The 288,358-nt window shown below is 42.7% G+C and overlaps 1 pseudogene; it reads left to right on the top strand.

The window, feature by feature from the left end:
* Positions 1-55,493: 55,493 nt before the first annotated feature.
* Positions 55,494-55,974, top strand: LOC125164357 (60S ribosomal protein L21-like; annotated as a pseudogene).
* The last annotated feature ends 232,384 nt before the right edge of the window (positions 55,975-288,358 follow it).

The raw sequence follows: 288,358 nt of genomic DNA, 5'->3' as shown, positions 1-288,358 counted from the left end.
GTTTAATTAATACAGATATGTCTTTAGAGCGAGTAGCGTTATGTATAATACTTTTATTCTACATAGGTTTACTTAAAGGAAAATAAGCTTGTGCTATCTCTGTTACAAAATCTGTCAGCAAGAAAAAGACCTTAAGATGATGGCTAACCACTTTAACATTTCATGAAATTTTCATGAGTAACCTATGGTTGTTAAGAACAAATTAAGGAGATGCAGGTGAGATAATAGTTTTTAAGTGATTTTTTTTTCTACAGGGATTGTTTTATGGTATATGTACTTAAAAATAGTTACCCAAATCATTTTGGTAACCTCCACTGTTAGGACTTTTGCTAAATTAATTGATAGAGTTTTATTATCTAGATCCTTCCCAAATAAGATAAAATACTACACATTAATTAATAAACCCAGGCTTCCTTTTACAGAGAAACGAAAGACAATGAGGTCCAATTGTAAGACAATGAGGTCCTGAGCTATACTGAAACATTTAATCTGAGAAAACATATTTCTAGTATTTGTAAATGTGTTAAGACACAGAATACTTATATAAAGGACAGTTGTTAATTGTTTACTTCTTTATTTTTACTAAAAAATTAAGTTTTTTAAGGGTTAAGAATTCTAATATATATAATTAAAGGCACCAGAAATAATAAGGGAAACGTCTTTAAGTGCCAAGAAAGCAGGTTGTGTGTTTTCAGTTATAAAAAAAAAAAAAGTATGAGGAATGGAAATGTATTTTGTTAAGGGGAAATCAAATAATCCTGTCCTAAAGAGAGGCTAATTATTTCAAAATGGAAAAGAGGAAGAACATAGGACAAAATCTGAATGCATAAATAAAGTTGTAGAAAGTTGGTGGAAAATGAATCTTCGGAAAGAAATTTTCATGTGTAGTCAAACTGGCTAAGATTAGAACAAATTTAATTAAGTTAACGAAAATTTAGTATCAAAAATAAGCTGGTACGAAATTAGAATTTGATTTTTCTGTCTGTTAAAAGCACAAAGTTTTCTTGGACTACTGATCTGCTGTTTATAAGATATTATAAAAGATTTTCCTTCCCTTCCCTTTCCCTCCCTTCCCCTTCCGTTTCCCCTCCCCCTTCCCCCTTCCCCTTCCCCCTCCCCCTTCCCCCTTCCCTTTCCTTCCTTCCTTCCTCTCTCTCTCACTCTCTCTGTCTCTAACTCTTAAAAACATATTTTGTTCATGTGACCTACAGAGACTATTCTATGTACCTGAGTGTGGTAAACATATTTTTCAATGAAATAGGACTGCACATATGCTCATATTCAACCAAAAGTCTTACAAACAAAGTTTTTGCATGTGTTTTTAGAGTATTTTCAATGAAGCACTTTTTGGTAAACATATTCATTCAGCAAAGTACACTGTGCTTACTTATTCACATGCATACGTGCCATTCCTGGAAACATCTTTCTTTACTTTGAAAAGTAATTTGCCTAAAGAACAAAACTTCGGTATCTTCGCAAAATAATTTCCTGTGTCTTTATCAGGGTCTTGAATTATTTAAGAAATCTGAGTTTTCTCTATGAAAAGAGCTAAAGGTTTTTTTTTTTTTTTTTATAACTATTTAACTTTCTGTATTTGCCTGTGAAGTCTTTCATTGTCACTGTGGTTAAATGGATAACTCAATATTGCTTCACCGTGACCTACGATTCCTATTGGACCAAATGTTTCAAAACCTCTTTGATATTTTTGACGAACTTCCCCCAAATCAACTTCTCCAATTAAGTCTTTTTGACCTTGAACTAACTTTGTGATATTTCTGAGGATCCCTGGAACATCTCAAAAAATGTGTGTTCTCTTCTTATGAAAAGGGAGAGGCTACAGTAGTTAGGCTTATCTGGTACCTCAAACATGGAAAATGTCAAATAAAAAGTAATGCTAAGTCTTCCTCGTGTTGTATGGTACAGGTGTATGTTACAGATGTTCTACAAATTGCATGAAATTCCTAGAAATCTAGTATGTCCTGGTATTATGTAATCAGTCATCATTCCAGATTTATCTCAAAATGTTATGTTCCTTGTCAATTGCTTGTAATGAACCCTCACCAGATCTTTAATTATGGACATTTTTAGGTCTTTCATCATTTACATACAGTTCTTTTTCTCACTCTGATGCTTTTGCAAAAGTGTTTGCGAAATGCTTCATCCTCAAGTAGACTCGTGGAGAGTACTTTAGAATACAGGTTTCTGATAACTTTAATATATATTTAAAAAACCTGAACCTGCTGAGACTTTCCAGAACTAATGGAAAAACTGGATTCGAGCAAAACAAATATTAGTTACAAGGGACTGAAAACTGAGAAGGATGATTATAATTTTTATGACTTTTTTTTTAAATTTTTTTTTTTCAACATTTATTTATTTTTGGGACAGAGAGAGACAGAGCATGAACGGGGGAGGGGCAGAGAGAGAGGGAGACACAGAATCGGAAACAGGCTCCAGGCTCCGAGCCATCAGCCCAGAGCCCGACGCGGGGCTCGAACTCACGGACCGCGAGATGGTGACCTGGCTGAAGTCGGACGCTTAACCGACTGCGCCACCCAGGCGCCCCTTTATGACTTTAAAAAAAAAAAAACTTAGCTGATTTTTAAATGTTTTGCTTTTCAGATTACAAAAATTTTCCTCTTTTCTCTTAAGTTACCACTTAGAGCAATTTGATAAAATATACCTTAGTGAACAAAGAGGAAACATTTATCTTTTTCTCCCCACCTGATCCCCTCCACCCCCTAGAATTCAGAAACTCTCAATGAGTAATCTTATTTTCATGGCGCTATAGTTATTTACATAAGTTTACAAAACCTGTTGTTCTTGTAACAGGACACAATGGGGAAACATTGGTTTTATATTACCAAGGCTTTGACTGGAATGTCATAATTGAGGGAGATCTACAAAGACTCAGATATGACCAGATGGCTTTAAGGATCTAAGATTGACTTTATGAAGCCAATAAAGCCCCTTGGGGGAAAAAAAAAATCAGTCTGCTACCTTGCTTACAGGGTTACCAGCAGCCTTACTAGTGAGCAAGGAAGGTTACTTCCTTCTTGGCAGGTAGAAGCAGCTCAGGATATTTTGGGGACTTAAAAAGAGAGAAATGGGGGCGCCTGGGTGGCGCAGTCGGTTATCTCGCGGTCTGTGAGTTCGAGCCCCGCGTCAGGCTCTGAGCTGATGGCTCGGAGCCTGGAGCCTGTTTCCGATTCTGTGTCTCCCTCTCTCTCTGCCCCTCCCCTGTTCATGCTCTGTCTCTCTCTGTCCCAAAAATAAAATAAAAAACGTTGAAAAAAAATTTTTTAAAAAAAAAGAGAGAAATGAACCCCAGTCTATAGGTGTGGTGGCAAGTCCTTGGCTTGGCCTCTTAGCCTCAAAAAGCTTTCAAAAGTCCAATCTGAGATCCTGTGTAGAAAGAGCCAGCAAAGCAGATTAACAGATTCTATATGGTCAAGCACTTTTCTTGCTGCCCTTATGTAAATAATCAAGCTAAGTTTGTTGAGACTTACTTTGCAGACATGTGTCTTACTTTAATTAGCAATGATAGAAATGGGGTGAACTGTAGACAGAAACATGTTTCAGCAAAAATCTAGAAGAAATCTTATGGATATCAAATTTTAGTCCTGTTCATTATCTTTGAGGTTTTGTTTTTTACCTGTAACATGGACTAGGTCCTGAATTCTTCTAGTTTTCTCCAATATCTGGCTACATCTCTCCAAACTAATATTTCCAGTTTTTCTCCCACCCTTCTGACTTCGAATCATTGAAAACGAAAATTGCTTTTCTCCCCACAAAGCCATCACACAAGCTAAAATTATACAACATGTTATAAACATCAGAAAATTACCACAACAGCTCATATATAGATAATCTTCATGCCTGTTGCTGTGTGAGCCACTCAGAAAGATCACGAGAGACGTTCAAACTGCAAACCAGGAAAATCTGTCAGATTGCCACGATCTGCCCTCACTCTATCTAAGGATGCTTCCAGCCTGGCATTTAGAAATCTTCTTGACTAGCTACCCTCAGAATTCAGAAACTGGTTTATAATTTGCTTCAATAATTAACCACTGTTTTTCTTTTGTTTGCACAGAGATGTTTCTTTTAATTTCTTTTAGGGTTTATTTTTGAGAGAGAGCGAGCCAGAGTGCAAGCGGTGGGGGGGGAGGGGGGGTGTTGGGGGCGGGGCAGAGAGAGAGGGAGACACAGAATCCAAAGCAGGCTCCAGGCTCCCAGCTGTCAGCACAGAGTCGGTGCGGGGCTTGAACTCACAAACAGTGGATCATGACCTGAGCCAAAGTCGGAAGCTTAACCCACTGATCCACCCAGGCGCCCCTGGAAGTGTCTCTTTTAAATACCTGATTGCCTGTGCAATACAGGCCTAACCTTGGGAAGCCAGCTGCATCACTGCCTCCTGCAATGAGTCACAACTGTTCGAAGGGACTGAGACTGATTCAATGAGATCTAGAACAATCTATGACTCAGCTACTAGCCTGATTCTGCTCTCCACAGACATCAGCTTTTAATATGTAAACCTTCCAGGGAAATTTCAGAGGAGGGAACTTCTGGTCTTCAGGGGAGGCCCAAAATATGCCACTTTGGCAGTGTGATTATTTTAAATTAAAGTTACTTAAGAAACAACCAGTGCAGGAAGGACACTCTGACCCGCCTTTGTTCCCCTGAAAGCGGGAAATAAATCTCCCACGTGAGAGGTACCCTCCCTGTACCAGGAAGTAGAGACATCCTTATCACCACGGATAGGGGATTCAGGGCTGAGAAAGCTGTATAAACCCACGCTCTGACTTCACTAATTCACTACCCCAAACTTCTCTGTCTCGTTCACAAATGTACTGTTTCTTTGTCTAAAAGGTATAAAAGGTGCCTGCTTTGGTCGCTCCTTTGAATCTCATATTTGTCCGAGCTCTGTAAAGACAAAATTAGCATTAGGCTTTTCCCCCTCCTGTTAATCTGTTTTATGTCAACTGAATTATTAGACCATTCAAAGAACCTAAAAGGGAAGAAGAGAAAATTTCCCCCCCTACACCAGGTCTCCTGATCATGATTTACTCCTTTCTCTATACTCAGCCTCTCTAGGTGCCTAACACTGGCCACACAGCCCAAGAGGTGGCATGGGGTGGCGGGGGGTGGGGGGGAGAGAGGGAACATGCCAGCTCCCTGCCTCCAGACACTTCTTAAAATATATATATATTTTAAGTTTATTTATTCGTTTTGAGAGAGAGAGAGAGGAGGGGCAGAGAGAGAGGGAGACAGAGAATCCCAAGCGGGCTCTACACTGTCAGCACAGAGCCCAAAGTGGGGCTCCAGCCCACAAACCGTGAGATCATGACCTGAGCCAAAGTGGGACGCTTAACCGACTGAGCTACCCAGGCACCCCCAGAGACTTCTTTATAATGACTCGTGCTCTGAGTTTGCTGGAGATACTATCTGAAAAAACTTTCTCAACACAAAAATCAAGTATGACAGGAAAAGCCTGGGGCGTTAGGGGTTACCACCACCCACTGCAGAGACAGGACGAGAAGGAGGGAGGGGTGCCCTGGACAGTTGTGGGATGGGGGTGGGTAGAAACGAAGGGAGGCCACCTCCAGGGTTTTGCTGGCTTCCTAGGCTGCTGCATCCCTCCGAGCTGTTAATCTTGGCTCCTTTCTGACCACTAAGTTCTCTTTAAAGGGTTGTTTCCCCCACTGCTCTTGGAGAGCCCTTAAAAGCAGGCCTTAAGTTAAATAAACACACAAGTGAGACAAGCCAGGGCAGTCAGATGTGAAGGATGCAGGCAGGAAGGTCAGGGAGGCCAGGGTCTTAGGGTGTGTGTGTGTATATGTGTGTATCACACGTGTGTACATGCATGTGCGCACGTGTATGAATGTGTGTGAGTGTATGTGTGGATGGATGTGTAAATGTGTGTGTATGTGTGTGTGTGTGTATGTGTGTGTTGAATGTATGTGTAAATGTGTGTGTGAGTGTGTGTGTGTGAGTGTTGGGGGGTGGGGGGATGCGGTGCTGGGGCCCCATAGCCCTTTGCCTCCTCCTCCTTTGCTCTGTTCCCGGGCCCCTCGTGAGCCTCTTAGGCGATCACCACCTGCCTTGATAGACTCATCTTAATCTCACTTTGTTTTAATCCGTATCTGCCCTCAGCCCGCCAGCCTTCCTGCTCTTTCTTGCTCCCTCCCTCCCTTTTCCAGTCTTTCTCTATCTTTGTTTATTTTGCCCGTAGAGTAGATCTTCCTGTGATCTTAAAAAATGAACATTTAGCTGATGGACAGTAGGAAGGGAACGGGCCGGGGCGGCGGGGGGGGGGGGGGGGGCGGGCACGGGTTAAGCCTCTCTGAGCTCAGCTCTCCAAGTATGAAATGGGGTTAACTGTGGTGACCCTGTTGGTGGTTGGGAAGATTAAATGGGATAACACACACACGACATTTCAAACACTGCCTGGCACACACTGAACATTCAGTGTTGCTGAGCATTAGCGTTATTGCAGGATTTCCCATTAACAAGGCACTGGGGCCGGCAACAGCAGGTCCTACTTTGGATCCATGGACCACTCTTTCTCACAGTATATAAATGCTGGTTTAATTTTAGTCCATTTTTTTGCTTTCCTGACTAGAAAACGGCTACATAAATGATTTTCATGAGATCCTCAAACCTGATGGCGAACAGAGAGACCCCTAGAAAGATCTGGAGCATAACAGTTGGCCCCACCTAGAGTTGAGACATGGCAACTCACTAGGAGAGGAGAGGAGGGGCCCTGCCTTTTGTGAGAACTTCATGACTGGGTAAATTAGTCTTTCTGGGTTTTAGTTCTTACGCAATAAAATAGGGATGACTTCCCAGGATTTTGCGAGGGCCAAAGAGCTGAGGTCTGTAAGAGCACTTAAAATTCTAGTGCTACGCTGGTAGGTGTTGACCTACTAAGGCTACTCTTTCTCACTGAAGGAAAGAGCCTGGGGGGGAGGGAAATCGTAGAAATTTAGAGCTGGACTGAGCTGGGGATTTACGGTCCCACGGAGGCATTTTACAGAGAAGAAATCAGACGGGCAGAGCCAGTGACTCGGCCAAGGCCACACAGCCGTTTGATGACAGAGCTGACACTGGGGTCCCAGCATGTGCTCCTTTCCCTGCACCACGTGGAAGGGCGCCCAGGGAACACAGGTGTGAGGACGGTCCCACCAACAGACTTTCCGAGGGCAGTTCTCAAGGTTTACAGCCCTGTTAGTTCTGACAGCCGCACATGGTCACGCCCCACAGCACAGACCCAGAACGTCTCCTTCACGCCACAAGAGCTCCTTCGTGCCCCTCTCCCCACCTTACTCCAGCAACCATGGCTCTGGGTTTTGCTCCTGGATCAGTTTGCTTTTTTTCAGATCATCATATGTCTCAGTCCTTTCAGGGCTGTTATAGCAAATATACCATAAACCGGGGAGCGTAAAAATAACAGAAATTTGCCTTGCATAGTCCAAGAAACTCGGAAGCCCACGGCTGAGGCACCAGCAGATTCGGCGTCTGGTGAAAGCCCGCTTCCTGTTCTTTTCACTGTGTCCTCACACGGCAGAAGGGGCAAGGGAGCTCTCCCCTCTGGGGCCTCGTTTATAAGGGCACTAATCCCATTTATGAAAGTGCCCTCATGCCCTAATCGCTTCCCCAAGGCTCCACCTACAAATACCATCACATCGCAGGTTCTGATTTAACGCATGAATTTTGTAGACACAAACTTTCAATCTATGGCATCACGTAAATAGAAAATATAGGGTGCAGCCTTTGAATCTGGCGTTAGTCACTCGGCATAACGCAGTGGAGATTTATCAGTAACTGCTTCACATATCAGTAACTTTTGTATGTGTCAGTAGTGGGCTCTTTATATTAGCATTGCATGGATACATCGCAAATAGTTTACATACCGACTGACGTATCTGTGGGCTCTTTCAAGTCTTTGACTATTCAAATAAAGCTGCTATGAATATTCACATACATACGCTTTTTTTGCTCTGGGAAAATACCTAAAAGTGATATCTTCAGACATCAGGCAACTATATGGTAAGTAACTTTTATTATTATTTTTTTTAAGTTTTATTTATTGGGGCATCTGGGTGGCTAAGTTGCTTAAGCAACCGACTCTGGGTTTTGGCTCAGGTCATGATCTTACGGTTTCATGAGTTGGAGCCCTGCATGGGGCTCTGTGCCGACAGTGTGGAGCCCGCTGGGGATTCTCTCTCTCCCTCTCTGTCTGCCCCTCCCCTGCGTGCAGTGTCTCTGTCACTCTCAAAATAAATAAATAAACTTTAAAAAATGCTTTAAGATCTTTTTAAAAATAAAAGCAATTAAAAACATAAAGCTTATTTTTGAGTGAAAGAGAGAGTGTGTGTGCACGGGAGTGGGAGAGGAGCAGAGAGAGAGAGAGAGAGAGAGAGAGAATCCCAAGCAGGCTCAAAGCTGTCAGCACAGAGCCTGCCTTAGGACTCAATCCCCTGAAATCCCACAAACCATGAGATCATGACCTGAGCCAAAAGCAAGGGTTGGACGTTTCACTGACCGAGCCACCCAGGCGCCCCTGGTAAGTGACCTTAGAAGGAACTACCATACTCTTTTCCAAAGTGCTGCACACTGTGTATGCCTGCCAGCGGCCAGTGAGAGTTCTACCAGCACCTGAGAGCGACAGTTATTTTATTCTTTACATTCTAAGAGATGTGAAGTGGCACCTTCTTATGGTTTTCATTTTTGTTTCCCTGACTACTAATGATGTTGAGCGTCTTTTCATGTGCTTCCTTGCCATTTTTATGCCCCTCTTGGTAAAGCGTCAGTTTAAATCCTTTGTCCACTTTCTAAAATTGGACTTTCATTTTCTTCATACTGAATTTTGAGAATTATTTAGATTTACTGGACATAAGTCCTCTAACCTATATAGACCTGGCAAATATTTTTGTCCCAGTTTGTGATTTGTCTTTTTATTCTCTGAGCAGTGTCTCTTGAACAGCAGAAACTTTTTATTCTGATGAAATCCAATTTATCAGTGTTTTTTTTAATGGATTCTGCTTTTGGTGTTGTAACTAAAAAATTTTTGCCTAAGATTTCTAAAGTCACAAAGATATTTCTCCCATATTTTCATGGCTTCGGGTTTTACAATTATGTCGAAGATCAATTTTGAGTTAATTTTTGTATATTGTACAAGGCGTTTATTGAAGTTGCTGTTTTTGCATTAAGAAAATTTGCATTTGTTGAAAACACTACCCTTTCTCAACTGAATTACTATTGTACATTTGTCAAACTCAGTTATCCTTATATACATGCATCTATTTCTGGACATTCTGTTACTGTTATACTGATGTATTTCCCTACTATGATTTTAATACCACTGGTCTTGACTATTGTAGTTCTATAATGTCATGAAATCAAGTAATGTTAGCCCTCCAACTTTGTTCTTTTTAAAATCTGCTTTGGCTATTCCCCATTCTTTGCACCTCACTGTACATTTTAGACTCAGTTTGTCAGTTTCAACCAAAAAAAAAAAAAAAAGTCTGCGGCCATTTAGAATGGAATTGTGTTGAATCTGTAGATCAACTTGAGCAGAACTGACTTCTTAACAAAATTGAGTCTTTTGACCCTTGGACACAGTATCATGTACTTGTTATTTAGGTCTTCTTAAATTACTTTCAGCAGTATTTGTAACTTACCAGATTTATCCTTAAGTATTTCATATTTTGGTGCCATTGTAAATGATATTTTTTGAAATTCAATTTTGCATTATTTATTGCTAGTATATGGATATACCATTGATTTCTGTATACTGATCTCATATACTGTGACCTTGTTAAACTCGCATGTTAGTTCAAATGGTTTTTGTTTTAAGTCTATTTATTTTGAGAGAGAGACAGAGAGAACGAGCAGGGGAGGGGCAGAGAGAGGGAGAGAGTGGGAGAGAGAGAATTCCTAGCAGTATATGCTGTCATTTTGGAGTCGTCTACAAATGTTGATTAGGTCAAGTTAATTGATAATGTTATTAGGTCTCTGAGCCTTACTGATTTTCTGTCTGCTTGTTCAATTGATTACTGGGAGAGGAGTGTTGAAATCTCCGACTCTAATTGAAGATCTGCCTATTTCTCCTTTCTGTTCTATTGATATTCACTCTATATATTTTGGAGCTCTGTTGCTAGATGCGTACATATTTAGGATAGTTATGTCTCTCTGATAAATTGATCCCCTTTGATTCCATAATGCCTCTCTTCATCCCTACTAATATTCTTTGCTCCGAAGTCTGTGCTTCACGCAGATTTTACAGTCAGAAGGCATTGGGACCCATGTATATGAGGAACAAACAACAACCCTCCAAAATTTTTCTCTCTGTTCTCATGTCCATGATGTGGCCTTCTCAAAGGTTTCTTAGGCACTCTAAGCCCACTGAGGGAAATGAGCTAAAAACATCAACAACAGCACAACCACAACAAAACCACAGGCTGAATGTTGAGAGATCCTTTGGCTCTTAAGAGCTAAATTTGTGAGACATTTCAGTAATCGTGGGGCTATGGGCTGGAGAGAGATATGGCAGTGTGGATGTTGAGATGTGCCCAGCAGGCAGGACAGCAAGCAGTACTTGGGGCGTGCCATGCCCAAGTGTCCTGTGGTTCCCCAAACTAGGCTTATGTGACAGGCAAATGCATTCACATGGGAAGAGACAGGAGACTGTGGAGCCTCTGTCCTCAGCTGGAGATCTCCCAGCCCAAGGAGAATGGCAGGCAGCCCTTAGGGAGATGAAAAGGCTGCGTGTGCGGTGGTTATGAGGGTTCAGGTGTTTGGAGAATGGCATGGAAGAGAATGACCTGGACACCCAGTCATGATGTGAAGAAAAACAGCTAAAACAACCTTCTGCTCTTATATGGGTCCCTTTTCTCCTCATAGTATTCACTTTAAATCTCTGTTGTCATGTCTGGAACACAGTAAGTGCTTATTAAGAATTTGTTGAATGAATGAATGCCTAAACTTGAGAAGAAAGGATGTTCCCTCTATGTCATATATATATATCTCAATACTGTGACCATGTCCTTTTCTTTGAAAGACAGGTATTAGTCAGTTTCCATTGTGTTAATGGTATGTGACAAACAACTCGAAAACTCTTAGTGGCTTATAGCATCAAGTACTTATTTTTCTCAGTGATCTTTGGGTCACGAGTCTGTGGGTTGACTGGGTGACTTTATCTTAGTTGGGGCTTAAGTCTATTTCCCAAATCTGTCATTGTTAGATCAGCAGCTACCAGAGACAAAAACTTCTCAGTGTTGGGTTTGGAAAGTTAAGAGCCCAAGCCAAACCAAAAAACTATATTTAAAGCCTCTGCTTGTGATACATGTTCTAACATGTCACTGGTTAAAGTAAGTCATAAAGCCCGAAGTTATCTGGGGAGATTTTGCACACACACACACACACACACACACACACTTTTACATTGTCCTCTTGGCTACTCTGGGAGATACAGCAAAGCCAGATGGAAGATTACAGACATGTAATTTTATTACAGGGACAGAGAGAAGAGCCTGTAATCCAATCTGCCACAGGTACCTTCCATAATAATTGTGAACACACACATACGTATACACAAAGCACTCTTCTAATCATTTTGTGTATATGGACACATCAGGTTTAGTAATGCCTTTTCTGTGCATTTAAGGATGGTTGGAGATATAAACATTCAAACTGGTTTTTGCTTAGACTTACAGGATTGTAAAGGATACTGGAAGTTACACATGTGATGAGATGATATTGCAAAAGGCACTCAAATTTTTAAATTCTGTGTAAAAAACAAATCTGCCACGGAAAGAGTCCAGATATTTTGTATTGTTCTTCAAAGAGTTGTCTGAAAATATTTCAGTCACTTAAAAAATCTGTATATGCTCTTCGCATTTATATCAATGGATATCAATCTGTAAATACTTACTGTATTCCTGTTGTGTACAAGACTTCACATGCTGTACTGTGGGGGCTCCTGCCCTCTGGGAACTTAAGATTTAGCCAGGAGGAGAAAGGCATTTCCATGAGGACAACGAACTGTAATTCAAGGCAGAAAATGCCAAGCGCCAAAAGACAGCTGAGAAGACAATGGACTTTCAAGGAAAGCCTGGACTATGCCTTTGTCCTGCTAAAATACTTAGAGATCTACCATTAAAACATCTATACGGACTAGTCATCATACAGCCCCGATGCTTCCACATGCCTCTTTATCTGGCTCATGTCCTGTCTGAAGATCTGTTTCAGACACTGAGAAGAAATGTGGATTGTCATACATTGCATCACTTCCTAGGACTCCAAAAGTTCCTTAGAGAAGCAGGGAGCAAACTGTGTTGCACTTTATTGATTTGGTGAACCTATTTAATGCCACTGACTCTCCCTTTCCTCTTTCCTTCACTCTCTATTTCTAAGGACCAGGGCGTGCAGCCCAATAGAAGTAGATGTTTGTTCAGAGCCTTGGCACCAACGCTCACAAAACCATTTGCCTCCTTATACTTAGGTGTCTTGATTTTTTTGTTTGTCCAAGGGGACTAAGGCAATTTCTGTTTACACATGGAGACTTCGATTTACAATGGAAAGGGAGTTGGAAGTTAATTTCCTTTCAAGACCCTGTTGTTTTTGCCAATCCCAAGTCTGAGACCAGGGTGGGGAGAGAGGGGGATGCTGTGTGGTTCCTGAAATAGGAGTGCTGTGAAAAGTTACATTTGACTTTGAGTTTTTCTCTTTGAATGATATCCTAGAGATAAAAGATCTTCCCCCCACCCCCATTTGGTTTTTCAGCCATTTCATTATTGATTTCAAGTATTTTTGTTCAGACACATTATACTTTTCATATTTTTAAAATATATATCCCCTTAACTCATACGAAACACTGTGTAAAATGGAGGTCAGTTTAGGAACTTGAATTCTTACAGGTTATAAAACACTTGTGGAGTAGCTCTGGCCTTATTTGATTCTTGAAATAAGATAACCTGTCCAAACACTCCATTACCCTGGAAAATGGGTTATACTGACTGGGGTTTCAATTAACTTCCACAAATTTTTGGATTGAAAGTGATGAAATACGCCCTTCAAAACCAAGTAATAGTAAGTTTATTTGTGTCCACTTATTTCTACAGAGCAATCCCCATTTTGTTTGAATTTTGAGACACAAGAGGAAAAATGCGTGCCCACCTCATTTTTGAAGATTGGCTATGAAGTGTGTGAGTTTAATAATCCCCTTAATCCCAAGGCTGCAATTTGCATCTTTCTGTGATTTTTTCCCACCCTGTTTGCTCATGTACCTTTCATATGCTTTTGACTTATGTCTTGAAAACCAGTGTGCACAACCCCTCAAGAAGAGCTGGGCTTTCATTGACCATTACCTTACGCTCTGTACATCTCCCAGGCTTTTCTTGGCTAGAGAAGGAAGGGGGGAGGGAGAAAAGGAAAGAAGAAAAAAGGAGAGGAGGGGGACGGAGAGGGAAGGGAAGAGAGAAACAGAAAAAATGTTTTGTTTTTTTAAAATATAAAAGTAACAACATTCGCGCAAATCAAAAAGTTTGTTAATTTCACTTCATCAAAATTAAATAGTTCTTTTCATCAAAAGATATGATGAACAAGGAAAAACAGGACACAAATTGAGAGAAAATATTTGCAATCCATACGTGATCAGAGACCTGAATGTAAAACCTGAGGCTATAAAGCTCTAGAAGAAAACACAGGAGAAAATCTTGGTGACCTTGGCACAGAAAAGATTTCTTAGATTCCATAGAAAGGCACAATTCATAAAGAATGAATAAGTTGGGCTTCATCAAGATGAAGAACCTCTGCTATTCAAAAAATACTGTTAAGAAATGAGCCACAAACTGGGAGAAAATATTTACCAATCACATATTGCTAAGGGATTTATGTCTCGAGCAAATAAAAGACTTGTAACTCAGGAGTAAGAAGACAGTCCCTCCAAAAATGAGTGGAAGATTTGAATGAACTGCACCAGAGAAGAGATACAGATTCAAATAAACATATGAAAGAACACCCAATAGCATTAGTCATGAAAGAAATGCAAATTAAAAGCATAAAATACCCCTATATTCTTATCAGAATGGTTTTTGAAAAATAAACAAATCTGGCAATACCAAGCGCTGGTGAGGCTGGGGACAGTGAAGCCACTTTGCAAAAGGGTTTGGCAACTTCTTCTGAAACTAAACATATACTTACATATGACGCAGCAATCCCACATCTAAGTATTTATATAATACATGTGAAAACATATGTCCATACTAAGCCCTGAATGAAAATACAGCCGCTTTATTCATAATAGCCCCAAACTAAAAACAACCCGGACGTGCCTCAACTCTTGAGTGGATGTACAAATTGTGGTGTATCCATAGCACGAACTGTTGATTTATGCAAAAGTATGAATTAATTTTAAAAGTTTGATGTTGAGCTCAAGAGGCCAGGCCCAAAAGGTTACACATGACACGATTCCACATACGTGAGAGAAACAGATCAGTGATTGAGGGGGAAGAAGGGATTTATGAGAGAGACTCAAGGGAACTTATTTGGGCTGATGGGAAACTTATACTTTGATTGGGTTGTACGTGTTTGTCAAAAGTTACAGGATCATAGGGGCGCCTGGGTGGCTCGGTGGGTTAAGTCTGACTCACGATTTCGGCTCAGGTCATGACCTCATGGCCGTGAGATCCAGCCGTGCATCGGGCTGGGTGCTGAGTGTGGAGCCTGCTTGGGATTCTCCTTCTTTCTCTGCCCCACCCCCACTCATTCACTCGTGCTCTCTTTCTCTCAAAAAAAAAATAAACAAAACATTTTTTTTTTAAGTTTATAGGATTATGTACCAAAATTAATTTAGGAATGTTTCCATATATCTAAAATATACCTCATGAAACCCGACTAAAAGGAATTATCCACCTTTACCATAACATTAATAGATGCACTTAAAATTAAAAGAAAAGAAGAGCCGAACCACACTGAGTGTAGAAAGTTTAGAACATAAATAAGCAAGAAAAAAAAATTAATCACCTATAATTATAGCTCCTATAGACGGTCAGTGTTAACAGCTTGAGGTATAGACATTTTTTATATGAAGTTTTATAGCTCAGTTTGGTTTCTCAACATGTTGGCATGACCCTTTTCTCCTACATCGTCCTTCCCCATGGCCACGTGGGATTCCATTGTACAAACGTACCACAGATGATTGAACAGATTCTCTGCTATTGGACATTTAGGTTATTTGTAATTTGTCGCTTTCGTAAGTGGTCCTGCAACAAGCATTCTTAGATGCATATTTGTGGACAACCATGATTTATTTCTTTAGGATAAATTCCTAGGAATGACCTTGCTCGTTCAAAGGAAAGGCCCATTTTTAGGGATATTTATATAAGTGTTACCCATTTGCCCTGCAGAGAGTTTGCACCAGTTTCCATAAGTTTATTTTTAGGCTCTATGTTACTTCTATTTCACAGCCTCCCTTCTAAATTCATCCTGCCCCCTCTTAATAGAAAAAGTCTAGCCCAGAAACTAAGCAGAAAAGGACTTTTCGAAGGGCTGCGTATAGAGGAAGGGGGTCCCATAAAAGTATCCTATCATAGTTCCCAGGCCTCGCCCTCTCTCTTCTCCTGCCCTCTTCACCTCCCATGGGTTGGAGCTTACTTTTTTTTTCACTAAATAAACTTAATTTATTTATTAATAATTCATTTTTCTCACAGAATAATTTTAGTTACCAAGCTAAGGGGACTGAAGTTCAATAAAAAAAAATCAGCTTCACACTGAATTCAGTATACAAACTTATGTCCATGTGTGACTGCTTAAAAAAATTTTTTTTTTAATTTATTTTTGAGAGAGAGAGGGAGAGAGACATAGAGAGAGTGGGGGAGGGGCAGAGAGAGAGGGAGACACAGAATCCGAAGCAGGATCCAGGCTCCGAGCTGTCAGCACAGAGCCCGATGCGGGGCTTGAACGCATGAGCCATGAGACCATGACCTGAGCTAAAATCAAATGCTTAACTGACTGAGCCACCCAGGCACCCCTCCTGTGTGATTTCTGATTTTGTGTACTGAAAAACCCTCAGAGAGCCCTGTGCTGATTTCAAGGACTCTCAGAGGTTGGAGACCCCAGGCCAGCCCACGGGGCTGGTGGGAACAAGCAGGAATAAGGGGCCCCATGTTCTAAGGACCTCCTTGCCACTGGGCAGTTCTGAGCTCACACCAACATCGCACCTTCCAGTAGCCTCAGGTGCTTGCTAATTACCTGAGTGAAGTATAATAAGTCCCCTCCTACCTCTTGTGAAGCTAAAAGAAGACAAGTCTTCTGAAAGGCATCAAGTGTGATTCGAATATTCATTTGAATGTTTCCTATTTTTGTTGTGATAACGGTGGAGAGTATTCCAGAGGGGACCAGCTTCAGGTGCTCAAGCACACTCAGCTCCACTCCCCCCGGGGTGGGGGGGCGGTGCAGGAGAGCGATCACCCCTTCCCTTGCTGGGCCTCAGGTCTTACCTGGGATGCGGAGGGCCGTGTTCTCAGAGATCCTCTCTGAGCAGCCTCTCAGATACACTCCCTTCAGAGTCTGGTCTTTATCCTGTAGATGGTGAGGGGCTGTTCTGATTACATTTAGGGGAGCAAATTGGGGAGAAGCCAGGATACCTTCACTCCTCTCTCTGGCGGGGCTCCTTTAGAGGCCGCATTTCCCCAACCATTCCAGCTTCCAGCTGTTTCCAGTGCTGGTCACAGAGCCTCAGACACTAGCCAACCCGTCTCCCCACCCTAGGAACCTGCAACTTCCTGCAGAGGCTAATCTTTGAATCGCCTAAAACCTCCTGTTGGGCCTCCCAGCTCTTCTGTCGATTGCAAACCAATTCCCTGCGTTCAGTTCCCACTTTCAGAAATACCTAGAAAGGTTTCTGTTATCTTGATTGGATTCTGACGGACAAAGAAGGGGACAAGAGCAGACAGCAATTCAGTTCAACAGGCATTCATTAGAAAGAAACTGAGGGCGCAGGCCCAGTCTTCAAGGGGAAGACGAGCACACCCATGGGCAAGTTCCGTAGACCGTTGTACTAAGTGCACCTCGGGGCGTGTGCGTGACGACGAGGCCGGAGAGGAGGCAATTGCCATTGCCGTGGTCCAGACTTGAAGACTCACTAAGAGCTTGAACGGAAGCCGTGGTGGGTGATTGGGGAAAGGACTTGATGGTCAGTTGGTTGTGAAAGATGAGGGAAGAGAGGAGCTGAAAAAAGTCCACGGGTGGCCAGTTCTGCTTTCACCACCTCTAGAGAGTGAAGTTCTCTCCATCCTGCAAAAGGCAGTTCAAAAGCTATCTCGACCATGTTTTTCTCTACTATGAAAATAAATTTTAAAAATCTTATTTAAGGGGCTCCTGGGGGGCTCAGTCGGTCGAGCGTCAGACTCTTGATTTCTGCTCAGATCATGATCCCAGGGTTGTGGGATGGAGCCCGTGGGACTCTGTGCTGAGCGTGGAGCCTGCGTGAGATTCTCTCTCTCTCCCTCTGCCCTCCTCCCCTGCTAGCTCTCTCTCTCTCTCTCTCTAAAGAAGAAAACAACTTAAAAACTTCATTTAAAATGGAGCCAGGAAAGCCTGAAGCGGGAGCCCTGGCAAACTACAGCTTGCCTGAAGAAGCACATCCCCAACTCCCCAGCAGGAAGAAGCCTGTTTGCATACTACAGCAGGAGGAGGAAGGATTTCTCTTTGCTCAGCAACAGCCCAGCCAGCGAGAGCTCAGCAAAATAGCCCCTCCCCGCTTCCTCCTTTCCCCTAGAAAAGCAAGCTCCTCTCCTCTTCCTCTGGATTGCCTCGGGATTTGTCATCTTTGCTTGCCCCAAATAGCAATTCCTCTGCTATTCCTGAAAAAATTTGTTTTGTTGGTAAATGATAACTGGCTTTTTTTGTTCTTTTCAAGGTCCACACCATTATATCCCCAGTGGAAATTCTTTTTCTTGCCCCTGTGTTTTCATAGCACCCACCCCACGTCTCCTACGTCCTAATAAGAAGAACTAACACTTACAAAGCACTGACCACGTGCCAGAAAAGTATGAACTCGTTCACCATTTTGTTCTCACAACAACCCTACGAGGTGGGGGCTATTAATAGTCTCTGTATCACAGATGAGGAAACTGAGGTGTGGGGACATTGAATGATTTTGTGCAAGGCTACGTGGCGAGTGAATGGTGGAGTTAGGAGTTAGGATGCCTTCAGGGTTTATGCTGTGAATCACCACATCACATAACTCCCTCTGTAGAGTAACTCCACATATTACTTTTTGACTGTTTTCCTGCAGAGAACATTAGCCTCTCAGGAAGCTGGTCTTGGATATTAAGAAGCCATTTCTTGAACACTCCAGGCCTTTACACACACTGTTCCCTTGTCGAGAACACATCCCCTGACTTTTGCACAGCGGCTTCTATTCATTCTTCAGTTCAGGTTTTGATGCTACAACCTGAGCAAGACCCTTTCTGCCCGTCCTTACAAATCAGATCTCTCCCCCTGCTCGGTTGTTCTCGAGCGCTGAACCCTGTTTACTTCCTTCAGAGCACATTGTTCAAGTCATGTATTTGTTTGTTTGTTTACTTGCATGGTCTCTGCCTTCCTCGACTAGATGAAAGTCCAAGAAGGCAGAACACACATCTGTTTTACTCACCACTGGTTGCTCAGGGTCCGGAAGGGTATCTAGTGCATAGTAGAGGATGGATAAATAAGAAGCTGATGGGGGCGCCTGGGTGGCGCAGTCGGTTAAGCGTCCGACTTCAGCCAGGTCACGATCTCGCGGTCCGTGAGTTCAAGCCCCGCGTTGGGCTCTGGGCTGATGGCTCAGAGCCTGGAGTCTGTTTCCGATTCTGTGTCTCCCTCTCTCTCTGCCCCTCCCCCGTTCATGCTCTGTCTCTCTCTGTCCCCAAAATAAATAAACGTTGAAAAAAAAAAAATAAGGAGCTGATGATGTCTTCTCATTGAACTACATAAAACATGTTCTCATCCTCATACGACACAATCATTAAGAAATAATCCTAAGGAGGCATGTGATGGAAGGAGCAATTAGGCAGAAATTAGCAACTGGGAGTTTTTTGTTTTGAATATTTATTTTTGCGAAAGACAAAGAGCGTGAGTGGGGGAGGGGGAGACAGAGGGGGACAGAGGATCCGAAGCGGGTTCCACACTGATAGCAGCAAGCCCAATGTGAGGCTCGAACTCACAAACCATGAGATCATGACCTGAGCCAAAGGCTGACACTCAACCGAAGGAGCCACCCAGATGCCTGAGGAACTGGGAGTTTTTAAAAAGATAATAAAGGTAAGAAAAGAATGATACTAACAAGGTATTCTCACAGGAAACAGTTTTAGTAAGCCCATCAATGGAATATATAATTTCCCTTCAAAAAGTGACTAAGTCTGTTTGGCCTGAATTTGCTTATGTTTTGTTATCACTCTCATATCTGAGATGAACCCAGCCTACCTTTTGGTTTTCCTGAGTCACGGATGCTTTCGCAAAAATTCCCTTCGCACCCTGACTCAGGCTCTCGGTGAGATGCTGTAGGAAACCGAGGTGTCAAGGTACAACTGGTGAAATTTCATAGTTAGTCCTGAAGCCCCTGAATTTAACATCTGTTTGATCGCAAGTACAAATTTTGCAATTTTGAGATGAATGATACGCTGTTTAACCTGAAAGCTAATTATAGCAAGAAGGCTGTATGAGAGCAAATGCTTGTCACTTGGTCGTGCAATCACCATACATAGTCCCTGCCTTTGCTCATGGATTATGACAGGTATCAGTATATCAGTTAACCTCTGAAACTATAAGATACCAACAACTTTCAAAGTTTTATTTGAAGAAGTTTAACATTTTAAATAATTCAGTTCCGGGGCGCCTGGGTGGCGCAGTCGGTTAAGCGTCCGACTTCGGCCAGGTCACGATCTCGCGGTCTGTGAGTTCGAGCCCCGCGTCAGGCTCTGGGCTGATGGCTCAGAGCCTGGAGCCTGGTTCCGATTCTGTGTCTCCCTCTCTCTCTGCCCCTCCCCCGTTCATGCTCTGTCTCTCTCTGTCCCAAAAATAAATAAACGTTGAAAAAAAAAAAGTTAAAAAAAAAATAAATAATTCAGTTCCTTTGTATAATGTATTCTACTTTAGGATCTGATGTCTGGCTAATAATAGTACAAAACCTGAAATAGGAAACGATTTAAAAAAAAAATTTTTAAACCAGGTGAAGAAAATACTGACAAAATATAAGAAAAAGCAGTTTGGCAAGTCTCTTCGGCAACTTGAAACACACGAGCAAGGGCTGCGCAAGCATGCACAACGCACACACACACACACACACACACACACAGAATTATTCAATCAGCAAGTATATGGGCAGTAGTGTAATCAGGTCAAAATATGCTACAGATGGACCTTTATTCATGTTTCTCCAACCCCTAGAGGCCCATTTTACAGACCAGAAAACTAAGGCACAAAGAAGCTGAGTACTTCAGAAGTACATCTAGCACGTTGCTACTCAGAGAGTAATTCTTGGAGCCGTAGCATCACTGGGAGCTTTTTTGAAGTGCAGAATCTCAGGGTCCCCAAGATCGATTGAATCTGAACCTACATTTAGGTAAGATCTTCTTGTGATATGGATACTCATCAAAGTTTGAGAAGCACCCGTGTGATGAATCATGCCGAGGTGGGTGGGACTGCCATCCTTACCTTTTGGTTTGGATACACTGCCCCACCTCGGGTCTGGGTTGGGATGTCACCTGTTCAGGGAAGCTTTTCATAACCTTCCTAATTCCAGTAGTTGTCCTTGCCATGTGATTCCAGGGTGTCCTACACTTTCCCGGTCATGGAAACTGCCACATTTTACACCAGGCAGGGCAGATGGGCAATTCAATGGGCAATTACAGTAAACTCCGTGAGGGCCAGGATTCTATATGCCTATATCCTGGTGCTCAAGGCTCACTGGATATACAAATGAGGGACATGCATTCAGGGGTATCTTCTTCCAAAAATGGTTTCATTGCAAAAAACACCAAATACATCTCTGCATTTAAGATCCATTTGGACCTGGTCTTCGAATGACATCCTACTTCAATGCTTCAGGGCAGTGTATATTACTGCCATTTCCCTTTAGAGCCCTAGCTTGCCATTTATGAGGTCTAGTTAATGAACTTCACCAGTTGGTAATAGCCACACCTCAAGTATCATCCCAATAAAATCCAGTAATTAGGGCAGCACCTTTCCTATCATTTTCAGGCCAGAGGGCCCCACCCTGTCCCCTAATTACCATGGGCTACAGGGCACAGCCCCAGGAAACAAACAAGGAAGACCTTTACTGCCAGCTCTTCCTCAGTCTCTTGCCAGTTTACAGAATGGCCCTGTCTCTTTCTGCTAAATAAACTATGTTGTGGTTTGGGGATGAATTGTTGCCTCTTTTTATGCTCGAAGCTCTGGGTATGACAGTATTTGCAGTCATCAGAGGTCACTTGCCAGTTGGCTGATTCTTAGGCTGTTTCAGGGGGTACGGTCCTTGAGGAAGCAAGCAGTTCACAAAAGTCCTGTACACACACACACACACACACACACACACATTCATGGAAGATGTGTGAATTGGCTTTGGAGGCTTTCCAGCTCTTCTAAACAAAGTGGGCAGTTCTTCTCCAGCTGAGTTTTAGTTTCCCTGGGTTTAAGGTACCTTCAGGCTCAAATTGAATTTTTTTCCAAAGTCTCCTTCCTGTGTTAGTCTGGCACTTACATAACACTTTCTCAAAGACTGGAAAAAAGAGGTTCAGATGATGGTGTAAAAGGAAATGGAGAACACCGTGGTACGTGGTAAGACGTGTAAGTGACTTATGCTGTCTCGGGGGACAGAGGATTGGGGGAAGGGCAGTGGAGCTAAACTGCAGGTCAGAAAGCTGTGTTGAACATAGAAGTGCTTGAATGTAAGAGTTTATAGACAAAATTTGAGGGGCTCTTGAACATATTAGCTAGGTAGGTTATGGGACTACTTTTTTAGAAATACCTTTCGAAAAGAGAGCATTCTCTGGACTTGTTTAATTCTCTGTAGAGGCAACAGAATGAACAGCACAACTTTTATGTGGCCAATTTTTTTTTTTTTTCCCAATGCTGATATCTCCTTCTGGCAGTACCTGAAGGGGTCATGATTTCTGTTGGCCTCTCCCTTGTACACTCAAAATCCTTTAAAAGTCTCACCCCCACAAAGTCTTTATAGACAAGTCAGAAATAGATTTTAAGGCCTATTTTTTTTTCCTGAAGGAAGAGAAGGGAATTGATATTTCATAAGGGTCTCCAAAGGACCAGCTCGGCCTAGGCTCTTTTGTTTTTTCTTACTCCATCAAATCTTCCTGACAGCTGTGCCTGGTCAATTTCATCTATTTTATTTATTTCTCAGATGAGGCAGTTTTAGAAGGATGAAATTATTTATCTATAGTCATGAAAATGAACCCAAATAATGAACTCTAAAAGTCATATTCCTTTCCTTATTCCATACGACTTCTAAACTTGCTCATTTTTTTTTTGCATGCACGTAGACAGACATACACTCAAAATCTAGCCTCCACAATGAACAAAATATAAATATTTTTATTTATACCTACATTAGGTATAATGTTATACTGTTTGTAATAATCATTTTTTAAGCTTTATATGACGGGGCTCAAATGTTGAGAGTATAAATTTTCTTTTATTGATACTGTAAATTCCTCAAGGGAAGAGACCATCATTTTCATTTGTTTCTATTCCTCCTCCCACCCGGCCCCCTGGTTCTAGCACATCCCATGCTTGCACTCACTAGTTATTAGTACATATTTGATTACCAACAGAAGACAAGAGATCTATCTATTGAATTTGCTTTTTTATCAGTCTCCAAAAAAATCCTGGCAAGGAAGCATGAGAGGGTGTCCCATTTATAAAAGAGAATCCACTACAAATGCCTCTCATCAGTCTGGCATCAAAACTGCTTTTTGAAAAATTAAGCTTCCTACTGGTGTTTCACCTTAGAAATCTGAATATCCTAAAAGGAACCAGAAGTCTTTGTCAATAGCTGAGGATATGCCTAGGTACTGATGGACTTGGCCTCGCCTGTCAAAGCCCTTTCAAGTCTATGAGATTGTAATTCATGATGAGTCAGGGTAGGAACTGATGGCCCAGTGACATCAGGCAGAGCCATTTCAGAGACCTAAACATCACACTGGCAGTCTATGCTCTGTTTTGCATATCTTATAGGACAGTAATTGCAATTGGCTATTAACTAGCTTTTAAAATATTTCTCTTGTGTTACTGTGTTAGGCTTTTTGTTAGCCCCCCATGGATTGAAAGCCATACATTAGTCAGGGGCCTGGCAGGAAAAGGGTGATATATGCAAATGGAGTAGTTGAGAAAGTGGCTTTTTTTTTAAAATATGAAATTTATTGTCAAATTGGTTTCCATACAACACCCAGTGCTCATCCCAACAGGTGCCCTCCTCAATGCCCATCACCCAACCTCCCCTCCCTCCCATCCCCCATCAAAGGGACAGTTTACCAAGGTATGGACAGAGTCAAGGGAAACAGAGTTAAGAGATGGAGCAGGAACCTGGGATTAGCAACATTGTGGGGTAGGCACCGCCCTTGGCCTGAAGGAGCAAGAAGAACTGGTTACTAGAACCTGGAGGCAATAATTATGTACAAGGGCCACTGTGACTTTCTTTCAAGTGGCAATAGGCAGCATCCTTGAGAGGAATGGATGAGGGAAACCAATACCTTGACCTCACTCTCTGCCTACTCTCATGTTGGAGTTGGTTGGACCCAGCTAAGAGTCAGAAGGCAAAAGACTCCTGATACAGTTCAGACAAGTTAGCCTCTTCAAGCACAGGGCAGTCAGAAGGGTGAGACCCAGCTCCCATTGGTTGGACCCAGCTAAGAGTCAGAAGGCAAAAGACTCCTGATACAGTTCAGACAAGTTAGCCTCTTCAAGCACAGGGCAGTCAGAAGGGTGAGAATAGACCTGCAGGCACACAGAAGTGTCTACCAAAAGCAGCATTCCTCAATTCATCCTGTTTGGAAATGATCTCTACTGGATGCGAAGAAGTATTCTTTAGAAATAATAGAGTTGAATGAGAGGATAAATTTGCAAAACACTGACCTCTTTACTCCAGGACTTCTTCGGAGCTCGAAAATGCAAATGCACAATATGGTTCTTGAATAGAAATGATCTATTTCCCAGACTTAGTTGGCCAAGATCGCGATCCTTTATTTTAAGAAGTGTCTCATAGAAGCTCTTGCATCATCAACAACTTGCTTTAGTTAAACACCAATCGATTAAAAGCAAAAACAAACAAAAAGACTGAAACAATAATAAAAGAGTCAGGAAATCTTGGAGGTTGGTGTTGCTAAGTTACAGGCAACACTATAATTTTCAGCTGTTAATGAACAGTGACCCAAAACCAAAAGGGAACATCACCTTGTATTTTACCAGCCTGTGTTTGGCTTTGACATGAAAGAGTGTAAAGAAAGCCTGGCCAAGTCCCATGACCTCAGCCCCCACATGGGTCCAGCTGGTGACACTGTCACCCTCTTCTTTTTCTCTGAAATTACAGAAAATGCCAGTAGCCTCTCAGGACCACCCACAGCCGCCCCATTACCCTGTACGTGTGGGTGGCCTATCTGTACCTGGCAGCAGGACAGCCTGACTCTCAAATTAGCAGGGGCTGAACTGGCCATTTCGTCAACTCATTTTGGATTTTCTTGTCACTCAGATCTTTGAGGCACAGTGTGGGAAAACCAACCAATCAACCAACCACTTACCCTATTGGCTGATCACCAACTGCATAAACAGTAGTTTCCTTGCTAAAGATACTAACAATCCTCCATTCATCTGTAGTCTTTTACCACTCTTTTTTTATTTTGTTTTACAGAGAGAAAGAGAGAGAGAGAGAGAGAGAGAGAGAGAGAAAGAGAGAGATGATCCCAAGCAGGCTCCATGCTGTCAGCGTAAAGCCTGATGTGGGGCTTGAACTCATAAACTACGAGATCATGAGCTGAGTCAAAACCAAAAGTTGGACCCTCAGTGGAAGGAGTCACCCAGGAGCCCCCTTTCACTCTTAAAGGATCCCACATATTTTCTTATTTAAGCATCACAACAATTCTGTGAAACCTAACTGCGGCCCTTTACCAGTGAGGAAACTGAGTCTCAGGGAAGTGAAGTGACTTACTCAAGGTCGCTTGGCAGTGTTGGGACTGGAAATTGGGTATTGTGGTCCCTAAAATGAGGCTTTCCTTACCTTGCTGTCTAAATAATGTGAGGAGGAAAATTGAAATTTTAAAACCCAAAGCACCTATGGGATACCACATACATTCAGACAGACAATCTACCTGTACACTGCTCCCTTTCTGTCACAGAGACAGAAGGAGATAGAAAGAAAAATCACATTTCAAAGCTGATTTCTAGTTCTTTGATGCTGCTGATAGGGTAGTACCTGGAGTGGACTGCCCAGGCATAGCAGTGAACCTTCAGTGATGCAGTGGCTGGGAGACGTAGACGTGAATTCATCCGCGTCAAAAAGTGCGGAGAATTGAGTTCAAAGGTGAGGGGAAATCAAAGGGTGGTGGTGGGAGAACAGAGGATAAGGGAGTCTGAAGCAAGATTGAGGGCACAAAGACACGTGGCAGGGATTCACTGGTGTTGAGATAGATTGATAGCAACAATAGGAAGATCCATTGTTCAACTTGAAGACGTTTAGAGTTTTGGTGCCATAATTCCTTTCTTAGCCTCAAATTTGAGCCTTGGGTGAGCAGTGTTTTTGGAGAAATTGAGGGAGAGAAGATGTGTGCCCTGGCACGGGCAGCCTACGGACAATAGCAAGGCACTCGCTCACTGGACTCACTCAGGGGGAATGAGCTCAGAAATGGGAAAAAGAGAAGACCCAGAGAAATCTTTTCTTTTTTATTTGAAGTTTTATTTATTTTTGAGAGAGAGAGACCGAGCACTAGTGGAGGAGGGGCAGAGAGAGAGAGGAAGACACAGAATCCGAAGACGCGGGGCTCGAACTCACGAACAGCGGGATCAGGACCTGAGGCGAAGTCAGATGCTTAACCCACCGAGACACCCAGGGGCCCCCCAGAGAACCCTTTTCTAACACCAAGAATCCCCAGAGGATTTGGAGGCATGCGTGCTACCATGTATGGAGAATGGGGTTGCACAATTTTACTGCCCCCCAGATACCCCATTATGTTGACATTGGGGTTATTGCCACATCTCTCCCTTTGCACTGGTATGAGTGTGGGAACCTGGCATTCCCAGGCCCCCACTTGCTAAGCTTCAAGCATTCAGGGACTCTCTTCAGGTTCCTACCAGTCACTCCCAACTGCAAGAGCCCCCAGTTCCTGCTTCATACTCCTGATTCCAAGAACCCTTTATGTTGTGACACCTGCAGTTACAGAAAACTGTGGGTTTTTTTTTTTTTTTTTGGTTTGTTTGTTTTTAACTGCCCAGCATCAGCTGCCCTGAGCAGGGCTCCCAAATCCCTGATGGGAATTGGCCTACTCTTGGGTGAATACCAAACCTGTCCCCAGCCCCATTCCTGCTGCTTTCCAGGAAGCACGGACTCTGCGCACTGGTTGTGACCCCAGGATTCCACACTGCTCTGGGATGCTCACTGGCCACTCATCTGCCCTCCAGCCAGTTGCCTACTTTTTCCTCTGTTCAGTTCTCCTGTTTGGTTAAGACCTGGTTGACATCGTGCAAGAACGCAGTACCCTGCACAATGTGAGCACAGAGCAGATGGTGACATGATCTACCGGTGGTAGGTGAATACGGTATCCCAAAGATGCCCATGCCCTAATCCCTGGAACTTTGGACTATGTTATCCTATGCAGCAAAAGGGACTTTGCAGATGTGATTAAGGGCTTCGAGACGGGGAGATTATTTTGGATTCTTCAGGTAGGCTCAACATAGTCACAAAGAGAGGCAGGAGGTTAGAGTCAGAGAAGGAAATGTGCCATTATGTCATAATACAGAGAAAGGAGCCATGAGCCAAGGAATGTGAGCAACCACTAGAAGCCGGAAAAGGCAAGGAAACAAAGTCTCCCCTGGAGCTTTCGAGAGGAACACAGGCCTGGTGATGCCTTGATGTTAGCCCAGCGGAATGTACTTCGGACTTGGACCTCCAGAACTGTAAGAACACAAATATGTATTGTCTTAAGCCACTACATTTGTGGCAATTTGTCACAGTGACAGCAGGAAGCTAATATACTATCTCAACAGGAAATGGAATCCTGAAGAAATAAAACATGGGTCAGAAAACATTCTCTGAAGGTCGACGTATCGTAAACAAACGAACAGCACTGAAGAACAAACTCCAAAGTCAAAATAAAATTTACTCATCTTATCACCTCAAGGCAATATGTCTGTCATTTGAACCTGCTCTCTTTCAGTACTTGGTCCTATGCATTTTTTCAAAATGTTGTGGAAACTGGGACATATGTGAAATTTTGTGATTGCTTCATCATAAACATACTCCCAAGTTGCTACCAAGTCTTTATCATTATCATCCTAAATTCCTCCACAGTAATTCCCCGAGAGAATCTGCCATAATGTACCAAACGTTTCCACACCGTTAAGCATTTTGGCTGCAGCCAATGCTTTGCTATCACAGCAAGTGAGCTAAATGAGCGTGTACTATAGGTGAGCCCAAGTTTTGGTGCCTGAGCGGTTGAATGGCCTTCAGAAAAAAACTTCAGGTCTCGGGGGCCTCACTGAAAAGGAGACAGCTGCTATCTCTGGCGTTGCTGTGAGAAGTAAATGAGCTGGGGCGCCTGGGTGGCTCAGTCTGTTAAGCGTCCAACATCTGGTTTCAGCTCAGGTCATGATCTTGCAGTTCATGAGTGAGAGCCCCATGTTGGACTCTGAGCTGACAGTGCAGAGTCTGCTTGAGATTCTCTCTCTCTCTCCCTCTTTGCCCCTCCCCTGCTCATGCCCTCTCTCCCTCGCTGTCTCTCAAAATAAACTTAAAAAAAAGAAAAGGAGTAAATGACCTACTGAAAGTCTGGTGCTTTGATCGATGCTAAAGCACGTAGCAGATTCCCAGTAAAGGACAACTTGTGCGATTTCTGTCTTCAAACAGTAATAGTAATTTGATCGTAGTTCTTTTCATCCAGAGCCCAAATTTCCCCAGCTGTTTCATAATTATTATTATTGTTATTGAAATTGGTTGATAAATCCTTAAAGCCTCTTTTGATCTACAAACTCCCTCTCCATCTTCTTTCTCTATTTTTCTTTTCTTTGCAACTTATTTGTTGAAGAAACAGGTTCATCTCTCCTGGAGAATGTCTCTCGGTCTGTTTTTGCTGATTGCATTTCTACAGTGTCACTTGACAGGTTCCTGTTTCCCCCATATTTTCAGGACATTGGCAAGCAGATCTAGAGGGCCTATCAGATTCAGATTCAATTCTTTTGGTAAGACTACTTCCTCAATGGTGATGTGAACTTCCATAAGGAGGCACATGGGGTCTGCTTGTCTCCTTTTGTGGCGTCAGCCTCACAAATGCCTAGATCCATTCATTTGTTAGGAGTTCCAAAATAATGGTATTTTAATTTTTTTCATGTATCAGCTGGAATAATTCTATAAACTTCCCATCAACTCTTTGGTACCCTGAAGGACATTTCATAAGGAAAGGACAAGATAAATGTTTTATTCTTTATTTAGTAGTTATTTAAAAATAAGCCGGTTTCCTAGTATCTGCTAACAGGAACAGTGGATTTTCAAAAAGCGTTATCATTATGAACTCATGAATTTAGTTCATTGCAGGAAAAGTTCCTATTGACGCTCACATTTTCCCATCTTTGATTTGTGTCCGTTGTTTGTGTCCGTTGTTTTGCTGTTACAATTAACACTGAGACGAGCTTTTCCATATGTACATTTTTTGTTAGAGTTTCTGTTACTAGGAGGGATTTCTATCAAAAAGTTATTGAGTATGTTATATAACTGTCGCAAAAACGAACCAGCCCAAAACTTAGGGACTTAAAACAGCCATCATTTGTTTAGCTCAGTTCGGTCTCAGCTTCATCTAGGTGGTTCTTACTATCTAGACTGACCTGAATCACACATCTGCAGTTATCTGCTAGATGGGGTGGAGGCCAGCTTATTTTAGATGGAATCAGCTAGGACAGGTCGTCTGTGCTTCACGTGGTCTCATCCTCTAGAAGGATGGCCCCAGCTTGTCACCTGATGACAGGACAGAGCAAGCAGAGTGTGCCACACTTGAAATCAGCACACCATAAATTCTGGTACATTCTATTGGCTAAAGAAAGTCACAAACCCAGCCCAGATTCAAAGACTAGGAAAATAGACTCCACCCTCAGATGGAAGCAGTTGTAAAGTCACATTGCAAAGGACTTGGATACGGGGAAGGCAGAGAACTGGGGCCATTTTTGTAAGCCATCTACAAATTTGGGTCAAAGCATATGGACCTTTAAAAGCTTCTAGTGTACTGGAGGGCCTCATTCTTTTATTCTATTTTCTCCCATATGACTGACTATAATTCCTTCAGTGTAAATAGGCTGTATTTTATTTTTATCTGGGCATAAATCTCTGGGAGTAATCATGAATAAAATTATAGGAAATATGTATTTAAAACCTCATTGACTGCAGTATCTGTGAGATGAATCTATGCAGTCCGTACTCAACAAATTCAACCTGGTAACCACACATGAGTCTGAGAATTCCATTTTGCTTAGGGCCCAACTCAGCAGATTAGATTTGTGGGAGGGTGGTGTCAGTACTTGGATTTGATATGGAGCCCCAGAATTACTGTGGAGCTACTCTGAGATATAACCCAACATTCATGCCCCCTCCAACTTCCCTAGAAACTTCTGGATTCTCATGAGCTGCTCCAGATCAGAGTGGTGGCACTTACCAGCTGGGGCAGTGCCCCAGAAGACAGGGACAGCCCTGTCTCTGCTGCTTACTAGCTGTGGGTCATCGGACAATCATCATCTGTCTGGGCCTTACTTTTATCATCTGTAAAACCAGGACAATAATAACCACCTCATATAGTCAAGGTGAGGATTCAACGTAATATGGTTTACTATAACGTAGTAAACGTAACCTCTTTTCTTTACTCTCAGCTTTACTGCTTGGAGACTGTTCCTCGCTGACAGAAGAGGTAGGGAAAGCAGAACAAATCCTTCATTAGCCCACGAACACCTCATACCTCTCAAGGCACAGAGGCCAGGACTTTCCTTTGTCTTAGCATCTGGCTTACTGCCGTAAGCATTTTACCGGTGTAAGTAGTTACTTTAAGGAGGGTCCGCGATTGCGCAGTTCAGGTCAAAGCTTTGAACAACATGGCGCCGAAGCTGTGGCTGTGCCACCTCCTTGATTTGGATGAACTCTGTTTGCCTGTGTGTGCACAGAACCTCGTACATCAGGGCTGCTGCCTGTTCACAAGCCACACCCTCACCACTGAGCCCTGATGCAGGTGTGGAGTAGCAGGAGGAGAGCAAACTTGTTTGGTTAAATGTCTGACTCATCACTCACTCATAGCTTGACAGCTTTCTGAGCTTGTTTCAGACTTAAAAAAAAAAAAAGGTGGAGGGTGGAGTGGAAATAAGATCCTTTTATTAGAGAACACTTTCCTGAGGGGTTATTTTCTCGAATGTTAATCCAGACCCAGGTTGTTATTCTCAAGGTGCACTGGAGCTAAAACTTCAGTTTCGGGTTTGGCAGTTAACCCATTACTGACTCACTCAGTGCTGGTGGCCCAGGGATTTGTGGAGGGGCTGAAACGCTCAGACAGCTGCCTACTGGGAGCCTACGACCCTGATTTTTCTGCACAGTCTGAAGGCCCACTTTTATCATTTGTCCTTAAGACCAGGAATTCTTGCTTCTAGGTGGGAGGGAGCTGCTGGATCCCATCCAACGTCCCCGTGCTGCCCGCTGTGGTCATAGATTTCTAACTTATGTTGGTAACCATTTGCCTGGGGTGCATGTTGGCCGCGTGGACTCCCAAAGGAAGTCTGAAGCAAAATTGCAGGTCTCAGTGGTGGGAATCAGTAGATACGTTCAAGCACGTGTTGGAAAATTATGGCCCACAGGCCAAATACAGCCTGTTGCCTGTTTTCATTTCAGTTTTTTCATTAATAAAATTTATTTTTTAGAGATGTTTTATGTTCATAGCAAAATAGAGCAGAAAGTACAGAGATATCCCATATGCCCGCTGGCCCCGTACATGCACAACCTCCCCCACCATCTGTCTACATCCTGCACCAGAGGGGTACATCCATTAGAATCAATGAACCTATTCTGACACATCATTATCACCCCAAATCCGGAGTCCGTATTAGAGTTCACTCTTGGTGGTATACATTCTATGGCTTTGACAAATATATAACGGCATGTAGCGTCCATTATAGTGCCAAATAGAATAGTTTCACTGCCCTAAAACTCCCCTGTGCTCCTCCCCTCCCTCCTTGGCAACCACTAAAGCCGTGCTTTCTCACGGCTTGATAATTCATCTGTTTTTAGTGCTGAATACTATTCCGTCGTCTGGACGTATCACAGCTTATATATCCATCTGCCTCCTGAAGGACATTTTAGTTTCCAAGTTTTGTCAATTGTGAATGAAGTTGACATAAATGTCTGCTTGCAGGTCCTTGTGTGGATGTGTTTCCGGTTCCTGAGGGCCCATTCTCGCAGCTGATGGGTCCCACAGGCCTGGGTGCCACAGGCCTGCAGCAGCACAGTGAGGGAAACCAGCATTTCCACGGCAGCCTCAGGAAGACAGAGAGGGAGCCTTGCTGTGACGGTAGACACTGGGCTTTTTCAGATTTCACGGGGCAGTCCCTCTCTGCTCTTGACCCTTCTGGAATTCAACTCTAGGGTGTTCTTTTTTTTTTTTTTTTAAGTTTATTTATTTTGAGAGAGACAAAGACAGCACGAGCAAGGGAGGGGCAGAGGGAAAGGCCCTGCGCTGTCAGCACAGAACCCAGTGCGGGGCTCGAACCCACAAACCGTGAGGTGAGGTCATGACCTGAGCCAAAACCCCTCTAGGGTATTCTAGTAAGTAGTGAAGACACCAATACATGACTTTGATGGGGGCAGTGTCAGTGTCTTGGGGCTTCTGTGACAAAATACCACAAACTGTGGCTTCAATAACAGTGTCTCACAGTTCCGGAGGCTACAGGTCCAAAATCAAGGTGTTGGCAGGGCCCCGCTCCCTCTGAGGGAGGTGTTCTGTGAGCTTCTGGTAGTTCCTTGGCTTGTAGATGGCCTTCTTCTCCCTGTGTCTTCACATCGTCTTCTCTCTGTATATGACTGTGTCCAAATTTCTCCTTTTTATATGGACACCATCATACTGGATCAGGATGCACACTAATGAGCTTACCTTAATTAATGACATACGCGATGACTCTATTTCCGAAGAAAGTTACATTCTGAGGAACTGGAGGTCAGGACTTCAGCACATGAGTTTTGGGGGACACAATTCAACTAATTATAGGGGCTCTTTCTGTCCACTGCATGCCTACGCCACGTGATAACATGGAAATCTCATGCCTACAAGAAGTAGAAAATAATCCACAGCATATAGCTCAATGACTTATTACTCTGCTCCATACAAACCACCACAGTAAATCCTGAAACATTTAAACCTTGCAAGAGCCCTTTGCAAATGAGACAACAGAGTCCCAGGGTGCTTAAGTAATTTCTCAAGTGGTAGAACCGGTTTCGAATCAGGGTTGGCCTGATTCTGGAGCCCACCTCCTTCCCACTAGGCTGGCAGTATGCAAGCTATTCTGCCACAACCAGCAGCATCAATATTACCTGGTGACTTAGAAATACAAACTTGCAGGCCCCACCCCAGACCGACTGAAGCAGAAACTTTGCCACAGTAGTAGAGGGAATGGTGATACTGCCCAAGTTCTAGAACCTCTGCATTGGGCTGAGCAAGAAAGCAGGCGGGTTGACGCTTATTAAGCACGTATGTGCCAGGCATGTGGCTGACTGCCTCCATTTAAGTTGTTTCATATGATTGTTGTAGGCACATTAACGCCCACCCCCCTCAAAGATGTCTTCGGGCATATGGGTGGCTCAGTTCGTCAAGCATCCAACTTCTGCTCAGGTCACCATCTCACGGTTCATGAGTCTGAGCCCTGCATTGGGTTCTCTGGTGTCAACACAGAGCCTGCCTCAGATGCCCTGTCCCCTCTCTCTCTGCCCCTCCCCAACTCACATGCATACACTCTCTCTTTCAAAAATAATAAACATCATTAAAAAAAAAAAAAAAGAAAAGATGCTCATGTCCAAATCGCTAGAACCCGTGACTATGTCACCCTCTGTAGCAAAAGGAACTTTGCAGATGTGATTTAGTTAAGGATCTTGAGGTGGGGAGAATATCTTGGATTTATCCAGGTGGGCTCAATGTACTCATCAAGATTCCTTATAAGAGGGAGGCAGGAGGGTTGAAGTCAGAGAAGGAGATATGACAATGTTACACTGTTGGCTTTGAAGATGGAGGAAGGAGCCACAAGCCAAGGAGTGCAGGTTGCCTACAGAAGTTGTGAAAGGCAAGGAAATTCTCCCCTAGACTCTCCAGAAGGAGCACAGTCTGGCTTGATTTTATCTCAGGGAGACCATTCTGGACTTTTGACCTCCAGAGCTATAAGATAATAAATATGTGTTGTGTTAGACCACTGTGTTTGTGGCAATTTGTTACAGCAGCAATAGGACACTAATACAGTGATGCCTAACAGCCCTGGTAGCTAACTAAGTAAGGCACCTCTTCTGACATCAGGAAAGGGAAGTTCTGAGAGGACTCAAACCCAGGTCTGCGCCTCCAAGCCTCCTAGGGCCTTGACGCTCCCAGCGTGGTCTGTGGATGGCAGCGGTGTTACCAGACAACTTCTTACGGGAGCGGTATCTGAAGCCCCATCCCAGAACTACTAGATCAGAATCCGCACTTAACTCACGGGCACGACAACGCTTGAGAAGGTGGAACCACAGCACGCTTCATCCTGCGATGTTCTCTGTTTCAGAACTCCATCCCCCCCCCCCCCCCGCCCTTTTGAGAAATACACACCTGTTCAAAGTTTCTGAAGCACTGGGTAGGGGGGGGGGGGCAGGACCCTTGTTGGAAAAAATCCTCCAACAGGTTTTGGTCTATGCAAACATTCACCTTCAAGCCGCAAAGCTGACGCCCAGAGCTGCCGGGCCTCAAAGCTGCTGAAATCAACAAGCTCGTTCAGAGACCCACCACCACTGAGGCCAGCCTGGCCTTCTCCAGCAAGTAAGCAACAGAGAGGGTGGAGGCCGCTGGAATGAGGTTGGAGCACAGACCAGCACTTCTCAAGCTGTGCTGTGCATACACGTCACCTGGGTAGCTCATCAGAACGCAGATTCTCCTTCAGAAGACCTGGCCTTCTGCATTTCGAATGAGCTCCCCCCAGGTGATGCTGTTGGCTGTTGGGGGGGGGGCACTCGAACAGCAAGCTGTGGACACCCCTCAGAGACCACCACTTTGGTCAAGGTCTCCTCTGCATTTAGACCTCCGGGCAAAGGCTTTCAACACCGGGTGGGTCATTAGCCTCACTCGGGCGCCTTTCGACAAAGGCGGACTCCACCCCAGGCCCGTGGAGTCAGGAACCCACACGTTTATCAGGTGCCTCAGTTCTGAGGCGGCTGGTCCCTGCACAGGTGCTTGGATGCCACCGCTTGAAACCACAAAAGCAAACAACTCCTCCACCAATCACCGCCACCGCCTGATTTTGCGCGGACTCAGGGCTGCTGTTGGGAACAAAAAATGCTTTCTTCCTCTTGGTGAAGACCACAGGCACTTCGAAGGCTTGACTGGACTGCCCTGAGAGGGTGTCTTAGCTGCAGCGGGACACAAGCCAAGGCAGCAGAGAGCCCCGAGAAACATAGCAGGGGACCCCAGAGCTCCCCGCTGCAGGGCAGGGACGGGCCAACTTCATCTCCTTGCTCTCTGATCCTGTGCTCCTATCTCCCGACAGACATCGTTAGGGTGGATTCCACCGCCCCTCCCCAGGGAGGGCAAAGTGCAGCAGCCTGCAGGTACAATTTGCTCTTCACATGTGGTCGTAAAACACTGCCAATGAAACTTCAAAGGCCCCGGGCAGGCACTGCCCATGGACCCACCTGCCTCCTGAGCCTTCGTTAGCAGCCGATGGTGACCTCAGCTCCGCTCCCTACCACACCCTCCATCAGGGCTCCCATTAAGAGAGCTGCTTTTATGACATCAGCGGTGATTAAACTGACCTAATTTCTCCCAGGCTGGTGGAGTCAAGAGTCCTAGTCAATATAGAAACCTTTTCTCAGCCACCTGAGAAAAGAGACCCGGGTCTTTTTCTGAGAGAGAGAAAAAAATGGTGCGCAGCTGCCCTTAACCCCAGGCTATACTGCTCAGACTCCCAAAGAAATGCTCAGCCTCTGTCTCTGCTCGGGGCTGGAGTTCTGGAAATGCTCCGTCCTCCCCACGGGGTGGGGGTTGGGGGACGCCTGTTAAGCAGGGTTGGTCGAGTCAGCGAAATTTCCCTTGGGGATGTCAGCAGCGTCCTCCCCGTCACGCTGTTTGCTGTGCTCACTCAGGGACTCGCCAGCCTTCCCTCTTTCACCGGTGGTTTCTCAGACCCAATCAAGCTATTTCTGGCCTCTTCGTGAATTTTCCCCATACCTAGGGTAGCCTTTCCTTTGCCTTCTCTAATGACATCCCTCAAAACTCCGCTCAGGCTCTGATCCTTCCAGAAAAGCCCTCCTCCCCACCAGTCAGAATGAATTCCATGCCTAGGATTTGGCTCATTCCGGGGCTCCGGTGTGTGGGCCACAGGCCGGGAAGCACCAGCGTCAACCTGGAAGCTTGTTATGAATGCAGATTCTCAAGCCTCACCCCCAAAGTGTGAAATCAGAACTCTGGGGACAGGGCCCAGCAGTTTATGTTTTAACAAGCCCTCCATGGGGTTTTGATGTACGCCAAAGTGTGGGAAGGATTGAATTAGTCCATGTCCCATCCTAGATTGTGTTTTCATCTGTATTCCACAGTGGTGTGTGGGCCCCTGGGGGCAATATGGTGTCATATTCCTCTTTGCATCTCTAATTTGTAGTCCCAAGCTAGGCATAGGGACAGGATGACAATTGGAAGAAAAAATCTGGTAGGTGAGCTCCCCCTATCCCCTCTCCTTGAACCCTGCCATGGTTTCCCATTGTTTCTTACGGTGCCCTGAATGTCGTTGCGCATCTGGCTTCTGCCTCTTGCTCCCCCTGGCTCACGATACTCTGACCACCCTGCTTTTTGCTGATCTGCAAACATGCCCAAAGCTTTCTTGGTTCAAGCCAAGGCCAAGTTATTCCCGTCACTTTGCCTGCCTACTAACCCTACTAATTTCTACTAACCTTCAGCTTTCAGCTTAAATGTCACTTCCACAGGCAAGCCTGCCCTAATCTTCCCCCACAAACACACGGGGGGGGACCCCTGTGAGACCCCTACCCCCGGCGCCTCCAGTGCTCTTTCCCTGTGGCACCAGTCACAGTTGTCATCATCTGACCCTGTCCACATTATCTGCAGTATCCGTCTCCCTCGTAGGCTGTAAGCTCCACAAGGGTTGGGATTGTATGTGCATTCCTGCCTCCCTGGTGTCAGTGCCTGCAACATCGTAGGGCCGCTTCCTCCCTGGACCCCTCACCCTTTGTTCAGGTGTCTTCATCCCCGAGCTTGGAAGTTTCCAGGTCCTACTCATGGCTCCTTTCCACAGGCACGGGGAGCCCTTGGCTATAGGGCTTCTGGCAGACTGACTCGACTTGCCAGACAGAGCTTACAACCTGGCCTGCGTGGTAAATGATAAAACGGCTGCTGGCTAGTTTCCGAGTGGCTATTTGATAATAGCCCGATTTCCATTGGACTCTCCCTGGTTTCTTTTGGTTTCCTGACACATAACGAGTGGTTTCATTCCTAGCTTTAGGTTTTCTGACATCCGATCAGAGCAGGGGAATTCTTCCTGATAGCTTGCTGATCCGTTCTGCAAAGTAGTGCCTGAGCACCTCCTGTGTTCCAGATGTCTCCCACGTGCCAAGGTCAGAGTGGTGAACGAGACTGAAGACCCTCGCCCCATGAGGCCTACATTCCAAGGAACATCTCTGCATTGGTATTAAAAGGACAGAGTAACTTGTGTGCTAGATATTAGAAACTGTTTTTCCTTGAAAGTGAGCTGTGGGGTTTAGGGTTATCCGGTCAGTTTTCTCTAAGAGCTCAAGGCTATAATACCCTGAGGATCGGTCTCTTGTTTCTAGGATGTGGTATTGTAAGAGAATGTTCTATACTTGAGATCTGGGGATGGGAAAGGAAGCCAAGAGCAAACTTCCTCATCCTCCAGTGTAATCCATCTGGTACATACTCATCTAGCGGCCAGGGCTTTCTCTTCAAAACGCTCCATTTTTATATGATTATTAGTTTAATCTCTCTCTCTTTTCTTCCCTCCATCCTTCCCTTCCTCCCTCCCTCTTGTCCCTCTGGGATCTGTGAGCTCATCAAGGACAGGGCTTCCTCTATCTTGCTCACTACTTCTCTCTCGAAGCCTATTAGGTGGCACTCTTAAAATCAGGGTTGGGCGGTGGAGGTGGGAGATGAATCCGAGCTTTTCCTTAGACCCGCCGTGCCACTGCATGTGATGTTTTTATTTTAGAGCCGGTGAGTTTTATTTCGGAGACTTATGGCCTAATGTAGCCTCTGCAAATATCTTTAACATTCTTCTTTCCAAGTTTTTGAGCAAGGCTATTTCATTAAAAGTAATCACTGCCCTTTTTAATTTTTTTTTTAATGTTTCTTTATTTTTGAGAGAGAGACAGAGCACGAGTGGGGGAGGGGCAGAGGGAGAGGGAGACACAGAATTCAAAGCAGGCTCCAGGCTCTGAGCTGTCAGCACAGAGCCCAACGCGGGGCTCGAACCCACAAACTGCAAGATCAAAGTCAGACGCTTAACAGACTGAGCCATCCAGGCGCCCCAGTCACTGCCCTTTTTAGTTGTCCCCAGAGCAGGAAATTTGTATTCTGCTTCTGGCTCTGCCTCTACTTAATTAAGTAATTTAGAGGAAGCGCCTTTGCTTTGCCAGCCTCCGACCATCCTTCCTCGTAAACGGAGTTGGTCTGTGTGATTCCTTCAGTTCTAAATGCCGTCGCTATTCAGCCGGACCTAGCACTTCTGCAGCGCCTCTGTCTCTGCCAGGATGGTAATGGACAGCGGGAGTTTTCCAGGAGTTTCTTTCCTGGAGCTGAGGATAATCATCCTCATAAAGTGTCACTGCTACCTACCCGAATCGCTCCCCCCTGCCCTCTGCAGTGACGTCAGGGGAAGCACCGCCCACTCCAGAAGCCCACCGCAGCCAGTTCTGCTGACCAACAGGGTGTCAAGATAATTTTCCAGGCCTGCCACCACGTCAGGTCTCCTCACCTACAAGTTGGCCGTCTAGACGTCCTCACACTCATGATTCCTCTTTGATGCTCCACAAAAAAGACTCTCTAAAACCTCCGCTCGAGTGCTGTGCGTCCAGCTCTCTTCTAGACCTTGACTCCTCTGGAGAGGTCACAGTGATTCATGGAGGGCCCGCACTCACTGTCTGGTTTTAAAGCTGGGCTCACGACATCCTGCTGGTAGTCCCTGCCTGGACTCACCTGCTTCCTGCAGATCCGTCAGTGAGCAGATGATTAGGATTTAGTCCCTCAGGAACTGCTGTTCAACTCAGCTATTCATGTACTTTGAATGAGATGTTACTCACCCACCCTCCACGCCAGGGTTTTCTTGCCTGGAAAGCCGGAATTAAAAACAGATCTTGGGGCACCTGGGTGGCTCAGTCGGTTGAGCGTCCGACTCTTGATTTCGGCTCAGGTTATGATCTCATGGTTCGTGGGATCAAGCCCCACATCGGGCTCTGCGCGGACAGCTCGGAGCCTGGAGCCTGCTTTGAATTCTGTGTCTCCCTCTCCCTCTGCCCCTCCCCTGCTCACGCTCTGCCTGTCTCTCAAAAATGAATAAAACCTTAGAAAAAAAAAGTTCTCAGCAAAACAGAAGAACATAAGGGAAGGGAAACAAAAATAATATAAAAACAGGGAGGGGACAAAGCATAAGAGACTCTTAAATATGGAGAACAAACAGAGGTCCCTGGAGGGGTTGTGAGAGGGGGGATGGGCTAAATGGGTAAGGGGCATTAAGGAATCTGTTCCTGAAATCATTGTTGCACTATATGCTAACTAATTTGGCTGTAAATTAAAAAAAATAAAATTAAAAAAAAAGTTCTCATCACAAGAAAAAAAAAAAAAAAAAAAAACCAAAACAGATCTTGCCTTAGATTTTCTGTGAAATGGCCATTGGCTGCAAAAGTGCTTCGTGTTGGGGAAGTCACACTCCACGGAGCTTCCCCTTGCCTTTCTTCCCCCTCCCCTCCCCCCCTTCCTCCCTCTTCCTCCTCCTTCCTTTTCCTTCCTGTAGTTGAGCTTTTTCTAATGGGACATTTAGAAAAAAAAAAAACATGCAGAAAAGTGCACGAACCTCAAGAAAAGTTTCACAAATTTTTGTGAGATGAATACTTGTGTAATTGCTACCCAGGTCAAGAAAACAAAATGTTATCTGCTCCAGAGACTTCCCAGCTGCCCTTTCTGACAGCAAGCTCTTCCATCCACCTAGTAGTAACCATTATCCTGACTTTTTGAAAAAACATTTTTTTACTTTATTCAAAAGCCAGACACAGATTTCTTTACTGTGTCCATAGACTTCTTCCCGCAATGCTAATATTAGCTGCCACCTACCAGTGTTTCCCACGCACCAGGTGCTGTTTGAGGTGCTAGACAAATACCAACCATTTTCATTCCTACAAGGACCTTAGCAGATCGGCATTAGGTTTGTTATCCCAGTGGTACAGATAAGGAAACTGAGGCAAGAAGTCTGGGTAACTTGTCCGAGGTCACACAGCCAGTAAGGAGTCTGGATCTGAACGCTGGTGGTCTGGCTCCCAAGACCGTTCTGTCTACAGTCGACTATACTGCTTCTCATCAAACGGGATCTAGAGCTGCACTGAATAGTTGTGATATGTGTGAGGTCTCTCTCACAGGTGTGTAAAGAGAAGTCTGAGTAGTTACAGCAGCAACAGAATAGCCTCATGACTGAGGCAACACAACCCTGTTTCATCTTTAGTGAAACCAATTTAGGGGTGTGTGTGTGTGTGTGTGTGCCCTTTCTGGACATCATACTCATCTCAACGTTAAGTTGTCTAGCATCACCTTTGGCGATCTCCTCCAAAACCAATGAAGCCAAATTTTCAGGTGCCCAAGACAAACTTCGGATTCTATGTGCCCCCCAGAATGACTCTCGTTTCCAGAATGGTATAACTCAGCTCTTCCCAAACTTTTTCCCACGAAGAACTGTCCTTACTCCTTGACCTTGACTAAGTAAAAACAAATGCTTCCTTTCCCTCCCATGTCTTCTTACCAAAGACATGGACATCTGCCAAACATTGGTTGTGATCACCAGGCCATAACTAATCATAACCAGTGAACATCAGCTTTTACACTTATTAGCTGTGTCACCCTAGGCAAGGCACCTAACCTCTCTGTGCCTGTTTCCTCATCTGTGAGAGGGGAATAATGCTATCTCTTTTACTGAGTTGTTTTGAGTATCAGATGAGACAGTGAGTTCAAAGTGCCCAGCACAGAGAAAGTGCTCAGTAAATATTTGTTTTTGCTGTTGTTCTGATTAGGTTGGAGGTAATGGTAGTTATTTCATATGGGTTTGTCTTGAGCTCTAGCCCAAAGTAAAGATACTTAGACGTTTGTGTTGGCTTATTCATATTAAGATATGTGAATTACAATAGATTTGTTAAAATCTTTTTTAAAATGTTTATTTTTGAGAGAGAGACAGAGAGAGAGAGAGCACGAGTGGGGGAGGGGCAGAGAGAGGGAGACACAGAATCCAAAGCAGGCTACAGGCTCTGAGCTGCTAACACAAAGCCCTACGTGGGGCTCCAACCCACGAACCATGAGATTGTGACCTGAGCCAACATTGGATGCTTAACCAATTGAGCCACCCAGGTGCCCCTAAATTTGTTAAAATCTTGAAAAGAATTTATGACTGCTCCTTGTCTTATTCCTTTGTGGAAACCCAGTTATCTTGGGACCCCAGGAATAAAACGACTAGCCTAATGTCAGCCATGGAGGGTTCTGGGTATTTACAAATTGTGTACCGATTGTCTTTTTACCCCAATTATACAATCAATCCTTGGTTACTTGGGGACTGCAGTTCAAATGGAGGACAGTCCCCAGCTTCCTCCTGCTTTCACAAGTCGGTTACATGACTTGTTGGCTCCTCTCACCAAAATTCGAGAAGGATTTTAAACAGCAGAGGACAGAAAGAGAAAATCGATAGTTAAGTTTATTACTTGTTATTAGTTAAGGTTGAAAGAAGAGGGTGAAAGCACTAACCTATTCGCACTTGAGATTTCAGCCATCGTGTGTCGTCTCTGTCTTCTGTTGCAGTTGAAAATGAAGATTTGCCAGGATGTCAGTTGCTGGGCAATGGGGCAGACAGTGTTGCAGTGGCAGAAAAGCACAGGTGTTACCGTCAGCCCCAGGTTTGAGAGGTGGCGCCTCTACTCACTACTATCTCTGTGATCTTGACCAAGTCTCTCTAAGCCTCAGTTTCCTCATCTGTAAGATGGAAATAATGCCCATCTTGCTGTGAATATTAAATGAAGTGATGTATATAAAAAGCCTGGCACCCAGCAAGCACTCAATAAAAGTTACCTCTCTTCTTCTGACTCTTCCTAGTTGGTCTGTGAAAACAAGGTGATGAGTCCATGTGGTGAAAAGTAAGAGTAGAAGCTGGTGACCTGACTCCACTTAGCCAAGTAATTTATTCGCTGACTATATTGTCACTGTCATACCAGTGTTCCAAAATTATCTAGAGACAGCGTTAAATGTTACAGAATAGTCACAGAATTTTGAAGGAGAAAAGTGGGGAAATTGCTATAAAGGCATAAAATGCAGGCTCCACCCTCCACCTCCAACACACATCTTGCACTATCATAAGTGAATGTCTCAGATGATTATGGCGGTCATCACCATCATCAGCCCATCATTTCAGAGTTCCTACATGTGCATTGTTTCACTTCATTCTCAGTCATAATGACCCTATGGGATGACGGATTGCATGGTGTTTTCTCCATTTTCTGGTGATGACATTGAAACTCAGGAAGATCAAATGACTAGCCCAATTGCACACTTCTAATTGATGGACGGAAAAAGATTGGAACCCATCTCGTGACTCTAGATCCAGAGTCTTTTTATCACTTAATGGCTCCAGGCATAAAATAACGATTCTGCTCTAATTTATTTCTGAATATTTGATGCATATTCTGCTCTTAACTTTTTACTTCCTTGCAGAAGATATGCTTCTCTCAAAGAAATATCTTAAGACTTGACACTATCATATTCATTTATATTATTACAGATCAAATTCTGCAGTAATAAGGTTACCAGAAATCTGTGCGTGTGTATATGCATGTGTGTGTACATTTTTTTCCCTTCAGAAACTATCTAATAGCCCATTGAAAAGAAAAGGAAATATATTCAACTTAAAATCCAAAATGAACTTGGACATTTTTTTTCCCCATTTTTTTTTTGTGATGGAATTTAATTTCTATGCTATTTTGGACTCATACTATTTCTTGGGTCAGAAATAGTTTTCCAGGAGAGATAAATGACCCTGTTCAAGAACATTAGAAATGGAAAGGGGGGCAGGGGAGGAATCCCAGACAATTGAAAAAAAAAAAGTTATAAACAAGTTGGCTTACTTTAAAATGCTGGGATAGAGATTGATAAACTTAAAAAAAAAAGAAAAGAAAAACTTTAAAGAATGAAAGAATACAAAAATGCTGATTTGAAGGGGCACTTGCACCCCAATATTTATAGCATCACTATCAACAATAGCCAAAGTATGGAGACAGCCTGATGAATGGATAAAGAAGATGTGGTATATATATACAATGGAATATTACTCAGAGATCAAAAAGAATGAAATCTTACCGTTTACAACAACATGGATGGAACTAGAGTGTATTATGCTAAGTGAAATAAGTCAGTCAGAGAAAGATAAATATCATATGATTTCACTCATGTGTGGAATTTAAGAAACAAAACTGATGAACATAGGGAAAGGGAAGGAAAAATAAGATGGAAGCAGAGAGGGAGGCAAACCATAGAGACTCTTAACTATAGAGAACAAACTGAGGGTTGCTGGAGGGGTGTTGGGTGTGGGGAAGGGCTAGATAGGTGATGGGCATTAAGGAAGGCACTTGTTGGGATGAGCAACACAAGGGTGTTACATGTAAGTGATGAGCCACTAAATTCTACTCATGAAACCATTACTACACTGTATGTTACCTAACTTGGATTTAAATAAAATAAAATAAATCAAACCTCAAATAGAAAAAAAAGAATGAAAGGAAAGAAGGAAAGATAGGAAGGAAGGAAGGAAGGAAGGAAGGGAGACTACCAATTAGAATAACCTTCAGAGTGGCTGTAAATTTAAGTCAAAAATATATATAAATGTAGCAGTCACAAAATTTTCTAGTCACAACTGAAATGTGCAAAGAAAATGTGCTTCTTTTTCTTTAGCACTGCTCATAGCTCTTCATAAGTCTCACCCCTCAGAATATCCAGGAAAATTCAGACTTGCCATAAACAATATTCCAATCTCTTCTGGTTTAAACAGTGTCCTTCCCACTTAAACAGTCTATTCCAAATTCAGTTGGGTATCATCTGGAGTGGTGTAAAAAGTCTCTTCAGGATAAAACCACCCCCTGGGATAAGTCCCTTTCAGAGTGTGCCCTTTCCTTTCCCTTCCCCAGAATGGGGGATGGTGGAGAACTGTTTCTGTCCTCTGGACAGACCATCTCCCCAGACTGGTGACTGTGAGTAGGGTTCCGTGTGGCATCCTGATCCTACTATGCCTCTGCTGTAGCCTATAGCTTGGTCATTTGTCACTCTACACTGCAACATCTCCTCCAACCCTATGGCTTTGCTGGCCCCTCATCTACTCAGATGCTTTGGGTCCGCTCTCAAGGACACAAGGGCTCTTTTGTTGTGGGGGACCAGAAACAGAGTCTTGGACTCACAGTGTACAACCTCCTTGCATTAGGCCTGGAGAAGTTGTCATCCACCCTCTCCTGCAATATCTCCAAGATGGTCCAAGTGCTTCTAAAGCATTCCATGCTCATCTTGAATTTTCTTTCCTGAACTGTTGGCTCTCACCTATTTTCTCTTTCACTGTTTCTTTTTTTTTCTCCCTATCCTGGTTCATAAGTAGGAATATTGTCTCTGCATTAGGAAAAAACTATAGATTAGAATCTTCCAAGCTCAAACCTGATATGTATTGGGAGTTAAAGGATTTCAAACTGACTTTAAAGAGTATTGTCTTGGCCATTACATTTCTTTTCAATGTCAAAACCTGCACGGGCTTTCTTGAATACACACTACAATAATCCTAAATCTTCCTGAGACAAATAGCTGCCTATGGCAGAACTGGGAGAGAGATCAGTACATTAATAAAATTTATTTAAAAACTATTATAGGGACGCCTGGATGGCTCAGTCAGTTAAGTGCCCAGCTCTTGGTTTCAGCTCAGATCAAGATCTTGGGGTTCGTGGGATTGAGTCCACGTCAGGCTCTGTGCTGTCAGCATGAAGCTGTGCCTCTCTCTCCCTCTCTCTGCCTCTCCCCTGCTCATGCTTATTCTCTCTCTCTCAAAATACATAAATAAACATTGAAAAACTATTATGAAAAAACTGTTGTATTAAGAAATATAAAAATACATACTTGCTGTAAATATTTAACAATACAAAATATATAGTAAAAAAAATTCTGTCTTGCCTTACACCCCATACTACTATCCTTCTTTCTTCTCCAGATTTGCTCATAGTTAAGTTTAGGGTATATCCTTCCAGACCATTTTCTACATGTTCATATATGTATTCTTGTGAAAGTACAAATGTGTACGTTTTACTTTTATTGAAATTGACTTTATGATATCGTCTTCTTTTACTTAACAATATAGTTTGTAAGTCACTACCTCTTAGTACCTGTAGATCAACCCGACTTTGAAAAATAGATGTGTAGAAATCAATAATATGGATGGACTACTGTTTATTCAACCATTTTCATGATAATACAGCTAAATTGTTTTATAACTCTTTGCTTTGATAAACAGTGCCACAGATGACATCCTTCCTTACATCTCCAGGCACAGCATTTCAAGCATTACAAACATATAGGCTTTATAAGAAGCCACTATGGGAAGTGGGGCCATCCATATCTGCCCGCGACCAACTGTAGACATGACCATCAGCACTATCAGGACTCCCCATTTCTAGATGCCAAGCCTCTGCTTTCCTTTGAGTCGTTCTTCTTCATTTTTACCAGTCGTGCTTTTTTCTCTGCTTCCATTGCTTCTACCACCAGCAACGACATCGTTTTCTCTCTCTTGTCCAAACCACCCTCCAGCACAGCACACCCTCCGTCCACCCTCCAAGTACTCAGCACCTGTGCCAGGCGAAGCTCCGGTACGAGGCTTATCTCGTCCATCACTGGATAGGTAGGCTCCTTTCAGTCAGGTGCTCCTTCCTGGTCCTGTCAGCTGCGGCCAGGGAAGCATGAGCACATGACACGAGCCTTGCAAATTGAGGAATTTCAAGAAGGCGGACATCGTGGACATTCAGAGGCACGTTAGAAGGGGACGCAGTCACTGGCAGGCACTTTGCATGCCTATGTATCCGGAAAGGACATCCTGCGAAAACTTTTGACGGAAAACCGCCAGTCAGTGTTTTCAGCCTGCCAGGGCAACCAAGGGAGCCACTTAGACTCCATATGATTACACAGGTTTCTCCCAGAAATAAATAGCCCAAACTGAACCACACTTCCGGTTGTCAATTTTTTACAAGCAGCCTGGAACTCAATGACAGTTCTTGAGGATCGATATGGTCCTCTGACAGGGAATTGATTGTGCCAGCAGAGACCTTTAATGAGATTGTTCACACTATTCAGGAACCACAATCTCCAGCATATTACAATGACAATGGCAGGACCTTGTGAACACAGAAAGCAAAGCAACTTTCCTGCTCATTTCTCTTTGAAAGCGTCAACCCCTAGCAGGAAGGCCTTCTTGTTAATTAGTTGTTAATTATTGAGACAGCTCGTGAAATGTTTATTAAAGAGCTGGCCCACTGGTAAAGAAAAGAACTCAGAGCAAGAGGCTGAATTGAAGGATAAGAAAAGGAACCAGAAAGCTTTTTACACAGTTGACTGGCACCAAGGAAATTCTAGCAACTTACCCTCTTGGTACCAGATGAGAAGTACTGTAGAAATGCATAGTAAACAGACTAGAAGAGATGAAGCTATAATAGACGCATAGAGCTGGAAAGAAATCATCTTCCCTCATTGTACAGATTGGGAAACGCATGTAACAGAGCATAAATGAACTGCCCAAGGTCACATGTCTAGATGGTGTCCCAAGAATCCGTTAGGCCCAGAGAACTCATCACTACCAGGCCATACTGAAAGGCAAGTGTTGGGGCATTGGCCCGGACCGCGATTCACCGGAGGCATTTATTCTAGTGTTTGTACTTTACCCTCAAGTGAGGTCATCACGTATACAGTCAAAGCAACACATTGATGGATTTAGACTGGTTCATGTAACTTTAAATCTGTGTTCTGCTACTGCGTAACCAGACCATGGTATTTTCGATGCATCATGAATGAATACGTACTTTTTTTTTTTAATGTTTACTTATTTTTGAAAGAGACAGAGAGAGAGAGAGACCATGGGCACAGAAGGGGCAGAGAGAGGGAGGACATGGGATCCAAAGTGAGCTCTATGCTGACAGCAGAGAAATCAGACGTTTAATCCACTGAGCCACCCAGGCGCCCATATAAATGAATAGTTTTAAAATAAATTCTGATATTGTATGAACAATTATATTGGGTCATTTACCTATTAATTTTTTTTTTGCTGTTGAAAGTTAATTTGTCACATGTGTATATTTAGGACATCAAAGTTTCTGTAACCCTGTTTGGCCTTAAGTTTTTGTTATTTATTTTTTTAATATTCTGAAATTTCCAGACATGAAAGGGGTCCAGGTCTCTGAAAACCTCTTAGAGGTCTTGTTTTCTGCCCCACACTCTTTCTTTGTAGAATATCACTTTCATCAATAATTTAAGTTCACACAGAAGGGTTATAGTTTTCTGAAAAGCAGCATATCTTCGTCCGCTTGGGCTGCTGTAAGAGCATATCGTAGACTGGGTGGCTTATAAACAACACACATTTATTTCTCACAGTTCTGGAGCCTGGGAAGATCAAGGTGCTGTCACATTTGGTGTTTGGTGAGAGCCCACTTCCTGGTTCATAGATGGCTATCTTTTTGCTGTAACCTCACATGGTACAAGGGGGCAAGGTAGCCCTCTGAAGTCGCTTTTATAAAGGCACCAATTCCATTCACGAGAGCTCTCCCTCAAGAACCAATCACTTCGAGGGGCGCCTGGGTGGCTCAGTCGGTTGCGCGTCCGACTTCAGCTCAGGTCACGATCTCCCGGTCCCTGAGTTCGAGCCCCGCGTCGGGCTCTGGGCTGATGGCTCAGAGCCTGGAGCCTGTTTCCGATTCTGTGTCTCCCTCTCTCTCTCTGCCCCTCCCCCGTTCATGCTCTGTCTCTCTCTGTCTCAAAAATAAATAAACGTTAAAAAAAAAATTAAAAAAAAAAGAACCAATCACTTCGAAAGGCCACACCCCCAAATACCATCACACTGGGCATTAGTATTTAACATATAATTTGGGGGGAGTCCTAAGCATTAGGTCTACAGCAGAGGGCATTCTGTGTCACACGTCTATAGGGCTACAAAAGGGAACCCAGAACATTGTTATCCGTCTCTTGGTAGACGCAGACTATCTGGATGCTACGTTGGTGACCTCTTAGGAAAGTCTCTACTTTCATCCTCCGTAATACCCATGGTGATCTACTGAGACAGCTCGTAATATGCCTTCCAGCTCATTCCCATGCACAATCGTCTTTTCGTTTCACGTTTCAGGTAAAATAAGTAAATAAATAAAGTAGGAGTAAAGAAAGGGTGGTGTTAGATACACTTTTATCCTTCCTTGAAAAGCTGCTGTAAAATGTTCTTTTCGTTCCTGCCTTCTGCTTTCAGAAGCTACTTGGAAAGCAATGCTGGATCCCCACACTGCCCCTGCTATGGGGGCCGGGAGTTCAGCTCCACCTGACTCAGCCAGTAGGTCTCTCCTTGTGTCATTTCTCTTCCCAGTTTTACTGCATGAACTCAGTGGTTCTCAAACTTCAGCCTCCATAAGGTTCACATGGAGAGCAGGTGTAAAATTCAGATCCCAGTCTTGCTCCTAGAGATTCTAATTCATTAGGTCAGGAGCGGAGCCCAAGAATCTGCATTTTAAAGACACACTGCAGTAATTTCTGTTGCAATCATCCTAGGCATGCTCTTGAGAAACTGATCTGCCCTCATTTTCTTCACTAGGTCCCTTGGAGGGATGCATGTCCTATCTCTCTGAATTATGGGCTTTATCTCTCTATTTTGGTGATTCACTCATGGAAAATCTTGACTGATGACCCTCCCCACTCAACCTAACTTCCAAGCTTCGTCTCTGGCAGGGAGAAAGAAGGGAGCATGGGGAAGAGCAAACCCCCAACAGAATCTGTACGCCAGTGGAACCTCTCTTCCAGGCTCGCTTGCATTGCCTGTGAACATTCTTTGGAATGAATTTAGAAAGATCCCAGACCACTTGGGGCCAGTTCTAGTGAACTGAGTTTATGATCGAGTGGGGAATTACTGTTGAGAATCAAAAGCTATGGCTAACTATAATACATATCACGACTGACATTCTGGCTTGAGTCATAAATGCATCTAAGGCACGAGATGGAGAGTTTCTACAAATTTCTTGGCAATGGTGGCAGATATCACAGCCAAACTGCCCCACAATGGATGCACAGGGGGCTTACAACCTCCTGATGTTCTGATTGGTTGGGCAGCCATTTTTATTGGTTGAGTGTCTCTTTTGATTGGTTGGTTGGTACCTTTGCTATGCCAGTTGTTAGATATTTGCACTGGTGGAATCAGTATATAATTTTTCTTTTGAAGGACAAAACTGAGACTATCTAAATTCTGCGTTTTTTTAAAAAATCCAATCTTGTGAATTAATAGCCACACGTTGTAGGCCATATATGTCATTTGGCACACATTCTAAGTGAAGGGCTACACTAAGCCAGCTTAATATTTGCTTCATCACATTTATTCCAGCCTTTAACTCATGACGGGATGGATGCATTAAAATGTCCATGCTGGTTTGCCTATTGTTACAGACATTACCTTCCGAACCATGCATAAGGTTGGTGATTTAATACCCGAAATACTCCAGTAAAAAGTCACCTTTAACTTTCTCGGCCACATCCTTAGCTTAGTTTCCTACAGAGAGTATTCTGCTGATTCATTTCCTGGTGCCCTCAAATTTGATTGTTTTATTCTTTCGAAGAAGCACAGTTTGCTTAGGGGTGGGTGATGATTACGTGGGCCGGGGTTAACAGTTGACAAAGACCACTTTAGCCTATAGTAAGAAGTATATGATTTAGGTTCACTGAATACGCTGAGGAAATATTTATAAATAATCATATGCCTGGGTATGTTTGTGTGTGTATAGTTATATGTATTTTTTACCACTGTACAATTTAAGTATATATAAAAACACTCATATACATGGGAATGCAAAACATCACGCCATTTTAAAAGTTGTCTATTTACACTCCCATTTTGGGGGTAAAAAAAAAAGTGGTCAATTCTCAGTCTGCATCTTATGTGGCTTATCAGTGTAACACTTGACAAAACAGGTTCCTGTTTTCATTTTGCCTCCAGAGCATCGTATTAGGTTGGTTTCTCCCCTACCTCCCTGGCTGCATCTGTGAGTTGCTTTTGTTTATTTCTCTTCTTCTGCCCAACCTGTTAACATAATTAATGATTATGATTTAATCTTGGGATCTTATCTCTAACTACACTTGTTCCCTCCATTTCCAGACTTGTATATCCAATTGCCTAGTCAACTTTTCTACTTGGGTGTCTAACAGACATCTCAAATGAAATATGTCCAAGACAGAACTCATAATTCATAATGCTCACCTTCCAATCTACTCCTCCTATTGCTTTTCCCATCTTAGTAAAAGGCAGCCCCATTATTCATCTTGCTCAGGCCAAGCCTCAAGCTCACAACTGACTGCTCTTCCTTTCTCATAATCCATATGGCATCATCAGCACATCCCATTGGCCCTTCCTTGGAAATATAATCTGCCAACCTCACAGCCTCCATCACCCTTCTGGTCCAAGCCTCCATAACCTCTCTACTTTATTCTTGTCATCACTCAACTCTCTGTCTCTTGTCCCTCCTTAGTCTCTTCTCAGCACAGCAACCAGAGTGATCCTGTTGATGCTTGATTCCAACCACGTCACTTTTTTGCTCTAAACTCTTCAAGGCTTCCCAAATCACTTGGCATTAAAGCCAAAGTCCCTCCAATTGCCTATGAAGCCTATCCTTTCCCACCATCTCTAACTTCATCACCACTACTCTCACACTTGTTCACTCTGCTCTGGGCCCACAGGCTCCTTTGCTGTTCCTCCAACAACCCAAAGATGCTGTCCCTCCCACCCCCACCCTCACCCCCACTCCCGGCAATGTCTTTGTGTGTTCTGTCTCCTTGTCCTGGAAGGCTCTTCCCCCAGATACCACTCCCTCTCTGCCTTCACATTCTTTTATCAAAGGTCACCTTCTCAAGGGAACTTCTCTGACCATCCTATTTAAAGTGCCGTCCTCCACCCCACCCCTTGCAATCTCAGTCCTCTTGCCCTGTTTCGATTTCCCTTCAGAGCACTCATTATCAACTGACATACACTTTATTTGATGGTTGTTTTTGTCCTCACATTACAATTTAAGATTCACGAGAGTAGGGATTTTTGCAGGCTTTGGAAATGAGTACTTTTTAGCACCAAGAACAGCATAATAGACAATAACTCTGTGTTGAAAAATGTAGTGGAATGTCACAATTAAGGTACATAAACACGTGAATTAAAGGTGTATACGGTGGAAGCTAGTCTCCAATGTATGCCCCAATGATCCTTATCTCTTACTAGTCATGCCCTTGTATAGTCTCCCTCTCACATGTATCAAGGTTAGTCTGTGTGATCAATAGACTATGTGATGATGTGTGGCTTCTGGGAATAGATTATACAAGCTAGTACAGTTTCCACCATGCTATCTTGGATCATTGTCTCTGGGGGAAATCAGAGGCAATGTCAAATGCCCTATGAAATAGGTCACATGGCAAATAACTGAGTTCTCCATCCAACTACCAACACCATTTTGTCAGCCATATGAGTGAGTCATCTTGGAAACGGATTTCCCAGCCCCAGTCAGGCCTTCATAGGCCTGCAGCTTTGGCCAGCCTCTTGACTACAACCTCACAGAGATCCCAAGCCAGAAATACTCCGCTAAGCTCTTTCCAAATTCCTGACCCACAGACTATGTGAATTCTTTTTTAAATGAATATTTCTTGTTGCTTTAAGCCATTCATCTCAGGGTAATTTGTTATGAAGAAATAGTAACCAATACAGGTTTTTTTGTACTTGGAAGTAAGGTGTTGCTATAACAAAAATCTAAAACATGGGAAAGCTTTGGAACTGATCCGAGGGTAGAAGTCAAAAGGATTTTGAGAAGAGTGTTAAGTGAAGATCTAAGGGATTTTGAAGAGACTGTTAGCAGAAGTCCAATCACCTTTGAGGAGGCTGCTGGTGTAAGCTTAAGGGAACATGTTATTGGGCATCAGAGAAAAGTGAGTCCTCCTTACTTAGTGGTATATTCGCGATAAACGTATGACTTTTTTCAGGATTTGGCTTAAAGCAACTCACATATTTGGGTTCTGTTGGATTCTTTCTTGCCTCTAGAGTCCAAAGAAACCATAGTGATATTCCATGTTTTTATGACTTTAGATTGCCTTTAACTAGATTTCTGTATTGCAGAAATTCACACACGCACACACACGCACACACACTATGATTATATGTGTAGAGTCTTGTGATAATAACAATAATTTAATTTCAAGAGTATCTGATTGCATAATCAGAGACTATTTTTCCTTAACTTCAGAAATGGCACCCCCATGGTAATCTCTCTTTTCTGAGCCTAGCTCTCATGCATCTTGCTTAAATTGTTGGTGATCTTTAAATAATTGTGAAGCGACTACATGAATCCAATGTTAGGTAAATATTTGTGGTTTGGAGTTATTTTGGATAATGCCAGCAGGTTTTCAGTTTATGAAAGAGTAGGGGTCCCTGGGCAGCTCAGTTGGTTAAGTTTATGAAAGAGTGACCTGCTAGCAATCCAAAGAATAACAGAATGAGGTGCAGTAATAATAGGGTCCGGGAAATGTTGGGTTGGGGACGATTCTTCAGGGGAGCCGCTGTGTATTTCATCTTGTTTGACCTTGCCGTCGTGTGTTACAAGGAAACACATTCCCTGATTAAATGGGAATGGGATTGCCTTTGAATGTATTATCTGTGAGTGACATCATTACATTTAAGGAATCTGGGGACAAGAGTCTTTCAGTTTGGTCTGCACAATTGGTAAGTGGTGGGACTCTTCTGAAAGGACTCAAGGCCCAGATTTCTAGAAGCAGGAGGTGAGTGTCAAGGGACAGGAACAGAAGATTCTGTGCCTGTGCTCGAAATTGCCACTGCAATGGGATGAGCTTCCTCCAAATAGTTTTCCTGCAAATACATGCCACGAAGTGCCCCTACCATAAATCTCCAAGTCAAAGGAGAGATGTGGAATGCCCCAGTGTGATAAAAACAGATCTGACTTGTAACTTTGGCCTCCCCATCTGTCCAGTGATGTAAATGAATGTAGCAGGACCTACACACCTCTCTCACTTCCTCTCTCCTGTTCAACGAGGACTGTGAGAATTAACAGTTGATCAGAGAGCAAAGTAACCAATGGGATGTCCCGGCAGAGCTAACTCGCAGCGAGGTCTGTGAAATCGGGCAAAGCACAGCCAGTGTCCATTCAGCTGGCAAAGCACAGCCAGTGTCCATTCAGCTAGCCTACATCTGTGTCAGGGCAGAGCTTGAGGCTGTCCGGAACCCTTTTTGTTACGGAATGCCAGCGACCAGGGGAATCCCTGCTTCACTATTTGCATATAGATTGAGAAGGAAATGCAGATTTGATCATTTGGTTTCTGTGTAACTTTCGAGTCAAAATGAAACTAGCATGTGAATATTAGTGTGTGAACCTTCTTAGGATGAAGCCTGACTGCCGTGGCATTTAGGAAGCGCGCTGTGTTGTAGCAGCACTCACTATATACATTGTCCCTGCATCGAGTGACGACCATGATTGCTCATGCTCAGACCCTAGGGTTCTATAGGATCCAGCAATCCATTGTTTGCACACAAGGGTGTATGAATTAGCGATATTCACGACACATTTTCTTTGCACCCTAGTCCCCTGCGAATGGATTTACTTTAAAAAGTAGCTTCAAAGATGGGGTGGCTGGGTGGTTCGGTCGATCCCCCCAATCTGGGAGTTCAAGCCCCCCCCCCCCCCCCAGCTTCTGGCTCTGCACTGGCAGCTCAGAGCCTGGATGGAGGCTGCTTCGGATTCTGTGTCTCACTCTCTCTCTGCCCCTCCCCCACGCGTGCTCTGTCTCTCTGTGCCTCTCAAAAAAATAAATAAATAAATGTTAAAAAAAACCTTTTTTTACTGTCGTTTCCAACATACGAAAGGTTGGATTTTTTCTTTGGTGGACAAGAGTGATAATACATGTTCATCGTTAAAACAAATCACCCCCCATAGGCAACCACTGTTGACTTGAGTACACAGGTTCCCCTGGCTAACCTCCACTTAACCAGCCCCCTAGGTTAACTGATGCAGCCTCCACTCTCTCTGTAAAGCATCATCTATCTGCTGCTTTCAGCAAGCTTAACACAGGCCATTGGCATTCTCAGCATGTACCTGGGCACTTCTTCCACCAGTTGTGATGTCTGCTTGCCAATAGTCAGTTTGTTTGCCCCCAGACACAATTTAAAAGGTTGCAGTCGAAAAGTTACAATGTAATTAGGAATTATGGAAATGATGAAAAATGTCGCAGAAGGAACATTCTTATGAAAATCAGATTGCTTCGGAAAGACTTGATAAAGGTGAGGCACACCAAAAGAACAAAACAAAACAAAACAAAACAACCAAAAACCAAAAACCAAAAAACCCTGTCAGATTCGGAGTGAGCAAACAACTATAAAAGACTGAAAGTTCATTGCTAAAATCTAGCAGGATTGCCCTCAGATTGCTTCACGAGCGTCTTTAAGTTTTGCTCCACTTTTAAAACCTGGAAAATTGCAGCTGATGCATTAAGAGTGAGAGACTGAGTAGGTGGGTATTGTGATATTGTGATTTATAATAAGACATGTATATTTAGTCTTTGTCTATTTCTGGAACAGCGCTCCTAAAACCCCTGGAATTTTCTAAGAGATGAGAGTGCTAAAGGAATCTTTTGTTATGTTAATGAGGTAACTTTTAGAAAGCACCTAAGGATGGGGGCTGGCTGAGAGAACCAACTGGGCCATCAGTCCCCGGCTTCCTGGGAGGGGAGAGGAGGTGGAAGTTGAGCTGGGCCACCAGTGGCCAATGATCAATGATCCAATCAATCATACCTAAGTAATGAAACCTCCCTTAAAACCCCAAAGGAGAAGTTTCCGAGAGCTTATGGGCTGGTTGAAAACATGGATATTCAGGGAAATTGGTGCTTCCATGGATCACGGAAAGTCTGTGCCCTTTCCCCATACCGTGCCCTATGTACCGCTTCCATTGGGCTTTTCCTAGAGCACAACCTTTTATAATAAACCAATAATCTAGTAAGTAAGCTGGTTTCTTGAGTTCGGTGAGAGGCTCTAGCAAATTAACTGAACCCAGGGAAGGGGTCATGAGAACCTCTGATCTATAGCCAGCGGGTCAGAAGCACAGGTGACAATGTGGACTTGTGATCAGCATCTGAAGGTGTGTCTTTGGGGGGGGGCAGTCTTGTAGGAATCTGACACCATCTCCAGGTAGATGGTGTCTGAATTGAGTTGAATTGCAGGACACCCAGCTGGTGTCAGAGAATTGCTTGGATATGGGGGTGGGGGGGAGCCCACATGTCAGAATCAGTACTAGAATTGTTAGTTCATGTTAGAAATGGAGCTGGTGATCCAAAGTGGGATGAAAGTTAGAACTATGGGTAGACAACACAAAATGACTAGAGACACTCTTATCAGGAAACTTATGTCTGAAGACAAAAAAAAAAAAAAAAAAAAAAAAAAAAAAAAGAAAGAAAGAAAGAAACCCAGGAACCACCATCTTCCGGTAATTCACCAAAATGACCAACACAAAGGGAAAGAGGAGAGGTACTTGCTGTATGTTCTCCAGGCTTTTCAGAAAACATGGAGTTGTTCCTTTGGCCATATCCATGTGAATCTACAAGAAAGGTGATATTGTGGACATCAAGGGAATGGGCACTGTTCAAAAAGGACAGCCCCAAATGTTACCATGGCAAAACTGGAAGAGTCTACAATGTTACCCAGCATGCTGTTGGCATTATTGTAAACAAATAAGTTAAGGGCAAGATTCTTGCCAGGAGAATTAATGTACATGTTGACCATATTAAGCGCTCAAAGAGTCGAGATAGCTTCCTGAAGCCTGTGAACGAAAATGATCAGAAAAAGAAGGAAGCCAAGGAGGAAGGTACTAAGTTTCAACTGAAACTCCAGCCTGCCCCACCCGGAGAAGCACACTTCCTGAGAACTGATGGAAAGGAGCCTGAGCTGCTGGAACCCACATTCTATGAATTCACAGCATGATAAACGTAAAAAAATAACGACCTCAAGACTGTAAAAATGTTTCTCTTAATTGAGTAGTAGTGTGGTGTCCTCTTCCCCAAAGAAATATTTAAAGCCAACTTTGTGTCAAAAAACAAAAACAAAAACAAAAACAAAACCCCAATACAAATAGTAAATCCATATAGTGCTTAATACGTGTCATGGATTGTTTAGACCCTGGAAACATTTTACTCATTTCATTGTCATAATAACTCGATGAAGGAGTAAGGAGGTAGTACTGTTATCTCCATTTTACTGAGATAGAGCAACGCAAAGTTCCCTACTTTAGATGACCCAACCGGAAAGAGAGTTGCTCCATTCAAATGCAGGTGGTGTGGCCCTTAGCACACGCCAGTAGCCACTGCCTTCCTCTGGCCCTCAATTTTACAGTGAAAGATTTAAAGGTTTTAAATAAGAACAAAATTAAGCTATGTTTGAACCATGAAAATTGTTTATTATGGAATTATTAACACCTGTATAAAAGTAGAGAGACGACTAGGATGAGTTCCATGTACCCCTCACTCAGGTTCAACATTGATCAACTCATGGCCAATCTCTAGTGCATCTACCCCCCATTCACTCCCTCCTGCTCTCGGAATATATTAAAGCAAATCCTAGAAATTATATTTTCATCCACAAATATTGCAAAGTGCATGTCTAAAAGAAAAGGACTTCTTTTTTAAATTTTTTTTTATGTTTAAAGATTTTTTTAAGTTTATTTTGAGAGAGAGAGAGGGAGAGAGAGTGCATGCATGTGTCACCCACACTATCAGCCCAGAGCCTGACACATGGCTCGAACTCACAAATTGCAAGATCATGATGTGAGCCGAAATCAAGAGTTGGTCTCTTAACTAACTGAGCCACCCAGGTGCCCCAAGGACTTCTTTTTAAAAGTGTAACTAGAATACCATCATCACACCTGAAAAACGGACAATGATCTCTTAACTCAATCAAATATCCAGGCACTATTTGAATTTCCTTGATTGTCGCAGGGATTTTTCCTCCAACTAGGATCCAGATAAGATCATTGCAATTACTATCTTTAATTGTAAACTACCCTTTTCTCCTTGCAATTTATGTGTTGAAGAAAGCAGATCCTGTGTCCTATAGTTTCCCACAGTATGGATTTTGCTGATTCCAGCCTCCCCTCCCCCCACTCCCAGAATCGTTGAAGACATTTTCCTGTCTTCCATATTTCTTATAAATTGGGAGTCATATCTAGAAGCACAATCTTCTTCTAAAGGTAACCAGGCAGGTTCTTTTTTACAAGTGATTTTAAACCTCTAGGTTTAAAATATTGGGGTGCCTGGCTGGCTTAGTAGACCATATGACTCTTGTTCTTGGGGTTGTGTCAGCCCCACGGTTGGTGTAGGCTCAAAATAAAATCTTTAAAATAAATACAATACAATAAAAATTGATGTGTTTCCATCCAGTGCAGCCAAGGGAAACTCTTCCATTTGGCTCTTGAGTCCTTTTGACACCACTTTCAGTTTCGGTAGCTTCCTTGCTTTCCACATTGACTAGAATGTTCCAGGTTCACTCTATTGTATATATTGCCTTTAATGATATGTCTCCATATTATTCTTTTTCAATTAGCTGATCTACAGCTAGAAGGCATGGTTATTAAGGTTTCCTGGATTCATCTTCTGCTTTTACCTGGTTTGCTACATGACCTGGGCACATTACTTGGCTTTGCCTCAGTCCCCGCATCTATAAAATGAGGGCCATAATAATTGCATTTACCTCAGGTGTTGCTACAAGGATAAACTGAATTAACGTATGTAAATCACTTAGAACAGTACCTGGCACGCAACAAAAACTCAACAAATGTTAGTAATTATCATTAAGTCTATTAAGACTGCTTTCAGTATATCATCCTGAATTTTTTTAAGATTGTCTGACATACTTGTGATCATACTTTATATTGATTTGTTTCCTTTTATTTTCCCACAAACCTAACAACATAGGCATTTCGTATCACTTAACAAATACAAGTTCTCGCTCTCTTTTATTTTATTTTTTTATTTTAAACAGGGAGAGCTGGAGCAGGGGAGAGGGGCGGAGGGGGAGAGGGGGCGAGAGAGAGAATCTCAAACAGGCTCTACCCTGGTATGTACCATAATTTACCAACTTACATGCTCTCTGATAAAGATCGGGTGATTTCCAGTCTTCCCCTATTATAAATAATACAGCCGTGAATATCTTTGCGAACAGAAGTTTCTGTTTTCCTTTTGCGCTTACACTTCTTTACTATAAATTTCCAAAAGTGGGATGACCGTATCCGAGTTATGACCAAACCTATTTCTCAGTGGTTTATACTGATTCATATTTACCTTGAGACTTTAGCACGGTTTACAAAAAATTTTCATAGACGGCCAAATATTTGTTCATGTTCTTTTACAAAATCCAGTGACGAAAATAAGCCATTTGTTGGGGCGCCTGGGTGGCGCAGTCGGTTAAGCGTCGACTTCAGCCAGGTCACGATCTCGCGGTCCGTGAGTTCGAGCCCCGCGTCAGGCTCTGGGCTGACGGCTCAGAGCCTGGAGCCTGTTTCCGATTCTGTGTCTCCCTCTCTCTCTGCCCCTCCCCCATTCATGCTCTGTCTCTCTCTGTCCCAAAAATAAAATAAACGTTGAAAAAAAAAATTAAAAAAAAAGAAAATAAGCCATTTGTTGAATGGCTGAAAAAGAATCGGCTGGCTCTATTAATAAGAGACGGAATAATATGGTCACAATCTCTGGGTGGCCATGTGCGAAAGCATCAGCCTGGCCTTGGAAGTCAAACTGGTGGGGGGGGGGGCAGGGAGGTGGGGAATGTGACTGCCACAGCCTTCATTGTGGTGGGAAAAAAAAGAAAAGAAAAAAAAAAAAACCCACCCAGCACTTTGAGTAATCTAGTAATTGGGTTCTGCCCTCTTCTGAGCTGACTTGAGACCACAGTCACGTGAAACAACCACCAAAAGATGGTTAACAGCTTCAGCAAGTGTGACCTGGGCTTGAGGAGTGTCAAGGTGCTGGGAGGGGGAACAACTGACCTCTCAGGGCCCCCTGCCTGCTCTCCAGCGTGGATGTCAGGTGACCGTGGCTGAAACCGGACCCGGACCCACGGCTGCCCTGCCCAGCGCTAAGCCCTTCTGCAGATGTCACCCCTGGAGGAGGGGCCTCCCGGAGGGGGGCAGGCTATGCAATTCATCCACCCACAGGAGGTGTCACTTTCGAATTCACACCAAGGCTTTGTGTGTGCCAGATGTGACCCTGATAATCCTTCCCAGTTAGGAGCCTTAAACTTGACAAGAGAGGGAGTGGGAGAGTGCTTAACTATTGCTTCCCCACCCTCAGCTCCTTGTGGAACTTTCCATCCTTCTGTGAAATTTGCTTTGTGGATTCCGGACACCAGTGTTAAAACGTAAGATGACTGGTCCCCAAAGGCTGGGGACCCCAGTGTGCACTGCCTGAGCCACTCACTCCTAAAGCCCGCTAAAGCCCCCTTCCACATGGTTACCCCCTGGCAAATAGCTATCTTAATGTAGCTGATCTTGCAGCCTGATGGTTAAGCCACAGAAACTAAGTCAGAAAAATGTGCGGTTGAATTCTGCCTTCACTAGTCATATCTGCATGATCTTCTGTTCCTCCTCCTCGGATGCAGGTAATTAAAACTCCTACCTTCTGCCTTGCACCGTTGTGAAGATTAAATGAGGTCCTGCACACAAAGTGCCTGGCATGTTCGAAGTGCTCGGTAAACGTGAACTCACACTGTCACTGTGCATTTAAGCCACTTCCCCCCCACCCCCCTGCTTCCCCACTGCCCCAATTTCTGGTACGCAGCGGGTTTCTTCCTTTGTGATGGGGATAGTTTTGTTTCTCTTTGTTCCACAGTCTTGGTTCTGGCATTTGCATGTCAGTGTAGCAGGAATGGGGGGACCCCCCCCCAACTCCCCCCCCCTTCTGAAATGCACCTTCGTGAGCAACTTCTCTCCTGGTCTCCCAAGTTGAAGTCCACCCCTCTCTTAGGCATCCAGCACTGCGAGCATGCACAGTGAGTCAAATGGATGAAATGTTCCTGTCAGCACTCACTCAGGTCAATTGGTTCTCGATATTGGAAGGGAGAGAGAGGGAAGAAGCAGGGCGTTCTGCGCCAGAGTCCTGGCTCGTGAGCTTCTAGTCCTCTGGCAAAAGCAGAAGGTGCATAGCCCCACCCAGGCTGGGGGAGACCCCTCCCTGCCACCATCTGTTTAAAATTAAAATGTTGCCATCTGCCAAAAAAAGGTTTGGACTTCCCCACTGCACCTCTTGGCTTCTGTCACAGAGGGAGTCAGAAGAGGAGGAGGGCTACATGACAGCCAAACCATCCTTCCATTCCAGGAGAAAAGGCCAGATCCAAGCCCCGCAGTAGAGTAGCGGGGCAGAGGCCTAGAGTCAGAAGACCCAGGTCCTGTCCCCGTCCCATCATTAGCTTTGTGAGCTGGGCTTGACTCTTCATCAAGTGGATGTAAGCACGGGGGACTTGACTCTGTGTGCCACCTATGAAGTATCTTTTCCAAACTATTAAATGTGAATTGAATCAAACAACTAGATCGAACTACCAGTTTACAGGAAATACAGGGGATAGAGGAACATATTAAATGACACAACAGCAAAATCCAAAATGTGTGAAATTTTACAGGGTGAACGGCTTCATTTCTTCAACAAAAGGATGACAGGGGAGAGAAAGGACCTTAAATATTAGAGATTTAAGAGACTTATTAACCAAATGCAATGTGTGGACTATTTTTGGTTCCCATGCACGTGAACCAACAGTCAGAATACATTTATGGGACAATCTGAGATATTTGAAAAGTGTTTGGATATTTGATATCAAGTAGTTATTGGTATTTTCTTTAAATATAACACTATCATTACAATTATGTCAAGAAAGTTCTTTTTTAGTCCTTTTAGTCACTTCTTTTAGTCAGACACTCTTGATTTCAGCCCAAGTCATGATTCCAGGGTCGTAGGATTGAGCCTTGCATTGGGCTCCTCACTGAATGTAGAGCTTGCTTAAGATTCTCTCTCTCTCTCTCTCTCTCTCTCTCTCTCTCTCTCTCCCCACCTTCTCTCTGCCCCCTCCCCCACTTTCACACACTCTGTCTCTAAAAATAAGAAATAAAGAGTCCTTTTTTTTCTTAGAGATTTTAAATATCAAAGTATTCATAGATAATGGAAGGATGGTATGATACAGAAACAATATGTATGAGATTTTCTTCAAAATAATCTAGTAGAGGAAGAGTGGACGGGGGATAGATAATGAGACAAGATCTATCTTGTGTTGATAATTACTGCAACTGTTCAAAGGATTCATGGGAGTTCGTTATAAGAGTCTCTCTGATTTTGTGTGTGTTTGGAATGGTTCATCATGAAAAGTTAAAGAGTGCAACAGAATGTGGGCTCTGGAGAGAAGGAGAGTTGCCTGGTTCTACATATTATTGGGCCAATTAACCTTTGACTCAGTTTCTCCATGAGGACAACAATATCACCTGCCTCATAGGATTGTTGTAGACACAAGGAAAGCACTAGTGCCCTTTCAATGTTAGCTATCATTATTAATAAAATAAGAGTTTTGGACTAATTCATCTCTATGGTTCCTTCCAATTGAGAGAGCATCTGATTCCAGCCTATTTCTATCACATCTTGGCCCTCTTTATTTTCTCTACTCCTCCTTGTTCACCTTTCTGGAAACTCTAACTTCCTCTTGTGTTCACTTCCCTTTGCCCGGGGCATCTGGACACTTTACCTGGGTGGCCAGGTGTCAGTTCCATGAGGCATGTTGGACGGATTCCTGAATTGGCAGGTGGAGGTTTCTGATTTCCTCACCTGCCCACTCACTCTCTGGCTCTGTTTCTGGTAGCTTCCTGTCACCTGGAACAAGAGCTCAAAGCTTCAAGACGCAGGCAGAAACTTGGGATGGAGAAGGATGAGTAAGGATGCAGTTACATCCTCACTCCACCTCCTCAACCTCCACACTCCTACTCGGGGAGGGCGTAGTGACGGGCAGAAAGGGAGGTGCCCATCCTGTCTTGGCTCTGTGTCCTTCTGGCAGTGTGGGCAAGCCATGGTAATTAAGAGTGCTAACTCCACGGGCTCCTGGGTGGCTCAGTCGGTTAAGCATCAGACTCTTGATCTTGGCTCAGGTCATGATCTCAGGGTCGTAAGATCAAGCCCCACATCAGGATCTGTGCTGACAGTGTGGAGCCTGCTTGGGATTCTTTCTCTCCCTCCTCCCTCTCTCTCTCTCTCAAAATAAATAAATAATCTTAAAAAAAAGAGTGCAAGTCCAGAGCTGGACTGCTGGGGGTTGAAGTCCTGGTTGGCTCTGCTTTTGTATTAACTGTCCAATCTAGGACCTCTCTGTGGCAGTTTCCTCACTGGTAAAATGGAAACAGTGATAGTACCTGCCTCATGGGATCATTGTGAGGACTAAGTTGAACAACGCTTGGCACACAGACGGCGCTCGGCACTTGTTGGCTGTCGTTACCGTCTTTATCATTGCCATCATTTTGCACAATGCGCTTTGAGAGCTCAGTCGTGTGCCTGGCACCTCCCTTAAGGCCTGTTTTCGGACCTGCTGAATTCCCACACCGGCTCTGGGGTCCACCACCAGGAGCTCAGGCCAGCACTGTGTCCGGTGGGTGTGGCACAGACCAGAGTCACACAAGAGGAAACACCGTGTTACGCCCTTCCTGATTTCGGGTCTCTCCTTCATGCTAAGGCAATCTGGGGCTAAGACTCTTCCAGAGATGAACCTGGGATGGGATGGACCAGGGAGAAGAGAGGAGGAAGAGCAATGGCCTACGGAGGGTCACATTTTGCGTGTGCAGTAGGAGAACTTCCCCAGAAAGACCAGTGATGGAGGTTCAGTTAGGAATATCCTGGCTTCTCCCTAGTCTTGTCGAAGAAAACATTGCTCTGCGCTGGCTACGCCCAACTCCTCATTAGAGGTGCCTTGAGCCATGAGGCCGCGGGTCAGGTGGGGGGCCCATTGTTTGGTGCCTGGAGCTCCTAGTTACCCTCCTCTGTGGAGTGGCAGCTAACACCTCAAAGCTTCTGGCTCTGAATCATTACTCAGCATTGGATGGAGCCCAAGAAACATGCAAAACAAGGATGGAACCCAAGAAATGTGGAAAATAAGAATAATGAGAAGCAACAAGAGGCCAGAATCACGAAGGTAATAGCCCTGTGGAAAATAGGCCCTTGGTCTGAGCTTGCCGGGGGGTTGATGTAGGCACCCGGGGCCTGGGGTTCATCTAGTTCCTGTTATCATCCCTCAGAACACAGAGCATGACATTTAGTCACTGGGCTCCCCTAAGGCATCAGATCTACTTCCTGCCTTGAGACCCCAAGCTAATAAATACGCATTCCTACCCATCCCTTTCCTCTCCCCCCACTCCCCCACACCATTCCCCACCCCAACCTCCCAAACTATAAAACTGCAGGCTGGGAAACTTGTAAAGACAAATAGCCCTTGTGCTCCCTCCTCTGGGTATTGAGAAAGATCTGGAATAGAATTAGCTTTGTGGGGATTTCCAGGTGCTGAATCCCTCGAGCATGTTTGAACTGAGCTTGGCTGTTTTCACCTGCCTGACAAGGGGTGGGCCAAGCCACACCCGGTCGTGCCAAGTCCTGGGTCCAAAGTGTTTGTCACAGTGTTTCAGCAAAGATGTCAGGCCAGACTTAACTGAAACAAAGGTGAAATGATTAACAACCACAACACCCAAAGCCCAGCTCTAGTGATAAAACTTTTACTTTAGTGTATCTTCCGAAGTGTAGGTAGAGGAAAAATCTGCCTCTGAGTAAAAGGAGCATGTGATTTTGTGTCATTTGAGTGTCGGGGTCTCAGCATCAGTAGTCAGGTGTGTCTCTGAGCGGGGAGAGGATGGTGAGGGAGTTTGGTCTGTAGCACAATAGTTGGAGAAATTTTTTTCTGCCTTGGACTTTAAAAAGACAAAGACTTGTTGAAAATAACAGAATCCATTCTCCATAATGAGAGCCATGTTAGACTTAGTATACATAAAGTATATGTGCAACGTATTATGAAGCGGGGGCTTTCAAACTGCCTCCCACTTTCCATAGTATGCCCAAGCAATGCAACACTTCCTCTGTATGGCTTTGTTCTCAATTGGGGAATGGGAATGTGAGGCCCCAGCACTTCTGGAAATGGAGAGGACACTTGTACATCTGAAAAATAATGCTACACACTGAATTGTGTCCCACAAAAACGGTAAGTTGGAATCTGATAAGGGCTTTATATCAAGAACATATAGCAAACTCCTAAAACTTAACAACAACAACAAAAACAAACGACCAATTCAAAAATGGGCAAAAGACTTGAATAGACATTTCTCCAAAGAAGATATACAATTGGATAATAAGCATGTGAAAAGATGCTCATCACTCATCATCAGGGAAATTCAAATGAAAACTCGGTGAGACTACCTCACACTCATCAAGACAGCTGCTATCAGAAAGAAAGAAAGAAAGAAAGAAAGAAAGAAAGAAAGAAACAAAGAAACAAAGAAAAAAAGAAAGAAAATAATGTGTTGGTGAAGATGTGGGGAAATTGGAACTCTTATGCACTGTTGGTGGGAATGTGAAATGGTACAGCTGTTGCTAAAATAGTTTCAAAAATTTAAAAATAGAATTACCATATGGGCCAGCAATTTTACTTCTAGGTATATACCCAAAAGAATTGAAAGCAGGGTCTTAAAGAGATATTTGAGCACCTAGGTTCATTGCAGCATTATTTACAATGTTTAAAACATGGAAACAACCCAAGAGTCCATCAGCAGGAAAAAGGATAAGCAAAATGTAGTGCACACACACACGCGCACACACACACACACACACAGTAGAATATTATTCAGCCTTAAAAAATATTATTCAACATGTTCAGCAATATGCTCCAATATGGATGAAATTTTAGGATATTATGCTAAGTGAAATAAGCCAGTCACAAAAGATAAATAGTGTATGATTCCATTTATGTGAGGTACTTAGAGCAGTAGTAGAATGCTGGTCACCAGGGCTGGGGGAAGGAAGGTATAGAGGTCTAGGGGGTATAGAGTTTCAGTTTTACAAAATGGAAAGTTCTGGAAATGCAAGGAGGTTATGGTTGTACAATAAGATGAATGTATTTAATACCACCGAATCGACACTTAAAAACGGTTAAGACGGTAACTTTTATAGTATGTGTATTTTACTACCAAAAAAATAAGAGGGGAAAAAAAAAAGAGAACAATCTTCTCTAAAACTTTATGGTCCCAGGTAAACACCATGAGAATAAAAAAATGTAGACTATGCTTTTTCAAGTTGTTCATGTTCAACATCAGAAATCTTTATTAATAAGCAGTAAGTGGTGCGATGCTCAATATATAAATAAAATCTTGCTTTTGATATTTTCATTTAAAAGGCTAAAAAAACCCCAAACACCCAAATTGTGTGTTACTATTAACGCTGACCATAAGGGGCAAGCTTTAATTTAAATAAATTCTTTAAACTTAAAAAGATATATTGGGGTGCTAATCCCCAATTCCTCAGAATGTGACCGTATTTGCACATAGGGTTTTACAAAGGTAATCAAGTTTATTTCTCTAATTTTATTTTACATGTTTATTTATTTACTTTTGAGAGAGACAGAGAGACAGAGACAGAGACAGAGCATAAGTATGATAGGGGCAGAGAGAGAGAATCCCAAGCAGGTTCCACATTGTCAGCATGGATCCTGATGCGGGACTTGAACTCACAAGCCATGAGATTATGATCTGAGCTGAAATCAAGAATCCTTCACTTAACCGACTGAGTCACCCTGGCACCCCTGAAAAGGTAATCGAGTGTAAATGAGGTTGTTCGGGTCGGCCCTAATCCAGTATGACTGGCGTCCTTACAGAAAGTGAAATTTGGACACAGACAGACATACGAAGGAAGAAAGACAACATGAAGAGACAGAGAAGATGGCCACCCACAAGCCAAGAAGAGAGGGGCCTGGAACAGATCCCTCCCTCACAGTCTGCAGAAGAAAGCAATGCTACAGACACCTTGATCCCAGACTTCTGACCTCGAGGACTGTGAGACAATTCCTTTCTGTTGTTTAAGCCACCCAGTCTGTGGTACTTCATTATGGCGACCGTAGCAAATCAATACAAGCAACAATAAATAATTCTGTGATGTACCCCTCAGCTGTCTCCTCAGGGCCTGTCTGACCAATGGTGTGGAGAATCTTGGGGGTCTCAGCTCTGTCTCCAGTCCCTCCTCATGAAGAACCATTGTAAGCCCATGACTAGTGGGGCTGGGGAGACAGTCTACATTTGTTGGTCTGACTGGAGTCCTTCCCTCAGTCCAGAGAAGCTGTGGCCCAGGTGGTCTGACCTACGCCGGACCGTCTATTACTCATGTTTCAGCCTGGTGTTTCTACTCACAGATAGTCCCTGGTCTTCCTCTCCTGGGAGTGACCTGGGTTTGACCTCCTTCGGTCTTCAGTGCCTGGTGACAATGGAAAAGATGTGAAAGTTCCTTTGGTGGAAGAACCTTACTTGGAGATTGTGTTGAAAATAACATGAATACACACTTGCATTTATTTGTATTTTCATAAGGAAACATAGGTGAGAAGATAAAATAGGAATGATCACCAACAAAGGAGAGAAGGAAGTGGAGAAGAGGGATGAAGGGGCAGGAGGTAGTGACATCTCAGGTATACTGTGCTTTGGAATTCTGACTTTTGTTCTTGTTATTTTGTTCATTTATTTTTTTTAAATTTTAAGTGTTTATTTTTGAGAGAGAAAGAGAGAGCATGAGTGGGAGAGGGGCAGAGAGAGGAGACACAGAACCTGAAGCAGGCTCCAGGCTCTGAGCCATCAGCACAGAGCCTGATGATCTGAACCGCAAGATCACGACCTGAGCCAAAGTCGGACACTTAACCAGCTGAGCCAGCCAGGCGCCCCTGACTTTTGCTCTTTGTAGAAAACGTTTTTTCATTGAGATATAATTACCATACGGCGTTGTATCAGTTTCAGGTGTACAATATAATGATTCAATAAGAATTCTGACTTTTGGATCTTATGCATGAATTACCCATTAAAAATAAATTTTTAATTTAAAAAAGGCACTACTGAAAAGGCCCCCAGAGCCCCACTTTTGTTTCTGAAATATACCCTATGTAGTTTGTTAAACATGATCTTCCTTTAAGTGCTTGCCTTACCCCATATTTTAAAATGGTGACAGTCTGTTTTTGTTTGGCATAAGTGAGAACCTGTAGAACATGTTGGTGATAGTGCCAGAATGGGCATTAAATGCGAGAGTAGGATTTGGAAGACTTTGACCTCATAGCTTGGGCTTCATAGGAAACCTGAGTGGCCTTGGGCGAATCACTTAACCTTTCTGTTCCTCAACTCTTTATATGCAACTCCAGCTTAATTCCACCCCTTCTCGGAGCTCTTAGGTTTTCGCGTGGCTCCCAGGTGAAAATACTCTGAAAGCACCATCACCCTCATCTTGACAGTATAGTATCCACTCGACCACGTACAAGTAAAGCCACTGCAAAACCTACAAAGCCCAAAAAGAGACCTGGTACAAATTTTCCAATATTCGTGCGTGTCTCTATGGCACTGTCCAAAGACTGGAGTCACTCAAAGGATGGATGAGGGTTTTTTTTTTTTTCTGGCTCTCACTCCCACCAAGGAATCTGTTAAGAGTTGGAGGGGCTGTTTCATAAATAGGAGGGAGGGCTGCTTGGGTGGCTCAGTTGGTTAAGCGTCCTACTCTTGATTTCAGCTCAGGTCATGATCTCGCGGTTCATGAGATCGAGCCCTGCGTCCGGCTCTGTGCTGACAGCGTGGGATTCTCTCTCCACCCCTCCCTCTATCTTTCTCAAAATACATAAACTTAAAAGAAATTATATTAAAAAAAAAAAAAAGGTGGAGGCAAAGGGAGACATAAAGTAGTCGCTTCATCTGGGCCAGAAAAGGAACTCTGGTCCTGTGAACAAATGACCAGAAAAGGAACTCTGGTCCTGTGAACAAATGACGAGTAGGAAGTAGTAAGAATGCTCAGCGATAGCTTAAAATGTTTAGGCTTCTAATCCTCTCACTTCCCTATCCTAAGAACACAACATTAAGGAAGAGGTGAGGAAGGTGGTAAGATTCCTGGAAGAGGTTTCTTTCTTTTTTTTGTTTTAAACATTTATTTATTTTTGAGACAGAGAGAGACAGAGCATGAACAGGGGAGGGGCAGAGAAAGAGGGAGACACAGAATCGGAAACAGGCTCCAGGCTCTGAGCTGTCAGCCCAGAGCCCGACCTGACGCTCGAACTCACGGAGTGAGAGATCATGACCTGAACCAAAGTCGGACGCTTAACCGACTGAGCCACCCAGGCGCCCCACCTGGAAGAGGTTTCAAGAGTGAGACAGGAAAAACAAGAAAATAAAGAATACAATGTGTCCTGACACGTTGATAGGTTTCCCTGTAGGGGTTTTTTTTTTTTTTTTTGCCCCCCTAGAAAGATATCCAGGATTTTGTCTCCTTTTAACAAAAATTTGGAAGGAAAGGGTGACATAATCCCCAGAACCGTGAAACCTCTTTATGCCAGGTCATCACTGGAGTGCTTTTCTCACATTCCCTCAAGAAGCCAACCTACAATGTGGCAAGTTCTGGAAGCCAGGAAGGGAGGCGGTAATCTGAGCGGAGCTGCAGGGCGGCTCCCGGAGGAGGAGGAGGAGGAGGAGGAGGAGGAGGAGGCGTGGGGAAGGCGGAGACCCAGCTCCTCGGGGCCCCAAGCTGGGCCCCTCCTATTGCCACAGGGGAAAGGGAGGAGAGACCTACATTTAAAAAGGCAGGAACCTACCAACTGCAGATATCCTAAAATGCCCAGTGCGAATTCCCACTTGTGAGGTCAAATGGAGGTCGAGAGAATTACCTAATCATCTCTAAACCCCCTCTTTTGAGGGGTTGAGCCAGGCTGGCAACACCTGAAATCATTAACTAAATCTAACTTGGTCTTTAAAACTTAACCCAGGACTGTTTAGTTTTGTTTTGTTTTTAATTTGGCCTGTGCCAATTTTTCTGGTGGCATTTCTGTTACTTCCTGTTTGTGACTGAGTATCCCTTGCCCGACTTCCTTTTTTTCAGAGTTGGGGGCTGTTAGGTCGCCAGGACTACCATTTCCACTTAGATGTTTGGAAAAGGGGTATGTGTCTATGGGTGCGTTGGATTGGAAGGGAAAGAAATAATAACTCGCATTAAATTTCTGTGTTATAAAACACTTTTCTCACATGTTCAGCTCCTTTCATTTACTTTCTACAACAGCACGAGGGGATAAGCAATATCATTATGCCTGAATTAGAGCTGAAGAAAACTGAGGCTTAAAAGGGTTAAAATGTTCAAGGTCACTCATCAAATATAGGAGCAAGAACCTGAATCTGACTCCCTGCTTCTGAATCCAAATTTAAAGTTCCTGTCGCTTGCTTAACTCTTAGGGGAAAGCAGAACTTTGATTTCTCTGGCAAAATTCTATTCTGGAGGATTTATTTGTCCAATTTTAATTACAGAGTTGATTTCTGAAATGTAAAACAAAACAAAACAAAACAAAAACAACGACTTCACTTAGGCCCTTCAGCAGAGCAATGGAACAGTTCTTAAGGCTCTGCTATTTCATTTTTTGGCAGCTCCTGGGCGGTCTTACAACATGGCTATTTCCAGGGCCAGGCCAGGGTGTTCCTGCTTCTCTTGTACCCAGGGGGTGCATTGTCAGTGACAGACATTAGGGGGAGCATGTGTGTAAGAGGAGGGAAGCCACTGGGGCTCAGGCAGGAAATGTCTGAGATCATGTGTCCTTAACAGGCCCGGGTTGGAAAAGCCCCCCTTCCCCACTACCCCCCCCCCGCCCCCCCCAAAGCCCGAATGCTTAGAACTCCAGCCTTCTCTGCAAGGTTTGTACTTACTGATTCGTGGGGTGGGAAAAATCAGCCTCAGGATGTTGTAGAAATTAGTCACCTCTATGCCTACAGGGTCAAAGGGAGTAAACTTGGTCTCCACATTGTCACTGAGGAAGGCCCCCCAGCTCTAGGCCTCTGCAAGTCAGAGAAGGCCCTTGAAGCTTTGTCTCTGTGTCAGGGGAGAAAACAGAGGCCCAGACGATGGGTTGTCCTGGGTCCTGAGAGGACAGGAATTTGTAGGGTTCGTGGCAAGAGAATTAGAACGTACATTGCAGAGGGGGGAGATGTGTGCCTTTTTTTTTTTTTTTTTTTTTTTTTTTTTTCACGATATTTCTGCCTTCCAAAACAGTGCAGGTGGCTGGCTTGGTTTTCAGGTGCCTTTACGAGGCACTCGCTTCGACAGAGCCTGTTAACTTATTGTACATTTTGACAAGGGCCTTGAAGTCAGATGGAAAAAAAAAACAAATACCTTTGGCATTGCATGACCCTAAGCCCAGAGTGAGGTTGGGAGTGAGTTCTGAGGCCTGCACACCTTCTGGAATAGCTCTGCATGCTGACAGGCTGCTTTTCTTCTGGGGTGTAGCATCCTCTCTTTTTGCCTTTCTGGACCCAAACTATAATTTCTTAACCTGGGAGAGAAAAGTTGCAGCAGGGGAGATACCCCGAGGGTTGGCTGGCAACAATTTCCTTTCCAGTGAAAGATAGAAGAAGCAAAAGTCGACGCTTGCCTCCGCTTTGGATTTGTATATATAGAAGATAATTGATTTTCTGTTGTGAATGGGGGTTATTTACAGAAAACATTGTTTTGGTCTTGGTTACAAATGCACGTGAAATTTGTACTCTAATGCACTTGCTTCTGTATTTTTTTCTTTCTCTTGGTTTCAAATGTGGACTTCCTAAGGTATCTTTCTAGAGCAGTAGAAAAAATAAACAAAATTTCCTGTAAAACTACCATGTGGGCATCTCTGCCTGCATGTTGTTCTGAACATAAAAACTCCCTTCGTTGTGAATAAGTTTAAAAAGGTGTAATTAGGGCAACCAAAATGAAAATGGACAAAATGGCGGCCCACTGAGGGTATAGGCTACTAAAGTTCTTTGGGTCTCCATTCTTGTCCAGGTTTCCCCTAATATGAAGTGATACCCATGCCTCATTTATAGTTCTCATCATAATGATACCTATGTATCCTCAATATAAAATGATGCCTGTATGTTAACTTGGTATAGTATAAGGAATGTACATAATCTTCTAGAATGTTTCTTACTTCTCATGGTCAATCAGGGAATCTACATTTGCAAGCACCCTCATTCAAGTAATTTATATATTTATTTGTTTCTTTGTTTGTGTACTAAAGTTTATTTATTTATTTTGAGAGAGAGTGAGCAGGGGAGGGGCAGACAGAGAGGGAGGGAAAGAGAATCCCAAGCAGGCTCCACGCTTTCAGCGGAGATTCCGACCTGGGGCTCAAACCCAGGAACCGTGAGATCATGACCTGAGCCAAAGTCAAGAGTTGGATGCTCAACCGACTGAACCACCCAGGTGCCCCAGTAATTCATTTATTTAATCACTCTTGATTGAGAACCCACTATGCCAGGCATAGGAAACAAAGGTGAAGATCCTTCCTTGGATAACTCGCAGTCTAGCACGAATCCTCACATTTCCTTGTATGTGTGTTTACGCATGTCTGTGACCGAAAGAGTGCTCTGAGAAAATGGAACAGAGACAGCTTCAATCCACCTGCAGGAGTCAGTACTCGCAGGGGTTGGGACTCAAGCTGCTGGGACTGAATCCCGGCTCCAGCATTGATGAGCTGTGTGGCTGGGTCAAGTTTCTGAATCTATCGGAGCTTCAGTTTCAATATCTTTATACTATGGGAAGAATAATGATAACCATGGCATGTTTTGTGTGTGTGTGGTTTTTTTTTTTTTCCCCTGAGAGGATTCACTGAGCTGAACCATAGTAAGCACTCAGTACGTGTTGCGGATGATAATGATGCGGTGGTCGTGGAGGGGAGGTCAGGATGAGGGAGAGGAGATGGAGAAGGCTTCACAGAGACCTGCAGGGTCAGGACTTTTGGTGGGGTGGGAGGGGGGGAAGAGGGACCTGCGGAAGGGTGAGGAACATTCCAGAGGAGGCCCCTTACTGTGTTCTAACAAGCCCTCCAGGTGGTTCTGATGTGCGCTGGGGTCTAAGAACCACTGAGCTGTGGGAAGCTGTGGATTTTAAGTAAGGGGATGATGTGCTTGGATTTCTGGGTTTGGAGACAAGGGGGTGGTGGCTGTCTGTGGGATGGATCAGAGATGGGGGACCGGAGGGCAGGACAAAGGGTCCAAGGGAGAAGTGATGGGGAGCTCGAGCTCGGGTCATGGCAGTGGGAATATGTAGAAGGGGTATGGGGACAAAGGCAGTGGCAAAGGGGCTAGGTAGATGACATTAAAGCATGAAGCAGACCAGATTTAGTAATTGGATTTAGGGGTGAGGAAAAGGAGGAGGCAAGGGTGAACCCAGGGACAGTGAACACAGGGCTTTTAATACCAGTGACTAAATAGTGCCTCTGTGGTCTTGCTGAGACCGTTCCTGCGCCCCTCCCTCTCCCTCCTTCATCGCTGCCAAGGTGACTGACAGCACAGATTGGCATCTGTGCAGGAGGTCTGGTTCCCCTCTGGAATGCACTGTGCTCTCCAACCACAGACATCACCTCCCCCAGGGCCCCACAGCCCAGGGAGTCATTCCACTAGCCGTGGTTTCTGCCACATAGGCGGATGACTCACTCTCCCAGAACAGCTGGTGGCCACTGTACTTCTCTCTTCCACAGTTTGGGAGCACTACCAGGACCTGCCCCTACCCCCCGCAAAAAGCACTTTGACCTACCCTTTAGTGTGAGTTCTCTTAGAAGGGCCGGCCACCCATCTCTCCAAAATTATCCTCACATGATTGCTCTGTCTACATATTAACTCACACTATTAATCCTTATTACTTTATTATTGCCACATCTAAAGTAGAGAGACTGCAAGAGGGAAGGTATTCCTGGATCCCATAAAAATGACGCATCTTTCCTTTAAAGCCGTGTCTCTCAAGTGTAGTCTGTGTGCCCGCCTTCTGCATCAAAATCACTTGAGGTTTTGGTAAGAATGCAGATTCCTGGGTCCTACCATAGACCTACTGAATCACTGGGAGTAGGGAGTGGGGTTAGAAACCAGGGAATTTATATTTTTATAAGCATCCCCAAGTGATGCTTTCAAATTACCTACTGAAAAGCAGCAGCGATGGCACTAGAATTTTCTGGTATTTTTGACCTGTTTTGACCTGCTACTCAGCTAGAATGACCTCACCCCTGTGGACTTTTCTAGCTTGCTTGGAGGAAGGCAGTGCATCCTCCCCTGGGGAGAACATCCACTCTAGAGGCTACCAAATCAGTGCTATTGCTGTTGTGTTCATTTCCTGGAGGCATGGTCGGCAGTGGGGGGGGGGGGGGGGGGGCAGCAGGCAAATTAAGCACAAGTACATAAAACAAGTCCAACATATCTGTTGAAAAAGACAAATGCTGGGAATGCAAACTGGTACAGCCACTCTCCAGAAAACCTCCAAAAAATTTTTGGAGGTTCCTCAAAAAAATTAAAAACAGAACTACTCTATGACCCAGAAATTGCACTACTAGGCATTTATCCAAGGGATACAGGTGTGCTGTTCCGGGGACACATGCACCCCCATGTTTATAGCAACACTATCGACAATAGCCAAAGTATGGAAAGAGCCCAGATGTCCGTCGATGGATGAATGGATAAAGAAGATGTGGGATATATACACAATGGAGTATTACTCGGCAATCAAAGAAATCTTGCCATTTGCAACTACGTGGATGGAACTGGAGGGTATTATGCTAAGCGAAATTAGTCAGAGAAAGACAAATATCATATGACTTCACTCATATGAGGACTTTAAGATACAAAGTGGTTGAACATAAGGGAAGGGAAGCAAAAATAATATAAAAACAGGGAGGGGGACAAAACATAAGAGACTCTTAAATATAGAGAACAAACAGAGGGTTACTGAATGGGTTGTGGGAGGCGGGGAGGAGCTAAATGGGTAGGGGCATTAAGGAATCTACTCTTGAAATCATTGTTGCACTATATGCTAACTAATTTGGGTGTAAATTAAAAAAATAAATTAAATTTAAAAAAGAATTATAAACTTGAGACACACACACAAAAATAAAGTTAAAGCTGATATATTAGACCAACTTATTAAGAAAACATCCACAAAAGTGAGAGATATATGACTAAACTGTAAAAATCTAGTGATTCAGCTGAGAGGTGAAAACTATAAAGTAATGAAAAAAAGTTATTAATATAAAAGTTAGAATAGTGATTAATTTGGGAGGATAGGAGGGAGTTGGGTTTGCGAAAAGTTACACAGGGGGCCGGGGGGTGGGTTTTTTTGTTTTTGTTTTTGTTTTTTTACCTGGGTGGTGGTGACAAGTATATTCTCCTTAAATTCTTTATTGTTTTGCATGATTTTTAAAATCTTATTTTATAATAAACAAGTCTAAATAATGAGAATTTAAAAAAAAACAAAACAAAAAACAAAAAAAAGACAAATGCATTCTCATATTCAAAATAATAGTGTTGGATTATCTTACAATATCCCTCTTTCAAAAGACAAATTAAATTCCAAATAGTGGTATTGACTCACCACCCATGAAACATTTTTGATTGGTTATTTTGGTTGGAGTAACGGATTTCTCCTAAACGAAGTCCTCTCCCTTTATGCCCGATGACTGATCAAGGTCGGCAAAGCAATCTGTGTGGTCAGACCTAAGTTTGATTGCTGTGCAGAGTTAACTGAGCTCCTGATAACATTACAGGAAGACACCATCATCAAAGTGCTTTGAGGAACATAGAAAAGCAGTAGGCACATAGGTTCAAAAAATATTCTGAAAAACAAATTAGAGGGTTCTCGATAATTGGATTTGGTTTCCTCGTTCAGCAAGTATTCACTGAAGTCTGCACTTGGTACTGACTTAAGGGCTGAAGGGACACGAAGTTTGGAAAAGGCATGATCCACATCCTTGAAGGGCATATGGCGAGGCTGGCAGAATGAGAGGAGCACTTCAAAATTAAATACCAAAACAAGGCAGTAAATGTTGAGTGGTTGGCCATCAAATGCTGGTACCGTTCAGAGGAAAGGCAGAGAGATTACCCAGAGCTGGAAGTCAAGGAAGGCCTAGAACTGCCCTGAAAAGTTGCAAAAGAGAGGGAGAGCCAGAGGGGGGCTGTGGGCCTCCACAGAGTAAGCACAGGCACAGCATGGGGAAAAGACAATCTCTGCCGGGGGCAGTTAGTAAATGGGTCTGGAGGAAGCCTGGGGCCAAGATGAAGTTCACGTTTCGTTTCTAAGCATTTACCAAATTCTTACCTTATGACAGGCACTATATTCAGACCTTGACTAATATTTTCTTTGAGTCTTACAACAGCACTGCGGGGCCAGTGTTAGCCCATCTTCCATTGTAACAGGAGAAGACTGGGGCTCAGAGAGGTCATAAGTAGCCCAAAGTCACACAGCTAATGGAGGAGAAGCCAGGAGACCAACCCAGGTCTATTAACTTTCAAAGTTTGCGTGCTTCTCAGGGGCTATTTTTCTCCTTTTTCTTCTTCGGATCCCATTGCTGCTTGCAGGAGAGGCTTAGCAGGGAGAGCAAGTTGAGGCCAGGAGGCTAGGTGATCCCTCTTGCCCTAGTGGCCCATAGCCTCTGCCTAGAAAAGGCTGTATTTCTTGTCCCACTCACACAGCTCCAGAGTGGCACCAAGGCCAGGAAGGGGTGAGCCAATATTCCCTTTTTGGCCCTCTTGGTCCTTCTGTTTTATGCCTGTGTTTTTGAGATCTTTGATATGTATTTCCTTAAAGCAGAAAAATGGTAAGATTTTACCTACACTGTGCTAAGCGCTCTGCATGTCGCACAGACTCAGTTCGAGTTTTTTTTAAATGTTTATTTATTTTTTTGAGACAGAGATCAACAGAGTGTGAGCAGGGGAAGGGCAGAGAGAGAGAGGAAGACCCAGAATCTGAAGCAGGCTCCAGGCTCTGAGCTGTCAGCACAGAGCCCGACGAGGGGCTCGAACTCACGAACTGCGAGATCATGACCTGAGCCGGAGTCGTACGCTCAACCGACTGAGCCACCCAGGCGCCCCTAGACTTAGGTAGATTTAAGTTCACTAATGAGTAACTGAAAACTCCCTCAAAGTTTAGTTCATTCCTTTCTCTTGTAACGAACCCAGAGATAGGCAGTTTAAGGGCCGTATAGTGGTTTTCTCAAACTTCACAAGAGTCCAGGTTTCTTTCCTGTTGCTTTTCCACCGTCTTTAGTGTGCTGCCTCCTGGTGCCAAGAGAACTGCTTGAGCTCTCACCATCACTTCCACATTCTAACCAGCAAGAGAAAGAAGTGGGTGAGAAGGCATTTCTTTTCCAATTTAAGGACCTTCCCTAGAAGTTGACCACCACTTTTCCATGTGGAACTCCTTGGCCAGAAGTCAGTTGAATGGAGCACCTAGCCCCAGGGATCCGTAGAAACGTACTCTTTATTCCAGGCTGCCATGTGCCCAGGGAAAACTCCATGCCTAGAGAAGAAAGAGGAAATAGGTATTTAGGTAGACATGGAGTGGTGTCTACCACAATCCTAACTTACTTGATCCTTATTATCATTTAATCCTGTGAGTTGGATGGGATTGATATCCTCATCTAATAGAGGAGGAAATAGGGGCTCGGAGAGGTTAACTTGCCTAAGGTCACACAGCTATTAACAAAGAAGAAATTGGGACCCAACGGCTGGCTCCTAAGCCTGTATGACCCGCCCACCAAGGACAGAGAATAAAGAAGTTGGATGATACATTCGTCATGCTTAGGCCATAAATGCTTTCTTTCTTTTTCTTTTTCCTAGCTAAGATGCAGGCATACCCTTCATACCTTATGTCAGATAAGAAAGAGTTAACATTTTTGTCAAAATAAGTGTGGCTGAAAACCAAGGAGAGAAAGAAACCACAAGGTAACGAAATGGCTGGGCGAAGAAGCACAGATTGAGTGTCCTGAGATAACTCACGCCCAGCAGAGGACTGCCTGGGCTTGGACAACACAGAGATCGAGGACATGAAGTCTCAATTGAAAGGGCACCCGGGACACCGTGCCTTGCCCAGCCTTCAACCAGCTGTCCTTGAACTTGCCTGAGGCATAGTCATTAGCTAGATGTTCTCTCTCGTTCCCCCTGGAGACACTTGCCTTGAATCTAGGCTGGTATGTGGCCTCCCCAGGCTGCCACCTCACACCCTGGCCCTGGCTCATTTAAAGAGGCCACCTCTGCCTGGCGTCCTAGTGAATCACCACTGGCCCAGAGTCTGCCAGAGCGCAAACCTCAGGCTTGCACCTAATCAGCATAGCAAAGGTGACCAACACTCCCAACCTAATGAATCTTAGAGACCTGAGGTGGGTTCAAAGCTTTTTCTCCTCTCAGGGAACCAAGATTTATTCCCCCACGTGCTTTCTGCAGATAATTCAAGTACTTCACCTTGAATCTGGGGGATGATTAATTAAGAAATCATTTAAGAAAATTTAATTAATTTCAGAAAAAAATAATCTTAGCCTATGTGGTAGCAATGTCTCTACAAAGGGCTGGCTCTCACAGCCTGATAGCACTTTTGTTTCTGAATGATTCCCCCCACCCTCCTATCTCTCTCTCCCTCTCTCTCTCTCTCTCTGCCTCTCTCTTTTCCCTTCTACCCTCCTTAGACATAGGGCCTGCACACAGTCCAAAATGGGCCTCGGGGTTCGTTATGATGCCTGCCAGAAGTCCTTGCCTGGTTGAAAAGGGAGCATGTTCAGAAAAGGCTCCTGGGAGGCCCCTCAAACAAGCAGGTATGGAGACAAGAAAAGTCTTCTGAAAACAGAATGATTGGTTCTCTGGCTCCACCTGCAAACTGCTGGTCTCTTTTCCTGTGTGTAGAAGTCACCGCCCTTCCACAGAGAAACAAACAGCTACTTTGAGGCTAGGAAAGCCATCTCAAGATGAAGGTGAGCTCTGACTCTCTCAAACCTTCCTCCCTGCTTAGCTGTAAGGTCCGTGGTCTGTTGAAGAAATGAATGGCTTTGGATCTCATGGAGCTGTCTTTCTCCTCGTAGAAGGTTTTAGGCTTTTGTGGGTAGGAAAGGTTCTGGAATGAACCGAGTTCTTGCACATCCCCATTCAGGTCTTTTGGACGGGGAAAGTCTCGGGCTGGACAGTATTCCCTCCAGACTCAGACACAAATACCTTTATCGGGCCCAGCCCTGCATAATCCTAAATAGGAAACAAGAAAGCACTGCTGACTTCCTCCTCCTCCTCCTGTGTACACAGCCGTCACCCAGATTGGCTGTCTGTCTCTCTGTTGTGCTAAAAAGAACAGATGCTTTGTTCTCCCCTCTGGGTGGAATGACTTTTAGCCACGTTGACTAGCAAAGGCCCAGGACCCTTGGACCTTGCTCATTAGAGTCCTGAATTCACCACTCAGGAGAGATGTCACCGGGTGTATAAAAGCAGTGGCAATCTTTTCCCTTCGTGGAGTGTACTGTGAAGCAAAACATAAAACGGCGTCTGCCGTATAGCTGGAAAGAGCCACAACCGGGTCACTCACCCACCCAGTTTGGCTTCTTTCTGAAGACATGGTGGGTTCCCACATCCCTTCATCCAGGCTCCGAGAAGGTTTGCCAGGCTGGTAGAAGAATGCCATGGATTTTCTTATTTCATCCTCCAGGTAAACTCATGGCTCCTCACTTTAAAATAATAACATAAAGGGGCGCTTGGGTGGCTCCGTCGGCTAAGCGTCCGACTTCGGCTCAGGTCGTGATCTCATGGTTTGTGAGTTTGAGCCCTGCGTCGGGCTCTGTGCTGATACAGGGCCTCGAACCTGCTTCAGATTCTGTGTTTCCTTCTCTCTCTGTTCCTCCCCAGCTTGCACTCCGTCTCCGTCTCTCTCTATCTCAAAAAATACACAAACATTAAAAAAAAAAAATTAAAAAAAATAACATAAAAAAGGTTTTAACCATAACTTCAAGACAAAATCTGACTGCCACAATGGGTTTCGTGTTAGAAAAGTTAAAAGTTAATTACTCCACTGAACCATAATTATCTTAAGCACTGACCCCCCCCCCCATGCAACAGATTCTTATTAAGCATATATTAAAGAAATACATTTACGGTACCCCCCCCCCCCCCGGGAAGGATAAACTGTACAAGACCTAGGCCTTGGCCTTAGAAGCAAACAATCTGGTGATCATATTGGCTGTTAACCACCGAGCAGGACGTTTGTGCCAAGCAAGGCAGCTACCCTCCCAACAGCTGGAAATCCCATCTCTTTATTACCAGCAAATAAGGCTGGAAGAAATTAGGTAGCTGTTCCAGGTCAAAAAGCCACAGATTACAAGAGCCAGAATTCAAATCCAGGTCTGGCTAACTCCAAAGCTCATGCCATTTTCCATGACTCTACACTGTCTCCAGGTTTAGCCAGGGAGCCTTCTCGGTCAGGGTCTTATCAGGAGACAGACGCCAGACCCCTTATTAGAAGCTGTTCACTAGGAAACTAGCAGGTTAAACAGGGAACTGTTAAGGTGGCAAGGAGGTAGCAACCATAGGAAGCACTGTTATACCCCAGGGCTGAGGAAACAAAGGGCGGAGATTGTAACTATTTGCAAATCTTAGAAATTGAGAGAACTGGCCAAGGCCATGCGGTGTACCTGGGCCTCTGCAGAGTGGATGCTCCTTGCCCGTTGCTGGCGGCTCTGAGCTTAAGAGTCTGGGGCCCAGACTCTGAGAAGCCAGCCCTGTGGTGGTGTCTTTGAGGATGATACCATAAGGTGGGTTCTAAGTGTTTGCAAAGTGTGGATTAGATTCAGCCTCTGTAATGGGAAGGAATTGCCTCGGCTGAGGCGACCCGCCCAGGAGCAGGGAGCAGACAGGAAGGAGCAACTCTCCTCCTCCCTCCACCTTGTGGCGCCCTCAGCCCTCCTGTTGGCGGGACCTCACATGGGGCCGCCCGGCTGAGCAGAAAGGTGGTTTGCAGGCACCCAGATGCGGCATCGCAAAACAGAGTGGAGAAGAGTGGCCTTCAGACTGAAAGGCAATTATCAGGAGGCATTTGTACGGACCTAAGAAAACAACACTGTAGGTGCTATATGGTCATATCTGTGATGACTCTGCATGTTGTAAGTTTTATAGAATTGAGAAGCCAGTTGATGGTTATGTGTGTATATCTTTGGGGGCAGGGACTATGTCTTCTTCATGCTTCCGTCCCCAACACCTTCCTGGCAATAGAAAGATGCCCGACAAGGGCTGATTAAACAAAGGAATAACTCTATTGTCGTAGGCGTTGTAAGGCTACCTGTATTTTGTCACTGAGGTTTCAAGGGTCCCTTGAAGGCTGTTCTCATCCTGACCCCGCTTCAGAGTTGTGGAGGATAAACTGCACCCTGGAGGCTGTTCTCATCCTGACCCCGCTTCAGAGTTGTGGAGGATAAAAGGGATCGGTTGCTTTAAGTGAGAGCACATTTCAGTGGTCCTTGATAAGAGATGACAGAGGCGGGGCTCCCCGGGTAGGGGCTTCTGGCTCTGGCTACAGAGAGGGAGTGGTCACACTCAGGATTGCTTCCTCAGTACTGTGTTTCTATCCCACGAGGTTTGACCCTGCCTACGATGCCAGAACCATCTTTTTCTCTCTGGTTCCTGTCCCTCCCTTGTGTCTTACTATTCTTATCCCTTGGGACATGTGCATCTGCCTGAAGTCATGGACACACACACTTCCGTAATCACAGCACATGCTCAGAGGCCTGGAACGGAGGCAGAGTGGAGTCTAGGTCCTGAAGTTCCTTTCTTTGGTAAACAGTATGGATATGCCTGGATTCCTGGGAGCTCAGCACATCAATCCTGTGCCAGATTGCTGAGAGGGGACTTTGAGGTCTCCTCATTCAATGCCCTCATCTTACAGATACAGAAACTGAGACGCAGAGGTGGAGAGTAACCGTCTTCCTCAAACTCCGCAGTGGGTTAGCCGGTCCAGAGTGTTTGCCAAGTTTTTGCACAGTGTCCCATGGCTCCCTGCCCCACTTTCCAGAGCATTCTCAATGGAATACAAACATTTCAGTAGAACTTACCCGATGCGAGGCACAGAGCTTTTGTACATTGTCAGGGTCCTGAGTTGAATTGAAGATTTTCTTTTGGAAAATACTTGGGCATTCTGAATTAGTTTCACCTTAAAGGTGTTATTTAGTACCACATAATGTAACGCAACATGACGTAGCATGGCGTAGTATTTTGTTCTAAACGTAGTTGTTAAGTAATGCAGGCACACATATACACATGTATTAATAATAAAAGAAATAAACATATATAATCTAAATCTTTCAGAGCTAGGCTTTCCTAGCAATTTTTCCAACTAAATGGCAATATTAAACATACAGTGGCTTACAGAGGATTTTTCTTTAAGGATTTAGCATGGATCAGCACCAAATTGATGCTTGGTGAGAGTTCTATCCGTCGCTAAGATTTGTTCCACCGTTTCATTCCACTTAAATCACTGATCCTAACAGCCACATGGCATCTGGCATCAGGACAAGCAGAAGCGACTGGAGGAGAGGAGGGTCAGGTCATCGGAAATCTCTCAAGGCCCTGGGAACAGCTGGTCAGCATCACAATCCCCTCACTGCTTATTCCCCACCCCCTCCCGTGCCCCCAGCTCCTTAGATCCCTCCCCGGCACTCTCCTGGCCCAGGCGGACTTAACTCTTGAGCTGACATTGCCTTGGCAAGCTCTGAGCATTCTGTCCGGAATAAACCCACGAGCAGCTCATGGAAAAGCTGTGGAAAGATGAGGCCGAATGAGGAAATCTCCTCCTGAGCCTTCCAGCAGGTTTTCTTGAGCCCTTTTGCCAGAATTTGAATTTCCACCCTTACTGAATAAGAGAATGATTCTAGTTGCCCCAAGATCCTTGACTTTGAGTCCCCAAATATGTACCAAATGTGGGCTCTAATCTAGTCTCTAAGGCAAGAGGATGAAATTTTAATCTAACGTTAATTTTTAAATTGTCTTTTGGAAACCCTGTGATATGTAAGCAGCACAAAGAAGATAAGTGGAGCTATTCGGAGTTAAATATAAAACAAGATAACAATTGAGAAAAATAAAACACATTACTCATCCATCCTCTGATACTCGCCTCCCATGGGCATTTTCAGTGTTGTGTATCCACGAAGACAAATATATCTGTGGCCAACACGTTATTTGGGGGGCAGATGTGCTGCAGTTTTCTTCTGATTATAAAAGTAGCAAAATCTTGCTGTCGAAATCTGGAAAGTACCAGAACAGGTCATGGGAGAAAAGTAAGGCATCCATAATTTTGTTATCATTTTGGCATTTCTCTTTCTAGATTATACTAAATAGGTCATTTTATATAGTCTTTTTGTTCTACCCAAACTGTTTATAATTACTATATATGAAAGCCTATGTTTTACACTATTGTCCATATTGTTCTCATTGTTTTCATTGTTATACTTCCCTTAAAAAAAAAAAAACTATTATAAATAACTCCAAAATGAACATCTTTGTGCGTGGACTTCTGTTAGGAAAGATTTCCAGAAGTGAGACTTTTGAATCAAAAAGTATAATTACAAAGGCTCTATATATTGCAAAATGTCTTTCCCAGAAAGGGATTCTATTATCACAGTTCCTCTTATAGGAGCTTGTATGACAGTGTTAGTTTCACACGAACCTGCAGATCTTGAGCATTTTCTCTTTTAGTTTTAAAGACCTGATTTGATACAACAATAATAAAAACTACACAATTACTGTTTACAATTACGCATACATTTGAACATCAATAAAGTTGGACATTTTAATTCAGTATCTATTGGCCACAAGAGAAGGGACTCTATTTTGCCTATTACTGAATCTCTAGCACTGAGAAGGGTACCTGACATATAAAAGTCATTCAATAAATACGTTTTGAAATGAATTTTTAAATTATAGTCTTTGCTCACTTATCTATTAGGACATAATGTATTTAATGATCTGGTATTTGAAAATGATTGGATCCTGTACTGGGAAGACTAAGGGTTTATAATACAGTTATAAAAAGTAGCATCAAGTTACATTCCCATATATGTGAATTGGCTTATCTTTTTAATTTTGGAAGATTTGCATAGTCTTAAGGACAGAATCATGGGAGAGAAGTCAGTAAAATATATCCTAGCTTGACCAAGAATTAACTCTGTGACTTTGGATCAGTTCGATAAGCTTTTCACATTTGATCTGTAAAACATAACAAAATGAAACAAAAGACAGTGAATGTATCCCCTTTTACTTTATGGAGCCCTAAGACAATACAATGGCATAATTACAGGTAAAACTTTTGAAATACAGCAAGTCAAGTTCAAATACAAGACCAAAGTACTAGCATTTCAATCTCAGCGTTTCTGGTCTCATTTTCCTCATTTATAAAAGGTGCAAGGGCTTAGATTAACATAATTCCCAGTGTATAATAAGTGCATAATAAATCTTTTTTGGTTAAGCTTTTCCAAAGTTCTTATTTTGACTTTATGATTCTAAGATATCTCATAAGTAGAAAAAAATATGGAATGTGATCATAAAAAGTACAGTTACTCGAATATCTGAAGTAAAATTTGATAACTAAGAATTATCTCAGAATAAAGCTTTCCTTCTGATCACCCCCCCCCCCAAAAGCTTTAATATGATACACAAGACTGTTTATAATACACTTGGAGGGGCGCCTGGGTGGCGCAGTCAGTTAAGCGTCCGACTTCAGCCAGGTCACGATCTCACGGTCTGTGAGTTCGAGCCCCGCGTCGGGCTCTGGGCTGATGGCTCAGAGCCTGGAGCCTGTTTCTGATTCTGTGTCTCCCTCTCTCTCTGCCCCTCCCCCGTTCATGCTCTGTCTCTCTCTGTCCCAAAAATAAATAAAACGTTGAAAAAAAAAATACACTTGGAAATAATCTCCAAAAAGAGGGAGGACGGTCAATTCCTTACTGCCCAATATGTTTTAGAGTAGCTAGTGAACTAGAAACCATCCAAATTATCAATGACAGAATAGTTAAGCACACCAAATTATCTTACCACGATAGAATGCTCCTTAGTCAATGACGGCAAATGTACAATCAGCATCACTACATGGAAATGCAGATAGAAAGTAGTAGCAAGTGAAAAACAGAACACAATAAACACACCCAGGTTATAGTCATATGAAAATGTATAAATGTATATATTTAAAGGACTTGCAAATGAGGAAAATGAGTAGATGTGTATGCCCATCAAGTTCTCTTTTTCCTCCAAATAAAATTGCCCATCTGTGTCACTTTTGTATAGGAAAAAAATTACCATGTCTTCAAAGGATAGCTCAACAGTCTTATCCTAAAATGCGATGGCTATAAAATATAGGTAGTTATATAATAAGCCAAAAGCGACTCTCTACAAAAGACTCATCTTCTGTCCAGGCTTGCCCATTGCTTGACATTTCCCTTGACTAAGTAATGATTAATAGGCTATATAAACAACATGCCAGGTACTTGTATTTGGTTGTGGACAGGGAAATTATTTATAGTTGCCTGAAGCCAGTGTGGCTGTCTGGTATTTCTATGGGATTGTCTTCAACTCCGAAGGAAAAGTAAAAAACAAAAAGCTTTGTTTTGTAAGAAGAAGGAAAAAACACTAGAAAAAAAAAAGTCTGCACAGATTTCTCTGTAGTTAGCTTCTGTAACATAAAAGAAGGAGTGGTATCTTTGCAGGTAGCCTAGAAAAAGAGGAAAATAAGAGACTGAAAATGTAAGATGAATTTCTGAACTTTGTTAGAGGAACCTTCACATAAACCACAAAAAGTTGGCTTTTGACTAAGTTCCCAAAAGAAAAAGCCAGTTTCCTGTTTGCTTGGGGTTATATTTTAATGTCTTTTTTGGACTTAGATAATTTTCAAGAACACATGGAAAAATTCTTGGCTAATACCCTTTTATCCCCAAAGAACTATGCAAAGGAAAATGGTACAGAAATCAATCAATCTGGGACAACACTCCATTTGATGTCAAAACTTTCTCTGGAGATAATTTACAGCCACAATACTGGTAAAATAATTCTGAACAGCATTTTACAAAGTTTAGGACAGGAAGTAAAAATCTTGAGACAATGCAACAGGAGAAAAACACACACACAAATAAACCACCCTGTTATCTAAGATTAAATCTGACCAGGTTATAACCGAAATAATAGCTAAAAATTTTTTGAACACACTGACTCCATAATTGCATGTAATGCTTTACGTGTAATATCTTATTTAATCCTGCAACATCAGATGCTTGGAAAAATAAGGTAAATTGCATTTCTTTTCAAATGTTTATTTATTTATTTTGAGAGAGAAATTGAGAGAGAGAGAGAGAGCATGAGGGAGGGGCAGAGAAACAAAGAAAATTGCAAGCAGGCTCCACGCTGTCAGCACAGAGGCTGACATGGGGCTTGAACCCACAAACAGTGAGATCATGACCTGAGCCCAAATCAAGAATCATACGCTCAATGACTGAGCCACCTATGGACCCCAAAATAAGGTAAATTGTCTAAATCCCCCAGCTAGCAGGCACTGAAAGCAGGATGTGAGCACAAGTTTGTCTGGTTTCCAAAGTCTTAGCTCTTAACCACTAGGATACACTGCCTAACCTTGATGCTATAATGATATATTTTGGTTAAATTCTCCCCCTGCCACCCCACATATGTTGTGTGCTCAGGCATTATTATCCATGGATTGATAAATGAAAAAGTGCTGTGAAATAGTGAAATAGTTGTATGATTTTATATACCATACATGTTTCTCTGTATGAGACTCTAGCAAAAATGTTCTGGGAAGCAATACATGTCAGCTCTTAGCCCACCCGTAAGCCTCAGCTTTCTAAACTATGCAGCATCTCCATTTTCTCCGCCCCTTATAACTGACTGCTATTTCTATAATTTCTATAATGTATTATAATGATTATAATAAAAATCATTAACAAATTGATCAGGAACTAAAGAGGGAATAAACAGTAAAGAGCCTACAAACAAAAGAATAAAAGGAATATTTCAGAGAAAAATTTGCAATAAATTTGACAACTTAAAAAAGAAAAAAAACTTAAGAGAAGTAGCTTTCGCAAACTGACATAAGATAAAATAGAAAATCTGAATAGTCCTATGTCTATTGGAGAAGCTGAAATTTTATCTAAAATCTTTACCCAAAGAAGCCTCTAGAACCATGTAATTTTGCCGATGAGTTCTATCAAATAGTTAAAGAATCTTAAGATAGGATTGAGGAACATCAGTCTCAGATAAGCTTTCTCCAAAAGCTTGTTTAATGAGACTAGCATCCTATGATACCAAAATCTGATAAAAACATTAGAAATAAAAATACTGACAAATATCCTACGTGAACTTTCTTAACAGAATGCTGACAAAGTCAATTCAGAAATATATTTTATATTAAATATAATATTACATTATGACCATGTTTAAGAGTCAAGGTTCTCCAGAGAAACAGAACTAATAGGATATATGTAGCTATATACAAGAAGGTATTTATTACAGGAATTGACTCATGGTTATGGAAGCTGAGAAGTCCCACAATCTGCACTCTGCAAGCCAGAGAACCAGGAAAACTGACATCATTCAATCTGAGTCTGAAGGCCTGAGAATTAGGGAGGTTGATGGTGTAAGTCTTGATCTGAGTCCAAAAGCTTAAGAACCAGGAGCACTGATGTCCCCTTTTTTGTTGCATTCAGGGCTCAGTGGATTGGATGATGTACACTCACTCACAGTGGGAAGGGCCATCTGCTTGACTCAGTTCATCAGTTCAAATGCTAATCTGTCCCAGAAAATCCTTCACAGACACACACAAAAATAATGTTTTACCAGATCTTTTGTCATCCCTAAGTCCAGTCAAATTGATACAAAAAATCTACTGTCACAAATCAAGTTGGGTTTACTCCAGGAATGCCAGATTGATTTAGATCAATGTAATTCACTATATTAACAGAACAAAGAAGAAAAAAACCAATAGGTGCAGAAAAAACATTTGGCAAAAGTCACACTGATGCATGATAAAAAGTCTCAGAAAATTAGGAATAGAAGAGAACTTCTTCAGTCAGATAACAGACACCTACAAAAGAACCTATAAGTAGTTTTATACCTGTTGTTTAAGTACTAAAAACTTTTCCCTAAGATCAGCAACAAGGCAAGAATTTTTGGTTTTACAATTTTGAATCAACATAGTACTGGATGTTAAATCCAATGCAGTAATGCAATGAAAAAAGAAAGAAAGAAAGAAAGGAAGGAAGGAAGAAGTAAAGAAAAAGACACATAAGGATCAGAAAGGAAGCAGTCGAGCTGGTTATGTTTGTAGATGACCTGAATGTTCACAATTGAATATTCAAGAATCTACAAAATAACTACTAGAACTAACAGGTGAATTTAGCAGAGTTACAGGTATTTGTACCAATATAAAAAAACTAATGTAATTTTATGCATTCAAAAGCACACAATTGAGGTGGCTGGATGGCTCAGTTCATCAACTGACTCAATTTTGGCTGGGATCATGATCCTTTCACAGGATTGAGTACCATCTTGGGCTCTGCTCTGGGTGTGGAGCCTGCTTAAGATCCTCTCTCTCTCCCTTTCTCTGTTCCTTCCCCACTGTCTCACACATGCACTCTCTCTTCTATCTAATAAATAAATAAAAATTTTAAAAGCACACAAATGATGGGTGGCTGGGTGGCTCAGTTGGTTAAGTGTCTGACTTCAGCTCAGGTCATGATCTCGCAGTTCGTCATGGGTTTGAGTCCCACATTGGGCTCTGTGCTGACAGCTTCGGATTCTGTGTCTTCCTCTCTCTCTGCCCCTCTCCCCCCAAAATAATAAACATTAAAAAAAAAAAAGCACACAAGTGAAAATAAAACCATTTAAAATTCCATTTCCAATAGTTTCAGAAAATATTCTTAAGAATAAATTTGGTAAGATATATAAGATCTGCCATGAAAAACTAAAAAAATACTGCTGGGAATAATTCAAGAAGATCTAAATAAACAGAAAGATATACCATGTTCATGGACCAGAAAATTGAATATTGTTAAGATACTAATTTTCCAGGGTGCCTGTGTGCCTCAGTCAGTTAAGCTTCCAACTTTGGCTCAGGTCATGATCTCTCAGTTTGTGGGTTTGAGTCCACCTTGGGCTCTGTGTAGCTCAGAGCCTGGAGCCTGCTTTGGATTTTGTGTCTCCCTCTCTCTCTGTCAAGCTAGTATAGGTACATCAGGTCCTTCTCACAACTGTCTCATTCCATATTTTCTCTGCCCCTTCCAGTCCAGAATGACATAGTGTCTGCTCATGTAACTTTCTCAAAAATGCTGTGGGTCTCTTGTGTCTGTCACAGAGATTAAGTCCATTACACAAGCCCTTCTTCCACAGATCTTTTCTAGATAACCCATATCTACTTTTGTTTCTGATGGTTGAGGAGATTTATGAGTCACACACTTACTGTCTTCAAAAAGCATTTGTATGATTAAATACTCAGACCTTTCACTTCTTCTGAGGTATTAGCAAAAGTTGTCTTGCCACATCCTCCATTTATCTCTACAGCATGCTTTCCTGATAGTGAATCTCTTATATTTAGTATCTTTTACAATCTCGGTAAGCTGAGAATTTCCCAAATCACCACATCCTGGTTCCTTTTGATTTTTTTTTATTACCAGTTTTGCCCTCACTTTATCTCTTTCCTCTCACATTTCACTAATAATATCAAGAAGAAACCTTCAACACTCTGCTTGGAAAGCTCTTCAAGTGAAATACAATTTCATCAATTCTAAGTTCTACTTTTCACATAACCGTGGGACATAATCTCTACCACATATCTAATAAAGAGTCCCTGTCCTCTAGTTTTCAATAATATATTCCTCCAAAACCCTCCTCAGCAGTGCCTTGGAAGTCATATTTCTGCCAACAATTTGTTCCCCACAGTGTAGGTATTCTCAAGGTAATTTATGTTTTCTCTACCATAGTCCTTACTTCCTCTGAGCCCTCACCGGCAGTCTTTAAAATCCATATTTCCACTAACAATCTTGTCAAAGCAACCAAAGTTTTCCTATCAAAAATGCTTCCAGCCTCTGGCTATTGCTCAATTCTGAATCCATTTCCATATTTTCAGGTATTTATTATAGCAACACCTCCACTCACAGTACCAAGATCTGTATTAGTGTTTTACAACTGCGATAACAGAGCACCTCAAACTTAGTGGCTTAAAACAATACAGATTTACTACCTGAAAGTTCTGTAGGTCTCATTGGCTAAAATTAAAGATACTAAAAATCAAAGAGATATTCCTTTCCGGAAGTTCTAGTGGCCCAAGAAAAATGAAAGCACCTGTCTACAGCAACACAAAAACCATGCACGAGCAGCTTTATCCATAATAGCTCCACACTGGAAAACAACCTAAACGTCCAGCAACCAAACAGATAAATAAAACTGTTATATTCATACAGAGAAATACCACAACATAATAAAAAGAAAACAGACCACTTGATAGGCAGCAATATGGATAAATCTCAGAAACATTATGTGAGTGAAAGAAGTCTTACACAGAAAAACATGTACTAGATGATTCTGTTTGTATAAAGTTCTAGAAAAGAGAACATGAGTCTATAGTGAAAATCATCCAAATGGAGATTGCTTGGGAGTGGGGGAGTAGGTGCAGGGAGTGGCTGGAAAGGGATAAGAGGGAACTTTCTGGAGTGATGGTAAAGCTCTATATTATGATAACTATTTGGATATCCAGGTACAGGTACTTGTCAAAACTTACCAAATGAAACACTTAAGACTTATGTATGTAAACATACATAAATTTTACCCAGAAAACCTCTCAAAGAACTGTAAATAAATATAGAACTCTAGCTAATTATATGCATGCTGAAGTACTGAGAAAGAAGTGTACTGATATTTGCAACTTACTTTGATTTTTATTAAAAAATAAACTGGAATGATGGGTAAATAGAGAAATTAATAGGTGGATAACTATGTGGTAAACCAAATATAGCAAAATACTAATTGTAGCCTCTAGAGGTATACTATATATACATGTATATATAGTGAATACATGTATATAGTGTGTGTGTATATATATATATATACCTTTTCAATGTGCTCTGTATATTTGAAATTTTTCACTGTAAAATGTTGGAGGGAATAAGGCCACTATTCTCTTTCCTTCCAATTGGACCACAGTAGTAGTGAAAATCTAATCAAAGCTTACAAAGACGTCTCATATATTATTGCTTCAGCACATAGAGTGTTATGTCTTCTCAACTCCCACATAGCACACATCTCTTAAAAACAGATTTCAAAGATCTCTACAAGCCAGTAGGATGTAGGGAAAAAAAATCACTAAGCTTTCCAGAAAATGATGTTTGTCCCTAGTAAGACAGGTACTAAACATTTAGTGCAATTAATGTGATATTATTAGTTTTTGCAGTATCTTTAGAAATTTTTTATGGTTGGAACTCAATGATTCTATACTGGTTCTAACTAGAACAGCATGTTACTTAAAACAATAAGTCATGAAAAATCAAGTCACAACTAAAGACCTGACTTTCAAAAATAGTGCTAACATTTGAGACCTTTAAACACTGCAACAGTTTTAATACTGTGTATGTATATATATGCTTTTGTCCTCCAACTTTAACCATCTACTGATTAAAAATAAGTAAAAAGTTAGCTTCTATGGTGATATTAGATTTTAAACTACTCTAGCAAATTAACTTTTCACAATACTGCTATAATTTATAGAACTCCTGTTAAATAGCTCTTAGTACTAAGTAGCTCCAGGTAGATTAAAAGTCATATCTAATTCTCATTCTCACAAATGAAATCATATTCTACTCACAAAATGAATAGAGTACTTTAAACTAAAAGGTGATTACATTTGCAAAGCACTTTACCAAATGGGAGACATAAATGGTTATTAATTAGAGTAAGTTATTGTTTGACACTTTCTTTATTCTGTTCCTTTTGGAACTTTAAATTTATTGCTTTCCAATTATACAATCTGCAGGAGAAAGTGAGGTTCAGCTCTTTTCCTGCTAAAACACTCATTGTGGTTTAAAAGGTGGAGGAGACACAATGAACTAACAGGCTATCTTGTCCTTTAGCAAATGCAAGAACAGATAAATATCGTGTGAAACTAACTGCATTTGAAAGAACCACCCATTGCAGAATGTTAAGTAGGCTGTTTGCTCCCTTCTCCATGATGGGCAAGACCATCAAAGAGACGTCACAGCAACATAATATCTTCTCACGGGTCTGATTCTTGTAAGAAAAATGCTAGCCATATCAACACTGGTGACAAAGAGCCCCTTCTAGAATTCCATCCACGTAATTTTGCACTGATTCTAACTAGGAAAAATGCTGGGCTGCTTGTGGAATACGGGTGGAGTGAAAGGAAAAGGATCTGGGAAAATTGGTGAAGAGTTTAAAAATCAGTGTTCCAAGGGGTGTGACAGGAGCTGGGGGAGGTGGTAAGAAACGGCTCTACTTATCACCTGTGGAGTGTTGAAAACGCTTCTAGGGGCGCCTGGGTGGCTCAGTCGGTTGAGCGTCCGACTTCCGCTCAGGTCATGATCTCGCCGTCTGTGAGTTCGAACCCTGCATCAGGCTCTGTGCTGACAGCTCAGAGCCTGGAGCCTGCTTCAGATTGTGTGTCTCCCTCTCTCTCTGCCCCTCCCCTGCTCATGCTCTGTCTCTCTCTGTCTCAGAAATAAATAAAACATTAAAAAAAAATTTTTTTAATAAAAAAAAAAAGAAAATGCTTCTATATGTCAATGGTGTCCAGTGGCCCCTTCTTCTTCTTCCATAGCTGGGAGGAAACTGCTTCCTAGTCAATCTTCTTTGTCTATTAACAATTTATGAGGACATAAACTGCTCAGAACATTAAATTGTGTTTGTATATCATCAAATAATCAGCCACCGCTTCCTAGGCACCTTGTGCGTGCAGGGCATTGTGAGAGATGGACGGACATGAAGAGGAATAAGGTAGAGCCTCTTCCCCAAGCAGTTTATAGTTTTGAGTGCCTGAGCAGAGTCTAAGTGTGATCTACAGCCTGACAGTTTGGGAACCTGAACATCTGACTGCCTCAAAATCCAAGATACGGACGAATGATTCACCAGAGTGTTCAACCTGCAGAAGGATCCCTGCTAGCTGTCTGTGGCTAGAAGGATTACTATCTCATAGCACGGGATGCCATATCAGACTCCGTCCTTCTCTTACTGTGCTCTTGGCTTGGGTCTTCTTGTGTTTGCAGCCAAATGCATCTTAGCTGATACCTTACACCAATTGTGTTCAGATTACAATACCTTAATTATATTTCACTTGTAAAAGGAAGGTATAATATACCATTCCTAATTCATAGCGCAGTTAACTTTCAGTTTGTGATCACAGTGAAGGTCATATCCATGATGAAAAGAAGGAATTCTCACATGGCAGATGTTTCTGGTGCCCGTGTCACTTTCCCTTGGCTCACCTCTGATTGAAGCCACAGCTGTGGTGGACAGTTACATATGAGTTACATCCCATTAGGTACTGTCGGCACCTGTTTTTTTTTTTTTTTTAAACATTTATTCATTTTTGAGAGAGAGAGGGAGGGAGAGAGACAGAGAGGGAGGGAGCGTGAGCAGGTGAGGGGCAGAGAGAGAGGGACAGGGGATCCAAAACAGGCTCTGCAGGGACAGCAGTGAGCCCAGCGTGGGGCTTGAACTCACAAACCATGCGATCATGACCTGAGCCAAAGTCAGACACTCAACCAACTGAGCCACCCTGCCAGCACCTGTTTTAAGCAAGTTCTGCCCCAACACCTTCTCCCAAATAGGTACTAAAGAATGTAAAAGATTGAATGCCTAGAGGCAGTCTTCATTTGATGGTGAGAAAGAGCTAGAGGATGTTTCAGCCTGGTCTTTCAAGAAGAGGATTTGGGAAGTGTTCTCTACAATCCTCCAAAGTCCTTGAGGGCCAAAGCTCCATTGCACGCCGCAGAGACGTCCACTGTGCATTTAATCTTGGCTTTTCTTTCTGTCTCTCTTACTCTATTCGCTCCCTCACTCTCACATCCCAGGATCATCTCCCAAATAAACTACCTGGACCCAAGACCTTGTCCCAGGCTCTGATTTTAGAAGAACTCATACTGAGAAATCTAATACTTAACTTCTTTGCATGTTAGTCAAAATCTTGTCTAATAATGGACTACTCTTTATATGATCCTGCCCCAAATAAAGTGTTTATATTCGACAATGACATTCGTTTCTTAAAAATCCAACAGACATCATGCTTTACGGGGATTACACTAAAGCTGGACGCCTACTGTGGCTCTGATGATAGTCCAAAGCCTTGCGTGGTGTCTTGTTAACAATGCAGGCTTTCCCCAACTTTAAGCTGGCCCCAATCCTAAACATAGCTTGTAAATTGATTGTTTGCAAACTTGAAATGTGTTTTCTAAGCGAAAATATCGCCTTTTCCAATAGGAAGTGTTCCAAATGACAACGCAAAGGCCCAAGGCAGAGAATTATCTACTTGTGTTCTTCTTTGCCAACAGATACGTAAAACAGTGAAGGAGCTGACTTCTGAAGGTTTCTTTTTGCAGAGGTGACTATGCTTCAAGGGGTAGTAAAGAGTGAGAGGGACAGAGTGCCAATGTCAGAGGACTGGTACATAAAAGGTAGCGCTGACCGGAAGCTGCAGTTGGGAAAATATGACTATAAATAGCTGTACGGGGTTCAATTGTATCTCCTAAAATTCCTGTCCACCTGGAACCTCAGAATGTGAGTCTATCTGGAATCAGGGTCTTTGCACATATAATTTGTTAAGTTAAAATGAGGTCACAGTGGATTAGGAGGGGCTCTAAATCCCATGGCAGGTGTTCTCGTGCGAAGGCCTTGGGAAGACACAGAGATGCACACACAGGGAAGAAGCCCACGCGACCACTAAGGCAGAGACTGGAGTGAGGCAGCTACAAGCCAAGGAATGTCACAGATTGCCAGGAGCCACCCGACACTGGAAGAAGCAGGAAGGATCCTCCCTTAGAGCCTTCAGAGGGCCCCAGCCAACATCTTGATTTCAGACTTCCAGCCTCTTGAACTGCAAGATGATACATTTACATTTTCTTAAAATTTTGGTAATTTTTCTGGAAGCTGTAAGAAACTAATATAATAACTAAGAAACACTGGGAGCTGGGTCTTGGATCAAAAAACATGATTAATTTATTTTCAAATATCAGTTTTCTCTTCCATTCGGAGTGTGGGGGATGGGGTTGTATCTACTTCCTGTTCCTATAGCTGCCAAGTAGCTGGAACTGAAAAGAATCTCTCATTTTACTTGCAAATGTGCGTGAAAGGTGGTGTGGTATGATGTAAAATACTGTAATATATAATGCATATCATATACATCATATATGTATATATATACATATATATATATATATATATATATCATGTCATGTTTAAAGTCAGGATTAAATCCATCTAAGAATGCTTCTAGTAATGGGAATGATGCACATTTATTGATTGCTTACTGTGTGACAGGAATTGTATAATTCATTAATCTTCACAATAACCTTATTATAGGGTTGGTGCTTTTATAGTCCCATTTGCCAGACAAGGAAACCGAGCCTTGCCTCAAAGCCACATGGCTGCTAAGTGGCCATAGCCAGGCTTCGACCCAGCAGCTAATTCTAGAGCCCAGACCTCTCACGTCTCTGCTATATGCTTCGTGAACACAGAGATGCCACATGGAATGACTCGTTTAAGCAAATAAAATGTCTCAGCTACTCGCTTTACTTCTGACCCTTCTGTTCACTGTTGCCTGGAGTCTGTCTCAACTGACTCTGCTGGACAACTTGCTCTTGATTAGAATCTTAGAACATCCAAAATCTGTCCTGCTTGGGAAGTCAGCGATTCAAGATTTCATTACCTAAAACAGATCTGTATACACAGGTGACTCTTGAGACCCCGGATGTACTCTGCCATGAAATGGGCTTCCCTGAGGTGTATGGGCTCAGTGACACATCAAATCATTTTTACCTTTAAGGCGCCGAGGTTAGTATTTGTAAAGTAAACTTGCCAAGGGCACCTTGTTAGTTCTCCCAACTTTTAAAAACCTTTCACTGTTTCCCTTGAAACTATAAGATAAAATTCAAGCTCCTTAGTATGTTCTCCATCAGAGGTTGGCAGACTTTTTCTCTAAAGGGCCAGATGGTAAATATTTTAAGTTGACTCTGTGGTCTGTCTCCACTACTCAACCTTGTGGTAGTAATGAATGAGAAAGCAGCCCGAAACGATATGTAAAAGAATGGCCGTGGCTGTGTTCCAATAAAACTTTATCTACAAAAACAGTATAGGAGCCAGATCTGACCATAGCCAGACAGGCTAAGGTTTGCCTGTGTTACCGTCATTCCAAAGCTGAGTGTTGCACGGCCTGAATTATGTGCTTCATTCTGGTCACGCTGAAGTGCTTGTGCTTTTCAAACTCACATGCCCTTTTATTCCTCTGCATCTCTGCATAAGCTATTCTGTTCATTTGCATGCCCTTCTCTGTTTCTTCTCACTTGGGCAGTCAAGTTAGCAACCTTCCCGGGATAGCAGACCATTCTGTATGAGTGGCAACATTTATGCCATTGTATTGTAATTATTCATTAATTAACATATAATTATCCTTAGTTGTGATCACAAATGATGACTCCTGGGACCTCAGGGAATGTACTTGCTTACTGAATACTTCTGGCTAGTGCACCTTCTGTTTCTGTTTTTTTTTTTTTTAATTTTTTTTTCAACGTTTTTTATTTATTTTTGGGACAGAGAGAGACAGAGCATGAACGGGGGAGGGGCAGAGAGAGAGGGAGACACAGAATCAGAAACAGGCTCCAGGCTCTGAGCCATCAGCCCAGAGCCCGACGCGGGGCTCGAACTCACGGACCGCGAGATCGTGACCTGGCTGAAGTCGGACGCTTAACCGACTGCGCCACCCAGGCGCCCCTGTTTCTGTTATTTTATATTACGTCGGTCAAAGGCTGGTGGAATATGTTTGTTTCCTCTTGCCTATTATCTTTGACCGCTAGGTAGCTCAGAACTAAAGGAAAAGCTTAATATTAGCAATCAAGAAGACTTTACAGCATGCATATATGTTCCCCTGTACTTCACCCTAGTCTGTCTCTTTAACTTATATTTCCTATAATTTTGCATTTTGCTATTTTAATGTAGGCCTTTTTTAAAAAGCTACATCAAATCTTTGTATTATGAGGGGCACCTGGATGGCTCAGTCAGTTAAGCACTTGACTCGATGTCAGCTCAGATCTTGATCTCGGGGTCGTGAGTTCAAGTTCCACATTGGGCTCTGTGCTGGACATGAAGACTACTTAAAAAAAAAAAAAGACTCTGTATAATGGAAGTTGGATTTATTTCTTCACATATATTCACATATATTTATTCATCCACAAATAAATCACTAGTTTTACTCCCTTTGATCACTTTTTGTACTTTCTCAAAGAGTAGAAACAACTGTGTATTTTTGCCTAGAACACAGTGGTGTACCTCATGTATTTGACACCCAGAGTGGGTCATTTTGTAACGCTCCTTCCCCCAAAATTATTTTTAGGGAAAATCATGAAATGAAATAAGTAACAACACTGTTTGTGTGAAATTTTTCTTTTCATAAACTTTGTATCACAAGCACGGAAGAAAGAATGCCATCGGAAGTGAGGTACAATTACTGGGAGCCACTAGGAACTTACTTTCAAAACACACAGTGTATGAACTGCATCTGGTATGTCAGGGGCAACTGCATCACTGTGAGTTCTACAAATTAACTTCTACGCACAATGTTATTTAAAGGATAAATAACAAAACGTGTTAACTGAGGCTTCCTGTCTATGATTAAACTCAACAGTAATAGTGGCACTCTTCTAGAATTTAGACCAATAAAATACTTCTTTGGCGAAATGGATTTATCTCTCAAATTGTGGAGAGTTATCTGACACATGGTGATGATAAGAAGTAACCCACCCCTTAGAATTCTTACTTTTAACTTCTCCACAAAATATGTGTACTTCCTGCAACCCATCCATACTCGGGAACACCGTTATTAGAAGCCCAGCTGGAGGACTGACACTTCAGATTTGGAAGTTTCATGTTGAAAGTACAGCGAAACGGTATCCACACTGCTTTGCTGGGGTGCATTTTTCTTTGAGTTTTGCTAAATAAATTCCTACTCATGCAATGGCTGATCATCTCCACGTGTCCTATCTCCAAATCTGGGGTCTTCCAATAAGCTTAGATATTACTTTACTTAAGAATACAGGATAGAATACAAATAACATACAAAATATATGTTAATCAATTGTTTATGTTATCGGTAAGGTTTCCGGTCAACAGGCTATTACTAATTAAGTCTTTGGGGAGGCAAAGTTACACGTGGATTTTTTGCCATGCAGGGGGTTGACACCCCTAACCCCCTGTTGCTCAAGGGCACGCTGTACAAAGGTCCTATGCCATAATTAACATTTAAGAACTGCATAGCCCTCTAGCTCACTAATGTGAACACCTGTAGAATACTACAAATGTGGAGTGGGTGCAGATTCCGTTCAAAGGAATTCAATCTGTTTCCCAAGGATCTATTATGATTAGGCTACATGTGTCAGTGTATCTACCCGAGGACAGATTTTAGTTGTTGCTGAATTATTTTGCTTTTGCTCTATTTAAAAAAAAAAACAAAAAACGGAATCTTGCTCTCCTGGTTATCATTTGCCTCTTTCCTTCTCCTATGATTGAGAAATGAACAACACTCCAGATAACCAAGTGCCCAGTAGCGTCGTTCCATTTAATTGAACCAGAGAGTGGAAATGACTGCAGTCATTTTATACAGCTTTTGCATGTTAGGAAGCCATTTTTGAAACATGCCTGCACAAATCCTGTCGATTATCCCCATTCTGTGAAAATTGCAACTTCACGAGATTCTCATACTCTCAAGCTCTAATGGATATTGTAGAAGATCCCAAACTCTTTACATTTCCAGAGGGATATTTGAAATTGAGCTGTAACAAACATCTCTCATTAGTGTTAGGAGTACCCGTACCCTGACCCCCTGAGCGTTACCTATTGTCCTCTCTCCAGCAGATAACGAGATGTGGCATGTACAATATGGGCTTCCTTTCCTCCTGGCAGATCCTGAATGAAGCCAAGGGAAACAGTTACAAAACAGAAAATTGACTATGATGGAACACTCTTTGGTGCTACATCTGATATGATTAACAATTTATTTTGGCAACACCCGGGATGGGTTTCATATGGTTTTCCTGAATTCAACAGGACTCCTGCCAGCAGAATCAGGAACACTGAGAAGTAATCCAGGCTGAGGGAGGGAAAAAAAATATGCCATCTTGCAAAGCGTTTCATAGTGTTGACTCTGTGATCTGGAAACCAGCCATTGCTCAATCCCTCTATTTCCAACTGCTCTTCAACTCTTTCTTGCCTTCCTAGACTTGAGTTGATGGATGATTTTATAATTAGCAGGGTAGATAGCCTAGAGGAGAATGCACTGTAAGAAGGCAGATGAAACATGTGGCAGCCAAATATTTTGCAACATATAAGTATTCTTAAAATATGGATGTTTCAGCCGAGTCATCATCTTCAAGAAGCACAATTATGTGATACTGTGGATTTCAGAGTTAACTCTTCTTAGAGAAATTTGCTTTCAGGCTGAAAGAATGGTTGCTCTGTTGTAGAGGAATGCTTCTTTTCCAGAGTTGTTATTTCTGTCCATAAGGAGGGACTTCAACTGGCATAACATTCTTGGGTTTTCTCTGCTCCCTATTCCTTATTCTTCCTCAGGATGAGTTTGAAAGGAGGGACCGGAAATTCATTCCTGAACTCCTTCCTTGGGGAGAAAGCCCAACTGCAGAGAGCATAAGTCACCATTGCTCTCAGACAAGCCGTAAGCCTGCAGGGGAAGAAGCTCATATACTTGTACGTGTAAGGCATGCTCTTAAATATTAGAAAGTATTAGAAAGTCCACTTATTTTTAGTTTTTAGCTACATTCTTAATATTAGTATCGTCAGTAATAAAGGTGATGTTTTGGTTCTCTACCTGCCCTAACCTTCTGTTTTATCTCTCAGTTGGTTCCAAATAAGGGCAAGACAAAGTGGTGTTGATTAGTGGTTCCCTACAAACACCAACAGATACTTAGCTGGTAGTAGGTTTTATTTGATAGAAAATATGTTTTCCCATATTTTTCTCCTTACTTTTCCAGATTTATCAGTAGATTAATATTGCCTTCACTCTCCACTAAATTAAAATAGCTTGGTATTCAGTTTTAGACTTGCATAGGCAAACAGACCCTCAGAATCAGTAAGGCAGTAGTGAAAAATCATTTGGCTTTTACATTTTTCTATAGCCTTGGCACGTCCTCTTATTCATTCAGAGCTCCAGGATTAATCCACATTTCCCTTTACTCTTCCTGTGACTTAGATCTCCGGGTCATTTTGGAGGATATAAAATCCTGTATCTCTAGACAGTAGTTGGATGGACTTGAAATTGGCAGTGAGACTCTGTGCTTTGATTGTGAATGGAGAGGTCAGCCAAGAAGGGCATGGCCACAGTTAAATAAAATATTAAAACTAGAGAGGAGGAGAAGGAAGCCAAGAAGGAAAGGATAGCTCCCAACCTTGATGTGCAGTTAAGAAATGTGCAAGTCAGAGGCGCCTGCGTGGCTCAGTTGGTTAAGCCTCTGACTTCGGCTCAGGTCATGATCTCATGGTTCATGAGTCTGAGCCCTGCATCAGGCTCTGTGCTGACAGCTGGGAGCCTGGATCCTGCTTCAGATTCTGTGTCTTCCTGTCTCTCTCTACCCCTCCCTCGCTCACGCTCTGTCTCTTTTTGTCTAAAGAAATAATTAAAAACTAAAAAAAAAAAAAAAAAAAAAAGTGTGCAAATCAGTGTTCGAGGTGATAATATATTCGAGATTTTCCAGTGTCAATGGATACCAATAAATGAGAATATCTGTCCATTATCGTAGCATCTAACCAACCAGTCAACATATAATTTTTTTTCAAAGCTCTTTCGTCCACATTATCTCATTTGCTCCTTGCCCTGTGATGTTGATTTTTAAGAACGTGGCAAACTGAGGCTCAGAGGGATAGAGTAACTTGCTCAAACTTGTCTAGCTATGAAATGTTAGAATCATATTCAAATTTATGTTTTCTGAATCCATGCCCAGTGATCTTTTTACTCTGCTACCACTGCCTGGTCTGCTTGAGGATACCTCGAAACTTTGATATGCTTAAAAGAAGTTGGAAAAACAACTGGGCTTGAAATAATTATATTTTCTTATTGCATGTGTCATGGATGACACAATGGATTGCACTCCATGATTTGAAAGGTGGCTAATATTCCTTTGGTTCTATGATGCATAATGGTAAAGAAAAATGATACGGACTGATATTGGAGTCCTGGTGATGTAGCATCATTCCAAAGACAGCAGGGCCTACTTCATGACTCTTTGTCTTTCAGATTTGAAAATTACATGGTGCAGGATATATCTTTTTGGGTATAGGTAGCTAAAATCTAATGTCAGTCAAGTTCCATTTTTATGTACATTTAATGGGAGATGAGGACATCTGGTCCCGGTGAATGGAAACTTAGTGCTCTAGGGTACCAAGAGGATTTTCCAGAGCACTCATTTGCTTAAATGAAGAGTTGTTCGTTTGACCTCTCATGTGATTAAGAATATCTGGGGTGAGGCTGGAAACATCTGTGTGGAGGCCTGGAAAACAACGTATAACAGACAGGTATCAGACTGTCAGTGGGTATTCATAGCTAACAGCCAACTTTACATCTGTCCTTTGTCCCTCACTCCCTAGACGCCTGAGGCTCTCAGCTCTGCTTATCCTCTGTCATCTTTTCCAAACAATCCAAGCTCTTCCTGCTCTCCATGGCCCTGACCATCTAAATGTACCCTAATGCCTCTAAATCTCAAGCACCAGCGCCATTTCCACATGGAGTGTGAGGTCAAGAGCTTCCATTGGGAGGATAATAATGCTTGAAATGCATGTAACTCTTGATGCATTATAAAGTCCTTTGATGTATAAGGTTTTATTTGTTCACAATTACTCCATGAAATAGGCAAGAAAGATATTGTTCCCATTTTATAGATAAAAACTTTGACATTCACAGACGTTAACAAGTGGCCAAACCACCACCAATGGCTCTTAAATACCCATGGGAATAACTCCATACTGCTGATAAAATAAATTCCCTTCATTGTAAAGCAATTTTTTAAAAAAAACTCATAAAATTATATTGTCTATTGAAGCTAACACTGTATCCAAATGCAATAAAGTCACTATATAAATGTTTTGCTTAAAAGGACAGCACCCTAATTAAGAAGATTGTTAAAAGGATGGAGCATATGAATACATCTATTACACAGGATTTACTAGAACTCACTGTACCCACAGGAATAAAGTGGGACCAGCTGTTTCCCAGAACATGGAAATAGCCATATGAAGTACAAACTGGATTTTTTAGTGATTCTTGTTAAAAATTGAAGGTGCCTGCACATTACCTTAATCCCTTCTTACACTGTGTATCATTCAACCAATGGTTTCATAGCACCTCACCTTCCTTGTCCCAGGCTCTGTACGTGTGGGCAGGCTGTCATTGAATATCTATTTCACACCTGCATTTGTGGGGGCAAAGACTCTCCACCATCGGTTCTGTCCTCTTCTACAATTGGCATTTTGTTTGAAAAGCGTCTCTGCTTTTCATGTCTATGAGTCCACATGACTCAATACCCAAAGTCCACTGCTACTTCCCATTCCTTGGGGGCAGGGGATCTTAGAGTCCACAAAGTGCTCTTTTTTCGTCGTTGTATGTTCTGCCTTTGGTGCCTTCAGTTGTGGCTGACATGCAGCTAATCGCCAACAGTCGTGGGCTCTTGCACATCTGCTTTACTAGAAAAGTATTTGTCAACACGATGCACCAGCAAGGCTTCTACCTACCTGGAAAGATTTCATGACTTACTTCTCCTTGGTGTTGGATAGTTCTGTCCTGGCACCAAGCGTCATAGTTGCAAAGGTTATGACGTAGTACAATCCAGACAGCAAGGCAAGGCTCTAAGCCCATCTGCTCCAACAAGAAACTTCCAATTGGCCCATTGTCACTGGTTTCCCTGGAGGAGTCATCGAGCACTTAGGGATTTGGTTCAGTGTTACTCTCTGTGCTGCTCTCCAGGTAAAGAACATTTTTCTCCAGTTGTGTCATGTGTATGGGTGTGGAAAGCCGAGTCAGTGACTCTGGCTTCACTCTTGGGGTGCTGTATCAGGTTTTGCACAGGAAGAAGAAAGTCATTGTAAGCATTTCAAACAGAAAGAGTTTGGTTTAATACTTAATTGGAAATTAAGTGCTTACAAAATCTTTGGAAGGGGTGGAGGAGTAGAAATTAGGGGACCTTTTGGTTTTAAGACCAACCACTGTGGCTACAAGGCAGAAGTCTGGAAACTGCCGCTGCTACCGCCATCTTTGTTTCTGCCACTGGTGACCTGGCAGCGGGCGTGGAGTATGGCCTCCTCTATTTATTTCTCTTGGTGCTTGCTTGTCTGCCGTCTTGGTTGTAGGAAAACAGTCTCCATCTGTCTTCTGCCTTCCAGATGTCGTCAAAGTGCATTTCACAAGTAGAACTTAATCTCACCCAGAACCCCAGATGCCTTTCAGACCCCAGGAGGTCACCTCACATAAGTGAAGGTAGGAATAGATGCCTCATGTCAACAAGTAATAACCAGCATGGTGCTCTGGTTGCTGTTTAGTGGCTTTTTGCAGGGGAGTCTAAGGTAAGACTCCTTCACAAATAGTGGTTTCAACTAGACTCCACTGTCTCAAATCCTAGCTAAATCTCAGAGTTCCTGAGGAAAGCTCCAAAAGTGATATGCCTCAACATTTTGAAGCTACCCAGGCTCTCCTCTGGCTCGTGGATAGTTTGCCAATTCCTGAGGGTTTGTCTGTTCTCTGCAACCTTCCATATGGTGCAGGCAAAAATAAAACAGGATTTGGAATCATAAGACTAGGGGTTGAGTTTGACCTCCACCACTTTTTAACAGTTCTTTTGATATTTCAGAGCTTCATTTTTCTCACTCAAACTATGAAGAAAATGAACAGGTTATTATTTGCTGTGAGGGCAGGAAGAGATTTGCAAACTGTAAAGTTTGTTGTGGAGACTGGGAGTAATGGAGGTTGACAGGTTTCTGCTCCATCGCTAGCCCAGGAGTGGCTGTCAATCTGAGGATCACCTTACCCAGGGACATATCCCTCCTTGGTGCAGGCTGTGTCTGAAGATGGGGCAATGAAAGAGGTGGGGAAAAACAAAAACAAAACAAAACAAAACAAAACAAAAAAACCAACTCAGTCCCTTTGGCTCAATTCAGGGCAACCCTAAAGGACTCTCTAGCTCTATAGCTCCCTTGGGATCAGATGAGGATTCTACTGTAACAACACAGTTCAGGCTCTTCCACTACCCTAGACTACATCCCTCGCCCTTCACAGATGTTGATTCTGAGGCCACTCCACCCAAAAATCTCCTGCACACAAATCTCTGTCGGTTTCCTGGGAAACCCAAACATCAACACTGGCTTAGCAAAAAAAGTGTTTATTAAAGAATATGAAGTAGCTCATAGAATCTCCAGGATGGCCAGCAAGCCAGGCATGGAGAATGTGCTCTAAGAAAGAATGTTCCATGACTCCATAGACAGCTCCAGTGGAAATGCTTCTACTCCTCCCTGTGCAAAGACTCTATAGTTTACATCACTGACACTGCTAGGACACCGGACACACCGTTGGAACTTCTGCTTCTCCTGATTCTGGAGTGAATGTGGCTGCAACTACCTTCTCCAGAATGGATTGGGTTCAGGATCTGTCACTTGCCTCTCCAGCTTCCTAGTCAAAGTCGGGGATGAGCATATCTGATTGGCAAAAACCACATCACCTGCCTACACTTTGGGAAATCTCTAGAAGAAGAGTGGACTCATGAAGTGGGAATTCTTCTGATGTAGGAAGGAGAGTCAAAGATGATGGACTCCAAAAAGGAATGGCAAACGCCCATGGAAGCATCATTGTGATGTTAGTTGTAGAAATATGTGGTGAGGGGTCCTGGCAAACAGGGAAGTTGTACTTAATCAGAAGCTTTGGTGAGGTCATTTTAACCCATAATCAATTTACAGGATCAGCAGAGAAGCTATTTGGGTTGGAGGGACTTTATTGCCTTTGGAAAAATAAAGTAACCTGAAAGTAGAGGCCAAAAAAGGGTACACAATAAATAATAATAATAATAATAATAATAAAAGAATCCTAAATACTTGATTTCCCTGGGGTTCAGACCCAGCCCTTTCTTTTCTGTACACTGTTGTTGGTTCATCTGAATCCCATGGCTTAAGTACCATCTTTGTGATGATGAATCCAACATTTATAGCACAAATCTTGAGTTCTCCACTGAGCTTCAAATTCATATACCCAATCTTTTCTACTTTGGTACCTAAAAGGCATTGATAAAACTAAAATATAAGTCTTGATCCTGCCCCAAATCTACCTCCCTCCCACTCTTCCATCTCAGTAAAACTCCTTGCTTCCATTTCCCCATCTTTTTTTTTTTTAATATTTATTTATTTTTGAAAGAGAGAGAGAGAGAGACAGTGCAAGCAGCAGAGGAGCAGAGAGAGAAGGAGACACAGAATCTGAAGCAGGCTCCAGGTTCTGAGCTGTCAGCACAGAGCCTGACGCAGGGCTCGAACTCACAAACCAGGAGATCATGACATGACCTGAAGTCGGGCGCTTAACCCACTGAGCCACCCAGGTGCCTCTAACTCATTCTTTACCAAGACGGTCATGTAACTCACCTTTTATACTAAGTGGACTGGGAATAAAATCTAAATACCCTGCCCAGGTATGACAACTCACCAATTCCAGCACTGACATGGACCCTCCCTCTGATCTCATTTTGATGGTGCTCTCTTTGTTGCTGATTTCACTCTTCCTATCACACCAACTCCTTTTGGCTTTGGGGCCTTTATGTTTATCATTCCCAAGCTCAGAAGTTTCTCTGTCTCCAGGTTTTGCATAGCTGCATCCTTTCCTTCAAGCCACAACTCAAATGTCACTTTCTCAAGACTGTGCTTATCTAAAATAGCCATGTCCCTCCGAGTCACTTTCTGTCAGATCACTTTGCCGTATTTTCTTCATAGCATTTACTATCATCTGAAATTATGATTATCGATTCATTGTCTTTCTCCTTCGTGAAAATACAAACTTATTGAAAACTCCAACCCAAGAGTCTAGAACAGTACCTGGCATATAGTAGGCATCCCAGAAATATTTCTTGACTGCACTAACCTTACTTATCAATCTGTCTTGTTTACAAAAGTCTACGGCAGGGATTTTTAGCCTGGGTCCGTGTCTCCCCAACAGGTCTCTGAAGAAAATTCGGGGGGTTTGTGAACTTTGGTGGGAAAAGTTTACATGTTTGTTTTCACTAACTCCTAACTGAACCCAGGGCATAGTAGCATTGGCGGCACCTGTGACCTTATCACAAATATAAATCAGAGATATTTTCATATCACATTACATTGTATTAGATATCTCAAATTATTGCTTATGCTCATGACTGCTTCAAAATTATGATTATACTCACTGCTAGATTGATATGTAATGCATTAATAAAATAAGTTCATAGAGCACTGTATTGCCAATTTTTAAATTACACAATTAAAAATTTTTAAATCAAATTAAATAGCAGTATAAATATTCAATTGATTAGTTTTTCTTATAATCCTATACATTTTATACATCCATCCAAGAAGGAGTCCATGGGCTTCCCCGGGGTCCTAAAGGGGTTCGGGACACATAAAAGTCAAGGGATAGTGCTGTACTGTCCAATATGGTAGTTACCTGCCGCATGTGGCTGTTTAAGTTTAATTTTAAGTGAATTAAAATTAAATTAAATATTCAGATCCTCAGTAGCCCTGACCACATTTCAAGTGCTCGATAGCCTTGAGCCACATGCTTGCTGCCGGTGGCCACCATAGTGGACCGTACAGAACGCGACCATCATTGCAGAAAGTTCTGTCGGGTAGCACTGGTCTAGAGCTTACTGCTTACTTCCTGATCGTCTGTGCACTGCCACATGCACCTTCAGCCCACCCCCAATATTACGGGCACCATTTTCAAACAGTGACACTGGGATTGGGTTGATGCTTGCTGTTTTCCTGTTTAGATTTAAGCCTTTCCTCCATCACCAGTCTCTGCCCTCCCTCACAGTTCAGAGCAATGAGCTAGCCAGGGCTGTGTGCAGTGGTCCCCCCCTTATTCATGGGGGACACCTTCCAAGACCCCCAGCGGATGCCTGAAACTCCTGAAAGCACCAAACCCTAAATATACTGTATGTTTTCCTATGCATACATACCCGTGGTAAAGTTTAATGCATAAATTAGGCGCAGTAAGAGATTAACTATGATAACCAATAATAAAAGAGAACAATGATAACAATATGCTGCAATTAAAGTTGTGTGAACGTGGTTTCTTTCCCTAAGTACCTCACTGTGCTGCGCTCACCCTCCTTGTGAGGATGTGAGATAAAATGCCTACCTGATGAGATGAAGCGAGGTGAACGGTGTAGCATTAGCTACTCTTGACCTCCCGATAGCACCTCCTTGGAAAATTATGGTCTGCTTCCGGACTGAAACCTTGGAAAGCAAACCTGTGGATCAGAGGGGATGACAGTCTCTCCTTTGTGTCATTCTCAGGCTCCTGCCTTGATCCTGAGCAGACGATATAGCTAAGAATAATTAAAGACAGCAGGAACTGCTCAGAATGGGGTGACTGGAGACATAAGACACTGTCTACATGTTCCCTGACCGCAGAGGGGATAGTGGCCATGCTGGGACAGGGTTGCTCCCCACCCCACCCCTGCCGCCCAACTGGGGCCTGAGAGGAAGTCCTAGCTAGAGTGCCAGGGAGCAGGGAGGACCTTGAGTCCCTCCAAGCCAGGAGACCACAGGCTACAAGGGCCCCAGCTGCACACTTGAGCAGTGAACTTCCTCTGAGCAGTCTGGGCTAATAGACCAAGCACCCCTCCAGATGCCAACTAGCTTGTAGCTCTGGACTAGCACAACTCTAGTAGCCTCCCTCTCCCCCAGTGGCCCAAAGTCTTTGAGCTTCCCGCCCAGATACCATCTTGAAGAGAAACAGTGAGAGTGCTGTAAATTGGAAAAACTGACTCACTCAAAAGAGATTGCTTACTGGAATAGCCTGAGTCTAACAGATTGGACTAAAATTCGGTTCTACCCACACCCCTCATTAGTCAGTGGTGTGGGGATCAGGGGACACTTAAGGACAATTCGGTCAGTTACTGAAAGTTAAGAAGCTATGTTTTCTTTGCACATCTGAGGCTGGCGTGAGCGTCTGAGATTGCACTCGACCCGTCCTGAATCACAGAGGTCCCTGCTTGGGTAAACTTGGGCCTAAGACATCTTCTGGCCGTGAGTGACTAAGGACCCTGGGAGACCTCTTCAGCTAAGGTGATGAGGAGTCATTTACTGGAGCAGTGACTGATTCCAACGTCACTGCACCTTTTCCATCTCCCTGTGCCCCCACAGCAAGATTGCCCAGTGGCCCCTGGTCCTCCAGGCCTCCCAGCTTCTCACCAACCCTACAATACACACATTTCAGGGACCCTACCTCTGTGTGCTGCTGAACACCCATAGGGAGAGCATCCTACTTCTCCAAAACAGGAAGCAAAGTGCTTTGTCTGCAGGTGCTGGAGGAGGCAAGTATAGACAGACAACCATCTGGGTCCCCCTTCTCCTTCTAGCAGTGGTATGTGTGTGTGTGTGTGTGTGTGTGTGTGCAGGATATATAGGAAAGAGGTGATATGGAGAACAGAGCCAGCAGGAAGGTATACACTTTGCTTGAGGCGAGGTCTGCTGGCTAAGAAAGGACTAGAGAAGTTGAAGTTTTCAGAAAATTCCTTCCCCAAGCAGAATTTCACTGGCTTTGTTTCTAAGTCTAACTAAATAGAGCATAAAAACCAAATTTAATTGGCTAATAGTTTCAATTGTATGGGTGTGCATTTCTCTAAGTTCTGCTTTGTCCTGCGTCAAAGAGTGTTCCTCCAAAATTCACATTCACCCAGAACCTCAGAATGTGTTGTTTATTTGAAAATAGTGCTTTGCAGATGTAATTAGTTAAGATGATGTCATACTGGGTTAGTACTCCCTAAACTAATATGACCGGTGTTCTTATAATAAGAGGAGCTGACACACAGAACACCACACACACACACACACACACCCCACATGTGATGACAGAGGCGGAGAATGGAATGATGTGTCTGCACGCCAAGGAATGCCAAGGATTTCCGGCAACCACCAGAAGCTAGGAAAAGTCAAGGAAGTATTCTCTTACAGGTTTTAGAGGGAACACGGCCCTGCTGACATTTTGCTTTTGGACTTCTGGCTTCCAGAACTGTGAGAGAATACATTTCTGTTGTTTCAAGCTACCCAGCTTGTGGTCCTTTGTTACGGCAGCCCTAGGAAATACAGGGTAGGATCATGGGTGGATCATGCTAATACATGCTTACTTATAAATACCACATGCTTGTGAGCAGGGGTGGGGCAGGGATCAGAATCATGTAACACAGAAGCCCAGCCTAAAAAGGAACACTAGTCTTCATTAACAGTTCCCTCTAACATTTAAGGGGGGGTCCAATATAAGGTCTGGAGCAACTGTCACTAAAACCTCCTGCCCTGCCCTATGCTCTGTCTTCCTCCCCCGCCCGATTTCTAGTCCCCCAAACCCTGTTATCCAAGGGCATTCTGTTTCCCTCCTTTGTTCTTTTCTCATCTTACCAACCCACGAAGAGCTCAATTCCCAAACCACAGTCCCCACCAGATCCATGCTCCTGCCCCCAGCCCCCTGGGAACATACTTCTCCTTTCTTATCAGCTAGACTTTGGCCAATCTGACTGCAAAGTTTTTCCTTTCCCTAGAGAATAGGGCTGGGGCAAGAAGCTAAGCAGTGAAGGAGAGGACCGGCTCTGAGCACTACACACTGAACTGGGCTCTTCCAGCAACACCATCTTCACTGGGCACCCAATGTTGAACTTTTGATCCCTTTGAAGAAATGATTTGATTAATGAAGCCTTAGAGAAATCCCTCCAGTATTCATTAACTGACTGAAGCTCACACTCTTTCCCAGTCATTTATTATTCTCACCCATGGACTGTCAGGCTCTGTGTTTCTATAAAGGTAGGTCTAGTAAGGGAGCCAGTCTTAGGAAGACAAGGGGACTAAGAATCAGGGGCTTTAACAGGAATTTTCTTCCCTTCCCTTCCCTTCCCTTCCCTTCCCTTCCCTTCCCCTCCTTCCTGCCCCAGGTTTTGATGCAATCTCAAATGTTAATTCTGAGTAGGGATAAGAAGATACGTTAAATGTACAATGTTTTCCTAAGAAAATGTTGCATTACAGCTGCTTTACAATTAAGGCAATAATTTTTAAAATTTTTTTTTAACATTTATTTATTTTTGAGAGACAGAGCAAGACAGAGCATGAGCGGGGGAAAGGGCAAAGAGAGGGGCGAGGACACAGTATCTGATGCAGGCTCCAGGCTCTGAGCTGTCAGCACAGAGCCTGATGCAGGGCTCAAACCCGTGGACCATGAGATCATGACCTGAGCCAAAGTCGGATGCTTTACTGACTGAGCCACTCAAGCACCCCACAATTAAGGCAATAATTAATGGGAGTAAAAAGAAGGTATGAAACATAGAATATAAACTCCCTTTGGAGTTTAAAAAGGAAGATAAAAATAGGGACATAGAGAACTCCTTTCATGCTCATTTTTTAATTTTTTAAAAATGTTTATTTAGTTTTGAGAGAGAGAGAGAGCGCGTGCGCGAGAGAGAGACAGAGCATGAGCAGGGGAGGGTCAGAGAGAGAGGGAGACACAGAATCTGAAGCAGGCTCCAGGCTCTGAGCTGTCAGCACAGAGCCTGATGTGGGGCTCGAACTCACGAACTGTGAGATCATGACCTGAGCTGAAGTCAGATGCTTAACTGACTGAGCCACCCAGGCACCCCTTGTGCTCATTTTTAATAACGTAATTCATATTACTCTTTCAAAGAATCTACTTAACAGCCTACCTCCTTTTGTATTTGGAACATTTTTTTTTTAAGTGTTGTGGAGACTCATGGCTAGGTCTTGGGGGAGACATAGTAATTAGAGACATAAGAATAGCTAGCATAATTTCACATGGAAAATGTCTCAACTGTGGTCACCATGACATGGGTTTGGGAATAAGCCACCTCATTCCACAAGACAAAATTGAAAGAAAATAACTTAGTCATAGGGATGTAGAACTGAATTCCCAGGAAAACATAAAACATATGTTCCAGGGTGCACCTTTGAAGACGCCACATTTATCTCAGGCCAACTAATGTTTACAGAATGCTGTGTTATTCACCTCCAGTTGAAACAAGAGGAATATTTTTAGGTCAATGAGTTTCATATTTTACATTTTCCTGAGTCTTTGGCTCCCTTGATTACTCATGTGAAAAGCAGTGTAAGGGGAGAGATTTCAGAGTTGTTTACTATGGCAAACATACTCTAAGGTGGCCCCCATGATCCCTGGCTCCTGGTGTTCATGCCCTTGTATAATCTCCTCCCCTTGAAGGAGGAACTTCAAGGTTTTCAAGGAGGAGGTGGTTAAGACCTGTGAGTTGCTTCTAACTGATAAAATATGGCAAAAAACGGTGGGATGCCACTCTAAAAATGATGTTATATAGTATGGTTGATGGAATGTCACTCCCATGACTACATGACATTATGAAAGACCATCTTGCTAGCAGATACAATCTAGGGTCTTGCTCTCCTTGCTGGCTTTGAAGAATCAAGCTCCTGTGAGTCTGACAGCTGCAAGAAAAGAAATAATACCAACTAGAATGAGCATGGAAGTACATCTTTTCTTAGCTGAGCCTCCAGATAAGAAGCCAGCCCTGGCTGACATCTTGATTGCAGATTTTTGGAAGACCCCGCTAAGCTGTGCCCAGACTCACGGCCTACATAGACCGTGAGATCGCAAATATGTGTTGTTTGAATTCACCAAGTTCATAGTAATTTGTTATGCAACAATGAAAAATGAATACACTCCCACGAGAAGAAAAAAGTGAATACGCTTCCCTTTGATAGCTTATTTTTTCTGGCTAAGTATTCTTGCACTGTGTTTACCTCTTTAAGAGTTTGAAAACTGTTGGGTTTTGGCTGCTTTCATCAATATATATTATGTCCATGTAGACAAGGAGATTCTTTTTCTTTATGGTAGAACTGACCTAGGTCACAGCATCAAAGATTCTTGTGTAAACAAGGTATTTTCAACTTTGCACGTATATCAAGCCATTTGTAATTTTTAGCAGCAAGTGATTCTCAAAGACCTTCTTAGACTTGAGCTTGTCATGAAAAATTTGCTCAAAAGTCCAACCTAGGGGCACGTGGTTGGCTCAGTTGGTAGAACATGTGACTCTTGGTCGCAGGGTTGCAAGTTCAAGCCCCATGTTGAACACAGAGATTACTTTAAAAAAGGAAACAAACAAATTAATTAATTTAATTTAATTTGATTTAAAAAATCCAGTCTGACTGCTGGCTGACTATAAATTTATTGAAACTTTCTGGAAGCTATGGTTGAATATGTATTTAAGCTGTAAATATATGCATACTACTTGAGCTAGAAATTTCCTTTTTATTTTATATATTATTATATATATACATATATATATGTATTCGTTTTTGAGAGAGACACCACATGAATGAGAAAGAGGGGCAAAGGGGGAAAAAGAGAGAGAGAGAGAGAGAGAGAGAGAGAATCTTAAGCAGGCTCCATGCTCAGCACAGAGACCAATGGGAGGCTCCATCCCATGACCCTGGGATCATGACCTGAGCTGAAATCAAGAGTCACATGCTCAACTGAGCCACCCAGGTGCCCCTAGAAATTTCCTGTTTAGAAAGTTATCTCAAATCAGACAAATGTTCAAAGATGTATCTACAAGGATGTTCATTACAGCATTATTTATAATAGTGACAAATTGAAAACAACCTAACTGATCAATAGGTAGTAGGTTAGTTAATGGAATACTATGTAGCCATTTAAAATTTCATTGTTGATACATAATTTTTGTTCATGGGACACTAAGCAAAAATTCAAAAGAATGTACAGGAGAATTTGTAATGTGCTCCCATTTGTGTGTGGATGTATGTGTGTGTGTAAAGTAGGCATACATATTGAGAATAAAACTAGATATACATCAATGTTAACAGTGATTAGATCTTGGCAGTGAAATCATAGATATTCTTTTCTTTATTAATCTCCTAACTGTATTTTCTAATGTTCCTACAATGTTCACACATAATATGAGTAATTTTTAAAAATTTGTTTGTGGCTTTTTGGTTTATTTTTTGTTTTGTAAATGATAATTTCTGACCTCTAGTGGGCTGGGTCTTGCTTATTGTCCAGAGACCCAGACCTTGCCACTGGACATTGAGAACATGGTCCCTACAGACTAGGTCTGCATCAGTCCCCCAGAGAGTGTGTCACATGCATTTGTATCTATTTGATACTAGTTGTCACCTAGTATCTGCCCAAACTCACTCAGCTGACTCATACTTCAACAATACTACTTGAAAAAGAAATGTTTTTCCATAGCAGTGTGTCAATATCAGTTGCCCAAATTCTGTACAACAGATCCAAACTTCATCACCCATAACTAATTCTGTGCAGAATGTTGGTGGTAGAGATTGCTTTGCAAGACTTTGCATGTTCACTGAGTAGAAGGCTGTGAAATACAATTATTTGTCCCACAAACACTTATTAGATTATCACTGTCATCTGCAAAACCATTTGCAAGAAAGCACATTATGTAGCTTCATTGTTTGCATAGAAAGAAAATAAAATTATGCTGCATTCAATGGATTTTCGTTTTTGCTTTTATTGTCTTCTTCTAGATTCTTCCTAGATGCGCTTTAAGAGTAAAAAGGGATGCAGGGAGTATAGGAGAGAAGGGTTAGGATTATATCAAGAAAGAAGGGTGGAGTAAAAGAGCCTGGGAGTGTGTAATTATCGAGTGCTGGTTGCTGAACCAGGTGCCAAGATGCACTTCCCATTAATGCGGGGGGCACAGGAGGCTTAGAGAGGACCAGACAATACTGAGAAGGATTAGGGCACAAAGAAAAAAGAACAAAGACAGCAAATGGGGACATTATAAGCCCACATCCACCAGAGAGTGACTGAACAGGAATGCTTTGTTAGGTCAGAAAAGGAGAAGGAAGCCATCAAGGCAAGAAACCCTCATGCTTTCCTTTTTACAAGCCTACCATCACAAATGGGCACATTTGGCAGGAGGTCAAATGTACAATCTGCCTTTCTTATTGAAATGGGACGTGAGCTTAGGTTATGGAGGAACTGGGGTAAGGAGAGGGTGGGGACATTGGGAAGAGGAAAAAGAATAGAGTTACCATTTCTAGGTAGTATCTTGGCCTGGGTAAGGAAGAGAATGAAGGGTGTGGGGAGGCAGTAATAATTCTATTATATGATAGTGAGATCTCCCTTGCTTTCTTATAAGGAAAGACAAAGACATGAGGAAAAGAGACCACTCTCTTACCCTCTTTGCCAGGCATTAAAGAAAATCATTGAGCAATCACGCCTCACTAAGAGGAAGGCAAGAGGCAGAGTGAGGTCTGAATGCTGTCTCCCTTGAAAATTCCTGTGTTGAAATCCTGACCCTTAAAACTGTGGTATTAGAAGGGAAGACCTTTGGGAGGTGATTAGCTCATGAAGGCAGAACCTCCTAATTGGAGTTAGTGCCCTTAGAAAAGAGAGCTAGCTTACTTCTTCTGACAGGTGAGGTTCCAGTGAGAACATGGCTGTCAATGTGGAAACTGGTTCTCATCTGACACTGAATCACCTGGGGCTTTGATCTCAGATTTCCTGGCTTCTAGAACTGTGAGAAATTTCTCTTGTTTACAAGCCACACAGTTTACAGCATTTTGTTATAGCAGCCCAAACAGACTAAGACACAGAGCAATCTTGAGGTCAGGGCTCCTGAAGACTCCTACAGGGTGGAGATTACAGAGAAGCCTTACAAATGTTTTTTCCCCATGTCCCCTGGCTGACAGAATTTCATCACTATTCTAGTGATCCAGCATTAGCCGACCTCTGCTACTCTTTGTTTCTGCCTCTGTAGGTCAGTCCATGGTAACGTCCACTACGATAACTGGCAGATTCTCTGTATCCTGAGTTCAAATTCCTGAGACAGAGGATCTAGTTGGTTCAGTTAGTCATTATTGCCACCCATGGACAAAACTTGCATGGTAGACTGCCTCATGGACCACTAGCTAGCCAACAAGTTGCCTGCCTTTTGTCCACCTGCATTTCCTGTCCAAACATCAGGATCTTGATGGTATAGAACTTGGCCACCACTCTCAAGGAACAGCAGGGCTGCTTGCCCCATCAGGCGACTATGAGAATAGAAGGACTGTTACAGTTGTGTGAAGAAGGGTCTGAGGTTTTACCTTACTCACAAACTAACAAATTAGCCTGCCGCAGTTTCATGAAAGCTGGTAGAAGACATAAGACTCCCAGGTCAGAGACAAAGGACAGTTTATTACTCACAGCCATAGCAGCAGCCAGCATATCAGCATTTGTGTGAGCTTCCTGACCTCCAATTTCTACTAAGTGATGAGAAAAGGGCCAGGTGACCCTATACACAGAGGAAATTTCATTACCTAAGAGGAATCTGAGTTTAGAAAACCTGAACATTTTATTATGGTAGTATGCATTCTGCCCTTTGCTCTGGAAAGAGAGACTATTTCTATCTTCCAAGGATGTTCACTATGAAGGCATCCTTGGGGAAAAAAAAAATCCTTGAAGGGATATTCCCAAACAAAGGTGGTTAGTGTCCCTGCTCACAAGATATGTAAAACTCGAGACACCCATGGAGAATTGTCTCTCCCAACAAGTTTCTCTTCCAATACACAGCAAATGACATATTTGCTCTAGTGTTTGTTGGTTAGAGTCCGTAACTCAAAATAAAGGAAGTACATGAGGTCACTTTATATATTTCAATTTGTAAAGTAGTCAAAGTTAATTTTTGACCTTTCCTCTGACCTCTCTATAACTTCTTCAAGTGCTTCCTGCCTTTATTTGCTGCTTGAGTCAGGCCTCATCCTTCCTACCTTTCCTTCCTTACCTTCTTCAAATCTTACCTGCTCTGAGTCTTAATGTCTTTTGACTCCATAATGATCTCACAGCAGTTTTTGTTTATCAAACATATGAATTCATACTGCATTATATGTATTTTACTAATATTAACTCATATAATGTTTACCCCATCCTGTAAGGTAGGTATTATTATTGTTATTTTTGAGAGAAAAAGAGCTTGAGTGAGGGAGGGGCAGAGAGAGAGCAGGCACAGGATCCAAAGTGGATTTTGTGCTGACAGCTCATGAACCCTAAGATCATGACCTGAGACAAAGTCAGATGCTCAACTGACTGAGCCACCCAGGTGCCCCAAGGTAGGTATTATTATCCCCATTCTTCAGATGACCAATTTGTGCTATGACAGTTATTCAAATAAAATACATGCACTTTTGTGGAAATAGGTAGTGACAGCCACAGCTTTAAATTATTCTAGAAATGTTTAAAGGACTTTTAGAAAAACAGGAAGCAGCTAGAGCTACTGTAGTGGTGCTCTCATGGTAGGAATTCCAGGATCCATAGGAGAAAGGGATCCATTAACATTCTTACAGTCATTCTCCTAGAATTCTCATATGTGGCCAGGGTACCGGGAGGTTCCAGAGCTACCTGGTTCAACCTGTCTTAAATGTAGTTCAAATTCATTTTGAGTAATTGGCTCATTTTTCACACCAGGACCATATCTAGTTCACTGCTAGTGGCAGGATAGGAGTTCACTAGTATCCCCAGTGGCTAGCCAGTGTCCAGTATATTGAATGACTGGCTGAATGATGGATGGATGAATGAATGAATGGGAACCAAGAAGCTTTGTTGTTTACTTAAGCAAAGACGTGTCCCTGGACTAGAAACAACAGACGGGATTGCATCTTAAATCAAAAGATAATCTATGCCTTAGAGTAAAGAGGAAGGAAGTTATTCCAGACACACAAGATAATAGGAGAAAAAGAAAGAATCAAATGGATATTCTTAAAATAATTTGACTGGAGAAAATAAACCCAATGGGGAATTAGAGACAGAAGAAAGAGGATGAGGTTGAAGGCAAACTAGAAGTTCCCCAGGTCAACAGAATAAATTGAACATAGTGTAAAAGGCAAGGGCAAAGCTACCAGGCAGCCAGAAATGCTGGAGGCTGCAGTTCCAGGAAGTGACTGGAGAAGGATGTTGATAGAAGGTGGGAGAAGAATACCAAGAAGGATAACTACCATTTATGGATAATATTCCATTCCAGGCTGGATTCTTACTCTTTTGTGCTTATCGATTCCTTTCAGCACAATTCTGTGAATTGGATTCTATTACTGTTAGAATAGTCACCATCATTCTATAAGTAAAAACACTGAATGACAGAGGGGTGAAGTGACTTATTCAAAGTCATCCAGCTTGTAAGCAGCAAAGCTGAGGTGTGAATCTAGGCAGTTTTCTTAGAGTCTGTAACACTCACTGTTACCATTTATCACCTTTCCTGCAGTACGGACAACCTCTTTGTCAGGGCAGCAGCCATGTCAAATAAATCAACAATTTAAGGTGTTTTTTTTTTTTTCCCCTGAGTGGTGTTGTTTCATGAAAGTGCTCTCTCTCACACACACACCCCATGCTTATAACCAGATCTCGCTCCCTCTCAGACCCTCCCATGTGGAAACCTAGGGCTGCCATCTTACTAACAGCTGGCTGAGAGTCGAAGGTAGAAACTTGTGAAGACCACTAGGAATAGGAAACATTTCCACTGTCCAGAAACTAGAGGGATTCTTTAAAATCTAAATGTGGTAGAGGGGGGTAAAAAAAAAAAAAAAAAAAAAAAAAAAGATGGGGAGGAGAGCATTTCTAGATTATAAGTAATTAAAGAGATATCACTACCAATCCAACGCATGAAACGTGATTAAAAAAAAAAAACAGCTATAAAAGACAGTTGGAGAATGGTTAAGAAATGTATCATTGGACCAGATTATAGATGATGTCAAGAGATTTTAGAGGTACCAATTTTCTCAGGCCTGATCATGGTGATGTGGTCATGTAGGGATGTTCCACATTTGAAAAAGATGCATGCTGAATGAAGCATTTAGGGCTGAAGTATCATGAAACAAACTTTCCAATGGTTCAGAAAGAAAAGAAGACGGAGAGGTTGATTGATTGGTAAATCAAACATGGCAAAACGTTAGCAGTTGTCAAATTCAGTGGAAGCTAGGCAGATGTACACTGATTCTTTCAGGTTTTCTGTATCTTCTTTCCATAATAATGAGTTTCAAGGGAGAGAACCTAGAGGGAGGAGAAGTGGTTGCTTCCAGATTGGAGGAAAGAAGGCAGGGAACTTGGCCAACCTGAGGGCCTTTGGGGATAAGTTACAAAGCTCAGGCTTGACCACATGGGTTGAATGCAAGTACCTCCTCAATAAAACAAATACAGAGCTGGACTGAGGGCCGGATGGGACATTTGGCAGCCTTTCCAAGAAAGATAGCAGGGGCAGCTGTAGAGGTAATAAAACTGCGACTCATCTGGAAAGTCAAGAAGTCCAGACTCTAGATGGGGGTGGATACAAGTTCCAGGGATTTCCTGTGAACAGCTAGAGCTGGTCTGCGAGGGCTTAAAACCTCAGTCACTGCTCACGAGTGGTGTGACCTTGGGCAACTTACGGAACTCCTGGAACACCCCAGTCTCCTCTACTAGCACTTTGCTCCCAGAATTGTACATGAAAATGACATAAGACCTTGTATAGAAAATGCTTCACTCAGGGCAGGGCCCCAGTGAGCATTTGACAAATGTCGCTCTCATTTTTTTTTTTAAGTTTATTTATTTTGAGAGAGAGAGAGAGAGAGAGCTAGCAGGGGAGGGGCAGAGAGGGAGGGAGAGAGAGAATCCCAAGCAGGTTGTGTGCTGTCAGCACAGAGCCCAACGCGGGGCTTGACCTCACGAACCGTTGAGATCATGACCTGAGATGAAGTCAGACACTTAACTGACTGAGCCGCCCAGGCGCCCCAAAGTCACTCCCATTTTTATCACACAGAGGAGAAGGCTGAGGTAAAAAGAGAATCTTTGCCACTGACTACGGCGGCAAAACCATGCCAACCCACACCTCCCACGACTGTGTTTACAGCTGCATGTATGTTCAGGTTATTTAATTTTGTTTAAGAGAAATTGCGTGGCCTGGGGTTAGCAGCGATGCTGATGAAGTTACATGGTGGAGGAGATTACACTGCAGCATGGAAAATAAACACTGAAGTCTCTGTTTCGGAGTTTATTTATCTTCCAACGATACCTCATCTTTGCCTGGGTAATTATCTCTCGCCAGCAGACAGCCATCCAGCATTCAACGCATAATTCCATTAACGTTGCCACTTAAACCCAGCCTCTCCGGGCTGTTCAGGGTCTTCTGGTGCTTGTGAAATATTAGAGGCCTCGTATCATTTTAGAATTAAAAAGAGAAAGTAAATTACTCTCTCACATTCATCTTTTTTCCTGAACAAACCTCGGCACATCCTTGACTCATCATTCTGAAAACAGTATGGCTGCCGCGAATGTCATCTGCAGCATTTAGTGCTAGCTGTATTATGGATTCAAGGGTTGGTGATAGTTGAACACGACGAGTCACCGGTGAGCTGGCTTTTAACTGTTCGAGGGTGAGAAAGATGTGGGGGACTGGGGGATGGTCTCTGGAGACTTGGAAATGCCAGAAAAGCATTCTGGCAACAAAATCCAGATCACGTATACACTTAGTGGGAACGATGGAGACCCAGAGATTCACCAAAGAAAATAAGTGAAGACGATTTGATGATCAGTTCCACCGAAACTCCCACTATTTAAAGTAAGAGTGTTTACTGTCTGCCTAAGCCTTTGATCTGAAGGCCTGTGTTTTACAGGCCCCATGGCTAGCTGGCAGTTTTAACAGAGAATGTGTGAGAGTAATTAGCAGTAACGTCCTATGTGGGAGGAGCCTTATAGTTTACAAGGCGCTTCCCTCCACATCATATCACTTAATCCCCAAATCCTCATGATAGCCTTGCTGGGTTAGTGTCTTAATACCGCCCCTCACACCCCCATGCACTCACCCCGCTCCTTATCACAGATAAGAACCCACAGGCCCAGGGAGGTTAAGTAGCATGCCTGACGTTACATGTCTTCATGGTGGAAGAAGGACTTGAATGGAGGTCTTTGGACTCCAGACACCCTCCATGGCTTCTCCTTGAGAGAAGGGAAGTAGTTATCATTCCATTTTCCTGTGTGCAAGGGGCTTCAGGCTCCCCATCAGTGCTAAAGATTTATCTTCTTTCAAAGATAGGAAGTCAGAGTGTCTGCAAAGCACACATGTCCCCCGCCCTGGACTGACCCCAAGATGACCTTTACGCTCATCTCCACTATCTGTTAATTTCTTGTCTGGGTTCCGACTGAAGTTTTGACAAAATGAATGAATGAAGTGACATAATGCAGGCATCCCTCACAAAGCTAACACATAGTAGGCATTCAAGAAAGGCTTCTTCTAATTTAAAAACAATATTTATTTACTAGCTGTAGCAGCAGATTTGGTTAGGAAAGAGGTCAAAGGGTTGACTTAAATTAGGTTTGAAGGTTGGCTGGAATTCAATTACCCATGACCCTCTAGTCTCTCCTGCCAGCCATGATTAATGGAGGCTGGCTAAAGTGGGCTGGGATTAGTAACAGTGCAATCAACCTTCGGAGAGTTTGAAGAGAACGGAGACGTGGGAATTACCTAAGAAGCATTCTGAGGCTGGATGAGATTTCGTAGGTTGGAAATATCCTTGTAATTTAGGCTAATAACAGCAGGGCTCAGATTTGGAGACAAAAGGCATACCGGGTAAAGCGGACAGTCCCTGCCTCTGTTTTTCCCACAATTACACTGGCCTAGCAGCCCTGCCTGATGTGGATAAATTATCATCAAGGGCCGTGGGTGATTTGGTTCCAGCTCTTCAAAGAACACCTTGCCCTTGGATATTTGGGACATATACTGTGGAAAGAGACCAACTGAAAATCAGATAACTGTATTAGTTAAAATACGGAAAGAATCTACTTGGATCATCAATGCTTTCCTTTTTTGTCCAGGATTTCCCTTCTTGACCTCACCCTGAGCTTTATCTAATCTCATTCTAACGGTGGATGAAGGCCTTGAAAACTCAGGACCCAGATACAAGTTTCTTTTCAAAGAGCTGATCTCTGGGAAGGTATTTTGAAAATGGGATAATAATTGCTAGCTTTTTTGTTTTTTCATTATTATCCACCAAATTTTCAAGCAGTTTTAAAGATTTCTAGACCTCCTGCCTTCATGTAGCAATAATACATCTGTTGTTAGCACATGAGAGAAGCCCAAGGAGACCAAACATATATTTTCCCTTCTGGTTCTAATTCTAACTCTGCACCTCAGTTTCTGCCCAGCCCTGATTTCAGAACCCAAAACCTGTAGTCTGTCCTAATTTGCATAGCTGACTTATGGAGACAAGCTAGGGAATCATTAAGACACCTACCCCTTGCCCCTGCCTTGACCAAGTTGCTTAATTAACTCAGCTAAAATGCAGGCCAGTGTTATGAGAGTAATTGCGTTTATGTGTCTTAATAACTTACCTATCCCTATGCGATAACCCACTTCACTCGAATAAAAAATATATACGTGTGATTTGACGTATGGATCTTGAAGCTCACAAAATGAGCTGCAACTTGAAAGAGATCCAGGCTACAACAACGTTTATTATTTTTAGAGCATTACCTAGTCATTTTGATTAATTCGCTTGGAGTGCTTTTCCCTGCAGCCCCCCAGGGAGAGGTGGGGGGAAAGATGGTAAAACATAAATTTCCTTTGGTGACGAGTTCACATCTGTTTAGAACTGTAACATGGCAAATCATTGTGAAATCTTCTAATGGATGCCTGTCCCATGCCAAATAAGCCCAGGACCAAAGCACATAAAGAAATAATTGTAAGACACTGGACTGGATCCAAAAGGCCGAAGCTAATATTTCACCCAATCTCTCTCCCTGTCTCCCCTCTCCTGACTCTGGCCAGCGGCCTCTACCTGCAAGAGGAGCACTTCAGAGCTTCCTCATGGCTGCTCCTGGGCTGTTTGCACCCTCTGAGCCCCAGGCAGGAGAATGACAACCATTGTGAAGCCAAGGGCATAAAAGGGGGAAAGATTAGCACCTGCAGCCGGAAGGTGGAGCCCTTGGAAGTTAGCACACTGGCTTCTTCTGAAAGGGTTAATTCCTCTCTGAGGGCAGTGTGGGCTGACCTGGACAGATCTCACCCTGCCTAGAACTGGCCCAGAGCCAAGGAGAGTCCCTTGGGTGGGGTGGGGTGGGGCAGTGCAAGAGCTGGGAACAGAAGTTTAAAAAAAAAAAAAGCCCATTTTGTTTTTAATTCTCTTTATCTTGGCTCTATCTCTTGCACCACTGACTCCAGAACTTTAGAAGCTAAGGGTGGGGTTGGGTGGGGCTTAGTGATTTTTTTTTTTTCTTAAAGGGAAAGAACAAGGAAGTGTCTGAACGTTTGCACTTTACTTGGACTTGATTGCAGTCAAGAATAAAACCACTGCGTAATGTCTTTGGACATTGTGTCTCTTTGGAGCTGGCATTTGCAAAGGTGGTATGGACAGATCAGAGAGCAGAGAGGAATTCTGGGCTACTCACAGAGGAATTTGGACCTGAGAGATACTCATGATGTTAATTATTGATGATTTCAGCTGGCTTAAGCCAGGCTTTGATCTTCAAGACAATATGCCCAGACTTGGCAACACAACGGTCACTTAGTGCTAGTAAGGGCTACTGAACTTCAGCTATTTTAGAAAGACATGTCCTGTATTTAGATCCTGTATTCCACCCTTCCAAAAACAAGCAAACAAACAAACAAGAAAGGCGGGGGGGGGGGGGGGGGGGGGGGGGGGGGGGGGATCTCCAACATTCCCCCTCCTCCCCCAAAAAGAATTTTAGCTAAGTTTCAGGCCTGGAATTTATTTTTTGAACAAAAGAGATGCAGCATATATTGTCAGAAAATACAACATGAAGATTCGAACTTACCAAATTAAATATAGCGAAATAAAGCATTTTACAGAAGTATTTGTTATAATGCCTTATAAATAAAAACTGCTTAAGTATCTTTAGGCCAGGGATTGATGTAAATATCATGTAAATATCATGATGTAAATATCATGATTTTAGAATCATGTACAGGGAAGTTCCCTGCATAAACCTTATTCTAGTGTGGAATGTGCAGGCTTTGGAGATGCGCACACCTAGGGTTGAATCCCAGCCCCACCACTCGTAGGCATGGCACTGTGGCCAACCTACTTTAGCCGGCTGAGGTTCAGTTTCACCATCGGTAAAATGAGGGCAGGATAGTCCCGGCCTTATAAGATTTAAATGGGCTGCTTGCTACACATAAAGCTTTCGGGGTGTTCCTGCCACCCAGTAGGTGTTTCGTGGCTCTTAGCTTCCCGTGGGTTCTCGTTTCCCACCTCTGAGACCACATGGGACAGCCAGCAGGGAACAACAAAAATTCAGCCCTTCTTTGTAGCTTTAGGTTTCTCAGATTTATGTCAAGGAAGATGTGACCTCAAACAAACAGGGCCCAGACAGCTGTGGCTGTTTCTACCTTTCTCATATTTATTTACTTTTAATAAATATGTATTTTATTTTTTTTATTTATTTTTTTAAAAAAAATTTTTTTTTCAACGTTTATTTATTTTTGGGACAGAGAGAGAGAGAGCATGAACGGGGGAGGGGCAGAGAGGGAGACACAGAATCAGAAACAGGCTCCAGACTCCGAGCCATCAGCCCAGAGCCTGACGAGGGGCTCGAACTCACGGACAGCGAGATCGTGACCTGGCTGAAGTCGGACGCTTAACCGACTGCACCACCCAGGCGCCCCAATAAATATGTATTTTAAATAAGTACTTCTATAGCACTGACCATAGGATAGGCACATTCCAAGCACTTGACAGATACTGACTCATCTAGTCTTTCAAAATGTATACTATCATCATTCCATTTTACAGTTGAGGAAGCAGAAACATAGATAGCTTCAGTAACTGATCCAAAGTCACAGAGCAGGTAAGTGGCACAGCCAGGATCCAAGTGCAGGTAATCGGGTCCATTCCCTCCGTGCAGATCATGGGCATGTTCTTTCCCAGGAAAGGCCTGCTGAGACCAAAGCAAGCCAGATGAAATACCAGGTTCTGCACTCTCTATAAAATAACAGCAGGGCCAGAAGCACTGAAGTTGCAAAAGTCTCTTTTGATAAGCTTTGCGTGGCCACGGCCTCAGACCAGAGATACCTGGGTGAGGTGAGCTGAGCAAGCAACAAGCCAGTTTCCCAGGCCCACCTCTCCACCCCCTCTGCCTCCTAGGGAGCAGCCTCACTCAGCTCTCCGCCTTCTTCCTCCCCGCCCCACCCCCATCCCCTGCCCCTTTGTGAACATGGATTTGCTGACTGTTGCAGCCTGTGTGGATGGGAAGGCAGCAAAGGAGGGGACCATTGCAGTAATCAAGAAAAAAAAAAAGAAACACAGTTGATCCTTGAACAACGCAGGGGGTAGGGGCACCGACTCTGTCTGCACAGTCGAAAAGCCATGTATAACCTGACTTCTCAAAAACTTAACTACTAAATCCCACTGTTGACCGAAAGCCTTATTGATAACATAAACAGCAGATTAACACGTATTTGTATGCTTTATGTGTTATATGCTGTATTCTTACAATAAAGTAGGCTAGAGAAAAGAAAATATTAAGCAAACCATAAGAGAAAGTACATTTATTTACAGTACTGTATTCTATTTATCGACACAAAACCCATGTAGAAGTGGACCCATACAGTTCAAACCCATGTTGTTCCAGGGTTAACTGTAACTTGTTTTAAAATTTCGATCACTTTTATATATATAAAAATATATATATTTATATATATATATAAATATAAATTATATATATATAATTATATATATATATATATATATATATATATGCAATATGTGTTTGTGGCAGACATTATAAAGGGGCTGGCTCAACCCTACTTCCCAGCCCCTTCTCCCTTCCATTTTCCAGCTAGGGATGGTCATAGGACACAAATCCGGCCATTTCTAACTAGCCCTGTTATGGAGTTCCTGGGAAAGCTCTTGTTTTCCTGAGACAGGCTCTGGTGCTTCTGGTCCCCTTTTCTTCTTGGAATGCACATGTGATGACTGGAGGGACAGTAGCCACTTTAAGGCCACAAAGACATAGCCGTGCAAATTTCAGACAAGGCTTTGTTGAGCTGCTGAACCACTATTCATATATATTTGGATTTCTGTCACTTGTCACTTGTCACTTGTCTGTAAAATGCTTTATTTCGCAAGACAATCCTATCTACTCAATGTTCTGTGCAATGGTCATTGTGTAAAAGTTAGAAAATACAGAAAAAAAAAAGAGGGGGATATCACAAATAACCCTATCATCCAGAAATAACTAAAATATTATTTCAATATATATCTTTTCCATTTTTCTTTTTTTGTAGATTTACAAAAATATGGAATAAAGCTCTATGAACAATCTCTTGTAACTGATTCTTTTACTTACCAATGTGCAATGCCCATCTTTCTATATTAATCATTAATCCATATTAATAACTATTAATCATAACCTACTGGTCACTATATCGATGTTCCAAAGTTTATTTAACCAATTCCCTATTGCTGAACACTTGTTATTTCCAATTTCCAGCTGTTGTAAGCAATAATGGTGTGACTATGTTTGTAGATGCATTTTTGTCTGACTAATACCTTGGGATTATTTCCTTAGAATAAGTTCCTAAAATTGCCGTGGATTGCTGGTTCAGAGAAAACATACATTTTGTATGTAGGCTTTATATACCTAAGATAAAATGCCCTTCAGAAGTTTTATCAAATTTTATGCTTTCACTTGAAGTGTGTACCTTTCCTTCACATCATTGTCCATACTGGTAGTGATCATCTTTTAAAAATATGTCAGTTTAATAGACAATATGCAGATTAATTTAATCATTTAATTATTGAGTTGGACATATTTCCATGACATCACTTGCCATTTCCAATTCTATTATTTATTTTGAACCAAACACTGGGTTAAGTGGTTTACATATGTTGTTTCTTTAAAAAAAAAAAAAAAATTTTTTTTTAACGTTTATTTATTTTTGAGACGGAGAGAGACAGAGCATGAACGGGGGAGGGTCAGAGAGAGGGAGACACAGAATCCAAAACAGGCTCCAGGCTCTGAGCTCTCAGCACAGAGCCCGACACGGGGCTCGAACTCACGGACCGCGAGATCATGACCTGAGCCAAAGTCGGCCGCTTAACCGACTGAGCCACCCAGGTGCCCCTACATATGTTGTTTCTTTTAATCTTCACAAATCCATTATCTTTTGTTTTATAGATGAGTGAACAATAGCTCAGAGGGATTAAGTAACTTGCTCAAGATCACACAACTAGTAACTGATCAAACTGGGCTTCATAAATAGGTCTTTCTGATTCCAATACAACCACTATAATAAATATAGTTTTAAAAAAGGGGTGGGGTGGGGTGAGAGCTATATAAGTTCTTAAGTCCTAGTTGAATCAGCCAGGAATCAGTAGGAAAGAGATGGAACTCTCCAAGGGATAACTGAAGACTTCATGGAAGGAACAATTTACAGGAGTGTGGGGAGGTTTAAGGGACCAGTCACGGGTTGATGAAGCGCCAAGGGATTATCAATGGCAGGAAGCCAGGCCTGAAGGGGCAGAGAGAGAGACCTCTTATGGGAACCTGGTGATATCTATAGCCACAGGAGGGTGGCTGCCTGGCAGAAGCTGTGGCCATCCTTAGAGGAGCACAGCCACTGCCAAAGAGCAGACAGGACACAGCTATGCACCCAACTCTGATCCCCTGCTGGTGACTCCCATTGGCCAAACGCAACTGGAAGCCAGAAAACAAGAAGGCCTGGATGAGTCATCCATGGAAATCAATCTCTGGGACACACAATAAGGAAAAGAAGGGTGGAGAAACGGCCCTTCAGGGACACATTTGCTCTTTATTACCGTTAGAGGAGCAGAACTGTATCATTCTGCAACCAACTCTTGATACACGTTAAACCCCATGTGCAAGGTTGCTATCAAATTCAATGCAGCCAGGCAGGTAAAGGGCTTCGTACAGTTTGGCACACTGTAGGTGCTCAATAAAAATACGTTATTATTGTTTTCACACTTAGAATTAGCACTGTACATGGGTCACTCCAAAAGATTCTTCTTCTTACGTTTTTTTCCATTGGCAACTCAGCCCTCAAACCAGTGACCATAACACAACAGTGACAAACTACAAAAACAAAGCAAAACACAAAACAAAAGAAAGAAAAGGAAAGGAGAAAAACCAATTTCTTCTTGGGTACACAGCGGGGCACATTTTCTAGACTCCCTTGCTCTAGGGTTTGGGCATATGACTGAGCTCCAGCTAATGGAGTTTGAGCAGAGGTGCTGAGCATGACTTCCAGGCCTGGCCCATGAAAACCTCTCACATGCATTCAGTCTACATGCTGTCTCTGCTTTTGCCAGCTCCGTGTCAATGAACAGGATAACCTCAGAGTTCCTGTTTTGAGAGACAGAGCCCCTGCCCAGTCTGTGTTTGAACACAGCCCCCACCCCATCCACCTCCTTCGGACTTGGAAGTTACTTGGCTCTTTATGGAAATGCAAAATAGTGTGATAGCGGTTAGCTAGTGACATAGTAAAACTTCCTTGCTGTAGCGTCTAGTGGTTCCATTATTAAGACAAAGACCAAACATATTATTATATAATATAATATAAAAATAAATATAAACATATAGGTATTGTAAAATATTTGGGCAGGACCCAGACCAGCATAAATGGCAACAAATAAATGCACAGTGAGGGTTCACATCTCATCCCTCCCCTTTAGAGCAGTGGACCTTGGCAAGGGACTCAGCCTCTGTGAGTTAATATATACAAAGAACTGAAACCGTGTGAGATGCACAGGCGGCACTCAATGAAGGCTTGATGAATAAGAGAATAAAGTGAGAAAAAGATGCAGCTATTCGTTTCCTCCCCTCTTTTCCCTTCCACGAGGGGTCTCTCTGACTCCTGAGTTTCCTTCTGTCTCAGAAGGGGGTTGATGGATGGTGATTTGGAGGAAGAGGGGGACAAGGAATAAAGCTATGGCCGTGGCCAGCCACGTGTCTCTTCTGAGACCGACACAGACCCCTCCCTCGGTGAGAGTCCCCAGCCTCCTGGTGGCTCCCAGAGTGTAGCATGGAATTAGAAACTAGACTCTGGATTCAGACTGCCTGGGTTTGAACACTGGCCATCTCACTCACCACAGAGCACCTAGGACAATGCCTCCAGTAAGTGGCTGCTATCAACACGAGCTATTATAACTGTTAATGGCTTTAGTCAAACCCTTCAGTACTTGTCAGCACACCGAGATATTCTGGACATGGTCATTACCTCCCTCCTTGGAAGAAGCCAACACTGGTCCTACCCTAAGGAGGCATCCTGTCTTGAAGCCCCTCCCCTCCATCCATTGCCCTATTTGACTGAATGCCATCCACTCAGAAATTATTGACTCAGAAATTATCAACTTAGAAATTATTTTTAAATAATTTGTGAGCCTCACAAATAGACTAGTTGAAAGGGAAAACCTTCAGAATTACTAGGGCACAGCCACTTGCTCCAGTCTGATGGAAACAGTGCTGGATGGATAGATGACCTGGTTTCATCAGATTTCAACTTCCCATCAGTTAAATGAGAAATCATCCCATTCCGTAATGACAAGAGAGAGAAGTAATGGCTACAGAACATTAAAATATATAAAACTAAGGGCATCTATAAAATGCATGTAATAGGTGAGACATATTTTCAGTTATATAACCCCCAAATTTAAGTTCCCTAAAACCTAACATCCCTATACAATGAAATTACAATCTAACATGGTTTATGTGTAAAGAAGGCAAATAACTGCATAGCTGCAGGGTTAACACCACGCTCCCTACACTGAAGTCTTGGAGGTGTGAAATCATAGTATGGGCCAGGAGGAACATTCTAGATAAACAAATAGGCTGAAAAATGGAGACAGAGATAATTCAGGCCCACCCACTAGGTGCCAGGTGCTTCATAGATGTTGCCACATTTAATCGCCACTAAATCTGTGGTTTACTGAGAGCATTCAGGAAACCATCTGTGTCTCTGATGAAAACTGGACTTTGCCGCTTTCCAGCTGTGTGATTTTTAGGAAAGTTCTACTGCCTCTCTGAGCCAGGGAGGAGTAAATGGGCTAGTATGTAGGTAAAACACCGGTTCATAATAGGTGCCTAATCAATATGATTTTTTTCCCCCCTCTTGCTTCCGTTAGTGGTTTTCAAACTTTGGCCACATATCGCAACCACTTGAGGAGTTCAAAAAAATACCCTTGAAAAAGCCCTTCCTCCAGAGATTTGGATTTAATTGGTCCAGGGTGCAGCCCAGACATGGGCATGGGGATTTTTAAAAGCTCCCCCTGGGTGAATCTAAAGTACAGCCAAGGTTGAAAACCACTTGTCTTAATTGAATCATCTAACATCACACAGGGAGTTAGTGGGTGATGCAATGCTTGTGTTGTTAATCATATTGGCAGAGTTATCAGACGGGGGAATTCTGGGAATGCCGATGTCCCCTCCTGCCATTAAGGGAAAGGACACAGCAAGCCTGAGCTCCCTCGGCCCAGTGTCCTCCAGGGGAATCCATTTATGCACGTGAAGGAAAAGCCAGACAAGTGGTTTTCTCTTGATGAAGGATACCATTTTGGGCAAACCAATTCTTTAGAACAAAGTATATGCATTAAAGAGCCTGTGGGTGTAATTCTTCTAACTAAATGTATGTTCCAGGAACCAAGATAACAGCCCTGCTGTCTTACCGGAAGACTAAAATTCTGGATCCAGCATTGCCGTCCCCTCTCTGTGTGATGCTGAAGTCATGTTCCTTAAACTCGCTGAGCTTCAGTTTCCCAATCTGTTAGGGACATACCCACCTCTAAGGAGAACTATCTGAAAGCCTGACTTTCTCAGAAAAAAAGCAAAAAAAAAAAAAAAAAAAAAAAAAGCCATATCCATCCATAGGTATGACTTTACATACATTTTATATTTAGGGAAGTTCATGGACCACATTAATTTTTTCTTAATTGGATAAACCCTAAATCCCCTTCCGACTCGATAGATTTATTTTACTCCAATTAAAATATTGTTTAAGTGTTATGCTGTATGGGTGGGCTCTACAGGAGGGAGAGGGACATCTGAGCGGCGCAGTACTTGGACAGGAAATAACGGTGTGAAGCTTTGGATAGAGTGAGTCATTTCCAGGACCTTGGGTCTAGGCAGCCCAGTGAAGTATCTTAAAAAATCTTCTCAGGAAAAATAATCAGGCCAAAGAATTACAATCCTAACTCTTTCATTAGGAATTAATGACTTTAACATGATTTTCAAAGTGCAGTACAGAAAATCCACATTTCATTATCAGGTTCAAAGCCAAAGGGCTCTGCAGACTCGCTAAGCAGGCTGGAAGGTGGAGCCTGTGCACGCAAATCCCTCTTCTTCCCGGGGCTCCCCGTGCTATCCAACCCAGGCAAATTGCTTCACCTCTCAGTGCCCTCGCCTGGAAGGCGCAGATAACAGCACTAACCTCACAGGGCTGGTATGAGGAATAGCTAATAAAATGTGAGAGTGACACGCCCAATTTAAATGCAAACGGCTGTAAAACAACAAAAAAGCATATTTAAAGATTTCCACAGCTGGGAGATTGGGAGAGATGGGGATGGACAAAAAGGCTTTGGGAGAAGATTATTTATTTTTCTCTCTAGTGTACACGTCAGTGAATCGACGAAAATACACTATGCTGTGGGCCAGACACTGTGCTAGACTCTGGGAAACAAAGAACAGTCTTGGTTTTGATGTCATTGCAGCCATTCCAGGAAAGTCATGTACAACCCATTGGAAAATATTCGAAATCACAGCTCTCTCTGTCTGTCTTTCTCTTTCTATGATAGTTTCCAAACCCTGTCCGCATAAAATAGTGTTAGGAGCTTTGGGAAATGTAAAGGCTTATAAAGCACATCAATGCCCTTGAAGAGTCTGAAATTTCACCTTAAAGAGAAGATGTATGGGCAAGGGGAAATAGTCCAAGGTCGTGTAAGACCCAATGCCAAGAGAATATTCAACTTCTTTCATTTGTGTTTCTTTTCCATTTGAGGGGCTCCCTTTGCCACAGCATCCTTCTCCTCTATGAATCTCTTCCACACCCTCTCCCTGATTTCTAGGTCTTTTTCAGGACCTGCGTAAACCAACGAACATATTTGCTACACTATAAATAGTCGGGACCTAGAAGGTGCAGGCTCTGTCTAAAGCATTCCCATTTATTTTTTACATGGTTATTTACATGCAATAAGACGCTCAGGTTCTAAGTGTACAGTTGAGTGAATTTTTGACAAATGTAACCACTCTTGTGAATATATAGAACATTTTTATCCCCCAGGAAATTTTCTGCCATCCCTTTCCATCAATTACCCCTCATCTAGAGGCAATTGCTATTCTGATTTCCATCATTGTAGCTTAGTTTTGCCCGTAGCTTTTCATGTAACTGGAATTATACTGTATGTACTCTTCCGTGTCTAGCTTCTTTGATGAAACGTAATGTTTTTAAGATTTATCATTTTGTTGTATATATCAGTAGCGTGTTTGTTTCTATTGCTGAGTAGTATTCCTTTGTATGAATATATTGCAATTTGCTTATCCACAGCAAGTATTCAGGGACATTTAGCTTGTTACCAGGCTTTTGTCATGATGATAAAGTTATAACTATTCTTGTACAAACCTTTCTTTTTGTGGACACATGTGGAGTTTCTTTCCAGCTTCGCTGAAATATAATCGACATAATATTCTGTACGTTTAAGGTGTACACGCAATGACTTGACACACACATATTTCAAGATAATTACCACTGTAGGGTTAGTTAGCACCTCCCTAACCTCACAGAATTACCTTTTCTTTTTTGTGGTGAGAACATTTACGATCTTCTCTCTTAGCAATTTTCACGTATATAATATAGTATTGCTGACTACAATCACTGTGCTATGCATTAGATCCCCAGAACTTATTCGTCTTATAGCTGGAAGTTTGTACCCTTTGACCAACATTTCTGCATTTGCTCCCCATCCTCAGTCCCTGGTAATCATCATTCAACTCTCTGTTTCTAGTAATTCAACTTTTAAAAATTCTACATATAAACGAGATCATATGGTATATGTCTTTGTCTGCCTTATTTCACCAATGCCCTCAAGATTCATTCACGTTGTCTCAAATGACAGAAGTTCTTTCCTCTTCATGGCCAAATAATATTCCATTGTGATATATATATATATATATATATATATATACCACTCTTTCTTTATCCATTCATCCATCATCCTAAGAAATCTTTGCCTATCCAGAGATATTATCTATGTTCTACCTTGAATTACTTTTGGAGGTTGATATGACAAGGGATCTTCTATCACTTTTTGGAAAGAGTATCCTCTTTGAATTATATCGGTGCCTTTGTCCAATATCAATTGACTACACATGTGGGTCTATTTCTGGATTCTATTGTGTTCCATTGATCTATTTGTTAATCTTTACATCAATACCAGTGTCTTGAGTACCATAAGTTAAATGTAAGTTTTTATATTCATTAGCTATTTCTGCATAACAAAATATCCCCAGATTTGGCAGCATAAAACAATTACTTCACACGGTTTCTGAGAGTTGAGGATCTGAGAGCAACTAAGGTGGGTGGTTCTGTCTAGCCAGGCTTGAAGTCATCTGAAGTCTGGGCTAAGGCTGGAGGATTTGCCTCCAAGGTCACTAATGCAGCTGTTGACTGTTGGAAGCGAAGCCTCAGTTTCTTGCTGGCTGTTGGGCTTGGGTTTCAGTTCCTCACTATACAGTCCTCTCCATAGCATTGTTCATGACAGAACGACTGACTTGCCTTAGAACGAGTGACCAGAGACAGAGAGGTTTTACAATGTTTTTACAACTTAATCTAGGAAGCAAAATGTCACCACTTTTGCCATATTCTTTTGGCTGCCAGCCCAACCCTGATATCATGTGGGAAGTGACTATACAAGGAACTAATACCAGGAAGTGGGGATCATTGGGGGCCATCTTGTAGGGTGGTTACAGTCTTGAAATCACAATCTTCAAATCATGTGATGTAAGACATCTAACTTGGGTTTTCTTTTTCAAGGTATTTTTGGCTACTCTAGATCCTTTGCATTCTCATATGCATTTTAGAATAGGCTTGTTGATTTCTAAAAAGTATCTTCCTCGGATACTCACTGGGATGGCATTAAGTCTAAAGTCAATTTGGGGAGTGTTAACATTGTATCAGTTTTGAGTCCTCCAGTATGTAAACATGAACAGGGAATTTCTTTCTATTTATTTTATCTTCTTTAGTCTCCCTCAGCAATATTCTTTTTGCTTTTAATGCAGAGAACATGCACCTATTTCATTAATTTATTTCTAAGTATTTTATGTTTTCCAATGTTACTTCAATGATATATTTTTTTTAAATTTTTTTTTTCAACGTTTATTTATTTTTGGGACAGAGAGAGACAGAGCATGAACGGGGGAGGGGCAGAGAGAGAGGGAGACACAGAATCGGAAACAGGCTCCAGGCTCCAAGCCGTCAGCCCAGAGCCTGACGCGGGGCTCGAACTCACGGACCGCGAGATCGTGACCTGGCTGAAGTCGGACGCTTAACGGACTGCGCCTCCCAGGCGCCCCCAATGATATTTTTAAAATATAATTTCCTATTGTTTGTTGAATACGGAAAAACAAAATTGACTTTATTATACTGGCCTTATATTCTGCAACTTTGCTAAATTCACTTATTAATTCTAGTAGTTACTTTATAGATTGCTTACGACCGTCTATGTAAGCAGTAAAATACATTAAAATCAGCCTCTTCCTTTTCAGTATTTACTCCTTACATTTCTTTTCCTTGCCTTCTAGTACTGTTTAGCACAGGCATTGACAGTGATTTTTTGTAATGAGACTGGTAATAAATATTTTAGATTTTGCAGAGCCTATGGTCTCTGTCACAACTACTCAAGTCTGCTGTTGTAGCACAAAAAACAGCCATAGACAATGAATGTATGTGATTATGTTCTGATAAAATACTATTCCCCAAAATGAGTGACTAGGCAGCTTTTGGTGCATGACCCATTGTTTAAAAATATTAAAATATTTAATATTTTAAAATATTAAAATATAAACAATATTAAAATTAAAAATATTAAGGTCACTAAAGTGAAGGAAAGACTAGGGGATTGTTTTAAATTGAAGATGGCTACAGACACATGACAATTCAATGTAATATGTGATCATGGATGGGATCCTTCTGCTATAAAAGACATTATTGAGATAATTGGTAAAACCAGAGTGGGTCTGAGGATTAGATGGTAGTGATATGTCAGTGTTAATTTTCTGATATTTATGGCTGTGTTGTGATTATGTAGGAACGTGTCCTTTTGCAGAGGCAAATCACATTAAAGTATCAAAGGTGATGGGACATTGTGTTGGCAGCTCATTCCCAAATGGTTCTGGAAAAAAGTTCTTTGTGCTGTTCTTGCAAAACAAGAACATTTTATTGGCCCATATAGTGTAAAAAGCTACTGTAGATCTATGGCATACAAGAAGGATAAAGCCAGAAAATTGTGAGAATATCTAAACATCCTAATGTGAGATTTGAGTTCTGGGTGGAGAGCTAAGCATTATGGCATTAAAATCACTAAATGAAGTTAGTGTCCTTGCTAATTATTACTAGCTATCTTGACCTTTCTTTTTAAAAAAAATATTTCTCTAAGTTTATTTATTTGAGAGAGAGAGAGAGCAGGGGAGGGGCAGAGAGAGACAAGGAGAGAGAGAATCCCAAGCAGGCTCCACACTGTCAGCGCAGAGACCCATGAGGGGCTCAAACTCACACACTGTGAGATCATGACCTGAGCCAAAGGCAAGAGTTGGACACTTAACGGTCTGAGCCACCCAGGCACTCCTATATCCTGATTCTTTAAGGTGAATTATGAACGGTCTCAAATAAGGTCTAATAAATTGCACCTTGAATTGTTACAAGTTGCTTTTATATATAATATTTCATTGCATCCCTATAATCACCAGGAAGTTGAGAATTATTAACCCACTTTTACAGAAGAGAAACTTGAGGTCATTAAAGGCAGGGAAACCGCTGTCCAGACCCAAACCAGGACTTTGATGGAAGTCCTGGGATCTTTCCATTAACCATGACTGACCCAGCTTTTGCCCAATGCCACGTTACCTAATCACATTACCTAGAATCTCTGAGAATAGAGGGATCTTAAAAGTCATGTCCTTCAACTTCCAGAGAATTTAGGGTCTACATATGTGCATAATGGGCTATGAAATGCATTCTTTACAAAAACGATTTCCTTTTCTGGCAATAATGACCTGCTGGGGAAACACTGTGAGTCAGTGTGTGAGAAACGCCTCTGAGAGCTCTTAAGCTCCCAACTAGAGTATCGTGCTACCATTTAGCTCTCCCTTTTGGCTGCACTTTTCCTTACTTCTTCTTCTTTTTTTTTAAATATTATTTTAAAGTGTATTTATTTTTGAGAGAGGGAGAGACTGCGCTAGAGTGAGTGAATGGAGGAGGGGCAGAAAGAGAGGGAGAAAGAGGATCCCAAGCAGGCTCTGCATGTGGGGCTTGAACCCACAAACTGTGAGATTATGACCTGAGCTGAGCTGAGTCAGATGCTTAACCAACTGAGCCATCCAGGTGCCCCTGTGCTTTTGGCTTACTTCATAAGAGCACTTTCATGGGTCTCTTCTAATCTCCTATTCTTTGCCCTCAATGATCCTTCTGCGGAATCCTCTTTTCGGTATGTTTTATTGTGCTAAAAAATTTGTAACATAGGGGCACCTGGGTGGCTCAGTCAGTAGAGCATCTGACTTCAGCTCAGGTCATGGTCTCATGGTTCGTCAGGTGGAGCCCTGCGTTGGGCTGGCTGCTGTCAGCATGGAGCCCACTTTGGATCTTCCCTCCCCTTCTCTCTCTCTCTCTGCCCCTCCTTTGCTCATGCTCTCTCTCTGTCTCTGTCTCTGTCTCTGTCTCTCTCTCAAAAATAAATAAACCTTTAAAAAAATATATAACATAAAGTTTACCACTTTTAAGTGTAGGTTCACACTGCTGTGCAACCGTCACCACCAGCCATCTTTAGAACCTTTTCATCTTCCCCAGCTGAAGCTCTGTACCCATTCAACACTAACTCTCCATTCCTCCTCTCACCAGCCCCTGCAACCACTATTCTACGTTCAGTCTCTATGAATTTGACTGCTACGGATGCCTCACAGAAGTGGAATCACGCGGTATTTGTGCTTTCGTGAATGACTTGTTTCACTTGGCAAAATGTCTTCGAGGTTCACTGGTATTGTAGCGTGTTTCAGAATGTTCTCCCCTTTACTTTTTTTTTTTTTTTAAGTTTATTTGTTTATTTTTCAGAGAGACAGAGAGAGTGTGAGCAGAGAAGGGGCAGAGAGAAAGGGAGAACCTCAAGCAGGCTCTGTGCTGTTGGTGCAGAGCCTGACTTGGGGGCTCGAACTCACGAAACCAGGCGATGGTGACCTGAGCTGACACCAAGAGTCTGAAACTTAACTGACTGACCTACCCGGGTTCCCTCAGAATGTTCTTCCTTTTTAAGACTAGGTAAGATTACATGTATGTATTTACCACATTTTGTTTTTAGGTTCATCCCTTGATGGACATGGACGTTTGAGTTGCTTCCACCTTTGGCTTTTGTGAATAAGGTAGCCGCATGGAGACAAAGACACACGGGGAGGACACCATGTGACAACAAAGGCAGAGAGATTGGAGTTGCACAGCTGCAGCTAGAAAGCAGCAAGGAAGGATCCCCCTATAGGTTTCAGAGGGAGCATGGCCCTGCTCTCACCTCAGTTTTGGACTTCTAACCTCCACGACTATGAGGTAATAAATCTCTGTTTTTTTAAGTCGCCCACATTGTGGTACTTTGTGATGACAGCCCTAGGAAACTACCACAGCCACCTTTCCTTTGGGGTCTAGCTATCTGAGTGGCCTTCCTTCTGGGTTGTCATGAAATCTGGTCCTCAGGCGGCTCTGTCCTTTCCCTCCTGCTGTCTGCCTCAGCTTGGGCTAAAAAAAAAAAAATGTATTCAGTAAGCATATATTCAGGCCCTACCACGTGGTGGGCACTGTTCTGGGGATATAGTACCGTCTTTAAAGACCTTTGTTTTTTTCTCTTAGCGATCGTGCAAAGTTTTGGCTGCTTGTCCTACTATGTCTCCTAAATTGTTAATAAATTTCAAGAGAATTTTCATATTTCTACCCTCTTATCAAAACTCTAAAAATTATCTTCTTCCACCCGCAGTCTAGTTTTAGAACTTTCACACATCAAATAGCACTTTCAATTTCATAGCTGTATTTCATCTGATGGTAACTACAGCATGTTAGAATTATGGAAATCGGGTCTATTCTAACACATATTATCCTCAGACACGACGTGCCATGATCTTTTGCATGCTTTGATTAGTGTTCATGTGAAATGGGTGTGAACGTTTTGTAAAATAGACGTTATTAAAATAGATGTGTTTCTGTTTCCCTCTTTATCTCCCTTCCTAGCTGCTAAGGAAGGTCATGTGGTCCCTTGCTCCCAGATTAAGCCTGTAAGACAGAAAACTGGCCCATGGATTCCGTGTCCTTAGGGCAGAACAGCAACGAAGGAAGTGTGCTTGGGGGCGGGGCTGAAGGTGAGGTGTGCAGGGACAGCAGGTCTGGGTGGTCTACTTTTCCTGTTGTTTCTCTTGCACTGTTCTCTCTGAGATCCAAAAAAATATTTGAGCAATGGATAAGATCCCCAACCTGCAAATTGGACTTTCTGAGGATACATTGAAAAGTTCCATTATTGAGAAGGAACTTGCTCTAGACTGAAAGTTGTGTCCCTACAAAATTCAGATGTTGAAACCGAATCTTGCATGTGATGGTATTTGGAGAAGGGGCCTTTGGGAGGGGATTACGTTGTGAAGGTGGAGCCCTCGGGAATGGGATTAGTGCCTTTAGGAAAGAGACCCCAGAGAGCTCTCCCTCCCCTTCTGTCAGGTGAGGTCTCAGCAAGAAGGAGGCTGTCCATGCACCTGGAAATGAACCTCACCAGACACTGAATTGGCCAGCTCCTTGGTCTTGGATTACCAGCCTCCAGAGATGTGAGACGTAAATGTTTATTGTTTACCAGACACTCAGTCTGTGGTATTTTGTTACAGCAGCCCTAATGACTAAGACAGAACTTTTTAAAACAGCGCTGGGACACATTGAGAACTCTACCTTAGGCACCGGGCCGAATCCCCTGGTAATAAATACATGCATCCAGAATGATGTTCTACAAAAGCTCTTGTCGAAAATTCTATCAGTATACGGTTGAATCAATAATTTCATAATGACTACTTTCAATAGGTCAAGAGGGTTCAAAGTTAAAATATTCTGCAGGGGCGCCTGAGTGGCTCAGTCAGTTAAGTATCTGACTTTCGGTTTTGGCCCAGCTCATGATCTCATGGTTCGTGAGTTCGAGCCCCATGCTGGGCTCTGCACTGACAGTGCAGAGCCTGCTTGAGATTTTCTCTGTCTCTTTTTCTGCCCCTCCCCTGCTCACCCTCTCTCTCAAAAATAAATAAGTAATCATTTAAAAAAATTATTCTGCAAACGACACCTAACTTTTAATGTTATCTTTAAAAGAAAAAAAGGAAGAGAGGAAGGATGGGATGGAGGGAGGGAAGGAAAAAGGGAGGGAGAAAAGATGTAAAATTTCCGTACTTTATTCTTTTCTTTAACTTCCATACCGTAATGCTTCAAACGTAGCAGCAAAACAAGTATCATTTGGGGCGCCTGGGTGGCGCAGTCGGTTAAGCGTCCGACTTCAGCCAGGTCATGATCTCGCAGTCCGTGAGTTCGAGCCCCGCGTCAGGCTCTGGGCTGATGGCTCAGAGCCTGGAGCCTGTTTCCGATTCTGTGTCTCCCTCTCTCTCTGCCCCTCGCCCGTTCATGCTCTGTCTCTCTCTGTCCCAAAAATAAATAAACGTTGAAAAAAAAAAAAAAACAAGTATCATTTGTCCCCTGTAACTAACAGCAGATGCTTCACCTCCATGGTGTCTGATAAATAAAAGCATCACTGAGGCTGTATATTTTGGAACATGTTTGGATAACAGCAACTTTCCGTGACACACAATAAGGAATTTAGACTAAAGACAGACTCAGAATTGTACTATTTTCTGTCACTTGGCTGAGCAGCGTTGATTACCCAGCCACACTGCTGCAGGGTGTTCCTGTCAAGGCAAGGATGCCAGGGACAAGAAGATTTAGGCCCAGCATTGTCCCTAAAGTGTCTGAGACCTGAGTTAGGCAGAGCAATTCATGTTTGGGGAGACCCAAGTGCCAAAGCAGAGCTGAGGAAGGCCTGTTCAAAGGACGGCCTTTGAACTGTGTCCCTGGCCCACTGGGCTAAGTCTTCTGTCTGAGGCTGGTTTTCCTCTCCTAAAGGGAGATTATAATTTCTTTCTTCCTTCCTTCATTCCTTCCTTTCTTTCTTTTTAATTTTTGAAATGTCTTTATTTATTTTTGAGAAAGAGTGGGGGGAGGGGCGGAGAGAGAGGGAGACACAGAATCCAAAGCAGCTCCAGGTTCTGAACTGTCAGCACAGAGCCCAACGCGGGCTCGAACTCACAAACCCACGAGATCACGACCTGAGCCGAAGTCGGACACTTAACCGACTGAGCCACCCAGGCACCCTGGGAGGTTATAATTTCTGCCCATGAGAATCACATTGTGCCTGATGCAAAGTAGGACCTGCCCTATATTTGTTTCCTTTTCTGTCCATCCCTCCCCTCCACCGCTCATCATTTCCTTCTGGGGAGGAGTGTACCTCTTCCTCCTCCTTAGAGCAGATTTAAGAGTAGAAAGAAGGGAATGGATCATGGATTTGGGGTGAGACAGAGAGAAATGATCCCATTTGACCACTTACTACTTGTATGACCTTGGGCAAAAGACTCAACTGATCCAAGCTCAGTTTTAGCTGTAATGTGAAGGAAGATAATGATAGTAACTGTCATAGGTTTTATAAGGCCTAAATCAAGTAATACATTTAAAATGCTTGGTACATATGCTTCTTGAAGACTGGATATCATTATATACTTGACCTAGAGTAAATGCTCAAAAATGAGAGCCATTACTATGATTTATTCATTAAAAAATGAATTACCAGGATAAAATAATCTCCATCTACAGAGGGTTACAGTGTCTTTTTTTAAGTCAGTAAATTTTTTAAGTCAGTAAATACTTTAATTTTGTCAACTGGCAGGTGTCTCTGGGAAATAATCAATCAGAGCTGTCACTCTGACCTGTTATGGGACTCCCCTCCCAGCTATGAGAAGTGGGTGGAAGATGAAGGGGAAGTGAGGACTGGGGCAATCGAGACTTTCTGCCCTGAGTGAGGTCTATAATAATAGCCTAAGGAAATCATTTGGTGTATTTTTCATTCATTCGTTCATTCATCCATCCATCCACCCATCCTTTTAAACATTCATTCAGTAGACATGTATTGAGCACTTAGCATTTTTTTTGAGATTCTGGAGGAAGCATAGAACAGACATGGCTTTGTCCCCATGGAGTTTACAATCTAGTTGAAGAAGCAGATAAAAAACAAGGGAAACCAATGAACCTATAATCACCCACTGTTATGTGCTATGATGGAAAAGAATGAGTGTTCTGGGAGAATAAGAAAAGCGGGCAAATTTAGTTCAGGGGCAGTGAAGACCTCTCTGAGGAGGTGTCCTTTGAGTCTGAGGAAAGAAGAGCGGCTGACCAGGGAGTAGTGGCCCAGCCACTCCCAGCCCTTTAGCCTACAGGTTGCCCCCACCTTGCCTTTCCCCCATCCTTCACTAGGCACTGTGCTTTGTGCTAGGAACACAGAGAAGCCATAATTGCTTCCTTGTGCATGTGTCTGTTGGGGGGGGGGGCGGTGATTGGATGGATCAGTGGGTTTTGACAATGAATGTGGTATATGATCTCAGAGGAAGGGTGGCACAGGGATTGCTGATTATGCCTATTGGGACAGTTTTTTTATTTTCTTTCTTTTTTTTTAATTAATTTTTTAATATTATTTTAGACAGAGAGAGAGAAAAAACATGAGCAGGGGTGGGGCAGAGAGAGAGAGAATCTCAAGCAGGCTCCACACTCAGCATGGAGCCCAATGCAGGGCTTGATCCCACGACCCTGGGATGATGACCTAATCAAGAATCAGATGTTCAACCAACTGAGCCACCCAGGTGGCCCTGGACAGTTTTTATTAATGAGTTTCACAGTGTGTGAGGACAGGTGCCAGATGGAGTGATTTGGGGAAGGCCACTGGAGTGGGAGTAGAAATGGAGGAGTAAAGGGAAGATCGATGCCTTGTTCCCAAGCTATGCTTTCTGAAAGTGAGAAGGCTGAGACATTACTTTAAGACTCATTGAGATTCTGCTCTTAAATCCCTTAACCACCACCTTTGGTGGGGAGACAGTTGGGTTTTTTTTAAGTTTATTTATTTATTTTGAAAGAGAGAGAGAGCACATACACACCAACAGAGGAAGGGAAGAGAGGGAGAGAGAGAGAATCGCAAGCTCCATGCTCAATGCTCAGCGTAGAGCCCTACCAGGGCTCAATCTTATGAACCATGCAATCATGGCCTGAGCCAAATCAAGAGTCAGAGGCTTGACCGACTAAGCCACTCAAACACTCCTGATGGGAAGACATTTTAGCGAGCAAACGCATCCAGCATTCTCACTGGTTTTGGGCCTGGGATGGAGACCAGCTTCACCCTTCCAAAGCAGCCAGCATTTCAGAGCACATAATTTCATATTGGAAAATGAAAAGCAATTCTAATCATTGTGTAATAGAGAATCATCTATTCCTTAAACTAATATTTATTGAGCAAATACAATGTGCCAGCTACATCTTCACTGCTGAACATTTAATCAGATTCAAATATTTGCTACCACAAAGAAGCTTGACATATTCTTCTTGGATGTTACAAGAAAGTATTTGGAGGGATTAAATTAAGAAGGCATATGACCAACGAGTGCCCTGTGCTGCACTGGGCGTACTGGGGTGCTATGCGGAACAAGACAGATGTGGTTGCTACCTGTCTGGAAACCTAGAGCCAAGGCCAGAACTTCCCAAAATATCTCCTCTGGACTCGGAATCGCCTGATGTGATTGTTAATGCAGATTCCCAGCACCACCTCAAACCGACTATAGAATCTCTTGAGGAGAGACCCAGGAATCTGAATTTTAAATGAGTCCCTCTTGCCCCCAAATGATTCTTCCACCTAGTACAATTTGAGAAGCGCTGTTATAGGGCTATTCAGTAGGCTTAACTCCTATTATGTGTACAAATGTGGATGTTTTCTGTTTTATTCACCCAAGCATAACACTGATCTTACTTCTCTTGATATTTTAGGATAGAGATCGATTTTGCAGTGACTAATGTAGACCCAATGAGAAGAACATGAGATTTTTGTAATTATCAAAAGGGAGACTAATCCACTTGGAATCCTCCATACTCCGGAGCAATCAGTACCTCTTAGATGCTAAAAGACCTGCCTAAGGTCACACATCAGGGGCAAGAAGGCTGCTGCCTTGACCCTGACCTGGGCCCTTTCTACCATGTCTGGGAAAGGTCTGGTGTCAAAGCACTTGGCTTTGACTCAAGGAAAGAGTGAAAGAACTGTCCCCAGGGACTTTACTCCCCTGCGAGCCTATTCTCAGCTCTTAGGGACAGACATGTATAGGTACCCTGTCAGGTCAGCCTCTATTCTCAGGACTCTAGCACAAGGAGCTAACAGCCCAGGAAAGTACAGATTACCCCCAGGCCAGGGCTCCTGTCCAGCTGTCTCCTGAGCTGGCTGACCCTATTAAGGGTGCTGGATCCTTTGAAGCCAAACTGACTTTTTAAAAACAGACTTCCTGAAGTGAGGAATAATTATTTTCATATGTGAACCTGGAAAAATGTAGGTAGTGACAACAATGAACAAATGCAGGTTGAGAAACAAAATTTTCTCGCTGCCAAGAGAATTCTTTTAGGATCCTTTCGTATTTTCCATACGTTTCTACGGCAAAAGAGATTATGGCATGGCAAGTTAACCAAGACAGAAGAAACAACAATTAAAGTTTGCTAAAATACAGCATGGCCCCCCAATTTGTTAACCTGTAATGACTCTAAGAGCACTCTGCTTCCCTCTTAGGTTCCTAGGAACCGCATTATACTCTTGGAAATTAAATTTTTTAATATTTATTTATTTTTGAGAGAGAGAGAGACAGAGTGTGAGCGGGGAGGGGGGGTTGGGCAGAGAGAGACAAAGACACAGAATCCAAAGCAGGCTCCAGGCTCTGAGCTGTCAGCACAGAGCCTGATGCAGGGCTTGAATTCACAAACCATGAGATCATGATCTGAGCCAAAGTCAGATGCTTAACTGACCTAGCCACCCAGGCACCCTTACTCTTAGAAATCAAAAGTGTGTTTGCGTGTGTGCGTGTGCGCACACATGTGCACACATATGATGTTTTCCTGAGCTCAAAGATGAATATTTAATGACTATGCCTGCACAAATGATATTTATGCTTATCTGACTAATTTGGAAGTGTCAGATGATTCAAGCAGAATGATTCTCTCAAATCTGATTTGCCCTAAATGGCTTCCCTCATTGATCAAATAAACCCAATCGCTGTCAGTTCTTCTGTATATTCTGTGATATGTGGGCAGAGTCAGAAGTCACCTAACCACGTATATCCTAACAGGATAGTAACTTTTATCTGGAAAGTTCTCCATTGCTTTGCTGTTAGTTCCTCTCATCAGATTTGGTCCCTTTGGTTCTGTCCTGTTCACCCCAGGGGATACCGTAGTTGTAGAGAACAGGAAATGGGTTTCTTTCTCTATACTTGTTCCCTGTAGTGAAGAACTCGAACTGGAACCCATTTTTCTTCTATTCTGATAACTTTTTAAGACACCATTTGCACAGTCTCTGTAATTCTCATGTCACTCTTTGCAAAGAAAATACACACACACACACGCACACACACACACTCTCACACACACTCAATTCAAGATACTTCAGTGAGTCTGTGGTCAACTGAGATAGGTTTCAATTCCCAAGATGAAATCACAGAGCTTTTCAGCCAACCTACCATAAGCACTGTATTATGGGAGCTGCAAGAGGAAATGCCTAAAAAGTGAGCCAGGTAACATAGAGCAGTGGGGCTGGCCCTGAGTGAGAAAGCAGTATAACCAGTGAGACACAGGATCTAAACTAGCAACACCGTCCAATGGAACTTTCTGTGATGATGCAAATGGTCTAAACCTGTACTGTCCAATATGGCAGGCACTAGCTACATGTAGCTATTGGACATGCGAAATGTGGCTACTGTAACTGAGGTACTGAGCTTGTAATTTAATTTAAAGGGCCAAATGTGCCAGTGGCCGTCCCAAGAGGGAGACCGTGCTTGTTCCTCCAGCCAATTGTTGTCACTCATGCCTGCAGACTCAAGAGATGCCAGGTCTTCTGATTTCTCTAGAGAAACTGAAAATCCCAACTTCTATAGGAATGTCTTAAGGTTTTAAATGCCAGAACAGTCAAACACACACATTCATGGTTCTGCTTTGACCAACAGGCATCTCGTCCATTCTCCTCACCCTGTTCTTTCCCGTATATCTGTTCCTTCTCTCCTCCAGGAGGACATTTTCACGATGTGCCTTCATCAGCCATTTGCTACATGGGTCTTCTCCCAGCCTATGATGTTGGAACAACGAATGGCTTCACATTTCCATAGACTCTGACCTCTTTCTCTCCAGAATTCTTGACCTCACCTCAGAAATGCACTCTCATTAACAAGCAATGGCACTTACTCCCATTACAGTTGATCCTTCCACTGATCCCTCTTAGTACTCCCTGGAGAATCACCAGTATAAAATTCCCCTAATATTTTTAGAACCTTAAGGGTTATCATTTTGGCTTGCACTTTAAGTTCTCAGAAGGTGGAGGCGATGCCTGTGGTTGGTTCTGTTCCACAGAGCAGTGTTTTACAAACTTTTTTTTGAGTGGAGTACATAGTAAGAGATACATTTTACATTGCAACTTAGTACGCAACTAAACATACATTTAGGAAAATTTCACAAAACACTCTCTGTCTTTACTCTGTGTCATGCCTGCTGATGTTTTGTCTTCTCCTCTACTTTTTTATTTTTCCATTTCTTTCCATATTGATCTCAGAGGGCACTAATGGGTCCCAGTCCATAGTTTGAAAACATTGCTATGGAGACTCCAAACTCATGTTCTGTAACTAAGAAATATTAATTGACTAATCTAAATGCCTTTAGTCGTTCGTTCCAAGAGCCCTCAACCTCCTCCTGTCTCCCCAATATGCACACCCCCCTCTTAGGAGTAAATCAGAGACCAGCACAAGTGGAATTATTCTCCCATAGTTGGGGGTCTTTGTAGTCTACAGTTAACGAACCTCGTTAGACTCCGATTGTTCTTCATGGGAAGTGATTTATATTGGAAAAAAAAAAAAAAGATCAGAAGACTATTTTTCCCTGCACAGTATATTACTTCCTGCGATTCATCAACATTCTTTTCATGGGTAAAGGTCACCTTTCATTTATGTATGGCATCTGTGTGTGTTTTGTTGAAAAGGGTGTGGCTCTCAAAACATAAATCAGGCTTTGCATGTTGATGGAAAAACTCATGAAAAGTTACCAGAGGGGGGTAAAGGCAGTAAATGATGAAAAGGGGCACATATGCCATCAGATTTCCCAGAATGAGGAACGCAGCCCACCTGACTTTGCCTAAAAAAGGGAAAGATGTAAATAAAATACCTGAGCAGGATTCCAGGACTCTGCATTGGCTATAAATTGTAATACTTTTTATAACGTGCTTTGAAAACAAAACAAAACAAATCACTTGAGTCAAATGTAAACAGAAACAAAATTGGGTTAGTCTTGCAAACACTGAATCAACTCATCAGAGGGGTCTTAATGCAAGAAATCCGTGCTCCATTTTTTTTCTGGGGTAGTGGTTAAGAGCTTGAAGATGGGACCTAATTGTCTGGGTTTGAATCTCGACCCTCCTTGCCAGAGGTGTGACTTCATCAAGTGACTCACCTCTCTGCCACCATTTCCTCAACTTCAAAATATGAAGAATCACAGCACCGTCCTCCTGGGGTTGCCCTGTGTATTGAATTAATCAATATTTGGGGATCACTGAGCACCAAAACCTTGTACAGGATCAGTACACTGTAAGTACTGTTAAATACATTGTCTAAGAGAAGACTAAAACATATCAACTCTTGAGGGTAGGAGAAACAGAAACAAATTTTATTTTATTTTATTCTTTTGGTGGGGAGGGTGCAAGTGAGTGAGGAGCAGAGAGAGAGAGAGAGAGAGAGAATCCCAAGAGGTGCAGAGGGAGGAGAGAGAGAGGGAGAGAGAGAGAAGCGGGGCTCACCCAAAGAGGGGCTTGTGTTCATCTGAAGTGGGGCTCATGTTCACCCCATGTGGTGCTTGAGCTCACCCGATGTGGGGCTCGAACTCACGAACCATGAGATCATGATCTGAGCTGAAACCAAGGGTTGGACAGTCAGCCAACTGAGCCACCCAGGCACCCCAAGAATGAACTGTTAAAAGAAGAAGAAGGAGGAGGAGGAGGAGGAGAAACAACAAGGAATAATATCTCAGTCCCTAAGCCAACATGGAAAAGGGAACTGTGTGAAGAACATAAAACAGGACCGTCGGTGATACTTAAAGGCCAGCCATGGCTGAGAGACCACCCAACGTCAGGCATGGAAGAAAGAACCAGTAAGTTAAAAACCCCAAAACCCTGGGGAGTGTCAATGTAGCAAACACAATTTGGGGAGGACAATTCAAAAGCGCACGGACAAAATTTGCTTAAAATGTTCTCCGGGTAACTCTTACAAAAATGAGTGCTTGTACGTGCAGAAGTCAGCTGAAATGGGTACAATTAAAAACCACAAGCGGGGCCCATCTGAGGGCCGCCTCACTCAATCATCTTGAGAGCTAAGGAATGCCTCTCATTGTGAGAGGTACTCTTTTAAAATATAAAAATAGAAACAAAAGAGAAAATCCGGATTATTGAAACACACGCCATCATGCTTTGTTCTCGGTTTCCTAGGAACTGAAATGGAAGCATCATGTGGTTATATGCATGTGTGTGTGTGCGCACGTGTGTAAACCCACAAAATATGCTTCCATATTCAATACATTCACATTCAATATATACATATATGTTGATATTATTTTTTAAAAGAAATATCTCCCTTTGTTCTTTTTCAAATTCTTTACCAAGGGACATTAAGAGGTGAAAAGTCCCCTGGAAACAACTGGCTATAGACATTAAGCTAAATGATGACCCCCATCCATGAAAACACAGACATTATGTACAAATTTGGGCATAGGGTCCACTCCCCTAAAAGTAAGTGGTTCAGACGATTGCAAAAATGGCCCGAGACTGAAACGGGAGCCTCTGAGCTTGGGCAGTGAACAGCACGGGTCATAGGGAGCCACTTTGATGTCAATAGCAGCTTTGTGTAAGGAGAGCAGAGAAAAATGCAGCCTCTGGCCATATGGGAACCTCTTCGTTTCTCAGGCTGCATTCTGCCATTGTCCCACGTGTGCAAATCCCACTGACCATGGCAGCAGCATGGGGCTCGGATTGATGGTTGCAGATGGCCTCTGGCTTGCAAAGTTCAGCTCTGTACTCAGAATCAATTACGAAAAAAAGCAAGTTTACTCTTAGGCCCATGACTGGTTTTGCTTTTTATCTCCCTTTTTTCCTTACCTTTTCTCCTGGGTCCCTTCAAATCTCAGATTCCTTCCTTCCTTCCTTCTTCCTTCCTTCTTCCTTCCTTCCTTCCTTCCTTCTTCCTTCCTTCCTTCCTTCCTTCCTTCCTTCCTTCCTTCTTCCTTCCTTCTTCCTTCCTTCCTTCCTTCCTTCCTTCCTTCTTCCTTCCTGCCTTCCTCCTTCCTTCCTTCCTTCCTTCTTTCCTTTCTTCTTCTTTTCTGTGAACACCTTCTTTCATTTTTACAGTCTGTCTCTCTTTCTTTGATTCCCTTTCTCTTGACATCTTCAGGCCTGTTTATGAGTTGTCACTTTTCAATTCTTCTTCCCTGTTTCTTTTATTCAGGCACCTTTCCCAGATGCTGCTCAACTTCTTCCAAATGTAGACCCTGCAGAGCATCAGAATCACAAATGCTGGTGAAAGCAAACAGGGCTAGCCAACAATTTCACTGATGCTGGGCATTCTGGGGGAAAAATGGGTAGACATTGATGGCAGACTATTTAGGAGGAAATGGGGCCACTCAGTAGTTGAGCTGGAATTCACGGCCACCTTTAATCCTATGATTCCTCGGAAGCGTGAAGAGAATTCTCCTGATTTCTGTCTTCCCTTCATTACACACGGATGGTGCCAGGCACTACTCACCAGGCCACCTGCATCCCTTAGCTGTGACCCTCCTCCTCTTCGAAGCCACCTGGGTCTTATTCATAATCCAATGCATTCTGCTTCTGCCATCACATCTCCTTCTCTGATTCTCCTTTAAGGACCCCTGGGACTCTACTGAGCTCACTCGAATAGTCCAGGCTACTCTGCCCATCTCAAGGTTCTTAATATAATCACATCTGCCAGGTTCATGTGGCCATATAAAGTGACACAGTCGAGGTTCTGGAGATTAGGATGTGGACGTCTTAGGAGGCCATTATTCTGCCTACTATAGGGCTCAGGATAGTGTCCCAATTGCTCTTAAAACCAGAAAAGGAAGAGCAAAAAGAATGTGTAGGTAGAAGACAATGGTTTAATATAGAATATGAATACGCTTGTCTTTACACCAGCAGAGCAAGATATAACTTGTACCGTTATGGAGGAAAGGGTCCCCCAAATAAAAAATTCTTAGGCTCCCGTGAAGCATACAGGCACATTCCTACAATGTGGCCACAGCAGAATCTATGCTAAGGGGGTTGCAGCAGAGAAGATGCATCTCAGAATCACAGGAATGAGGCCCTCGTCCTAGCACTGATGTTGATAATTCACCTCGGCCCAGTTTTTACCAAGGAAATAATGGGCTGATGGAAGAAAAACAACTGCTTAGCACCCTCCAGGACACCAGGGTGATCCGTAGCCAGACAGAACTGGATTCACATTCCAGCTCATTCCCTCACTACCTGAGTGACCTTGCAAGTTACTTAACCTTTACAAGCATCGGTTTCACCATATAGGATAATACCTCCCACCTCATAGGATAAGCGTGCCTAAGTGGGACCAGGTATACAAAATGCTTAGCACAGCACCGGACATGTAGTCAGCACTTGAAACATGACTCCTCTTCTCGTTACTATTTTTCTTACATTTATCATTACAATGATAATTATTAACAGGTACCATAGTTTTTAACCCATTATAGTTCAAAATCACACAATCTGCCTTAAGCAATTTTTCATTTGAAAAAAAAAAACAACCCCAAAATCAGTGAGGATGAGAATTTAGACAGCCCACATTTGGAAGTTGGATCATTTGTCTGCAGCAATAAGCTCGACTAAGAAACGTAAACTGTATCTAGCAGACGATTAGCCTTCTATACTCTTTGGTGTGCAGTGCCTAAGATGATTCCATCAGACCAGTGGGCATTTCTAGCGCAGAAACAGGATTTGTCAAGATCCTCGTTCTAGAGTCTAGAGCCCTGCTGTCCAATATGGCACATACTACCCATATGTTTAAATTAATGAAACGTAAACATATGGGTAGTAATTAATTAATAATTAATTAATTAACTTTTTGCAATTAAATTAATTACAATCAAAATTAAAAATCCAGACCATCAGTCACATTGGCAACACTTCCAATACTAAAGAGGCACACATGGTTAGGGGGTCCTCTATTGAACACAGCAGATATAGAGTTTTTCCATCATCAGAGAAAGTTCTATTGAACAGTGTTCATCTAGAGTGTTAGTTGCCCTAGATGACCTAGGTAACTAATCCAATTATTATTTAATATGATCTGACTTAAAATCATACAACTAGGCAGTCTGGCGGACCATAGGTCTTAGGAACACCAAGAAGATATGCCTCGTCTTTCATTTCAATTAGGTGCTTTAATCCTTTATTACGGATCTTCTACAGGCATTCATATTATCATGTTTGTATGAATTCTGTGATTGTGTTTAACAAATACCCCTCCTACCTCCCAGGTTATTTAAGGGAAAACAAAACAAAAATAGTAAGCAAATGTGGCCAGCTAAATGCTTGACAAAAAGGGTTGGATTATTGAAATTTTCATTAGTCTTGGCTTTCAAACGTTTTCCTTGCAACTCATAGGAGGAAAGATATTTTACATTGTAACCTAGTATAAACACACACAAATGCGATTGGAACAAATGTTTCAGAAAATAGCACTAACCCTTAGTACAGGTGATATATTCTAATAGTTTCTATTTCCTCTTCTTCCCCTTCCTCCTCCTTCTTCTCTCTCACCACCCCCCCCCCTTTTTTTTTTTATCAGTGTAGGTTATCCACTACACCGATTTCATTACTTACAAATGGACCACGACCTATAGTTTGACACACACTGATCTACACCGGGGGTTGCAAACTCAGATGCTTGAAATGGTTGGGCAAGTAGCATAAATGAGTGGAGAGGGCTGTGTGGGCTGTAGGAAATGGAGAACATAGCACCCCTCGAAAGAAACTAGTGACCATTCGACTCTAACCAATCTCTTCCACACAGGAATATAGGTCTCTGTTGCTAGGACTTCTAATTGTTCAAGAGAAGCAGGACATGCGGCTTTTGGGGATGCTTCCCAATTTTGAAGCGTGGCAAATAATTCTTTAAAATTGTAAAAGCTTGTCAGGCAAACAAATATAGGTCTCTGCTCAGGATACCTGGAGATTGCCTTCGGGACCCCTCACCACCAACATCCGCCCACTGCCAGTTTCAGTCACTAATCTCATCTGGAATCTAGACCTGGTCATCTGCCTCTGTCTGTTCATTGGCCTAGCACAGCTCCTGTGTGAAGTATGTGCCCAGAAAACGCATGCTGAATACCTACTGCTTGACAACAAACAAGAAACAAGTGCCTGCGAGCCCCCATAGGGGCAGAAGAGCCACTCTCTGCCCAGAACTTACTTTCTGATTAAGTTTACTGTCCACCTACAACTAACACCATCTTGCAATATCAATGTTTGTATTGGTTTGCTAAGACTGTCGTAACCAAGTACCACAGACCGTGGCTTACACAGCAGAAATCTATTTGTTCACAGTTCTGGAAGTCCAGAAGTCTAAGATCTAGGTGTTGGCGTGGCCTTTCAGCCCTCCCTCCTTGGCTGGCAGAAGACCATCTTCTCCCTCATAAGATCTTCCCTCTGTACATGTCTGTGTCTAAATTTCCTCTTCTTATAACCAGTCATGGCGGACTGAAGCCCACACTAATTTTAATTTTAATTACTTCTTTAAAGACCCCACCTCCAGGGGCGCCTGGGTGGCGCAGTCGGTTAAGCGTCCGACATCAGCCAGGTCACGATCTCGCGGTCTGTGAGTTCGAGCCCCGCGTTGGGCTCTGGGCTGATGGCTCGGAGCCTGGACCCTGTTTCCGATTCTGTGTCTCCCTCTCTCTCTGCCCCTCCCCCGTTCATGCTCTGTCTCTCTCTGTCCCAAAAATAAAAATAAAAAAAAAAAAAAAGACCCCACCTCCAGCCATCCCACCTCCAGCCATGCCTGGGTGGCTCAGTCGGTTGAACATCCGACTTCGGCTCCGGTCATGATTTCGAGGCTCCTGAGTTCAAGCCCTGCGTGGGGCTCACTGCTGCCGGAGCGGAGCCTGCCTGAGATTCTCTCCCTCCCTCTCTCTCTGCCCCTCCCCCACTCGTGCTATCTCTCTCAAAAGATAAAAAATTTAACAACAGCCCTACCTCAGATACAGTCACATTCTGAGATCCTGGGGGTTAGGACTTCGACATAGGAGTTTTGAGGGGACACAGGTCGGCCCATGGCAATGTCGAACATATCTAAAGTTTAGATTTAGAACGTATCTGAAGTTGGTTACAAAACAAAACAGAAACAAAAAAAAAAAAAAAAAAAAAAAAAAGAAGGCATTAAAAAAGTTAGAGAAAGAACTTTCCTGAATCCAAATGTCACTCCTGCCCAGAGGTCCAATCTGGTCTCATCTTTCCTGACTCTTCTGAATGCTTTACTGTGTCACCAGACCTATGTCAGCTATCAGATAGCGTCGCCTCATTCTATGATAATGCCTTCCCTCAACTAGACTGGATCTCTAAAGTGCCTTCAGCCAGCTTAGTATAATGCTGAGAGGCCTAGAGAAGATACTTTCTATATATATCTGTTTGACTGACTGGAAGAAAGTAAGTAGTCTTTCCAACTACTTGCTAAGCAGGAGACCATTAACAGTAGTCTTGCTGTCAGGGCCAAAGGGCAGGGCATAAAGCCTTTTCATCACTAAAATTCTGTGTTTCTAAGAGTGTGGGTGCATCCAAAGAATACGTTTTTTGACTCATTTGTGTGCTGGGGGGCTGGGAGGGGTTGAGTGTGGGTGCACACATGCTCACATGTACTGAAGAGCATTATAAATTTTTTTTTTTTTTTAAAGCTTATCTCCAAGGCTGCAATCTGTGTTTGGAGACTTCCAAAAATGAAAACAATCACAGTGTGCAGACATTGCCTGACAGGCAGGGGACTGAAAGAAAAATTAAATAATGAACGAGCCAAGGGCACCAGGGGCAGGAATCTGAAGTGTAAGCCTTCAGAGCAAGCGCTTTGATAGGGAAAGGCTGCAGGGGAAAGCAATTAATAGGGACAAAATGGGCCCAGGGAAAGCTGCCAGGGGACAGGAGGAAAGGGGAGCCGGGCGGATGGGGGAGCGGTGACCAGTGTGCTCCCTGGGCTGTCATCAGCCCAGAATTATCAGGCACCTGAAACAACAAGGTCAAGAATGTGACCTGCACGATACATGAAATATTTGTTTAGGAAACCACACACTGGGAGAAAGACTCGAAGAGTTAAACTGGGGCGCTTACCTTTTCTGATTGCAGAATCAAACAAGGAAAGTTCGAGCAAAGCCCATGGGGCTGGGGAGATTGTTTTTATTTCCGTGTTGCTGAAAATGGACAGAGACTAAGGGTGGGGAGAGGGCAAGGATCCGGCTGATTTCTTCATCGGAGGGCAAGGGGAGGAATTCGGGGGACAGGCCGGGCCTCAGCTCTCCCTGCAAAGCCAGGAGCCCTGCCTGCCAAGGCATCCCATCCGGATTCCAGGCCTCCAGGACAAAGGACCCTCCCCCCACCCTTGTCAGCCTTCCTGCTCTTGGGGGTTGTGTGGCCTGGCTCTTTGATCAAACTAAAGGCATTATGTCTGCGGACAACTGCTTTAAATATCAAGGTTTCAGGGCTGGCTCTTGGGTCCCCTTGGTGTTCTCAGTCAAAGGGATTATGGCTGCCCCTCTAAGGATTTCTGCTTTTCTCAGAAATGACCAGGTCTTGTTAACAGGACTTTCTGCCAGTGTCCCAGTCCTTACAAAGTGTTTTAAGAGATGAGCATAGTGGGTGCATCCTCAGTATAAATCCTCTGTCTTTAGTGTGATTGTGGCTTAAATTCTCTTTTACAAATTCCCACAAGGGAATGGGAGTCCACCCATGGCCGAAATGAATCTCTGACAAAGATGCACTTGAAGTAATGGACCGGGAACGAGGTCTCTTGGGTTCTGACCTGGTCCTGCAGCTTACTTGCTGAACTCATTTTTAGTCAGTCATTCAGCCCCTCTGGGTCTGAGTTTTCTCACTTTAAAAAATTAGAAGTTTAAACTTGGCAAGGTCTAGAGCTAGATTTTAAAGTTTATTTATTTATATAATATAAATTTATATAATATAAATTTATATAATATATATAATTTATATATATATAAATTTATATATAATTTTATATACATATATAAATTTATTATATAAATTTATTATATAAATTTATAAAAATTTATATAATATAAATTTATATAAATTTATATATATTTATAATATATAACATATTATATTATATATTATAATTATTATATATTATATATATTATATATAATACATAATATATAATATATATAATTTATATTATATATAAATATATATTTATATATATATATAAATTTATATAAATTTATATATTTATTTATTTATATATATGGGGGGTGAGAGAGAGAGAGAGAGAGAGAGAGAGAGAATCCCAAGCGGGTTCCATGCTGTCAGCAGGAGCCCAATGTGAGGCTCAAACCATGAGATCATGACCTGAGTCGAAATCAAGAATGGGACTCTTGGGGCGCCTGGGTGGCTCAGTCGGTTGAGCGTCTGACCTTGACTCAGGTCATGATCTTGCAGTTTATGAGTTCGAGCCCCACATCGGGCTCTATGCTGACAGCATAGAGCCTGGAGCCTGCTTCGGATTCTGTGTCTCCCTCTCTCTGCCCCTCCCCTGCTCATGCTGTCTCTGTCTCTCTATCTCTCTCTCTCAGAAATAAACATTAAAAAAAAACAAAAACAAAAAACTGAGCCTCCCAGGCACCCCTGGAGCTAGATTTTAAAATCCTATGATCCCTTCACTGTTCTATGTTTCCAAAAAATGATGCTCTGTTTGATCCTGCAATGATATAAGTACAATGTATTTCATTAGCTTCAAGAAATAGGTAAATGGAAAGTGGAAAATGAACCCCCCTTCAAAAACTGTTTCGGATGGTAATGCCTCTCTCCACAACTAACCAATTTAATAGAGAGTTGGTGTCTAACAAGACCGGATGTAATGCCTCTGGGTAACACTTTTCTGATTTTACTTAAAGAAAATATAAGGACAACTCTACTCTAGAAAGATCCATTTCTCTTGCTCTTGCGGCATCAACCACTTTTCCTAGTCAAAGGGAATTCCCTTGGGTGCCTGGGTGGATCAGTCAGTTAAGCATCTGAGTTTGGCTCAGGTCATGATCTCGCAGCTCATGGGTTCGAGGCCCGCAGTGGGTCTGTGCTGACAGCTCAGAGCCTGGAGCCTGCTTTGGATTCTGTGTGTCTCTCTCCCTCTGCCCTTCCCCCATTCATTCTCTCTCTCTCTCTCTCTCTCTCTCTCTCTCTCTCAAAAATAAATAAACATTAAACATTTTTTTTTTAAAGGGAATTCCCTTCCGGGACAGAAATAGCAAGAAAAGTTGTAAGGCAAGAGAAACAGATCAACCTGCGATCTACTGAAAATTTGGCATAAGATCTGGCACAAAATTGTATTTTTTCAACAGAGTGACAAATTAGGATCTATCTCTGAAAGTAGCTTTGCTAAGTAATGATTGAATATGCACATTTGAAAAGATGCTGAGAATATCTTGGGGTTGTTTTACCATTATCATAGCTGATACATTTCCATACCTTCTACTAACTGAATTCAGTGGGATTACTCTGTATTAGGTTTATGCATCAGGATTTTCATAGTTCAGGAGTTCACAGTCAGTGTTCTCTTTTTCTCAGGACTGTATGGGAGAAGTTTCTTGACATCAGAATTCCACGGTTTATCTCATTCTTTTCCTGATTTTTGTTTTTTGCCAGTCTCTCAGAGCTCCTATGGCCCTTACCTTCAGGCTGAAATAGAAAGATGTTTCTGGATTTCTTTTTTTTTTTTTTTAATTAAAAAAATTCTTTTTTTAGTTTATTTATCTTGAGGAAGAGAGAGAGAGAGCAGGGGAAGGGCCGAGAGAGAGGGAGAGAGAGAATCTCAGTCAGGCTCTACATTGACAGTTAGAACCTGAGGTGGGGCTCGAGCTCATGAACCATGAGATCATGACCTGAGCTGAAGTCAGATGCATAATTGGCTGAGCCACCCAGGTACCCCATGATACTTCCGGATCTCTAAGGAGAGCCCCTGTCTCTGACTTCGCCGCTACTCCAGGGGCTTATTTTGATCTTTTGGTCTCATCTAGAACCCAGTATTTCATCCATTCTCATGAGCTGCCAGTTTATGAGGCTGAAGTCTGTCGGCTTCCAGAGTCAGTCTCCTACTTGAGCCCATCTAATTGTACTAAATATTTCCACTTGAATGTTCTTCAGGGACCCTAAATTCATGATGCTTCCTCCAAAAAGCAGCCTCCCTGACATCCTTTATTCTGTCACCGGGAGCACGGTTCTCCTGGATGCCAGCTTGCTACTTCAGCGACAACTCCAACAAGTCCTCTGTCTTGCCTGTGGTTCAGTCACCAGAGCAGGTCCTTTCCTCCTTCTAATGGCTTTTTGGTCTGTCCTTTCTGACTGGTTCTAACGGCTGTCACCCTGGACCGAATCCATATCACCTGAGGGTTTGGCAGCCATTCTCTTTTAAAAAAAATTTTTTTTAACGTTTTATTTATTTTTGAGAGAGAGACAGAAAGAATGTGAGTGGAGGAGGGGCAGAGACAGAGGGAGAGACAGAAACTGAAGCAGGCTCCAGGCACTGAGCTGTCAGCACAGAGCTGGATGTGGGGGCTCGAACTCACAAACCGCGAGATCATGACCGGAGCCGAAGTCGGACGCTCGACTGACTTAGCCACCCAGGTGCCCTCTGGCAGCCATTCTCTTCCCAACCATCATGCAAATCACTTCAGAGGAATTCATTCATTCAACAAATATCTGTTGAGTGCTCCCTACATTCTCTTAAAAAACCCTCAATGGCACATTGGTTGAGATCTATGAAATAAGATATAAATTCCTGAACTTGACGTTCAGCCCCATTTCCCCACCTAACCTTGGTCTCCACCCAGCTTCCTCTGAAAATACTTAGGGTATCCCCACTTCTTTGTATTCCCTACCTGGAAGTTCTTTCTTCAGCTGTTCCCTTCACTCAACTCCAATAGCTTTGGATTTACTCTGCTTCCCTTTATGACTGGTACTTGCAGAATTGTATTGTTGTCTATATTTTCTGTATATTGTCACTTAACTGGACTGTAAGGCTCTTAAGAGAGTGACACAGTGATGGCATGTACCTTTGTGATGCTAAGCGGAATAAGTTGCAAGAAAGAAAAACATGAACAATTATTGAGCACCTACAGTATACTGGAAACTTTTATGTTTTGCAGGGTTTTTTTTCCCCCTATTTCAACATCTCATTTAATGCTCTAAACCAGGGGAGGGCAAGCTGTAGCCTATGCATCAAATCCAACCCATCTGTTTTTATGAATAACATGTAGTTAGAACAGAGCCACGTTTTCTCACTTACATATGGTCTATGGCTGCTTTGGCACCACAATGGCAGAGTTGAGTACTTGTGACAGAGACTGCATGGCCAGCAAAAACTAAAATATTTACTATCTACGTCTTTAAGGAAAAGTTTGTTGACCCCTGGTCTAAACTACCAGACGATGTAAGATCTGTTATCATCTGTTTTTATAGGTGAGGAAACAGAAGTTTGAGTAAATTGTTAAGGACACACACTTACTAAGATATTGAGCAAAACCTTGCAGCCAGGTCAATGTGATTCCAGATCCCATCGTCTTGTCATTTGACTGGAGATCATCGGTGACGGCTAACATTTGATGATAGTGAGGCTATCATCTGTGTAATACCCCTTGGCTTTTCTTCATACTTTTGCAGGAAGTAATCCACTGGCTGGAATTAACTAGGGTTTTTCAGACACACATTATATCCTTCTGACTGACCACAGTAACATTATTTTAAAAGACATTTTCTGTGATTTCCCACCATAGCAATTATCTCATGCTACTGTAATGACCTCCAGAAGGACATAACTACTTGAAGGAAGGGGCTGTGTCTTGTGCCCTGAGCCCTCAAAACCGTCCTGGCATACAACAAACCCTGAAGATATGTATGTTGCAGGAAATCAGTTGTGGGAATGATGGTTATTGTGAGAGAGAGAGAGAGAAGTTATTTTCACAGTTACCAGATTTCGATAGACGTTAGTATGGAAAATCTCACACCGTGGGTCACAGACTCTCTAGATATCAATCACTGTGCCATCACTTACTGGCTATACCACCATGGCTAAGATGCCTAACCTGTATAAGCTTTCATATTTTTACCTGTAAAATGGAAACCATACAGTTATTTTGATGAGACAAAATAAGATAAGGAAAGCACTTAGAGCAATTGCTGGCACACAGCGAGCAATCAACAAACATAAGATGTTATTATTGGCCAAGGTCGTTGCATCGTTGCTCAGAGTTCGTTTTGAAGAGCCGTAAGATTACACCAAGTGGGAGAGGCCACCAAACGAACAGTAAGCATGCAGAGAAGGAAGGAAACGAGAGAAGGACAACGACGAAAGCAAAGAAGCCCCTCCTCTGCTTTATCTCTGCAAACATTTTCCAGGAAATGTTATTTATCAGTAAGTAAAGATACCCGTGTTCTCAGGAATATGTCCTGCCCTACAGAGGAAAATGAGGGGAAGGAAACATTGTCCGTACGGTAACTTCCAAAGACAAGCTCCAAATATTGGCACAGAGGGGGAGTAAAGGAGTTTCTAAAGCAGCACACTTAATCATATTATTGCACGTAAGAGTCAGCAATGCCAAAACTGGCCCCTGACTGAGATTCACATCATTACCCTAAAGTAATTAAGTTGCTGCCAAGATCCCACATCATGCGAATCAGTTCTACCTGGAATAGCTATTAAAGTTGTAACCATGCCCCATTTGAAGTCTTGACTCCATGAATATGATTGAGAGCTTGTTGAATGAGGCAAAATTTGTCGAAGCCTTCGAGGGAGGAAAGGAACGAATGTGTTGCTGATGGCAGGCATCAATCACCGGATTACAAGCTCGGGTCCTTGGGCCCGCTTCCAGAAATCCAATATAGAATGAGTCTCTTATGGATTCTTGGACTATTTTAGAAGAGCTTTCATTAAGCCATGATTCCCATTGATTTCCCGTTCCCTTTATTCTTTGTTTAAGTTCAACTACAGGAGGTCACCCTCTATCTAAAATGTTGTTTCAAAGACAAAAAAGAAAAAAGGAAGGTGAGGACAACTTCTCAGGCCGAATTTCTTTTCCCTATAGGTATTTTTCTTTCCTTCAGAATAGGAAATTCTACTCTTTGCACATGCCTTACTCTTTTGTAATCTGGTTTTATGTCTTAATTAAAATGATTTCAAATGACATAAAAACAGAGGTCTGTGTTTAGTTCAGTTTTGTGAAACTTAATTCTCAGAGATGGAAAATCCATTTGTTCTCTAAAACAGATTCTAATTTGGAGCAGATTATCAGCAAAAGGAAGTGAGCTTTGCCAAAATGGTGGTTACTCTACTGACATGTTGTGAGTCCTGACGATGGGCCTCTGGGAGCCCCAGAGAGACCCACAGAGCCTAGAGCCTACCTTTTCATATCCTCTTTCTGGGACATTGGTCATTTAGGTTCTTCCTAAGTCACTGTGTTTGTACCATAAGACCCTACTTCCCTAAGCATTCAAGATTGGACCTCGTATTGGTGCCTCAGCCAAAGGCAATCAGAGGTAGACTTGACATCAGGAAGACTGTGGCCTGTGAAGATACTCCAGTCTTATTATCAGTGGGAGTGAACCATATTAGATGGTGACCGGCCCAACTAGAGCCTCCTCTCTTGGGGTTTTATGATGTCAAAAAACCTAAGTCATAATAAACGGGGACAGAATCAATAGGACCCATGGTGTGCATACGTACAGCCCTGTCAGAGGCAAGCTGAAACAAACAGAAGCTAATTTAAAGAAGGCAAAAGTCACTGGAGTTAAAAGTCACTGGTTGTCATGACATCATATCTACATATATTCATACACATCTACATATAATTGTTGTTCGAAGTATACTTCAAAATGCCTCTCTGCTCCTGCTGTGTGTGTGTGTGTGTGTGTGTGTGTGCGCGCGCGTGCACGCGCGCTTGGTGGAGCTGGGAAGACTGGGGGGTTCATAGACTAAAAGTATGAAGCAATTTCTATGTGCTTGATATTCGTTCTAGTTGGCTTTACATAACCATTAGACAAAGACAAGTTCATGGAACTTGAGTGAGCTGTTTGCCTTTAAATTTCTGATCAGCTTAACTGGTATCTTAGCATAATCCTGAAGAAATAGTGCCAAACAGGCAGAAAGTTTGAAGGAACAGCCAGACAGAAAAGGTTCTGTGCATAATCTCAATAATGAGAGGTATGAAGGCTGGTCCTGGGCAGCAGGTCCTTGGCACATACAGGCTGAATTGTTGAATCATATCCATATGTTGAAGCCCTAACTCCCCAGTTTCTCAGAATGAGACTACCTCTGGAGATAAGGCCTTTTAAAGAGATGACTAAATTAATACAAGGCCATTAGGGTAGGCTCTCTGGTGTCTTCCTAAGGAGATGAAATTTGAACACATGGAGAAGAAAGACCACGGGGGGGACACAGGAAGAAGGTGGCTACCTGCAAGCCAAAGAGAGAGGTTTTCCCTCTTGATCTTGGACTTCTAGCCTCCAGGGCTACAAGAAATGCACTTCTGGCGTTTAAGCCACAGCCCCCCCCTCCCCGACAGCCTGTCAGATTCTGTCATGGCAGCCCTAGCCGTCTAACACAGCACACAGAAGGACTCACTCAATTAGGAGCCAGGAGTGCCCACGAACTAGCTCTCGTGACCTGTGTCATTTTGGTCCATGTGAGACCATGGGGGCCTGTGGGTGCAGGCCGTGGGATGGATTCTCTAGACACTCACATCTAATCCTTGTGACAAGCTGGTTGTGAAGGTGATGTGATTTACTCTCCTTCTGTAGGTGAGCAAGCTGAGGATGAACTAGTGAGGAATCATGCCTGAGTTTACTAGAAAGGGTCAGATGCGTCAGGCTCCCAGGCACACGCCAAACAGCCTCCCAGGAGCCCCCTGACAGGAAAAACGGTGTGGGTCAAAGTCAGGTTCCAGATAGGCTGGTGCTGAGGCCTGTTCAGCATCACTCAGGCCAAAGTACGTCAAGAGCTGGCTAGTGTGGGAAAGCAAACTAACTCAGTCCACAGACTAAGGATTATAATCATGGCTCCGCGGCCTATTAGCTGGGAGACCATGGGCAAATCACTTTACCTCACCAGGCCTCATTCCCTTAAGTGTGAAACAGTCACACTTCTTAAAGTATTGTGTTCAAATTTCGCAGGATGGCTGAGAAAATCAAATGAATTAATAGATGTAAAATGTGTATTAGTCAGGGTTCTCCAGAGAAACAGAACCAATAGGATGTGTATATACAAAGAGAGATTTATTTTGAGGAATTGACTCACTTGATCATGGAGACGTGAGGAGTCCAAAATCTGGTAGGGGAGGCTAACACGCTAGAAATTCAGGAGAGTCGCAGTTTGAGTCCAAAAGCCATGTAATTTAGAGCTGATATTGTAGATGATGTTCACAGGCTGTCTGCTGGGGAATCCCTCTTGCTGGGAAGAGGTCTGCCTTTTGTTCTATTTAATCCTCAGCTGACTGGACAAGGCCCACCCATGTTAAGGAGAGCAATCTCCTTTACTCAAAGTATGTACACCAGTTTAAATGTAAACCTCATCCAAAAACATACTCAGAGAAGCATCCAGAATAATGTTTGACAAAATTGACACATAAAAATGAATCACACGCAGTGTTTGGCACTTAGCACTCAGTAAATGCTCGCTATGATTACTTTTATGAAAACTATGGAAAAAAAAGAGCTTCCTTTCTCTTATTGACTCAAGTGTGGGCAAACACAACCAGCAGACTCGGGGTTAGACGGAGAAAAAAAATGCGCGTTCTAAAGAGAAACAGAGCTGACCACACTATTATTAAACCAAGCCATTATTTGAAACCTTTTCTTTTTTTCAGAAAGTGAAGAGGAAAAAGAGCTGGTACATCTAGATAAATAGTAGCTGTATTACACTCCCTCTGGGAAAAAGACTATCAATGTTATAATTACTGGGTCTGTTTGCAGAGAAAAGAACGGCCTCTTTTATTACCAATGGGTCCACTTTTTCTCAGATGACTAGATGTGGTCAGACCTTCACCTCAACCTCCTGCACTAACTGAGGTGATTGGGGGGGGGTGGGCAGCGGTGGGAATCTCATTCACTCCTGCTGCAACTGAACTTCAGAGCTGGATCAAAGCAGAGGTGGAAAGGCCACCACAGTAGGTGAAAGATGGCACCAAGCAGGTAGGACTCTGAAGCCCCAACTTTTTTTTTTTTTTTTTAAAGAAAAACCTCTTTTGCCTTCTCTAAATATTTGTCTTCCACCTGAGATGACATACATTTGGAGAAAGAGTTTTATGATTTAAGAAAAGAAAAAAAAAGCTGAAAGCCACTGATTTGGCCCTGCATGCCACCTCATCCATCTCATGCCACCATATCCCCCACTAAATGTTTGTTTTGTCTCTGCTGGAGGACTCCTGAGGTGGACAGCTCCCCATGGTAACAAACAGCCTATTCAATTGCATTTTTAAAGAGCAGAAATTGTCAGAAAGTCCTTTCTTACTTTAAGGCAAGGGCCATCTTATACGTGGTGGTCCCAGATTGCTACCATCTATTCTAACGTGGAGAGGAGAAAAGGAGAAAAGGCAAGGATAAGAGAACAAGAAAGGATGGATGGAGGTAAGAAAAATGGTATAAATTCAACCTGTGTTTCCAAAATTTAGTCATTGAACCTTTAATTTTTTGTTATATTCAGCTATGTTCATATTTTCTTAACTGCCTCGTTGAGGTATAATTGACATACAATAAACTACACATTTTTTTTTAAATCTTATTTTTTAAAGTTTATTTATTTTGAGAGAGGCAAAGAGTGTGAGCGGGGGAGGGGCAGAAGAAGAGGGAGAATCTCAAGCAGGCTCTGTGCTGTCAGTGCCTGAGCCGAAATCAAGAGTCAGAAGCTTAACTGAGCCACCCAGGCACCCCTGAACGACACATGTTTAAAGTGTACTGTTTGATGAGTCTTGACGTGATATGACCATCACCACAACTGAGATACAGAATATGGTGATCACCTGCAAAAAGTTTCTCTGTATGACTTTGTAATCTCTCCTTCTTACTCCTCCCCAGCCTCTATCCACAGATAACTACTGATGTGCTTTCTATCACTATGGCTTAGTTAGCATTTTCTGTAACTTTATATAGATGGAATCATTCAGTATATATGCACTTTTTGTCTGTCTTTATGTAATTCAATATTGACTCAAGTATTTTGAAATTCTTCCACGTTGTTGTGTGTATCAGTAATGCATTTCTTTTTGTGACTGAGAAGTTTGCCATTGTACGGGCATATCAACTTTGTTTATCTATTCGCCTGTTGATGGACATTAGTTCTTTTGCATATTTGGCTATTACACATGAAACTACTATGAATGTCTTTGTACAAGTCTTTTTATAGGCGTACTCTCTCATTTCACTTTTTTATGTAGCAATGAAATGGCTGAATCACAGAGTATGTGTTTATTTAACTTATCAAGAAATTGCCAAACTGTTTTTCAAATTGGTTGTACCATAATTCCCTCTCACCAGCCGGGTAGGAGAGCTCCTGTTCCTCCACAGACTTGTCAACACGTTGTATGGCAATCCTTTTAACGTTAGCCATGTGAGTAGGCATGGAGAGGTATCTCATATGGTTCCAGTTTGCATTTCCTTAATGACTAATGATGTTCAGTGTATTTTCATGAGGTTATCTGCGATCTGTATATCCTTTCTCGGTGAAATGTCTATTCAGAGATTTTGCCCAATTTTAATCGGGTTGTTGGTTTTCTCAATGGGTTTTTGAGAACACTTAATGTATTCTGGTTGTAAATCCTTTACCAGATATGATTATTTTCAAATATTTTCTCTGGCTTATGACTTGGCTTTTCATTCTGTTGACAGTATTTTTCTAACAGTAGAAGTTCTTCATTTTGATAAAGCTCAATTTATCGATTGTTTTTCTTCTATGGACTATGCTTTTTGTGTTTTCCGTAAGGGATCTTTGCTTAGTGCAACATCGTTAGGATTTTATCCTACATTTTTTGTAGATATTTTATAGCTCTGTGTGTTATGTTTAGGCCTATGATCCATTTTGAGTTAATTTTTGTATCTGTTATGCGAAAGGCATTAGAGAGTTGTTTATCTTTGCTTAAAAATAGCTGGCTTTCCTAAACTCTCAGTTCTGTCTCTGTGAGTCAGGAAAACTACTTCTCAGCTCTGACCAGGTTTCCCCTTCCTGTGCCATGAACTGGAAACTTATTCCAGGTAATAAAAGCTCAAGCAGTTATAGGGTTCACCTCATTTGTTCAATCGCCTGCCTGATACCTTGGGTATCGCTGCCTCTTGTGTATATTTTTATTTCCAGCTATTTCAGGAGGGAGGATAAATTTGACCCCTGTTATTCTATTTTAACTGGACACAGAAGTCCCTATATTCTCATTTAACCTAATGTTTTCCTTTAAAAAGCCTAACTTTCCCTTTACCTACCCTAAGCACATATAATGATGTAATCAAAGATCTGCGAACATGGCTGTGTTATTTTTCATGTTAAGGAAATGTCACACTACTAACATTTTTAAAAAGTATATTTGTATACCACCTGAAACCATTTTGTTTACTTCAGTAGTACGCATACAACAGGTTGGGGAAAAACAGCTTCAAGTATTTGCCTTGAATGTCCTATCTCATGAACCTCTCTCCCCCAGTTTATACCATAAGCATAGAAAATTCTCTGGGAGTTCAGTAATCCACTTTGTACTCACTGTTTTTTTAAACTTTTGGAAAAGGAAACCATTGCATGTGAAAATCATGCACACGTCTGTAGAGTATCTAGCCTTTGGTTTATTCTAGAACTTTGAAAACAAGCACCACCCATGTAGAAGCATTGTCCCGTGACTGAGTCAGAGCCATGGAACACCCGCACAGATGTCCATGCCTACACAGATGACCATCCCTGAGTCGAAAAGGTGAAGGCCCTCTGTCCCAATTCTCCTCTAGCTCCCAGCCTCTACGATCTTACGGGTGTGTTGCCTGAACCTGCCTAACATCCAATTGGCTAATGGTGACAATTGTAGCCCAACACAGATGGGGATTTGGGGATGAGGAAGAAAATTGGTAGAATCAAACTAATCAATATCACCTTTTGGGCTTTCAATTAAAAACAGAACCACAAACTTCTACTTGCTCTTAAAAGCTTTACTTTACGTCCCACACTTTGTGCTACAGAAAGCAAGTTGGGGACCGAAAAGAGTAATTTTGATACCCTAGGTCTGTGCTCCCACAGGGAGGCCCCAGACCCACTAATAATGAAGAGACTTTTCCTGACCCTTCCTGCCGAGGAACATGAAGAGTTCACTGTCTTCCAAAAGAATTCTATCTCCTTCAGAAGCAGTTCTCAGGGTGGTAGTTCTTTGCTCATCACTGACTCTACTTCAGTGTTAACTGGAAACAGAAATACAAATGGTCTGTAGGGCCAGATATTTAAAGATCTTCATCACAAAGACATGTGGCATTTGACACACAAGTCAGTGTTGGGATAAAAGGGGAGTGTTGGGTCTATGGAGAACTGGACAAGGTATGACCTATCTAAAGAGGGATCCCCTCGAAGCCAGCTGATTGTGATGTGAGTTGTGTAGGGGTGAAAAGAGTGAGAGGTGACAGAATTGGATTGTCTTCTATTATTTTAGGGTGAATTGTATTAAAGTTCTGCTTTTTCAGTCCAGAAGGTTGAATAACTGCAGCTTTAAAAAGTTCAGCCTTGTACAATTGTCAAAAAATATGGTGACCCTTCACAGAGCCCCATGATCAAATCGGACAATTCTTGATATTTAGTAGGTAAGGATATGAAGTATTAGATGAAGCAGGCTCATTGCTGTTTGCAAAAGATGTTAAAATATCATGCGGCTCCAACACGGTAAAAGTTTATGCCTCCTTCACTTACATAGTCCAGAGCAGTTTTGGGTTACCAGACTTGGCTCAACACATAGTTTGGGGACTAACGGGACTAAAGTTGAAGGAAAAGTTCTGCCATCTTCAATGCTCAACTTTCAAGGTCACTCCATGTGCCAATATTCAGCAGCAGCATAAGAAAATACATGGGAGGTTTCTACTGGCCAGATCTGGGAGTGGTCCACATCATTTCTTCTCACATTTCATTGAAAGAAAAGCTGGAAATTGTATTACTTTTTGTGTCTGAAGTAAAAACAGAAAATGGATTGGGGATTTGCTGGCAATCTGACACATGAAGGAAGGCTCAAAGTAAGTTTGCTACTGGGTTAAGATTTAGAAGATAAGGCACACCAACCTTTAGGAGATATCTCTGGCTCTGATACCTCAGAATTCCAGCAAAGATTCAGAAAAGACAGTGGAGTTTCCAATTAGAAAGAGTTTTTTTTTTTTTAATGTTTTAATGTTTAGTTATTTTTGAGAGAGAGAGCAAAAGAGCATGAGCAGGGGAGGGGTAGAGAGAGAGACACACACACACACACACAGAATCCAAAGCAGGCTCCAGGCTCTGAGCCCTGAGCTGTCAGCCCAGAGCCCCACAGAGAGCTCAAACTCATGAACCGTGAGATCATAACTTGAGCCGAAGTCAGATGCTTAACCAACTGAACCACCTAGGCACACCTTGATTGGGAAGAAATTTTTAAGCCATTTTGTAAATCAACTTTAACAGTGGCTGGGGAAAGAACATGGACTCTGTTGCTAACTAGGTCTGTGACCTTGGCAAGTTTTAACCTGTCTGAGACTTAGATTCTCCTTCTACCAAATGGAGATAAAAATATGTAATTTTAGTGTAGTTCTAAGAATTCAAGACATTTTATGTAATATATACATATGACACATAGTTACAAAATCCAGCCAAATGGTTATCCAGACTCTGTTAAGATGTGTCCACGGGCAAGAAACTCAACACTTTCAGAGTAGCCCTTTTCATTTCTATGTAGATCTGATAGACAGGAATGTTCCTTGTCTTAAGCAAAATCTATTTTCACCTTGAGTCCTACTTCTATCCACTAAAACCATGCAGAATGAAGTGAATCCATTCTTCCACATATCAGTTCTTCAGACATTTAAAACACCACTCCTACTCTGAGAATACTTTTCCAGTTTCTTCAGTCCCTCATCCCTCTTGTTGCTCTCAGCTGAAAACTTCTGCTTTGTCTTTATGTCTTTTAACGTGTGATTTACAGAAAGAAAAACTACACTCTAAGTAGGATCTAACTAGCCTGGAGGACAGCAGTAGCATCCTCTCTTTTGTTTAAGAAATGCATTATGTAGGGACACAGTATCAGTTATGCTGCTGTAACAAAAAAATGCTTCAAAATAAAATGGTTCAAATAAGAGAGGAATCTATTTCTATCCCATGTGACAGTCTAGAGATGGGCAAGTGGTCCAGGGCAAGTGTGTGGTTTGTCCGGGCACTGAGGGACTTTAATGCTCCTCCTGTCTCCCAGGATGTTGCCCTCATTTGCATGGTGACTGCTGGTTCACTGATGCCACATCCAGGTTTCAGCCTCGAGAGAAGGAGAGGAAATGGAGGGTGAGCAGTGTTCTTGTATGGAAGCAACACACGTGGTGCTCATCACTTCTGTTCCATCCTGTTAGTGAGAACTCGTTAACATGGTCACAACTATCTGCAAGGGAAACTGGGAAATACAAATTCTGCTTTGGGGATGAGGGGAACAGGGCGGGACACTTTGCTAACACGCTATAACACGCTATAAGACAAGGGGAGAACGAACAGGGGGGGAAATAAGGAGTCTTCTCCATGAGAAACTATGCAAAACCAGAAGTCCCCAGACTAAAAGAAATTAGAAATAACTAGCAAGACTCAGTATGAATTGTTGAGATGAAATGAAGGAAAATAAGAAACAGGGTACCTGTAACTCAGCTCTGCAGCAAGCTAGAGGGTAACACGACAAATAGCTAAACTAATTGCATTGTTGTGCTTGTTTCCTGGGAAATGAATGACTAAACTTGGTAGATACTGTAACCAGAAAGTCGTTAGAGGTTTTAAAGTTTTTAAGTCCTACATATTATAGCTATGGAACAACCTAGTAGAAACCATCTTTCCTAGAAAAAAAAAAAAAAGTGAGAAACTTGTATGAAATGAGGAAGGGTCCAATCTTTCCTGTTCTCTGAGGAGGGGTGACATTGACTAAATACAGAGGACTCTCCAAACACCAAATTTCAGTTATTTCGCCCTCCATAGAACAGGCAATTTCATTGGGAAATTCCCAAAATGTCGATAAATGAAAAAAAAAAAAAAATCAAACAAATAGGGGAAAACAAACATTTTCATTTTGGATTGAGGTGGGAATAATTACTGTGAAATATGCTAAATGCCAAGCTTGGTTTCTGCTGGTTTCTGGGGGATTTAAGATTTCATTTTCTTGATTCATTGGCCACAAATCATTGAAAACGCCAAGAAGTCAAATATACTTTCGGCTAAATGTATAAATCCCCCGTGGCTTTTAGTAGGACTCAAATATTGACATTTAAAAGGAGGAATTGTTTTCTCCATATGGTAACAACAACCAAGCCCCAACATCACTATTCAAAAAATACAACCCCAAGTATATACTCTACTGAACATTAGTCAATTAGGCAGTAGCATCATCTCATTAAAAAAAAAAAAAAGGATCTCTGCTCATTAATTTAATTGCTTTTATAGAAGAGAAGCAGATGCTAAAGTGACCACATTTTATATTCATTAGGAAATTATGGTTGATGGTACAGTGCCAACTACACGTCTGAGAACATGTAATGTACTAGGCTGGAAGACAGAGCTTCTACAGGTCCCACTCCATAGCCTAATGTAATGCCAAAGTTTCCCTGGGTAAACTTCCTATTAGAAGCACTTTCAGAAAAAGATCGAGGTTATCAAATCTGAAATCATTCTTCAGAATGGGAAGGTCCTCATCCTTGAGCAAGAGCACAAGAGAAAGCTTCTGGAGTCTTGAAATTAATGTAAAGGTAATTGCTCAAGGAGGGTTTAGTTGACTTCCCTCAGCATCTGTTCTGTGGGATTTCTTTCTTTTCCTCCACAGCTAATTGACAATAGCCTCCTTCTAAAACTAGCTTTGAAGTCCTCTGCACACCTGTGTAGATTATAAAGGAGGGAGGTAGAGCTTCCACACCCAGACTCTAAATTCACAATGCAACATGACAGTTAAGACATGCCCTCTAGCATCTAGTCTAAAAGTTAAACCCAAGCTTGATATAATCTCCTGAAATGGTTAACCCTTGCCCGGATTTAGCACCTATTCTCCATATTGGAGAAAGAAAATACACTCTACTTATCTAAGTTACAACTCTTTCTTCAGAAACATACATGACCTGAGTAGATAGGCTTTTGTGAGAGGTAGTCTCAGAACGCTATGGAGAATTTCTGACTATTTCTAATTTTTGGCTCAGGGCCCAAGAGGGCCAAAATGTGTACTCCTTATAGGCCCTTCACCTCTTTGGCTTTTTTTTGGATCTTGAATTATCATGTCAGCTACTTGGAGAATAAAGGAAGGGGTAATTTCTCTTTCAAATATCACTTCAGTCACAGCCCTTACCCCATTCTCTTTCTCCTCAGGTATCCCTAGCCCTTATCCTGGGCACCAGCCCTGGGGTCTGGCCTTAATTGCTGGTGTAGGTGGTAGGGAATCACAGGAAGATTGCAAGAGGCTGGGCCTAGAAAAGCCATTACATAACATCAGGGCTCAGGTTGGGTTGGGGAACTCTAGGACCAAGGGTTGGGAGCAGTGAGGGGCAAAGAACTGGACATGCTGGCCAGGCAAAGGCAAGGGAGAAAATAGAGAGGAGGACACAATTTGGAGCCAAATGTTTGCCCTAGGCAGGAAGCTCCTCACATCCTTCCACCTGGGGTGGGACCAGACTCGGGGCCCAGCCAGCTGCTGGGTCTTGCAGGTGCAGGAGCAAAGTGGCTGCACCTGGCTCATGTGGGTGTGTAGGTGGAAACTCCAGATAGGTACCCTGCTTCTGGCTACAGATCTGGTTCTGATCCAACACCACACCCTGACCTCATGAATGGTGAACTCTCTGGCTCCTTCCTTGGAGTTCCCTAACCAGAACATTTCTCAGCCTGGCCTTCATCTTGTGATTTCTGTGAGGGGTCCAAACCTTAGGCGTCACCAGCTCCATGGCCAGTCCTTCTCTGTATAGTAGCCTGTAAGAGGTAATCCCAAACTGGTCTACCTGGAGGATTCCCTGCTCAAGGATTCACTGTCTAGCTGGAGGGTTGGGGGATATGTCTTCTACATGCAGCTCAGAGCGTCAGTAGCTTCGTGTTCTTAGAAAGCCTGCATGTACCTTCCTACCGAGCACAACAGCAACAGCTTATAATGATTAATTAGATTTTTAATTAATGCCCCGCCACTTAATTAAGAAGGATCCCTTGGAGTAAAACCCCAACTAAATATTCTTTCTTTCATTAATCCTCTCTGTCTCCTATCAGAGGAAAAGATAGACAAGGAGTATGATGTATGTTGGGTTTTAGTCTCTCAATAAGTCACAAAGATAACATCAATGGCAAAAGAGGCTCCAATTTCTTCCCATAAAACTTTCTCCTTCTTTGGATTGCTTGGCCTTTTTTTTTTTCCTCTGGGACTCTTCTTCATTTTCATTAGTCAACTCATTTTAATTTAACAACATTTATTGAGCAGTCGCTGTATGCTGGGCTTTGTCGTAGATGCTCTGGAGATTCACAGAGGTAATGGCTGCTCCGGCCCTCTGGGAAACCCCAGGCTCAGAGAGACAGCAAGGTCCAACGGAGTGAGAAGATGATTAGTACAAACGAAAGGTAAGGTAGGAAAATAGAGAATGACCATGAATGGACCTTGAAACGGACTCTGGTGACAGTTCCCCAAGAAGAATCCCAAAGCTGGTTTGAACAGTCACAGTGTCATCAGGTCATCAGGAGCCGAGCGCGATGCAGTACATTATCTCCAGTTGTCACAATTTAGAATAGAGGACAATGAAGAAATAAGTGCTTTGTCAATGATCCCTCATCCACGTTGACTCCCCTTGCTATTTCCTCCCACGGCCCTGGGTAATAATCTGTCAAGGCTCTGCCCAGGGCAGGCACCATCAGAGAAGGGATTACGTGTCTGCCTTGTTTACCACTCTATACCACTTCATGCACAGCGTAAAGTGTTAAAGTAGCATAAAGTAGGAAGGAAGGGAGAATTGTAGACAGCAAAGCCACAATCCAATTCCAAGCTGACTCCTTTATATTTTTTTTAATGTTTATTTATTTACTTTGAGACACAGAAAGAGCGCAAGCGGGGGTCAGATGGGGTGGCGGGGAGGAGAATCAGAGAGAGAGAGAGGAGAGAGAAAGAGAGAGAGAGAGAGAGAGAGAGAGAGAGAGAGAGAGAGAATCCCAAGCAGGCTCCATGCCATCAGAATGAAGCCTGACTCAGGATTTGAAAGGTAAACTTTCAAACTTTGTTGCTTTATCCTGCCTATTGGGGCTGGATGCAGATAAAATAGTCAGTTTTTCTCCAAAGTAGAAACTTCCCAATCTGGTGAGGGCCCTAATCTTTATCAGAATCTACTTCCTGGTCCTCCTATTCACCCCAAACTCACTTCCCTGGCTCTGAACAGCAGATAAATTCTCTCCTTTGCACCCAAGGCCAGTTTCATGGTGTCTGACCAGTGGAGCTGCACGGGGCCTCCTGCTCAGAAGGGCTTCTCCCTTGGAGTTTAATACTCTGAAGTTGCTGCCCTGAAATTCTTAATAATTTGATCTTTAAATTTGTATTTTGGAAGTTAAATCCAATGGAACAATGAAAAATGTGGGGGTTGGGGACAGGAGAGGCAGTTAAGAGCTTTTGCTTCATGAGTGTGGCTCCAGTTTCCCTTGCCTGACTGCTCCCAGGGGTGGGTTCTCAGCCACCTGTTTCTCCTTACCCCAGCACCCTGGGCCCCACCTGACCTCCCCATTACAACCCCTACCTAGTGACCACTGTTAACCCCAACAGGGATCTGGGCATAGAGACAGGGATGGTGGGGTCAGTTTGGCCCACCCTGCAGAGTCTCAGAGCCAAGCATGGTGGCCGCCATCCATGCCCTGGTCTGGCAGCCCCAGTATAGACCCATGGACATCAGGCAGATGAGCCTCTTGCTCAGCCCTGATCTGCAATATCCACTGAAAGTTGGGAGGTAGGCCTGTAGGAAGGGGAGATGCCAGCCTCAACCTATTGCTCCTGGCCAAAGACCTTGTGTTGATCTGGTGGTGGCTGGGAGGGAGAACCTAGGAGCAGATAAGCCACGTGTACATGAGCACCAGGTCAAGGGCAACAACCAAAGGGTCTGTACTTGCCCTACAAGTGTTCCTGTGCTCTAGCACAACATTAAATGGTAAATTAAATAACAAAACAAAACAAAACAACCACACTGTGACACGCTGAGAGAAAGACCCCAGAAGGAAATGCCTTATATTTTAATACCTCTAACATATTTTTTTCCCCTGCTCTTTGAACAAGGGTTTTGCAATTTCATTTTACACAGGGGCCTGAAAATTATGTAACTGGTCCCACTTGTAAACACCCTTCCTAGCATGATGCTTGATCCTTGGGATGCAAAAACTACTACCTTATCTTGCTGCCCAGAAGTCTTCCCCCTTGGGCTTCGGGCAAGTCTTCGGTGATCATGCAACAGCTTCCGTGATCCCATCTCACCTGTGGACCCTATGACTCTTAACTAGTCCTCAGTATTGACCTTGTGCCCTGACTTGTTTTCTAGGGCTGGCTGGATTTGCCGGAAGCAAATCTCCTAGCCAAAAATTGCAACTAACCCAGTTTCTACTCTTGAGAGGGAGGTGGTTTCTTCCCATATTATTCTAAGATGGTCTCTTGGTTTGGTTATTCAAGTGGCCACATAGGCTTGCTTTGGTTGTCATCTATATTATAGAACCTGATTTCAATCTACCATCCCCTGGGTCCACTAAAGGACTTTTTACTCTTCATTTTCAAAGTCTCCTTTCTAGGATCTGCTCCTGTTATTTCCTATCTTTTCCGAAAGAAGCCTCTAATGAGTAGCCCATTTGCAGAGCAGAGATGATTGATATCCTTCAATGAGTGACATTCCTTCAACCCAACGCCAAGGCCTTCCTGCAGCTCCGTTTCTCCAGTTTCCTTCTATCACCTGTCATCCTGTGTTCCCAATGAGTGTCTTTCTCAGATTCTATCATCATGAGACCTAATAATAAAAACACATCAATTTATATTTGAAATTATAGCTATAATTTTAACCAAAAGAAAGAGTAATTTATCACAACTAAATAAGAAGCAAAATATAATTTCTTATACTGTTTTAAAAATTATATACATAATATGTGTGATGTATACATATTTTATAAAACCATTTCTTACCCTAATATTTATTTGTTTAATCCTCACGATAGTTTTATGAAGTAACTAATGTATTATAATTCTCATTTTACATTTGAAAAAAATGAAGGCACAGAATTATAAAATAACTTGTTCATGGTCACAGGGAGGATAAGTGAAGCTGTAGGAATTTGAACCCAGATCTGGTATGTGTCCTTAACCAATACACCCAGAGATAGAAGAGTGCAGAGGGGGAATAACACAGTCATTTTGTTAGAGAAGACGTCCTGGAGAGAGAGGGACCCAATGGGACATGGGATGATGGAGAGGCTTTAGAAAGAAAAGGAGAGATAAGGTTCCTGAATCCAAAACTCTGGGAGTGGGGCCCGGCAATCGGCATTTTAACAGCCATAATTCTGACACATGCTCAAGTTTGACGACCACTGGATTAGTTAACACAGGAGTGCTTAGCTGCACTGAGCTGCTTCATCAATGTTAAGTATTATTACCAGCTAAAGGACCACAGATCTTCATCTGCAGGCTTGACCCTGTGCAGGGGCTGCCCTCGTCCTCTGAGTCCCCTAGGAGTCTCCACCCTGACAGTGTACAGAGTCTGCTTTCACGCATGTCTCATCAGGCCTTCTGTAACTTCCTCTGACCAGTTTGTCCTGCACTGGGAACTCTGGCCCAGCTGCCTGCTGGGCCTGGAGGGTGCCCCAAGCACAGACTACTACGTGGGGGCTATAGGCTTCCCAGGTTTTGTCTCTGAAAAAGAAGTCTTTCCTTGGGCAAACTTGGTTTTTGCTTAGGGCTCTGCATATGAAAATACCTCTCCATGCCATAAACCACTCTCTGGGCCCTGCAGGAGAACCCAGAACCAGGATGCTGCTTCAAATATGTTTCTTGTTTATGCACACCAAACTGTTTTGCATGAACTAAATAAAATAAATGGATTTTTTTTTTTTTTGAGAGAGAGAGAGAGGGAGAGAGAACATGGGCAGGAGAGAGGGGCAGAGGTGGGGTGGAGAGAGGGGGGGGAGAGGGAGAGAGGGAAGGAGAGAGAATCTTAAGTAGGCTCCACCCTCAGTGCAGGGCACAACATGGGGACACGGGGCTGGATCCTACCACTCTGGGATCATGACCTAAGCCAAAATCAAGAGTCAGGCACTCAACTGACCAAGGCACCCAGGCACCCCTAGACTGTGGAGGCTACGCTGGGATAATGGATTTTTTTTTTTTTTTTTTTTTTTTTTTTTTAGCTATTTGGGAAGACATCTGGTTGGGTCATTTCATCTCCAGAATCTATTGAGCTAGATATTTTGACCATTTACTTAGAAAAATTAAAAACTATATTAACTGTTTAAGTTTAAAATGCGTGTAGCATTACTTTGTTGCCAACATGATGACGGCAATGTGAATGGACTTCATTAACCTGGGCCAGAAGACAATATAACCAATGTGAATTCAGCAATATCTAGATCCTCATCTCGATGTCCACTTCCTGGAGCCACTCGTCTGGGGGCCTGCGAGATGGGCCTTAGACAATTCTAGAGACAGAATGCTGGAAGGACAGACTAACCAATTTAAGTCAGGCCTCCATGCAGGGCTGGTGTCATGATCACTATTTTGAAATTTTTAATAATTTTTCAACAAGGAGATTCGCATTCTTGTTTTACACTGAATCCTGCAACTTATGCAGCTGGTCTCCTTAAGATATTTGAGTTTGAGAGGAAAAAGGACAAAGAAACAAAAATCAGAGTCGAGAGTCATCTCTCCATCAGCTTCCTCTATTTGCAAGGTTCTCGGCTTTAACTTCGTGACCCTCAAAGGACAGTATCGCCTTGTTAGGCTCTGGTGCGATCTCCTAGTAACACAGAGAGTGAACTTAGATAGACCTGGAGCCACAAAGATCTGGTCCAAAGCCTAACTCTACAATGGATCAACCATGGTCACTCTGGACAAATTCCCCAACCTCTCTAAGCCTCTGCTCATCTACAAAATGCCAAAGCCAATCAGGTGCTCCTTACCATATCGCCAGAGACACGTTGTGAAAATCAAGTGATAAAATGAATACAGAGTGCCCAGCAGAGTGCCCTGAGGTAGTGAGTGATTGGTCAACCTCAACTTTGAATACTTATGGTTACGCATTAGCCCATTTACAACCAGAGCAGCAAATTTGTGTCAGATTATATATAAAAAAGCAAATGCTGGTGACTTTGACTTCTCTGTTTCAGAGAAGGATCTGTGTGAGGGGTGACCTTCCTCTTATTACCTCATATCGTTACTGCTGGTTTAAATACTGTTGTTTCTATTGTGAATTTGCAGAAATAGGAGGTTAAGCTTTTAATCTTACATTAAAGTGAGGAGAGTTTCATGGAGGAGAGGAATGGGGAAAGGTGGGCTGTGAGGAGAGGCTCTGTAAAGGGGGCCAGGTGAGTTGAGCTCTGCCTAGACATATTTGTGGTAGCATGTGGGACCTGGCCACTGTAACCATGCCCGTCTTTATAGTTTCCGTTTTCTTCCTCTTCTAGAGAGCTGGGAAGTGTTTATCTTCATTTACTTAGTAAAGTCTCTTTGGACAGATTTTTATAGGGATAGGGATTTGCCTTCTCCTGGACAAGTATGGCTAAGAAGTCAGAGTGAGCCCAGAGTTCAGAGAAAATGGTGGCAGTGATTGTGATCCCTGCCTCCCCTCAACCACTGCCTCCTCTATGGCTGGAGGGAGAGAGAAGGATGAATTAGCAGGGGAGACTGATGGAGTCACCTCTCGAAGTCTTCTCTCAAGGGATAAATTTACCTTAGTCCTTTACAACAAACAAACAAACAAAAAGTATGAAAAATAAAATTCAAAGTCCTTCCGCTCTCCCTCATAGTTGGACACAAGGTCTGAAGTGCCCTCAATCTTACCCTCTTTGCCAGGGAAAATTCTTAGGCAAGACAGAGGCCATCTTGGAGGATGTTTACCAGGAAGTTACCTGAGGAGTCAGGCTGATGAAGCTCCCAGTGTGCCAGGTGGCCACACATTATGCTTGTTAATCATATTATTCATGATGAGACTCTAAGGATATTCGTGTGGATGACATACTTAGTGCTGATATAATCTTGAGTGATTCGGTGAGAACATTTTAAAAGACACTGTAAAGTTTTTTAGACATAAATATAGCCAGTTTGTTATAACACCTAAACTGCTAAATACTACCTCGGTGATGCTAAAACAGTAGAGGTTTCAAAGGTTCCCAGATCAAAACACCCAAGTGAACGTTTAATTGGTGTTAAAGGAGAAACAACCAGTTAACACCCTGATGCTGGCAGTTGGAAATTTTGGTGCTGTAGCTTCCCTGTCCCCGGGCACCCGGGGCACTATCTATAGCAGATAAGTGACTCAGAGCCTGCCCAGCCAGATCCTGATTCATGACACCACCACCACCCCCAAAACCCCACCCCACTGCCCCTAAAAGAAAAAAGTCAGAATTTCCCTGAGCAGCCAACGCTACCTATTCCATATCCCACTCAGTCATTTAACCTGTTAATGTGTCTCCTCCACATCTTGTCCAACTGAGTTGGATCATTTATATTGGATACCTTTCGAGCCAGATGTGTGACCCTGTGGCCACTCTCGACTTGCATCCACAGTCGCAGTGTTTTGCTTAAAGACACTTTCTAAGTTGGCATGGAGAACACTGGGAGTGGCAGACGTTCCATGAGACCAACCCAAATTTTCCTATTTCCCTCTCCCTTTTCAACCTGGAGGGATTTCTGTTTTTGCTCATTTTTAGCAGTGACCTGTTTAATGGGAGCTGGATGACCGTGTGATGATCTAGTCAGAACAGGCAGACTCCATCCAGAAAACAATGTCACAAAGAAACCCTGTCAAAGACCAACCTGCCTGTACCTAAGGGCGCCCCCCTGCCCACTCTCTTCTCCCCCCAGGGCTTGGCACATATTGTTCACCTGTTTGGTGACATCTCCATCTGATTCCATCCCCCCCCATAGCCTATTTTGCCCCAGGTCCTTGGCTACCTTAAACCTAGGTTTACATTTACGACGAGACATTATAAAATGACGAACTCTTCTTTGTTTTTTTCATTTTGGGCATCTGTTTGGCATGAGATCACCCCAAACCTTGTTTTTCCACAAACACCTAGTGGAATTACTAATTAATTATCCCACTGAGGCGAGAACAATATAAGGAAGATGTACTTAGATCCAGCAGATAATCAAAGAGCTGAATTTAAATTAATTTAATTTTGCCTACAATTCTTTTCATACGGCAATTAAGAGTCTAATTCTGGCTTTAGAGCAAGTCATAAACAGGTCATTTAAACTATTTTTTTTTTATTGAAAACAAAAAATTTTGAATGTTTATTTTTGACATACACACACACACACACACACACACACACAGCATGAGTGAGGGAGGGGCAGAGAGAGAGGGAGACACAGAATCTGAAGCAGGCTCCAGGCTCTGAGCTGTCAGCACAGAGCCCGACGCAGGAGTCAAACTCACGAACCATGAGATCATGACCTGAGTCCACCCAGGCATCCCCAAACTATTTTTTTTTTTCCGCTAGGATATTACACAACATTTGTGTGGCATGATATGAGAAGTAAAATGTTAACCAAACAGTGGGCAGATGAGGCTCACAATTTTCGGTGAAATCAAAAATCATAGCAGTTGACGGGCCACGGAAGGTCTACAGCTATCACTCTGATAGGGAGTCAGTAGGCCTCCTCCTGTAAAATGCTAATTGATGACCCTAAGATCCACTCTTATAAAACGGCATCTAATTGTCAGGCGCCCTGGTTGTGGTTCCCAGGGGTACCGCCAAGCCAATGAAAGCCTTGCACTTAAGAGACTGCCACCACCCAGGCCCAGCCCAGCCCCAGCCCTGCCCCAGCCCTGCCCCAGCCCTGCCCCAGGGCAGGCTTGGCCCCTGCCCCTCCTAATCAAGCTGCTGATTGTCTTTAGGGAGGGGCCTAAGGAACACTGCCAAGGAGTCCTTGTTAGAACCAGTCACGCCCTGGGACTAAGCTGGCCACCACTGCCGGGGCTTGTCTCTCGAGGCCAGAAGGGTACGATTAATTGCAACAGCTTCAGCTTAATGTGTCTCTAGCATTTTGTTGATCTTGATGGTAATGACAACAAGGGGAAAAAATATCAATCTAAAAGGTCAAGGATGTTTCCCCAAGGTTCTGCTGGGTGTGGTTTTTACCTAATCATGCCGGGATCACATGAAAACCATGCTGGTTAATTTTTAAACATTAGCAATGACAGTTGATGGGTACATGATTGTTTCTCAAGAATTACTGCGTTTCTGAGTATTTATTTAATCTTTTTAGAATTGAGCTTATGATGTCTATAACTCATAATGTTAAATACAAGCTACTTGCTTCGATTCAATATAGCACGTGAGTTTCTAACAGATGTGTGCGTTTCTGAGATTTTACTTAATCAAATAATTTAGTGTATTTTTGAAGGTGTGTCCACTTATTGCAAAGTTTAAGATGCATAAAAATAGCTGATCTATATGTAAAAATTCTGAGAAAGTGAAAAAAATTCTGAAGCATCAGAGGAGAGATCAAATGCAGTCTGACTGCACTGCAAGTCTGCAAAATGGAAGACAGAGAACTTTTGAAGAAAAAAAAATGGAATAATTGGAAATAACCAGGGCAAACTTGGGAGGATTCTGAATAATTAGAAACACAAAATACTAATAATGTCTAAGCTGTAATCAGTGAGGAAAAGCATAGCATAAGAAAGGTCTCTTATAAATGGAAACAAAAATTGGAAACAGTAAGCATACAAAATAAACACATCAAATTTTAATATAATAGAAATTTTCACTCAGTTCATTGTATGTCAGAGACTAGCCAGATGTCCACTAAACCCATCTTCTTCCTGCACACACGGCTAGACTACATTTCCGAGACTTTCTTGAAGTTAGCCTGACCATGTGACTGAGCTCTAGTCAGTGGGATTTGAGAAGTGATGTTCACCCCCCCAAGGCTTGGCCCCTCCCATGCAATCCTCTATGCTCTTCCCCCATCTGCTAAACAAATGCTGAGGATCCAGTGGGGTCTTTGGGGCTCAAGGGCATGGTGGAGCTGCTGTATGAAAGGAAACAATCCCTGCCAACCCAAGTTGGACTGCCAGGTAAGCAAGAAATAAACCTCAACGTATTAAGCCACGGAGGTTATGGGGCTTGTCAGACCAGCCCAGGTAGCATTCTGAAGAATCATTTCTTCAGATTGCTGAGTATGAGATACATTCAAAGCAAAGCCAGTAGGTTAACATGCATATGCACATTTCTGTTACCTTCACAGATACAAGTTACTTCACCTCTTATATTTAGTGAGGGACAATTTTAGGTTATTCTTGCAAAGCTTTGGCTATTGGACCCTTCAACATCTTAGCCCGGTAAGGAACAAGACTCTTCAGGATGTTTAGAATAAATAAATTCACACTCTAATAAACAAAACAAATGAATGAATGAGTGAATATGTGGCTACTTTATTAATAACCGTTAAGTATACCAGGTAGAGTTATAGTTTTTTATTAAATCATGAGGGAGCTTTTTATCTGATTACATGGAAGATGGAAACACTAAATCCTATTGTAGACCACCTTTCCTCAAACCGCTATACTTTCTCCTGTGGGGATTCTCTCTACCTCATGACTTAAAACAATTATAATCTGTTTGTTGATGATACTCAGATTTATTTCTCCAGCCCAGATTCTTCTCCTCAAGATTTGAACCACATATGCTTCCTGGATGCTTTCACCTGTGGACCCAATATAACAGGGGTTCAACTGAATGAGTCATTGAGCTACAAAGGACTAAGAGAAGTTACCTTTACCGGAGACTGTTGGTTACCTTCTCAACATTAATTCCCTTCCACCCTTTTTTCCTTCTAAAGAGAACTCAGATTCGGTTAATGTGTCTATACTTTCCCACACAGCACTGTCCTGGGGGAAGCTGATTCCATTCTCAACTCCAGGAGTGGTCTGAGCTAAGGATAATCTGATCAGTTCAGGAATGGCCATGTGCCAATAAGATGTGCAGAGTTGTCTGCTGGAAAACTTCTGGAAAAAGTCTCCTTACTCCTTAGAGAGAACTACCAGAGAAGAAAAGAAAGGGAAAAAAAGAAAAAGTCACAAAGTAAAGCAGATATAGGGTAAAGCCCCAAGATTAAATGCACATATTCTTAGGCCAGACCAACTGGATTTGAATCTACCCCTTACTAATTATGTAATATTCAACAAGTTATGTAGCCTTTCCGTGCCTCAGTTTTCTCATCTGCAAAAGCAGTTATGAGAACCAAACATGAGATAATGTATGTAAAATGCTGGCAGATAGTAAGCACCGTGTTACTGTTTTTTATTATTATTTTGTTCTGGATATTGTTTGCTTGAAACTGCTGGCACCGTCTTGCTATGAGTCTGAGGATTCGACAAGCTCCAGGAATGCAAAGAGAATTTGAAGTAAATTTCTTCAAAATTCACTGAAGCAAAGAAATTGAAAGAACCTGGGTCCTCCGTGACATGGTTGAACTTTGTAATTAATCAACCCTCTACTCTGCTAACATCCTGTTACATGGGATCGTAAACTTCCTCACTGTTCAAGCCTTATTGTTCAGATTAGGTTTTCTTATTTGCATCCGAAGGCATCCAACTTGACACATCAACCAGCACGGGGCTTTGAGAACTTCTCAAAATCATAGAATCCCGGTGTTGCTTTTTTTAAACTTAATAACATAAGTAATTAAAAAAAATGATTTTCCTTCTTAAAAAATGAAAACATTTCAGATGAAGTTTAACGCCCTTTCTGATTGAGCACGTTCCCATTCCAGCACACCTTTCCCTCCCTCCCCAGGGGTAACCACAATTATGTTTTTGGCATGTGTTCTTTCCTGGTTTTTTAAATTTATTCTCATAAAGATTTCTGTATCCAAAGAAAATCCAGAGCATTGTGTGTTAACATGAATGATTATGTATCATGCACACCTTTCTACAAGTTGCGTTTTCAGTCAACAGTATATTTTAGAGAGCTAACTATGTTAATATAAAGATTGACCTTGTTCTTATAACTGTTACAAAGTATTTCAAAGTGTTAATATTAGCCAATCACCAGTTTATGGGCTTGTAGGTTCTTTTCAATTTTGCTTTAATTTATGTTGGTAACCGTAGACAATGCGACAACACAGGTCCTCAAACATGACTGCTTCTCAAAGGAACACGGTCAGGTGGACAAAAGCTCACGATGCCGTGTAGTTTTTAGTGAACCGTTACTTTTGTCAGTGTGAAATGCCCTCTTAAATTCTTTTTTTTTTTCTGATATTGTCCTTTTCATCGGAATTCTATTTTGTCTGATTTTAATATTGCTCTAGACTCTTTTTGTTAACATTTGCTTAGTAAGTTTTTTCCATCCCTGTATTTTCAACTTTTCTGTGCCATCTTGCTCTATGATATTTCTCGTAAAAAACAGCTGGATTTTTAAAAATCCAATCTGACTGTGCCTGATTTTCAATGCAGTTGTGTGTTGTTTTCCAATACATTTCCTACCAGTGTATGGCCTTGATTTGAGAGGGATAAATATGGCAGGTGCTCAATCCGCCATCTTGAAACTAGAAGTTGTATCAACCACGAAATCTGTATGTATTTAAATTTTTAATGTGAACTTTACCAAGTATTAAAAGTTATATTAATATGTCTGTGTATTAAAATGGTGTTAGAATATATTTTGTCCTTTTGTGTAGGAAGAATTCCAAAGCAAATGGATTACCAATGAAATATCAAGATGACAGCGTTGGTGGTTATACAAAGATTTTCTCTTCTTTGCAAAGATTTTAGGTAAGAGTTAATAAAGGAAACCTTGAATTTCATTGACTGTTCGTGAAATTAAGCCATTCATGAAGTAAAACTGTTAATTTCCCCAAAGGTGAAATTTTTCAGCTGTTGCTTTCCTTATACTTTGGTACACTTAGTAACAAATGTGCTACTAAAGAGAATATAAAAGTGCCATTTGACAATACACAAAAGAACAGTACCTGAGTTCAGAAATAACAACATATCGGGGCGCCTGGGTGGCGCAGTCGGTTAAGCGTCTGACTTCAGCCAGGTCACGATCTCGGTGTCCGTGAGTTCGAGCCCCGCGTTGGGGTCTGGGCTGATGGCTCGGAGCCTGGAGCCTGTTTCCGATTCTGTGTCTCCCTCTCTCTCTGCCCCTCCCCCGTTCATGTTCTGTCTCTCTCTGTCCCAAAAATAAATAAACGTTGAAAAAAAAAAATGTTAAAAAAAAAAAAAAAAGAAATAACAACATATCACAAATGTGGACCATGAAAAGAATTCAGCATTTTCACAAAAACATTCAAGGCCTAACTGCTATTTGAAAAACATTTCCAGGCACCCACAGCTTTTACAGAACAGTTAGGGAACTCTATGAGTTTTAGCTATTTTCAAACTATCTTTAGCAAGATTCTTGTGTCTCATTCAGTGACTTTTGGGCCACCTAGGGAGATAAGGGATGGGAGAAGAGCAGGTGTGGCTGTGGCATGCTCTCCCTTCAACACAAAAAACACCACTCTTCATCTGTTTTATGTAAGGTTTTATTTAAATGATTCTGCTACCAAAAAAAGAGATGATCTGGTCTAACATTTCTATTTTCAGTAAAACTGATCCTAAGTCCTTTATGGGCTTATAAAGTGGGTCCCTTTTAAACAGCTGCAGAAAAGGGTCCCAGAGATGCCCATTTCTTGATGGGAAATGCTTTAGTGTTTCCAGCCCAGTCCCTTTTGCTTAACTGTCGATGGTCATGCATCTTTTGCCTAATAACCCTCACATATTCGAAGAAACAATTACATACCTTGAAGCCGAGCACAGTAAAAAGGAAAAGCCATCCTTCTACTACTTAGTTCCTTTGGGCTTTAATTTGGTTCTGCTTTGATCTTTCAAGATGACCTTAATGGTGGTGACGGATCCAAGAAGGCAACAAATTCTTTGACAAGCTTCTCATTGAGGGGTGGCTAATTTCCCCTCCTCTTAAATCTGGGTTGGCCTGGGACTGGCCAATGGCCAACACAGATTGGCAGAAATAATGCTTTGCCAGTTTGGGCCTAACCTTCAACGGTACTGGCAACTTCCACTTTGACTCACTTGGTCTGGCAGAAGCTGGCCCCCATGCAAAACTAAATAAATAAATAAATCAGGCTGCCCTGAGATGGCCATGCTATTAGGAAGCCCAAGCTGTCATGTGGAAAGGTCATATGGACGGTAATGGTCTATTGCCTCTACAGCTATGTCAGTCCACAGCGTCACGAGAGATAATAGTGAATTATTGTGTTATGCCATCAATTTTTTAGGTGACTTACTATGCAACAAGATGTGGAGTATTTTTCACCTTTGTGATTTGCTCTCCTCTACCCCCTTACCAGGATCTTCCTGGGTGCTGGGATTAACTAAAGACCCCACAACCAAAGGTGATCATCTGAAAGGTTCCAACACGAATTAGCCCTGCCTCACCTAGCAACAAGAAGTGATGATTTCCTCTGCTTGCTCCCTGCCCCACCCCCCCATGCCAAGTTTTCTTGCTTTATGTCTTTTTAAAACTCTTTTTTCAAGAATACCCCAACAGGGGATCCCCATCAGCAAGAATTTCTCTGTGAGTATATATTCTGCAGCTCTCTTCCCTTAAAACAGAGTTTCTGTTGTCCAGTTCATAGCTCATTTTCCAAAGCTGTTCAAGTTCTGTGATGTTGTAGATGATGTCACAAGATCTAGCATGTTCCAAAGTAAAACAATAAGTTTGTATTTTTTTGTTTTGTTTTTCTTTTGTATTAGTAATTAGGATGTTTAATTCTATGATGTAAATCTCTGAGTTAGGGGCTTTCCTGGGTCACAAAGGAAATCACAGCTGGGAAATAATGTTGCCAGTTTAAGACCCAGATGTTTAGGTTAATTCTCATAGGTTAAAGATACTACCAATAAAGGCAGAGAACTTGGGAGCCTTCTCTGATCTGAGCTCATCTAAACTACATACTTATGTAGAATTATTCATTTTTGCAAGGAGGTATGATAATCCTTCCAAGCCTATATAACCTGGAGCCAGAGACACACTGGCAATGAAGCCATCATTCCCCATCGGGCAGTGGTATTTTGTCGTTATACCCCAAGAAGAACAGATAATATAAAAGGACACATTTATATTTTCAAAGTTCCCCTCAATATACATTATCTGAGAGTCCAGGGTGGAGATGACATATAGAAATGACACTAAAAAGTTCAAAAATTAAGTATTTAACTTGCCCCCCCCCCCCCCAGTCTTAGAACCGGACTAATTTGAGGGATCAGTTGCTCCAGTGGAGTAGAACATAATACCCAGAGATTAACTGATACTGTATCACTTCCCAGAGAAGGTTATCTGGGTCTACCTGCCTGCTTAAGTACATAACTGCAAAAGACAAAGAAAAATGGCGCATAGCATTAATGTTCAGCTATAGCTGGAGGCATCAAAATACCTACTGTAAGAACTTTTTAAAATTTATCATTTGCCTTGTAATTTACTTTTTAACTTATTTTACTTTTTTTACTCAGTCAAATGTAATAATCGTTTCCTCTAGGGTTTTCATCTTTGGTATCATTTAGACAGTCAATTGCCAGGCACAGAGTAATCCCTCTGTCTTAGTCCATTTGGGCTGTTATAATAAAATGCCATAAGCTGAGTGGCTTATAAGCAGCCGAAATTTATTTCTTACAGTTCTGGATGCTAGCAAGTCCAAGGTCAAGATGCTGGTAGGTTTGGTGTCTGGTGAGGACCCATTTCCTTATTCACAGATGATGCCTTCTCACTTTGTTCTCACACAATGGAAGGGGGTGAGGGAGCTCTCTGGGGTTTCTTTTATAACAGCACTAATCCCATTCATGAAGGCTCCACCCTTAGGATTTAATCGCCTCCCAAAGACCCCCACCTCCAAATACTGCCCCCTGGGAGTTAGGATTTCAACATACAAATCTAAGGGGGACACAGACATTCATCCTACAATAATACTTCCATATAAAATGCCTATGGCCACAATCCCTCCTCTTGAAGAAAGTCCATATCCAGGGCCAGTGAATGAAACCGAAGCTTCTGAGCTGATATTATTTTGGGCAGCAAACCCCCACGGAGGGCCACATTCAGACCTTGTTTATTTTATTAGCCAGGATAGGTGTCCACTCTATAATTTGATTACCTTTGGGAGACATGCCTTCTCCTTGGTCACAGGCCCTCCCAAGCCCCATTTTTTTCCATCTGGCCACTTCTCACTGAAGTTACCTGTCCGGCCCCTACAGGGGTGCACTGTGGCACCAGAGTTCATAGAGCCTCTTTCTCGGAGAAGAAAGGGAACCTAATTAGAAAAAGCTGAGGAAGGCGTCTGTTCTGTCTGGGGTAGCTGTGGCCAGAAGGTTGGTGTATTTCCAGAAGAAAGGAAGCAGAAGAAAAGAAGCTGGGCAGAAAAAAGCTATGGCCCCTTCAGTGACTCAGCTGCCTCCGCAACTCCCCGCAGATGGACTCTCCACGTCCGTCATGAGTTAGCAGCTCACCCAGAGAGCTGATTGGGAAGGGGAGCCTCCAGTATTCCCGATAGGCAGCCAGGGAGCATAACCTCAGGGGCTGTTAACCAGCCTGTAGAATGACTGTCCTTGGGTCCAGCATCCTCCTCCAGTCCGATCAGCAGTGGCCAAGGGGATGCAGCCTTGGAACGTAGACGTGGCTGCATTGTCAGTGCTCGCAGCTTTGACGATAGAATTTTACTTGGCGATGTGTGCCTGTTCTGGTGTAGCTCACATGCCTCTGATGCTTAACAGCTGCCGTGGAAGCCGGTGCTCTTACTCGGTTCTGCGGTGTTAGAACACCTCTCGTTGCAGAAGGCGCGCATGAAGTGTGCATGTGCATTGGCGAATTGCTGTAGCACCATGTTTGTAAACACACTAGCCTTGCACAACCTTTCACATATGTCCGTGTTAAGTTCACGTGTTCCAAAGTAGATGTGCCAGCCAGAGGCGCGAGAGTTTCTACACAAAACTCTGTACGTCACTGGGGCTTTTGTATAGTGAGAGTAGTTTGCAGTCTTGAGCTTATAGAATACCGGACTGAAATCTCTGTTAGTCTGCCACAGACAAAAGTTTTCACATGCTTCTACCATCCATGGCATTCAGTGGTCTTGTGCAAATATGATCTGTTGCATGGCACATCTTTCGTTCTCTGTGGAACATCTCATTTTGACTTTTATGAAAATAGCAATTCATGTCATTAATATAGACTTTTAATTTTTTAAATTAAGTTTATATATTTATTTTTGAGAGACAGAGAAAGAGAGAGAGAGAGAGCCAGAGGGGGGCAGAGAAAGAGGGAGAGATTCACATGCAGGCTCCACCCTGTCAGCGCAGAGCCGATGAGGCTCTAGCTCATAAACTGTGAGATCAGAACCTGAGCGGAAATGGAGTCAGATGCCTAACCAACTGAGCTACCCAGGTACCCCTCTCTACTTTTTAAATGTAGAAACGTGTTACTTCCACAGTCAACTTTGGGAGGCTAGGATAAAAGATTTCAGTACACCCAAAAAATTTTGCTTAAAAGCAAATATCAGTTAATTCATTTAACTGAGAATGCATTAATGCATTCCAAAAGAAGTATTAAAAAAAAAAAGTACTCGGAAAAACTGCAACCTTGCTCTCATGTGCTGGACACACATAAGGACACAATCTGTCCCGGGGACGTGTGGCAGGACACTAACCACAGAATTCCCACCAGGCACCAACCTGTCAAGTCACAGGTTTCAAAAGAAGAAATGGTAAAGCCCTTTTAAGTTTCTATTTCAGCATTTTTCTTTTATGACAGTTTCCAGCTTTGGATTCTACATATCCAGAGTTTTATACTTCTTCTTGATAAAGTAGTTTTGGGGCGATTATCCCTCAAAAATAAACCAAACCAAAACAAAACAAAACCCCTGTGTTACATGTCAGCGCTTCCTAAGTAACTCGACTTCATAAGGTCCATCATGAGGAAGTTCCCAGGAGGAGCATAGGCATCTTCTGGCTTCTTCCAAGTGAGCACTGTAACTCGGATACACCCGCTTGACAGATTCAGTGCAGAACTTATCTGCCGAATACCATACCAGTCACTTCATGCGTTTTGTTTAACTTCTCTTAATAATTTCTGAGGTCTCCATGTTCTCATTTTTTAGGTTACAGCACATAGAAATGTGACATGATTATATGTTAGCGCAAATACGGATGCTATGCGGACAAAACTTGAAAATCTGGATGATATCATAGGAGCAGTAAGGATTTCAAACAACTCAACTCAGTGAGACAGAGGGACCTTACTCTCCAGTAATACAGTTAAATACCCACCCAACCCTAAACAAGGTCAAGGCCAACAGCAGGTAAACATCTGGCAGGTCTCCTACCAAAAGCGACATTGTGAGAACAAGCATTCAAAGAGCTCCTAAGGATTTTTTTTTTTTTTTTATGTTTTCAAACCCAAACACTTATAGAAGGAAGTATGGATTTTATTTCTAGGTGACAGAGCACCTTCATTACCTAAAAATCTTTACAAAATAAAGAATTTGCTACCAAGTCTTCTACATTTGTCTTATTAGTAACAGTGAGAAATAATCATTCATCTCCTTCCAGATTATCTACTGTCAACCCCAGTTTGGCCAACCCCGTGACTTAGTGAAATAAAGCATCCTTTTAATTTGATAATGTTATTTTCAAAACTAGCTTGAAAACTAGAAGACAATGGGAAGAAACACAGCCCGGAGGAGGTTCCAGAAAGCTACTACATATGGTAAGAATTGGTTATACCCTAAGGAGAACACGTAGCCCAAAAGCTGCTGCCTCTGAAAGTATCTTTTGCTCTCAGAAAAACAGAGCCAGGGAGATTCACTTACAGTCTGATTTTGACAGAGAAAATATTTCTATCCAGAAGAGGGCTGCGGGGACCTCTAACAACTTCTACGGTAAAATCGAGCCTGCCTGGAGTCCCTGCCCGTCCCCATGAATCAAAAAGTTAGCAGTACGATCGGTTCTCCACTGTCTTTCCTGGGAGAAGAATTCTGCCAAGTCAAATTCTTTTTTTTTTTTTTTTTTTTTGGTGTAGTCCCTTTCTTCATTATGTAAACGACCCAAGTTAATATTAAGAAAATTTGGCGAATAACAGTCGAGAGAAGAATAAAAGAAATCACCTGCGCGCCACTTCTCAGATTAACTACCAAGTAGAAAAACATTCTGGTGTATTTCCTTACAGTCTGTCTTCTACGTGTTTGGTCTGTTTGGTGTTTGCTTCGTTTTATACACTGCTGTGCTTGGTCAAAATAGTCACGGTGCGTGCCTCTTTACTTTGTCCCCTTAAAATCGTATCACAAGCGTCTCCCTGTGTGGGTATGCAAGCTTCCCAAACGTTGTTGTGTTTAAGGCCTGCGTGAATTCTCAACCCCAGAGTGGCTCCTCCTTAAACCCTCCAGTCTTCCCCACCCCAACCCACTCCTCCCGGAGTCAGCTGGTCTGTGCTTCGAAAAGGCAGGCTCATTTTATCATAAAACAGCCTTGGCTGGTGAAGAAAATCTGCTGTCCCCAAACTCATAATGCATTTCATTACCTTTGGATTATCAGTGTGGAATTATTCACATCACTGCCCTTAATTATCCACCTCACTGCCTTCTTCATTAGCATGGAGGGCGGAACCGAGGCTGGGCTGTATTCTCTTCAGAGCCTCAGTCAGTTCTCATTAGTGAGTTGCCTAGAAAAATGGCCTCAGCTCAAGCGGGCCACTGCCGGTTAGTGTTCCTACCTCAAAGCAGGTCATTTATATTCCCTCTCTGGGTCAGCAAGAAGGCGCTGGGTTAGTGGGGTGGGAGGTGGGAGTAGTGACGGACAGGCAAGCCTAAATGGCCGCACTAGCCCTTCTCGCCTCTCCTCCCCGCTCCTCCCCGCTCCTCCCTCCCGTCCTCCCTCTTCCCCTGAGCACCTTCTCTCTCTTTATCCAGCTTCCCCTCCACAGAAGAAAAACAGTTTGCTAGTTGGAGCCTGTGTGTGAGACAAAAGCAACCTGCAATCCTGTAACACTTGTCATTCCTTCGCCTCCCTGCCCTCCAGCCACTCAGGATGGCCCCTAACAAAAGGCCCCAATTTGACCCCCAAGGCAGGCCAAAGCTGATTCAAAGCAGGATTTGAATCCATTTAAGCTGAGCAAACCGGTGACCGCAAACCTGCCACACTCAATTGACTAACCTCTAAGTCAGACGGGAACACTTTCTTCGTCTTCTTTTTCTTTCTTTCTTTCTTCTTTTTTAATTTTTCTTTTTTTAATGTTTATTCCATTTTGAGAGACAGAGACGGAGACAGAGCGTGAGCAGGGGAGGGGCAGAGAGAGAGAGAGGGAGACACAGACTCCGAAGCAGGCTCCAGGCTCCGCCGAGCTGTCAGCACAGAGCCCGATGCGGGGCTCGAACACATGAACCGTGAGATCATGGCCGGAGCCGAGGTCGGACGCTTAACCGGACTGAGCCACCCAGGCGCCCCTCTTTCTTTCTTTTTTAATGGGAGCCAAGTAAACTAGTATAATCCCAAATGTATATACAGTATTTTTAAAGGCTTGAAGCTGGATATAAACACAACCTCCCAAGTAAAATAGAACCATCACAATACTCCACCATTACTTAGCATGAGCTCCTGTCAAAAGCTCGTCATTTAGTAATGATACACCTTTGCAAACCACTTAAAAAGAATTCTCGGTAGATAGGCATTTCTGTTTTCTTGAACGCTAGCCTGTAAACACTGCTGCTAAGTGCTGCTTTTGAAAAGGCCGGCAATATCATAACCCCTTGGTTTGCTTCCCATCCAGGGCTCAGAAATATGTATGTAAAGTCTGCTGTCCCAGGGCCGGGGCTAGCCGCTCACCAGCTGGGACAGTCAGAGGCTGTTTCCTCTCCGGTCCCAAGGCGAACAGAGGCTCCTTGTCTGGAAGGAGCCAGCCAGGAAGTGCCTGCTGCTCTAGTGTAAACGTGGACGTTCACTTAAGAAGTCGGGCTGTCTAGAGAGCGAACTCAGATCAGACGGGATGGAACAGTGGGGAGAGGGAGAGCTGCAACGGTGACAGATAGGAAATTGTAGGTAGTATTTGAGCGAAGGCTGCTTCCGGGGCTGTGCTTTGCCTAAAGCTTCGGCAACATTGTTTTGGGGGATTGGAAGAAGTGACTGATTTGTATGACAGGGTATTTGATCTTCGGGAAAAATTCTCTCAAGTTTTCTGAGTCGCCTCCTACTAATAGGGACCATTGAAAAACTATCATGGCAGAGACTATGCTTCCATCAATGCCACTGACAAATACCTTTTTCCAAAGGTCTCACTTACATGTTTATGTACTTGCTTCTTCTTTTGTTTAAAATTAAGAACTTTGTTTAGAGCAGCTCACAGCAAAATTGAGGGGAAGAGACTTCCCATAGACCCCCACCTCCACACACGGTTGATCTCCCCTAATATCAACATCCCCCACCAGGTTGGGGCATTTGTTACAACTGATGAACCTACCACTGACACATCGCCATCCCCCAAAGTTCGTAGTTTACGTTAGGATTCACTCCTGGCGGTGTCATGTTCTGGGTTGAGACAAATGTATACGCCACCATTGCGGTATCACACAGAGTATTTTCACTGCTTAATGATCCTCTGTGCTCCCCTCAACCGTCACCTCCCCTCCCATCCCTGGCACCCACTGACCCTTCTACTTCTCCCCAGCTTTACCTTTTCCAGAGTGTCATGTAGGTGAAATGATACGGCACTGTAGCCTTTTCGGATTGGCTTCTGAAAAGCCAGTTTAAGCTTCCCCCTTATCTTTTCATGGCTCGATAGCTCATTTCTTTCTAGCGCTGAATAATATTCCATTTCTGGATACAGCAGTTCACTTATCCACTCTTCTACCAAAGGACATCTTGCTTGCTTCCAAGTTTGGACAATCATGAATAAAGCTGCTATAAACATTCATGTGCAGGTTTTTGTACAGACATAAGTTTTCAACTCCTTTGGATAAATACCAAGGAATGTGATTGCTGGATCACATGGTAAGAGTATGCTTAATTTTATAAGAAACCTATTCTTTTTTTAGCAGATATTTATTGAGTACAAACGACGTGTGAGGCGTCATGGTAAGTTGGAAATATCTTGGAAAGCACAGTGACCGTGAACACTGGTCCGGGCAAAGTCCTCTTTCTCTCTCTCTCTTTCATGCACAGACACACACGCATCCTGTCACTTTATCCAGCTCTTGTTTGGTGACAGGCATGCTGCCCAGTACTTTACATGCATCATCTTTTTGAATCCTCATGACAACCGTATTCAGCAGAAACTGCTTTCCCCATTTTCTAGATGAGGAAATTCAGAGAGGTTACACAATTGATCCAAGATCATTCAACTCACAGATGGCAAAGTTAGGATGGAAAACAAAGTCTGACTGTTTCCAATGTCCGCTCTTAACCACTGCATGCACGATGCAGCCTCTCAGGGCTCACTAAACATAGGGACGATCCCGTTTGTCCAAGATCAGGCTTCTAGCAATCTCACACACACCCACAAGCTACCATTTGTAAAAGTGAACACTTGAGAGAAATGGTAAAAGCCAAAGCTGTTGTTACAAAACTTCTTACAAAAAAAAAAAAAATCATATTTTTGTGCCAAATCCTGGAGGGCTCAAACTGGAGGACACCTTAAATTCTCTAATCTGAACAACTTAAGATTCATCATCCAAAGGATTGTTCTAAATGCTATATTCATTTAATGGGACATTGTACAGAACGAACCAGACACACATACATCAAAATGGATTAACCTGAAAATATGAGATTAAATTTTTAAAAAGTAAATCGTAGGGGTGCCTGGGTGGCTCAGTCGGTGAAGTGTCCGACTTCTGCTCGGGTCATGATCTCAGGGTCTGTGGGTTCGAGCCCCACATCGGGCTCTGTGCTGACAGCTCAGAGCCTGGAGCCTGTTTCCGATTCTGTGTCTCCCTCTCTCTGCCCCTCCCCTGCTCGCACTCTGTCTCTCTCTCCCTCTCCCAAAAATAAATAAACATTAAAAAAAATTTTTTTAAGTAAATTGTAGAAGGATAAGGTGGTCATACCATTCATTTCAAGTGTAAACATAAGCAAAATGACGATACATTGTTTGCGACAAGCGTAGGTATAGTATAAAAAAAATACACGGGGATGATAAACCCCAACAAGGGGATAATGACTATTTCTAGGGATGAAAAGAAGAGAATGGGATCAAGGAGGCGGTTCAAAATAGGCTTCAAAGCTATCTTAAAAACATATAGAGAAGCAAGGATGGCAAAGTGGTAAGAGTTCTTAGAGGGGGTGGACGGTACATACATAATTCTGTTGTTATTCCATATGACGTTCTGTGTAAGCTATCCCAGAGGACTTTAAACCATCTAGGCTTCTCTTATTTTATAGTTAAGGAAACAGAGGTTCAGGGAAGCGGAATGTCTGGCCCTACATTGCACGACGATGAGAGAGACAGTATGAAAACACGGGTCTCCGGTGTGTAGGTTGTTTCTATTCTGCCTTTCCAAACCTAGTAGACTCTTTGGAGATCTTGCTTAACCTCTGCAATTTAAGAATTCTGAGGCCACAGTGTACTAGATGGACCGGCCCACTGTCTTTTCCATGATTCATGTTTCCGGGCTCCCAGTTCTCAATCTCCATGACCTTAGAACTACAGACATTTTTTTTTTTTCAAGTATAATTAACGCACAGTGTTATATTAGTCTCAGGTGTACAATATACTGACTCAACAATTCTCTTCGTGTCTCGGTGCTCATCACGATAAGTGTACTCTTAATCCCCTTCACCCAGTTCACCCTCCCCTCCACCTACCTCCCCTCTGGTAACCATCCGTTTGTTGTCTCTAGTTAAGAATCTGCTTTATTTCTTTGTTCTTTTGTTTCGTTTCTTAAATTCCACTTATAAGTGAAATCATATGATTTCTTTTTTTTCCTGACTGATTTCACTTAGCCTTATACCCTCTAGATCCACCTATGTTGTTGTAAATGGCAAGATTCTATTCTTTTTTTATAGCTGAATAATATTCCATTGTATGTAAATATCACATCCTCTTTATCCACTCACCTATGGATGGACACTTGGGTTGCTTCCATAGCTTGGTTATTGTAAATAACACTGCTCTAAACATAGGGGTACATATATCTTTTCAAATTAGTATTTCGTTGACTTTAGGTAAATACCCAGTAGAGAACTACAGACATTTTAATGCTTGGAGACCTTGAAAATGGAATTTCAGAGGACCCAAAACTACTAGCCAAATGGGTAGAATGATCGTGAACTTTAATTCTACCAAGTTTGGTTAGCAGTTTCTCCAGATAATTAATGCAAACAGCATTAGAAGATTCAATTAGAATATAGGAGAGGAGCAGGAGACAAACAGCTCCAAGAGATAAGATGGCTGACAGAAACAGAAGAGAAAGAGAACATTTAAATAGCAAATAAAAACATTATAAGCCCTGAATGCTTAATATAAGTAACAATCAGATGATTAAAAATAAGTTAAATTTAAAATGTTTTTCGGACAGTGGTTCTCAAACAAGATGGGCAGGAGGATCATCAGGGAAGCTTTTTCAAAAACATCCATATCTGGGATCCACCCCACCAAATTCCATTCAGTTATTGTGGGTTTGGGCTCTGATGTCAGCATTTTAATAAAACCCCTCATGGTTCTCATGGGCTGCCAAAGTTTAGAACCACTATTTTAGTGTGTTAAGTAGTAGAATTCTGCTATTTTTTTTTTTGAGAGAGAGAGACAGCGTGAGTGGGGGAGAGGAAGAGAGAGAGGGAGACACAGAACTTGAAGCAGGCTCCAGGCTCCATTCTGTCAGCAGAGAGCCCAACGCGGGGCTCGAACCCACGAACCATGAGATCATGACCTGAGTTGAAGTCAGACGCTTAACCGACTGAGCCACCCAGGCTCCCAGTTCTCAGGCCCCTAGAAACATTTTTTAAAAAAATGTTTACTCATTTTATTTTGAGATAGAGGGGAGGGGGCAGAGAAAGAGAGAATCCCAAACAAGCTCCATGCTGTCAGCACAGAGCCCAACAAGGGGCTCCATCTCGCGAACTTCGCGATCATGATCTGAGACAAAATCAAGACTCAGTCACTTAACCGACTGAGCCAACCAGGCCCCCTGAGAAACAAATGTTTTTGAAGAGCTCTTTGGACCCAATAGAATCTAGTACAGTGGTTGTAGTGTGTGTGCAAGTGTGTGTGTGTGTGACTCAGTTTGTCACTCTCTATGCTTCCCTCGCCTCAGCTCTCCACCCGATCCTCCTCGTACAGGTGTCCTGCAGAGACTTCCTAACATCTCAAGGAGTTTTCTGGGGCCTCTTTCCTATCTCCATGTCAAACCTCTTACTTTGTCCTAAGGTTTGCCATTGATCCTGTTTTCATGCATCCATAGCTCTGTTCAGCTACTTTTGAGTAACACTTCAGGTGGACTGTCTGCTCGTCTTTTCAGTTCTGGCTTTACGTCTCAACAGTGACTTCCAGATTTCCTTCACTCTCTGTATGGGCTCCTTGTCTCTTCAGCCTGGACACCCAGAACTCTTGTCCAGGATTCACCTCCTGGGCCCCCTCCTGCATGGAAATAAGTTTCAAACAACGTGTACTCTTTCATATTCATTTAATTTGGCAAATAAGTATAACTTTCATAACTCCAAGGTATCGTGACATTAGACATTATTAGACATCGAAAATGACCAATTCAAGAACCGTGATGTGGGATGTGCAACATGGCTTCATGACCATGAAGCATGGGTCTGGACTCCCCATCTCAATCCTTGTGACATAAGATCTATACATATTTTGAAATCTGGAGCCCTGAAATTGAAGTTAACAGGTATGAAGATTCACTAGTCAAATGGATAAAACAATCAAAAGTCATAGAACTTCTAGAACTATGGAAGCGAGCGTGAATTCCATCACGTGTTTTAGGATTATACCCATTTTACAGATGAAAAATGAGGTCATCTAATTTGCTGCAAATCAGTTAGCTAATAAATGCTGGAGTTGGTTAGGATTTTAACCTGTGCCTATCTGATTCACAGATTCTGTATTTTACCTGTTACAAGGCAGCAGCTCTCATTCATTCACACACACAATAACACACACACTCCAATCCTTCTTTTTGACCACCTCTTTACAGTTACTTTTCATAGAATTAAAAAAATGTCAGAAAGCATGAGATTCATTAAAATGGGAATAATAGGGGCGCCTGGGTGGCGCAGTCGGTTAAGCGTCCGACTTCAGCCAGGTCACGATCTCGCGGTCCGTGAGTTCGAGCCCCACGTCAGGCTCTGGGCTGATGGCTCAGAGCCTGGAGCCTGTTTCGGATTCTGTGTCTCCCTCTCTCTCGGCCCCTCCCCCATTCATGCTCTGTCTCTCTCTGTCGCAAAAATAAATAAACGTTGAAAAAAAAAAATTAAAAAAAAATAGGAATAATAATACAGGGGCACCTTACATTATAAGAAAACGAAATATCCCTGAAAAGACTGTAAGATTAATTTCTGCCAAGCAGGTCAAATTTTCCAGTTTACAATTCCAGAGATATGCACCTATAAATTGTTTTGGCCTCAAGAAAAAACATGTAGCTCAAAGCTGAAATGTCCTTCATCCCTGAGAAGTGTTGTTCTCTGTCAGTCAGCAAGAGACAATGCTCAGTCGGCAAGAAGACAAGGTTTAATTTTTTTTAACATTTATTCATTTTTGAGAGATACAGTGTGAGCAGGAGAGGGACAGAGAGAGAGGGAGAAACAGAGCCTGAAGCAGGCTCCAGGCTCTGAGCCAGTTGTGGGGCTTGAACCCACAGTGACCTGAGCTGAAGTTTGACATTTAACCGACTGAGCCACCCAGGCACCCTCACAAGAGGACCAAGTTTAAAGTGTCGTTCATATCGTAGTGCCCACCCACCAACCCCACCTGTGCTCACATCCTGGAAGGGCCTGACCACCTAACTCCACTGCTTTCCCTATGGTGATTACCCATAGCTCTTGCTGGTTTAATATGGAATAAAAGAGCTAATCTGTCAAACAGGGAGGGCGTTTACGATGCTTCCAGTTCTCCAGGCCATTGGGGTCACACTTCAGCCCAGTCTCCTGCCAAGGGGGTGTTTTGATGGCCTTCTGGGATATGCAAGTTGTTCTGATGACTGTCGGGAGACCAGCTGCAGAGAAGCTCTAATACAAATCACTCCCAGGACCTCAGGAATTCTGAAGTCAGGACTCCTCCCACAGCAAATGATTCAGACTCATCCTTCTGTTCAAAACCTTATAAGGTGTGCCTTTGTACAGTGGGACCTTTCTCTACTAAGCAAAGTAGGAAACCTATAGACATGTTGTTGTTCTTTTAACATGGACTAGGAAGCAACAATTTGTTACACAAATAAGGGATATTAATGAGTTCTATAATGTCACCTGAATAAAGTCCCCTTCTGATAAGCAAAATTTCGAGTCTTCCATATGTTGCAAAGTAGTATTAAAAAAAGAAAAAAAGTTCCCTGTACTTTTCCACTGACCTCTCATCTGCCCTGGAAGCATATTGTAACTGATCATAAGTACGGATGGCAAATAGAATGTTCCAGGGGGGCTGGTAGAGATCTAGAACGCAATAGGTGTTTCACGGGTGCTTTGTGATAGATTTATTGATGGGTGATTTGAAGTACACGCTCTGCCTTCCCTGATCCATCCTCTCTGCTGGGTTCACAGCATTTGCAATCTCACACAAGATAGCCACTGTCCCTCTCTCCTCAGGTACTTGTGATCTTGCCAAGATTTGTCTGTTTTCTACAGATTTAGGTAATGAAGCACTTAAAGGGTGGGGGGGAGTCTTTTATTTTTTTAAATACAACAGAAGTAACAATAGCAAAAGACTCCGGGAATCAGCAAGCCTTCAACAAAACAGTCTGTCAACACTTGAAAAACAAACAACTAGGGTCTAACTCTACTCCCTCCCGCCCCCAAATCACCGCAGCCTACAACAACAGTCACTTAGAAGGACCACAAAATTACTGACGTTGAACCGCGCTGGCCTCTGGCTTCGTATATCCCCTCTCCTATAAACAACATCCTCTTTGAACCAGTGAGGTACCATTGTGGGGTTACTTCTGACTCATACAAGTGGGGAAAGTGCCCCCGGTTCAGCCCTCGTGGTGACCACAGGACAATTATTGTTTCCTCCACGCTGAGGTCCTGATGAAGCTTCAGGAAATGTCACTGAAAACGTTGCCAGATACCTTGAGTGGGGTGGCTTCTGATGGCTCTGACGTGGCCAGGTTTGTTGGGTAACAACAACCTCTTCCCTTTCATCGGCACGGTGAAGCCACACCAGCTGTGACTTAAATTCTAACCTAGTGTTGACCTTGACCACACAGGCCCCGGATTTCACCTGGACCGGCAGGACCCAACTGGGTTCCCACCCAGGGGAATAAACTCCTGTCATATGAACAACCTGAGTATATGCATTTACTTTTAAACCTTTTGATGTTATTATGATTATTAAGGTAGGAAAACAGGAAAAAAAATAATGCATCTATTCTACATTTTTTTGGAAAACATAAAATAATGAAATAGAGCAATGGTTGGCAAAGGAAGGCCTGAAGGTATTTCTGTGTGACCCACAAGCTGTGAACGGTTTTTACATGTTTAAATGGTGGAGAAAAAAAAATCAAAAGAAGAATAATGTTTTATAATATATGAAATTCAAATGTTGGTGTCAAAAAGTGAAGTTATTTTAGAACTCAGCTGTGCCCATTCATTTATGTATTGTGTATGTCTACCTTTGTACTCTAATGGCTGGGCCCAGTTGCTGTAACATACTATATGGCCCACAAAGCATAAAATATTTGTTACCTGACCCTTCATGGAAAAGTTTGCTAACTCTTGGAATACAGAAAGAAAAAATATATTCCAAGTTTCACTTTCCCAAAGCAACAAGTTTTTCTTTTTTCTTTTTTTCTATTTTATTTCTGTTGGTAAGAAGGCCTTGCATTATTTTAATCTGTTTTCTTAAAATAATACTTATCTCTTAAAATATATAATCTAATCATCATGGGGATGGAAAGTGGCACAAAACAACGAAGAAAGCCAGTATCACCCGTAAATGATTGCCATATCCAGGGGCACCTGGGTGGCTCAGCTGGTTAAGCATCCACCTTTGGCTCAGGCCGTGATCTCACAGTTTGTGGGTTCAAGCCCCATGTCAGGCTCTGTGCTGACAGCTCAGAGCTTGGAGCCTGCTTCAGATTCTGTCTCTCTATCTCTCAAAAATAAATAAAGGTTTTAAAAATTTTTAAAAAGTGATTGCAGCATCCAGAAAAAACAAAGACTAACATTTTTGTGTCTATTTTGTCAAATTTTTAATACACATTTTTCTGGTTTTTACAAAAAAGGGCTGATAATATTTTGCTTTCTTTCACTTCAATTTAAATCATGAGCATTTCCTGCAAACTTTTCAATATTAAAATCAACTAAATTGATTCTCCCTGTTCCTTGAATAATACCGCATGGGCTATTTTGCCACATCATAGCAAATGGTCTTCTTTTTTCTAGAATAAAAAAGAAAATAGTTAAAGCCAATTTCTGTGAGTTTAGAAGAGCTGTTTTGCAGTTCTTTCGAGTTACCCAGAATCTTTATGTTGTGTTTAATGTTTCTCATTTCTTTGAGGAAATAAGACATTTTTCTTTAATAAGCAAAACATTAAAAAGACAGATTGCTCTTTTCTAGGCATTTGCTTTTGAATCCAACAGCAGAATGAGACGCTTTCCAACTGGGGTTTTATTGGTTTCTATGTTGGTAAGTATACTACTTCTGCAAGCCTATAACATCGTCCCGTATCTATGAACAAATACTTATTCGAAACATAACTAGACTTGCAGGGTTATGCCAATTCCTTCTATGAGTGATTGTTGAAAAGCATTGCTAATTACTAGAAGGGTCATGTTATTTTATTATCAAAGGGCATACATAGGAAATAAAACCTGTTTTGAGACCACACCTAGCAACAGGTTATGGTAATGGATCGCAACTATACTTAAGCCAAGTTATTCCCTTAGGTTTAAGTGGCAAAGAATCAACATAAAAAGATTAAAGGATTTTGGGGGGGGGGAAATCTTTGCTGCCTTGTGCTAGCTTTCCTTGTATCACAAATGGAGATTCCTAAAACTGTTGTCAGAAAATAAACTACATTGAAAAGGAATGGTTTCAATTTTGCACAAGCCCCTTTTACTCTGCAGAAACCAGAGTTTGCCTTTGTTTTACATTACAACTTCTATTACCCAGATGGAATTGAGAGACACTGAATCAATTTGGAAAACCAAAGTTGTTGCTCTAAGTGATGCGTGTCAAGGGATAGGTCCTCGTTGTGGATAACCAGAGTGTGGAGTTGAATTCATCTTGGTTCCCTTAACTGTGCGGAGGGCAACAAATAAGTTTACTGTAGTGAGGACACACTAGTAATTAGCTATGATCAGTAAACCTTAGTTCACTAAAACCCCAAAACCTTTGGGTTGTTTGTTGCAATCACAGTGATTTATGTACACCCAAAGAAAGAAGGAAAGCAAAGAAAAAGTGAGAAATGAAGGAAGGAAGGGAGGGAGGGGAGGAGGGAAAGGGAAGGGGGGAAGGGAGGAAGAAGGAAGGAAGGAAGGGAAGGAAGGGGAGGGGGAGGGAAGGGAAGGGAAGGAAAGAGATGGAAATAAGAAAAGCTATTGACTTATAACATCTTCCATTAGCATCTTTGTGTGTTAAGAATGGAACCCTTCCAGCTGAGGAATTCTTTGATGATTTATAGCCAAAAAGAAGAACTTGGAGCCCCTGTCAATTTAAAATATATGCATGTTTTTAACTGCCTTGGGCTCTCAGTCTTTGCTGCCAGATGTAGTGATGAAGTTAAAGAGATAATTCTTTCCATGAGGAGGAATAGGGCAAGGAAACAATGTCCCGAAATGCAGTAAGAATTGCCAACGCAACTCTGAGGTCGAACTGTGCTGAGTGCTTAGACGGCTCACCTACAAAAGCAGACCAACAAAGCCACCCCAGGAAGGTGGGAGACCCCAGGGCTATGGGAGAGCTTGGCACAGAGTAGACTACAAGCAATCAGCAGATTGCTGACTTGGAATTGAGGATGTGCAGCAAAACTGTGGCTACCTGAAAACAAGAGTGCCTTTTAGGACACCTGTATGGAGTGCTGGTATTTTATAAGCCACAGCCCTAATTACCCCTCAGAGAGGCTCGGGTAGCTTCTCTTAACTCCAGATATTTTATAGGCTCTTTTAAAACGGATCAGCCACATCGTAGTGCAAATGCAATCTCAAACAAGGGTCTAAGCCATACTTCTGGAAGGAAGAAGCTTCTCCCTCCTGTCCGATTTAGCACCTGCATTATCACCCAGCCTCGAGAAACAAAGCCAGCAAAAGGCAGTCTGGACAATTGTAAAAAAAAAAATTATTGTCTAATCATAATTCTTTCTTAACTTCCAGCTAACTGTGGCAGGCTCTGTGGTGGGCTGGACAGGGGCCAGGCTGTGCTGAACGGAAGCAAAAGCTCTGTGTGGGGAGTTGGCATACCTGAGCTTGCAAGTGGATCCCAGGGTTTGCGAGATGAAAGGTAAGCCTTGGGCATGATTGGGCAGCGGAAGGTGGAGCCACACTCTCTCCTCTCCCCCGTCTCCCACCCCGATCCTTGTTCTACGAGCTGGTGAATGGGGAAAGAAATCAAAGCAACTGCCAACTCCTTTTCTCCTAGGAGTAACGTGGAATGTACTTTTTGCTTTTCATTTCTGGTAAGTAATTTTTTTGGTCACTAAACCCTGACCAGAAAGGTCTTTAAAGGATTCAAACATGAGCTTACACTGAAAAGGAGTGGCAGGATCTGAATCCTGGCAAGCGAGGCAGGTGATGCCAGAAGCGCTCCCAGCCTCAGTAAACCAGTAATAATTACAGCGATCTTTATTGAGTGCTTAAACACATTCCTCTTTAATCATCGCATCACCTCTATTGAAGTAGACTTTTATTATTCCCGTTTCACAGATGCAGAAACTGAGACACGGAAGTTCATTGACTAGCCTGAAGTCGCACAGCTGGTCCCATAGTGACAGGACCTCTGATTTTCTGGGCACGTTGCCTTTTCGAATAGAGACTTCATTTGCCAGCCTCCCTTGAAGCTGGATACAGACATGAGACTAAGATCTGACCAATGAGGCATGAGGGGAAGTGGTGGAATATCAGTGACTTCCCAGACTTGCCTTTAAAGGGAAGTAGAGTCCCCACCTGTCTCCTCTTCCTCCATGCTGCTGCTTGGAATGTTGATGAAGTTGTGAGACATCTTGTGCCTTACATTTGAAGGTGTGGTCCTACGGACGGTGGAACGAGATGGAAGGAGCTGGTTCCTGACAGCCTCCTCGTGTAGAATACCTATACCATTTCTAGGCCACCTACCTCAGGCTATTAAGGAAGGAGAAACAGACTTCTTTGTGGCGGAAGCCTCTGTTATTTTGAGTTTCTCTTATGTAGCCAACCTATTCCCTAACTTACTTCATAGATGAGATCGAATTTGAACCCAGTTCTGCCTGATCGTAAAGCTGTGCTCTTATCTACAGTTCCAGCCCCAGGGGTTATTGTCAGAAGAACAGTATGAATTCTTTTATTTTTAAAGAATTTGTCTAAGTTTCTTTATTTATTTAGAGACAGAGACAGCATGGGGGGGGGGGGCGGGGGCAGAGAGAGAGGGAGAAGACAGAGAATCCCAAGCAGGCTATGCATGGTGAGCACAGAGCCCCATCCGGGTCTGGAACTCAGGAAACTGGGAGATCATGACCTGAGCTGAACCGAAGAGTCAGTTGCTTAACCGACTGAGTCACCCAGGCACCCCGAACAGTATGAATTCTTAATGGAAGAAGCGTTTGCTAATTCCTTCTTGAAAATACAGGACCACTCTTCGACAGTTGATTCTAAAGGATAATGGTGTCCCAATTAAGACCCTCTCAGTATGAAGCTTCTAGAAAATAACGTTTGCATGGCATTCCCAAGTATCCATAGGGATGACGGTACTCACATTCATGGTTTCTGTTAAACAAAGGACCTAAATAAAGACCTTCTCTTTTACTTGTTTGATACAGTTGAAAGTAAGCAGGGTGAACCAAAGGAAACTTTACATGGATATACTTGAGGTTAGCTTTCAGTGTTTGCTCATTTTCTGCACTTTTTCATCCCCCCACCACTCCCGCCAGAACTGACCTCCCTGGGCCCCTTCCTGCTGGCTTACCCTCTGCCAGAATAGGAAAGGATCCAGTATCTGGAATCCATCATTGTCGGGGATATCCCAGCCTCCTTTTTCCTGTGTCCCTTTCCTCTAGTCCAACAGTGCCCCGGGAGATGCCTAGTGCAGAAGCACTAATTGTTATCCCTTCCTGAGGTGCACAGTCAAGGGCAGGCTCTGCCACTTAACTAGCAATGGTCCCTAGCTGCATGAGCACAGCCAAGTCCCTAATCTCTAATGGTATTCAAATAATAGGACAGTTTGCAGGGCTCTTGGTTGAAATTAGCAAGATGATGCATGTGAGTGATCTTGGCTTGTAATAGATGTTCAATCAATGATCATTCTCTGAACTTAATTGGATCTCCCTTCCTTTCTTCCCTTTTTCTTCTGAACACAATGAATTACTATCTTCACGTTCCAAGCCGTAATTCCTCTTATTCCACCATTCTCAACAACCTAGAGAATTTTTAGATGATGCCTTCTGTGCTGTAATTGTATCTTATATTTTAAGTATTCCATCACATCGGTAATTCATAGGCCTGAGGGGATAGAGGAGGTAGGGCTTACTGGAATCCAAACAAGACTGTAACTGTGCTTCCAGGAGAGGCTGGAGAGGAGAGGCTGTGTGACAAAAGTTGTGGTCTTTCATGGAGGAACTGAGCCACCATCACCTCATGGCCCAGTAGCAGGGCAGCCAGGGGAATAAGTATCTCCACCTCTCTCTCCTGCTGTCTCTGACCTCAGCTGCTGCCTCCCATTGGCCGATCCCAACCAGAAGCTGGAGGGCAAGAGGTGCCCACTGAAGAATCCACACAGCCCATCTCCCAGGGCCAGAGCAAGGTGAAGAAGGGTGGAGCATGGGTCTGGGTGAACAAAAGGCATCCGGCAGAGTCATCTAGCGCACATATCATACCTTTTCACACCTGGTGGGATTGAGCGGGTCCACATAATCAAACCCATTAATATTTCTGGAGTAAAACATGTGAACATTTGCACCATGGAGGATAAATAAAGAGGAAACAACCCCTCAGTAAGGTGTTGAGACCTGTAGTGGGGGAGGGGAGGTTTTCTAATAAGTGCTTCCCGAGTCCCTCCCACCTCCTTGCACTCCATGGGCAGGGTCCCCTCAGCTTTGTGGGTTCCCTTGGCATCTCCTAGTTCTGTCAGGGACCATGACTCACTGCTTGGGCAGCCATGCTCAGAACTCACGAGAATGCTCTGAACACAAGTTTCAGCAGAGAGGAGAGAGAAAGGCGAGCCATACTTGAGCTACTGGCACTCACTGAGAAGTGAGCTCAGGGCCGCTTGTCCCTTCAGAGGAGTGTTCTAGTGTCTTCTGCCTCATGTGGCTATCTGGTAGAGACAGGACTGTAGACACTCACTAAATATTTATTGAATAAGCAGATAAATAATTAGTTGTATCCTTTTCCTTACACTGATCACCTCCTGTGATTACAGCTTAGAAATAAGTAACAGAGTTCAGATTTGAGACTACAAAAATATGTAACTCAGATATTCTTAACTCCTCCAGTCTTCAATGCTCCCATAGTAGTCTGAATCACCATCTTACTTAAACACAGAGCTCCGGGTTCTCTTCCCCATGCTTCACCCTTGCCCACTTATTTCTAGGAATCTCTGGGAGTCCATAGGCCACACGCTTGTCCTCATTGGTGCATATCCTCCTGACTGGCAACATCCTTGTCTGCCCTGACATCATTAACTTAAGAGGAGGCATGGTATTAGGAGTGCAGACTTTGGCATCAGTCTGGCTTTGAATTCTGGCTCTACCATGTACTGCCTATCGACGTATTTAATATCTCTGTGCCTTGCTCTCATCATCTAGAAGATGGGGATATCACAACACAGGGCCATGTTATACATATATATATACATATGTATAAGGCACTTAGAAGTGTGCCTGGCACATGGTGAGCACAACCTAAGTGCTAGACATCATTAATGTCTATCATATCAGTGTCTGGGCCTGCCAAAGAGTCCCACAAAGTAGCTGCCCCCCAAACCAATCTTTACCGAAGACGGATTGCAGGCTCCACCCAACAGCCATAAAGTGCTTTTAATCTACCAAATGACAGTTTTCCATGTTGCAAGAGGTCAAGATCTAGTCCCGATCAGACACCCCATGATATCACAGGAACAAGAAAACAGTTCAAAAGATTTACTGATTTAGTAAACAAATAACACGTAGAGAATTTTATTTATTTATTTATTTATTTCTGGGGGAGGGCACAAGTGAGTGAGCGGTATAGAGAGAGAGAGAGGAAGGGAGAGAAAGAAGCAGGGCTCATGCCCACCCCATGCAGGACACGAGCTCACCCCATGTGGGACTCCAACTCACCAACCAGGAGATTGTGACCTGAGCTGAAGTCAGATGCTTAACTGACTGAGCTACCCAGGTGCCCAACATGTACAAAATTTTAAAAGAACAAAAATATGGGTGCCTGGCCAGCTTAGTTGGAAGAGCATGTGACTCTCGATCTCAAGGTTGTGAGTTTGAGCCCCATGTTGGACATAGAGATTACTAAAACAAGAACCAAGAACAACAAGAACAACAATAACAAAAACTTAAAAAAAAAAAAAAAAGAATCACCTTTAAAAAAAAAGAACAAAAAGAAATTGACTACTTAGTTAGCAACATCGCTCCTCTCAATGTATCTATGAAAGACATGGTCCTCCACCCAGCTAAAAGCCTAGTGATAATTAGCAATCATGGACTGAGTCCATGTAGAAATTTGGGTTTTTACCCTATGGCTTTTATTTAACCAATGATTCCCCTCCTTCTGAGCAATGGGAGGAACATTAAAATAGCATTTGTTACCAACATTACCAACATTTGTTTTCTTCCCAAGTCAAATCTGTATAAGGTTTACTTATTCATTAGCAGCTTTCAGAAAACAGCACCCTACCTGATAGGCAAACTGTTATTGCAAACAGACATTTCAAGGGGCGTAATCCCTTTTCATGCTGACCATCAATTTGCGTTGGGCAATTTTCAGATGTACGCTGTCGTATCTCCACCCACCCACAACCAGTGGGGCATTGTACCATTGCTATGGCATAGTGCACCAAAATAAAAACCAAGCTGAAAGAAAAGACGAACTCTTCAGACAAGGACTAAAAAAATGTACAAAATCACCTTTTCTTTCTTTCTTTCTTTCTTTCTTTCTTTTTTTTTTTCTCTTACCAACTGTCATGGGCATTTTGCATGCAAGGAGAACAGGCTTGGGTGGAGAATCATTTGTTAAAATGTATCCGGCTCTCATCCTGTATAATTCAGAGGAGATAATATGAAATTAAATGAACACATATTCTCCACTAGCTGCTGTTTATCCTCTCAAGCAGCAAGTTACTGCTAGCATTATTTGTGCTTCCAGAATCTTCAGACTTCACTGTCATTTTCTTCACTGATAAAACAAGTTTCTAACCTCGTGGCAGTCAATTGCATGATACACCTCCCAGTGGGAAACCAAGCCTGAAAATAAAACCTCAGCTGAAGGTGTCGCCTGGAGACACTTAAATCCAACCCGACTCACTCCACTGCCTGGCGTGAGGATCTCCCTACCTTGTCTCCAAGAACCTTCGGTGGCACGGATTTCAACAGGGAGACTCCCGAGTTAATATAGTCTCTAAGGATTTCACATTTAGTCAATTCCTCCTTTGCTCTCAAAACCATATTTCCTTTCTGTACTTTTTTCTCATTTTACTCAAATCAGGAAGTGTTCACTTTTTACTAGAACTTCCCCCATCATTTCACTAATGAGGAGGATGGGGTAGCAGGGAGAACTTGAAAGTGGGGAGGGGGTCATGTTGTTTGCAAGGTTACCTCTAGGGAGGCTACCTCTGTAAATGTTGCCTCTTTAACCCCCAAATTCCAAAATCTCTGACTAATTTCTAACTACTCTTTGCTTTGCTTTAAATGACGTTGCTACTTGTAAAGCAGAGTAATTCAGAAACCGTTTCTACAATGACCTTAAAAAAAAAAAAAAGCAGTAGCTGTCAAAAAGCCAGGTTGGCTTGATCTTCCAAGCAGACCTGAGATAAAAGGGTAGTTCCGGTTCTCTTACTAAGATTAGGAGCTGAGGTGTCAAGGGTGACAGCAATGATGTTCCCTCTGAAGGCATTTCAGCCCTTCTGTGGACCACCTTGCCTTCAAATGCAAATTTAAACGGTCTTCATTAGGAAGCATTAGTTCCCTTTTTAACCTCAAGCATCAGTGCTATTTGTTATAGGCAGTTGCTATAATTGGACTCTGGGCTGACAACATACCAATAAAGTTGTCTCATGGGTGTGGTTGTAGGGGTATCAACGTCCTGAAATTCCCACTGGTAAGGTACTTTCCTTGAATGAAAACCGTTCTTTCTTTTAATATGCAAATGTGTATGTCAGAGAGCTTCATTAATCCCACTGCTCATCCTCTGGCTCCCCTTCAGGTCCTTTAATTAACTGTCGCAGAAATGAAGACCCTCGAAGATTCTATCTGCAATTCCCAGTGCCCGGGTCAGGGGTCCTCACCCCTGACACCTGCAGTGAGTGGTCACCTAACTCATCTCCGAGCACTCGGGTCTCACTGTCTAGGGTTAGAGTCATTGTTCAAAATTAAAGATGTGATCACTGCCAGATCAGGTCTACCCTCCACATCTTTGCAGTCAACACCTTCGTAATCTGCCTCCTACCTTTACAGACTCTTCCTTTGCTACAGACACTCCACACTGAGGTTACAGAAAACCATTTAACATAAATCACTTTGCTCCCATTTGTCCATGTGGTTTCTTTGACCTAGAATTTCCTTTCCCAGATTCTAATGCTCTAGCCAATCTTCCACCTTCAAACTTCAACTCATTTTTCAAGACTTGGTTAAAATGCCAATTCCTTTGTAAGCCTTCCAAAGCCCCCTTTTCATCCCTCTGTGCACCATCCACCGATGAATCTATTTTTCTAGACGTCTAATAAGCAATGGGCAAGACCAGTGGTTCTCAACTAGACAACTACCGCTCCCTCCAAACCACCCCTCTAGCAAGGCATATGTGGCAATGGCTGGAGACATTTTTGGTTGTCACAACTGGGGATAGGAGCTATTGGCATCTAATGGGCAGAAGCCAAGGAGGCTGCTCAACACCCCACAATGCACATGGCAGCTCCTTCCCTCCAAGAGTCCTCTGGCTCCAAATGTCAATGGTGCCAAGGTTGAGAAATCTTGGATTAAACAAGTGCATTTCTAACTGCTCCATCTCTAAGTCTCGCTAAGTTGACAGTTAAAGTGTTCTAAAAGATCAAAATGAAAAAAGACAAAAATACAGGAGACAAGACAAAAATGGGCCAGAGATGCCCAAACTTTTGCCAATGGAAAGCTGATTGCGAAGTGGTGGCTGCCTTCAAGAAACCACTTAACCTGAGTCACTTTGCTCCTCATATGTTCATGTGCTTTCATTGACCTAGACTTTTCTTTCTTACATTCTAATACTCCAGCCAATCTTACAATAATCAAAATCCACTGACTCTTTAAGACTTGGTCAAAATGCCAATTCCTTTGTAAACCTTCCAAAGTCCCTCTTTCTCCCCCGCTCTTCATCACCATTGATGAATTATTTTTTCTAGACATCCAATTTAAAGAGGTGAAGAAAGTGAAGAATGTGAAAAAGAGAGGAAAGCTGAAATCTAGTTCTCTTGGGTCAGAGGATGGTGTTACTAAAAGCACACCCATTCATAACATAGCACCCTGGAGAGACTCAGAAACTGGAAGCTCTGGTTCGAAATCACGCAGTGACAGGTAGGGCTGGAAATAGCAGGATTGGTCCAAAACCTTGAGGAAGAGTAAGCAGATACCCAGATTCCTACTTTCCCCCAGAAGAACTAGGAAGCTGCCTTATGCCCTGGGTTTATTCTCCAGAGAAACCAAATAGGAAATTTCTATTGAGGACAGAGGAAAGCAGTAGATAGCTCCTTGCTACATTGAGGGGGTTAAATGCACACTGTACAGTCAGACCCTTACCTGTCTTTCTCCTCTTGACTCCCAGAGAACTAGAACTTTCAGTAGAAAAGACATAGAAATACATATATGGATGAGTACCCCCATGTGAGTCCCACTTAGTCACCTTTTGGTAAAGCCTACAAATCAATAAATCCTGTGCAGACACACAAAGCTTTCATCACCTTTCTAGGGCCTCACTCTTAACTATAAATAGACAATCAAAGATCGTCAGACATTTGAGCAAAACTGATGTGAAAGGCAGAGACCAAAGACTAACGGCCCAACCAGACAGATGGAAGAAGAACTTGGAAGTAACAGAGACAGTGTGGGTATAGGGAGCAAAGACACCTTGAGAATGATTCTAACAAGCCTGCAGAAAATTTGAACAGCACTAACCACCAATTTGGCTTCATTGGCATGAAGGAATTTCTACATCAAACAACTGCAGAATACACATGGGAAAAAGTATTCAAAGAGAGGACTGGGGAGTTGGGGTGGGGACACCAAGCAGCTGATGGCTGCAGAGGGAACTAATTGGCTGGAAGTGTGGAAAGCCAAAGTAGTCAGTAGAGTTTTGTTGTTTGCTGCAAGGTAAACTCTTTTTCGGGGGAGACAGGTGGGTAGGGACCATATTAAGATGTAGACTCTTTTCTTTTCCTCATTAAATTCTCAGTATAATCTACATTACTCTATGTCTTATACATTACTCTATATTTCATTTTAGAAATATGAAAATGTGTTGACAAATATGTGGTTGGCTTGGGGCAAAACCAGGGTTTCCTGTGAGAAGTCAACCATACTTGGGCTACGGTTCTGAGTCCCACCCAGGACTTTTAAGGCAGAGGAACCAGCTTCAGCTCAGATTGTACCAATCTCTGAGAAGAGAGCCATGTGGGCACCCTCAACCTGACTGCTGGAAAGAGAGGAGGCTGAACTGGCAACTGGCTCCATCACAAAGCTTTCTCAAATCTACCATGCTGGACTGAGGGGAGCTCTGAATGACCCTGGCTTTGGCATGACTGCCTTTGAAAGTCATCCACAAGTGCTAGAGTATGTGACGTTAAGAGCACTTTCTCCAAGAAACTCGCTCATAAAATCCAGGTGGAAGGATGATGTGTAAGCTGGCCTCGATGGATACATCCCAATCCTTGAGAAATCAGATACTGTCTTGGAAGGTGGAAGGAGACCCACTGCAGAGAATCCCAGTCCCTAGCCCCAGCCTCACCTGCTGCTGTGGGTTTACTTGGCACCTAGAGTCCCTTTGTGGCACTGACTGTCCAGCAAGTGGACACAGCAAGTGGGAGAAAATACAAGGCAAGGACCACAAGGGAGACGTTGAGTTGCAGATTCCCTATGCAGCAGCACTGCAGACCCAGCCAACCCCAGGGGTAGAGAAGCAGCAAATTAGTGGAAAGTTTGCAAGGGTCTGGTATAAGGGATTATAGGAGACCTCAAAGCCACAGAAGTCTCTCTGTGGCAGAATGCCTATTGGCCCACAAAGGTACACACGATGGTGTGGGGAGATGGTGGGATCCATATGGAAAGTTTTTGAGCACACATCCACAGCAAGTCCAGAGACCCCTCTGTGAGAGACTCAAAAGACTTGTGGTTACTCCTGGCTGTGTGAATACAACTTTGAAAATCAGATCTAAGGGAGTGTTTATAGCAAAATAGAAACAAACAAACAACACCCTTAGATTTCACCAGGAAATAGAGAGATCCTCCCTGCGAGTGAAGTTACTTCAAGAGGAGGAAGTAGGGGTAGTGGAAGGGGATGCTTTCAGGGGACATGACTGAGCAATGTGGTTCAGAGGCATTGGATGGGTTTAGGGACAGGAGGTGATGAGGTGCTGAGTGAAGCCCCCTTATGCACCCCTGCCTATCTCTCCTCTCCGCCCCCTGTGCTCACTGCCATTGCTCACTCCCTGGCCTTCTTGCTCCCCTTAAGCTGCCAGCTTGTTCCCACCTCAGCATCTTTACACTGTCTCTTCCTTCCTCAGATTCATGGCAAACCTCCCCTCTCCTTTCCCAGATGGACTCTTCTCCGGATCCTGTTTCCTTACTCAGCTGTTTAGATTCCAGGATGGTCACTGCCCTTCCTGTCTGAGCCCCTCTTCATCCCAGGCTGGCCAGGCAGGGACCCCTCCCCATGAGCTACAAGCTAAAGCCATGTCTTATGTCCTGTTTTCTCTTCCCACACTTCTCATAGAGAAAAGTCTGAGAGATGAGTCAAAGGTGGCACAGACTTGCCCACTAGAAGATATAAACATACAGAAAAGGAAGGTAGTTTCCTTAGCAGCAGAATATGCTCCTATGAAAGTTGAACTTTTTTTGAGACAAGGCTTTGGGAAGTCAGCAGGGAGGCTGAGCCTCCAGGAGCTGTTGCATTGGTGGCCCTACAATTGATGGGCAAAACCAATCATGCTGAATTATGCCGCGTAAACTAGTGGGGAGATCCCGGTCTGCTTGAGGAAAATGTTGAGAGAAGATCCAGGGTGGGGAGGCCTAAGAGACAGAATCTCAATGGGTCACTGACGACGTTGTTTACTGTTTGGTGTGTGATGGGATCCCCTCCCCCACACCCCCCCCCCCCCCCCCCCCCCCCCCCGGCCTCCTCACCGTCCAATCCTCGGTGAATCTAGATGGTTCGCTCACATTGAGGGAGAGGATGCAATGCTGAGCCCTGCTTCGGGGCTGCCCCGGGAGGAGCCACACACAGCTTACACAGGTTGTTGGGCCCACACTGGGGGAGAAAATTTATTTTCATCTTCACACGGTCTTTCCTCTGTGCACTTGTCCTAGTCTCCTTGTTTTATAAGAATAACAGTTACATCGGATTAGGGCCCATCCCAATGACCTCATTTAAACTTAATCACCTCTTTAAAGACCCCTCTCTCCAATACAGTTACATCTTCAACATACAATTTTGACGGGGATGCAATTTAGCCCGTAACACCCTCCAGGCAGAGCAACTTATTTCTGCCTACATCAGTGGGAGGCCATTTCTTTTTTTTTTTTTTTTTAATTTTTTTTTCTTAATGTTTTTATTTATTTTTGAGACAGAGAGACAGAGCATGAGCAGGGAAGGGGCAGAGAGAGGGAGACACAGAATTGGAAACAGGCTCCAGGCTCTGAGCCATCAGCACAGAGCCCGATGCAGGGCTCAAACTCACAGACTGTGAGATCATGACCTGAGCCGAAGTCGGTCGCTCAACCGACTGAGCCACCCAGGCGCCTCGGAAGGCCACCTCTTGTCCTCTAGGCCATGACACTGAATTTATTCCTTCCCTTCTATTCTTCCCAGAGATTTCTCCCAGGCATCCCCCCTTTCTGTTACAGCTCTTCCTTCTAAGTTTCCTATGATCACTAAGAACCATCTTTCCAGAAACAGAGCTTCTGAGAAATGCATGCCACGGGTTGTTCTGTTTTTGTTTTGTTTTGTTTTGTTTTAATTTGCTTCAACCCTCTAGAAAAAGCCAAGACACCTGTAACTCGTCCATCTTGAGAAACAAGGGCTCTCTTTCCCTTCCTTCTCCAGACAGTCTAATCCACTGTGGCTCTCTTTCAGCCTGGGTCCCACCCCCACCCCCACCCCCAGCCTGTCAACAGGGCTTGGGAGCTTATCTGAGAATGCCCTGGGAGAGTGGGAGCACAGCTACCATGGTTCCAGCACATTGTGTCAGAGGGATGAAGATGACTCAGCAATTGGCAGGGTCAAGGGGAACGGCCCCAGGAAGGAGAAAGCCCAGGTGAAGCAGTTATCGACCTAAGTGAGAGCAGCTTATGAAAGAAAAGTTCACAAAATGCTTCCAGAAAACATCCCCTGAGTTGTGAGGATTTCACTCTTTTCTTTTTTTTTTTGAGAGACAGCACGAGTGGGGAAGAAGCATAGAAAGAAAGGGAGACACAGGATCCCCAGTAGGCTCCAGGCTCTGAGCTGTCAGCACAGGGCAGGATGCGGGGCTCGAACGCACAAACCATGAGATCATGACCTGAGCCAAAATCGGTTGCTTAACTGACTGAGCCACCCAGGTGCCCCAGGCTTTCACTCTTTCCTGCCTTGTCTCTACCTGTTTCCTTACAAGAAACCTATCCTCTAACCACCAATAGATACGGTTCCCCAGATTGATGATGCTTTGCTGATTCTTTGCCTCAGCTAAAATCCTTCCCTCAGCCTGGTATATGCTACCTGCCCTAACCTCAACCTATGAAGCATCCATCCACCCATGAAGATAAAATTCCAATGTTGCAAGAGGTCTTTATTGATCATCACAGATTGAAACATTCTCCTCACCCCTGAACTCTTGAAGCAGTTCGTTGATTCTCCTTCCTTCCAGGATGTCCCTAGAAAAGGAAGAGCCCCCCCCCCATTAGAGGGAAAATACGTGGGTTTGGGTATGATGGTGATGATGATAAATTTTTGTTGAACATTTACTATGTATCAAGCACATGCTAAGTGCATTCCTCATTTAATCTTTATGACCCTCAATAGTGCATGTTATCATCAGTCCCATTTTTGTGGAGGAAGAAACAGCAGCTCACTGGCATTTGCCACATAGCAAGTCAGTGAAAATCAGGATTCAAGTGCAGATTTGTGGACTCCAGAGCCCATGCTCTCAGCCACTACAAACCTGGTCCTGAGATCAGTTATAATAGCGACTAGCTTTGTGACTTTGCACAACGCAAACTCTCTGAACATCAGTTTCCTCATCTGTAAAATGGAATAATACTACCTTGTTGGGGTTTTCAGGAAGACTAAATGAGACCATTTGTCTAAAGCACCTTGCACAGTGTCAGCTCTCTGTAAAGGGTGGTTTCTTGGTCATTCGAGATACATGTAACAGGTGGTCTCCCTTTCTAAAATGTAAGCTTCTATACACTAGGAAATGAGTCTTATTGAACCAGTTCTTCCCTCAGCTTCTGCAGAGTGCCTGGTGCATGATATTTATCAACTGAATATGTTATTTATTTTCTTTCCTTATAAGCTTAAAAGAAAATCTACCTGGGATGGATTATAGAGCATCCTGTGCAGTATTGAAGCATGGGCTACTGTCCCTTTTCTAACCTAAAGTTCGAGTCTAGAAACTACGCATGAGGGATTTTTCTCTCTTCTAATTACTTTCTAAATCCCAAGAGAATTTCTGACAGTAACTTCAGTATTTTGTCCGGCCCAGAGCCAAGAGAGTCAAATAAAGTGACCAACCATCTTGGATTGCCTGAGTCTGTCCTAATTTCAGCACTGAAAATCCTGCATTCCAGGAAACACCTCAGTCCTGGGCAAACTGGGACACTTGTCACCCTCGAGTCCAACGACAAGATTCACGATAACAATTATGAAAATTTGTTGAACACCGACTATCTATCAGGCGCAATGCAAGTGCTTTATGCATGGACTGTCACCAAATCCTGCCTGCGACTCTGGAAGTGAAAGGTTCTATGGAAGCAGATGCAATAATTCATAGCACAGACTTAAAAAAAAAATTCTTAGGAAAGGATTAAGCTTCAGAACAAATCTGAATAGTTTTCCATTTAGGGCTTTTTCCAAATAAGGTTCCTCTCCCATGTGGCTTTTGGAGAGGCACAGGTGTTCGCGTTTGCTTTCTCCAGAAGTAGCAGAGGGAGGAACCAAGTTTCCTGTTCCCTGCACTTAATCGCACTCAACTACAAGTTCTCTTTCATACCTCTTGGAAGTGCAGGCTTTTCATGGTAACGTGGGACCATAAAATCTACCATGCAAACTGAAAACATGCTAGTCAATGGTAATAATCAATGGGGGAAATTATGTTGGTTTGTGATATTTAAATTTTTTTTGTCAAAATGTTAAAAATTCTTACTGTCAATTCATACAGGGTTATGAAAAAATAGTGAAAGTAATATTCGTTTGGTAGATGGTAACTTTTTAATTTTTTTTCATGTGTATTTATTTTGAGGGAGAAAGAGAGACAGAGCGCGAGCAGGGGAGGGGCAGAGAGAGAGGGAGACACAGAATCCGAAGCAGGCTCCAGGCTCCGAGCTGTCAGCACAGAGCCCGACGAGGGGCTCGAACTCCTGAACTGTGAGATCATGACCTGAAGTTGGAAGCTTAACCGACTCAGCCACCCAGGTGCCCCAGTAGATGGAAATTTAAAACATTAGAAACATTTGCAGATTGAAGTGTTTTCACTCTTGGCCAAAAACTCATCAAGAGCCCTGTGCTCAGAGCCTCTCCCCTCATCATACAATTTATGAGGTGGAACAACCATTCTTTTCTAGGCTGAGGAAAATTGTCACATTCTTTCTAAGTCTGGGTCAGTTTCTCACGTTTTCTCCTTTGCGCTTTCAGTGTTGCAAAAGATTCCTGCAGATTCCTTTTGTGTAAAGTGTTGCTTCCTCAGGGATATCTTCATCTATCTTTATTATCACAAACGTTTCCTCATTTATGGCAATAAGTTCACCTTCACTAAGTTTCTCTGGCTGCAGATCCAGAACCTCTTACATTCAGCTCTTTCTTCTGTTTATGTTCACTTAGAATTCAATCCCAACATTATCTCGTTTTGTTTCCTTGTTACGCTTTCTCCTTTGTAGGCCAATTCCTTCTTTTGGTTGTGCATTTTTGGAAAATGTCACCCAAGTTGCTCACCGAGAGACAGGGAAGCAATACAACTACAGGCTTTGCTGTCTGCGTGTGAACCTAACAACAGAGGCTTGGTGACCAGCAGATTTAGAAAGAAGTGACGTGACCCTTCATGATCATACTGTACGTGTTACTTATGTAGGGATTTGTGGAATGAAGGACTAGCAAACAATTGCTTATTTATACAATCGCTCATAGTTAACACAGCATAGCAGCTGACATTAAAATGTGTTGTTGATGGGGCGCATGGGTGGCTCTGTCAGTTAAGCATCTGACATCGGCTCAGGTCATGATCTCCCAGTCTGTGGGTTCAAGCCCCACGTTGGGCTCTGTGTTGACAGCTCAGAGCCTGGACCCTGCTTCGGATTCTGTGTCTCCCTCTCTCTCTGCCCCTCCCCTGCTCACACTCTGTCTCTCAAAAATAAATAAATGTTACAAAAAAAATTTGTCATGTGTTGTTGAGATCTGGTGCTATTTATGTAAACTCTGGTAAATTGAAATTCATGCGTGTTAGAACCAGGTGTAGTGAAGACAGATAGAACTTAAACATTTCACGCCTGCCTACTCCCTTCTGCTGTTAAGCACCTCTAAGGTAGAGAATCTATTTCCTGACCCTGTGGATCACTTCACCTCTCTTAAAATTGTGGAACGCAAATGTGGGGGGCAGGAATCAATACTTAAATCATGTTTAGACCACCCAACAACTGGGTATTGGATTATTTTTAGTCTTTGGAATTGAAATACCAAATAGCATTTGTCGAAGGCCTCTATGTGTCAATAACTGTTAGGGACTTTCAGAAAATTTTCACCAGTCATCACGACAAATATTTGGATATGAAATATGATGCTTGTTTTACATATGAGGAAACAGCCTCAAAAAGATTAAGTAATTTGACCAAGATTACGGATCACTGGTGGGGCTGTATTTCAATGTGAGTTTGTCTAAACTCATGTCCTTGCTTTTGTTCTTCACTGTAATGCCTCCCATAATGTTTTAGTCATTTCCCCTTTATTTCCTATTTAAACTGGGCATCCACAGTTCCATACTTTAGTGCTATTTGTGATGTCTGGTATTGTCACCAACACAGCATCTAAATGAGTAATTCTGTGGACTAATCCCAGGGTTCTGGAAGACCCTCCATACGGATCCCCAGTTATTCCCCAAAGTTTTATTGATAGGTCAGAAGGAAACTGTTACAATATTTCCAAACTATCTGAAAAGAAAGGACAGGGGCGCCTGGGTGGCTCATTCGGTTAAGTGTCCGACCTCGGCTCAGGTCATGATCTCATAGTCTGTGAGTTCAAGCACCATGATCAGGCTCTGTGCTGACAGCTCAGAGCCCGGAGCCTGCTTTAGATTCTGTGCCTCCCTCTCTCTCTCTGCCCCTTCCTTGCTCATGACCTGTCTCTCTCTGTCTCTCAAAAATAAATTAACATAAAAATTTTTTTTTAAAGAAGTGACAATAAAAAGCTGTTTCTCAGCTCTTCTTTTTGTGCTGAGACAAAAAGACCAGAGTTGATGGTGACCAGAGTTAAAGGGCCGATTCCCCTGATCTGCTTGGGCAGACCCAGCTCAGAACTTCTCTATATGTAGATTCAAATGAGGAGTCTCCAAGAATCAGGCTTGTGGAGACTGGATCCAGACATCTCCTAAAGCTCAGGTTCTCAAACTTGGCTGCACGTTGGAATTCCCTGGTCACCTTTTTACACTACTAACTCCGGCACCCCCCTCCCCACTCCCAAGATTCTGATTTCATTGGCGCGGGGTGAAGCCTGGGCATTAAGAGTTGTAAAAGCTTCCCAAGTGAGTCTAATATGTAGCAAGTTTGAGAACCACTGACCTAAGAAATCTAATGAGCAAAGGTTGTCACTATCTGTGGTATTAATTAATGGTATTAATTATGTATACTTGGAGTGTGTTTTTACTGGAAGAAGTTACAGCTGTGAATGATAAAGGCTAGCATGCGAATCACTGAAGTCAATATATGGAAGATATTTTTCAGTCAGACCATAGGCTGAAAAATAAAGTGGTATGCAAATTACATGAAAGCAAATACAAGACAATGACGTATGTGTGTATGTGTGTGTGTGTGTGTGTGTGTGTGTGTAAATGAAAACTGACAAGTGTCCTGAGGTTGGGCTGATAGTCACTGGGGACTTAAGCCTTATCTATAAGAGAATATATTGTCGTGTGACTTTGTAGTTAGGAACGAGGCAGGTTTTCAAATTTATTGTTTTGGAGATTTTGTCTTTCTTTGTTTTTTTCTTTGTTTCTAAGAGAAGTGTTTTTGCTCCTTTCAGCTACAACCTCCAACAGGTGGATGCTGACTTAGAGTAGGCAGAGCCCTCAGACAGTTGAAGATAATGTGGGAAAGAGGAAATAAACAAAGACTAATTTAATTTTATCCCAGACATTGGCATAAGCACAAAAAAAGAAGTCATTCTTTTTCCCGAAAGAAAGGGCACTATTTGTACCTCTAGTGACTGTCTTGTTCTGAATCATTTCCCATCTGTTTTGTGGGAGAGGTGCAAGCTGACTTTTTCCCCAACCACCATAGATTTTTTTTTTTAACTGAGGCAATATTTGAGTGACTAAAAAAAATGCAGGGAAAACCTCTTCAGGTTGCATAAGTGAGCAAAAATGTGACAAAGGGGCTTTACTGTATACACTTATAAGATCATAAATTATAGGGAAATTAGCTAAAATGTTTGCACAGGATTGCCAGTCCCGGGATGTTAGTTGTTGCCAAGGCAGAGTACTTTGAAGACATTGCACACTACAGAACTGAAAGTGGCCCAGAAGAGCATAAGAAAAATAATAACAACTGTCACTTATTGAATGGATATAATATTCTAGTTATTATTCTAAGCACCTTGCCTCAATGACTGTATTTTGCCCTTATCAAGCGATATATTATGATCAGCCTGATTTTACAGATGAACATGAGATCGAGTAACTCACATAGGGTCACGTGTCTAGTAAGAGGCAACGTGGTTCCATATCAAAGCGCTTAGCCACTGTAGGGCACTGCCTCCCAGCAGTAAGGGCAGTGTCCCCTCCCCCCCCCCCCCCCCCCCCGCCCCCCGTGGGCATTGCGGCACAGTGGCAGCAACGATGGCAAAAACAGCTCCGTGGGCATATTTGCAGAGCAAAACTGGTTTCCTTACTGGCAACATGTCTATAATATGTTAATAGGAGTCAAGAATCTGAAAGAGATGGAGATCACATAACTCGACCTTGGAGTTCTATTTTCACAGATCGTATTGTGGAATATGCTATGGAAATGCTATTTAAGGAGACTGAAGGGTTTCCTCACGGAGAAAGGTAATGATTGAGGGGATATGGCGGTGATTGGGGTACACTTGCCCCTCAGGGGCTCAAATGAGGGAGACCCAAAGCTGGGTATGGGGAGGGTGAGGCACTGGAAAGTAAGACAGAACAGAAACGGATACCGGGAGGAGCTAAGACAAACAGCTGGAAGCAGCAGCTGCGGTCAATGCCGAGGGAGGGTATCAGTGGCCAGTAGGTGACTATGACTCCACACGATGAGTGGAATGGGCTCCCAATGGCCAAAGCCAGAAGACTTTGAGCAACAAAATAAAGTAGTAATGGATTATAACCCGAGGTATAAAATAAATATCCATGCATCCATATCGATATAAACCAATGACTGGATAAATAGGGAGAAGACAGAAATTGCCTCTGCAGAAAAATTCCAAATAATTTATGTAGGTACTCCACTTTTGAAGAAGGAGCACATAAATCTCCACTCCTCCGTACATGTAGGTGGTACATAGAGACGTCTTTCCAAAAGGTAGAGGAGGGAGAGGGAGGGAAGAACAACTACCCAGTGATGCAGCTGACAAACACAACCTCCACTGGGCTGTCAAGGTCAATACCAACAGTGACAAATCCTGTTAATAGATGTACTCTTGACACAACGTAACAAGAATGGCACTTTACCTCTGTGATCTACCTCTAAAGGTGCATAACCCCAGTCTAATTATGGAACAAAACATCAGACACTGGACAAATTCCAATAGAGGGATATCCTGAAAAATACTTAATCTGTTCACCTCAAAACTGTCATCAAAAGTGATCAAACACAAGGAAAGTCTGAGATACCGTCACAACCAAGAGGAGCCTAAGCAGACATGACAAGTAAATGTAAGGTGACATCCTTGGGGAGATCCTGGAATAGAAAAAAGGGCATAAACCAGAGAAATCTGAGTGAACGATGCACTTTGGTTAATGATAATGTATCAATATTGTTTTCGTTAACTAACAAATGCACCATCAGAATGTGTGATATTAACTAGGGGAAAATAGGTGAGGGGGCATGTGGAAACTTTGTCCTACCTTTTCAATTTTCCCGTCACATAACACTGTTCTTAAAAAGTAAAGTTTAGCTCCTAAAAAGTCTGAGTTTTCAGTTTCACCCACCCCCCTGTCTTATGTTTAGGCATGTTATGAGTTGAATGGTTTCCCCCTAAAACTTTGTATGTTGAAATTCTAACTCCCAGTACCGAAGACTATGACCTTCTTTGGAAAGCAGGTCTTTACAGAAGAAATCAAGTTACAGTGAGAATGTTGGGGTGGGCCCTATTCTAATATGACTGGTGTCCTTATAAAAAGAGGAAATTTTTTGACACAGAGTTATGCACAGAAGGAAGAGACACAGCATGAAAGTCAACTACCAGCCAAGGAGAGAGGTCTGGAACAGATCTCTCCCTCACAGCCTGCAGAAGGAACCAACCCCACCTCGATCTCAAGACTTCTGGCTTTCAGAGCTGCGAAATAATAAGGTTCTGTTGTTTAAGCCACCCAGCTTGTGGCATTTTGTGGTAACAGCCCAGGCAAACCAATACAGGGCTGAAGAGAAGGACTTACACTGCACTGGCCCAGAGCTGAAGAAACAGGAGCTGATGTCGAGGAGCCCAGTTAGAAGGATGTCGCGGTCTTGGCCTGGGTGGCTTATAAACAACAAACCTTTATTTCTCGGTTTTAGAGGCTAGAAATCCAAGATCAGAGTACCAGCATGGTGGGGTGCTGCAGACTGCCAACTTCTCCCTGTGTCTTCACGCGGTAGAAGGGGCAAGGGAGTTCTGTGGGGTCACTTTTATAAGAACAATAATCCCATTCATGAGGGGCCCACCCTCATGACCTTCCAAAGGCCCTACCTCCTAACGCCATCACGTTAGGCATTACAATTTCAGCATAGGAATTCGAGGGGCACACAAACATTCAAACCGTAGCAACGGGGCAAAGACCAAAACCCTGGAGGTTGATTTCCCAGCCTTATAAAGGGGGGTGGAGGTTTGGAGTTATCTTGAAACTTTTGCCTCCCTTGCACACAGCATCCCAGACACAGAGACACTAGAATGCTTGGACCCTACATGCCACAGCCTCAAACCCTAGGAGAATTTCTGTGATAAAGCTTGCACGCAGCACAGAGGGCCACCGTGAAGTGAGACCATCTGGTGTTCAGTGTCGCAAAGACAGCTCAAGATCAGCAGCAAGAAGGATGGTGATCATCAACGAATGACAAATGGCCTCCTTCCTCATTTTTAAAGTACTAGGTAAGCCCCCAGGATCATTTGATAAACTTACCGAAGAAGATGGTCTCCCCCAAAATATGCTTTTGATAAAATTTTTCAACCCTTGAAAGAAAAGGCTCAGATCAATGATTTGATTTAAAACGTGAGGTTCTTGATTCAGTGGTTGGGGGGAAATTTGAAACGATCAAAAGTTTTTAAGGAAATCGAAATCACCTACAATTCCACTTATCCTATAATTCCACTTATCCTATATGGTTCCAGTTACTCTCCATCTGTCCAGAACACAGGTTGGTTCTTGCAGACAATTTTACACCGGACAGAAAGCTAGCGCCCGCTTACAGGCTATGACATGCTTTCTCTAGGTTCTTTGTGCTGGTACATTCATGGGAAGTGCAGAATCAAGGCTCAGACTGGGAGTTGTTGCCTGAGGCTTCGGCCAGGGCTCAGCTCCCATCAGCCAGGTACAGGTCATTTCTCACACCTTCTCTCTCTCTCTCTTTTTTTTTTTTTTAATTTTTTTTTAATGTTTATTTTTGAGAGAGAGAGAGAAAGAGAGAGAGAGAGAGAGAGAGAGAGAGAGAGAAAGCAGGGAGGGGTTGAGAGAGGGAGAGACACAGAACTTCAAGCAGGCTCCAGGCTCTAAGCTGTCAGCACAGAGCCTGACTAGGGCTGGAACTCACGAACCATGAGATCGTGACCTGAGTGGAAGTCGGACGCTTAACCAGCTGAGCCACCCAGGCACCCCTCACACCTTCTCTTTTTATCTGTGCCAGAGTTCATATCCACTCTTGTAGAGAAAATGCAGAGAACCCACCAGGACCACACTGAGGCCACCCTGTGGAATTCCAAAATGTGATGTCACCTGGTTTCTCCTGTCCCTCAGGACCACCGGATTGTTACTGATCGCAGGTTCATCCTTATCCCAGACTTCAACAGTGTTCTCCATCTTCTGAGAGGGTAGGGGCCCGGCACCCATGCCTCATCATTTTTCCCATCTGTCAGCACATAGTTGTTCTCACCATTGGAAGTCAAGGCTGAAAAATCTGATTTGGTTACACCTGGCTTACTAGCACTGTTTACTGGTGTGCACAGCAGATTTGACTTACGATAAGTATGTTGACATCATCAGTTTGGTGCTTTGAAGTGTGGTGGGGGTAAGGGGGCAGCTGCTGCATTGTGTTTTGGAGAAGAGGGTAGAACTTTCGTCTCTGTGTTTCACGTGAGAAAGAATTAAATCCACGGTTTGATTGCAAAGGAACGGTAGAATCAAGCCAGATAAAAGTCACCCAATCAGACATTTGGAAGAACCCAAGCCTTTTTCTTTTCCGGGAGTACCTCAAGTTGGAGTTTTGGAAATGAACCAAGTGCTTCCAAGGATGTCAAAGTGAGCCTTCCTTGTGGACCCTCCCTCTTCCCCCATCGCTCTTCCTCTTTTCACCCTTCTTCCTTCCCCATTTCTTTTTTCATCAGCCATTCCATTGTCATTTGTACTGGAGGACAGCAGGGGAAGACCGAAGCTAAAGCAGTGCTCTACTCCACCCCTTATAAGCTGAGGAGCAAATCCTCTTAAAAACGGGTTCCATTTCCAGACCTCTGTTTCAGCAAGGGCCCTAATTTCTGATAAAGGCAGAGCTTTCTGAGATCGTGGGATAGCCCAAGGAAGGAGATTTAAAAACCCTGACAACCACCAGTCTTGTTTCATGTCATGATTGCACCACTGGTTTACCCTGATGTTGAATCAGCATTCTGCAGACCACGTAAAGTCCAGGTCTATCTTTGCAAAGTGAAAGTGCTGAATTATATTGAAACTGTAGAAAAAAATAAACCAACCTTGCCTCAAGTCTCTAAGTATCTGCTCTGAAAGTTTTGTTTTTATCTGGAATTACAGTAAACTCATTTCAGAATGGTTGAGGAATGCGGTATTCTGAGTCATTTACTCTTCCACTTAATTGCAAGTTACCACACTTACTATCAGGCCCTTCTTTTTTCCCCTGGCGTTTGCCTAGCCTGGGCTAGGTCTCCTATTGGCTCCATCCACTTGCAGGCCCAGACATGCCTCAGTTTCTGGTTGGGGCAAGAGGTTAGCGGCTTCAGACACACCATGGTGCATAGGACCCCATAACTCAGCCATAAAGTCAAGCATGGGTACGCACCCTGGGTGTTCTGGAGTCCCTTAGAGTGCTATTGCCCACTCTTTGTTGGGAGGAGGGTCAGGCAGGTCTGGGTTCAGTTTCGACCTTGGCCTCAACCACACCAGCTGCAATGCTATGGGCCACCCGGTCTAGTGTCCTGGCTGACTCCCAATTGTTAAATTATACTCACTGATGCCAGTTGGTGCCAAAGCTGGTCTAGACATGGCTGGGTACCCACTGTCCTTTGACCACTTATGCCTTAAGCCACTTGGTCTCTTTCCCAGTCTGGCTTCCATATCCAGAGTAGCACTCCAGATCACTCCCTATATCTGGAGCAGCTTCACATCTTGTCTCACCAACACTCCCTGACCCAGGGCTGTAGCTTCCCCCTCATGCCCAGACTTGCTCCTATATGTCACATGCCCTCCATGGACATCTAGCTTTCTTTTTTTTTTTTTTTTAATTTTTTTTTCAACGTTTATTTATTTTTGGGACAGAGAGAGACAGAGCATGAACGGGGAGGGGCAGAGAGAGAGGGAGACACAGAATCGGAAACAGGCTCCAGGCTCCGAGCCATCAGCCCAGAGCCTGACGCGGGGCTCGAACTCACGGACCGCGAGATCGTGACCTGGCTGAAGTCGGCCGCTTAACCGACTGCGCCACCCAGGCGCCCCTGGACACCTAGCTTTCAAAGAATGAAACACACACATATGACTTAAATATGTTGACTTTAGTCATCTTCTTGATTATTTCAAAGGTACCTCACAAACTGTCGTGCTTTCGACTCAGCTTCCCTAGTACCAATGCTTTTGAAGGATTGAAGATCCCAGAGTAGAGTTAGGAGAATGATCTAAATGGTCCCGATTCCAAGACACTCTGGAAAATTGGGTGACTTGTAGCAAATTGCTTAACTTCTTATCTGAAAAGAAGACGATTCTACTTACTTCATGAGCTTTCCATAAGGGTTAGAGATTCTGTATATAAAAAAGGCTTGATTAATTAAAGAATTCCTAATATCAGCCTGACATTGCATTCCCATACAAACAGAGATTTGGGCTTATTTAGCTGTTTACATCCTGATGGGAGGAAACACAAATTACCTAATTGTTATTCCACTATAAAGTTCTGTATGCTGGGGTCCCCCTGCAGACTATTAGCTTCTTGAGGCCAAGGGTAGTATCTGGCTCTCTACATACCTGTGCCAGCACCAACACAGCACCTGCGGCATGAGTGTTTGTTGAGTACATGACTTCCATCAGCTGGTCACTCTCGGAGCCAAGCCTGGGACCGGGTCTCCACTGAACACTCCTGGGTATCTCTGAGGCAGGAGTTGTGCCAACTTTGCAGGGGTGACAGTAAGAGGGAAGAACTGCTCCTCTTCTCTTCTGCCAACTACTCCCTACTGTCAATACCATTTAGACAGGGTGAGGCTAATTGGTAGATGTGGGTAGGGCAACAAAACCAAAGGACATTTCCTGATGCTTCCTGGTGCCACTCACACAATTATGCTGTGGGCTGGGCCACCTGGACCTCAACTAAGCAGCAAGGTCAGCTGAGTGGCAAAGAGACCCACTTTTGAGGGCACCCGGGTGGCTCGATCAGTGGAGCGTCTGACTCTTGATCTCAGCTCAGGTCTTGATATCAGGGTTGTGAGTCCAAACCCCATGTTGGGCTCTGCACTGGACCTGAGGCCTACATTTAAAAAACAGAAAAGAGATGCTTTTTTCCTACCAGTTCGGCCTCTACCACCTGACCCTCCTTCATCAAGGCACTGTGTTTCCAGGAGGCCCAGTAAGTGCAGTACTGCTTTCTAAAAGACAAAGGGAAAGGGGCACCTGGGTGGCTCAATCGGTTAAGTGTCTGAGTCTTGATTTCGGCTCAGGTCATGATTTCATGGTTCATGACATTGAGCCCCAAGATGGGCTCTGTGTTGACAGTGGTGGAGCCTGCTTGAGATTCTCTCTCCCTCTCTCTCTGCCCTCCCCGACTCGCTCTCTCTCTCTTTCAAATAAATAAACATTAAAAAAAAATGAAAATAAAAGACAGCAGGCTGTTAATGAGGTCTTCGTTCATTCCTTCCTTGGTTCATTCAGTCATTCATTCTACAAACATTGATTAAATACCCACTATGTCCCAGTCGTTGTCCTAGATTTTGAAGAGGCAACATCCAGGTGCTCAAAGAACTCTGGGACTCCTGGAGCAAACAAACAAGAAAATAGGCAATAATTATCCAGTGGGGTGAGAGATGGAACAGAGGGAAACAGAAGGCTCTGAGCACACATGGGTGCCTGTGGGCAGGAGTGTGTAGCCTGTGAATGGAGGGTGAAGCTCGAGAGGGTTTTAGCCAGGATGGGATTTAACTTCTTGAAGGGTGAGTAGGCATTAGGCAGATAAATCATGAAAGTTGGAGGGTGAAGGGAGAATATTCAGTAGGATACAGGGACAAAAACAACAGTATGTACAAGAAAGAATACAGGGTCTGGAAGAAGCAAACAGGGATCTGGTGAGGATGAACCCAACAGATGGCTCAGGGTGAAGTTCCAAACTCCCAGGGACAGGGAAAAGAATGTCCCTCAGTGGAGTCTCAGGGTACGGGAAAGGTAGGTGGGAGGTTATGTGAAGCCTTTATCCACCTCTGGCTTTATACACGAGGAAGCCAAGATCTGGAGACAGGAAATCATTACGGTCACACAGCAAGTGACTGGCTTAACGGGACCTAGAGCTGACCCTCTGGATCTATAGGAGTGAGAAGAAATCAGCTTCCTCAAATGGTATTATCACTCCAGCCCCACCCCACCCCTGTCGGAATCCACATTCCCACACCCCTTCCTCCGAAGAGCTGCCTTGTCTTCGATCAGTCAAACATATGGATGACAACCAACGGCTGCTAGAGGTAGTGATGAAGATTCAGAGGATCCTTAATAAAAGAACTAGAGGACTTCCCAGCTGCCCTCACAAAGCTTATCAGAGGTCCTTCATAGACCATAAAAGTTCAAAGCCCAGACACAGTGTCTCTTGAATGGCGTCCTTGTGAATGTAACGTCACACCTGCATCTTTTTCCTTTGGGATTCATTCTCTTTTGTATTGCTTTTACTACTCAAATATTCCTGCTGATGCTTATGCACCCTAAAGAAGTAGAAATCTAGGTAGCATCCACTCTCTACAGAATTTTTCTTGCTCCTTTGTCTTTCTTTTTAAAGAAGTTATTCCCACCTTTCCAATTATAATGAATCAGGCACAAGACAAAGTAAATCATTCTGGACTCAGTTTTCTTTTTTTCTAATTCATAAACATTGTGGTTGAATAAAAAGTAATTTTAAATGAAAATACATCTCACCGAACAGAGAGTGCATATCTTTCAGGCATTGCTTCTCTTTCCTCGTATAAACAAGCAATATGTGAAAAATAGCAAAATACATCATAAAGATGTCTGCATTATGCATTACAATTTCTTCCTAAAATACTTTTTCTTTCTTGAAATTAGGACTTCAGAAGCCTTAATTTCCTTGGTTCAACAAATTATGAAGATTAATATATATTCATTAATTCATTTATTCTTCCACGTGGGATCGGTTTCATAATTTGTGAAATGTGCAAAACGAAGATGTGGTGCCCCTTGTCCCCAGTTATTACGGATTAAAAAAACAACAAATACAAATCATTAAACCAAGCAATAAGCTCACCTTTTCTGAGCATGAGGCCCTTTGTAACTACACAGGCTGCACGCTCGTAAAGCCCACCAAATTATGGGCCAGGCCCTGGACCGCAATGGTGAACCGAAGAGACGTGGTCTGTGCCCTCTCTCTGGAGCTTACAGATGAAAGGAGTGGAGGGAAGAATCATATGAAGTTTGATGAGGACTAAGATAAGGGAAGTAGTGCGTCACCAGGGAGTTCACTCATCTCAGGTCAGTGAAAAACTCCCTAAGCTGAGGATGGACGAATGACTTGGATTCAGCCAGTCCAAGAGTAGAAAGAAAAGTGTTTTTGGCCAAAGGAAGAGTATAAATAAAAGACTGGAGGGACATCTGGGTGGTTCACTTAGGCGTCTGACTCTTGATTTCGGCTCAGGTTGTGAGAACATCCTGGAGAGTGCGACACGCTTGAGGAACTGCGAGGAGTGTACGTGGCTATAGCAAAGAGAACATGGCTATGGGTGGCTGAGGGCAAGACAGAAACAGATGAGGGCCAGCCCTGAAAGGAGTTTGTATTTTATCCAAAAGGCAGTGAGACGCTCTTACGGGTGTCTCAGTCTTCTCTTAGTTGCACAGTGGGCCAGGAAAGGAAAGAAATCAACAATGTTGTCTCTGGAAGAAAGACGGCCTCTCCTTCCTGGTTCCTGATGAAGAGTAAGGCAAAAACAGGAAGTTAGCCTGCAGGGTTGCATTAGCAGGAAGTCCTGGTTTGACAAGTCGTTTGGACTTTGCTCCGGACCACTGTCTTCCTACCATGGAAGCTGGTACTTCTTCACAGTCTGAGCAGCAGATCAGAAGAGTAGGGGGGACAGATCTTCCTCTTCTACCCCCACAGCTCTGTCAGTGGAAAATGTGTTCCAGGCTACTGGTTTGTCCCTTAGCAAAAGTGCCCACATGCTCAGTAGGGTGGGAACCAGTGCTCTCTATGAAAGCTTCCTGGGACTTATTTGGCACCCATTGTGCATACTGGTGGTTACAAGTTTATTGGTGTGCCTTCCCTACTCAGACTATGGGCTGCTGGAGAGCAAGAAATATGTCTTTTTTTGTTTGTTTTAAGTTTTATTTATTTATTTTGAGAGAGACAGAGACAGTGCAAGTGGGGGAGGGCAGAGAGAAAGAGAGGGAGAGAGAGAGAATCCCAAGCAGGCTCCATGCTGCCAGTGCAGAGCTGGATGTGGGCTCCAACTCACAAAACCATGAGATCATGACCTGAGCTGAAACCAAGAGTTGGAGGCTCAACTGAAGGAGTCACCCAGGTGCCCCCAAGAAATGTGTCTTATTCATCTTTGTATTCTCGTTTCTTACAAGGTAGGCAGTAAATGTATTGATAGATTGAATTAAATTACACTAACTGTAATTATACCCAGGGTATATTATTAAGTCATTTTAGGGAGACTGAACTTGAAAACTATTAAACATATATACATTTTATAAAGAAAAAAAAACTTTGGGTTCTGAACCACTGGCATTAAAATATACTTTTGGAGCCCAATATTTTTTCTAGTTTGGGGGCGGTCCAGAAATGACCAAAGCACATGTCCACTGGATCACAAGCTTCTTGGCAGATAAGACTATGCGTTTTCAACTTTGATCTCCCATAGCACATAGCATTTTGTAAGTGGCTCATCATTATTCGATGAATGTGTAGATCATATACACACATGGATACACACCAACTCATGCATAGTTTTTGCACCATTAAAGGGTTTTACAGGCAGTTTGCTTTGTTTAAATGTACAATAAAAGTACACACAGGAAAGCACACCATAGTGTACGTGAGACATATTAAAGGCATGTGAATGAGTAGTTATTATGCATCAAAAAATCATAAAGGTAGATGATAACATCAGTTACTTAGCAGAAGCATTTCTCCACGTGATGCTTAACAGAAAAATACATAAGGAGGGAGATGGGATTAAACGCTACATATCTTCGAACTCTAAAAAGAAGTGTGAAATGATTTAGATAAAATGTTACAACTGTAAAATCAATTCAGACGGGAAATGTTCAAGAATAAGTGATTTTCAAGAAGTCTCATTTTAGGATCTGACATAGAAGTAGCCGAACCAAGGGAAGAATGGCCCTACTCGGGTGTGTTACCAAGGAGCCAACGGGAGGGTGTCTGGTGAGGCACTTGTAACTAGAGAGCCAGCCGGAAGAGGAGGGGGCGGAGCTTCTGAGGAACCAGACAGAACTGGGATTTTCTCAGCTGGCTTGCAGTTTCACTTAGGTTCTGTTCCAAGTCATCTCTAGCATTTCATAAAAACAGACGCATTTTTTTCTTACAGCCCTTCAGTGTCTAGAATACAGATCCCTCTGCTTGCCACTGACCAGCTTCTCCATCCTTAGGAATCCCTTCTACTTCTCCTCCTTTGTCCCTGGGATCTGCAGTTATCACCAGACTCTGCTAAACTCCCCCACCACCTGATAACTTCCTCCTGTCTCTCCATTCCTATGGCCCCCTGAGGCCCGGGGTAATGGGCCCCTGGAAGGGGATGAGCACAAACGTTCCTCTAAGCTGGAAGAGACCTGGGAGGTTGTGTGATGACAGAGGCCAGCCAGCAGATTTGCAGTGACTTCCACGACATCACAGAGCTGTTTCAGTAGCGAAGTCAACTTAAGACCCTTACTCTTCCATCTCCTGACGCCACCTCTCCGGCTTCTCTGTGTCTAGTTCAGGAGAAGCAGGTACGATTGGTTTTCCAAAGGGAGTTTTCATCAATTCCTTGCATTAGAAATTGAACTCTAGACCACTCTCAAAGGTAACCTTTAAACCCACCTGCTGCGTTTATTTCCCTGGGAGAAATGATTGTAATGCTTCCTTGTCTTGACTGATCCGTATCCACGCATGCGTATCATTTTTCTGTTGGTATAATCAGAGCACATGTTTCTCTGGCTACTTTTGGTTCACTTGGACAGTCGTGTATAAACACTTCCAGCTTTCTAGAGCAGCACTTTCTGTGATAGAACTTCAATAGAACGTTCCAGTAGAACTTCCTAAGAAAATGACAATGTTCAAAACCCGCATTTTGATGGTAGCCACCAGGCGCATGTGCCCCTTGAGCACTTGAAGTGGGGCAAGAGTAACTGGGGAACTGAATTTCGTATTTAATCTTAATCCATTTAAGTGCAAATGTAAACATCCATGTAAAGCTAGTGACGCTAGGATTGGCCAACACAATTCTAGAGTCATCATACCTGTTTCTTATCGTGATATGTAATATTCATTGTATTGATATCTTGGTTTATTTTTGTCAATTCTCTGAAACGCTTTTCATTTTTACTGGTATAGCAGATATAGTATCATGTACAGTTATATATATATGTGTGTGTGTGTGTATATATATATATATATATTGCCATAAAAACCACTGCTCAAATGGCATTTTTCTTCTTTTGATATATTGTTTAATTTAACCTTCTGTAAATAACATTATAAGTGAAGCTATAACTACCTCTGCAAATAAAATTACAAGAGTGTTTTGACTGAGATCATCTTCAAAATCTCAGAGAAGCCCCCAACCATCTCCGTTATCGTCCTATTATATACCTTTGGGAGCAAGAACTCTCTGTCCAGGATCCAGGCCTTCCACTCCTAAATCTTCTGAAGAGGCCTCACTCTCATCCCCCCACCTTTCTTTTTTTTTAATTTTTCTGTTCTCCCATCATCCCCCACTCATGTTTTGGGGCTCCTTTATCCCAAGGTAACTTTATTCTCTTTTATTGTTCTTAGGAACAAAGATGCAGGTCACACTGATTTAAGGGATTTGCTGCTAACCCAGGCAGGCCAAATCCAAAGCACAGGGATGTTCCAAAAATTCGGAGTCTGGGACATAACCCACAGCACCAGTCCCAATTCTCCACTCCTGGATAAGGAAGTCGAGTGGCTGCAAATGCAGTGTTTGAAGCCAGAGAGATCTGGTGACATTAGCGTCCCTGAGCAACCTCAGCTCACTATGATGCTTGCCACCTTTTCTTAGACCCCAGTCTCACATACCAGTTATCTCCACAGACAGGCAAGAAATGCTGCAGAGAACATCCACTCAACCCCATCGATTAGAGAAAATGAACAGACCACTCTCCAGATCACTTCGATGGTGAAAGGTGCGAGCCCTTTGCAATTCCACTCAGATTTTCAGGTTGGACGAAGCCAGCACCAAGGAAACATGATACGGAAGCCCACAGTCATAAGACATTAGGAAGAAAACATCTCAGGTAATGCTTCACCAGAAAAGGAAGAATGGAAAAAATAAGGAAATTTGTCACAAGATCATACAAGATAATTAAGTTAAAGAGATATTTTTAAACTGTGAATAAGCACAGGCATGGTAAAGAGAACATTCAGTAGTCATCAGGAACACAAGACAGCTGTCCTTAGAGACAAGGACAGCTTGCTACAGTTATTGGTTCATAGGTGGGCTGATCACAGCAAAGGTCAAGATTATTTCATGATTTCAGGATCTTCATGCTTGTCCCCTCAGACAACCACCATGTCAGAAACCAGACTGAGTTAGCCTATGGGGAGCTGAACTTACAGAATGATAACCCTGATCAAATAGAACCTAAAGACCATCTACCCCTGGAATTCTCACTTCCATTATGTCCTTTTCCTCTGTGACTGGAGTTAGTAGCCTTGAATCATACCTTTTATGAGTCTTATAGGTAGGAAGCTGTTCCAAAGAAATCCGGCCTTGCAGAGATGAAAATTTGGAGGAAATTCCCTCTTTCGTAATCTATGGAAATAAAGCATGGAGTCAGGAATAACAATATACTGGGAACAGAAAGGGAGGGTATTGGGGAACTCAGTTGTAGTCTGTCACTTGATCAAGTCATTGGAACTTTGCTGGATGTCACCTTCCCTTTTTATAAAATAAGTATATTGGGAAAGATAAGTGGTTTTTAAACTTAATTTTGACTAAACACGTAGTTTTAAACTTCATTTGACAATGTGAATTAATTGTGACAAGGAATTCCAGGGGAGAGCACAGGGCAAAGTGAAGGTGTCCTTGGCAAAACCAGGATGGGGCTGGAGCCCCTCTACTCACCTTTCCTATATCCCCCTAGAAGCACTCCTAGGAAGACACAGTCTGAGAACCCCTGGATTAGAAGCTCCCTGAGTTCCCTTCTAGCTTGGACATTAGGAATAGTGAGGTGCTGGATACAGAGGTCCATTCTTCAACCTGTTCTCAGTCTTCCAGCCCGTTCCCTCCCACACTCCTATTTAACTTTTATTTTTTTTTTAATCTTAAAAATTTTTTTTTTGTTTATTTATTTTTGAGAGAGACAGACAGCACCAGCAGGGGGGGGGCAGAGAAAGAGGGAGACACAGAATCTGAAGCAGGCTCCAGGCTCTGAGCTGTCAGCACAGAGTCCGACGCGGGGCTCAAACCCACGAATTGTGAATTGTGAGATCATGACCTGAGCTGAAGTCGGACACCCAATGGACTGAGACACCCAGGTGCCCCACCATTTAATCTTTAATATGTGTTAATACACATAATATACATAAAGTATAGCTTTATAGTATAGTTAATATACACAATATACATAAACTATAGCTCCTGATAACCAAAATTCAATATTTTAGGGTTTTGATACACAGTGCCTTAGTCCCTTTGGGCGGCTATAACAAAATGCCATAGACTAAGTGACTTATAAACAATGGAAACTGATTTCTTACAGTTCTGGAGGCTGAAATGTTCAAGATTTGGTGTCTTGTGAGAAAAAGCTTCCTAGTTCATAGATAGCTGGCTTTTCATCGTGTCCTCACATGGGGAAAGGGGCAATAGAGCTAGTTTCTAGGGCTTGTTTCATAAGAATGCTAATCCCATCCACTTTCCAAAGGTCCCAGCCCCTAACACCATCACCTTGGGGTTTGGATTCCAGCCCATGAATCTAGGGGACACAACCACTCAGACTATAGCACACAACAAGAACCACACCTCATTTATGGATCTTTGAGACAAATGATCCTGATCCCATTAAGGCACTCCACAATGTCATCAGGGATCCAAGAACTTTCCAGCAGTGCTCCATTCTTAGCAGGTGGTCCTTTTTCATCCCTGAATGTGTTGTCTTCTTACGGCAAGATGGCTACTGCTCCTCTGGGCCCCATCTTCATACTCCAGGTAGGAAGATAAAAGAAGAACAAAGAACCAAAAATATTTTCTCTTTTAGAATAGCTCTGCCTTTTAGATTGGGAATGGCATGCTCCCCAGGAACTTTCACCTACATTTCATCCAAAACCAAAAATGTCACATGGCCACCTCTCCCTGGAAGGTGGTCGGGGAGAAGGATGGTGGAAGGGGATTGGTCAGCTGACCAGTAGAGAGAGCCACAGAGCTGATGTACCGGAAGGCAAAAGAGGGGACTTCCGCTTCTAGGAAGCCTCTGCCTTCATCAGAGGAACTGGAGATGGTGAAGAAAAAAGCTGAGGAGACAGGGAAAATTTCCTCTGCAGATTATAGGGAGCCTCTCCTGTGATTCTAGATTGATCTCTGTGGGGGCTGAGATAGACAAGAGAACCTTATTACTCATTCCTGACATCTTCATGGGGAGACACACCCCTTGGTATAGCTGCAGCCTCCCTCTACGAGGTAAAGCAAATCTCTCCTAATCCAGTCTATTAGCTTGCTCCTTTGTCTCACAGGTGTTACAGGGGCAGGCCTTGTGTTGACCACCTGGTTATTAGTGCTGCCTGAGATGGGCTGTGAAGATTGCCCAACGTGAGGATCCGGTATTAGGAAGCCCACTATCGCCCTATACCTAAGCCACATCCTAACCCAGCCTTCACCAGTAATTTTCATCTTCATTTGCTCTACTCCTTTATTTTATCTCTGAGTTGGTCTTGAACCGAAGCAGTGAAAGACGTGTTCTTTATCCAATCTCTTCTCTGCATGTCTAACCAGTGCCTAGAATAGATTGAGGACTTACTGAATACTTTGTCAGATGAAAAAATGCTCCACCATTCCTTCAGGAATTCTATGATTATGTACATTTATATTCCCAGGGATGAGTATCTAAGCAATGGCATGCATGTAAAACCTTTGACGAGTAAACAAGAGCATAGAATTATAGGAGTATTAGTGTTACTAATGAGATACCCACAACAGCACATGGAATTTTTTATTGTACAAATGAATTTATACACATTTATACACATTCCAACTTAGATTTTGCCACAGTATAAAGGAGAGAACCAGAAGCTAGGGAACTTGTTCTCTCATGGCTTGTAGTTAATAGTTAAGCAAGAAAATCATTACCAAGACAGCATAAAAGCACGCCAGTAAGAATATTCCTTGATAGCAAAATCCTCTTCTCATGTTAGTATTAAAGGCAGGACTGACCTCTGTGTGGCAGACAAATGATGATGCCAAACTTCTGCTTTATTGATGTTAGATTCAGGGGTCTAATTTGTGAAATGACTGTGTATAGGCAACATTTCCGTGAAATTCTTCTGAGTTGATGTTTTAAAATAATGATATTTACCATCACTGGATGCAAAAATGTAAGATTCTTCTAGTCACAAAAATTACGGGAAAGCAACTGAAAATATGACATCAGTAGAGAGTGCTGTTGAACAACTTTCCATATTTATTTTCCCCTCTTCCCAGTTTCAGCCGAGCACACTGCTGCCCAGAATGAGGACTACCTATTGTAGCCTTCCTTGAAGCTTGGTGTGACCTCGTGACTAACTTCAAACCAAAGGTATAAAATAGAACTAGTATGTGAATTCCTACTTCCTAGAATGCAGATGTGATGACTGGTGCTCCAGCAGCTATACTGAGCCAGAAAGTGACTCCAGAAATAGAAGCCACCCATTGGCAGAACAACAAGATAATTGAAGCTGGAATCCCTAATACTGTGGAATGCCAAACCAGCTTTGGACTGACTCTCTTCAGACCCCCTAAATACAAGAGAATGGATAAAATAACCTGCTATCCTTTTGAATTTTTCTGCTCCTCTGTCTTGCCTCTGATCCTAATGAATATATAGGCGAGCGTTTAGAGTCGTACTTCATCTAAACAGTCTCTGGACTCATACAAATCAGATATGAATGCAGGCTGTGCATTAATTAATTAGTTAATAGTTATACTACTGGGTAAGTTACCTCTCAGTTTGGTAATTTGTAAAATAGGATGAATAAACATATATGCTTCTTATGTTAGGATTAAATCTAATAAAGCAAGTAAAGCACTTTGTACATTATCTGGCACAAGTAAATGCTGAATAAATGTTAGCTATTAGACCTGATGTTGATGGTCTAGGAACTAATGTAATTGGCCAAAGTGAATGCACTTTCAACCCTGCCATTGGACATTTTATGGTGATCTTTCTGATATATCACCATTTTAAAAAGTATTGGATGATTTTCCCATTTCTTCTAAGACATCTTAAATTTGACCTATGGGTAAGTTAAGGCCCTGAGACAAAAGGGTTACTATTTCTACAACAATAACATGATCGACATTCCTTTTGTAATATGCAATGGATTTTCCGAAGAGTTGGAAATAGGTAGAGGTTTAAATGGTATTTGGCTCTCCTGACTGATCGCTAAAGCCCATAAAACTATTTGTTATAAATTCTCTTAGCAATTGTACTTGAATCACTTGAGTAGGACATCTGTTGGCTGATTGTGGGGAAACGTTACACTTAAACATAAAAGGTTAAATGAAAATCCACAGAATAGGCTATTATCATTGATTTTTGATTGATACAGGCAGGAAATTAAGGCAGTTAGCAAAAGGAAGCATTGTTCTACTGAGAGAGGAAAATCTGTAACTGCCCAGTGACGTGCCATTGTGTCAGCTCCAAGATCTCCTGGGTATTCTCTTAAAGGACAGAGAGACAACTCCCAAAATAGCAGTGTTTGACAATGCTCAGAACCAACCAAAAATATCATTATTCTGGAACAACTAAGAGAAACAAAGATACCAATGGAAAGCTATGAAGTCAGGAATCACAGTTACATGTAAAATATTTAAAATGTGTAAAAATAAATCACAATAATTTACCATTATTCATATTCATAATATTTTCAGTAATAATAAATTGACTAATCAGCACTCTGAAAATATCCACAAGGAAGAAATCCCAAATAAAACTGGGCTAACCTCCAAGCTCAACCCTAGGTCCTAGACAAATGCATCTCAGTCTTCAGGCATTTAGTCCAGGATGGGAAATACACACAAATTCAAATCAATGATAGTGGTGGCCTGGAGCTGTGTGTTAAGAAGAGTAAGGTTGCAATGGTTTGTCTTGACATTGTAGGAAAGAAAGCAGTGATTGGTCACTGATATCTTCTACAAGTGCAGAATGAGGATGGTCAGTCCATGTGCTGGCTCTATTTGGTGTTCCCGGTCCAATATTATCTTCTGGTCCTACCAGACCAGATGATACCCCAGGTTTCACAGCTAAGCATCTGCCTTCTTCCCCTGGGCCTGAGTTCTTGTCTGACAACCTGCCTCGTCACAGAACGGAGAGACCTTTCTCCATGGATGGACTCTAGAATGGAGAGTCTCTCTAGAATGGAGAGACAGAGTATTCGTTGTTTGCCAGTAATACAAACTCAGCTCAAATTAGCTGAACCAGAAAGAATATGTATTGGCTCGGTTAACTACAAAGTCCAGGGTTACAGCTAGTGTCCAGCACAGTATCCAGAGCCTTCATCGTGTTGTCAGAAATGTTTCTCTCTCTTCCTTCCTTTATCTATGAGACAGATGGCCATCAGCAAAACTAGACCCAAATCTCCCTGCCTTGGTAACCACAGTGGAAGGTACAAATCTTTCCTGGGGGCTTTTGAAAACAAATCCAACACAAGATTCTGATTTTTCTTGATTCAGTTACATTGACATACTGAAACCACTCAAGCCAAGAGGACTGTGTACCTCAATTGGCTAGTTTGGCTTCAGTGTCTGCCCAGGTAGCCATTAGTAGGAAAGGGCTCTGTAAAAAAGGGGATACATACACACAAGTGATTTCTTAGGAAAAAGTATCTGTGGACATTGGGAGTCTGGAGATTATCTTAAAACCACTTATGGTCACAGATCCTGAGAAAGTCTTCACCTGCCAAGGAACACATCTCCCAGGATTGGGTCACTTTATTTTATTTTATTTTTTTAATTTTTTTTTCAACGTTTATTTATTTTTGGGACAGAGAGAGACAGAGCATGAACGGGGGAGGGGCAGAGAGAGAGGGAGACACAGAATCGGAAACAGGCTCCAGGCTCTGAGCCATCAGCCCAGAGCCTGACGCGGGGCTCGAACTCACGGACTACGAGATCGTGACCTGGCTGAAGTCGGACGCTTAACCGACTGCGCCACCCAGGCGCCCTGGATTGGGTCACTTTAAAGGCTCCTCAAGTGATTCTGTTAATCAGCCAGGTTTGGAATCCTTTGCATAGGGAGTTCCCATAAAGAGGTTTCATAGGGAGGTTTAATTTTCTTTTGGCACAGTAAAGCTTGTCTTGAGTTGATCAGAAAGAGCAACTTCTACTTCAAGTACTGAGATCCAGAAGAAGACATGAATCCAGAGAAGTGAGTCTGGCACGGGTGCCACTTCTGTGGAAGAAACATTCGCCAACTTGGAAAATAAGGCTGAGACGAGTGTGTTACTGACAGTGTCTCAGGGATGAGGAGGGAAAAAAATCAAACAAGGCCATCCCAGTTCTCTGATAAAGTACATCGTCCACCCCTACTTGGAGTTAGGACCCTGAAGGACTACACACCCTGGGGGAAAGGTAAACTGGAAGTAAATCAGTCCTCACACAGACTTCTGCCCAGTTTCATATCATCCATGGGGGAACAAATTTCTGTTAATACATACTTGATTGAGGTGATCGCAGATTGTTTAATACACTCATGTGATGTCAACAAAAACCCCCCAAAAACAAAAACCAAACAAAAAAATTTGTCTCATGATGAAGATAACACTATTTCAGACCTCATATGATTTCTGCAAATTTTTAAAATATGATGTTTAGAACACAATCAAGAGTAACTAGTCACACAAAAAGACGAAACACTATGAGCAAGAACCAGCAGAAATAATAGACAACAGAAACAGACACAGAGATATTCCAGATTCAAACAGATATAATACAGATTATTAAAAAAACTATGTTTACTGTGTTCAAAAGATAAAAGACAAGTTTTAAAGTTTTGGCAAAAATCTATAAACTATAAAAATGACACTGCAGATTTGAAAATCAAATAAATAAAAATTATAATACAATGATCAAAATTAAGAACTTGGGTTTAATAACAGATTAGACAAAGAGAGAGAGAGAGAGAGGAAATCCCAAGCAGGGTCCACGCTGTGGGCACAGAGCCCGATGCAGGACTCAGTCCCACATACCATGAGATCATGACCTGAGCTGGGATCAAGTGTCAGATGCTTAACCAACTGAGCCACCCAGGCACCCCTGCAAATAATTTTTAATAAAATAGAATATATTTAATTCTAATGTAAGATTTTAAAGCCCACAAGATGCAAAATTATATAGATAGATAAGTAGTTTGGTTATAATGAATTAAAAAAGCTTGGGGATTTGGGGAGGAGCTCCTTGGTGGCTCAGTCAGTTCAATGTCCAGACTCTTGATTTTGGCTCAGGTCATGATCTCACTGACAGTGCAGAGCCTGCTTGGGATTCTCTCTCTCTGCCCCATCTCCACTCATGCACGCTCTCTCTTTCAAAATAAATAAATTCAAAGGAAAAAAAAAGCTTAGAATATGAATCAAAATGGCCAACTCAGTGCTCATGAATATTTTTCCATTCCGACCATTATCTCTAAAAACTGACAGGTGAGTGAGGCTTGGGGGAAATGGAGAGGGTCGGGGGAGGTAAGTTCAAACTTTAATAATGCTCTAATGAGCATGCTACCATCAAATCAGAACTTTTAAGTAACCCTTGAAATATGGAAAGCAGAGAAGACTGCATTGACAAAGCAAATTACAGCTGAAACCACGTTCGGGGGAGATCCTCCTGCCTCTAGGAGTGGCTTGCTCCAGACCCAGAGGAAACAGATGCAATGAAAGGGAGGGAGCTCTGGGGCAGACGTGGGGAGATCATAATAACCCAGTCCAGGTCACCAGGCTTTAGTGGTAGGTCCCTCCCACCACTAAAGTGTGCCAAGAAGTAGGCCTGTAGGGTTGTTGCCTCAGGCTGGAACAGTGAGGGTAAGCACTTGGATGGAAGAGGCAGGAAAAGGCCTCAGGGTGTTGGCAATACCCAGAAGGAACAGGGAGCCCCTAGCCCTGGAGGATGAGTGAATGGTGTTCCCCACTCAGCACCAAGGCACTGACTCACCCCCAACTGCCAAGGGTAGAAAGAGAGAACATCCAGAAACAGGCAAAACCAGATTTTTCTTCCTTTTTGTCACATAGGAAAATTTCAAACATACACAAATTAAAGAGAATGCTACAAACAAACTGTACTCACTGCCTGGCTTCTGGCTTCAACAACCACGAACATTCTGTCATTCCTGTTTTATGTATGCCACTAACACCAATACCCTTCTTCTTCTTCTTCTTCTTCTTTTTTTTTTTTTTCTGGAGTATTTTGAAGCAAATCCCAAGTACCATATCATTCGCTCATAAATACTGTGTGACTCTTGGGGCGCCTGGGTGGCTCAGTTGGTTGAGTCCAACTTCAGCTCAGGTCATGATCTCACGGTTTGTGAGTTCGAGCCCCATGTCTGGCTCTGTGCTGACAGCTCAGGGCCTGGAACCTGCTTCGGATTCTGTCTCCTTCTCTCTCTGCCCCTCCCCACTTGTGCTCTGTCTCTCTGTCTCTCAAACATAAATAAATGTAAAACAAATGAAAAAAAAAATACCATGTGACTCTAACCTATAGAGAACTTTTTAAAAAACAAATCCATGGAAACATTACCAACCTCCAGAGAAAAAAGGCAATAACATTAATATCAGCTAGCGGCCAGTTGTGGCAGATTGTATTTTCTAAACACAATGCAGCAACGGCTCCCATCTTCTGCAGGATGAACTTGCCAGGCCCCCATCCCGAGCGGGAGTCTAAATCTCCTCCTCTTGACTCTGGGCCCGGCTTTAGTCACTCACTGGAGCGATGGACTATGACAGTGGAAATGCTGCCCGGCTCCGAAGGCCAGGTCAGAAAGGTCTCCTAATCCCACCTGGTCCTCTTGCAGTATTTAATCTAGAAACTCCCTCTCAAGATGGACCCTCTCAGAATTCAGCCACATGATGGGCCCTCTGTACGTGTCCGCTCAACATCTCCAGCTGAGCCCAGCCTTTCAAGGCTTCCCAGTCAAAGCTCCAGACATGGTGGAGGAGAGAAGACATCTCTTCTGTGCCCTGTCCAAATTTCTGATCCACGGAACCTACGAACATAACGTGGTGGTTGTTTTATACCGTTAAGTGATAAGGTCATTTGTTTCATATCAGTAAAAATCAGAAACCCTAGTTCATGTTCAAATTCCCCCCCCCCAACCCCCCAGTATTTCAGAATGTGCTTTATGTTTCACCTATTCAAATTAGGATCCAAACAAGGGTCACACATTGCTTTTGGCTGATATTTCTATTAAATACTATTTAATTCACATTAATTTTCTTTTTCTTTTTCATTTTTATGTAATTTATTTGTGAAGAAACTGCATCTTTCATCTTATAAAATAACTTATAGTCTGCTTTGGTTGATGTATCAACATTGATTGCTATGTTCCTCTCTGACTTATATTTCCTATAAAGTGATGGTTAGATCCAGCAGCACTGGCAAACTTTTTTTGTAAGGGGCCTGATAATATTCTAGGCTTTGTGGACTGTTCAGTGCCATCCTGGCATAAAAGATGATATGTAAATGAATGAGCCTGTCTGTGTTGAAAAAAACCTTTATTTTCAAAACAAGCAGCATCCAGATTTGGCCCATGGGTCATAGTTTGCTGGCCCTGATCTAGAAGAAACATAGGTTATCAAATACAGGGGCGCCTGGGTGGCGCAGTCGGTTAAGCGTCCGACTTCAGCCAGGTCACGATCTTGCGGTCCGCGAGTTCGAGCCCCGCGTCGGGCTCTGGGCTGATGGCTCAGAGCCTGGAGCCTGTTTCCGATTCTGTGTCTCCCTCTCTCTCTGCCCCTCCCCCGTTCACGCTCTGTCTCTCTCTGTCCCAAAAATAAATAAACGTTGAAAAAAAAAATTAAAAAAAAAATACAAAAATGCGTGCACAATCCAGAATCACCAAATATTTAAGGAAAACCAAAATTATGAAAGAAAACCAAACTAAACAAATCTAAAAACCAACACCTGAAGAAACAGTATAAATAAAATAAGCAGAAGAAAATTTTGAAAGAAGTACTGTACATGGAATATTATAAAGAACTAAGAAATGATAATATGTTCCCTAAGCAAGAAAAGGCTATTGTGATAAGTATTTAGAGATTGTAAAAATGAATAATACATTATCGAAATATAAATCTCAGTAGATGTGCTGAATAACAGAAAAGACCCAGCAGGATGTAACCCTTAGCTAGCAGAGTGGGCTGAGAAATTGTTCCAGAACACTGTACTGAAGAAAAGGGAGGGGAGCCTGGGTGGCTCGGTCAGTTGAGCGTCCGACTTCAGCTCAGGTCATGATCTCGCAGCTCGTGAGCTCGAGCCCCGCGTCGGGCTCTGTGCTGACAGCTCAGAGCCTGGAGCCTGTTTCAGATTCTGTGTCTCCCTCTCTCTCTGTCCCAACCCACTCGCATTCTGTCTCTGTCTCTCTCAAAAATAAATAAATATTTTAAAAAATTAAAAAAAAAAAAAGAAAAGAGAAATCGAAATAGTAAAATAAGAGTCAGGAGATTTTAGAAGTTACACCCAGAAATTCCATCATCCACCTAATAGAAGTTACAAAGAGAACAGAGGCGGGAGCTGAAGAGATAAGCAAAGGAATAATAATAGAAAACGTTTCCTTGAGCTAAAAAAACAACAAAAACAAATGTGATTCTTTAAATAGAAACGGCCCACCGGGTGACAACCAGGATAATTATGGGGGGAAAACCTAGAACACAGACACATGATGGTAAAGTGTCAGAACGCCTGGTATAAAGATTTTGCTGTCCCTTCCACACATGTGCAGAGTCTCAGAAAATCTGACTTTTGTTTCTTCAAGTGTTTGCAAACACACTGCTCCAGGTCAACCTAATTGGCAGACAAAATTGCCAACTGCTGCTTTCTAGAGCAATCATCTGGAACCCAGAACCAAACCACCCTTTTCTAGCCTGAGGCTGACTGTATAGTCTTCCAGACCCTTCCCAGGCCAACAGTCCTATTGTCCTTCCTTGTGCCAGATTCCCCGCCTTAATATGCCATTGTTAACCCCCTCCCTTCCACCACCACAGAGCAGGACCCTCCTTCCACCTGGTGCCCAGGGACCAGTGTTGTTTATTCACAACTCCCCCAATGCACCCTGGCATCTCCAACATTTCCGGAGTGCCCTGGTCCCTGATTCCTATCCGTTTCTTATTTTCAAGATACTGGTTCTGCTGGGGTTCATTTATTCGCTTAGCACACATCAAGAGATTCATGTGTGCCGAGCACTGTGTCAGATCCTGGGGAAACAGCTCAAAAGACCTGAAGCTTGCCCCCTCCCAGTGCCTTCCCCCCTGGCACAAGCACTTCTAGTGGAGGCAGATGTAGGAGGGAAGAAGTGGGCTACCCATGTGTCAGGTGATATCATACAATGTTTCTCCAAAGGCGGTCCAAGGGCCACCGGAACCTGGCTTGGCCAAAGTTCTCAGGAAATTTCAGATTCTCAGGCCCAGTCCTCTGGATAATAATCCCGTGAGGATGTGGCCCAGGAAACTGTATTTTAAACTAGTAATTCATATGACCATAAAAATGTGATAACCACTGGCCTTAAAGAGTTCTGACCATCTCTGATTTGGTTTGGAAGGAAGTTGGGGAGGGTGAGAAAGGGTGGGTGGGAGAGAAGCCGGGTTGGTTGTTCAGAGGAGTCACACCCTATAATGTCTGGCCATGCTCGGAGGCTGGGCTTTATAGGACAAGCCATAGGGAGCCAGTGAAAGTTTTAAGGGGGGGGGGGCAGCATAGTATAATTTTTAAAAATGACTGTTAACATTACAGCGGGATGAAGACTAGAGGCGAGTTGGGGGCAGTGAGGGGGTGAGCCTGGGGGCAGAGAGACTAGCACCAGTGAAACAGGATGGGAACCAGAGCCGGCTCACTGGGAGGGCAGACGGAGAAGGGGGAGCTGGAGGTCCATTTGCGAGTTACACCAGCCGTGCTGGGCGACCAAGACCAAGGCTGCACTTGCAGCTCCGGTCCCCTGGGCTTGTCCCCGCCCCAGTTCTCAGACCCAGTCACTTCCTGCCTGCCCTGACCTGTCACATTCACAAGGCCATACTGGGTCTTGTCCTAAAATACACCAATTATTGGAGGGAAAACACACATAAAGCATACTCCTTTTGTAGCTTTATTTTCATTGCCCTAATTGTTAGAGAGCTTATCTAATTAGCCTTGATAAATTAATTGCCCTTCATATTTTGTTATTACAAAAATCTACACACCCGTGTGCTGCTTTCCTGGGAATTCTTAGTTTTACAGCCCTCTTGAAGGTTCAGGCCTAAACTACCCTTCACGTTCCCAACATCCTCGGGGCAGCAGCTCCACGAAAATGCAAGGGCAGAAGTGACCAGCTGGTCCTTCTCGGACGCACCTAAACTTTCATACGTGGGGCGGAATGTCACGCGCCCGCTTGCACGCTCCGCTCCAGACGGCAGTGACAAAACCGCACGTTTACAAGTGAGTGCCGAGGGGGTCACACAAAGGGTTACTCAATTCATTTCCGCGTGGCTGAGAGTTTTGAGGTAAGCCCTCTCGAGCTTCCATGGGTCACCTGGGACTTCAAAAATAAATGATTTAGAGCCGTAGAGTGAAATAATGGTTATTGCTGATTAATCCTGATGCACCCTTGTGATACAGCAATAAAGCAGGTATTATACAACTATATGCTTGATAAAATAAGTTCTGTATATGTAGGAGGGACGTAAAACGATGTTAACAATGGAAATAAATCATATATTAGCAAAACACATTATGTGTGATAATGTGTTATGTGTAAAATTTTATGTGATAACAAAAAGATTTAAATAACTGCTTACAATTGCCAAAGCGCTTCCTCATTTATTACCTCACTTAATCCTCACAAAAATTCCTTGAGGTAAACTGTCTTACTAGTTCCATTTTATAAATGAGAACACTGAGGACCAGAAAGATCAAGTGACTGGCCCAAGGACACACAGCCAATGAGACAACATTCCTATGTATCCACTGGCATGCTTTTGGCTGCAAGTAACAGAAAACACAAGCCAAAATGAACTCAACACTAAAGGAAATGTAGAAATTCCTGTAACAGAAAAAGTCTTGTGGGGCAGTGGGCTTCCGGGACAGTTTGATTAGAAATCCTGCTCTGTTTTATTCTGACTCTCTTGGATTCACCCTTTTTTTGTGTGTCAGCTTTGTCCTCAGGCTCTTTTTCCATTTAGTAGCAAATGCTGAAGCCGGTTCAGGTCCTGCCACACTAAGGAGAAAGGACTTCTTCATCCAATCACATCAGGGGCCAAGGGAATGCCACATGCTGATTGGCTTAGGACGGGATACATATCCATGCGTGAGCCAATGACCACGTCGATCGAGGCCACTGCCCAGAGCTGGGGATTGGATCGGTCTCCTCCCAACCCCACGGTTGCTATGCCGCGAGGGAGGGGTGGAATGGGTGCTGCAGAGTCGACCACGATACCCACCACACGTCGGAACTTGAATTCATGACTTAGAACTCTGAATCCTTTGGGTTTGTTCAGTTTTTGGTTTGGTTTTGTTTTTGTTTTCCCCTGGATCTTAGTGTTATCCTTTACTCCCAGCGCCGACAACTCTAACTAAAACTGCTATTTGTGTGTGTGTGTGTGTGTGTGTGTGTGTGTGTGTATAAATGTGCCTTAAAAAAGTCCTTAGGTGACCAGAAGCCCTTTCCAATTGGCGCACCGCGATTGGACATGCCTCTTGACCTTCTCCGACTCAAATTCTTCCACATTCTTTGCCCCGTTCACTTGTGTTTCAAACACATTTTTGTTTCTTTGTGTCAGAGCCCAGCTAGGAAGACAGGAACCACTCTGAATATTTAAAACAGAGGAAATTTAATGCGAGGAGATGAAAGAAATGGAGAAGCCAAACAAGGGATTGTGAGGCAATCCAGAGACCAGCCACAGCAGGAACTTGCCGCCGCTCCTGGGCTGGAGAGACAAAGGGAGGAGGTGGTGCCACCCAAGCCCAGGGCCCGGGATTGCCCAGAGGAAGCTGGGACTATGACAGGCTTCCGGCCGGCCGGGAGCTGGAGCCAAGGGAGAGAGGCAGCAGCTGCCAGAGATGCCACCTCAGTACAGCGGGAGAGGGAGAAACACCCCGACTTCCCCTTCCTCCTGCTCTCCACGCGCCCACCAGACCCTCCTGTGGGCCAAACCCGGTTAGGAGCCGGCTGACAAGGGGCCTGAGAACGTGAGCCTGGAGCGTCAGGCGCCCTGAATCCAAGCCAGGGGAGAAAGGGCGAGGAAAGGATCTCAGGTCCAAGATACTCAGAACCAGCACGTTTGCATGACAATGCCCTCTGCCTTCACTGTGGGAAAATTGTAGGAAATACAGATATACAAAGAGAAAAAGGTAAAAAAATCAATGTTTTATTAGGTTGGGTTTTTTTTCAGTTTTATTGGTATAGAATAGACATACAGCACTGTATAAGGTCAAGGTGTATGGCGTAATGATTTGATTGACATATGAAATGATAGCCACAATAAGTTTAGTTCACGTTGATCGTCTCTTACAGATAGAAAAGAAAAAAAGAAAAAAAAATGTTTGTTTTTTTTCCTTGAGATGACAACTATTAGGACTTTATTAACAACTTTCTTACATACTATAGAGCAATGTTAACTCTAGTCATTATTTAGTACATCACATCCCTAGGACTTATTTATCTTATAACTGGAAGTTTGTACCTTTTGACTACCTTCCTCCAATTTCCCTACCCAGCATCCCTGGCTTCTAGTAACCACAAGTCTGGTCTCTTTTTCTATGAATTTCTGTTTTTTCTTTCTCTTTTTTCTCCCTCCCTCCCTCCCTTTCTGCCTTCCTCCTTCCCTCCCTTCCTTCCTTTGTGATTCAACATATAAGGGACATCAGACAGTATTTGTCTTTCTCTGTCTGACTTATGTCACTTAGCATCATGCCCTCCAGGTCCATTTGCCGTTGCAAATGGCAGGATTTCCTTCTTTCTCATGGCTGAATAATATTCCATTGCATATATACTCCATATTTTCTCATCCAATTCATCCATTGATGGACACTCAGGTTATTTCCATGTCTTTGTAATTGTAAATAATGTGGCCACAAATATGGTTCCAAAGTCCTAGAGAAGCAGAGAACACCATCTATTAATACTTAGTATATTAATAATGTTGTTCACCATTTTTCTTTCAATGAGCTTTGCATTTTGCACTTACTCCCAGGATCTTTGTTTGTTTGCTTAAATGCAAAGTGTAGATATGACTTGAAGGATTATTTTGTTATTTTTGTTTTTATTGCGGGGGGCTTTTTTTGGTGAATGTGAATTTGTGCAAGTGAGTATATATGTGGGTATGCAATGAAGAATAAATTAGAAAATATTTTTTTTTTTGAAAGAGGGAGAGAGAAGGCACAAGTGAGTAGAGGGCAGAGAGACAGAGACAGAGACAGAGAGAGAGAGAGAGAGAGAGAAGCGGGGCTCACCCAAAGCGGGGCTTGTGTTGACCCTGAGTAAGGCTGGAGCTCACCCAGTGTGAGACTTGAACTCACGAACTGTGAGATCATGACCTGACCTGAAGTCAGATGCTTAACCAACTGAGTCACCCAGGCGCCCTAGAAAATATTTCTATTAAAAAAGAAAATATTTCTATTGATTGTCTTCCTTCCTGAGTAGAAACAAATATTTATATTTTTTATGTTTTTGCCTAACAATGCAGAGAAAAGTAAGTGCCCTGTGTTTTGAATATGAAGACATTCGAGACTTGGTTTTAATTGCAGTGTTAAATTTGTATCTAAAAAAAAAAAACGCTTTAAAAAATTAGGCTGCAATGAACATGGGGGTGCAGATACTTCTTTGACATAGAATTTGAGAGGCAAGTGTTAGAGGGCAAAGTTAAATCAACCAATCTCAGAACTGCTGAATGCTGCCTACTTCTCATTATTCATTGTGTTCTGGTCCTTTCCCTGCCAGAAGGCTGAGCATTCAAGTAGTTTGACATTTTGTTACATATACTCTGAAAAATTTATCTTCTCCGCTCTATCAAGTCAAATGTCAAAAATAGATTTGACAACTGTGTTCAGAAGCTTTATTTCTTCCAAGAAATGATTTTGCTTCTTTTCTCAGATAACATGAACTATGATTTATCAGGTCTCCTCTTTGCCCAGGCTACCAGAAAACTCAGTGTTACCTTTCCTATTAAGACCAGCAAATGCTAGCCCTTATGATGGGCACATGCCTCCTCTCTCTTCCCCACATTCCAAATTATATTGTTTCATGTCGGCTCTGTGGGGTACGTGTTTGAGTGAAGAAGACGGAAATAAGTTTAGGCACATAAGGAAGAAGCCCTTGACTTATTTCCCCAGAGGGTTGCTGGGGCATCACTTGGCCTGTCCAACTTCGTCCACTTGAAGCCAGCTGGCCAGCACTGGGGAATCATCTGCCACAGTGGAACAGATTCTGTCTACTGCCCTCCCCGATGGCAGATGGTCACTCTGTACGAATCCACGTCATACATCATTGCTGAGTGAGACACCACCATCCACTGGACGAATCACCAGCGTCCTTGCTCCAACTCAGTCGGCTAGGAATTATATGTGTGTGCTCAAATAGACTCCGGTTCAATAAGTTTTCAGCTGTGGGATGCCCTACTGAGCATCTTGACAATGGAAAGGGGTGGAGCAAGAGGCTTCCAGAGGGATTACGGTTAGATTTTTAATTAGATTGGGCATTTTAATTAGGTCGGGCAAAGCTTTTGCAAAGAGGTGAAAGCATTGTCCCTTCAAGCAAGTACCTCTCTGGCCTGTTTTGCTTCCTTGATTCACAAAAGTCCCTTTTGAAATGTTTCTCTTGTACTTTGTTTATCTGAGGCTGACAGTCTGGCATCAGGCCCAGTTTAATATAATTTTTACTTTTGCTATCACATCCCCAATTCTATCAAGACGGTTATTACCGTGTTGTCTAAGACACCTTGCCGTGGCAATGAACAGACCAGGTGCACACCCACACTCACCCCACCCCACCCGTTTCTACTTCAAATTTCAGAAATGAACTCGATGCTCGCTCCCATCCCATTGAGACAACAAGAGCTTGTGACTCTATAGCACAGCAAAGTAGGTATTTAGTAATTATCTAGTTAATTTGATTGGGATGGGCAAACGATTCATGTAATTTAGGTTCTAGAGTATATCTGTGGGTCTAAAAAACATGGACAATCCTCCAATTGCTTACAATTGCTTCAGAGTTCTATAAACACATAGGCTGCTTTTATAGTAAATTTGCTTCCCTAATTATGTTTTACATAATCTAATGCGTTCATATTAATTTGTATTCTCTAAGCATTTACCAGCCCAGAGGTATGTTGCCTGGTAGGCTGGAGAGGAAAACTGACCACAGATGATCATCAGGGTAGAGCTGAAAGTTGGCAATAGTTGTAAAGATCCAGTACTGACAAAAGTAAGGAACCACTACAGCATTTGGTTTGGAAAATGTGTGTGTGTGTGTGTGTGTGTGTGTGTGTGTAAGTTCCATTCTTGGTTCCAGTGCAGAGTTGGGTCAGACCCTTAACATGGCTTTAGAACATGGGCATTGATGGTGAATGACTATAATAATAACCCACTTCAGGGGCATGGACATTGGCCAGTAGACATACACCTCTGGCTTTGAGTCAAGACTCAAGGTGGAGCCTGGGCCTGGACTTGTCCAGGAGGCCTATGCCTTCAGCAGATAGAGTCTTACTGCAGAATTATATCACACTAACAATGAAACTTACTGGAAAAACAAATAAAATGCTTTAAATGTTTAAATGCACTTCCAAGTATTCATCCTCCAAATATTTAGACTCTGAGCCGACTGGGCCAAGAGCCCAAGCTTCCTGTGCACACTGGATGGTTCCAACAATCTCCCCAAGATCAGCAAATATATAACAACTTAAAATATCATCCTTTTGGAGCCAAAAAAATTATTCCCCAGGTACTGCTCCAAGAAATCAGCTAGATCTCTGTCCAAAGTCCTCTGTAGTGTCTCCGGGAGTTGATTAATTTTTAATAAATTTTTACCAAGGCCTCCCTAAGACCATGGTCTCTGTCCACTGTGAGCTGCTACACAAACAAGAGTGGGATGGAGATTTAGGAGGAGAAGTAGGTAGGAGGAAGGGAAAGGAAAAGGAAGAGGCAGGCAGAAAGAGCACCAAGCAGTTTGTTGAGGAAACTGGTCGCCATAGAAGGCTTTGATGCCTGAATCAAGTCTTGAAGAGGAAGCTGGAGAAAACCAGGAATTTTGTTTTTGTTGCTTAAGGGAGGGGGAGAGGAGGGCAAGGGCAGCAGAGATTGATTTCCTTTTGCATTTAAATTTCTCTAAATTCAGTAGTCATAAAATTCATTTTCCTTTTCTCAGGGACATTCATACAAAAATTCCTCCTTTTGAAGGCTCCACAGCAAAAAAAAAAAAAAAAAAAATCATCTGATTCTAGACGCTAGTCATCTCTTCTTTAACTAAGATGCTCCACCAAATTAAATAAATACCCTTAATATAGATCTTGATTCTAGAGTATTTTATTAGTGCTTAGTTCAGTCTTCCCTGTAGACTAGGTAGAACAGTGAAGGCAAATTTTACATGCATTTCACTTTTGTAAGTTTGATTATATGAGAGAGAGAGAGAGAGAGAGAGAGAGAGAGAGAGACAGGGATGGGGGGAGGTGTTAGCTGAGAAACAGTATACCAGTTTCTGGCACGGCTCCTCCCTAAGAGAGTTTCAAGGGCAGTTTTGATTATCTGTGGCCTTCATCTTGTGGCTGGCTTCAGAACCTGACCTTCTGATCAAACACATCGATGATGAATGATTATCCCTTGGTAAATGGAAAAATTAAAAAAGAAGTGCGGTCATTTCTCTGATATTTCTCAATCTGTACCGTAACTAGAAACTTGGCTTTCTAAATTTCTGTGCCCAACTACAAAGCCCACCACAGTGTCTTTTGCCTTTTTCTTAATTTGGGGTACAAAACTGAGGTCCACAAATGAAAAAGCCCTTCCTTCCTTCCTTCCTTGCTTCCTTCCTTCCCTCCTTTTCTTTCTCTTCCTCCCTCCTTCCTTCTTTCCAGTATTTGTGGAGTATCAACAATGTACCAAGTTCAGGATTCAATCAAAAAGGGAGTCAAAAGACCTAGTCTTGACGTGGCCATGTTTTACTTGCACTGTGACATTGGGGAAACTACTGATCCTTCTGGGTCTCAATCCACCAAAAAAAAAAAAAAAAAGTGAAAAAAAAATGGCTCAAAAGTTCTAAATTTTCTCCCAGTGATAAAATTCTGTGAAATCAACTTGGAAATATTTCCTTAAAACTTAAAAGAAATAGTACACACTTTCCTCACGGCAACCTTATCTATTCCTGACAAGCCCTCTGTCCCCGCAGCTCCTGTCCCTCAGCTTTGTCCTTCCAGGCTGCAGCTGGTTTTGACTACCTCCCTCTCCCTCCGGATTCACCATCACTCCCCCCTCCCCACCCCCTTCGAGCTCAGGGGCTTCCAAGGTTTCAACAAAATGAAGAGAGGTCTTCCAAGGTTTAGTTTCCTGTCGTAGATGCTCTTCTTCAGGCCCCAGGAGGGTGATTCAGGCTTCAGTTTTTGATGAAAAGTGAGAATAACCACGTTATGGACAAGAGATATGGAAATCAATCTGCTACAAGATTAATCATACTTTCAGATTGTGCAAATGCTTCATTTTCAATGACTGCATCATTTGTAATGTGGCTTTTGTGTTCTATCATCGGGCATGTGAACCTGTTCACACTTAGTTGGTGGATTTGGCATAGTAGTGTTTCAAGCACCAGTGGTCTTTATTTAATCTAACCTAAAAGATAATAAAACACTTGGTTACTCTAAAAGGGAAAATATATTTTTTTTAATTTTTGTATTTTTAAAAAAAATTTTTTTTAACATTTATTTATTTTTGAGACAGAGAGAGACAGAACATGAACGGGGGAGGGGCAGAGAGAGAGAGGGAGACACAGAATCTGAAACAGGGTCCAGGCTCCGAGCTGTCAGCACAGAGCCCGACGCGGGGCTCGAACTCACACACCGCGAGATCATGACCTGAGCCGAAGTCGGACGCTTAACCGACTGAGCCACCCAGGCACCCCAAGTTTTGTATTTTTCAGTAAGCTCTACACCCAACATGGGGCTCGAACTCACAACCCCAAGATCCAGAGCGGCACACTCTAAAAGGGAAAAATATTCTTGTAAAATGCTTGAATGTCTGTGATATCGTATCAGGGAATGTTGACCAAATACTACTTTAGGTAAAAACCTGCTTCTTAGTTCTATTCAACCAATAATTACATATTTGTGAAGAAGCCCTATTCTGCCAATAGGTGAACTCAATTCACTCCCTGAGCATTAAGGAGAATATAAAAAATGTAGAATTTCCTGAGATTCGGGGAGATGTGGTGGAAAGCCAAAACACTTGAATTTGAATCCCACTTCTGTAACTTACGAAATATGTGCTCCCAGGAAAGGTACTGTGTCATTTTGAGCTTTCTCTTCCCCACCAGGACATTAACGACGCCTGCTTTATCTTCCTCATAAAATGTTTGTGAGGATAAACTGATGGAATAGAAGAAGAATGGATTACAGTCACAGAAGGCTTCCATTGCCAACCCTTCACACATGCCCTCACTGAATCTTCACAAAAACGCCATTTTATACGAAACCACATCACTGCAAGGTTAAGAGGCTTCTAATAAAAGGTGGAGCTGGCATTCAAGCCAAAGCGGAATCCGTGCCTTTACCTCCGTATGAAAATCAATTACACAAAGGTAGCTACTAACATTTTTTGAAGCATAAGGGGAGGAAAAGACTTTTCTTTTGCCCTCCCCAACTCGAAATGGAAAAGGGGCGGGAGGAGAAACGCCTGCGATATTTTGAGTGCGCATTACATGATTAAGATGACTCTATGAGGCTAATAGCATGAAAATGTTTCACACTTTGTGGCTTTCTTACAAGGTTATAACGCTTTTGACTTACCAGGCTTAAAAATACCACACATTTACGCAACAATCCCACATTTCCCTCTTGAATTTGCATTCCAACAAATGAAAATAATTTTTTAATATCATGGCATTACAAATTGCTGGACTCAAGGGAATCCAACATCTTTTGCTTTCTGCCTGCTTCATAGAAGCAGGCAAAAACTTGAAAACCAGAGACACCAGCAACCTTCCAGCAAACAAAGGCAGTCATTATGTTTTCTGCACTTAGGAGCTTTTCCTCTGCCAGGCAGATACAGAGAGTACTCATTTCCTTCCAACTCCCAAATCTCTTGACTTCCTCCTTCTCCTTCTCTCTGTCTAGGGCCTTTTGAGTGAGATGGCCAATAAGCCCCTTGTTTCAAATCTCTGCAGGAACAAGTGGATGCTACTCTCAGTGTCCACTAAACCATAAGTCCTTTGAGGATACGGGAAGACATCCACCAATCTCAAGATCGAAATGCAACAAGGGGAAGTCCGCAAGCAAAGGAGGGGGCTGCGGACCACTGCCTTCTCTTACAAAGATGGTAGAATCTCTGGGGATAGTAAGCAGTTTACTCCTGCATAGTGTATATACGTAGCAAGGGCTCAAGAATAATATTCTTTATTTAGTTTCACATTTTAAAATGTTCTTTGAGTACAAAAAACAACACTATTAGGAACTGTGTACTTTGATACATATTCTGTCTCTCAGCCTGGCAGTGATAGGATTCGAACCCATGCCCAGCAGACTCCAACACTCCTGCCTTTTTCTTTCTTTCTTTCTTTCTTTCTTTCTTTCTTTCTTTCTTCATAACCTCTATACCCAATGTGGGGCTTGAATACACAACCCCAAGATCAAGAGTTGCATGCTCTATGGACCGAGCCAGCCAGGCACCCCCAACTCCTGCCCTTTTCTTAACAATAGAATACCCTGAATGGATTCCCAAGATCACAGAGTAGCCATTTATGATCATATTTTCTTAGTTATTTCATTCCACATTCTAAAACAGGTGTAATTGTACATTTTCAGTAAAACAACAACAAAAGATCTAAAGAGATCTAAAGAGGGAAATTTTTTTTTTCCCGAATGTTTTAGGTTTTAATCCCCAAAAAGCAACACATATACTCTAAGCATCCCTCTCCCTCTTTGATTTTACGATTCCTGTAATGTTTCCTGGTCACAACTGCCAGGAAGGGGGTAACTGGGTAAACCCAGAGAGGGTTACCAACAGATGGCCAAATCAACAAAAAGAGATCAATTTGAAATAAAATGATTTCAGATGTGTTGACTACTGGAAAATCAGGGTGGTTATGTTAGCACATGTCCCAAATAGTGTTCTCCAGCCTGCAAGTTGCTTGCATTGTCCAACAAAGTAGGAATGCCCAAGGGAATAGAACCTTGTCACCTCCCTTGCCTCCTCCCTACTCCCACTGACAATCCAGCAGAATTCAGCCCCAAAGGTAGGAGTTTGGTGTTGATGAGTCTGGACTGGCCCTGGGGCATCCCAACAACCCTAGCATGTCTATTGTCACTCCTCCGGCAAGGCTGTTTTCACAAAGAAAACATTCTTAATCATTCAGTAGGAACTGGGCTATCAAAACCAATTACCCACCAGTTAGACAAATGAATTCTGCTAGACAAGCATTCCCTTCCAAGCATGAGGATGGCTTGACTGTGATACAGGGTAAAGTGTCCATTGTCATAGTCTTCCCTCAACAGGTAGTGGGGCAGGGTGCTTGATCCCCAAGAAAGTCCATCCAGAAAAGGAGAAGGACAGTTTCAGGACATTTCATGCTGCCCAACAAGTCCAACTTAAGTTGAGAGTGGTTAATATTCATGAAAGCAGCACGGGAAGTCACTGTCAGCTCAGATGGCCTAAAACACACAAGTCAATTAAGCAGTCCAATGAAGGTGACACGAGGCATGAGTGATGCCCCAAGATGGTGACACACCCAGCATGGCTGGATATGAAGCAAGCCTCCTGCCAGTTGAATGTGTTGTGAAATACTTGTAAATTCCTTGGATAAGCATCTCCCATTCCGGTGATAAATAGAGACAAGTCAGGGAAAACTACTAGACCACTAAGCCAAAATACAAATTGATGGAGAATGGTGGCATCCACAGCAATGAATAGCCTTGGAGGTTCTTTGATCTGTGCAGTACTATATTTGGCTCAAGGCCCCATTAAGACCAAGCAGTTTATGTTTGGACCAATAAATAGAGCTAATAAAAGTCATCCTTGGACTGGGACTCTTTGAATGGGTGGCACACAGGTCATTTATGGTATTTGGTGACTTTGAATGTTGATGGTACTGCTACTATGTGTATACAGGTCCCTCGGAACCCTAGATGAGAAGGGTCTGTAGCACCCAGGAAAGCAATAAGAGTATAAGCTGCTCCAAGCCCCAGCATTGACATTTCGTTTGACAAATATGCATTGAGCATCGAGTAGGTGCCAGAGTTGAAACAAGAAGGATACACATATGAATAAGAAGTAGACCCTGCTCATGAGACTCTGGATTAGAACAAAGGCATTTATGTACGCCCCGCAACAACATAGGTCAGACCGTGATGGCGGCCAACCAGAAGGAAGAGCAACTCGTTTTACATGGGGAGATTCTGGAAGACTTTGCAGAGGTGCTATTTAACTGAACCATAAAGAAGGAGTAAAAGAACCAACAATAGAAAAGCATGGTATTCTGAGCAGACACAAGCTAAGCAAGACTTTGAAGAGCCGAGGGGCAAAGGCAGCTAGAGACAGGGCTAGAATTCCAGCAAGGAAGGGGTATAAGGCCTGAGGCTGGAAAGGTAGGTCAAGCTGGGGGGGCAAATGATCTGGAATGACTTACTATGCATGGACTTGACCTTAGTTTTGTAAGCCAGGGGGTTGTACACATGTTATATTTTTGCATTTTACATTTGTTTTTAAATTTTTATAGTTCAACAGAACTTTTGTCAAGTGATCCCTGCATGAAACTGAATGTATATAACCAAGAGAAGTGATGATTTATTGGTACAAACTTACTTTTATAATCTCAGCTTTATTACATTTTGCTTCTTCTTAAATTAACCAATGGGAAAAATGATCATTGTCTGCACATTAGTGAAGATTTTTTTTCTGAGTGCAAGTGACAGAAAATCCGATCTCAACTAACTCAGGGAAGAAACAAAAAGTAGGGAATGAGAAAGGTTTATTTACTTTTAAGAAAAAAAATTTTAATGTTTATTTTTGAGAGAGACAGTAACAGACCGCAAGCAGGGGAGGGTCAGAGAGAGAGAGAGAGAGAGAGAGAGAGACAGAATCCGAAGCAGGCTCCAGGGTCTGAGCCATCAGCACAGAGCCTGACACGAGGCTCAAACTCAAGATCATGACCTGAGTCGAAGTGGTTCTGGGATTCAGGAGAGGCTAAAGGAATAGATCAAAGCTTTTTGTTTGCTTCTGTATTTTATTTTATTTGCACAGTATTGAGAAAATCCTGATTCACATAAGGGAGTGGTTGCAAATAGTAACCGTTTTTTAGACAGCATGCCTGGAACACCCAGGATACTCTTCAGTTAGATTTGTGCCAGAGTTGAAAGTAGACCGAAAGTTTGAGTAACAGGAAATTCTATTTCAAAGTTTAATTTCAGAAACCATGAAGAGGCTCCTTTGCTAATCTGAGTGTTCTCCAGGAAGATGCTTCTCAAATATAAATGTAATATATGATGATGAATTCAACAATATCATTTTTTAACTCCAATGTCTCAGTAACTAAGCTTCAAAGTTTGAATACAGTAAAATACATGTTGTTTTGCTATTGGAGTCACAATTTGAAGTTTCAACCAAACTGCTGACATGTTATCAGCAAGGAAGCACAGTGATATTATAACCCCATATTGCCAAATTGGACACATTCGGCTTATTAATAAACATCAGCCATTGGGGTGCCTGGGTGGCTTAGTCGGTAGGTTGTGTGAGGGACTTCAACTCAGGTTGTGATCTCCTGGTTGGAGAACTCAAGCTCCACATCCGGCTCATTGACTTTAGCGCTCAGAGCTGCTTCCGATCCTCTGTCCTCTTCTCTCTGCCCCTCCCCTGCTTGCGCTCTCTCAAAAATCAACATTAAAAAAAAAAAAAAAATCAGCCAGTAATGTAACTCTTATATCAGAGTCCTATTTTGCAAAGTTTCCTTTTGAAGAAAATATTGATTTCTCATCTCAATTGAAATAGTAATAATAACACCTTGCTCTGACACTGGGGATAACTATTACCAGAAAAAAAGTAAATTTGGGAGCTCACAACCTATTATACTCCAAGTAATGTTGAAAAGCTAGGTTTGGGGTGCCTGGGTGGCTCAGTCAGTTAAGTGTCTGACTCTTGATTTCTGCTCAGGTGATGGTCTCATGATTCATGGGATGGAGCCCCGTGTCAGGCTCTGTGCTAATGGTGTGCATCCTGCTTGGGATTCTCTCACTCTGTGCCTTTTTTTCCGCTTGTGCTCTCTCTTTCTCAAAATAAATAAACTTAAGAAAAAAGGAAAGGAAAGGAATGAAAAGAGAAAAGAAAAGAAAAGAAAGGAAGAAAAGAAGAGAAAAGAAAAGAAAAGTTTGGTTTAATGATCATGTCTTACTAAACTGACAATATAGAGAGTATTATTAACCACTCTTTTAAAAGATACGGCTACATCCTTAATAGCTAGCCTTTTCTATGTAGCTTTCCAGTGTCTTCTCTAAAATGGCATTCAGCAACGTTTCCCTAGTATTTTGCCCCACTGCAGCCATGCTACATTATTTTATTTTTCTTGGTGTGGATGACATAATTTCCTTCTTAGACTGAAAAGCTCCATAAGGCTGGGACTCTGTCTCATTGCATGCTTTCTCCTCATATAGCACAGTATAATGTATACTAAGAGCTTAGTATAATGTCTGATATGAGGCAGGACTCAATGAATGCTCAGTAAATAAATACATTTAAAAAATTAATGTGGCTCATTTACAACAAAGTGAAAGTGGAATTTTTGCCTCGCCGTCGTGTCAAATAAAATTCATGACATTAAATGGTTTTGTACCCCCAAATGAATGGCAGACAAAATCAAAAACCAAAAACTTACCTCCTTTAGAGGAATGCTAACTGAACTTCCCGTGGCTCTTTTGGCCACATGCACACTCACACTTTTCTCCAGTCATTCATCCAACGATTCGCCAGCACCTCCTATGTGCTGGTATACTATCCGGTTGCTGAGGACGTTTTAAGAAGGCACTGAACACAGTTCTTGACCTTAAGGAGTGTAGTCAGGGAGAATCATAAAAACAAATCATCATAACGCCACTTGATACGTGCCATAATAGAGATATGAATATTACATGGCGTTGATCAGGCTTTTTCAGGTTGCCAGGAAGAGAGATGTGCTCTGGTGACTCGGGTTAACGTGGTTCATTGCAAGGATACCGGAGGAAGTGGGGAAGAGCAGGAAGCAGTTTTAACAGCTGCCTGGCGGAGCTGGGAATGTCGTTCAGGACACAGTATACCTCCAGCCACCTGTTTTTCTTGACATTGCTTCAGCAGTAGGCATCTGTTGCTCCCTCTCTAATGCTCTGCCAGTGTAGTGACTCAGCTGCGCTCTGCCTCTGCTTTTCTCTGCTCACGCTGCCAAACCCTCTCTGCACTTCTTTTCCTCCACGCCGTTGTTCCTGTTTTGTCATGGCTCCCAGCGCCATGTGGACAGGGCTTTCTGACGGTTCTCAGGGTGTCTGCCCATTTCCACCCTACCGTTTCATTACTTCTCCCTCTCCCACACCCAATAGGTCCCAAATTCTAATTGCGTGAAAGAGGCTCTGTTCCACTGGCCGGTCATCGTCTAGGAAACTGACCACCGGGGGCGGAGCTCTTGCATCAGCCCATTTCATTGGCTACTTGGATATTCCATGAATGGCTGCCTTTGGGTCAGGCGTCAATTCTCAGTTCAATCTGCTGTAGCCAAGGAAGCGGGGCTGAGGTTTACCTCATGTGCAGACAGCACCGTCTGCAGCCGCTTGCATCACAAGAGGGTTGTAGCTGAGGCTGGCAATCTTATCATTTGACCCTCCTCCAGTACAGTGTTCCAGTACAGCACAGTGTATTGTTTGCCATATTGAGTTTATGTCAACTGTTCCGCTTTGCTGCAAATAATGTCAGTTATAATCGATTTTTGAAACAGATTTTAAAAGTTATTTTAAATAGCTAAAAGTTAAACACAACTTGAATCCCCCCGAAAGAAGAAAAATAGTTGGACAAATTATATTTATAAGAAGGAATATTATACAACCTTCTAAGAGAATCGTAAATTTGGAGGATATATCATGGCAAGAGAAAATGCTTATTGATGTAATGTTAAATAAAAATCAGCACACACAAGTTATATAGTATTATTAGTGAGATAATTATACACTCACAGCGTTGAGAGAGAATAAACTGGAAAGACAAGGTGAGGGGGGCTTGGCATGGTGAGATGATATAGGAGTTTTACATTTGTATGCATTTTTTGTATTTCCCAACCTTTCAAAGGCAAAAGAAAAATCCTCAATTTTAAGATACATAAAGCAGTATAAATGGCACCCTTTCTTAGTAGGCAAAGCCCCCATGTTGGTTTGACAAGAAGTACAAGATACTTTGGATCCCACTTTCAGAAAAGAAACCGAGGTCTTCTTTCTTATGCACAATGCCCAACAGCAGAGAAAACCAAGATGACAGTGAAGTCAAGAGTACAGCAGGGTAACAGGATGCATGTTGGCTGACCATGCATTCTGTGTTGTATTCTTGGAAGGATGTCGTGTATTTGCTATCATACATAGCAAAACGTAATCCTTGCTCATCCTGATCACATGTTCATGGACCACAATGGAATGGGGTTCAGGAGGTGCAGAATGGGAGACAGTCTGTGAACAACTGTACTCCAATGGAAAAAAAGTACTAACAAGATAATGCAAAAGAGCGTGGAGGCCCAGAAAAGATGGCCAAGTTTGCCTGTGAGAGTGAGGGAAGAGTTTAGAAACTGAGCGGCATTTGAGCTGAGCCTTACGTAATAGTAATCGACTTTTCAAGGGAGCCAGGAAAAGGGCACATTTCTTCCCTTCCTAAATTCTGAACTAATTGAAAAATAATACAGAGGGATTAGGCAGATGGGAAACCAAACTATCACCTTTACTTGATATGGTTGATGTTGAAGAATAAGGCTTGGGAGGCTGGGTGGCTCAGTTGTGAAGCATCTGATTTTGGCTTAGGTCATGATCTCACGGTCCGTGAATTCGAGTCCCATATCAGGTGAGCTTGAGCCCCACCTTGGGTGAGCACAGGCCCTGCTTCTCTCTCTCTCTTGCTCCCCTTCTCTCTCTCTGCCCCTCCTGGGATTCTCCCCCCCCCTTTCTTTCTCCCTCCCCCTCTGCCCCTTGCTTACTTGCACCCTCTCTCAAAAAATGTATATATACATATATATGGCTTATGGCTGCAGGTAACCAGGTTTCCAATTCTGAACCCAGAATTACACAGATTTATCCATGCAGTCACAGGATTGCACAGCAGAGGCAGACTTCCTGACAGAGGGCAAGACCCTTGTAAAACCTACAACATGTGGTCCATGAGAGACTCAGAGCAGAACACATATCTTTAGCAGGCAGGCTCACCCCAAGAAGAAAAAGGGATGAAGAGGCTAGAATACACAGGGTTGATGTAGTAGGTTGAATGGTGGTCCCACCCAGAATCTGTAACTGTGACCTCATTTGTAAAAAAAAAAAAGCTTTGCAGATGTAACTAAGTTAAGGATCTTGGGATGAGATCATCCTGGGTTTAGGTGGGACCTAAATCAAATGGCAGTTGTCCTTAGAAGAGGACAACAGAAGAGATACAGGAAAAGGCCATGTGAAGATGAAGGCAGAGCCTAGTGGGATGCATCGACAAGCCAAGGAACACCAAAGACTACAGGCAACCGCCAGAAGCAGGGAAAGAGGCATGGGACAGACACTTCCTCAGAGCCTCAGAAAGGAACCAACCCTGTCCACACCTTGATTTTGGACCTCTGGCATCCAGAACTATAAATGTACACATTTCTATAATTTTAAGGCACTCTGTGTGCCCATTTGTTACTGCAGCCCTAAGAGACTAATACACTCTGTTTCTTGTCCTAAACACAGCCATCTGGGAGCAGAGAGAAGTGGGTACAGCCTAGATTATTCCCCTAGCAGAGTTGCCTCCACATAAAAGGAAATACTATGAATGGGGGAAGACGTATCTTCCCCTAAAATAATAATAAATACCTCTAACATTTTTTGAGTGCTTGTCATACCGCCTATTGTTTTGAGTGGTTTCAGAAAGAATACAATAAGGGACTATGTAAGGAAAGGGAATTCCAGGCCAAGGGGAAAGCTCTGTGGGGTTTTCCCGACCCACACACTTCCTCATCTACTCCTGCACGACTTCCATCCATCCCACAGACATTTTGTCCAGGGCTGCTGTGATTTCCAACTTTGGGTCTTCAGGTTTCTCCCATTCTCTAATCATAAAGATAGGAAGGTGTTTAATTATAAAATTTCTGTAAATACCACATAATGTTTATGAAAACAAAAACAGAAAAACAAAAAACATCGCTGTATTAGTCAGGTTTCCCCAGAGAAACAGAACCAAAAGCTACTGATTTAAATGTTAATCAGATCTAAAAATGCCTTCATAGCGACATCTAGACTGGTGTTTGACCATACAACTGGTGCCATACATAGCCTTGCCAAATTGATGCATAAAATTAACCCTCGCAATGGGATGTTTTGTTTTAATTTATGGTTTTTTTAAATTGTGGTAAAATATACATGGCATAAAATTTCCCATTTTAACCATTTTTAAGTGTATACTTCAGCGACCTTAAGCACACTCACATTGCTGTACAGAACACTTTTCATCTTGCCAGACTGAAACTTGGACCCATTTAACAATAACTCCCCATTTTCCTTTCTCTCTAGCCCTTGGCAACCGCCATTCTACTCTGGCCCTACAAATTCAACTACTCTAAGTACTACACAGGAGTGGAATCATACAGAATGTTTTCCTTTGTCACTGGCTCATTTCACTTCAAGGTGTCTTCAAGGTTCATCCACGTTTTAGCTTGTATCAGAACACCCTTCTTTTTTTTTTTTTATGCTTGTTTATTTATTTTGAGAGTAGGGGGAAGGACAGAGAGAGGGAGAGAGAGGGAGAGAGAGAGGGAGGGAGAGAGAATCCCAAGCAGGCTCTGTGTTGTTGGCACAGAGCTCAACCCAGGGCTCAGTCTCATGAACTGTGAGATCATGACCTGAGCTGAAATCAAGAGTCAGACGTTTAACTGACTGAGCCACCCAGGTGCCCCAAAATGCCCTTCTTTTTTAAAGCTGACTAATGTACAACTGTATGTATGAACCACATTTTGTTTCTCCATTCATCTGTCGATGGCCACGTGGGTTGCTGCTCCCTCTTGGTTATTGTGAATAATGCTGCTATGAACATAAGTGTGCATATATCTTTTGGAGATCCTGCATTCAATTCCTTTGAATACCTAGAAGAGGAATTACTTTATCATATGATAATTCTATTTGATGTTTTGAGGAACTGCCATACTGCTCTCCACAGTGGCTGCACAGTTCCACTCTGCTCTAGTCAGCATTTAAAAACTGGTAGCAGAAGATAAGATTAACAGTTGCTTAAGAAAATACGTATACATTAACACTCAAGCTGTAGCCTATAGCCACACACCCCAAAGTGAACAAAGCATTTAAAAGGTAAACAAAAGACATTATGGGCCCTGCAGGGGACTCTGCAAACTCCATGGGCCCTTTCATCTTTCCTAAGAGAATTCCAATTGTATTCAGTTACTCTCCTCTTCCTTAGACCGGCATGTGCCTCAGCTGAAACTAACCCCAGTTCTAGGAATGGGTCTGACTGTCTAAGGAAAATACTGGAAAATACTTGGAAAATTGTTCCTCATTCTTGAAAAAGCATCAGAGAAAATAATCACTTCCCTTCTTCCTCTAGGCATTGTCATTTCTGCATATAGCTCTTGGAATTGCTATAGCCAGGCTGCCGCTAACCTGAGGATAAAGCCAACATTAACCATGGAACAGTGGGATATGGAAAGAATCTAGGTCCTTGGCATTAACATCACTGAATTGCTGAGTTAACTGAGTCTGGAGCCCACCCTATACACTTTGGTCTACTTGGTGACAGAACTAGTTTAGAAAAATATTTGGCCTTTCATGAAAAAGGAATCTGGTTATAAATATGTGAAAAATAAAAAACAAAGGAAAGGATAAAAAAGAACAAAAATAAATTGCTCACAATTGGATTGTATCTGTCAGGATTCTTGGTTGCAAGCAATAGAAACCAACTCTGACTCACTTAAGTACAAAAGGAACACACTGGAGGGATTGAAAGGGGCTGACAAAACCAAAGGAAGGAGAACCAGGAGTCTTTCCTAGGGGATCTGGAGCCAACCTCATCCCAATCTACATGGTGCCACCATTGGCGTCAACAGCACCATAACCACTGCCACCACCATTCTTCCACTGTCACCACCTCCACCCCCACTATGATGATCTGCTTTCTGACTGTCCAAGTGTCATACCATAGCTGGGACTTGAGAAGGCAAGTCAGGAGGCTAGGGCGCAAAATTTAAGGAGGCACATGCTCTCAGCGTCATACAAATGCAGATTGGCCTGCCCCTGCATGACTCTGAAAATGAATGCCTCCTTAAATTTTACACCCTAGCACCTTAGATGCCTCGCTCACTTGCCAGGTTCTATATCACACGCCCAAGTTTTGACGTTCCAGTTGGAAGCCTGGGAGCCTTCAGTGTCCAAGCCTAGTTCATATGACCACAACCCTGGTTGCTATGCAGTGAGCAAGAAAGCACTCCCCTTTCAGCTTCTACGGGCAACTAAGACAAGGCACTCTACCAAAACTAAACACAATGGAGAATTGCCCCCAAATAAGAACCACTCAGAGATGATCACAGTTAAACACAGTTTGGGGGCAGTTCCTTCAGATTTTATTCCATGTATACATATCTTGGGGATGGGTGCAAAAAATGATTTGATGTTTCCTACTGTAGTTTTTTGTTCTTAGACAATATCCAATATTCTAAGGTGGAATCTACCTCATTTTCTCCTAACCAGCATCATACCCCGATATCTGAACTATATCACCCTTGTAATATGAGACTCAAAAAAATATTATTTTAAGTCAATCATATGTTAGATTTATACTTTTATTACCAACATTTGATCTTTGACCAATTACCCACACTGTTTATACTTTTCTAAAATCATTATGGTTTGCCTTTGAAAGTCCTGTCCTAGATACTTAAGCTGTAGTAGGCAAAAGGATTGGCAATCCCCAACCCCACATACCCACGAGCATGCTAATGACAATCCTATCAAAGGATCAAAACACTACCAAAAACCCCCAAAATCCCACAGTCTGGAATTCACTAAATGCACTGACTGCTTCTACTTTAACAGTGACACTTATAGAAAGAGGAAAAGGTTTTTGAGGTGTAAGCAGTTTAACAAGGAGAAAAAATAGATATTCAACCAAATCATAAATGGAAAGAAACTGTAGACCATTGTCGATTTCAATTTTTGCCTTTCAGGGAAAAAATCCTTTTTTTTCCCTTAAAATTAAACTGTGTTTCCTTTAAATTTACCTAGTCTAATTTTTCTCAAAGCCTGGTCAGAAGTCACTTTTTTTTTTTTTTTTAATTTCACTTTCTTTAACGGTAAAAAAAAATTACCCAGGCTCTCTCTGCAGGTTTACTTGCAGTTTTACTTTGCCTTCATAAAGCTGATTCAGTTGACAGTTGCTAAGGTGATGGTCTTTTTACCAGACATTTTATTTATGGAGAATAGTTAAAGGACAGGCACCTTTTACTTGAGACTTTCTGGAAAACAATACTTGCAGTTGCCCTATATGTCACTCCAGGTCAAATTTTAGAGACCAGAGAACTAATAGATGTTGTGAGACTTAATTAAATTAAGGACAAATGCACTCCGTAAACAAAAGCTTTAAAGTCTCCTAGCTGGTGGCTATGTTTTCATCCTTTTACTCTTTATTTGGCTGTTTAAGACCGTGAAACTCAGACCTCATTAGTGGCCTGGAAGATTTGAAGAAATATACTTTCTTCCATGGCTCAAGGAGCAGATGTAAGTAGTCAAAATAAGAATCTTTTAAAATTTAAAAGAATTTTAATTTGTCTTAATTTACTTGAAATCCCTTGAGCCAAAGACATTACCTCCAACCGGGTGAATTCATTTAACGTTTGCACAGATGTTTACCATCTATTGTTGTTATCATTACTGTTATATTAAAGAATTCATTGCAAACGTAGAAATATCCAGAAGGATAAACCCAAATCTACTTCCTGCATGGAACTACTTGCCCTACATTCACCATTTCTAAGCTGTTATATTTCTTGAAGGAAATTTATGAATAGCTCACCACCTTTAATCCTCATCTTCCTACCTCAAAAGCTGGCAGTATGAAGTTGACAGGCAGAGCTTTTCAACCTATTTATCCTCAGTTACAGTCATATGATATGATGGGACCCAATGAGAAAACTTCAAAGAGCTTCTGGATAGATTTGCCTCATTTCTAAAAGGAGACACAAGACAGAGACATTCCATTTTTCTCTTCTAGACCTTCCTTCAATGTCTACTTACAGAAAACTGTCATGGACCTTTTGTTGAAATGTGGACAGAAACGAAGATGCTGGGAATGACAGAGTGGAAATTTGAATAAAAGAAAATCTAGGACCATGATGGCATTGCTAAGCTGTTGAAATAACCCTGTAATCACTTTTCCTCCAAGCTTCATATTTTGTGAGATAAGTGTGTCTTTGTTGCTTAAGTAACTTAGAGTTGAATTTTCTGTTATTTAAACTAAAAGCACTGGACATAATTGTGACAGATTACAAAAAATGGCCATAATTCTTCATCCCCTCCCCATATCTACAGGCTATATAATGCAATCCTGATGGAGGGAGGCAATTTCTTCACCCCTTGAATCCGAACTGGACTTGTGACTTGCTTTGGGCAATAGGATGTGGCAGGAGCAATGTTGAAAAGTTCAAAGCCTGGGCTTCAAGAGTCTTTGCATATATTTTTTTTTCACTTGTGGAATCCTGCTGCCATTGCATATAAAGAAGCCCATGGTGGCCTATGGAAGAGGAGAAACCCACTAGAGAGTGATTCATTTTTGCCAGCCACCTCTGCTGAGCCATCAGACCATCCAGTTGATCACAGATATGCAAGTGTGAAGATCAGCCAAGCCAGCCCACATAAGACCTTCTGAGCTTCCCAGCCAAAATTGCCAAACTACAGAATTAAGAATTAAATTAATATTTATTATTTTAAGCCACTATGTTCTGGGGCCATTTGTCATGTAACCAAAGCTAACTGATAAATGGATAAAAATAAAAATATAGACTGTTGCCAAGAACACCTTCTCTTAACTGCATGTTTCATTAAGCAGTCTTTAAATATACAGTTGACTCTTGAACAATGTGAGGAGTTAGAGGTGCCAGTTCCCCGTAAAGTTGAGAGTCTATGTATAGCTTTTGACTCCTCCCAAATTAACCACTGTTGACCACAAGTCCTACTGATAACATAAGCAGTTAATTAACACATATTTTGTATATTGTATATATTGTATACTGTATTCTTACAATAAAGTAAGCTGGAGAAAAAGAAAACGTTATTTAGAAAATCATAAGTAAGCAAAAATACATACAGTACTATACTGTATTTATCGGGAAAAAAATCCACATATAAGTGAACCCGTGCAATTCAAACCCTTGTTGGTCAAAGGTCAACTATATATCAGTCTTGGTATTAGAAATGGATACACATAAATGCTGCCAAAATTAGGGCATTAAGCAGTACATGTGAGATTTTTGCACAGTTGTGGAAATGGAATAGTTGAAGGCAATACTGGCATCCTACCATCATTTCCTGTTTTTGATCTGTTATGATGTTGTCCTCATTAATTAGAGATGGAAGGGATTAGAAAGAAAGGACAGGTAGTATATAAACCACATACAATCTGAAACCATTTATTTTTGGCATCAGAAAACCGTATTTGTATGCATCTACAAACCCAATATTTCCTCCCTACTCAAAGTGCTCCTTGGGCTGGGATTGAAAGTAGGTTGCCTTGTCCATATATTCCCTAATCGAGTGCAGAACTAGGCAACTTAGAAACCTCCAGGATGGTGGGGACAATCAACCTGCAATCAAATGAGTCATGAAATCTTATAGCAGAAACTAGCCTTAGAGAATACCTAATTCAACTCCTCCGTTCAATGCAGTCTTCTCTGTAGTATTCTATTCCATTCAGCAATTATTTACTGGGTACTTCCTAAATGCAAGTCACTATGCAACAGAGAATTCAAGAAGAATGCACATCCCTGTCTTCGAGAAGACCGCCATCCTGGAGAGAAGATAAAGCACTTACATAAATGAGGTCCAAAAGCAAACTGGGAAACAGATAAACACTAGCCTCGGGTCCAGGAGAAGAGAGATCTCCCATCCAGTAGAAGAAAGGGGTGATATTGGAGATGAGCCTTGAAGGATGGATATAAACTGAACCCTCAACAATACAATGGGAGGAGGAAGTCCCAGATGGAAGAAATATCATGAGCATAGATATGGAGATGGGAACTAGCAACAGAGTATGTCAGGAGCATCAGATACTGATGATAATCTTTAAGCGTTTATTAGGTGAACATTCTGGATTCTTACCTTTCAAACCTGTTCTTCTCCTGTCTTCCTCACTTACTTAAATGGCATGTCCATTCACCCAGCTGCTTCAGCCCAAACCTAGGCGGTGTCCTTGATTTGTTTCCTTCCCTCAAACCCTATATGCAAACCTGAATAAGATCAGCTCTAACCACAAAGATATGTCCAGAATCCAACTACTTCTCACCACCTCTATCACCAGCTAAGTCTAGTCCATCTTTTTCCATAGCATTCTCCTAATTTGGCTTGTTACCTCCACTCTTTAATTCCTTCCAGTTTACTCCCCACACAGCAGCCAGCAGCCTAAGTGAGCTTTGTAAAATGTAAATCCATCCATAGCATCTTCTCCGCTTGTTCCTCTCCAGTGGTTTCCTATCACCCTGGAAATAAAAGCCAGACATCTTACCATAAAAACCAAACTCCAAGGGCTTGTAGGATCTGACCTTTACCTTGTCTGATCTCATCTCCTACCACTTTCCCGCTTGGTCCCCATGCCTCAGCTACACTGACCCTTCTTCAAGTACTCAAAGTCTTTCCCTCCTTAAAGTCTTTGTCAGCTCTGTTCCCTCTGCTTGGAATGCAGATTCCTCTCACTTCATTTCAAGCCTCTCCTCAAATGTCATGTCCCCAGAGAAGCCTTCTCTGGCCACCTAAAAGGGTCCCCACCTCCGTCAATTCTGTCTCCCTTTGACCTGCTTCATTTCTTCCTGGTATTTATCATTCTCTGAGATTAAGTATGTATTCATGTGCCGACTTATGTTTTTATCTGTATTAGTTTCAGCTTGTGGTAATAAATTACCACAAACTTGGTGGTTTAAACAACACAAATTTATTATCTTAAGAGTTCTGGAGGTCAGAAGTCTGCAGTGGGTCTCACTGAGCTAAAATCAAGGTATCAGTGAGGCTGTGTTCCTTTTGGATAACTCATTTCCTTGCTTTTTCCATCCTATAACGGCTGTCTGCACTATTTGGCATTTGTCCCCTTTCCATCTTCAAAGTCAGCAACAGCAGGTCAAGTCTCTCTTACGTGGCATCACTCTGATGTTCATTCTTCTGCCTCCCTCTTCCATATTTTAAGGGCCCTTGTGATTGCAGTAAGCCCACCTGGATAATCCAGAATAATCTTGCTATTTGAAAGCCAGTTTATTAGCAACCTTCATTTTATCTGAAACCTGAGTTCCCCCTGCCATGTAACCTAATATATTCACCTATTCCAGGGATTAGAACATGAACATCTTTGGGGGGCCATTATTCTGCCTACCACCCACCACTAGAATGTGAGTTTCTTTGGGGCCAGAACCAGATCTCCATCCCTCTCATATACCTGTCACATAGCAACATGCATTGCATATATTTTGTTAAATGAATTCTTGAATGCAACATACTATTCTAAGAGCTTTACATGTATTATCCTAATTTCGTCTTCATAAGTACTCTATGAAATAAGAACAATTTTTATCCCTATTCTACATTTGATAAAATAGAGGCACAGAGAAGTTAAGTAACTTGCCTTTGGTCACATAGTAAGTGCCAGAGCCAAGGATATAAAATGAAGCAAACTCTAAGGCCTTTGCTTTCATCACTGTGCTGTGGCCCCTTCATAAGGGAGTCATGGGAAAGGAAAGGTGGGGACCTCCTAGAATGTCCCTTGAGTAAACTAAGAAGTAAGCCTAAGTAGTAAACACAGGGAAAATGCCATTTTCACTGAGACATGGCTATTCAGTCTCTGTCTTTATGCTTTTAGTGAGGACAAACTCACCAATCTGAGGGGGAATTTATTCTAATCTTTCAGCCAGGTCTTGTTTTGGCCCAACTAACCGTAGCTACCACAGTTTCCTGAGGATTCCTTCAAGTTAAATGCAAACTCTTTCATTTCTCTTGTGTAGGTCTCCTGCACAGAATCTCTCTCTGCTTTCCTCCTCTGGTGAACATCAGAGGTGAGCCTTGAAGAAACTCAGGAACCACCACCATCTTTGATTTGAGGCTAGATTAGAGCCATCTCAGCAGCCAACTTCTATAGCCTTTCCCTTGGATCTCACCCAGGTCTCGTTCAAAGACCAAAGACCCCTCCACACAGACAAGACAATATCCCTGGCCCCTTAACTCAGCACCCAGAATGCTTCAGAGGAGGGAGAATAAGTGATGGCCTTTCATTATCATTTCCCTCCACTCCTCCCCCAAATTTCCATCTCCCAGGCCAAGAGAGAGGGTGGGTGAGGCTTTGTTCTAAGAGGATCCCATTGTATGTTTGATGAATACCAGGGCCCCTCCCTCAGGAGACTGGGAAGGAGAATGAAGAGTGGGTGGCCAACAGACAGTACTCTTCTTTTTCTGGCAAATAATCCAGAAAATGGATAATTCCCACAAACATAATTAAGTTAGCAATTCATGTGTAATTTGGCAATATGCTTGCTAATCAAATAATGACTTAAATTGCTTGTGGGATTTTTAAAGGAAAATTTACTTCATCATTTAATAAAGATGTTCCTTGGAGGCCAATTTTTTTAAAGAATTTTGAGGCAAATAAGACTAAGGTCAAAGTATTATCTCTAAGCCTGTGTCACAACAGGTATTCAGAGTACATTATTTCCCCTTTAATGATCCAGCTACCATCTCCACACAGTCTCTGCCTCCCGTCTCTCAATGTCTCTCTCAACCAACTCAATCATACACACACCCATTTATATAAATACTTACTTACACCTTCCTCCTAGTATTTCTCAGTTACCTGTGAATTCCAACAGTGCTTTGCCTGCATGCTGTCCTGCTCTTCGCTTCCACATGTAACTCCATGTGTATAACGGCACCACTGGAATCATCGAATGATATCTGTGTAGATTGTTGGTATCAGTCCCTGTGTGTAAGTTGGTATCCCAACTCCGACACCTACTATCTATGTGACTTCAGGCAAATTAGTTAACTTCTCTGAACCTCTGTTTCTGAATCTGAAACTGGCATAACAATAGTACCTAGCTCATGCTTAATACTGAGCATCAATTTTGCACCTGACATTGTTCCAGGTGCTAAAGATACAGCAATAAAAAAGATGAAATCCCTGCTCTCAGGAGACTTACATTCTAGTGGAGAGGAAATGAATCTCAAGCAAACAAATAAGATAATTTCAGGTAGGTGCTATTCAAGGTAAAACGCATTGGGACGCCTGGGTGGCTCAGTCAGTTGAGGGTCCAACTTTGGCTCAGGTTGTGATATCACGGTTCATGGGTTTGAGCCCTGCATCAGGCTCTGCACTGACAGCTCAGAGCCTGGAACTTACTTTGGATTCTGTGTGTGTCTCTCTCTGTCCCTCCTCCATTCCCACCCTCTCTCTCTCTCTCTCTCTCAAAATAAATAAATAAATAAATAATAAACATTTAAAAAAAGAGAGAATCTGTTTCCTTTAAAAAAAATAAATAAAGGGTAAAACCCAGTAATGTGAAAGAAAAGTAGAAGGTGATAGCCAGCCTCGAATATGGCTACTGATGATCCTTGTCTCCTGGTATTCCTGCCCTGTGTATCCTCACCACAGTGAATAGAGCTGACCAAGATAACCAATAAGATGCTCTGGAAATGATGGTATGTGGCTTCCAAAAGGAGGTCAGAAAAGACACTGCGGTTTCTACACTGCCCACTCTTGGATCTCTCTTGAGGGAAGCCAGCTGCCATATTCAAATAGAACATTCAAACAGTCTCGTGGACAGTCCTATTGAAAGAGGTGCCAGTATCTGGTGCCTACTGCTATGTTGGAAGCGATGACTACAGGCAGAGAAAACTCATAAAAGTCACCAAGTCATACTCAGCCAGCCAAGCTGCTCTGGAATTCTGACCCACAAAAACTGTGAGACTAAATTTTTGTTGTGGTTTGAGGTGGCTACAAGTTAAAGTAACTTGTGACTCAGCAACAGATAATGAATACAGGGAGCTTTAGCTAGGATGGTTAAGAATGGCTTCAGTGAACTTCACCGAGCTCTGCTTATTATGAAGATGAAATAAATAAGGTGTACCAAATGCCTAGCACCAGGTCATGCTTTTAGTACATGATCAGTAAACATTAGCAATGGTTATTCCTATTATTTGTGGTGAAATCAGTCTTTACCCAACACCCTCCTATTACCGATGAAGAGCTTGGGATCTAGAGAATTTCAGACATTTGTCCATATCACACAAAGTAAAAGTCAGTTAACTTCTAGCTTCTACTAGAACCTAAGCTAGACCTTTCTTATAAGCTTCTTATACACTCATATATTTGTCTCTTTCCTCCTTGCACAAAATCTGTTGAAGTGAGGATGTGACAAGTCTGCATGCAGATTAAGGCTCTAGGGAGTCTGCTCTACTGTCCCTGGTTGACAGGGCATGGGACAGAGAGAAAGTGGGAGTGGTACATGCAGGAGAAGCTATTTGATGGCTTACCCATAAGGACCCCTTCAGAAAGCGATGGTCACCACCAGACAAGCATTCCTGAATTCATGTGAAATGTTCTCTTCTTTGTTAATTGCTGTTGGGAACCCAATAGCAATAATTTGATGCCAATCACCTGAAAGGCCATGGGGAAGAGGAAAGAGACAGAGGCAGATTGTCTGCAAAGCCCATGAGCCTATCTGTGCCTCAGCCTAAAAGATCTTCTCAGCACAGCCTGGCTCCCATATGCTGCTGTTCTCATCTTTCTGTGGGGTAAAGGATGCAGCCCACTTTCGTCTCTTGGTGGCTGCCACGCCCATTCTCTCCCTGGGCATTCTGTCCTCCCCTTCACCCCCAGGACCAGCTGTGGAGTGGCACATGTCCGCCATACCTCCCTCTTTCCTTATATCCTTCAAAGATAAGCCCACAGGCTCTGATTGTTAGAAAGAGTTCGCTGCTAGTCACCATACAGAAATAGACAACAGGCAAAGAAAATAACCAACGTGGGACAAATTATAAAGATGACAGAATCTTTTGATGTGGCCATATCATTCCCTTCCTCAAAACCTTTAGGTGACTTCATGTCACCGACAGAATATATCCCAAGCTCTTTAAAGAGGCACACAAAATCTTCCAAGATTTTGGGGCGCCTGGGTGGCTCAGTCGGTTAAGAGTCCGACTCTTGGTTTCGGCTCAGGTCATGATCTCACAGTGTGTGAGTTTGAGCCCCACATCGGGCTCCGTGCTGACAGCACAGAGCCTGCTTGGGATTCTCTCTCTCTCCCTCTCTCTGCCCCTCCCCCACTCTCTCTCTCTCTCTCTCTCTCTCTCTCTCAAAACTAAATAAATAAAACTTAAAAAAAATTTTTTAAAAATCTTCCAAGATTTTGCTTGGGTTCAAGTCCCTACTCTGCACTTGCCAGCTATGTGCCCTCGAGCAAATTACGTATTTCTTTGTGCCTCATTTTCTTCTAATGTAAAAGGGGAAGTTGTTGTGAGAATTAAATAAGTTAATATGTATAAAACCTTAGGTCAGTATCTGGCACGAAGTGTGCAATAAATGTTATCTATTACGACTACTGCCATTATTATTATGACCACCTCTGCAAACTGACCTGTTGCTCTCTTCCTTACACTTGCTTGAAGATCCCTCACATATGTACCAACTTTCCAATTGCCTCCATGCTCTTTTGTTCTATTCTCCTGTATCTAGATAGCCTTTACCCTCCCCTAAGACTGGCTCACCTCTAGGTCATTAGAGAAGATTCTACTTAAGCAAACCTACATTGGAAAGCATTCCGTGACCGTTTTCTCATCACCTCAAGCTGGCTCAGATACTTTCTTCTGTGTTCCTATAACATCCTATTCATAACTCTATCATTAAGAATATAAGTCTGTGTTTCAATCATCTAGAGCTGAATAACAACCTATTCCAAAGCTGAACGAATTAAACTAGTAGCCATTGTATTTGCTCATATTTCTATGGGTCAAGAATTTAGGCAAAGCTTAGTTGGGTGGTTCTTCTGCTCCAACTGGCATCAGCTGAGGTCATTCACTTAGCTAGCTGCTGAGCTAAGCGGAAAGCATACAAAGGTTTTAGTCACATGAGTTGTGCCTCAGTGTTTTCTCCCACTCTTGCTGCATGTGGCTAATTTGGGCTTCCTCACAGCATGGTGGTCTTAGGTAGACAGACTCTGTACATGGTGGCTGGTTTCAAAGAAGAAGCATCCCAAGAGTGGCAAAAGTGAGACAGTAGACCTCTTAAGGCGCAACCTTGGAAGTTATGCAACATTTCTTCCACCACATCCTACTGGTCAAAAGCTAGTGACAGGACAAGCTCAAATTCAGGGAAAGGAATAAAAAGACCTTAGAGCCATCTTGAAGTTACCACCATAGGCTCCCTCTCCTAATAAGATTCTGAGCTCCTTGAAAGCAAGGAGAGAATTCTATTAGTCTTGGTATCCCCAACACCTAATTGGGAAGAGAGTTTGGTACAGAGCAGGCACTTAACAAGCTGTTGCACTGAACTCCCACACAAACATGGGAAAGCTCTAGAGGAGGATGAGCTGGCCTAACAAAACCCTCAAGGCGGCTCTGAGAGGAGCTGCCAGAGCCTCCCACCCACAACCTCTGCTTCTTGTCAAATCCATCTGCAGTTTATTCCTGGCACAACAAGGTGTGCAGGCAATGCCAAAGTCACTAATCAAGTACCAGTGTCTCTTACTTGCCTTAGCATGGAGAAAAGGCAGAAGTGAAAGAGGTTAGTATAATTGGAATGTGTTACATGCCTATCTAAAGGACAGATAAAATATGAAATGTGTCTGTGTAAACATTTCCAACTCCAGTGCTTTAGGGATCCGGAGCATCCCTAACCAAGAAAACTCTCAATTCTTTTTATTTGGGAAAAACCCTCCCCCAAACCTCACGCAAACATGAAAAGCCAGTGGCTAGACCATGAGATTCACTTATTAATTCCCTAGAGAAAGCTCTGTTGTTTTTCCCATGGCTCATGGCAGCAGCCTGAGATTACTGCAAGAATGCCAACCTCCCAAGACCAGGTGCCAGGGGCAGAGACATAGAGAGGTGAGGGTATGAAAGTGAGTCAGCTCAACCAATAATTGTCTGTAGAGAAAACGTCCAGACCTTGTCTACAGCCAGAATTGGCACAGGCCTCAATTTTTAATGAGCAAACCATTGGGATGAAAATTAATACAACTTTAAAATATCTGAGTAAGCAGATTTGCTTCTTTGTTCGTCTTAGTGGCCCATGTCCTCGCCAATGGGATGGATCAGATCCATTTCTAACCTGGGATCCCAGACAGCCAGAGCTACCTGAGCAGAACAACTACAGTCAGAGCTCACCTGGTACCCAACAAAGGTAGGGAAGCAGCTCCCTTCCTTCATTATAGCTGGGGACAACTTGGCAGATGCCAGCCATCCCGAAGACAATCACTTATACAAGTTAGGCGTGCTCTGGATGGCTGAAAACGTGTCCCATTTAGCAAATTCTGGAATCCCTGAGAGTGACAAGTATTGCCTAAATCACCATCTTGTCTTCTTATGCAGCAACCAAGGGTATGGAAGACACTACAGGAGAGGGGAACGTACAAATCCCCTTCCTTCACGTTACAAGCTTGGAAGAATCCTGGCAGCTGTAACATGTAGGAAAGCAAGTTAGGAAGGGACCATGTTCCATATTCCCTAGGTTCTTCCCTTCCTCTCGGAAACTAGATTATGAAGTGAGAGACCCGTGCCAAACATTGATCTTTCCACTAAACAGATATCTTGCAGGCACCTGCAACATATCAGGCCCTGTTCCAAGCTGGAGACAGCAAAGAACCTAAGAGATAGTTGTCTGCTCTACTGGAATTTTTGAAAAAGCAAACAAGAAGGCAATTTCAGATCACAATAAATGACATGAAAAGAAAAACTTAGGAGAATGGCAAGTGTGATAGAGAATGACTTTTTCAGGTAGAGAATACCTCTCTGTAAAGATGGCTGGGCTTCCAGTGATGACAAAGAGAGAGGCCATAATATAGGAGAGAAGAGCCTCAGGCAGAGGGAACAGCAAGTACAGCCTTGAGACAGAAATGGACTTGATGTCTTTGAGGAACAGAATGAAGGCCATGTGGAAATAAGAAACACTGTGAAATAAAGTAGGTGAGATACATGGGCTCCATTATGCAGGGCCTTGTATATCCTAGTAAAGCAATTGGATTTTCTTTTACTCCACATTTTGCCTAAATATTATTGCATGTTCTTTAAAACTATATTGCTTCCTTTACCAGACACAAAGATGTTCCAAAGCAGACGTCCTCAAAATGTGGCCCCAGACCAACAATATTGGCATCCCTCTAGGAATTTGTTACAAATGCAAAGTCTTAGGCCCCAACACAAACTTGCTGAATCAAAATCCCTGGGAGTGGAGTCCAGCATTTTATGTTCGGTAAGCCCTCCAAGTGATTCTGATGCATGATAGTTTGAGAACCGCTGCTCCAGAGAAAAGAACTTTCTAGATTGCTGAAGCTTCCTTAAGTACAAACACAGTTAAAGAAGACAACTACATGTATATTATGTATTTTCGTGCGATTCCTGTGTAAAATAAAAATGGAAATAACAGTACATAGATTCTGTTCTGATCTTTTCTGGACAATTCATGATCCTCATTATGTGGATTCTGACACAATTATGTTCTTAGGGTCTAGGAAAGCAAATAAAGCTGCTTTGCTCTAAAACTTAATTGCCCAAGGTGGCTATTCTTTGGAAGTTTTTGTGCTTGCTTTTTACAGTGGCTCTATAGCTTTCTTTGTGCTTAAGCATTCACTTTACTTAATAATAAATGTAATAAAAATAGTTATGTATTAAGAATTTACTATATAACAGAGACCTGGCTTCGATAGCACTGTGAGTAGATATTATTACCATTAAAGAAAAAGAAAATGGGCTCTGAAAGGTGAAGTCCTATGTCCAAGGATGCAAAGCCAGCAAAGGGCAGTGCTGGTATTCAGACCCAAGTACATTAGTTAATTATCTATTACTCAGCAACAAACGAGTCCAAACTAAGCGGCTTAAAATAGCAAGCATTTAAAACAAACAAACAAACAAACAAACAACCAGCAAGCACTTATTACTTCACATGTTTTCTTCTTATGAGGCAACCAAGGATGTAGGGATACCCCAAGGAGCAGGGAAGAATGAAAATCCCTTCCCTTCACTCTGAAAATATCTGAACACACATATACACACACAGCAACAAAACAAAACAAAACAAAACAAAACAAAACAAAGCAAAACAAAAACAGAAAAGCAAGGAGACAAACCTCATGGATGAAAAACAAGAAAACACAGCCTTAGAGTGCAGAGACTCAGATATTAGAGTTTTTACATACTTCAAAAAAAAAAAAGCTATACTTAATTTGTTGAAAGAGATGGAATTCAACCTTGAAATTTTTATTATTATCTTTTTAATGTTTATTTATTTTTGAGAGAGAGACAGAGAGAGAAAGACAGAGCATGAGCAGGGGAGGAGCAGAGAGAGAGGGAGAGAGAATCTGAAGCAGACTCCAGGCTCTGAGCTGTCAGCACAGAGACCGATGTGGGGCTCAAACTCACGAACCACGAGATCATGACCTGAGCTGAAGTTGGACACTTAACTGACTGAGCTACCCAGCCCCACTCAACCTTGAAATTTTTAGCAGAGAAATGAAAACTGTTTTTTAAAAAGAGCCACTAAAGGGCCACCTGGGTGGCTCAGTCAGTTGAGCATCCAATGATTTTGGCTCAGGTCATGATCCCAGGGTTGTGGGATCGAGCCCCATGTCAGGCTCTGCACTGAGTGTAGAGCCTGCTTAGGATTCTCCCCCTCCCTCTGCTTCTCTCCTCTGCTCACGTGCACTCTCTTTCTCTCTCTAAAACAAAATAAGAAAAAATTAAAATTAAAAATTAAAATTAAAAAAATTTTTAAAGAGTCACTGAAAATGCTAGAACTAAAATGTAATAAACAATTAAGATACATAGGGAATATATTAAATCTACATATGAATAGATTTAATAATCAATTAAACATAGATAAAGAATTTTAATATGGAAGAAAATATCCAGAATGAAGCATGGAGAAGAAAAATTAAAAGAGATTATAAGAGACATAGAATAGCACTTTCTAAATGAATTACTTTAAATATCCAAAATTTCATAAACTGATAGTTCTATAAAAACAAATTGCTGTTTAAGTAAAACAGTAGAACAATGAAATAAGAAAAGGACGTATCAGATAGAAGCCCAAATTTTTATTAGGTTCATGGTATAAAATCAGTGTGCCAGATGCTATAAAAGTGTCAAAATGGTTACTCTCAATTTTTGTGTTTACCTTTTTTCAGACTATGGCACTGACATAAAAGAGTCATGAAAAGTTTTTTTTTTAAGTTTTTTTTTTTTTTTCAAGAGGGAGAACATGAGCAGGGGAGAGGCAAAAAGAGAATCCCAAGAAGGGGATCCTCCCTCCCCACCCCCTCACCCCGAATGCGTGGCTTGATTTTATGAATTGTGAGATCATGACCTGAGCTGAAATCAAAAGTTGGATGTTTAACCGACTGAGCCATCCAAGCGCCCTCATGAAAAACTTTAATGTATGTTTAGTTGAAGTGCTGGAAGGTGAGGACGGAGATTATGGAACAGAAATACAACTTTAATGGAGAATAGCTGAGACTTGTCCGACACTAATTAAATACATCAATTGACAGATCCAAGTACCCAAAACTGGTTAAATAAAGGAAATTCTTGGTACTTTATGGTAAAACTGCCAAAGATTATAAACAAGGAAGATATCTTAAAAGCAGCCAGAGGGGGAAAAAAAACCAGATTGCCACCAAAGGAGTGATAATTAGACTGACAACTAATTTCTCAACAGCAACACTGGAAGGCAAAAGACAATGGGATAATAGCTTCAAAATAAGAATAATAAAAGAAAGTAACTGCCAACTCTGAATTCTAACAGAATTATATACTATATATAACAATATGCAATATAAGATATATATTATATATAGATAAATAGATAGATAGATAGATAGATAGATAAAAGAAAACTGTTCCAACAAACCAAAACCAGGAGAATTTATCCCCAAAGATCTGAACTAATATATATAGCCTTTAGGCAAAGGAAATGATTCCAGATTAAAAGTCAGAAATGAAAGAAGGAATGATAAATACAAATGAATATTGACAATATAAAGCAATAAAAAATAATGTCTTGTGGTGAATTATATAGAGAATTATAATACAGTGCAAAAGAATTAAGTCAGGAGGGTTATGTTTTAAGGTCCATGCATTGTCCAAGAAAACGGAAAAGAACCAATTAACACTGAATTTTTATAAGTTAAGTGTACATATTGCAATGTCTAATGTCACCACGATGCGAATTTATAGGATTGGAATTAACATTTTAAAGTCCTCAATCAATGCAATGAAAACCAAAACTGAAAGGAATGGAACACAAAACAAGTCGTACACATTGAAGAGCTGAGCAAGATGGTAGAGTTAAATTTCTAAAAAATCAGAAATTAGGTTACTTGCAAATTTTTAAATTCCCTGTTTAAAAGACAAAGATCATCTTCCAGAATTACATTGAATTGCACGTGCTATTTACAAAAGACATGTCTAAAACATAAGGTTTCTCAAGGATATAAGGATATTAATATTAGACAAACTATATATTAAGGCTAATAGCATTACTGAGGTGTTTGAGTGGCTCAGTCGATTGAGCATCTGACTCTTCATTTTGACCCAGGTCATGATCCCGGGGTCATGGGATCAAGCCCCCTGTCTAGCTATCCATCGGGCTCCACACTGAGTATGGAACCTCCTTGGGCTTCTCTCACTCTCTCCCTCTGCCCCTCTGCCCTGCTCATGCTAGCTCTCTCTCTCTCTCTCAAATAATAATGATAATAAAACAAAATAAATTTTAAAATAAATAAAAGCATTCCTAAAGAGAAAGAGAGTGACTTCATAGTGATACAAATTAAACTCACCAAAAAGATACATGGGTATCTTGGACTGGGTAGCTTAGTCGGTTGAGTGACTTTGACTCAGGTCATGATCTCACATCGTGGGTTCGAGTCCCGTGTCGGCCTCTGTGCTGACAGCTCAGAGCCTGGAACCTGCTTTGGATTTTGTGTCTCCATCTTTCTCTGCCCCTCCCCCAACTCATTCTCTCTCTCTCTCTCTCTCTCTCTCTCTCTCTCCCTCCCTCCCTTTTTCTCTCTCTCTCTCTGCCTGTCTCTCTCTCTCTCAAAATGAATTTTAAAAAGATATAAGAGTTCTAAACTTGTATGTAACTAAAATACATAGCTTCAATTTTATTAACTTCTTTGAGATCTGATAAGTCAGACAAAAGTCAGTTCATATTTACAGGAGTACATATACATTTATAAAATTGATTTAACTGGCCTGTAAAAACACCACACCCAAGATCTGAAGAATATTCATTTATTTTATGCACCAAAATTATGAAGTGCTGAGCCTTAAAGTCAGCCCCAAAGAATGTCACAGGACTGAAAGCACACAGAGTATGTTACCTCACCAAAGTTGAATTAAGATAGGAATCAATAACAAAACAATATTCAGAAACTCACATTCGGAAATTTTAAAATACGGTTCTAAATAAACCTACAGTTTCACAAAAGGAATCACAAATGGAAGCTAGAAAATATTTTGAACAGAGCAATTATAAAAATATGACAAATCAAAAGCTTTTGATGCCGCTAAAGCTGTGCAAAAAGGAAAACTGTATAGCTTTGGACTTCCTTAATCCAAAAGAAGCCAGCTTCAAAAAAATCTATTTCAAATATTACACTTATTAAATCATTTGCTCAAACTCATCAATAATCAGGTAGATGCAATTAATACCTCAATGAGATACTACTACAAACTCACCAGAATGGCTCTAACTCAAATGACTGACAATAGCAAATGCTGATGAGAATAATTAGCATATATACTCTTGGTTGAAATGTAAATTGCTACAATCGCTTTGAAAAACTATTTGATGATATTTAATACACACACACACACACACACATCTGCACTTTTTGTAACTCAGGAATTCCTCATTTACAGTAAATTACATTTACAGTCACAAGAAATGAATATACTTATGCATCCTGGAGGAGAGACATAAGCGTCTTAGGGGTCTGGGGGTACATAGAGGGGATAAAATCTCTGATAGGAAACATGAAGAGATGATAAAATTACAAAGCAGCCTTTTAGTTCGTTTTCTCCTCTCCTGGGAGACCTTGAATAGAAAAGCCGTGTGACTGAATGTTTTCCAGGTACTTAGTCATCTGGGAGCATTTACCGTATGGATCAGTATCCTGAATATTGTATTTACATTGAAAATCCTGCTTTTTGCTTTTCTAGCTGTGTGAATTTGGGCAAATTCCTTAACTTCCCTTGGCCTCATTTATAAAATGGAAACAATGTAAGGCTGATATTAGATGATCAACCTGCCTAACTGAGAGAAATGGTGACATGGTAACACACTTTTCCCTTCTCCCAAGGCAGGTACAAAGGAAAGGGAGTAGGGATTTGCCCAGAAGTCTGGGCTTTGGCCAAGAAGGAATCAAGAGATCCGTGAAAGTACATCAGGTACAAAGGTAGAAAAGAGATTTAGGACAATGAAACTGGGGGACAAGAGGAGATGGGTAAAAACAGATTAAGAAACTGGGTATAGATATTGAGAACAAAAAGGAAGGTTGACTTTACACTCCTCTCAGCTACCAGATCAGGATTCTTTACATTATCCCTGAACAGTGATTGTGGTCAAGTGGCTCTGGAAACGAGGAATGGAAGTGTGCCAGGACAAGAAACGAAATGAGGCATTATATGACTCCTTCTTTGTGTGCATACGCACCAGGCAAGTATTTTTCTTCTTTTGTCTGGACTCCCACTGCACCTTGTACATTCCTCTACTCTATCACATGTAAGGCGGTAAATAGTAAGTGACATTTCTGTCCACCTGCCACTACATTCTGAATTTCTGGAAAATAAAGACAGGGTTTTATTTAGTTTTGAACCCAAGCACCTAGCATAAGAGGCTTTCAATAAATGTTGAGTTAACGAATAGACTAATGAATGAGCGATGTAGTTCTGTTTGCTGGAATCAGAGTTCTGGAACCGGACAGCCACCTAGTGCACTGAGCCCACTTCCCACAGGGCTCTCTGGCCTCACCTATACTTTGCCACCAGCAACGTCCTTCCACTCCTGCAGGGAGAAGCCTGGAGCCTGAGGATACATTCCTTGGCTTCTCTTATTCCACCCAAACTATCCCATCAGTAGACTGGTATTAACCCGAATGTTGCTTCTGTTTTCTTCTCCAGATCTGGGTGAGACTAGATTCTTGACAATGACTATGACAAAATGAGATTGTTCCCCTCTGCCTCCATTCACTCCTTCTGGACCAATAACTAGGGTTAAGTCTTAAGACAGCCCATGTGGAGAAGTACAGTGCCAAATCCAGCAGAAGACATCTTACCCTCAGAGAAAGCCACAGGATTCGGCTGAGATGTGTCAGCCTGGACAAGGGAGGCACGTGGGGGAGTGATTTCGAGAATGATAAACAGGAGTACACGTTGGGGAGCAGAAAATGAAAGCAAGGGAGGGGGTTATTGACTTGGAACCCCCATAGAGTTAATATTAGTGTGTTTCCGAATGTCTCCTTGAGGCTTGGACATGATGATGCCTTATAGTAAATTAGAGGCAGAGTCTGGAACGCCATGGCAGAAAACTGAAGAAGGGCTCAGAATGCTCAGGGACACAAGAATGTTAGAACAAATTTATCATGTGAGACGGATGCTTCTTGGAAGGATTCGAAGAACATTATCTTCACTAGGCAATAAGGAATATCCCAGTGAAAGGCATCATCTCTGAGAAGCCTAGAAAATGACTTTCTGCTATAGGGCAGAGTGAGACTAGGTGACTTGGCCATATAACTGGGCTCCCTCATGTCAACGGGAATGATAAGATCCCAGAATAACAAAGGCCAAATGCCAGCACTTAACTATCAGAGCCAAAATAAGCCATAACAGGCAGCAAGGCCAGAGGGGTGACCAGTGTGCCTCCACCCACAGAGGTTTTGATGATGGTTAATAGACCATGGTGTTCTTAGGAGTGAGAGAGATGAGCGGCCAATAAGAGTATTGCATGGCTTGTAGATCAAGCTAAAAAATACAAATCGAGAGCTATTAAGGATAAGGCTGATGGGCCCACAATTTCCAGATCTGAGCCAGTTTTCAGACCCAAAGCCTGGGTCCCCTTGTGAAAGGATCCTGCAATACTTCCCACACTAGCCAACTTTTTAGGAGTTCAGTGATCTGGGGAATGTCAGGACATTCCCCAAAAGGTAAAGAACAGGTTATTACACCCTGGAGCAGCATTGCCTATTATAGCGTATTGTTTCTCTAAAACTCAAAGGGGCTCACCAAGCATTGGATTCTTTAGCAGTAGTGAGCCCCTTTGGGTTTTAGAGAAACATAAGCTGTAATAGGGAATACTGCTCCAATGTATGTGTTGGGTGATTCAAGGTGTTTGTAGTTTTGAATGAACCCAGAGCAAGAGAGGGTCTGCAGCAGAGCCAGCTTGCCATGCAAGGTACCCTTGGCGCCTGTGATCTGGCCGACCCAGTGGTGCTAGAGCTACCTGTAACAGATAGGGAGGCTTTAGCAACCCCTAATAGGAGAGTCCCAGGAGAGATTTCTAGGTTCTTCTGGAACTGCCTTCTTCAGAAAAGAACAACCCACTGTTTGAAAAGCAGTTTCTGGCAGGCTATTGAGCCATATTAGACACTGATATGTCTTCCTCTGGCAACTGCCTTGATTTTTTTTGTTTTTTGGCTCCTTTTTATAATGAAATTTCTTGAACGAATTATTTACATATTCATTATCTCCACTTATTTTTTCATACTGTTTTGAAACTACTCCAGATCAGGCTTTCCTCCCCACAATTCCACTAAAACTGCTTTTGTGAAACTCACCAATGACTTCCATGTTCCAAATCCAATGACTAATTTTAAGTCCTCTTCATATTTGACCTATCAGCAGCATCTGACCCAGTTGGACACTCCCATCTTGAAACAGGCTTCTCCCCTTGTTTCCTGGGACATCACTCTCTCTTCCTGTCTCACTGGTTCCTCCTCATCACCTTGGCAGGTTCCTCTCATATCCCTAACCACTAACGTTGGAGTCTCCGAGGTTCACTCCTGGATTGCTTTTCCTCTCCATCTATACCCTATCTTCCTAGGTGACCTCCTCCCACCTATAGCTTTAATTTTTCATATGCTTTCCACTCCCAAATTTATACCTGTAGCCCCATCCTCTCCCGTGAACTCCAGACTCGTGCATCCAACAACCTATTGAGCCTCTCTACTAGTTGGTCATTAGGCATCTTAAACTTAACCAATCCTAAAACCAAACTTTGGATCCTTTATTTCCAAACCTGTCCCTCCACCAGCCTTCCTTATCTTAATAAACAACAGCTCTATTCCTCCAGCTGCTCAGACCCAAGTCTTTGATTCATCCTTACTTCTCTCCTGCTAAGTAGTAATCTACTTCGATCTTGCCAACGAATCCTTCAAAACGTCTAGAACCTGGTAAATCCTCAGCCCAAGTCACTATCATCTCTTGCTTAGATTATTGGATCCTGCTCCTCTGCTTCCATCTTTGCCCTCTTGAATTTATTTTAAAATTTGTAGCCAGAATCATCCTGTCTCGCTTCTGTTGAAAATCCTCCAGAAGCCTCTCATCTCTTTCAGCATAAAATTCAAAGCCTTGCAGTGCCCCACAAGGTCTACCTTTGCCTCTGACTCCCCTCTGACCTCACCTCCCACCACTTCCCCTGCACCCTCTCTGAAATCCCCCCTCTTCTTGGACACACTTCCTTCAGTCAGCCTCAGGGCTCACCCACTCACCTCTTCTCCAACTTCACTTCCGGAGATACTGCCCCTCACTATCTTCTGTATCTCTCTTTACATTTCTTCATGATATGTCTTGCTACTTGGTCTATTATACAATATATTAGTTCTATTGTCTGCCCTGACTCAGTACGTTGTAAGTTCTAAGACAGCAAGAGCTTGTTTGATTTCTGTATCTCTAGCCGGTAGAATAGTGGTTGGAATAAGATAAATGCTAAACAGATTTTTGCTGGGTGCATGAATAAATACCAGGTCCTGTGCTAGCCACAGGGGAGAGAAGGGGAAATGTAGACGAAAAAATGATTGAGACCTTTAGCAGTTTCCAGCATGGTACCATTCCCATAGCACAGGGTATACATGTATATCTTCGTAGGCCATGACCGATAGTTGTAACCAGAAGAGTGTAATCAAGCATACAAAATCATTGCTTTTATTGTTTTTGCTCCCTCTGAACTCAGGATATTACCTTGTTTAGGATATTTGACATTGATCAATTTGCTAAAGCAAAGTCAGAGGTTAATACCCAAATCCACATGTATTTTCTGCTCACCTATGAATGGGAGAATTCCATGTGTCCAGGTCTGGTCTTAGAGGCTGCAAGAGTTTCCTAGATGCCTGAGTGACACCATCCACCCCTTTCCTGCCAACCCCCTCAAAAGTCTCCCCTACCCTGGTTCAGCAGAACCCGAAATTACACAATTTACAATCGACTGACCTCTGAACAAAGCAAGTCACGCCCCATGGAGAGCTGCAAACAAAAGCAGTCCTGAGCCAGATTCCTTGTTGACTCTGGTCTCTGGTTACACCCCAGGCATAAAAAGGGAGGAAATGTGGTCTTCAAAGCCAGTGCCTCCCCACTTTTGTCTGTCTCAGGCAGAATCCCTGCCCCCACTCCATCCTCCACACGAAGCACACACTGTGAGGTCAAAAACACAAATGCTGCCCAGCAAGGCATTTTCAGGTTACACGCTATATATAGCTAAAGTAACTTATAGGTCCAGGCCGATGCTCTCCGCCTTGGCAAGGGTTTAAAGCCTTAAACAATTCCTCTCAAGCATGCCCTGTTGTGAATCCTCTTCCTGTCCAAAACCCTTTCTTGGCCCAGACCCCAGGAGTCACCTATCAGAAGAATCTGGCCACTCCCAGATTGTGCTCTCTTTTAGCCTTCTCACAAAGCAGAGACTTTTTCCCAAGGGCCCGGGTCTGCCCCTAGATGTGAGGCCACATGGCTGATCTCTCATGAGCGATTACCTTATCCCTAGAATTCCAGAAAGGACTTTCCTCAGACCCTTCAGTTTCCTGGATTGGGAGTCTCCTGTTTGGGGGGTCCAGGGCTGGAAGGGACAAATGTGAGGCCTGAATGAAGCACCTCCCCAGTCACATACCACCGGCAGATTTCACTCATCCGCCGTGACTCCTGTGTTCCTGGCCTCACTGCCCTTGTCGACACCACGTTCAGCACAGCCCTAGATGTGGGGCGAGGCCTAGTAATACTTGTCATTCCCAGTTTGGGCTGTTGGGTTCATCATCCACGCCAACCAACTATATCATTTTTGCAGAGATCAAGACTGAGGCCCAGAAAGTGGAAGCCATGTATTCTCAGTCGAAGAACCTGTGGGGGCCAAAGTTGGGGTAGGAGTCCCTGACTCACAGGCCTAGGCTGGGACTCCTCCTGTGGCATCAACCTCTTCACTTACATTCCTGAGTTTTTCTCTTCCTGTTCCTCTCTCTCTTGTCCTACTTTTAAATCTTTGTTAGGGTGGTATTTCTTCCAGGGTTTCCATCTGGACCCAACCCACAGGCATATCTAGGTAACTTACTTTGTGTTGCATCTAAAAAGCTCACAGGTCTGCTCCCCTAGGATCCTCAGCCCACTTATTGGGTTCAGACCCCTCCACTGCCTCCCTTCTTGTCTCCATACACATTAGACTATAAAGAACTTTGGAGTTCTTAAAACATGTTTATGTCCAGCACCTCACTGATGATCGCAAAAAATCTTGTGAAGTCATCTAGGAATGATGTTCCAGGGTGCGTGGCTGGCTCAGTCAGTAGGGCATGTGACTCTTGATCTTGGGGTTGTGGGTTCGAGCCCCACATTGGGTGTAGAGATTACTTTAAAAAAAATCTTAAAAAAAGAAAAAGGAACATGGGTCCCTTCCTTTGCTTTTACAGAGGCAGAGGTCGAAATGCCAGGTGAGGGGCTCGTCTACCACTACTCAGCAAACAAGCTCCAGAGCCAAGGGGCAGGGTCTTCATTCCCCACCTTCTGAAGGTCTTTCATTCGGTCTTGTCTCCCTCTGTGGAATGGTCCCCAGGACACCATTCCTACCCAGCTCTTCCCTCCACACATCTATTCCCTTGGCTTCATTCATCTGTCAGCTTCCAAGTTGCCAAATGTGTGTATTTCTATTGGTCCCTAGACATCTCCACCCTTGGATGACACTTCAGGAGTCTTACACCTCCCTGAGTATGCCTCTGTCACTTACCATAGCATGCTGTCCAAGTTTAAGGGTTAAGTCTGACATCAGACAGACCCGTAACCATATCCTGGCTCTGCCTCCTTCGTGCAGTGTGTGACCTGGGACAAGTTACTTTGCCTCTGAGAGCCTCAGTCTCTTCATTTGCAAATTGAAAGCATAACTCTCTGTCTCATGGGGCCGATGTAAGGATTATAAAAGATGTGGTGGCACATAGTAAGTGCTCAGTAAAATAATAACCATCATCTTCATCATCATCACCACCATCTTCATCATCATCATCATCAATATCTTTTACCTAGGATAGCAGTGGGTCTCTTAACCCTTCTTCTACCTCCAAGCATACCCCTCTCTGTTGTCCAAACCATCTACAACTTACTTTCCACACACTCCCAGAAGAAAAATTTAAGAAAAGTTTTGCTTCCATACAAATATAAACAAAGGAATTAAAAAAACAAAACAACACAAAACTGAACTCCCACCCTTCCCTCTTCCCCCACAAAAAAACAGATCCTTCCTGCAAAGAGGTTAAGAGCCCAGACTCTGGAGTTCAAATCCTGGCCTACCACTCACTAGCTGTGCAACCGTGGGCAAGTAGCATAACTTTGCCCTGCCTCAGTGTTTCCCTTGATTAAAACAGGGAGAAAATCTGCCCCAAAGGTTTTATGTGAGAATTAAATGAGACAATCCATGCAAAATGGTTAGCAGGTGGCCGCACATCATAAACTCTCAACAACCGCTGGGTGTTCTTATCAGCAGTACTATTGATACGCTTTCCTCCCTTGGCCTGAACTAGTTCCACAGGATCTCATTACCACCACTCCCTCCTCACTTCCTGTCTGTCTTGTCATCTGCAAGTCACTTCCTCCATGAAGCCTTTCATGACTGATTGCTTCTGAATTCCCTTTGTGGTGGGTACATACCCTTTCCAGTCTGGGCTATCTGCATTCATTTGCCTGGAGGCCTCCTTTACTACATCCTGAGTTTCTCGAAGAAGACAAGTCTCCTGCCCATGGCAAAACAGGAGAGGGGAAGAGAGGGAAAAGGCAGCGGGAGGAAGAGGGCAAGTGGAAAGAAAGGCTGACGTCTGAGCTGTAGACTCTCCAAACCTTAACACTTAACTCTAACCCAAACTTATCATGCTAAAAGGCATTATATTGACCCATAGATTCTCAGTACTATCATCTCAAGAAATATTTTTCAATATTTAAGAACCCCGGGGCACCTGGGTGGCTCAGTGAAGTGACTGACTTTGGCTCAGGTCATGATCCCATGGCTAGTGGGTTCAAGCCCCTCATCGAGCTGTCTGCTATGAGCACAGAGCCTGCTTGGGATGTCTGTCCCCCTTTCTGTCTACCCATCCCCTGCTCATGTTCTCTCTCTCTCTCCCCTCCCCACCCCCACCTTACTCTCAAAAATAAATAAACATTTAAAAAAAGAAGGATGCTCTCTTAAGATCATCCATGTATAAATATTTAAAAAACCCCATTTACATCATATTACATCAGTTCTGCCTCCAACTCCACCCCCAACCCAGAATCTGAGGGAGGTTGTTATTTGGCTCAGACCCTTTCCTGACATTCTCTTTTTGAATGGTTTCTTGAAGAAATTAAATTAACTGCTATGAATTTATATATCAGATTTATTCTTCTTTACCCAAAGACCCTGGCCCATCTGCAAGCCACTTTGCCTTGGGAGAGCATAGCATGCAGGGGAACAGCCACAGAAGCCAACAGTGTGTGTCAGCCTGGACCCAGCAGCTGCAAGACTCACAACACGCACACACAACACAAATCCTTGGCCTCAGAAACCAGGACATTTTACTTGCCGTTATATATGTTCCTTCCAGAAATTAAATGCCTCATGGCAAATGAGAACGCAGTCATTTTTCCAAATCACCACCTTCCCTCCCAACATCTCCACCAAATTCACCTTTCTTCATATCTATTAAAAATAGGAGTTACAGTTTACATAAACAACTCAAAGTGAACGAGGAAAACGCAACATGTTCTGGAATTGATACTTCTGCATTTTACGAAATAAATATATCTCATATCCTCTTTTGTTTGTCATGACACCAAAAGAGAGAGAGAGAGAGAGAAAGAGAGAGAGACGGAGAGGGAGAGGGAGAGGGAGAGAAAAGAAAGAAAAAAGTCTAGATTCTGTTCGTTTGGATCTGGAATGCAAATGACAGGCACCAGCCTTCCATCTCACAATGAGTGCCTTGGAGAGATGGTGATGTGCCAGGGGTGGGGGAAGAGCTGTTTTTAAAGAACCAAAACAAAGTTACAGAAACTGGAACACCCAAATGTGTGTAAGTGTCTAAACTAGCCAAGAAACCAGGGTATGAAAGGCTGTGGCCCGCGCTTACAGGGACCTGGGCGGCCGGGAAGTGCAGAGCCCTCTCAGCTGAACACTGGAACTGCAGGTGCAAGCTAAGGACGGAGCACTGAGGTTCGGTTGTGGGAACGTGCCAAGTACGTAACAGACCTCAATTGAAGAGAGCCAAGTTGAGGTTCATAGCCCGAACTCGCATACAGGAGGCAGCAAAAGCCATAGCATTTAGGTATAAAAGGAGAATTGCCGTGTTTTTCCTTACGAGTTCATTTAAATACTGAGCGGGAGAAGGTGGCATCATATTTACTTTTCACTTCGTGCGTTTTCATGAAAGAGTCTGCTCTTTAGAAACAAAGTTCTTTTGCATTATCATTTGGTTCTCCCAATATGTCAGAATCAGTCCTATCTTCATCAAAACAAACACAGATTAATTTGGTTAAAGAATGTTTACGGAAACTTGTAGATTTCATGTCCAAGTATAAAATGCAGCAGCTAGAAATATCCTAACACAAAAACAACACAATCCTAACTTAGATCACAGTGTTGCCTATT

This window comes from Prionailurus viverrinus, chromosome B1 (assembly GCF_022837055.1).
Source record: "Prionailurus viverrinus isolate Anna chromosome B1, UM_Priviv_1.0, whole genome shotgun sequence".
NCBI classification, from domain to species: Eukaryota; Metazoa; Chordata; class Mammalia; order Carnivora; family Felidae; genus Prionailurus; species Prionailurus viverrinus.
Note: the sequence above shows the minus strand (reverse complement) of the source record. Positions and strands in the feature narration are given on the sequence as shown.